At 52.1% G+C, this 225,171-nt stretch overlaps 12 protein-coding genes and 1 non-coding gene across 31 annotated transcripts; 5 read left to right on the forward strand and 8 right to left on the reverse strand.

Moving 5' to 3' along the window:
- The first annotated feature begins 2,890 nt into the window (after positions 1-2,890).
- Positions 2,891-110,940, forward strand: CSNK1G1 (casein kinase 1 gamma 1). Of its 5 annotated transcripts, none has more exons than XM_062612052.1 (15): positions 2,891-3,011; positions 22,423-22,555; positions 44,776-45,191; positions 53,022-53,062; positions 57,964-58,033; positions 81,005-81,156; positions 87,700-87,934; positions 89,991-90,076; positions 92,154-92,238; positions 94,381-94,529; positions 96,051-96,155; positions 99,325-99,432; positions 102,426-102,532; positions 104,827-104,850; positions 107,804-110,940. In XM_062612052.1, exons 3-15 carry the CDS (start codon positions 45,014-45,016, stop codon positions 107,856-107,858), a joined length of 1,395 nt encoding a protein of 464 aa, XP_062468036.1. In that variant the 5' UTR covers positions 2,891-3,011; positions 22,423-22,555; positions 44,776-45,013; the 3' UTR covers positions 107,859-110,940. The 5 variants fall into 5 exon arrangements, with proteins under 5 accessions (XP_062468036.1, XP_062468037.1, XP_062468039.1 ...); XM_062612053.1 differs by having other exon boundaries at positions 22,423-22,541; positions 44,781-45,191; XM_062612055.1 differs by having other exon boundaries at positions 22,423-22,511.
- Positions 110,941-112,740: 1,800 nt separating this feature from the next.
- On the forward strand, positions 112,741-114,299 carry PPIB (peptidylprolyl isomerase B). The gene is made up of 5 exons (XM_062612140.1): positions 112,741-112,916; positions 113,045-113,158; positions 113,252-113,345; positions 113,576-113,760; positions 113,944-114,299. Exons 1-5 carry the CDS (start codon positions 112,761-112,763, stop codon positions 114,064-114,066), a joined length of 672 nt encoding a protein of 223 aa, XP_062468124.1. The 5' UTR covers positions 112,741-112,760; the 3' UTR covers positions 114,067-114,299.
- Positions 114,300-114,708: 409 nt separating this feature from the next.
- Positions 114,709-117,491, reverse strand: SNX22 (sorting nexin 22). 3 transcript variants are annotated; one of them, XM_062612143.1, is made up of 6 exons: positions 117,388-117,491; positions 115,604-115,687; positions 115,363-115,467; positions 115,195-115,289; positions 114,944-115,017; positions 114,709-114,828 (listed from the first exon to the last, which is right to left on the reverse strand). In XM_062612143.1, exons 1-6 carry the CDS (start codon positions 117,454-117,456, stop codon positions 114,743-114,745), a joined length of 513 nt encoding a protein of 170 aa, XP_062468127.1. In that variant the 5' UTR covers positions 117,457-117,491; the 3' UTR covers positions 114,709-114,742. The 3 variants fall into 3 exon arrangements, with proteins under 3 accessions (XP_062468127.1, XP_062468126.1, XP_062468128.1); XM_062612142.1 differs by having other exon boundaries at positions 114,710-114,828; positions 114,944-115,020; XM_062612144.1 differs by lacking the exon at positions 114,944-115,017 and having other exon boundaries at positions 114,741-114,828.
- Positions 117,492-117,890: 399 nt separating this feature from the next.
- SNX1 (sorting nexin 1) lies at positions 117,891-133,644 on the reverse strand. 2 transcript variants are annotated; one of them, XM_062612063.1, is made up of 15 exons: positions 133,470-133,644; positions 129,496-129,598; positions 128,445-128,581; positions 127,311-127,377; positions 126,123-126,166; positions 125,003-125,144; positions 124,421-124,499; positions 123,645-123,720; positions 121,887-122,000; positions 121,657-121,750; positions 120,881-121,086; positions 119,516-119,659; positions 119,090-119,170; positions 118,576-118,647; positions 117,891-118,310 (listed from the first exon to the last, which is right to left on the reverse strand). In XM_062612063.1, exons 1-15 carry the CDS (start codon positions 133,614-133,616, stop codon positions 118,260-118,262), a joined length of 1,557 nt encoding a protein of 518 aa, XP_062468047.1. In that variant the 5' UTR covers positions 133,617-133,644; the 3' UTR covers positions 117,891-118,259. The 2 variants fall into 2 exon arrangements, with proteins under 2 accessions (XP_062468047.1, XP_062468046.1); XM_062612062.1 differs by having other exon boundaries at positions 121,657-121,768.
- A 2,372-nt stretch (positions 133,645-136,016) lies between these two features.
- On the reverse strand, positions 136,017-143,405 carry PATL2 (PAT1 homolog 2). 4 transcript variants are annotated; one of them, XM_062612061.1, is made up of 19 exons: positions 142,031-142,164; positions 141,417-141,519; positions 140,936-141,246; positions 140,714-140,782; positions 140,562-140,627; positions 140,071-140,238; positions 139,867-139,953; positions 139,329-139,483; positions 139,145-139,213; positions 138,921-139,059; positions 138,685-138,805; positions 138,511-138,608; positions 138,113-138,157; positions 137,844-137,977; positions 137,445-137,604; positions 136,974-137,114; positions 136,789-136,886; positions 136,565-136,714; positions 136,017-136,333 (listed from the first exon to the last, which is right to left on the reverse strand). In XM_062612061.1, exons 1-19 carry the CDS (start codon positions 142,052-142,054, stop codon positions 136,294-136,296), a joined length of 2,178 nt encoding a protein of 725 aa, XP_062468045.1. In that variant the 5' UTR covers positions 142,055-142,164; the 3' UTR covers positions 136,017-136,293. The 4 variants fall into 4 exon arrangements, with proteins under 4 accessions (XP_062468045.1, XP_062468043.1, XP_062468042.1 ...); XM_062612059.1 differs by lacking the exons at positions 136,017-136,333; positions 136,565-136,714; positions 136,789-136,886; positions 136,974-137,114; positions 142,031-142,164 and adding an exon at positions 143,291-143,405 and having other exon boundaries at positions 137,233-137,604; positions 140,936-141,240; XM_062612058.1 differs by lacking the exons at positions 136,017-136,333; positions 136,565-136,714; positions 136,789-136,886; positions 136,974-137,114 and having other exon boundaries at positions 137,233-137,604; positions 140,936-141,240.
- A 515-nt stretch (positions 143,406-143,920) lies between these two features.
- Positions 143,921-147,700, forward strand: B2M (beta-2-microglobulin). The gene is made up of 4 exons (XM_062612065.1): positions 143,921-144,061; positions 144,404-144,682; positions 145,183-145,217; positions 146,766-147,700. Exons 1-3 carry the CDS (start codon positions 143,986-143,988, stop codon positions 145,194-145,196), a joined length of 369 nt encoding a protein of 122 aa, XP_062468049.1. The 5' UTR covers positions 143,921-143,985; the 3' UTR covers positions 145,197-145,217; positions 146,766-147,700.
- Positions 147,701-150,303: 2,603 nt separating this feature from the next.
- On the forward strand, positions 150,304-158,424 carry TERB2 (telomere repeat binding bouquet formation protein 2). The gene is made up of 7 exons (XM_062612066.1): positions 150,304-150,417; positions 150,993-151,074; positions 155,596-155,741; positions 157,038-157,090; positions 157,570-157,658; positions 157,754-157,842; positions 158,157-158,424. Exons 1-7 carry the CDS (start codon positions 150,354-150,356, stop codon positions 158,282-158,284), a joined length of 651 nt encoding a protein of 216 aa, XP_062468050.1. The 5' UTR covers positions 150,304-150,353; the 3' UTR covers positions 158,285-158,424.
- A 949-nt stretch (positions 158,425-159,373) lies between these two features.
- On the reverse strand, positions 159,374-162,224 carry RPS17 (ribosomal protein S17). The gene is made up of 5 exons (XM_062612067.1): positions 162,112-162,224; positions 161,771-161,922; positions 161,401-161,506; positions 159,843-159,908; positions 159,374-159,498 (listed from the first exon to the last, which is right to left on the reverse strand). The coding sequence occupies exons 1-5, from the start codon at positions 162,112-162,114 to the stop codon at positions 159,418-159,420; spliced, it is 408 nt and encodes a 135-aa protein (XP_062468051.1). The 5' UTR covers positions 162,115-162,224; the 3' UTR covers positions 159,374-159,417.
- Positions 161,622-161,745, reverse strand: LOC134160334 (small nucleolar RNA SNORA71). The gene has a single exon (XR_009963514.1). It is a non-coding gene; the product is annotated as a small nucleolar RNA SNORA71 (small nucleolar RNA).
- Positions 162,225-163,342: 1,118 nt separating the features above from the next.
- CPEB1 (cytoplasmic polyadenylation element binding protein 1) lies at positions 163,343-202,017 on the reverse strand. 6 transcript variants are annotated; one of them, XM_062612070.1, is made up of 12 exons: positions 201,900-202,017; positions 196,863-197,040; positions 187,162-187,350; positions 171,752-171,978; positions 170,030-170,279; positions 169,756-169,869; positions 169,554-169,658; positions 168,343-168,479; positions 166,997-167,195; positions 165,364-165,458; positions 165,112-165,192; positions 163,343-164,686 (listed from the first exon to the last, which is right to left on the reverse strand). In XM_062612070.1, exons 2-12 carry the CDS (start codon positions 196,936-196,938, stop codon positions 164,576-164,578), a joined length of 1,584 nt encoding a protein of 527 aa, XP_062468054.1. In that variant the 5' UTR covers positions 196,939-197,040; positions 201,900-202,017; the 3' UTR covers positions 163,343-164,575. The 6 variants fall into 6 exon arrangements, with proteins under 6 accessions (XP_062468054.1, XP_062468053.1, XP_062468052.1 ...); XM_062612069.1 differs by having other exon boundaries at positions 169,569-169,658; positions 201,817-201,946; XM_062612068.1 differs by having other exon boundaries at positions 201,817-201,946.
- An 811-nt stretch (positions 202,018-202,828) lies between these two features.
- On the reverse strand, positions 202,829-213,734 carry AP3B2 (adaptor related protein complex 3 subunit beta 2). The gene is made up of 27 exons (XM_062612076.1): positions 213,429-213,734; positions 210,868-210,943; positions 210,704-210,778; positions 210,483-210,578; positions 210,237-210,397; positions 210,039-210,105; positions 209,388-209,570; positions 209,111-209,287; positions 208,813-208,910; positions 208,454-208,508; positions 208,246-208,317; positions 208,020-208,082; positions 207,656-207,788; positions 207,463-207,572; positions 207,212-207,388; positions 206,941-207,127; positions 206,722-206,840; positions 206,424-206,535; positions 205,916-206,108; positions 205,676-205,847; positions 205,539-205,593; positions 205,137-205,243; positions 204,798-205,029; positions 204,613-204,697; positions 204,254-204,351; positions 203,477-203,615; positions 202,829-203,275 (listed from the first exon to the last, which is right to left on the reverse strand). Exons 1-27 carry the CDS (start codon positions 213,605-213,607, stop codon positions 203,125-203,127), a joined length of 3,372 nt encoding a protein of 1,123 aa, XP_062468060.1. The 5' UTR covers positions 213,608-213,734; the 3' UTR covers positions 202,829-203,124.
- A 1,135-nt stretch (positions 213,735-214,869) lies between these two features.
- On the reverse strand, positions 214,870-216,734 carry LOC134160235 (uncharacterized). 4 transcript variants are annotated; one of them, XM_062612043.1, is made up of 7 exons: positions 216,600-216,733; positions 216,416-216,433; positions 216,029-216,103; positions 215,871-215,888; positions 215,404-215,605; positions 215,091-215,323; positions 214,870-215,017 (listed from the first exon to the last, which is right to left on the reverse strand). In XM_062612043.1, exons 2-7 carry the CDS (start codon positions 216,431-216,433, stop codon positions 214,997-214,999), a joined length of 567 nt encoding a protein of 188 aa, XP_062468027.1. In that variant the 5' UTR covers positions 216,600-216,733; the 3' UTR covers positions 214,870-214,996. The 4 variants fall into 4 exon arrangements, with proteins under 4 accessions (XP_062468027.1, XP_062468024.1, XP_062468025.1 ...); XM_062612040.1 differs by having other exon boundaries at positions 214,870-215,323; positions 216,600-216,734; XM_062612041.1 differs by lacking the exon at positions 216,029-216,103 and having other exon boundaries at positions 214,870-215,323; positions 216,600-216,725.
- A 3,728-nt stretch (positions 216,735-220,462) lies between these two features.
- On the forward strand, positions 220,463-224,633 carry NR2E3 (nuclear receptor subfamily 2 group E member 3). Its single transcript, XM_062612044.1, has 8 exons — positions 220,463-220,784; positions 221,716-221,866; positions 222,796-222,899; positions 222,975-223,229; positions 223,304-223,485; positions 223,664-223,895; positions 223,972-224,077; positions 224,153-224,633. Exons 1-8 carry the CDS (start codon positions 220,727-220,729, stop codon positions 224,283-224,285), a joined length of 1,221 nt encoding a protein of 406 aa, XP_062468028.1. The 5' UTR covers positions 220,463-220,726; the 3' UTR covers positions 224,286-224,633.
- The last annotated feature ends 538 nt before the right edge of the window (positions 224,634-225,171 follow it).

The following is a 225,171-nucleotide window of genomic DNA, read 5'->3' on the forward strand; positions in this document are numbered from 1 at the left end:
CTGTGACACCCAGGGCAGGGCACACTGCTCCAGGTGGAGCCTCAGGAGAGTGGAGCAGAGGAGGAGACTATGTTGAATTTTGAGTCTTAGGGGGCAGAATTATCTTTGAGCAAGAGGAAGTGATGGGATAGATCTTTTCCCACCCGCAGCATCTGAAGCTTTTCCCTCTTCCAGTAATATGGAGTAATCACAAGCTGCTGCTGCTCCAGAGCATGTTCAAGCTTTTCCCAGCAGAGCCCTTCTCCCCTTGTGCCTGAAGCCAGGCAGACTGCACATTCCTGGGGGATCTCTCTGGGCTGGGTGGAAGGATCTCCTCCTGCTCGCGCCCCAGGGCCGTGCAGGGGGCAGATATCCCTGTGTGGGGATGCAAGACGGAGCGGTGGGAAAGGGCTGGGAGCTGCCGGGCTGCTGCCCTCTCAGCCCACAGAGGGAAATCCAGCGCGAGACCTCGGGGACCTCCTCACTGCATGTGCTGTGTCCAGTTACCATCACTGGCTCTTTCAGTTCCCACTCCTTGAAATGAAGTCTCTCTGCTTTGGATGATGCAATTTTAAGTTCAGGTACTGTGTGCTGATGTTAAGAGCGGTGCACAGGATGCCCTCTTGCACAGGAACACTGTTAATTTTGATGAATGCCAAGTCTGTCCATGTATATTCATGCTCTGGGGTGAATGATTAACAGGAGGTATTTCCATCAAGATCCTGATACCTTCTCATTCTATGTGGTTGCTCCTCTGCTTTCACTCTCCTACCAAAAAATTTTAATTATGTTTTTCTCTGTGACTTTGTGGTGTTTTTTATCTCTTTGCATACTCACAGCATCACCCCAGAGGACACGAGGCCTCTTTGCGCTTGTGTCCTGCAGGATCCCTCCTGCCCATGCTGCTTGTGTCGGGGTTGTGCCGCCCTGTGCCTGATCCTGAACAGGAGCCTCATTGTCCTTCCCGATGTCCCGGACAAAGCAGTATTGTCCTTCCCACAGCTCCAGCCCGGCACCCTGCGGCATCGAGCCGGTTCATCCCAACAGGAGACGCCGCAGGGCTTTCAGGAATGATAGCAGGACATTTCCCCTCTGTTCATAACTCAGGAATCGGTCCAGCTCCCACCTGGCTTACTTGAGGATGAGGAGGTGAGCATCGGCTGGGAAAACCTCCCGTGGGACCGGCCCAACCTAACTGAAAGGTTTTTAGGTCATCTGCGTGCTCCTTTTGCTCCGTACGTCTTTCAACATGGGGGCCTGTCTTGTGGTAGACTCCCAAGGGATTATCACAGGGCTAACGAGAATCTGCATGTTTAATATGACTGACCTAAAGAATGGCTTGGACTGAAATTCATAGAACCACAGAATCCCAGCCTGGTTTGTGTTAGAAAAGACCTTAAAGCTCATCCAGTCCCAACCCCTGCCACAGGCAGGGACACCTTCCACTGGAGCAGCTTGCTCCAAGCCCCTGTGTCCAACCTGGCCTTGAACACTGCCAGGGCTGGGGCAGCCACAGCTTCTCTGGGCACCCTGTGCCAGCGCCCCAGCACCCTCACAGGGAAGAAATGTTTGATGATAAACAGTATTTCAGGATTAAGATTTCTCGGGAGCTCCCAGACGGTTCAGAGCAGAAACTGGGAAAATTCAGGTGGCAGTGGGGTTTCTACTGAAGGACAGCGTATTTCAAACCACAAAGAGGGACATGGCTGCCCTGAGCCCTCTGCATCCTGCTTCAGAGTAACACCACAAGCTGCTTCCATGAATTTGTACCATTTTCTCCTTATGGCACTTAAAAAATTGGGGCTCTGAGTCTGAGCATTGCAAAAGCACTTCTTCCCTCTTCCTTTTCATCCATGGTGAGGTCATGCTAATAGTGTTCTTCCTCTTTCCATGACTAAGATCCCAAAGAAACAAGAAGGGCAAAACAAGCTCATCCCAGAGGAGAGCTTGGGATCACAGCATCAACCAGTTTGGAAAAAACCTTTAAGCTCATCCAGTCCACCTGTTCCCCAGCACTGCCAAGACCACCCCTAACCCATGGCATTGAGGCCTCATCTCCGCAGTGTGTGAGCACTTGCAGGGACAGGGACTCCACCATCAGGGTGGGCTTTGAGGTGGCTGAATTAAGACAGTCTACTTTAGATATTAATAGTGAGTTCAAAGGTGCAATGTGGTACCTGAGCCGGCAGATTGCCCAGGTGTGGCAAAAGGAGAGTACACAAAAAAAAATACGGGGAAGATTTACTAAAACTGAGCTTTTTTCCCCCCACTCAATTACGGCACCAGGGGAAATTTTACAAGCCTGCCTCGGGAATTTGGGATACTGGGGAAAAGCGATCATTTGAACATGTACACTGTGGATCCAAGCAAGAGGTCCCGGTGGCTTTCCAGAAGTAACCCGTGAATCGTTTGTGGTCGGGACAACGTGAGACACGTTTCCAGTTCTCGAGGGGGGGACACCTCAGGTGTTTGTGACCAGGGAATATCGCTCTTGTTTTCCCACCCAACACGCCCCTTTACAGACACCTCCCGCGGGTGCTGCGGGCAGAGGCGAGCGGGAGCCGCGCTTCCTCCATCTCTGGGGTTGATGTTTGTGGTTTATCGCCCCCCTGTGGGTGTTTAATCCCCTTTCACAGCCCGTTTTTGGCCTCCCAGGATGCGGCGCCTTTGCGCGGGAGGCCGAGCGCCAGCAGCGGCCCCGCTCCGCTCCCCGCAGCCGCCGCGCTACTTCCGCCTAGCAACGCAACGCGGTTGCTAGGGCGAACCTGCCGCCGCGGCGCCCCGGAAGCGGTTGTGGGCGGCGCGGGCGCGCTGCTTCCATAGGGCGGTGCTCGGCGAAGGGCGGGGTAAAGGGTTGAGCGCTTCCGGGTCGGGGCCCTCCCCGTCGAGCGCGGCGGAGGGAGGAGCGGCGGAGGGAGGAGCCGCGGCGGGGCGCGGGGAGAGCAGCGGCGGGGCCCAGCCCGGCCCGGCCCGCCTCGCCTCGCCTGCCGAGCCCAGCCCAGCGCCGCCCAGCCCAGCGCCGCCGGACACAGGTACGGGCGCGGGGGGCCCCGGGGCCGCTGCTGCAGCTGGGCCTGGGTGGTGGCGGGGCGGTCGCTGCGCCCCGCGGCCGGGCCGCTTGTAGGGGCCGCGCCGCCCGCGGTGGCGGGGGAGGCTCCGCTGAGCTCGGAGCCGCGGGGCGGCCGCGGGTCTCCTGGGGCTCTCTGGGCTCCAGCCGGGCGGAGGCCGGGCACGGAGCGGCCGGGGGGCCGCAGGGGATTCCGTAGCTCTCCTGAGGAGCGCTGGGGGGGGTCCGGCCGTTGGTGGAGCTGAGCTCCGGGGGTTCCTGTTCGTGTGTAAGGGAACCGGCCCGGTGAGAGGTGCAGTGACCTCACAATGGTTGCTCACGGGCGGCTTTCCCCGGGTGTTGTGGGCTGTGAGCTCGGTCACAAAGGGGGGACGTGGAAGGGGTGGCCTGGACACCCGCCCGCCGCGGGCTGTGGGTCAGTCCGCAGCTGGAGCAGGGCACTGCTAAGGAGGGGGCTGGAGGCAGCCTGGGGACTTTTCTTCTGAAGCTGATCGTGTTCTCAGGTGCGAGGGAAACAAAGCACTCCCTGGGAGTGTATTTATAGTTTCTTTGTGTGAAGAAGTTGTACATCCCCCCTGTATATGAAAAACGTGTGTGTGTTGTTTGGTGTTGTATGAAACTTTAAGGGGTGGGCTTCATCGCCTTGTCCAAGCTGCTCGTGAGGCTTCGTCTTCCTTCCATGTACTGTGCTGATGCTGACCATCCTTTTCAGCCTCTCAATAGTGACTTTTCAGTTGGTAGGAAGCGTTGTGTACTGCGGCCGAGCTCATGGTCAATCTTCAGTCCACGCTGCCTCCTATTCCCTGATTCATGGCAGGTTTTCCCTTCCCTGTTACGTTGTGTCACTGTGTTCAGGTCCCACTGTCCTGGGTGTGATCTCAGACCTGGTTATTTTTTTTTTATCAGTGAGCTAATGCTTGTGTGTAACCGGCCTGTGCTGCCACTCCCCATGCACTCAGGACTTGCCTTTGCCTCCTCTCAGCTCCCTCCCCCTGGCTTGATTTACCTCAATAAACCATCTCAACCCCTAGTCTAGTGCTCTGGGGGTAACTTGGTGCCTGTCAGCCTCCCGGGAGAGGATGATGGGTGAACTGGGAAGCAGGAGCCTTGTTGCTGTTGAGAAGCTATTCCCAAATATCAGCAACACTTTCACAGGTGTATTCCAAAAAGTACAAAGAGCACCTTTGAGCCCCGAGTCTGGGGAAGTTGCTCTCTTAATGCTGCAGGAGCCACGGAGGATTCCTCACTGCTTGCCAGTTGCTGAAGTTTTGGAAGTGTTGCCCAGGTGAAACGTTACTGGTAGGAGAATTTGAAGTTTATCATGTTGCTGTTGTAGTGAGATGCATGGAGTGGTTGTTTCCATGTGAAGCCGGGCTGACACTGCAGCTCTTTGAGCCAGGGATGAGCTGGAGATGCTGCCAGTCCTTGTGTAGGGAATGTGAGCGCTGGTGGGGGGGTGACCAGATCAGAAAGTAATTCCAGTCTCATGGTGTGTAGAAAAAACAGTAATTCTTAGTGAAAGCCCCCAATGTACTTTGAGAGCATGGAGGGTGGTGGTGGGGACTGGCCAGGCAGTCTGTTCTCACACTGCAGGTCCTGCTGGCGGTGTGCTGCTTCAGCTGCAACTGCAGCCTTTGGGCAAAAATGCTGCCGACTCCAGTGAAACTGCAGACTGTCCCCTTGCTAAAACCAGGCTTTACGCTTACACTGTGCAGAAGTACGTAGGTGCAAGTCTTTCTTCAAACATCGTCTGCCCTGAAATTGTTTTTTCTGGACACAGCCAAGTGTCCTTCTGGCTCCGCCTTTGTTTCTTAAGAGCTGTTGGGCTGTGGGGAAGGCAAGGTGCAGCTCTCTGCTTTGCCCTGCTGCGCTGTAGCAGCTTATTTGCACAGAATCATTAGTGTTGGAAGGGCACCCTGGAGATCATCCGGTCCAACGCCCTGCCAAGGCAGGGCCACACCGACCAGGTCACACAGGAGCATGTCCAGGTGGGTTTGGGATGTCTCCAGAGATAGAGACTGCACAGCCCCCCAGGGCAGCCTGTGCCAGGGCTCTGCCACTCCGCGACGGAAAGAAGTTCTTTCTTGTGTTGAGGTGAAACTTGTTTGTGTTTTAGTTCATGGCCATTGCTACTAGTCCTGTCACTGGGCACCCCTGGAAAGAGTCTGGCATCATCCTCCTGGCACCTGCGTTTGAGGTATTGATCTGCATTGATGAGATCCTCTCTCAGTCTGCTCTTCTCTAGACTAACCAGGCCCAGCTCCGGCAATCTGGCCTCCTGCTCTTGCTGGCATAGGCCAATTTGGACTTCTTGTTGGGCTCTTCTGCTATACTCCGGCCACAGTGGTGGACTGTACATACCTCTCTGTGTTTGTGTCTCTCCTTCGGTGCTTTCAGAAAGCACTCACCCTACGACTTCTTATTTTCAGACCACACACACCAGCCTTGGCAGTTGCTCTTTTCCAAGTTCTCTGTTGATCTGATTCTGCACATGTGTTTGCTTAAAGCTAACCTGATTCCCACTGACCAAAGCAGGGAACAGAATGGCAGGGGAGGGCTTTCTGTGCTGCAGGTAATGTCTTTGTGCTGGGCTCCTTCACGTCTGAGGGAGCTTGGTGGCCCACGGACCACAGCAACAAGCTAAAACCCAGTGTCTCACTTGGATTAAAGAGCCTTCCAGTTTGTAGTACTGTTTCTTGCAAAGTCTGAAGCCCACAACCTTGCCTCAGTCCAGTCCATCTATCTGGCTGTTCCGCAGGAGTTTTTATGCTGCTCCAGTTTTCTGTATTGACAACAGTTTGACTTCCTACAGCAAAGCTGCTGATGGAAAATGTTCTGGTGGGAGTGCTCGAGCAGGGAGGTGGGTGAGACCGAGTGCAGCCTTGTCCACGGATGCTTCCTACCTTCCCTACACCCAGATTTGCTCCTTTTTGTGTTTTTTAAACTAATTTCCAGCTCTTCAGAAGCAATTGGCTGCTGTGTCTTTCAGGTTAACAGATTAAATCCTGTATAATGCCCTAAAAAGTGCTACCAGATGAGACCAGGAATCCACCTGACCCTGATCCTGCTTGCTAGGAACTGCAGCAGATGTCTGAGTAGGGGAGTACACAAATACCACAGATCTGATCTGGGGAAATGATGCTTTCTTCTTATCTCTCCTATAGTTTATGCCCCCTCCTGAGCTGGGTGTTTGAATTTAGCAACCTTCACGCTTCTTTTCCATGGGTTTGTCCTCTCGCTTGGAGCCATCTTGATGTTCATTGCCTTGTAGAGAGAGACACAAAGCTGGCCACTGAGTGTGTAGGCTACACATTGCATGGCCTGCACGTGAGGGAGAGACGGAAAAGAATGGGGGTGTCCAAAAAAAGCCCAGAAAGAAATAAATGACTTCTTTGCTTTCTCCATAACATTCACAGTTTTAGCAAACTATATTTTTCTGGTGGTCTTTTGGCTGGGATGACTTGGCCTTGTCTGTTGAGACTTCCCTTTCCAGATCTCTTTTCCTTGCTCTTTGTGTCATTGCCAGCTCTGCTCCACCTCCTCGAGATGGGTGTTAGCAGGACGGGTGGCACACATGGCTGGCGGCAGAGGTGCTGCTCAGATCAGAAGGGGATGTTTATGGTGTTGTGCCTCTTCAGAAAACACTGGGAGCTGTGGATTAGTGTTTTATTTATGTTATTGTCTCTGATTACAGACGTTCTGCCCATTCCATAGTGATCAAAGCACCATGGAGCTCATTTTTTTGTGGAATACTCTGCTGCAGCCCTGGTGTCCTGTTTCCCAGTGCTGGCTCGAGATCAGTCTGGCATATTTTTTGTCAAGTTGAAGTTAGGGTGGTTGTTCCTGATGTGCTGTGCTTTGAATTGTGTCACCCACTCATATCACGAGATTTTACTGCAATTTCTTAGAGTCATTGCTCTTACTTACTGATCATGTTGAATTATTCACAGTAACAAATGTTGGCATCTTCGTACTGCCTTCTCTTGCACAGCTTGGTGTAGCAGAGCAGAGTCCTTTGGCCAGTCCCCTCCACTACAAAATTGACCAGTGGTGCTTTTCTTCCTCTTCCTTTACCCTTTTTTAACCAGTTATTTTATATATGTGAGGGATTTTTCTTTTTATCCTAGAGTTTTGTTCTCCAAAGAGCTTTGAAGTATCTTGCATGTAGTATATTTGTTTGGGTTTTATTTTCAGTTAACTGTCTGCTGCCTTTTCCTTATTCACACACTGTCTCCTGCAAAAGAAGGAAGGGAAAAAAATAGACAACAACCTCTAACTGACTCCTGAGACATGACTTCATTTTGTAAAATATAATTAGCCCTGCATCCATTTAGATGGTTCTTTAGGACAGTTTTGATGTGCCCGGCCTGGCTGCCTGGGTTGTGGTTGCTCAGATGGCCCTGAATGGTTCCAGTGAAAGCTGGAAGAAAGGGTCTTTCAGGTACCCTCGTGCAGCTTCAACCAAGAAACTCTGCAGGGACCTCCCCATCTTCCTCCTGTGTGATTCTGTATGGCAGGGGAAGTCGTTGCTGGCACCTTGTCTTCTGAGTGGTCCTCTGCCTCCCAAAGCCTTATTTGCTGGGCTTCCCTTCCTGGAGGCAAGGAGGGAGAGTGGAGATGGCCAAGCTCAGCACAGTGTGTGTCAAAACCAGTTTTAACTGCTGGGAGACATTGTCTTGATTATTTAACCCAGTAAGAAATCATGTGACTTTTTAATATCTCTTTTTTTATATTTTTATATATATATATAAAAGAGCCTTACAAAATTTTGTTTCATTTCCTTCTTGGACACTCAGCCTCACTGTGTTGACAGGGTTGGATTCTTGGCTTCTATAACTTTTATGGCATGGTGAGATCACATGGTGGGGGCTCATCTCAATACTCCATCCTCCATTCAAGATAAAGGCAAGAACTGCTGCTTCCAGTGCCTAAAGGGGCTGCAGGAAACATGGAGAGGGGCTTTGGACAAGGGCCTGCAGGGACAGGCCAAGGGGAATGGCTTGAACCTGCCAGAGGGGAGACTGAGATGAGCTCTTAGGCAGAAGCTCTTCCCTGGGAGGGTGCTGAGGTGCTGGCACAGGGTGCCCAGAGAAGCTGTGGCTGCCCCATCCCTGGCAGTGTTCAAGGCCAGGTTGGACACAGGGACTTGGAGCAAGCTGCTCTAGTGGAAGGGGTCCCTGCCTGTGGCTGGGATTCGGAACTGTACCAGTCTGGGATTCTATGTAGAGGTGAAATGTCAGACTTACATGCTGACTTCACCACTATATTCCTTACTAAATCACTTTAGACTTTTGTGGTTTTGTGTTTTTTTTTTTGTTGTTGGTTTTGGTTTTTTTTTTTTAGTATTGTGAAGAGGCATTATTCGAACTTGTAAAATACAATTTATTTCTTTTGAAATTTTGTTTTTCCTTTTTTCTCCCCCTTTTTTTTTCATCTCCTGAGGCACTGCCTGCCTTTTTAAAGACCACTTATTTCTAGAAGTTGGTAAAACCACTGGTGAAACACAATCAGTGTGGGAGTACCACCATTTTCTCATGGCTTTTCATACATTATTCCTTCTTTTAAGATCTGTTTAGAGCGCTTCATCTTCCAAACGTATAGGTGCCGCTTACCAAAGCAGAAGATTCCGACAGGTTTGCTTGTCTGTGAGCAAATCTCTTCTGGGTAACAATTTAATAGCTTGAGGAGTTGACAGCAGTTCCACCCTGAAGATTAGCCTGACAGTTTCTGCTTTGTGCAAAACAATTGAATACCTTGGATTTGCTCCTTCTGGCATTTAATATGGCAATTGGGGATCCTCGGTGGTGAGATGGGAAAACCATTCTCCTGTCTGCCTCTGCTCTCCTCCATTATTTAATTTTCTTTTCTACCTTATGCTTATGTTCCAGTATTCCTTTAGGCTGGGAACAGTGTGGCTGTTTACAAAGAAGTGAGAGTTTCATTGCAGTCCTGAATCTGCTGTGGTTTCCTCTTCCCAAAGCAGTTGTGTTTCTGTAGGCTTCCAGGAGGAGCTGGCCATATTGCACATGGTGCTTTAGATGAGGCCACATCATTTATTCAGTATCCTGAGTGGTTGCTTTCCTATATACGTGTCCTAATGTCTGTTGGTACAGCATTGTGTGTTCATGCATTCCATGATGATGCTGAGAAAGCTCTGGAGTACTGGCTTCCTTTAGAGGTGTTTCCAACGTGCAAGCAACCACTGTACTTCAGTGCTGAAGTTAGTGAATTTCTAGAAGAACCCTGATTGTACTCTGAAGACAACCAGTCTGGAGTGTGTGTGTCTTCAAGGTACTTGTTTTACATTGCAAAATATGGTCGCTTCCGTCTTGGCCTTTGCTCGGGAGCTCAGTTAATGATTGAGCTCCTCTAATGTAGCAGAAAATCTCGGGTGCTGGTGAGGTTGGAACCTGCATCTGTGCATTTGATTTTCTTTGTTGCACCTGTAGTGAGGGCAATATCATGCTTGTAGAAATAACATGCCAAACTCGGTGTTCCTTTGCCAGCTGCAGCATGTTCATTTGTGGGGTTTAAGTCAGAGGATGGATTTGGACGCATTCATTTTGCTTCCTTCACATTAATAGAGAGCACTCTACACGAAAAAACATGAAGGAAATCTGTCTGCATCTGTCTAGTATTCATATCAAAGAGGGGCATTGAAACTGAGTTACTCTTTATCTTGGATAAAGTTCTTTAGGTGGGTTTCTGAAGAGTAGCAATTTTAAGCATCTCAAACTTTCTGGGTCTTCAAGGTTTCATCACTTGTGACTCAAAATTCTGTGTAGCTCTGACTTCTTAAAAGTCTGTTAAACAAATGAGAGGAATCCTTGTAAAATACAGCTTGTAATATTGTTCCCTCAACAGTGCCAGTTCTGATTGGAGCAAGTCCAGAAGAGGCCATGGAGATGCTGCGAGGGCTGGAGCAGCTCTGCTCTGGAGCCAGGCTGAGAGAGCTGGGCTGGGGCAGCCTGGAGAAGAGAAGGCTCCTGAAGGGGGAGACCTGAGAGCAGCTCCAGTGCCTGAAGGGGCTGCAGGAAAGCTGGAGAGGGGCCTGGGACAAGGGCCTGTAGGGACAGGCCAAGGGGAATGGCTTTAAGCTGCCCGAAGGGAGACTGAGATGAGCTCTTAGGCAGAAGCTCTTCCCTGTGAGGGTGCTGAGGCGCTGGCACAGGGTGCCCAGAGAAGCTGTGGCTGCCCCATCGCTGGCAGTGTTCAAGGCCAGGTTGGACACAGGAGCTGGGAGCAAGCTGCTCTAGTGGAAGGTGTCCCTGCCCGTGGCAGGGGTTGGGACTGGAGGAGTTTTAAGGTCCCTTCAACCCAAAGCATGCTATGATTCTATGATTATTCACCTCTTCTCAAGTTTGGTACAAGCTGCTTAATTGGAAGTCTTGTAGAAACCCTGTTTTCTGGCTGTCCTTAGGTATCTTGTAACTGTCTTCCTCTGTAATGTCCAAGTCTGGTTTCTACAACGTGTTTTTATTTCCTAGATTTCAACAGAACAAGTCTCAACGAACAAATTAAAGCTAAGAACCTGCAACATCTTATTCTAATGAAGCAGAGACCACATACTTTGTAGTTGTCTCATTTCGAGTCCAAGTTAGACTTCAAAGGTCTCACCTTTAGGAGGTTCATGAAGACTTGTTCTTGCTGTTGCTTTTTGGCAGGGCTGCAGTAGCAGGTAACAACGCTCTTGTTTGCCCTGGGAGGGAGGGCTGGGGGCAGCATGTGCTTTAAGTAGCTTCTTAGGTAGAAATAAACCCTTCCACAATACCTGCTCTGTGTGTATCCACTGAGTAGTGAGGTTCTTCCTCATCCTGAAAAACGTTCTCCCTGTGTTGGCAGTTCTGTCTTGCTTGCCATGGGCTTCGTTGGCGGAGCATCAGTGCCAGGTTAGGTGATTTGGAGGCCTTGGAGTTCACTCTGCAGCTGAGATCAGGCCCATAGCCGCTTCACCATCTGATATTGCTTCCCAGCTGTCCTCTGTTTGGAAAGGTTTTGGCAGGTTTCTAGTTCTGAAAAAGCTCAGTGAGGTGTTGGCAGCACTCAGGCTTCAGTTTTACTGGTGATAGATGCAACACCACTGATGGTAAATCAGAGTTAGGTTGTGCTCTGCTTCTGTGAGAAGAATCTCTCCACCAAGATTGATGTTATTCAGTGGTTAAGATCCAAAATTGGTATTAGGCTCCAAACCAACACGCAGACCTTTGGTTTTGTCTGGATTTACTGGATACAGCTCTGGTACTTGGTGTTTTTGTCAGTCCTAAATGTTAGTAGTCACTGTGCATGCCAGAGTTGCCTTCACTTGTCAGGATCTAGGATGGGGAGCTGGTGTTTTGGAGCCTCTTGTTCTTTCTGGTTTCTACAGAAAACAGAGTGCTTCAGCGTTAAGGAGACAACAGGATTGAAGGCAGGGGGTTGGGTATAACTTGTTGGCTGCTGTGGGGATGCTCAGGGTTTTGGCTTGGAGGATCCAGGCTGGGGGGGCTCAAGGGTCTCATCATCCTCCAGCTGGAGATGCTGCTGGGACAGGTCTGGATGAAAGAGCAGCTGCATGTGGCCATCAACTGTTCAGGCAGCCCTTTGTGTTACCATCCATTTGCAGAGGCTTGAGGGGATGGAGCATGGCTTCCATCTGTCTTGTGGGGCCACGTGCTCAATAGCTAGTTTAAGAATCTTTCTGCTTATCTGGACGTGGTGCAGTCTTCTTGGTAATCCTGGTTTTGGTGGTGTGATTGAACTACCATTCTTGTTTGGGTTTTTCGCACCAAACCAGGTTCTTCAGCGTCTCTGAGGACATGCAGGGCTGAGGCAAAGAGTGGAGATATTCCCCAGCAGTGTCTTGAAACCAGATTCTTTAACTTTTGTTTTTCTGTGGGTGGATTCTGTTGAACACTTGCAGCTATCCCAGATGTGAAGCCACAGTCTAGCGCTGTGGTCCCGTGGGCTCATAGCTGATACTGATCCTAATACCCAGCCCAGCTCAAGAACCTGAGTCATCACTGTCTTTTTGGGTTGGCAAATTATTAAACGCTTTACAAAGCTGTTCCCTGTGACATGTTTTGGTAACCCGGGGCTTGTCTTCACAAACTGTTCAATCAGCCTCTGCTAACATTTACAAGAGCTTGCAGTAATTCCCTCTGTTCTCGTTGATCCGCTCTTCTGTGGCGTGTTAGGACTGTAGTGTGAGGCGTGTTAGAGTAGGAAATATGCTTGCTAAGGAGGTGTTCTAAAATACATTTGTGCTGAAACCCCATCTGTTAAATCTTCTTGAGCTTCTCTTAATGCTGCTGACGTTGAGCGTAGTAATAGTTTATACCTCTCCAGTAGCCTTACAACGGTATCGCAGGGTCCTGGTTCTAGTGTTGGGTGGTACTCACATACATCTCCTCTTTGAGGAATTGAGATCATGCTCCCCATTAATAGCTTTGAGATCATTTGCAATTAAATGGAGTCAAGTCTTCCAAGGGATTTACTCTTGGAACCAGTGCTCAGCACCAGTATCGGAGCTACCCATAACTTAACACACTTGCCTGAGGCACAGGTGGCTAAATTTAGTCTTCTAGCAAGCTTGCTCTGACCTTGTGTTACAAGGACTTCTCCTTGTGCCTATAGCAAAACGTAAAGGCTGCTTTTCTGTGGTTGACAGAGCTCTGAGGCTTGGTGACGCCAGAAAGCTTTTTGTGTTGGATCATTGGCTGCCGCTTCCAGTGCCGCTGCCGGCAGTGCTTAACTCTATGCCTGAATGCAGTTCAAAAGGCCTACAAAGCCATCCTCACTGGGAGCTGTTACAGCTTCAAAGACAACAGATGTGACTTGGTGCGCAGAGCAGATTACTTGGTAATGAACATTTCTAATTGACAGCTACACTGAAGATTAAGGATTGAAGGTGGAAGTCGAATCGAAGTGGCTTTGTTACAGATGCAGTTTCCTAACTGTGAATGGTAATGTCTGCCTTTGAGGCAGCATTAAGTTTATCTGTGCAAAATAGCACTTTATTCCAGCTTCTGGAAGAAGTTTTTGGTGTGTGTGAGGTGGTGCACAGAGGTAGATGGTTCTGGCATCTGCTTTATTGCATGTGTTTGCTTCCTTGTGTGAAGTGAGACCTGTCCTCCGTGTTCAACTGTAGCTGCTTTTTGTTAAGGCTGCTGCTAATTAAATACATAATTCACCCTATGAGTGTAATGAAGGTGCCTTCCATGTGTAATCAGACTTGTGGAGCTCTTCTGCCACCCTCAAAAAGTGCCCAACTTCTCTGAAGTTGGTAGCATGCTGCCGGCTGGGTTGGAGAAGTTGTTGCTGGGAAGTCAAACAGGGTTTTCAAGGGTCTAGTGTGCTTGCTGATGTTCAGGATGCAGTGGGGGCTTGTGAAAGAAACTCTTGCAGGTGAGTGGGCAAACCCTGTATTGTTTGCCATGGAAATGGCTTGGGACTGTCGGGATTTGTCTCCCTTTGGCATTGACTTAGTTGTCATTAGCACGCTGGTTTCTTGGTTGCTACAGGTAGTAGACGTTGTTGTTTTATTTTTTGGAGGGCTGAAGTATTAATTTAATTAAGGACCAGGGTCATTGGGTAATATACAGAGTGAACTTCAGTGGGTGTGTGTGTGACTCTATCTGTTGCGTTGTGTGCTTCTGGTGGTGGCATCTTCAGCACAGCAGAGTTGGAAGCATGCAGAGCAGGCAGCTGAGTTCAAAGCAGGAGAGCAGTTGCCCATGCTGGGGGGAGTAAAATGTCCGGGACTGTCAGGATTGGAAGGGTTTCTCTAAAAAGTAGGCAGCAAACTTCTGGATTATGTTGTTCTAGGAGTTTGTGGAAGCTGATGGCTTAGATGCGTTCAAAATCCTGGCTCAGCATGTCTGGAAAATGAACGCTGGTAGGACTGGGCAGTTGTGTCCATGCCAACATCTACAATCCAGTACAGCATACTGCGGCTCATGTGCTTCAAGGTGGGATGGATAGGAACTGAAACCATGCAGATAATAAAATTAGAAATAAGGGATAAACAAAGTAATTGAACATGAAGTTCTTGGTCCCTTTAAAAGGGAAAAATTCTTGAAATTCCACCTTTTTTGTGCAGGAAGTGGGAGGAGGTGATCATAATGCTTCCCTTCAGCTTTCCTAGTGTGGGCTCGTGACCAGCAGGCAGCCAGGCGTTCCTTGCTGGCAGTGATGGGCTGTTGACCCAGAACGGGGCAGGGACACGATGAGGGAAGCATGCATCTATTAATGGCCTACTCTGCCTTGTACTAACTACATGGAGTGCATACAACGATGACTGCAGCGCTTTGCTGCTACTGTTTTGCTTGTGTTCATGTCATGGCTCACCAATTTGGATTGCTTTTTAGTTTCTTAGCTTGCTGATCTGTGCCTGCTAAAATCTAATTTTAATCAGCAATTGGACTGTTAAACCAGTAGCCTTTTAGTACAGTTGAGGAGCTGTTCATGTAGTTTTGTACCTAGACATGAAACCTGGTGTCTCAATACCTTTCCTGGTATTGAAACCTTCTGTTGTGGAGCATTAAAAGCTTGTGAGGCTGTGGTGGTAACTGCTGTGCCCGAAAGGGGAGGTTTTGGTTCTGCCTTTCCCATACACTGCTGCTGGTGCTCGTCAAACCTGTTCCTGAGCTGCCTTAGCTCTCAAACCTGGCACAAAGCTCTCTGAGGATCACTGGGTTGGTTTTCTTGTGTTGCTATAATGAGTTAGACTTGTTCACAAATGGGTCCGATAAGCACATGCAGGGGAGAAACAAGCAGAAAATCCTGCTGGGGGTTGCTGCAGCTCTTTGGTTGCCCCATCTCATGGAGAACATGCTTGGGTTTTCCTTCAAAGATCCTGTTTCATCCTGGTACCACTTCTAGACTGCAAATGTCTTCCCAGCTTTTGGGCCACACGTGGGTTGTTGGTCTGCCCTAAATGGGGTTTGCACCTGGAAGAGGAGGGTCAGAAGGGATAACCAGGAGCTGCAAAGAACCTGAAGCCTACGAAAACTCTTGAGGAGCAGCAGAGGCCTTGATGAATGGAGGTTAGTAGACTTTTCTCTGGAAGAGTCACCTCCTCTTTGGAGGGCCAGTGGTGTCACCTGAGTGCATGAGAAGCTTCCTGAACCTGTCAGGTGAGGGTCTCAGATATTTGCATTTGGCTTCCTAGCTTGTGCTTAAGCTTGAGGAGGAGCATCAGCTGAGCAGGCTGTTCTAAAGAGCATTACATTACAAGTCTGTTAATGGTTCAGTAAACCAGTGTAGTAAGTGGGGGAACGTAGAGCAAATTGTCCTTGTTGCAGCAGGTGGGAGAGGCAAGTGCTGTAGCAGATCTTGTGACTCTCTTCTTCAAAAGCATATGAAGAGCCAACAGCAGCTCATCCTCAGCTGTGAATCAAAAGGATCTGCAAGAAAACTCCTTGGACTAAATAGGATTTCTCTATTTATTTTTTTTAAATATGGTTGTATGAAGGTGCATGTTGGAATTCACACTGGGAATGTGGACTCTGCTGTGTCGAAGAAGATAAATGCCATTTGGGACAACTTCTTTTACTCTTAGGGCTTTTTTTCCCAGAGGGACTGGGAGTAGAAACATTTCTTGTGCAGACGCTAGAAGAATGTCAACTGTGTGACTCATGGAACCCAGAAAGGGAACCTGAGAAAAGAAGAGGCAGAAAAAATGCAAACTATGAGCCCAGTGCACTGTGATAATAGTAATCATGCAGCGTGTGAACCAGGTAGTGTGTGTGTTAGAGGAAGATGTAAAGTGAGAGAGTGTGTAGGGGCGCTTAAGACAGATTGCAATCAGAGTGTTCCTTAAAGCCTCTTTCGATAAGATAGTGAGAGTTCAAAATCCCACTTTTAAATATTTATGGTACCTCAGTGTTTGATGGAGGTGGATGCTCCCTTTCCGTGGTCCTCTCTCAACTCACAGCAGCCAGGCTGGTACTTGGTGCTTTCTTGTTGGGTAACCCCCGCTCTTGTTTCAGGTGGAGCCAGATAGGAAGGAAACTTTCTTCCTTTGCTGTGAGGAAAAACTAAGAGCAAAAAGCAGATGTTTCATGTGAAGATGGGTGGTGGTTTCCCCAGAGCCACACACTACCTTTCTTCAGGCTGCTGCTTTCTTGCACAGTGTCTGCAGCTGCTGGGGGAGAAGAATGTTAAATCATCTGGAATTGCAAAGTAAAATACTCCCGGGGTGGGCTTTCCCAGTTTGAGTTCCAAGCTTTGGAGGCTGTATCCAACAGATCAGGGTTTCAGGAGTGGAGGTGAGCGCTGGAAGGATGAAATATAGTTACCTTCATGAGCATCCTCAGCACGGCCATGACATCTCTGTGTGCTCAGGCTGAGATGTTGTTCATGTAATAATGAATGATTCCTTGCTTCTGGAAACACGTAGTCTAGTTCCATGTTGGGATTATCACAAGTGGGTATAACATAAGTAACCTTATATAATGATATATAATTTAGAGTAAGCAGGTCTCTGTTCCTGATGAGCCAAAAGATTTAAAGAATTTCACGTTGTGATACATGTGTCATGAGTAGACTCTTACCTGAACTTGCCCGCATGCGTTCCCTAAATTCTGTAGTCTCCTTGTCTTATTTGAGGCACTGTCCTGGTCCCTTTCATCACAAAAACCAGTTCTGAAGGCGTCAGTGGTCTGCTGATAACGGAAGGTGGGCTTCCTGTGCCTCATTAGAAGTGGATTTCAGCAGCTCTCTGGGAGTGTGCAACACACACACCGAGATCAGAGTCAGGCATCCCACTGGATAACTCAAGAAATATTTGCTGCTTTCCTTTTGTAAAGGCAGGACTGAGAGCTAGACCTTCTTGCAGCAGTCCCTTGCTACATTTGAAATGTGTGAGCTACTCATGAGTCAAAGGAGCTGAGTGAGAGATATCAAATGGGTTTTTCAAGCAGCAGTATTTTTAGGTTTTGTTTTTTTTTACCTGGGTGTCAGACAATAACTACTGTTCTGAGCAGTGCCCAATACAGTGCTACAGTAAAAGCTGTCTCTCTAGTTGAACACAATGAATGTAGAAGTCAGCTTTGGGGTGTATTCAGGGAGGAATTCACAAATTACTGAGTTCAAGGAGGAGCTTTGTTTCAAGGCTGCACTTGTGAAGGCATTTAGCTTTGTGTCCAGCTCGCTGCCAGGCGTTGAGCAGACTTAGTTTTGATGAAAGGACAGCAAAATCTACCCAACAAGGTATGACTTTTCCTGGTTCGACACTGATGCTTTCCCTGTTTTGGGGGCAAGCAGCCTTAATATGGAGTTTGGGACCTTTCTGCTCTGCTGTCAGTAGACATGGGTTTCAATATCTATTGGTAATTGGGAAATAGTATTAAAGAATATATATTCCAGCTAATCAGTACATAATGATGCTTGTTTAGTCTGTTAGCCTCTTGCTCTTTCCCTTCTGATAAGAAGGCTTGTTCGGCCTGGAGAAGAGAAGGCCCCAGAAGGGGAGACCTGAGAGCAGCTCCAGTGCCTAAAGGGGCTGCAGGAAACCTGAAGAGGGGCTTGGGACAAGGGCCTGTAGGAACAGGCCAAGGGGAATGGCTTGAACCTGCCGGAGGGGAGACTGAGATGAGCTCTTAGGCAGAAGCTCTTCCCTGTGAGGGTGCTGAGGCGCTGGCACAGGGTGCCCAGAGAAGCTGTGGCTGCCCCATCCCTGGCAGTGTTCAAGGCCAGGTTGGACACAGGGGCTTGGAGCAAGCTGCTCTAGTGGAAGGTGTCCCTGCCTGTGGCAGGGGTTGGAGCTGGATGAGCTTTAAGGTCCCTTCAACCCAAACCTGGCTGGGATTCGAAGAAGGGGTTATTTCTATTTAGCTGACATTAAAGGGTCAGCAGTGGGTTAGGTCAAGTCAACAAAGTCATCACTGGTAGATGTGGGAGGATGGTCCACTATTGCTGTGAGACTCAGGAGCAATCAGATGGAACTCACAGCAGGTGGGTTTAGAAGCAGGAGGATGGTGTTTTTCAGGCAGCAAATAGTAGACACGTTGAACTAGCCATGGCCTATTCTGCCTACAAAACTTCTGGGTGAATTCATAGAGGATCTAGGCATGTTCATGCAGAGGCTGCACTGATTGTTCCTGAACACCCAGAAGCCCAAACTTATGTGGGGAGGCCCAGAAATAAAAACCTGTATGGAAATGTGCATTGAGAAGTTACAAATGCTTGCTCTCTTCTTTGCTCTTTTAAGTGTTGCGTGTTTTCTTTTACTAGCTCTGGCTAAAGGTCTGTGTGAAACAAGAACAAAATACTGAGCTGTGAAGCAGAATTGATGAACCTGGTGTTTATGCTGAGATTGTTTGATGCCCTCTAAGAGGGATTGGAAGCCTTTTTCTGGACAAGGCTTTGGAAGGTTTATGTATTTGATTTGGAACAGAAATAGATTTAAAGTGTTACGCTGGAGTTGTCTGGCAGCATTGAGGTTTCCTGAACAGGCTTGCTGGCAGAGCAGAAGTGGTCTACAAAGACCTGTTTTTTTCCATATGGACATGGAATGCTTAGGTTGAAAATGTGCTCACCTGAACATACTCTGATCCAGGACTGACAGGGTGCTCTTCAAACAAGGCACTTGCTTCTGGAGAACTTCACATTCTGTGCCCTGATGTGCAGTGTTCTTGTTGGAGCTGGATGTGAGTGCTGGAGCATTGTGTTTGCTCTTGAGGTTTTTTTGTTCCATCATCTAATGCCATTGGGGGATGTCTTACCTTTTTGGCCATGCTGGACAGTGTAAATACTTTGGAGTAGGGCAGCATCCGTTAGGTTGGCATTTTAATCTTGTTCCCATGCTTTAATTTGGTAAGAGTATAAATGTGTGTAAAAGCATTACCCAAAGTTTTGTGTTGCTAACTGGTGGTAAAATAACAATGAGCTGAAGTACAAAAGATCCCAAAACTGACCATGTACCAGCTTCCTGAAAGAACAAATAAGAAAGGGGGTCGTAGAGTCATGCTCCCTGCTGCAGCAGAGACAATGTCCTCCAGGAGTTGAAAAGTGTTTGTGGTATACCCCAGACTTTTCAAGCACTGCACTTGGAAATCACATCTCTTGGCTCAGGCTAGCACGGATTTCCCCAGCCCTTGGAGGAGATGAAAGACCTGGTTGTGTACTCTTAAGATAGAATATCATCTCTTCCCGAGCTGCCTTCAGGGATGTTAGTTTTTACCCTGAAACTGAAACGAGTTCTCATACTTTGCTTTGAAAACTAGTGGGGGAAAACATCCAGCAATGCTTAAAGCTTCTGGTGTAGCCAGGTTCTCTCTCACTGGCAGCTGGAAGAGGGTTTGGAGGTCTGTTGGACATACCAGCCAATGTGATGGTGTTTCTCTGAAGATCATGGTCTTTGAGGGCTGAACAGAAACGCTGCTTGTGTACTGCTGAGAAGGTTGGGCTTCGCTGTGGTTATGTCGAGCGTCGCAGAGGAGCATGTCTTGAATACAGGAGTATGGGACCCATGCCCAGCTCCACTCCCCCAGTGCTCCTTATCCTTCTGGTTTTGGCATTCTGTAAAGTAAATAACTTTTCTTCCTGAAGCAAACTGCCCACCAGGAAGCGGAGCATCCCCTTCCAAGGATTCTGTGTGGCTGTTCGAAGCCAAGATCTATTGAGTTCAAACTGAGGTGTGTGTCTCTGAGCCTAAGGCCATCAAGGAGGTGTCACAGGAAGCGGGTTTGGTGCCTGGAGGTGCTAATTAAACACCAAAAAGCTTAATTATCTGTCAAAAGTGGGAAGGGTCCCTCTTGCTGTTCCTGGTTTCAGATTGCCTCTTTCACTGTCATTCTGCTGTCTGTGGCTGCTCTTTCAGCTGCCTTCCCTTCCCCAAGGGGTATGATCCCTGCATAGTGTTAGGCTTTGGGCATCGAGGCTCTCTGGCAAAGGAAAGACTGGAGCTTGTTACCATGATAAACTTGTGCTCCAACCAGGTTTTCCACATATTCTTCATCTTAACCATTGCTTTTTGTTGTTGCAAGAGGTGGCTTTGTTTCATACCATTCTTGGTTCCTGGCTTCTCCGGTAGGTTTAATGTGTGCTGCAGTCAGGAGCTGAAGCCTGTTGTTACTTTGGGCTCCTCTGTGCTTTCCTTGAGCCCTCTTGGTACCAGGCAGGATTTCTGGTGAGCCCATTGCCATGGGGGTGTGGTGGAGGGAAGGATGGGAGCTGAGCTCTCCCTTCTGAACCTTGGGTGCTCTGAAGATGCTGGAGTTCTTTCTCTGTGAACATGGAAGGAGTCATGTTTGCTGTGCTGCAGCCAGAAGATGTGTTGGTAAATGTCTTGTGTGAGGTTGTGATGTTTTTGTCACAGGTGCTGCTGGTAGGAAGCAGCAGAGGGTGACCAGCAGAGGGGGGTTCTCATTTTCTACTTTGCCTCCTCCATACCATGCCTGTCCTCTTGTTCTTCAAGCAGAGCCTGAGTGATATTTAACCCCTGGTTTGAGCCTGGACCTCAGGCTAGCATGGGATGATTTACCTTCTTTTATTCCTAGAATAAATCATTGTACTGTGGAGCAGGTTATAAATTGTCTTTGGTTTAGCTTCCTTGTTTGGAGATGTCACTTTTTGTTAGAGGTCAGTATTTACGTAAAGAAACTGAGGCAGTTTCTGGCCAATGAACTCGGTTTGGAATTTTTATGCACAACTTCTGGGTTTTCTTTCTAAGTTTAACTGGGATGTGTTTGAAGTAGCAAAAGAGCAAACTTCCAGGCCTAAAGAGTGTTCAGTATTTCAGTCTGTGGACTGTCATGTTAATGGGATGCTCCTGCTCTTTGCCCAAGAGTGCTTTTATGGTTGCAATGTCAAGTAACTAAACAAAGCAGCAATTCCTCTTTCCCTGTGAATATAGGCACTTATGTTTTCCCTTTCTTGTAGGGCTTCATTTAGGACAAGTTTGGCTGGTTCTTCCTTGCTGCAGCCTGTGACCCGGCCAAATAACTTGGGAGAACCTTAACGTCAAATAGAACAACAGCTCACCTTAAATGCTTTGCAGTAAGGTTAATACTGGGGATATATTCAACTACCCAATGCCTTTTCATGGGTGTCACTCACCACTTGTACACTGGTGGTGTGCTCCTCACGCCAGTGGTTGGCTTTGTTCAGGAGCTGGTGGTGGGTAATTGTAGATGAGGATTAGTTAATGACAGCTCTCGTGAGTTCATGGAGATGTTTGAAGTCTCCTACGATGCCATTGAGCAATCCTCCTGTCTTGTTGAGGATGGAACTCATAAATGACATTGAGAGAATGTGTATGTGACCTGGACTGGACTAATAACAAGCTTATGAAAGTACAGGGCAGAGGTGGAGCAAATTCCTGTGTGCTGCAGTCAAAGTGGCATCTGTTGGCAGCGCGGTGATGGTGAGTTTGGTCTGCCCTGCACTTGATGCTGGAGAAGGCAAATATCTCTCCAGTGCAGGTTTTCCTTCTGCTGTGGCCAGGGTAAAGAAGGCCCATTTGTCTCCTGTGTGCTTGCAGAACGAGCAGTTTGAGAGGTTAGTGTGGACCTGCCCTTGCTGTAACAGTCAGGGAAATAAGGACAGAAGTGGCCCAGGCTTGGAATGCCCCTTCGGCACTGGGGAGCCTGGCTGCAAGGCCTGTGTCAGAGCGTCATCTGTAAGGGAGTCTTAACATCGTATTTCAGTGTGTGGCAAGAACCTGTCTTCTAGATGATGGTTAGAGCTTCTCAGAACTTAAGTTGCTTCTTAAAATTGTAATTTTTGGTAGAACATCTCACATCCTTTCTACCAAAGGAAGTTAAATGCCTGTGTTTTGAATGTAGAACAGAACAGCATATGTCTGGTCACCTTGGGCAGAGTTTTCCGGAAAGTTTCATTTTGGTTTGACCTTCACATCTCTGTTACAGCACATTCCCCCTCGGAAATGGGTGCTTGGGCCCTGTTCTGCCCTGTGAGCTGCGTGCTCTGAAGGGTGTTATCTTGGGGGGAAAAAGGACACAAACAAAAAAATCTCTTGTGCTTCCTTCTGACCAAAGTGCTTGGAAGCATTGTGGGAAATGGAGCCAGACCAGGGATGCTGTGTCATGGGAGTTTGGGTTTGGGAACCTGTTTCCCAACGTGACAAAACGCAGTTTACCAACAGCCAAATGTATGTTAAGAAAACACCATCTTCTGAACTAAAAGTCACCTTATTGCACAGAAAGCTTTTAGCTTGCCCTGATATATGGGTTAAGGAGAAATACTAGATCTTCCTATAAGAAGTGGTGTTTGGCTCCTGTTTATCCACAGTATACTTCGAAGCTGGCATACCAAACTGAAAACTGCAAACAGTGTTTTTTCCTTCTTTTTTTAGCAGAATAAAGCAAGATTGGAAGTTGCTTGTATGAACTGTTGCGTGGAGACTTTCTAAAATGTCCTTTCCTCTTTTCCAGATTCACCACAGATATGCCTGGCCAGCTGCTCTGCTGCTTCTGTGCCTCAGCACTTGCTGCCCTGTGATTGCAGATAACAACCATAAGAAGTGATTGCAGATAATAACCATAAGAAGTGAGTTACAAAGTTGGGGTGAGTCTCATGTGGCTTTGATATTCTGGAGCATCTCAGCATGCAACTCAAAAAACCAAATCCAGGGAAGACACTGTAAAAACCTGTAACTTACAGCCAGGGTACATGAGCTATCTGTCAAACCTGTGGAAGGATGCTTGGAGACCTGAATGCAAGTTGTTAAATTTATTTCCATGTAGTTTTTTTTTTCCTCTCAATTTTGTCAGCATTTTTCATCTAAGTAACTTCTCTGGAAACTTGCATCCATCAACTGCTCTCCCTGGCTTTATTTTTAGAACATACATGTTGAGCTGAGAAGTAGGTAGCTGCAGTGCTGCTTGTCAGTGATGAATATCTGCACCAAGGAAATTGGGTAGGATTGAAGTCAGGAAGAGTACAGACTCTTCTGTGGTGAGCTGAAGCTTCTCTAAAAGCGCTTCAGCTCTCCGCCCAGTATCAAAGTTAATGTGCTCTGTATATATGTGACAAGTAAAATGTGGGCTAAATCCTGTTCTGTTACAAGTGACCTATGAAATGAGCAGAAAACTCACAAGTGAAGATGTTGGGAAAGTTTTCCTCTCTAGAGCAGTGAAATCAAAAGGAATAACATTTGCAGGTGAAAGTGACTGATTCCAGTATGGATACATACTTTGATTTCAGGGAATGGGCAAGTTAAGAGCCATAGAATCCCAGGTTGGAAGGGACCTCAGGGATCATCTGGGCCAACCTTTCTAGGGCAAAGCATGACCTAGACTGGATGTCCCAACACCCTGTCCAGCCCAGTCTTAAAAGTGTCCAATGCTGGGACACTTCCCTGGGGAGATTATTCCAGTGGCTGGTTGTTCTCACTGTGAAAAATGGGAACCCTCTTGTGTCCAGTTGGAATCTCCCCAGGAGGAACTTGTGCCCATCACCCCTTGTCTTTTCCATGGGATCCCTTATAAAAAGGGAGTCTCCGTCTTCTTTGTGGCTGCCCTTTAAATACTGGAAAACAGTAATAAGGTCTCCCTTGAGCTTCTTTTTCTCCAGGATGAACAAGGCCAGCTCACTTGCCTTTCTTCAGATGGCTTCCCAGGCCTTGGATCATCCTTTTGACCCAGAACACATTGATCAAGTGTTCTGATTTGATGAAAGCCATGACTTTGAGACCTTTGTGAGTCTGCTTGGCACAAAGTTATTTTGGGGTATAAATAATGAGTACTACAGGAACAAAACTAGCACTGGGTTTCTCTCTGGACTTTTGAAAAAACATATAGTGACAAACTAGTTTTCTGCTCAAGTGGAAGCCAGTGCAGACAAAGCGATGCTGATTATGTAGTTGGGGAATTAAATTTAGGACCATAATTGTGCATCTTTGGAAATACTGTTTCTATGTTTGGACAAAATGGTGTGACAAACAAAATTCTTTCTGAGTTGTAGATTCCACTTTGAATTTTGTATGTGGGAAGCTTAATGAGCTCTTGCCTTTTGGTAATTTCAGTTGAGGGGGGGACAGACAGACAAGGATCTCATGCTTTCAGTAGCTTCCAGCCTGGAGGAGAAACTCCCTTCAGTTTTGCTTGATACTGTATCTCAAATTATTTTGTAGCTTCATTTTTTTTACTTTACTTTTTTGGTGTCAGTATTACGAGTGCCATTCACTGCTTGACAAGTCTTTGGTTTGAGCAATCCAGACTGGTGCAGTATAGTGCTTTTAGTATCTTAGTATGAGTCCAACGGAGACTGTAGTCATTTGACTGTGCTTCATTTCATGTTCTTTTGTCTTAAAGATAAGCCCCTGAGGTCTGAAGCTTTGTGATGTTGTGGAGGGTTTCTTCTGTGACTGAAATCACCCTCTTGTTTTTCTTTATCCTTCCTGTAATATGTCTATGATCTTGGGAGCTCTTCTTTAATGTATCAAGATATTCCCATGGGGTTTAGGGTTGTAGTGTGCCTTTTCACTTGGGGGAAGCTTTTACCCAGCTCAGGATGTCTGATTTTATTTTTTTTCCCCTCTTACTCACAGATGAGGATGTGGATTCGTAGCTCAGACTGCCAGGCAGCATGCATGATAAGTGATATAACAAGTCTACTCATTACTGTGTTAAATACAAGTTGATAATGCGTTACTGAAATCCCTTATCAGTTCTGAGACATTGGAAAGTGCTGCTGTCTCAGCCATGGATCTTGCAGCCAAGCTGCCTGTGCTGTATCCCATTCCTGCCTGCTTTAATCCTTATGTATGTTTAAATGTAATATTTAAATGGTTTTCCCATTCCATGACTTCCCCTTGCCCATATTCCTGACTCATGACATTACTTCTTCAAGGAGCATTTGTGCCTTCATCTGTGTGTTCCCTGCCATGGGATCCAAAAGCAGAGGTGCTCTGGCTGGACTTCTTCCCAGCTCCAGTGAAACCAGTGCTTCCACTCCTGCATTTGTGCTGAGGAAACAGGCATCGTCCGTGTGAGTAAGGAGTTAGCTCTTGACTCTGCCAGGTTGTCCTCCAGTGTGCTTCATGGACCATTTCCAACTTGAGGAATCTGGCTTTAGGGGCACTTTGTTTTCCCTGGACAGCATAAATGAACAAGAGCAGCAGTGACCACTGGTTAAATGGTTAAATTCTTGGCTTGGCGTTACTCACATGGTACATCTCCACTGAGCTCACCAAGTGGTGTGTCGAAGCAGCTTTCTGCTTAGTAGTAGATCAAGTCCGTAGTAGTATAGGGTAGACCTGGACTGATGGTGGTTTGGGCAGAGGACATTGTGCTTCTAAGCAACTGGAGTTGACTGCAGACAGGACTTCTCTAGGTGGGGCTGAAGGAAGCTAGCAAGGACCAAAGTCTTGGAGCCTATGCCAAACACAGGGAGACAGCAGTGAAAGCTGTAGGTGCCTCTGTTCTTCTTTGGCTGCGTGTTGAAAGTGTTGAAAGGTCCTGATGATGTGTGGTAGCTAAATATCCTCCTGTACACAAAGCTTTCTAGTTGTATTAGTCATCCATCAGGCTTCTGGATTATTTAAGGGCAGAAGCTCTCCTCAAAGAGCAGCAGTATCTATTTGTAGAAAGGTACATAATGTGAAGTGCAATTCCAGTGTGTTAGAGCTATGCTGCTTGAGATGTTCTCGAGAATGCTGCCTCTCCTGCTGTAGAATCATAGAATAGTTAGGGTTGGAAAGGACCTTAAGATCATTCTAGTTCCAACCCCCCCTGCCATGGGCAGGAACACCTCACACTAAACCATCTCACCCAAGGCTTCATCCACCCTGGCCTTGAACACTGCCAGGGATGGAGCAGCCTCCCTGGGCAACCCATTCCAGTGCCTCACCACCCTAACAGGAAAGAATTTCCTCCTAATATCCAATCTAATGATACTTCATGATCTGTAAGGCTGAACTACTAAAGTTCTGTAACCTTAGAAGGCATCTAGTTGGTCTAGGGACATGAATCGTGATGGTGTTGGAGCCCCTTCTCAACTTCTTCCACACCTTCGGTTCAGTGCAGCTTACTTCAACTGTTAGGTGCTATTCTCCAAACACTGATAAGCCTCAAGGGAAAGGGGGTAGTGACCAAAAAGGTGCTCCAAGGAAAAAGATATTCTTCCACTAGGCATGGGGGAGCCACTAACTTAAATAGTTAATGACCAAAACCATCTTCTATAGCTCTTCAACTTGTACTGACTTGCTCTAAGTCTGAAAATGCCCAGAGCTGAGCTGGTCCATTTTTAAGCTGTAGTTCATCTCTCTCTGCCTGTTTATGGAAAATCTTGGGGAAGTCACTGGCTAGTGAAATTAATTGCACCACAGCATGATTTTGTTCTCATAAACTTAAAGAAAGCTCAAACCTTTGTGGCTTTTGTAGTGCGTATGGGCTCACTTCATTGTATACTAACCCCAAAACTAAACGAGAGGTTTCACGCTGTGATTGAGATTCCCTGGCTGGCAGAATGCTGGGTCTTGCTTTTGCAGTCTGGCTTTTATGTAACTCATTGTTTTTGCTCAACTGTTGCAGAGAGTCTGTTTCCTTTAGCAACAGCCAGCAGATGTTTAGCTGAACAAGACTTAATTCTTTAAAATTGACCTGTAAGAAATGTGTGAAGGCGAAGATGGGGGTGGAACAATTGTATGTCAGCGTGATTTCCATTTCCTTGCTGAAACCAGTGCAAGCTTTGCAGCTCCACTGGAGCCCTGATGGGTCCTTGGGTGCTGCGGTATGCTCTGCAGCCTTCTCCAGGGGCTTTACTGTTTCTGTAAATGTGCTGTTGGGGGAGTGGGACTGAGCTGTCTAATGAGAATTAGCATTACTTGGTCAGTTAGCACTGTATGGGCTAAGTCTGTCTTTGTAGCGATAGGACAAGGAATAATGGGTTTAAACTGAAACAGATGAAGTTCAGGTTGGATATAAAGCAGAAGCTCTTCCCTGTGAGGGTGCTGAGGTGCTGGCACAGGGTGCCCAGAGAAGCTGTGGCTGCCCCATCCCTGGCAGTGTTCAAGGCCAGGTTGGACACAGGGGCTTGGAGCAAGGTGCTCTAGTGGAAGGTGTCCCTGCCCGTGGCAAGGGTCTGGAACTGGAGGAGCTTTAAGGTCCCTTCCAGCCCAACCCAGTCTGGATTCTGTGATCTGGTGGATGTGCCACCATGCTGATCCTGCTAGGGTTTCCAGTTATCATGGGCAGAGAAGTGTGCTCTGCAAATGGCTTCAAGGTTTCAGAGTTGAAAGTATCTGCTGCTTTAGTTTAAAGATGCTTTTCTTGGAAATAATACTTACCTAGTGCTGGAAATACTTTGGGACACTGTGTGAATGCTCCAGTCTTCACAATTAGGATTTTGGTATATGTTTGCCTTGGGTTTTGTGCTTTTTCTGAAGTTCTAGATGCCTGCCACAAAATTTTGACATTGCTTAAGCAGGAGGTAACTTGAATGTCCTTTTCTACTAGGATGTGAGACTGGTACTCAAAGTAGGACCTCAGACTCCTTTTCCTTGTGCTGCTTGCATCAGGTTTATGTTTCCAGTAGTCTTCAAAGCTAGTGTGTGGGGATACTTAACAGTAAGGTCCAGCTGAAATGAGCTCACAGGCCACGTGCCTCCTGGGTTCTACTGCAGTCAGCGGCTGTTGTCATCCTTGCACAACAAGCTGAATTTGTTTCTCCTGTAAAGTACGTGCTAGATAGCTCCTTTCCAAAATGCTACCAAATTAGTTTGCCTACCAAGTATCTGCCAGTTTGGAAATTCAGCATTTCCCATCCTGTTTTCTGCTGGTGGGATGGGGAAGGAGGCTGTGCCTCGAAAACATATGAGGGTGGAAGATGTGGCTACAGCTTCAGTGAAAGCTGTTGCTACGGCAGTTAACAGAGCTGAAAGCCTGTTCTTGGCATTCTGTTATACCACAGGATATGGGAAGAGCTACTGACAATTAGCAGGAATACATGCATTTAGTTTGAGGTGTTAGAAGATCATAAATGTCCAGTTGTCCGCGAGTTCTTTAGCTGTTTAATGGAACAACAATGTGTGACAACCTGCTGCTGCTGGAAAGCATGATACCTTCTATCGGTACCTTTCTTCAGACTATCTCTCAGGCTTTTCTTTAACCTTTCAGTAGGGATGCAGCTCAGAAGCCTGATGGAAGTGGTGCACTTCTGGTGTTGGCTTGTGGAGAGATCAGAGCCAGTGAAATGGAGAGACTTGAGGGTGTTTGACGGATAGAGGAGCAGGAAGATGCTTTTTAGGATAGCTAGATGCTATATGGGATAAGCCATCTCATTAGCATGTATGAAGCATGGCTGTTGTGGTAACCTAGAGGCTACTCAGCTCTTCTGACCAGCTTATTTGTGTCTCCTTCAGCTGAATCACTCCCAAGGAGACACGTAAAGCCTTGGTTAGAATCGAGCTTTGTCCTTCTTGTACCTAGGACATAGGGAGAGAAGGGAGGTGGGAACAGGTCAGATTGAGGAGTAGGGAGGTGATGGTATGCTCAGGCTCTGCTCTGCCTGACCCATCCCTGGGGATACAGGTTGTAAATCTCTCCCTTCCACCCAGCACCAGGCTTGGGAATCCTTGGACTCAGTGCTTCCCTTTGCTTGTCTGTCGTGTGCTTGCTGGTGCCGGGGTGCTGCTGGTACTGCTTGGGAAGCTGTCTTGTACCTCACGGGCAGGGTGTTGCCCTGTAGCTAAAGATCTGTGACCCTGATCTACGGTTGCCAGCTCTGGGAGCCTCCTTTGGGCTGGAGTTGCCTAATTTCAGTTTTTAGCCTGTCTCAGCCTGGCTGCTGAACTACTGAGGCTGCTCTAGCCTAGGCTAATCATGGTCTGTTGCATCCCTGGGGATGGGGTGGAGGAGTCTGAACCACTCTGTGATGTGGAAGCAGCTTTTCGGACCTGTGGGATGCTCTAGGGGAGTGGTGGAGCCATTTGGGGATTCACCTGAATATAGCCACCAGGAAGCACATGGAAAGTGAACAGAGAATGTTACTGGCATAAAGCGATGGCTGTCTGAGAAAGCTTTGCTTGCTGTTTGCATCCCTTGGATCATGAGAAATCTGGAGGTAAATGCTTTATTGTTTCACTTCTAAGGTTTTGGAGGTTTTTCTCATCACCTTGAACCCTCTTCTGTGCTTCAGCACTTGCAGTTGATAGAATATTAAACGTGTCACCATGTATCTGAGCTACTCTAAGATCAAAACCAGAAGCATAGTACATGTGGAGCTTTGACTTGCACCTGAACTCTGGTAGTGCTGTCCTAAATAGATCTGTGAAAGCTGGTTTTGAGCTGTGCATGGAAGCTTTGTTTCACTGATTGCTTTCTTGGGGAAAAGCCCCCCCACCAGGAAAAGATGTATATCTGATCACCACATAGCTCAGGTATGGGCACGTGAATTGGAAAAACTCATACAGTATCAATGACCTTTCCTTAAAACAACCAAAACCCACTGCTAATGTGTACCTACCACAGTAATCTGGGGCATAATTCCTGTAAAAAGGCTGTCAAATCTTAATCCTTTTATTTCCTCAGGATGCCAGTGTGTAAGAGAGGACAGACGATATGTGGATGTTGTCCCCTGTATTTGGTAGCATTTCAGGGGAAACCGAAAGGGTCCAAGCAGCAATTGAGTGAACTCTGATGTGGTTGAATCAGTGATGAACGGTGGCTGCTGTAACCCAGCTGTGCTCAGATAAACCACTCCTGGAAGTGGCAGTTTTGGTTTCTTTTCAGAAGTCCTTTAGTGTGAGAGGACCTACATCATGCTCTGCTACATTTGCACTTGTGCCCTGTGGAAGAGCAGACAAGCTTCAGACAGGGGCTGTCCTACTTGCTGTCCAGCAGCTGCCAGGTGACAGTAAGCCATTTCTAAAGGCAAATACCTGGTTGCTGTCAGCTTCTCTTCCTCAAGCAGCAGCAGCACCAGCACGTTTGCAGTATTGTAGTAAATCACTTTAGAGAGTGCAGGTAATGAAGTGAGGTCCCCAGGGAGGCTGTGGCAGCTGTTGGACATCTGACTTGTACTTTGTAGACATGGTCAATCAATGATCCATCACAAAGAGGGGTTTGACTATACTTAGGTAGGCTGTCTCCATTTCCATGTGCAGCTTTACCTTGTCTGAGACAACGTCCTGCAGAGGGATGATGGCCAGACCACCGTGGCTTAGTGTTTATTTTCCACTTTAATGTTGAGTCTTCAGATGCTTCAGGTGGTAGGAAGTCCAATTTTTAACATTTCCTTTAAAAGGCAGCAGATGTCGGGTTGTCTTCAGCATCCTCCTTTCCTAAACTTTCTTCTCCAGCAGAATGAGAATCAAATCTGTACAGTCTCTGTGATAAGAGCTCTTCCAGCTCTGGTTCTTTTGCATAGTGATGGAAATGTCACTTAGAAAAGACCTTTCTGATGTAGATGTCCAGGTTGGCCATGCTGAAACTGTATTGAGTTTCACTTTATCTGGGATTCTGTCTTTGGGGAAGTAGTGCTGGTCCTGTGGGCAAGGATGCTGGTTAACCTCAAATGAGCTTTGAAGGTCGTAGCTTTAACAAGATGATGAGATACCTCACTTGATGCAGTGTTCTGCGAGCCGTGGGTACCAGAACTGGATGATCTTAAGGTCCTTTCCAAATCAAACCATTCTATGATTCTCCCAAGGTTAGGAGGAAAGCCCTGCATTGGAAAACAAACAAACACTTCCTGGTTTAGATCATGATATTAAAACTAATAGGGTGGAATAAGGTGTTGTCTCTTTTCTTAACAAGATTAATGCTTGTGAAATAAATGCTAAAGCTCAATGTGAAGAAATCTACCAGCCATAACTGGACCAAGGCCATGTGTTACAAGGCAAAGAAGTGTTGTCAGGATGTGCCTTGCTTGGCTAAAAATTTCTGCCAGTACCTGTATTGCATCTCTATTTTAAACTAGAAACTGAACACTGAGTCTAGGTGAGTGTGCAAGAGTAGAACAAAGAGCTTTCTGCTCCAGCTTCAGGGACCAAGGACCTCCTCTGATCATCGTTCCTTGCTTGCTGTTTATTTCTTTGCTGGGCGTTGGCTTCAGTTTCTCCCTTTGCTAATGCAGGGGAAACCATGAGGTGTCTTCTCATCTCTGCACCAAACTCAGATGAGTTGCTGTAATCTTATCACAGGGACTTGGTTTGGGTCTTGAGAAATCTTCAGGCTTCTTTCCATAGTATGTCTGATTCTGAGTCATTATAGGATGGGAAATAGAGCCGTATGGAGCTGCACTGAGCTGTGTGGTGTGGTTGACACGCTGGAGGGAAGGGATGGGATCCAGAGGCACCTGGACAGGCTGGAGAAGTGGGATCATAAGAACCTCAATGAGTTCAGCAAGGCCAAGGGCAAGGTCCTGCCCTGAGTTAGGCCAATCCCCAGCACAAACACAGGCTGGGGGAGACCGGATGGAGCAGCCTGAGAAGGACTTGGGGGTGTTGGGTGAGGAGCAGCTCCCCATGACCCAGCTTCAGTGTGTGCTTGAGCCCAGACCCCCCCGTGTGCTGGGCTGCACCCCCAGAGTGTGAGCAGCAGCTCAGGGAGGGGATCCTGCCCCTATGCTGCGCTCTTGGGAGACCCCCCCTGCAGCCCTGATCCAGCTCTGGGGCAGCAGCACAAGAGGGACGTGGAGCTGTTGGAGCGAGGCCAGAGGAGGCCATGGAGATGCTGCGGGGGCTGGAGCAGCTCTGCTCTGGAGCCAGGCTGAGAGAGCTGGGCTGGGTCAGCCTGGAGAAGAGAAGGCTCCTGAAGGGGAGACCTGAGAGCAGCTCCAGTGCCTGAAGGGGCTGCAGGAAACCCAGAGAGGGGCTTTGGACAAGGGCCTGCAGGGACAGGCCAAGGGGAATGGCTTGAACCTGCCAGAGGGGAGACTGAGATGAGCTCTTAGGCAGAAGCTCTTCCCTGGGAGGATGCTGAGGCGCTGGCACAGGGTGCCCAGAGAAGCTGTGGCTGCCCCATCCCTGGCAGTATTCAAGGCCAGGCTGGACACAGGGGCTTGGAGCAAGCTGCTCTAGTGGAAGGTGTCCCTGCCCATGGCAGGGTTTGGGACTGGATGAGCTTTAAGGTCCCTTCAACCAAAACCATGCCATAATTGTATGGAACACAAGAATGGGTTAGACGCTAGCAAAACAGGAGGAGTACCAACACAGCTAAGCTAACACTTAAGTAATTCCTTGAGGAATGGAGCAAAATATTTCTTTTTGTTAACCACAAGACTGTACTCTGGTTCATTCTAGGTGGTATTTATAGTTTTAATGGTAGTGCCTTGCCTTTACTTCCTAATAGATTGCTGGACTGCAAGTGGGTGGAAGATTTGTTTGTTTTGGCACAATATTCCCTTTACATAGGCATGTCTCAAGTTTACAGCAAACAGAGGAGCCAAGCCATGAACTGTGCAAAGTCCTTAAGACGAGGGAAGGGAGAGAAGTAGGACCAGTTGTCATGTAAAATTACCTCTCCAACCCTGAACCATCTCTGAGCTTATTTCCTCTTCTAGCTTGCAGTCTCTTTAAGTTGACATTGCTGCATCAAAAGCAATGTGAGTTTGAACGCTTGTGTCAGTGATGCTTGTTCCTGCTGCTTGCAGTCGTTGCTCGATACTCAACGTGCTGTGGGTTGGGCATTCAGTGTCCTCATTTTGAGTGTTGGGGAGCTTTGGTGGTGATCCTCTTCTGGCACTGTGCAGTTCAAATCTAACTGGTTGTAACCAAACCAGCAAAAGTAGCCAAGGTGTTCACTTAGTGCCTGAGCACTGTTTCTTGACCTGAGAATTGAGTATCAGGTGGTGAGAAGGCACTGGGATGCAGATAACGGGTTATCAGTAATGGCAGCAGAAGTTGTCATGAAGTAAATCCACTGCCATGACCTTAGCACAGTGGTGTCACCAAGTACCTGTGGCTTTGATAATGAAAAGAAACATGCTGTGGAAGCTGGACATGGCTTTGGAGCCGTTGTTTGTGACTGAAAAATGGGGCTGCTTGGCAAGTTGAAGGCACCAAGTGCCCTGCTGTGAGGGACAGGGTCTGGGCCCTCGGTGTAGTGGGGGGGACCCTGTTGCTGCCCATCTTCAGGCCTCCTTTTTGTGGAGGCAGAGGACACTCTGATTTTCCATGGTGTGCAGGGAGGGTTTGGATTGCCAGGTATCCTTGCTGGCTTTAACACCCTCTCGTGTGGTGGGGATGTCAGCCGTCACCTGGCACAGGGTGGGATGATGCCTGGCTGCCTCTGGTTGGTTGGGTGCAGTCAAAAAAAAGAGCTCCAGAGTTTATCTTGAGACTGTGGGTCTGAGAAGCCAGAGTATTTGTTATGCTGTTGGTGCTGCTGGTGCCCTCCAGACGTGCCTCAGTGTGCTTGATGGTTTTACATGGGATGCCAGTGTGGGGAGGCTGCCTCTCCTAATGCTGCCTTACCTCACATAGCCCATGGACATCATCTCGGCAAACGGTCCAGGTGGTTTCGATGAAGAAACTGCATCCTGTAAAGCATGAGTGGAAAAATGATGCACATGGGACAGTGTGTGCTAAGAAGTGTGGAAGAAGCTAAAACACCTATCCATGTGAAGGCTTCCAGTGCATGGAGACCTTTAGGTCAACTTGCTGCCTTCAGACTTGAGGAAAAAAAACAAACCCCAAACCAACCAACAACAGAAACCTTCAAGCATTAACAATTTTTTAGCTGTGTAGCTTCTTATCTGGACTCTTGATGGCTTCTGCTCGGCTGCGTGCTGTGGGCTGCTTGTACCAGCTACTTTCTTACCGCTCAGAGGAAACAACCAGGCACAAGCATTGACTTTCTGTGAACAAACACAACTGTCTCACTGTGAACACTGGGATTACTGTGTCTGATGGCTCTGCTGAGGAAGTGCAGGTTTTATGGAGCTGATGATGTTTGGGTGGGTATAGCCGATACTGCCGCTATGGGCACAGACAAAGCAGTACCCAGGGCTGCACCTTGCACCGGGGAGGAGGTGGGAGGTAGCTGCCAGTGGAAGGGCTGACCTTTGCTTTATTTAAAATTAAAAGGTTCGATAAAAATCAGAAAAGGCAAGAGCCTGGCTCCTTTCACAAGGCTCCTCAGAGCTCCTAAGCATCCTCTAGCTCTCCTGCAAGGGGGATGAACTTCAGCAGTGGATATTTTGCTTGGTCTGGATGTAATTCTTGGCATCTTCTGGTTGCATAGGCCATCCATATCAATCTCATCTGACAGCTGAACTGCTTCTTAAGGGTATGCAGTTGGGAGAACCAAAACCGGGGAGTTGTAAATCTCGAAGAGGAAGGGAAAGGTTGTTCTTTCTATGCCATAAGGATGCTACCCTGTAGGATGGGTGAGGGGGGGGAGTGTTGATGTTTGTTTTGGGGCTGTAGCACTGCTGCAGTGCTCACTTGATGGAGGTTTTATAATCCCATAATAGGAAAGGAAGACAAATCACTGCAGCAGGCTTCAGGCTTGGAGTGTAACTGTGCTTTAAATATTAAACTCTGTTAGTTTTTAACATAAGTGAGCTATGCCAGTAAAAACCTTTCCTACAAAACACAGCGGGGTGGGAGAGAATGAGGCTGTGGAAGGGAACTGGGGTGCTGGCTGTGCCCCTTCTTGGTAGAAGCTCTGAGACTTGTTTGCTTAAGCTGAAGCAAGGTATTTATTAAGCCCAAACAAGCAGGAGTCCTGGTTCTTATCTTTTCAGCTACCTTGTGCTCTTCAACCTCTGCACGTGGTCACAAAGTTTGTCACCACTGTTTGCCTCCAAATAAGCAGCACATTAAAGGCTGGGAGAGATTTCTCTCTGTATATAGTTCTCAGGTACATAGTTTCCTCTTTGAGACATAGTTTAGTTGCAAGCAAAATATGTAGGTAATGTCATTTGAATTCCTGCCAAACATCTAATTACATGAGTGATGGCATGGGCTGATCTTCTGTTCCATGCCTGCCAAAAAAGGCAGTATCCTAAAGTAAGGAGAAGGTGAAGTTCAGGCACTAAAATGAAAACATATATACATTAAGTCATCAAGTATGAAGTTTTTCTGTGTTTCCTCCTAATACACTAGTTGTCTCTGCTTTTGGCATTACATTAGTATCTGTGTTTTGGTAAGAGATGCTGATGTTCCTGCTCACCATCTCTTGCATCACGGCATTTCCATTTTATTAACCAACTCTTACCAGAGTTTCTGGTGATGAGCACTCTGGATACAGGGGCCAAGTCACGTCTGCTGGGCAATGTAGAGAGTCTGAGGGATGGATTGTGTGGACTTGGCAGGGTTGTCTGCTTCCCCGTTTTCTACGGGCCTTTGGGCTTTGCCTGCCAGTCCAGGTCTTGAAGTTTAGCTACAGAGGCTGTGCAGAGTATACTTTTGTGACTTTTACCCACCTACACTGTTGTTCTTGGTCATGTTGTCTTCTCGTAGGCTTCCTTTCTGTGTTCTCTTCATATGAGGTGGTGAAGAACAACTTCCTCGGTTTCAGTGATGCTAAATACATCCCTGCAGTAGGACGTGGGCGCACATAGTCTCTTACAGCCAAATTTGCTTAGGCCCATCGCTGGTGTTCATCCCTGGAGGACATACCTAAGCTGGGGTGAATCTTGCCTGATTTATGGCGTGTGTTGGCTCTTAGTGCCTAAACCCTTGCACCGAATTGGGTGGTTTAATGAAGCTCTTTTCTGAAGCCACCTATTTCTGATGCACCTTCAGAACTTTATTCCTGATGTGTGGGAGTGGTGTTTTCTCTAAGGCTTTGCTGCGTTGTGTAGTGGACACTGAGAGCACCCCTACACCTGTGCTTAGGGCTCAGTGCTATGGGAGGCTAGAGTAGTTTTCCTTTGTCTCCTGAGGTGCAAATGCTCAGCAGTATTAACTTGATGTTTTACACTGACAAGACACAGCACGTGCTCTTCCCTGTCTGGCAGTCTTTTGATCTTTGCAGCTATATAGAATAACAGAATGGTTTGGCTTGGAAAGGACCTTAAGATCATCCAGCTCCTACCCCAGCCACGGGCAGGGACACCTTCCACTAGAGCAGCTTGCTCCAAGCCCCTGTGTCCAACCTGCCCTTGAACACTGCCAGGGATGGGGCAGCCACAGCTTCTCTGGGCACCCTGTGCCAGCGCCTCAGCACCCTCACAGGGAAGAGCTTCTGCCTTATATTTAACCGGTACTTCCCCTGTGCAAGTTTAAACCCATCACCCCTTGTACTATAGATGTACTGGGCATCGTTCTGTCTGTGTGCTGGTTAATACCAAGTGCTGTGTGTGCTGCTTAATACCAAAATCTGGGTGCACTGCTGCTCCAGACCACCAGTGAGCATCATTTTTGGTCTCTGCTCAACCTGGCTACAGAGGCTGAAATCCTGAATCTGGTTAGTGGCATCTGAAGCTTATTTTAGGAGCTGATATAAGCCTTGGCAGAGGTTTGGTATCCCAGTCTGTGGTGACTAATCTGCTTGTTTGTCCTGGCTTTTTGAGGTGCCTTGGGTATTGGTGGGACAGAGGAGAGGCAGCCTGTTCCCATCAGACAGCTGCAAGCCCCTTCTGGGGACCTGAAGCTCTTCTTGAGTTGGGGTACAAAGATCCTGCATCTGAATCCCACTTAATTGCTGCTTTATAATGACACTTTTTATTGATACTGGCAGGCACTTGACATGAATGTGTTCTTCCACAGGGGGGTAACATACCCTGATAGGTGCTTGTGTTCATCTCTGTGCATGGCCAGCACCTCTTTGAATTACTCATCTCCACCTGGGTTTCACTAACCCAGCTTCTACCTGCCCCTGGCTGTCAGGGGTCTTCAGTCTTCTTTGGCCCTGTCTCCTGAAGTTCACAAGGAGTTTTCTTCTAGTAAGAGGCTCTTCCCCGCCCCACACACAGACACTCTATGAAAGCTGTGTCGGCTCTGAAATTGATACTTGCATTCCTTTCTGAAAGCAGAAAAAAGCCCTTCATGGTTTGGATGCTGCAAAAGGTTTTTTTTTCGTATGTTTAACTGCCAAATCTACCAGTCTTTTCAAGCTCCCTGAGCCTGTCTGCAATTCATCCTCCAGGCTGCTTTTCCTTGCCAGGCAGTGCGCAGATAAAACAGTCGCAGATTACTGAGGTGCATCTGTGTTAAATCATGCTATAAATCTTCAAAAATGATGTTGCTGCTGGTGATCCAAGCTTGCTCCAGAGCCCAAGCCACAGTGGTGGTTGTCTTGTCGAGCACTTGGCTCATCAGTGACACCAGTAACTGCAGAATATATCCATCGACCACCACGGATACACCTGAATCTGCCTGCTGTGAGTTATTCCTTGAAGATGTACATGGCTGTCTAAAAGTCATCTCATCCCTGGTAGGCTTTGACCCTTTCTTCTTCACATCCGTTGCCTGAAAGGAGGGGGATGGTGTAGGTGTATCTGCAGCTTGTTTTCTGCTGTTAAGCAATCTAGTATTTTAAGGTGAAAAAAAATGCAGGTGTATGTGATGCCTGCATATCAGAGAAGAAAACGTCTGCAGGGTTCTCATCCTGCCCCAGGGCTGTTGCAGACCCTTTGCTACTGCCAGATTTTTTTCTCTGTAGCACCCTCATAAATCTCTCTTTCTGCTGGAACTTGATCTGACACAGCCTCATGCAGCCTGTTTTGCAAGCAGAGATCCTATCCTGAATGTCAGGCTTTTTGCCAGTCTTCGAGAAACCTTTAGAAGACAGGCTTTGGAAGCGGGGGTCGGTTATTGTGCTATCAGGAGGCAGATCTCACAGCCCTCGTGTGGTGGGATGGTTCCCTCCCGGGCCGCCGCGGATGCGGTGTGGGGCTGGAGCTGCGCAGGCAGCTGCGTGTGGGCTGCACACCTGCATCCTTCCGGGGGGCTTGGCCGGGGTTTGTGCTGCTGACTCCTGCAGCGAACCTCATGAGGTCGAGAGGAGCTCATCTGGCAGGTGATCTTTTCTCTTCCCAGCCCAAAAAATAACCTAAAATATGCAGAGCTCAGGTTTCATTAGGGGATTTTTTTCATTTTATTCCTCTGTTCATTTATGTGTTCCAGCATAATCCAGCTCTTCCTAAATAGCACCAACCCTCTTTTCTGGCAGGTTATGGTCTGTAGTACTTTCCTACAGGAACAGGTTTCCCAGAGAAGCTGTGGCTGTTCCATCCCTGGCAGTGTTCAAGGCCAGGTGGGACAGAGCCTTGGGTGACATGGTCTAGCATCAGGTGTCCCTGCCCATGGCAGGGGGTTGGAACTGGATGATCTTAAGGTCCTTTCCAAACCAAACCATTCTCTGATACATAAGAATATGCATGCATGGCTGCTGGCATGTGCTGGGCTTAAACTCAAATGAGGAAGAGGAGTCAATGAATCTAGCTTTCATCACATAAACTGTTTCCCTGGAAAATGGTCTTTTCTTTGACTCTCCTCATGTGGAAGAGCTAAATTATGACCCAGATTGCTTTTCTTACCCTCCCTTGCATTCTTGGCTCTCGAGCTGAGCTTTGGTAGAGGGTATTGAGAGTAAAGTTCAGGAATGAACTTGGGTGCTTGGATCTCTCTTGAGATCAACTGAGACTCATTTGGAAAAGTAACTTGCCAACATATTTAGTTGAGGATTATACAGTTAATGTGTTTCAGCACGTTCACAAGGTCTTCGAGGAAAATACTTCATGGAAGTTCACTTCCCTAGGATGGAAATTGGTGTGAGTTCATTTGGGTTCATCCCTTTCTGTAAAAACTGTAGTTGTAGGATGTCAACTTGACAGTCCTGTGCATTCATGAGTAGTGAATGACTGTAGTGATTTGCAGTTGGCCATCCTTCTCCCTTCCCAGCAATTTAGACTTAAATACTGTTTGTAAGCCTCAGAAGGCATTTTTTCCTGAACAAAACTAGCTGCACAAGCCAAAGATGAAATTGTTGGGTCAAATGATTCAACAGAAGCCACTTGTAGTGTTTAAAAGGCTTCTGTAGCCTTCAAATTTGGAAAGAATCTCCAAGTGTGGGACATCTGACATGACGTGTGCCTGCTTGCGTAGCCTGCAGCCGGCTTTGTCAGTGCTGTTACCAGCTTTAATCTGCAACAGGGAATTTTGACCTCCCTTTTCAGTTTTTCTGTTGCTTTTCACGTGTAGGACACTGAAACCAGGTCAGCCTAGTGCTGTTTAGGAAAGCCCTGATAAAATGCCGGTCTCCTCTGTGTGGAGGTACTGTTGGGATAGAGGGGGTAGTTGAAATACACCCCCATAATAGGAGGCTTACTGAGGGAGTAGTAGAAAGCCCTCTAGGAAATCAGAAAGCTCTTGAATTGGAGAGAAAAAGGCAAAAGGAAGTATATTTCTCATGGCTGAGTGGAGGAAGCATTCAGCCTCTGCATTCCCTCTTTCTACTAGTGGGTGTAGGTAGCCAAGCACCAGAGCAGGTCCTCTTCCAGGTCAGACCAGGACAGGATATTTGGTTATCTACGTTTTTTTCACCCTTAGGAACAGGGCAGAGCTCATAACTTTTTTATGTTCGCATTAGTAGGACAGCAGCTTTGCCAGGAGTAGTGGGGTGGCTTTGGAAAAAGACAGTTTTGTTGGAGCCAGTTGGAAGGTAGCATTGGGCAGTAGCCGGATAAGAAGCAGAACGTCTTGTCCAAGACAAGGGAGGGAAGCGATAAGCCGGTGAGATGAGAAGGCATGAAGGGACCTGAAGCCCATGGAGATGTATGTTTGCACAGAAGAGAGCAAAGCTGTGAGAAATTTACTAATTGTGGTTTAATACAGGGAGAGCATTGACGTCTAGGAAGTTGTTAGTGCGTGCAGTAAAGCAGAGGCCACGAAGCCAGCTTGTTCCTCTAAACTTAAGCATGTAAGCTAATAAAATGAGTTGGCAGGTGCTGAGAACGTGAGTGAACGCATCGTATCTGCCCTGGTTTCAAAATGCACCTCATTACCTGTATCCTGCCTGCTCTGCCTTTTCCAGAGGGCAAACTCTTTGTCCCCATCTGTGGCAAAGCGCAGTTTTCTACTGCTGAAGGCTCTACTTTTTACACGGCATGAGGGCGGAAGCTGGTGATCTCATATCCGTGTGTTTGTAACGTGTCAGTTGGGAGCCCTGGAGGATTCTGTAGTCTTTGAAGTCATGTGGGAAGTAGCAGATCTTGTCTGGAAAGCACGCTCCAGATCAAGAGTCTTACAAAAAGTATTAGAGGCACGTGGGGTGGATGTTGGAAAATCCAGAGAGAGGGCATGTACCTTGTCCTAAAGCAATGCTTGTGGAGCTGCTTTGAGAGACTGAGTTCCTGTTTCTGTAGAGAGAGGGATGAGATCACCCAACCCAACAGAAAATTGGGCTTTTTTGTAGGTCTCTTCTTAAAAGAAGGAAAAAGGAATCTAGGGCTGAACACCCTCTGCTTGTGAGGGTGTTGATCCATCCACCAAACATTTGCAGTTTGATTTCTAGCATATATAGCATCCTTCAGGAGTCAAAACTGCACACAGGCCTGGATCAGGTCTCCTGGAATCGATATGAAGAAAGGGGCATTCATTTCCAGTTTCAGTTTGGACAGACTTTCTGAAATTGTGCCACAACCCAGGACTTTGACAGCTCTTGTGCTTACCTTGGAAGGGTCTCCAGAGTATCTCAAGTAGGTCAAAGATTTCCAGTGCAAGGGAAGCAAGCTTTTTTCTTGAAGGGCAGGAATAAGCATTGCTTTGGCTTCCTCATACCAGTCTTCTGTTTGCATTGGCCTACTGCTGCTTTCACACCTAAGGACTTCATTGAGGAGTCTGGATGGCTGCGAGCAATGTCGCCGTGCCATAACGAGTGCTTGGTAAGTGATTAAACCTCCTTCATGCTAAACTCTGCTACTGATCACAATGTGAATGGCAGCTGCCTTCAACACCACCTAGAAGCTGGTTTGTAGCTCTGGGTCTGTGATTTTATCAATGGAGGTGAAGTCGTGATTTTGATCTTGGGTCCCAAGTGTTCTGAAGTGTGTAGGATACAGTTGGTTTGGGGTTTTTACTTAGTAATTTCCTTTCAAGCCCGTATCTTTCATTAAACAACTGTTCCCTTGCCTCCAACTATATTGCAGTGAAATGAATACTGGAATTGGACTGAGTCACTGTTAGGGAAATATCTTCATGCAGCTTTGTTTAAATGGAAGTAACTTTCAGGAGCAATCTTGCTGAGTGGGTGGAAAGGTAGGAAGGAAAATCATTATGAAGAGGTTTGAATCGTGGCAGGAAATAGTCATTCCGAGTAGTCTTTAAATATTAATGCAACTGACTTCAAATTACACTCCTGTCTTCGTTCTTTTGCCATTCCTCTGCCAAAGCCAGGCGCTTTGTTAGTCTTCAAAAGCAGTACTTGATGCCATATTTACTACAGCTTGTTTTAGGATATAGGTACAATAGTGAAAGATCTTTGTGCTGTTTGGTGTACCGACAGCTGGGACCTGCTCATAGGGCTGGCCATAACAAAGGGATTCTTAAATGTTTGGTTCACTCTTTCATTGCTGATCTGAATTTCTGTTTGTTGAAGGCTTTCAGTAGAGAGAGAGGATGGTCAGTGTTTGCACACTGTCAGGTGTAACTTTTCCATCCTTCTCCCTGGAGAGACCTTATACAGATGAGGAACAGGGGAAGGATGGAGGCTGAGTGGCTTGTAACCATTAACATCTTATTTCACTAGCCAGGAATGATGCGGAGCTCTGCGCTTCGCCTGCCTGAGAAGAATAGTTACTTGTCCCATCTCAGGTGCACTGAGTGTGATTGTGCAAGTGTCAAACCAAGCAGTGTATTTTGATGTCAGATCTGAAACTTGGCACACAGGGCTTGAGCTGAGTTCAGACTTTAGTCTGGAGGAGGGGAAAGTTATATTGAGGAGGGCTTGTGCTCTCAGGAGGGTTGGAGCCCTCAGAGGAATGATGTACTTGTGCCATCAAGGACTGCGGAGCGCCATCTGCCCTGTGATCAAGGCCAGCTCGTATCAGTGGTTTGAAACGTGTTGAATGAACACCTTTACCTTTTAGTGGCTTTCAGCCCCATTTCATCATAGCTGGTAAAACTTCTGTATAACAATGCTTGTGCCAGCAGGTAGCCAAACAACTTTGGAAAGATCCTCACCTAGGCATCATCTTCTGCTGCAAAACCACCTCACTGTGTGGATTCATCTGCTCTGCAGGGCAAGGCTGGTAGCACTTCATGGCAGGAGGAAGGTTCAGCTGCTTCTGGCATCACCCAGGAAGGCACTGTAGCGTGTTCTTAACAGCCTGTCTATTTCCAGTCCACCTCATGTGGTTTAAAAACCTTTTCTGGGTGGTTTTAGCTTATATTGACTCTTATGCTCTCTGCTGGCCATTGAACTGTGAGCTGAATGAGCAAGAAAAACCAAAACTTGTTTGCAGCTTTATAAAAACTGCAGCATTCCTCTTTCCTCTGCTGTAATCAGTCCCTGTCAGCAGAGTTTTGCCTCTTTTGTTTGACCCTCTCCTCTGGGGACAGGTTGGGGTCCAACCCAAGTGCTTTTTCTCATACCTGATAAAGTTATCGTCATTGCTTCTACAAGCTGGTTTCACAAAGCAAATACAACTGTGCTTGTGTCTATGCAAACAACTTTGAGAAGCAGCGCTAGTTCACCCCTCCAAAACAAACGCTGCAGCTAAAAGTCTGTTGGGATGTCTATGGTGAAAAACCAGTTCATCCTGTTTGCCTGTAATGGATGCTTCCTGCTTATCCATATTCAGTTTTAAGTATTAAATCTTGAATTAAGCTGAGGGACAATTAAAGCTTGGTAATGCTAAATACTGAATTCCTTGTATGTGAAAGTCTCCAACTCTGTCTCCAGCTAGGCCATCGAATGGCTTTTCACACATTGCCTAGTACAATGTTTGGAGCTTGACACTGCGGTTTCTGGGCCAGTACGGCCAAACGGGTATTATGGACATGGCACACTGGTTCTCAGATGACCTGATGACTTTCAGACCTCTTGGGTTTGCTGCCATTGTGCTGTATGATATTCTCTACTGAGCCCCACCTTTGTGCAGAGCGACAACAAGAAGTCATCTGCTTTTCCTTCTGGAGAAAAGGGCTGCTGAGTCACGGGCTGGATGACATGTCCTGTGGGCTGTAACCTGTGCAACCTGAGCTGGGTTCTAAGCGTTAGTATAAACCGTTGAAGTTGAGAGGGGTTGTGGGATTACATTGCATGAAGCATCTATTCACATGTATGGATGTTTCTTTATGTTATTATTAGTTCCTCAGGTTCTTCCTAATACACACATCATCCTTCCTGTGAAGATGGAGTCTGATCGAGTCCTGCAAACTCTCTGGCTGATGTAGAAGCCTGCAGTAATAAATGAACAAAAGCAGTGACAAATAATTGCAAAGTGGTATTAAAGTTGTGCATACGGGACTGGTTCAGCTTGGAGAAGAGAAGGCTCCTGAAGGGGAGACCTTAGAGCAGCTCCAGTGCCTAAAGGGGCTCCAGGAAGCCTGGAGAGGAGCTCTGGACAAGGGCCTGTAGGGACAGGCCAAGGGGAATGGCTTGAACCTGCCCGAGGGGAGACTGAGATGAGCTCTTAGGCAGAAGCTCTTCCCTGTGAGGGTGCTGAGGCGCTGGCACAGGGTGCCCAGAGAAGCTGTGGCTGCCCCATCCCTGGCAGTGTTCAAGGCCAGGTTGGACACAGGGGCTTGGAACAAGCTGCTCTAGTGGAAGGGGTCCTTGCTCGTGGCAGGGGTTTGTAATTGGATGAGCTTTAAGCTGCCTTCAGTCCAAGCCATCCTGTGATCCTTTGACCTAGGAGAGGTCTCATGGTGAGATGTCAATTTGCCCTGTGCTCCCTGGACTGCACATGCGGAGCAGGGCCCAGAAGGGCCTGTACAGTTCCTGCCTGTCTCTTTTGGGATGGTCCATGGGTACAGGGGCACCACTTGGCCTGTGTGGGTTAAGAAGCATCTATTTCTTATCCTCTTTTGACAGAGTTAGCAGACTGATGCTTGTGAGATGCACCAGTCCGCTGTCTGGAGTTGTCCAGGGTTGCCTGCCATTGGTTATGGTGGTGACAAGTTTGGACATGCAGGAGCAAGGTGCACTTCAGTTTCTGTGAGACAACAGTCCGGCTTTCGTTTGTCAGTCATCAGTGCAGGCTGCTGGAGAAGATCGTGGCCCTTGAGTCCTTCACCCAATTCCATTCGAAGGTCTATTTTTCCAAAGCTTCATTTTCTTTGGGAAGTAAATCATGTTGGTGACATGAACCGTGTGTTGATACAACTGTCAGGAAATTTCTAGCTCTTTAAAAGTAATAAATCTTGACTTGCCTGTTACTTTTGGTCACTTCTGTAAGACAACGGTTTGAGCCAGCAGCTACATCTGAGGTCAACTTTAAAAGGTGGAAAATGAAGGAAAATTAAGTATTTTCTTCTACTGATACCATTAATTTTTCCGCTGCTTTTTTTTTTTGTCTGGCTTTTGTGTAATACTTTATAAATGCATGAAGTGAGAAGAAAGGAGACTTTACACTCCGCAGCTGCTTTAAAGCTGGGATGTGAGCTTGCATTTTCCACCTGGCACGCTGATGTAATTGGAATTGCCTTTGTTAGTGTGTGTGGTGTGAGTCCCAGTAACTCCAGTAGCAGGCTGTGGATGGGCAGCCTTTGTCTCTCTGAGTCACTTTGTGGATTTTTATCAGAAAATTAAGGTAATGGTGGAGTTTCCATTTAGCTGTGAATTTCCTCGAGGCCAGGAACATTCTGGGCGTTCACCTCTGTCTATGTTTCTTGCTGGGTAGTTTAAAATAATGATTTTTACTTCATATATCCTTTTTCTTTTCCCCAGGTAAGAAACCAAAAGCAACCTACCCTTATTGAGTTCTCAAGAACATAATCGACCCCTTGGTACATTATCAAGATGCATTAAGGAACCGGATACAGTGCCAAAAGAGCTCCACGCGTTTCCATGACTCTCTTGAACCCTGACTCAGATACTTTTGGATATATATTTCTGTTCTAAGGAGAAGAGTGTGTATTCCAACTCCTTTCTGCCAGCTTGCTGGCAGAGAGATTTCACTAAGATCATGGACCATCCTAGTAGGGAAAAGGATGAAAGGCAGCGGACGACGAAAGGAATGCCGGGAAGGAGTGGGCATGGTTCTCGACCAAGCTCATCGGCATCGTCTGGCGTTCTGATGGTGGGACCCAACTTCAGAGTGGGCAAGAAGATTGGGTGTGGGAACTTTGGAGAACTCAGACTAGGTAAGAAGTAACAGTTTTAGTCACCTGCGTTGTGCAGTTAGCATTTCACCACTGGAATATAAATACATCAAAACTTAACCCTGGCTTGAGAAATGCGCGTGCTTGTCTTGTTTCCCGAATGTTGAGCTGCCTTACCTGAAGCTTCTGACTCAGAAGATGTAACTGTTAGCATTATTTTTATTTGCATAAAGCCAAAATGAATACACTGGAGAGGCCAAAGATGCAAATTTTGAACAATGCAAACTATGAAGACTGTTCTCAGCGCTGAATGTCTTGCCTAAGGTGAACAAAAATCTTCTTAACTGCCTGGATTGCTAAACCTTGCAATTAATGTCCTGTTCGTAAGCTGGGATGCTCAATCAAAGTAATGGGTGAGACTCTTTCCCAGCACTCAGCCACATCTCTATTCCACATCCTTCACTAACCTCTGTGCCCTACTTTCAGCCTCATCACCCACTCCCTGATCTGTTCCATGTGTCTGAGGTGCTGACTGGCCATCTGGCTGCTGAACCGGCCCCACAGCCCAGTGTGGGCCATTGGTGTTCCAAACCACACGCCTTGCAGCTGGTCACCCGCAGATGGCCACGCTAATGCATCTCTTGTTTAGGATGGCTTAAGAGCAGCACAGTGTGTTGGGCTCTTCAGTTATCCTAAACAAACAATGGCTGTGTTTGAAATGAGGTGGGGGAAGCAGCTGCTGGTAATTGCACATCCCTGAACTCCCAGTATGGGGCAGTTGCTGTGGATCAGAAGGAGCACTTTGTGGTGGTCTTGATCCTGACTTAAAATGGTTGTATTTCTCCTCTTCTGCTGAATAATTTGTATCGCTGAAGATGGGTTCACTGACACAAACACTGCTTTCACAAAACTTGATACTTATTCAGAACTGAAATTAAAATCATTTGTGCATCAGGTACAAGGGATGATAAATAAATCAGTCAGGGAATTGCTTCTGGTAACCAAAGGGTTATAACACTTAACTACTGATACTATCTTGGTAGATTCCTGTGAGAATCTACGTAATCTTAGATTAATACATGCAGTCTTTCATTCTAAGGTTTGATTATTGCATCTATATGAAATGCCACTTCACCACGGTGTGAAGATTAACCAGCTTGGGTGTGATCTGCCTCAGTAAAGGGCAGTTTGGTTTCAGCATTACATCAGAGATGCTTTATTGATTTGCAGGAGGAGAGATAATGCTCCAAAGGTGGAGAGGAGCCAAGGGCTGGGGCAAAACCTCCCACCTGCATGAATATGATCATGATTGGCAGCTGAAGATAAGCTTGGATCCTGACAGTGACATGACATGAATAGCTGTATTGCATTTTCAGAGCCTCCCCCAAGAGCAAACGTCACACTAGCAGGATCCCCATGGAGATGCTGAATTGCTTTTTAACCCAAGCTCTGCTCTGGGGTTCAGTGGCTGTAGTGGGTCTCTCTAGTTATTATGGCTCTTGCATTTATTCAGCTGGTGCCCAAATCTCTTTTCCATCATTCTTCTTTGTCATGTTTCTCACCATTTCAGCAGTGTTCTGTCTCCGACTGAGGTTGTCTCAACACACAGGTTGTACAGGAGAGACTTGCAGAAGAAACTGTCAGTTTACAGAGAAATTCAGTTTTAACTATTGAAAAAGCAACACCTGGTAATCGAGTGGCTCTTTTTCAGTACACTGATAAATGTTTTGTTACTCCTGGTTAAATGTTTTGTTGCTCCTGGTTAAGTTGCATGCTTATGTGGGCAGTGAAGCTGATCAGAGGATGTCTCATGAAGACAGGCTGAGAGAGCTGGGTTTGTTCAGCCTGGAGAAGGCTCTGGGGAGACCTGATAACAGTTTTCCAGTGCCTAAAGAGGGGCCTACAGGAAAGATGGGGAAGGACTTTTATAAGATCAAAGAGTGACAGGACAAGGGGTAGTAAGCGCAAACAGGGGAGATTTAGGCTGAATATAAGGAAGTTCTTCCCTGTGAGGGTGCTGAGGCGCTGGCACAGGGTGTCCAGAGAAGCTGTGGCTGCCCCATCCCTGGCAGTGCTCAAGGCCAGGTTGGACACAGGGGCTTGGAGCAAGCTGCTCTAGTGGAAGGTGCCCCTGCCTGTGGCAAGGGGTTGGAGCTGGATGAGCTTTAAGGTCCCTTCAATCCAACTCAAACCAGTCTGGGATTCTGCAAATGAGACGTATGTTAGGGATAAGAGCAACTGGGTGTAAGGTCCTTACAGAAGCTGTGTTACTTTTTTAAACTTTTACTGTTTTATTGCCAGTCATTGCTGCTTTAAGAGCTCCTCTTTGCTCAAATACCACCTTTATCTATTGCTCAGCTGTGATGCTAATTCTCACTGGGGGGGAGCAAGCAAGTCTCTGAGAACAGTGTTGTCCTGCAAAGCTGAACACATGCCCTCTGCTTTGGGGCTTTTTGTACATCGTTTTGGGAAAGTTAAGCACTAGTGAATGGTTCAGTAACACATGAAGAGCAAAGTCTAGTTCTTGTACCACACGCCAGACAGAGGCCTGATTGTTCAGGGAGGAGATGGTGTGTACCTACCGAAGCTGTTTTCTGCCAATACCAAGCTTGCTGCCAAGTGTTGTTTTCTTGCTGCACATACAGATAGCCCCGGGGATATCGCTTTTTGGAAGCACATGGGAGCAGCACAGTTGCATTCCAGCCTGCAGAGGAGCTGGAATGGAAGGATGAGCACAAAACTCAGCTTCTGGCCCAGAGTAACAAGATGATCAGGGTTAATTGAGTGCTGGTTCTTCATACAGGCTGCAGATTAGGTGGTCTGTAAGAGCTGTGATGTCCAAAGGGGCTCAACCTACTAACGGGACCCTGCTTGCTGTCCCTGAGCTGGACCCCGAGCACTGACAGGGTTTCATTGTCTTGGTGCAGCACCAAGCCCTGTCCTGCAGCTCCTGGTTATTTGCCAAGTCAGTTCTTGTGCTGCCATGGGAGCTGGAGCACACCTGAAGTTCTGTAGCGTGACTTTTGTGCCGTTATGAGGTCCTGCATCTGCCTGCCAAGCTGATGGAGAACCTGCATGACGTAAACCAGCCTGGGAAACAGCTCAGTGAGCTGTGGAGCCACGTGATGCCAGGAGGTGCTTACTGCAAAGGGAAATGGGATGTACCTGTTAATTCAGTGTAGAAAAGAGATCACCAGCTGAGCTGTGAGCCACCTCCTTACACTGACTCACGGTCTTACCCCGTGGGTATTACTTATATTTACCTGAAATCCATGAGCCATGTCAGGGAGAAATAAGCCTCTCCAAAAGTCTCACTTTTCCCCGTGTTTGGCACCGTTACTTAGTAAACCTATTAAGTTGTATAAAGCCAGGTTGGATGGGGCTTGGAGCAACCTGGTCTAATGGAAGGTGTCCCTGCCTGTGGCAGGGGGTTGGAACTGGATGAGCTTTAAGGTCCCTTCAACTCAAACCAGTCTGGGATTCTGTGATTTTCATAAAAGTGTGTTCAAGTATCATTTACAAAAGATGATTCCAGTTTTTTTTCCCTGAGTGGATGGGAAGAATACCACACTGGGAGGGATGGATCCTGTATGTTGCTTCTATCCTCTCCCTTGATAGTGCAACAAAGGGATTTTTTTGAGAAGTCTGTGTCTTCATGTGCTGTCAAATACATTGTATAGGGTGCACAAGCCACATGTCAACATGATTCGTGTGGGGCTCTCATGACAATCCAGCACATCTTGGCAGTGAGCAGCAAGACCCAAACTAAAAGGAAAGCTGCTTATGGCAGTGCCAGAGCAGGTCCAGCAGATCTCAAAGTTGACCCCCAAAATTGAGAACCACCCAGCTGCCTCCCAGGCTGCAGTTTGAAACCAGGAGCTCTGCTTTGAAGCAAATGAAAACAGTAGTAAATGAATCAAGATGATAATAGTATCTGATATTGGGGCTGGGCTGGTCTCTGCTTCCCAAATAATGAAATCATCTTGTGAATATTTGAGTAGAATGTTGTAGATGTGGAGGGTAGGAGTAGATCCTGTGTAGGTTCTATGCTAGGATCTGTTATCTGGGAACTGCTCCAGAAGGGACAGCAAATCTGGCACTAATGCAATGGTGTGTGGGGTGAGCTCTGCTTGGTCTTTGGGATGAGTATTTGGATGTTTGCTCCATTACCCAGCACTGATCTGTCATCAGAGTGTATTGTCCATGTAGCGAGGAGCTAGAAGTAAGGCTCAAAGCATTTTTTGGTTCATGTTGCTCACTATGGGCTTGTACCTGTGACTTTCAACTTTGGCCTGTGGGAACAGCACACACAAGAGATCGACCCCTTTGGGCTGCTCGGCTGGGCTGCAGTCTGTCCCTATATTCAACACATCTGACTGGCAGGGCTTGAGAAATCCGCCCTGTTAGGTTTCCCACGTGAATGCCGGTGACTTAATGCAGCACTTCTCATATGTATATGTAGTTCATAATTGTCAGTGGAACTACCCAAAACTGAGGCATGAACTTAATCACTGCTCCATCAAAAGCTTTGCCTGAACTTGAAAGGCTTTTGTTAGCACAGTTATATCATCTCCGCTGGATTACAGATCTTGTGTCTTACTAAGATAAGAGACAGCTTCTATTCGTGGCTTACTGTACTCTGCAGATTCACTTTCTCCTGTGAGTAGCACTGCCTTTACTCTTCCATTTTAATATCGGTGCTGCCCTGTAGAAAGTGGAAGAAGAAACATTACACCTTGGGTGGTGTGATAGCAAAACCAAGGGGTAGATCTCAGTCTGGAGCAAGCTCAGGGAGAGATTTCAGAGATTTGCTTGGCTCTCATAGCTGGCAAAGCAAACATCTCATGCTGCAGCTTTAGGAGGGGTTTGGAGGTCAGCAGCTGGACCCATTTGCGCCCCCCTGTGCTCATAGTCTCTCCATAGTTTGTGCTCTGGAGAGGATGAACTGGAGGTTAGTTCATTTGCCTTTGGCTGCTGGCCTGACGTTTCATGCTCCTGTGTTTTCCTAATCCCAGGTTTTTTTTTTAACTGAGGAATTTAATTACCAAAATTATCTTTTGTCTAGTCCTCAGCCTTATGAACCAGACCATAATAGACTGGTTTATGGCTCCATATATATGGAGGGTGTTGGCAGTGTCCTTCTCTGCCTTGAAATGAGCTTGGAAGAGCCCTGTTTTCCCAGTATCGTGATCCTGCATTGGCAGGAGAGCACAAGCGTTGCCAGGTCTGTGGGTCATCCTCCTTTGGTGGACACTGAGCCCCAAAACTACCTTGAAATCACGTGTCACCAAGGCTGTGATGGAGGTTGTGGGGTCTGCAGGGGGTGGCAGGGGATTTTGCTGTTTAAAGCATCTGTGTCACAGATTTGAGCTGGAGCTTCCCTTAGTCTGGCTCAGTGTCCTCAAACCAAGCATCTTGGTAGCAGCTCGGTTTCCCTCGAGAGGAGGGGAATAGGAAGCTCAGTGGACGAGCTGCAGCTGGAGCTGCTGCTGTGACTGACTGGCTAATACAAGGTACATAATCTCAGTGTGCTTAGGCTGCCTTCCCCGCATGTCCTTGTGTGCTCTTCCCACACCAGCCATGGGGTAGCATCAGGCTGGAGCCTTTGTCTGTCTCAAGGGGTGAAGCAGTTTATCCCACCACCTGGTTTTCCACCCATTTGGCCTTTCAGGAGCTTTCCGATGTCCGAGTGTTCTTGACATGACTGCGAACCTTCCTTTCTGCCGTTCCTTTCTAGCCTGGACACAGGAGCTGTTACTCAGAGATCTCAAGAAATCGATTCACACATTGCAAGGGTTAAGGCTGGAGCTCAGCTTACACATCTGCTTGCATAAAACACTTCCTCCAAGGATATTTAACCTCACATTTAAATGCCTGCCCTGTGTTAAACAGCACTGCCAGTTACTGTAACTGGTTGAAGCTTTCCATACACCTGACTTCCTGATGGAAGTTAAAGCAACCTGGTGCATGTGGGACCTGCCCTGTTAGGGCCTGATCTGAAGTTCAGAGGCCAGAACTACGCTGAGCAATACAGTGGGGAAGGTGTCAAAAGAAGTTAAATGCAGAAAATATGAAGCTGTTACAAAGTAAAATGAATTTCCCTGGGCATTTCAGGGTTTAAAGGTGGCTGTTTGTCTTCTCTCATGTTCTAACGGCTTTAATTTTGCTGAGTCTCCCAGTGCTGTTGCTTTGGATCTGTGTGGGAATGAGGATGTGATGTGCTTTTGAATAGTGGTGTGTGGAAAGTAAATGTGAGATAGAGCTGGGCAAAGCTGGTGCCGTAAATGAGCGTTAATAACTTCCAGTGTAGATTGCTGCAGTCACTCAGTGAGAGCATGACTTGTGCTGTAGTGCTGCGTGCAGGAATAAGCAAAGAAGGTCAGTATTGCCCTGTATAAAACCATGGCGGTCTCTGGTGAAGGCTGCTCTCCTCAGAGGATACAGGGAACTAGAGGAGATAAAAAGGTAGCAGAGACTGTATGACTTCTTATAACACAAGCAGTAACAGGACGGGATGGGGAATGGCTTTAACCTGCCCGAGGGGAGACTTGAGCTCTTAGGCAGAAGCTCTTCCCTGTGAGGGTGCTGAGGCGCTGGCACAGGGTGCCCAGAGAAGCTGTGGCTGCCCCATCCCTGGCAGTGTTCAAGGCCAGGTTGGACACAGGGGCTTGGAGCAAGCTGCTCTAGTGGAAGAGGTCCCTGCCCGTGGCAGGGGTTGGAGCTGGATGAGCTTTAAGGTCCCTTCCGTCCCAAACCAGTGTGGGATTCTGTGGTGGGACAGATCAGGTGCAAGGACTGCCTGAGCATCCCTCCCTGATGATCTCTCTTCTGGATAGTTTGCTGTCAGTCATGAGCAACGTGGAGAAGGTGAGGAGGGAACAATTGCTTAAATTTCCTATTAGAAACCTGGAGGACATTGACTGAAACAACAACTGGCAGCTTCCGAACGCACGGAGAGATGGTTCTTGACACGTGGAGCTGTGCATCTTTGCCACAAATCGCTAAGGAGGTGAAGGGGTTCAAACACCAGATGGGTTCCTGCAGGGAAAAATTCCCCTCCAGCTGCAGCGCACACAGGCACCAGCTCTGGCTCAGAGCCATGGAGCCATGATATACCTACAGGAGCTGGTTGTGTGCGTGCCCCGTTGTACTCATCATAGGCTTTTGCCCTTCGTGCTCGCCAGAGCTGGTATCGGACTAGACACTCCTCTGTATTTTAGGGTCCTGAGAACCGCTCTTGTTCTTTGAGTGTATTTTTTAACATCATTGGTACCATATTGGAACTGAGAGTTGTTGGCTTTATTGGATGATGAGGATTGCCTTTGTACCGCTGGCATACAGAAGGCATTTTATGTACCCTGACTGCCTGCTCATAGAGGAAGAAATAAAAGCTGTGTGTTTGTACAAAGGTCATTTTCTCTTCCCTCCTTGCAGAAGTCGCTTTGATATGTAGGATGATAAAGCTGGTGAAACTCCCCATACATCACAGGATGAAATTGTTCAGTGTCCAGCAAATGCAAGATATTTCTGAAAGAAATGATGCTTTGACTCTTCATTTTTTGTTCCTCAGACTTTTTTGACATGATGCGGATAATAAAACCTAATGTGTCTGGGATACCTCCTCCAACACTTGCATCTAACAGAAGTGCTACCATAAAACATGATTACCTTATGCTGAAGGAAAGATAGTGTTTGCCTGCCCTGTTGAACTGCTGCAACTCATTATTTTGAGGCTTACACTTTGCTAAAGGCATGAACTTCAGCAGGGAACTGAGAAAAAGCTCTTTGCCATCAGTGATACTCTTCTGCTTTGTGTCTCTTCCTGCAAGCATTGAATGTGGAACTAAAAGAATTTCTCTTTTTGCTTTGCAGGTAAAAATCTCTACACCAATGAATATGTAGCGATCAAGCTGGTAAGTAAATCTGCAGGTGTTCTTAAATGACTTGTACTTAATGTTAGAAATTCAGACGAAAAGCAGCTTTCCTCACTTTGGGCTTAATGCTGCTCTCACCCTCAGCTAAAGTAACTGATTTAAACTGGAGCACTGTGTTGGATTCTGGTGTCCTCAGCATAAGAAGGCCATGGAGCTGTTGGAGCAAGTGCAGAGGAGGCCACAAGGATGATCAGAGGCTGGAGCATCTCCCATATGGAGATAAGCTAAGAACATTGTGGCTGTTCAGCCTGGAGAAGAGAAGCTTCTTGGAGACCTCAGAGCAGCTTCCAGTGTCTAAAGGGGGCTACAAAGATGGTGGAGAGGGACCTTTCATCAGGGACTGTAGTAATAGGACAAGGGGGTGATGGATTTAAACTGAAACAGGGGAAGTTCAAGTTAGATATAAGGCAGAAGCTCTTCCCTGTGAGGGTGCTGAGGCGCTGGCAAAGGGTGCCCAGAGAAGCTGTGGCTGCCCCAGCCCTGGCAGTGTTCAAGGCAAGGTTGGACAGAGCCTTGGGTAACATGGTCTAGTGTGAGGAGTCCCTGCCCATGGTGCAGAACCATGTGGTTCTGTGATTCTAAGATAAATTCTTGAGAATGCTAAAAGCAAGGAAAGAACCCATCCCTCCATCTGCTGAACGTTGCTGTGGTCTGTAGCTGTCTTATACCATTGAGAGCCTTGTTCCTCTTCCCAGGCTGGCTGCCAGGGCCCAGTGAATGGCACAGGTTGCGGGTTGGCCACCTCTTCCCACTCTCTGGGTTGAGCCTTTCTGTTTGAGACTCTGCTGGTTCTCTGGACCCTTCCCTCTCTCTAGTTGGACTGTTGGAACATTTGGTTAGAATTGTGTCACTGTGCACCCTGCTGCTCCATGGTTTTGAAGTTGAGCAAGTGGTCCAGGTAAGGAGTCTTCTACTGAGGACTGATTCAGGGCATGAGGGCACTGTGGTCAGTGGTTTGAAGTAGGAGTCTAGCGGATGGGGAAACTCAAACTTGTAGCTCTTCTGGATTTATGAAATTATAGCCCAGTAGTTTGTGTTTATGCCTTAACTTCTCCTATCTGTAAACCAAGACCTTCGCTGGTCTCCTGGGGTTTTCAGAACTTGATGGCTTCAGCTGATGTCCTCTTTTTGCATTTGTCTGCTCCTTAATCAGAGATCCAAACCCTAGGAGCTGAAGTTCAAGTTGTAATGCCATGTAATACTAGCAGCACACACGCCTGTTTGCTCAACCGATGTTGTTTGGCAAAGTGACAGGATTCATTCAGGTTACAGGAGATCAGGATGGACTTGGTGCATTAATTCTGATCACCTTCCAGTGCCACAGATTTTATATCTGTAACATTGGCTTTATATGATGCATAGTAGATGAAACATAATTAGGGCTTTGCAGCAGGGACTTGTTTTCATGCTTGTTGGCAAGTGTCAGAAGATACTCCCTAAAATAAATAAATGAATGCCTGCATTGGAGCTTAGGATGTCCTTGATATGGATCCACGTCAGGAAGGAGGACTGCTGTCTGCTCGCTTTTTAGGCAGACCTGACAATAGGAAATGCTTTGTACACAGTTGAGGTATTTTATTGAATAAACAAGGTTTCCAGTTTGCTTTCAAAGATAATGCCACAAAGTTATAGCATTAGAAGGCCTAAGGAATGAATAACACAGGAAAAATACAGCTTTATTAGTCCAAAGGATGCTTGTTTCTCTCCAAAGAGCACCTGCAGTGACACCTCCCAGTGCCCTGAAACCTTTCAGTTGCCATATGGCAGAACTGAATGACGTGACCTTATTGCTGTGTTAATCTTACCTATTTTTTCTGGTAGAATTCTTTCTCTCTCTCCACCCCCCACAAATAGCTGAATGTTAAAGCACTGGAGTGCAGCACACTCCAGTTTTCTTTGCCCTGTTATGATTCATGCTTAAAAATGTCTGGTCCTTCACATTTGAAGGACTGGAATTGCCATCCAGTGGCCATCTAGGCACCTGCATACCTGCTCTCTTTTGAGAAGATGAATGAGGGAACAGCAGGAGAAATGGGGAGCCTGGGTCCATGTTCCCCAGAAGTAAGAATTACTGAACGTGCTCAGCAGCAAATATCCTTCTCTTACGTGTGTACTTGACTGTAATTTTCTTTATCATAGACTCGCAGGATGGTTTGGGTTGAAAGGGACTTTAAAGACTGTGTAGTACTATCCCTTTGCCACAGGCAGGGACACCTTCCACTAGAGCAGCTTGCTCCAAGCCCTGTCCAACCTGGCCTTGAACACTGCCAAGGATGGGGCAGCCACAGATTCTCTGGGCAACCCTGTTCCTTGTAAATTATGCTCAAATACTTTGTGGAGTAGTGGTAGAGTACCTGCTTTCAGTGCTCTTGAAAGCAATGTTTTCTTTTATCTTTATTGTTGGACCAAATCAAAACTCTACTCCAGGTCCTTCAAGCTGTGTGAGTTCATCTTCTGCAACTGCAGCCCTGCTGTCTCAGCTATTTCTGCTGCCTGTCATGTTGTTAAAGCTGGAAAATGAGAGAAGTGTGTGATGGGTGTCAAAAAGTTGATCAGAAAGTGCTGTGAAATGCAGTGCTAATGCCTCATGGTTTCTCTTTGGGGGTGAGGATTGTGCTGGTGGTGGGGAATAGTGCTGGTGGTATGATTTGTGCGGTATCACCATATAGGTTCTCATCCTGCTCTTCATCTGAGCATTATTTGTTCATGTGCATGTAGTTCATGGAGGAGTTTGTCTTCTGAAATGCCTCATTTGCTGGTTTAATCTTTTGAGGGTTTTAATACTGAGTTGCACGTAGGAGGAATATCTTCCCAGCATGAAACCATTAACATACAGATGCAGCCTGAGCGCAGGTACCGCACGGAAACCCTTCAACAACATGATGCTGTTTGTTCAAGCTGTGGATTTTGCATGTTAGGCAGTAGCAATTCAGTTATTTTTGCTACAAACACAACATCTGCTAGCAGCCTTAAGCCTTTGGCCTACAGGACAACCATCTGTTCTGGTATGATCTTCTTGGAAGCTGCCACCCCTCTGGCAAGCATCCAGAGCTCTGTCTCCAGCAGCTCCTGATGCAGAAGTGGCTTGGGCTTACTTTACCTGTTTTGTCATGAGCAAACTCACGGCATGATACATTAATCCTTCTACCTTTATCCTTCTACCTTTATCCACATAGTTTATTTGTATAAATAAACTATTCACTGAAAGGCTGAGTTCCTGTTGCCCTAAATCCTAATACAGCAGGTGTCTGTAGGCTCTCCCTCAAGTCACCATCAACAATTATCTTAATTTAAATGTGATTTATAACAAACTTGGTTTTGTGTTGCTTTGTATTTGCTTTCAATACAATCAGCTTTGGCTTCAGAACCGTTTTCACCGTTGTTTTCTAAGTAGTTGGTCATATTTGATTCTGAAGCTTGTGAACATCAGAAAGTTGAGAAGCAACCAGGAGCATTTGACTTGAGCAGGTGAAGAACGGCTTGGCTGGAAGTGGAATTGCCTAAATTCCTCTACAAAACCTGTTCTTCCAACTTAAAAAGAAGTCTTTAACATTCGCACCAAATGTGGACATTAGTCTTCCAGTACAAAGCAGAGGTGAAACAAGACGAAGTAGATAAACTAAAGCCTTTGTGTCCTCCCATGCGGACAGAAGAGTTATTTCACAGTATTAAAGATGTTGGCTCACACTATGGCTAAGAGCAACCTGGTCTCGTGGAAGGTGTCACTGCCCATGCTGGGGAGTTGGAACTGGATGAGCTTTAAGGTCCTTTCCAACCCAAACCATCTTGTGATTCTATGAAGGTGCTTTTCCTCCAACTCACAGGGGTGGATGTGAATCAGAAAAGGACTTCTTTTCATGTTGGTCTTAGGCTCTGGTATTGGCAAGCTGCTAGGTAGTGTGTTCATCAAATAGAGGGCTGTTTGGTAGGTTTTTGAAATTCAGACTGATCTTGGTAGTACTGTATGAATTTCATGTAGTTCTGAGCATGGAGCATTGTTTTTCTCAAAAGCAAGGAAATAAGGAACATCCAACAAAAACTGAGGCCAGTATTAACTTCTGTGTCAAAGATGCCGGGCAGCAGGTGAATCAGTGTTACTGCCTGTCGCAAGTGCACAGTTTTATTGAAAGTGTGATTACTCAAACCTCTTACGTCTCTCCATGTTAACTTTGTTTTCAGAACCTTTGTAATCTTGCATTTTAACACTTTTAGGGGTCATACGCGTTAAGTTTTGTGCATAAAGTTCAGATGAGTAACAGCTGAGAAATGTAATGTTTGGGGTGCGTTGCAGACTTACCCATTGTTTTCAATCTCTGTATCAAACCAGAATATTCTTGAGTGCTTTGAGATGTTTGACTGGCACCTGCTACTGAGGGGGAAGGCTGCCTGCGCTGCAGTGCTCACTGCGAGCAGGGTTGGATGTTTGTACAGCTATGGTCTGACTTAGAACACAGATACATGACTCAAGGTTTTACAAAAATATAGGCAAGTGACCATCAAAAATAATGGGAGCAAGCACAGTCCACAAGGTGAACCTGGGACTTGATCTTTTGCAGCCTTGGCTTTCCTCCTCCCAATGGCCAGGGTCATTCTTCAAGGACCAGGAGCTTTGTTGAATGATTCTTCAATGAGCTTTGTATTAAATGAGGAAGTTATTTCTTCTCCAGAGCATGAGTCTTGTTGCTTTTTGTTCTCTGCTTATTTAAATGATGTCTAATGATGCGTTCTGTTGATGCTTGCCACCTCTGCTGTTAGGCTTCCAGTCTGGGGTGGTTTATGTTAACCATGAAGCATTATGTACAGTCACAAATCTTCAAATATAGAACTTTTTTCAGATAAACTGATTTTAACCATTTTTGTTTTTTTATCTTCTGTTTTAGGAACCAATAAAATCACGTGCACCACAGCTTCATTTAGAATACAGGTTTTATAAGCAACTTGGAAGTGCGGGTAAGTAAACCTTAAGCTTATAGAAAGTTTGCTGTTTCTTTGTTAAATCAAACATTACCATCATATTTGATGTGTAACTCTGACTCGAGCTGACTCATCTGGGCAGATTCTTTCAGCCTCACATGAGTTTTGGAAGAGATTTGGTCAGAATAACATGAGAGTGATGCTGGGTGATTATGTGGACATAGAAACTCGAGTTTGAGGATTGACTGGTACGGGAAATACCCATCAGAGTGTCCTTGTGAAACACAGGAGCTGTCAATGGGTGGAAAGCTGTTTGTGTATAGAATGACAGACCTTGAAAAGGTGCCTTAAATCTAGGAAATTGTGTAAGTATAGAGCTTTTCTAAGAAAAACCTGAAGCACTGTTTTCATTGATACGTACTAAATCATAAATGTCCATAAGCCCACGGGCTCAGTGTCCTCTGTGTGACCACAGCCTACAGCAGATCTGAGAAGAGTGTAACAGGGTAAGTCCTGGCAAGCTCCCTGAAAGCTCGATATAGAGCTTGAGCTTGTGTGTAATTGTGTTTGGATTTTTCTTCCCTGAATACAGGATTGCTTTTTAAACCTTTCAGCGTGTGCTATTTCCTAGCAAGGATTTCCACAGCCTTGACTACCCACTGCACAAGGAAGTCTCTGTAGCAAAGACCTTCTGTGCTCCTCTGTGCCTTGATCATATATTGACCTTGGGCTTTGGCAAGCTTCCTACATTACTGTATTTCTCTTTGCACTTTCTTCTGATTTTATTTTTCCTGTGTTCTCTGGATATGCTCACATATTACCAAATACAGGGTTGAACAGAATGAGTGATCAGTCTGCTCTGAGCTCATGATGTGCAGTGCCTGCGCAGTCCTCTTGCATTTTTCCTTTCTGCTTGTTCCAATTAATTCTTCTAATCAAGTCCATAGTTTTGTGTAGCTCATCCTCTGGAGACTGAGTGCTATTGCGCTCTACATTTTGTCACTTCTTAGCTCCTTATAGGGTGCAGAATCTGGGATCACAGGGATGTGGGAAGCAAGTAAGCTGTCACCATTGGAAACATTAAATTTTGTTGTTATTGGTTTTTAAGCAGAATTTTTCTACTGTAATAAGGTTCTTTTCTGTGTATTTTGTATTCTGGTGCTGTGTACAAAGCCCCTGATGGGTTGATGCTGCCACTTAATTCCAGTTCCCTGTGTTTTTGAGACTTAGGGCATTTCTGCTGACACCCATGTAGTAAATCAAATGTAGGCTCACAGAACAAGTGATACACATAATTCTGCTCTTTGCTTCTTCCTGGAGTTCTGTTGGTGCTTGTCATCTCTGTGATACCCTGCACATGTCTCGTGAATGAAAACCAGTCTTTTTCCTTACCTGTTGGCTTTTTACCCCTCTTTAAAGATGTTACCGAGGAGTTTTAAAACTGATAAATGTTGGGGCCCTGGCTTTGTTTTGGCTTCCTTCTGTTCCTAATGAATCTTAACTTTTCATCATAGAATCCCAGACTGGATTGAGTTGAAGGGGCCTCAAAGCTCATCCAGTTCCAACCCCTGCCACAGGCAGGGACACCTTCCACTAGAGCAGCTTGCTCCAAGCCCCTGTGTCCAACCTGGCCTTGAACACTGCCAGGGATGGGGCAGCCACAGCTTCTCTGGGCACCCTGTGCCAGCGCCTCAGCACCCTCACAGGGAAGAGCTTCTGCCTAAGAGCTCATCTCAGTCTCCCCTCTGGCAGGTTAAAGCCATTCCCCTTGGCCTGTCCCTACAGGCCCTTGTCCCAAGCCTCTCTCCAGCTTTCCTGCAGCCCCTTCAGGCACTGGAGCCCCTCTGAGGTCTCCCCTTCAGGAGCCTTCTCTTCTCCAGGCTGACCCAGCTCTCTCAGCCTGGTTCCAGAGCAGAGCTGCTCCAGCTCTCTGATCATCCTACAGCATTTACCCATGCAGAGCGTTTCTGCCCTGTCTAATTCTTCACATGCTAATGGAAGTATTTCTAAGTATTCTGCCATCAGACATGGACAACTTGCATTCCGAGTCTCTTTTCCCTTCATTCTGGAGGAGTTGCTGACTGTCATCTCAAGCCTTTTTGCCAGTATATGTCAATAGATTCTTGAGAAGCCTCATGAACAACATTACTTTTATTTCTCTCTGTGTGTGGTCCCATGGCCATCACCAACCCAGCTCTGATAATCTGTTGAATGCCATTAGAAGCTCTTGGGCTACAGCTTTGCTACAACAGCGGGCAGTAGGCCAGGAGCTCGGGTGGAGGATGTGAGCCACATCTCTTGTCTCTCCATGAAACTTGGAAGCTGAACAGAATAAATTTTAGTGGAGTCAGACTGCCAGGACCAGGGAGACTTGACTTGGTGTCTGCACACCACGTGGAGAACGAGGGGAGGGCTGTCTGTGAAAACAGATTGGTGCTAAATATGTGCTGACTTTGGGGAAATAGATGGATCTGTTCTCAGCGACGTTATTAATGGTTCTTGCTTAGAACTGCTTGAACAGACAGCCTTGAACTTCCGGTAAGCAAGACTGGTTCTTGAAATTATCCTAGACTCACCAAATGAAGACTAAAAGTGTCCAAAGGCCTGGTGTGTATGACTCAGAGGAGAACAACACTAGTGTTGCCTGTGACATACTGTTCAATACATTCGCCAGTTCATCTTGCCAAATAACGTGGCTGCCTGCAAACCTCCCACTGTCAGCCTAAAAAGCAGGACTAGCAACAGCATTGCTGTAACGCCACAGGAGCAGCGTGGTCCTCTTGTTAGTGCAACTGCTGCCTTCAGCTGCACCTACAACCAGATGGTCTCAGTCAGCAGCTTTGCTGTGTCAAATTTGTCATCACCTGCAGCACTGGAAGGAAAATTAGTTTTTTTCCTGAAGAGAACGATTTTAATGGTGATTTCCTTTTTGCTGGATGTTCAGAATAAACGTTTTTAAACTCTTGGATACTCTTGGATACTGATCATAGGCAGACTTAGGTTGGAAGGGACCAGCCTGCTTGGCCATGGATCAAGTCTGCTTGGCCACAGCCTCAAGCTGCTCCAGGGCAGGTTTAGATGGAGCTGAGGAACAATTCCTGCCCCAGAGGGTGCTCAGGCATTGGAACAGGCTGCCCAGGGCAGGGCTGCAGTCACCGTCCCTGCAAGTGTTCACACACCGTGGAGACGAGGCCTCAGTGCCATGGGTTAGTGGTGGCCTGGGCAGTGCTGGGAATGGTTGGACTTGATGAGCTTAAAGGGCTTTTTCAGCCTGGTTGATTCTGTGATTCTGAGTGGGGACCTTCTTGTAGAGTAGCTGTCAAAAAAGATATTTCGTCTTTAGTACGAGACTGGATGTGACCACATGAAGGTGGCACTGACATGGAGGGACACTTTTGTGGCACTCGGCCTTCCAAGAGAATGGACTTGGCTGCTAAAAGCTTCAGAAGACTTCACCATTACTTGCTTGAAACATCCCAGATTCAGAAGTGCAGCCTCCAGACTCAGGATCTTAAAGATTTTGTGCATCCAGACCCCTGCAGAAGCCCCAGTGGTGTTGAGGAGGTGTGGAGCGCTCCATCACACTGGTCAGCAAGTGCTGCTTCTGGAGAGAAATTTTCAACCAGCTCTGTACTGCTGCCTTTGGAGTCTGGTCCTGCAGTATATTGCACAGAAGACTTTTGGAGGGCTTTTGCCCCCAAATTCTCGAACAATTCTCCAGTTCAGTGCCTGCAGGTTATGTGTTGGTATTGGTGACCTGCTTCACTTGTTGCCAACATCAAAACCTAGTTCAGTTAGTCCTTTTTTTTTTTTTCAAGCTACTCAGTCTAGGTTTGTGTTTTCTGTGGTGTAGTTACAGTGAGTAGCAGAGTCCAATAATTCAAGGCTCTGACAAAAGTCAATTCCTGGGGTGAGGTTTCATGTGTGATGTTTCCACATGAGCAGAGGAAGCAGCATAGCTGTGTGGTGGCTGCCTCTGCCTTTTGTATCTGCCCCGGGGCTTCCTGTGCCACACGCTCCATCAGCATCGATGTTTAAAGACTTTCTGACAAGGCACCCAACTTGCTTCTGTTACCTCCCATCAGCACCAGCTTCAGGCTCAGCTGAAGGTCACGAGTCAGCTTGGATTAGCTGAGGAGAAGACTGGATTTCTTGTGTCTCATACATCTTAAGACATATTTCACACTAGATTAAGATACTCTGGAGCAGTGAAAAGTTTGATGAAGGAACCTAAACTGTACGAGTGTAGCTCTTTTTGGTGCTTCTCAGATAATACTGGTGGATAAATCAGATGGATTCAGAAGTATCTAACAGAGATAGTCCTGGGTCAGAAGTAACCAACTACCAGAGACCTCTGATGCTCTTCTGCAAGTAATCAATGCTGTGTGTCATGTTTCAATGCCTCCCTGTAGTAAGAGAAACTAATAGTTCCCCTCTAATTTCCTACCTTGCCCCTCTAAATGGGGAATGTTTGCTTACAGAAATGGGTTTTCATGATTCTTCCTTGAACTTTTCCACCCTCCCCCCAAAAAGAGAAGAGGCACGGACCTGCTGCACAGTGACCATCTGCTGGTTTCTTCTGTCTCACTGTGGAATTAAATATTTAATAACCTAAAATAGTGTGTGACTCTTTACCTTCATGTAGGCAGAGACTGAAAAAACACAAACCTCAGGCATGGAGCCACAGACCTGATGGTCAGTCCATAGGGTGTCTCAGGAAAGGATGAGATTTCCTTTAGGTTTCAGGTAGTCTGGGATACTGTCCTTTTGCTGACTAGGGTAATTGGAGCAGTTTTAACAGTCTCACTAGTTGCGCGCACTGGTTGCATTGCTCATTGTCATAAAATCTGTGTGAGCACGCACAAACATCCTGACAAAAGAGATTTAGCCTTGCCTGGGCTGGCCCCAGGATCTCGCTTTAGCGGTGGTGGCACAGTCAGTGCCTGGATCCGAATATGAGTAGCGCAGCTACCCGCATGAAGCCCAAGTGTGATGGGTATTCCCCAAAATTAGGCTCTTGCTCGATGGCCCTCTGAGGTTCCAGGCATTTCCCTCCTCCCCAAGGCTGGTTTCTGGGCTCTTGGGCTTCCCTTTGCTTTGTACAGCTACTTCAATCTGCTGCTTCCATACCTCAGGGACAAAAGGAGTTCCCACTCCTACTCGACAGGATGCTTCTGCATCTCCTAGGGCTGCCAGAAGCAGTTCAAGTCTCCAGCATGTTTCCAGTGTAGGATTAGTCACTTGAGCATGTCATTTGTCCCCTGTACTTTAAGTTTATGGAGTAAAAGCTTGGCTTCACATCATTCATAAAAACTCCTGAATAATCAGGTCCTACAGCTTGCAGGATGACGTGGAGCAGGAGCTCCATCCCCACTGCTGGCTGACATTTGAGGGTCTGATTCCCTGCAAAATCTCCATCCTTGGGGTGGAGAAGCTTTTGTTGGCAGAGCAAAACTGAGTTCCTGTGATCGTGGTTGAGCAGACCCAGCTCCATCTCCTGTGATGGATCCTGGGCAGTGTACCACAAGGCAAAGCCTTAGCTTTGCTCAAACTGCCCCCTGCTCACCCAGCAGCATCCCAGGACCCTCCTACTTGATTTGGGGTGAATAAAGCCATTCCCCCAGCTTGCAGGAGTTCTGCCACACCCGTCAGGCCACCTTTAGCAGCTGGGTCCTGCTGGTGGCACACTGAGGTCTTAGCAATTGTGTTGGCTTTGTCTTGTGGGCTCTTTTGCTTATTGACCTCACTTGAGTACCTTCAGCAGGAATGGTCTGTTTGTTTTGAGGCCGATTCCCCATTCTTACCTTTCCTTGAGGTTAAACTCTCCTACAGGCTTCCCAGGGGAAACAAAAGTTTTTATTGGAAACTCCTCTTTTATCAGCAAGCAGTGTCTGTATTTCCCAATCCATGTTTCTTGCTCTTCAGCAGCCTTTGGCTTGAGCTGCTCTTTCCTGTGCATCATGTGGGCTTACAGGAATACATGGCTGTCCGTTTATCTCTGGCCATCCCATCATTTGGATTTTTGGCTGCAATCTGCAGCAGATCCTACACATCTTTTTGCATACACTGGTATCCCAAGCAGCTGGTTTGAGTTGCACGCAGTGATACTGGCCTCTTCTGTTGACTGACTGCCCTCATCAGGATCCGGGCTGGCCATGGGGGCTGTGTGCAGTACTGCTCCAGCCTGGCGTGCCAAGGGTGGCTCCTGCTGCTCTCAGCTGTAGTAGAAAACGTTATAAATGGGTTTGAAATTTGTGAAGCCTTTTAAACTTAAGACAGTGCTGTGTTTCCTGCTGTAGGGACCTCTGTGCCGTAAGCACACCTCTTGTCTGCGAAGTCTTTAACATCCCTTTGCCAAAGGGAAGCTGCAGACACTGTTTGTGAACACTTGTGGAGAGCTGTTGTGTTCCAGGGAAGAGCAGTGTGACAAAGCTGTCTGCACACTGGGGCACAGCAGCAGAGCCCATGGAGCCCCTCCACCTCACTTCATGTGCTGCAGGCACCTGCCTCTGCAGGCATAAAGCTGATGCTTCTCCTCATCCAGCTGCTGTCATATCCAGTGGAGCTCACATATCCATGTCTTCAGAGCCTCCCAATGGAAATGGAAGCTAAATGATGAGACTTTAAGCTTTTTCTTTTGCACTCCAGCTGTGCTGGTGGTGGGGGGAAAAACAGACTTGTCCCTATAAACCTTGCTGAGAAGGTGAGGCAAATGTCTGCTGCATTGATACTTGCAAAGCTTTAGCTGTTTGTTTTCCCCATGAAAGTATGTTTCCCCCCCCAAGCCCTAAGCCTTTTCTGGAGGACAGGGAGACCACTGCTGCATGACCGTTAATGCATCACTGAGCCCCGTTCCTTTCTCAGGATGTGACCATGGCTGAAAGCATCTCCACACCATCAGGAAACTGCTCTTTAATCCTGCACTTCCACACAAATAAATAATTCACCATGGTCCTGGGAAGTGTTGGCTTTGCAGCAGTGACCGGGAGATGTACAGGAATGATTTCTTTGGTTACTACATTTCAAAGCATCTCTGTCATCCCTCCCTACGTGATGCCTTCCCTTGTAAGCTTTGCCTTTGGAAGGTAAGATGGAGTACTGCTTGTTTTCAGGTTCCTTTTGGCTGCGCTGAGCTGGTGACGGAGTTTCCACATAGTGACAGCTTCTGCCTGTGCACACAGTGTGAAGAAGTCGTGCATTTTTGATTCAGTAGTAGCTTATTTTAGTCTCAGCGGGCAGATGAGTCACGCTTTCCCCCGCTCCTTCCCAGTCCCACCTTGGCACAGGGGATTCAGAGCAGCCTGGTGTCAACACGCGCTGTTTCATGCAGTAGCTCTGGAGCCAGTGCTTGTCCCCAGGATGGGTGGGTGACACTGGTGAGTGGATGTAAACGTAATGAGCCTCTGTGGTGTCATGGTGGGAGAGCAGGAGAGGAGCCTGGCACGTGGGAGAATCCCAGGAAACCAAGATGGTTTCTGTCCTCCCCAGCCCACATGAGACCCACATGAGTCACAGCGTACGAGCAGAACATACTGAGTGGGGGGGATGTCGTTACATATAGAATATTGACGGATGCGGTGGTTTTGTTTGAATTCTTGCTCTGTAAACAAGTTCACCTCTAATGAAGTGTGGAGTCTGTGTGTTTACTTCGGGACCTCTTTCTGTTGCACAACTTGCTGGAGCGAAGCAGTCTGTTTACTTGTCAGGAAGTAGGACCAAGGGAAATGAAGGGGGTATAAATAACTGAGCCTTTTACATAGTCTAGTCGATATTTGCATGTATATTTTTCAGTGTAGCTGAGCTGTCTGCTACTCCATACTGCATATTGAGTTTGCTTTTGGAGATAGCCTATTCTGTGTTGCTCTTGCTTTACTCACGATTACTTTTTGTAGTGACAGGACAAGGTGTGACGGGTTTAAACTGAAACAGGGGAAGTTCAGGTTAGATATAAGGCAGAAGTTCTTCCCTGTGAGGGTGCTGAGGCGCTGGCACAGGGTGCCCAGAGAAGCTGTGACTGCCCCATCCCTGGCAGTGTTCAAGGCCAGGTTGGACAGAGCCTTGGATGACATGGTCTAGTGTGAGGTGCCCTGCCCATGGCAGGGGGTTGAAACTGGATAAACTTAAAGTCCTTTGAACCCAAACCAGTCTGGGATTCTATGATTCTGTGACCTGCTGCATGCTTAGTACCCCTGTCCTTTATAAAGAAATTCTTTCCATGCTGGTTGCATTAATGCTGTCAGTCACATAGCAATTAGGTGGGGGTCAGTGTGGCAAGACTTGTTCTATGGATGGATGTAAACAAGTCACCATGGTGAAGCGTGCTGCCAACACCAGCCCTTTCATGGGCAACTCGCTGTGCACAGTGCTTTTCCCCAAGGGAGCTGGAGTAACTTGAAGCCACATAAGTGAGGGTTAAGGAAAGATGTCTCCACCCCTGTTTAATTAAGGAGTAAGAACTGCAAACATACGCATTAGCCATTGTTGTGGTCACTTTAATCTTCAGAGATCCCATTCATATTTGGCACCTTGATGGAAACGCTGGCCAGGAGTTATCCCAGCAGTTCACCCCACAGCACGGTGCTGGTCTGGGGCATGAGGGAGCTGCTGGGTGGAGATTGCCCCTCTGTGCCCCGAAGTGGGTTGTGCTGGCATGGAGTGGCACATGGCCATCGCCTGAAGTGTGTTTGTGTCCTGCTTCATTGTATGGAAAGTTGTTTGTAGCTGTCACAGAATCACAGAACCATCAGGGTTGGAAATGCCCTCTGCAGATCATCCGGTCCAACCCCCTGCCAAGGCAGGACCACCCAGAGCAGGCCACACAGGAGCATGTCCAGGTGGGTTTGGGATATCTCCAGAGAGACTGCACCGCCCCCCTGGGCAGCTTGTCCCTGTGCTCTGCCACAGGTTCTTCCTTGTGTTGAGGTGAAACTTGTTGTGTTTTAGTTTATGGCCATTGCTCCTCATCCTGTCGCTGAGCACCCCTGGAAGGAGTCTGGCACCATCCTCCTGGCACCTGCATTTGAGGTATTGATCTGCATTGATGAGTTCCCCTCTCAGCCTGCTCTTCTCTAGACTAAGCAGGCCCAGTTCCTGCAATCTCCCCTCATAAGAGAGATGCTCCAGACCCCTGAGCATCCCTGTGGCCTCCGCTGGACCCTCTCCAGTAGTTCCTTGTCTCTTGTGCTGAGGAGCCCAGCAGTGGACACAGTGCTCCAGGTGTGACCTCATCAGGGTTGAGAAGAGGGGGAGGAATCACCTCCCTTGACCTGCTGCCACACTCCTCCTGGTGCACCCCAGGACACTATTGACCTGTCATGCTAAAGCACTCTGGATGAACACTGCAGCCTCCTTTTGAAGTATCTGGAAATATTTTAGAATGTAAGTGTTCAGTGACTATAAGAATTTAATAAGTGACTTCCCTGTGCAACGTAATACGAAACTGACATCCATTTGCATGGACAGCAACTGTGCCTTTGGGTCACATAAACTTCTGGTGTCCTCAACATAAGAAGGACATGGAGCTGCTGGAGCAAGTCCAGAGGAGGCCAGGAGGATGATCAGGGACTGGAGCACCTCCTGTATGAAGATAGGCTGAAAAAATTTGGGCTGTTCAGCCTGGAGAAGAGAAGGCTGCATGGAGACCTCAGAGCAGCTTCCAGTGTCTAAAGGGGGCAACAAGAATGCTGGAGAGGGACTCTTCATCAGGGACTGTAGTGATAGGACAAAGGGTGACGAGTTCAAACTGAAACAGGAAGTTCGGGTTGGAGATAAAGAAGTTCTTCCTTGTGAGGGTGCTGAGGCGCTGGCACAGGGTGCCCAGAGAAGTGGTGAATGCTCCATCCCTGGCAGTGTTCAAGGCCAGGTTGTACACAGGGGCTTGGGTGACATGGTTTAGTGTGAGGTGTCCCTGCCCATGGCAGGGGGTTGGAACTCAATGATCTCAAGGTCCTTTGCAGCTCAAACCATTTTGTTTTTCTATGATTTCCCTACTTCACATCCCTGCAGTAGACCCACACACTCGATTTAAGTCATTGGGTTAATTTTCTAACAGCAAGAAACACCTCCATTCATTCTCAAAAAGTGCCATTGGCAATAGGTTTGAGATGCCTCAGCAAGGAGACGTGGTTTCAGTTGTCTGAAATGGCCTTGTGTCCTGGGTTCAGCAGTAGCAGTCATTTTTATTCCCTCTTAGTAGCTGGTGCAGTGCTGTGTTTTTGACTTTCAGCCTGGGAACAGCACTGATAACACCGATGTTTTCAGTTACTGCTCAGTAATGGTTACTCTGACCAAGGACTTTCTGAACCTCATGCTCTGCAGGGAGGAGGGGAAGCTGGGAGGAAGCAGAGAAAGGACACCTGACCCAGACTAGCCAAAGAGGTATTCCATACCATAGCACGTCATGCCCACTATATAAACAGGGGGCAGTTACCCAGAAGGGTTAGATGGCTGCTCAGGTCGGGCTGGGTATCGGTCGGTGGGTGGTGAACAGCTGTATTCTCTTCCCTTGTTATTTCCCATATCATTATTATTATTGGTGGTAGCAGCAGTGGTTTGTGTTATACCTTAGTTACTGGGCTGTTCTTATCTCAACCCATGGGACTTACATTCTTTCGATTCTCCTCCCCATCCCTCCGGGAGCAGGGGAAGGAAGCAGGGGGAGAGCGAGTGAGCTGCGTGGCTGACTGGGCTTAAACCAGGACACCTTGTTAAACAGAAAGTGCAACACTTGGCAGGTGTCCTCACACTTTGCTGCACCTTTAAAGAACGTGATCAGCCGCTTCATCAGAAAGTCAGGGTGGTCCAACAAGCTTTTGAACTTGAGGGTTCTCAAACTTCAGAGCTTCTGAATTGCAAAATAAACCGTAGTGGATGAGTGTAACACACCCAGCTAACGCCTGCCCGCTTCCAGAGCTCACTTGCTGCTCATCTGGAGAGAATAATATTTTGCTATCTAAAAATAGTTGGGGTTTTTAATGTGGCAGTTCCCTTGTTAGGAAGGGCTTCCTGAATGTGCACATTTCAGCATCTCTTTTAACAGCAGAAGTTTTGACTTCCTTGGGCTAAATTTAGGCCTTGTCAATTGGAAGCTATCGGATGCTTTTAAGGCAAGGCCATCAATATCTGAATATGAGATTAGGGCAGTTTCCTTTTTATACTTCAGAAGGTCCCCATGCACCTCTTACTCTTCCAGTAGTCACTGCAGTAATCACAGATCCAAACGCAGCAACACTAGGAATAGCAAGATGCTGAGAAGCTGGAAAATGCCTTTCCTGCAGACGCTTGCCTTGAAGCCTGGTGTGCCATGCAGTGGTGGTCATAGATCTGTAGCAGTCAGACTCATGGAATCATCCCAGATGCCTCGTTGGGTTCTTGGATAGACAACAGGTTGTGTGATGTGCCTCTTGCCCAGCGGCTCTAAGGATCCAGCTGGACTTGAGGAGAGTGATGGACCATTCACTCATGGTCTCTGTGCTGCTGGTGGTGCTTTGAGCAAACCTTGAGCTGGAATCACTCATGCTTGTGAGCAGCCCAGGTTGTGCCTGGGGCTTTGAGTGAGGCATTTGGGCGAGGAGATGAAAATACTCAGTGTTTGAAGATAAACTTTGGGATTTAGGAATGGAACTGAATGGAAAACCCAGTTTGGCAATTAGGGCCATGGTCATTAATAAGGATGTAGCAACCAGTTAGCCTTGCTGTTCTGCTTGTCCCACTTTCCTAGCTCTTCCTTTCAAGCTGTTGGGATGCTGCACTTAGAAACTAATTGAGTTCTCGAGCTGTAGAAGTTGCTTCTTTTCCTGGAGGACTGATGTGTCAGGTGTTGAGTGCTGCCCTGATTCAAAGCCGATTCCTTTTGGGAAGGTGGGTGCCTGATTTAGTGGGATCCATTTTGCTTGTTTGTGCTTTCTAAGCACCAGAAGCATCCCGTGCAGGCTGAAGGTTTTTAAGGTGCTTGTCACCTTAAAGAGAGAAGTGTTTGAGCTGTGCCAGGGAGGTTTGACGCAAGTGAAGTTCTGGTATGAAGGGTGCCCGCCTCCCAGACCAGCTATTAAATGGGTTTGGAGTCTGCATTTCTGAGCTCTGCCCTGCCTGCTAGTCAAAAACCTCTTCCCATCTCTAAAAGATAAGCCATAGACACTGCCCCGGATCTGTAAAGGCTCCGGCTTTGCCAGAAGAACTTCTCAGCAAGCATTGCCCTGCAGTTGTGGAATAATGTTTCTGTCTGAAAGCAGCAGTTTTTCCTCCGTTCTCCTGCTCAGACATCTTAAGGTGAAATAAAGAGATGATACCTGGAGGTAGTATCTTATTTAGCAGCTCTGGACTTTGGTTTTGCAGGAGGTTCTCCTGTGATAAGAAGAACTGGGAGGTTTTCCATCAGGCTGGAAAGACCACTTTCTGAAAAAAACCTTTTCCCCCTCAAACACTACAATAGTTACAGGACTGATGAATGCCAGTCCTGTGACTTGTGGAGAATTTATATGTGCCTAGATCTCAGCATCCATCACTTACTAGTTGGATGCTAATTGCAGGAGGAAATGTCCATCTCACAGCTCTTTAATCCACTCTCCTGCTGGGTCCTGTGCTGATGCTAAAGCAGCTTTGACATCAGCACAAAGCATTCCTGCTACCCACCCACCCTCCCAGTAGGACCAGCACAAGTGTTGTGAGGACAAGCTGCACACAAGAAGGGTCTCAGCACAGCTGGGGATGGTGCATGGGGTTCTGCTGCCAGAAACACCACCCCAATTGTCCCATGCTTCTGGTGTGAGCATGGCTGATCATTACCTTGCTTGTGAGCACCCAAAGCAGAGGCTGCATGTCCGATATCATTGTCTGCTTTATCTGGCAAAATTGGACCAATCTGATCTGTCATCCAAGACGGAAATGTTGTTGGACCAATGATTGATACTGCCTGTATGTGCCAGTTTTCATAGAATCCCAGCCTGGTTTGGGTTGGAAGGGACCTTAAACCTCACCCAGTTCCAACCCCTGCCACGGGCAGGGACCCCTTCCACTAGAGCAGCTTGCTCCAAGCCCCTGTGTCCAACCTGGCCTTGAACACTGCCAGGGATGGGGCAGCCACAGCTTCTCTGGGCACCCTGTGCCAGCGCCTCAGCACCCTCCCAAGGAAGAGCTTCTGCCTAAGAGCTCATCTCAGTCTCCCCTCTGGCAGGTTAAAGCCCTTCCCCTTGGCCTGTCCCTGCAGGCCCTTGTCCCAAGCCCCTCTCCAGGTTTCCTGCAGCCCCTTCAGGCACTGGAGCTGCTCTCAGGTCTCCCCTTCAGGAGCCTTCTCTTGTCCAGGCTGCCCCAGCCCAGCTCTCTCAGCCTGGCTCCAGAGCAGAGCTGCTCCAGCCCTCACAGCCTCTTCATAGCCCTTCATTTTGTCTTATGTTGCTGTGTTGTCCTGGCTAGAACAACTCCTGATCACTGCACAGAGACGTGGGTTGCAGCTGAGCTGTAATTCAAGCTGTCACATTCTCTCTGCATTATCAGCACAGCAGTTTCACCCTGTTTTGCAGCTGCCTTGCACACCGTAAGCTTGAAGTCTCACTTGGCTTGTGCTATAGATTTCTGGTATGCGATGGGGAGGAAGTAGGGAGCCAGAAGTGCTGTGCCTCCAGCCGACAGTCTCCAATGGAGATGAGCTGATGAAGGGCAGGGGCCACCTGTGACTTGGTGGGATCAGATTAAAACGTTTTTCTGGACAGCAGAGGAGAGATTCAGCAGAAGTCTTCTGTTATTGCTGCTCTCTTAGCAGTTTTCATCTGCCAGGAAGCAGCCTCTTCCTTGGCAGTGCTTCTGGAGTTACCTTTGTGTGCTGCTGAGCCCTGGGAAGTTCTGCTCTTGGTTTTTCTTAGGCTCTCTGTAGATTTTACCTGTAACATAATTAACATGCATGACTTGTTCTCAGAGAAAACAAAAATGCAGCCACTGGGCATACCCTCAGTCATCTGAACTTCTCTGTTACCTAAATGGAGCAGCCAAAACCTGCTGCTTAGTTCCCTTTCAGCACGTAAAACTGACCTAGTGCAAGAATTGCACAGCCAAGAGGAAACAATTTCTCTTTGGTATTAACCAGCAGAACTTAGTTGGCCATCACAGATGTGCTCTGGCTCTGCACTGAGGTGCAAAACTCCTCTGACGCAGTGACCTGCAGCATGGCAGAAGCAGGAGAACACATCTTTCTTCATAGAATCCCAGACTGGTTTGGGTTGAAGGGACCTTAGAGCTCATGCAGTTCCAACCCCTGCCAGGGGCAGGGACACCTTCCACTAGAGCCTCGAGCCATCCAGCCTGGCCTTGAACATTGCCAGGGAGCAAGAAGGTCACTTCTTGCTAGGTCAGGTATGCAGGAGCCATGATCCCGACTGCAGTTAGTGCCTGGCAGGTTGAGCAGCATGGAGCTGATGTGTGGAGCATTATTTGCCTTCACACCACGAAGCCGAGCTCGGAGGTGGTTCACAATGTGATATTTGGTCAAAGCCCGTTCAGTAGGCTGCCATAACCGCTCACTTAGCCCTCAAGAAGTTAAAACAACTGCAGCTTTAGAGCTTCTCATGCCTTTCAGCAAAAAAATAGGCCCTGTGTAAGTACACAAAGAAATGCAGGGAACAAAGAGGAATACTGCCGTTAAACGAAACCTTTTGGCATTTTCTTCCACCGTTGTCCTTGTATCGCAGGTTGTGTGTGGAAAAGGAAGATAATTAAGCTAGAACTTAAGCTAGAACTTTTTGGGGTGGTTTAAAATAGCTTTTCTAAAATGATATACTGGTTTGGTCCTTCTCTTCAGGTGTGGTGTTATGTGCCAGCCGCTGTTGTCGCTGGAACAAGAGGTTGCTGCAGAGGGTATATTGATACAAAATCCAACAGTAATGTGGAGAATTGAGTACACTCATTTCCCTTGAGCCCTAGAAATGGGAATTCAGTTTCACGAAACTTGCCAAAAAAGCCATTTACTGTGGTGTGCTTTATTCTTTCATCTTTGTCAAGAATTGAACCAATTTCACTTGACTGTACTTTACTCACTACAGCTAAAAAACTGCCTGTGAATGGGTGTTTCTGGGTACATTTCCAAGATTCTGGAAGTCTTCCTGCAGCTTGGCCTTTCCATGAGCGCTGATTCCCCTCCCAGTACTGTTTTTTCTAGTTTTATGAATACAAATGTGAACATCGTCTTGGTGCCCTCTCTTCAACTGCTGCTTTCTTTGTGTATCTGAAGAGTAATTAATAGAGTCAAGCCAGGACTCTGTTTCTGTCAGGAAAGCAGCTTGTGCAGCTCAAGGAAAGCCAAATGCCACCCGTTCTAATAGCACAGCGCTCATGACAGTTGTTTTTTCTGCAGCTGAAGTAAAAATCAAATCATTTGGATTTTTCCCAGCAGCAAGAACAAATATGTTCTTCCTTCTGTCCCTCCTATGGCTGTTTTTCTTCTGTTCCTTTTCCCATACCTTTTTTTTTGCAGATTCAGATACTAACAAGTTACTCAAAACACAGCAGGGATTCACTGCATCGTGCATATTCTGAAAAGATGCACAAAACATGCTGGGTTTCTTGAGGGAAGCTGGAGTCTTGGAGTCTGTGTGGAAGCCACGTTTTACTTGCAGACTCATTGGAGGTGACAGTAGCTCTGTCTACTCATGGCTTGTACACAACTGTTGTACCATTGTATGCCAAGTGTCATCCCTTCCCATTAACAGCTTGCCTTGCTCTGCCATCATCAGGGGAGAAGGTATAAATCCAACTTGTGATGTTCTCCTTTGCTTTATTTCATAGTACCTCCTGGGTTCAAAGAGTGTCTGAGCTGTGCCTTTTCCGTGTCCAAGGGCAGGGAAGCACCTTTACCTGCTTCTCCTCCATCTCAGCAGCGGCTCTGCACCCTTTTCACCTACTGACAGAAGGTCCTGCCACAGCTACTTCTGCTGGGCAGTGACACCAGAGCATTTAGCATTTGCTAGCAGGGAGATGATTCACTGCCCACCCAGAGCAGGAAGAAGATGTGAGAAGCTCGCAGTGGAGAGCCAAGTGTCTGACAGCAGTTGGAGCAAACAGAGCAGGAGGATGTTTGGGGGGAGCATGAATAAGAGGAGCTCATGATGACTCTGTAAAAGGACTCTGAGGAACCATCTGGAATAGGGTGAGCAGTTACGGAGGAGATAACTAGAATAAATGGGGCTGGGAGCAGAGAAAGCCAGCACAAAAGCTGGTCAGGGTTTCAGGAGGTGGCTTATTTACTGGCTGCTGTGGCAGCCCTCTGTGCTGCTTGCCTTGCAGGGCTTTGGGACTGGTTCTTGTTCAGTGATGCTCTGCTGGGAGCCCCTTCTCCCAGAGGAGCCAAAGCCAACAGTGACCCAGCTGCCACCCAGGCAGCATTGCAGGGAAGCAGGCAGGAGGTGGTCAGATGCTGCCAGATGCTCTGAGCAGGTCCGATAGCTCTTCACCCTCTTCAGGTGAGAGAGGGAAAGCTAAAGACTTTCAAACCACAGTATCACAAGTCAGGAGAGCAAGGAAATTATTGAGGAGCTTTACAGTCATAAGCCGGCTGAAAACACTCATGATTCCTAAGCAGGCTGGTTATCTCCAGTATGTCTGTCAGAGCAGTGGGAAGGGAGCTGCCACAGCCCTTGCTATCCTCCAAGAGCAGTCACCACTTTTAGTCACTACTAAAGAGGGTTAGTGCTCTAACCCTCTTTCTGTATGTGCATGTTTTCGTGTGCATTGGGTCACCTTGCTATTTTTAGGTTGTTTTCCTAATCTGATGGCAGTTCAAGGTTTCTAAAGTCTTGGAGTGGTGGCAAGATTGTGGTGGACCCTGTGCCATCACCTCTTCCACCTTCCTGCTGCAAGTGAGTTGGTGCTGGAGTCAGAAGTTGCCTTTTCTCCTTTGCATCTCAACTGCTGGGTGTTTTCTCATAACAAACAAGAGAAAATATTCTCCATCATCTCAAGTCTCTGTCGTTGCCCAAACTCCTCCAGTTAATGTTGAAGGTGAAGGGCTGTATTGAAAAGCTTTTGCAGTCCTACTTTGAAATAAGACGTCTGAAACATATGCAAAGACCTTTAGGATAACTTTATTCCAAGTAACAAGCCTATCTTAACTTTCCTCCCCTCTTTCTACTTTTGAAGCAGATTATTCAGAAGCCTGAAAGTTCAAATGAGCCTTTTGAATCCCAGATGTAACCTGTGCACCAGCATACTCAGGTGGATTTAAACCCACTATCCTGGGGTATGTTTGAACAGGTTAAAAGATGAGACCTTGGCCCAGTCGATGCTGATAGCAAAGCTTCTCTTTGAGCCAGGATTTTATTTGGATTTGCAAATTAAGAGAAGGGTAGATCCTCATTAGTGTAATCAGCTCAAATGGGTTGACTACTCTAAAGCAATTTGTTTAATTTGTTTGGAACATGTTTAATTTTAGCTGTGGATGTTCCGCACTCGCACAGTTGCTATTTGTGCTGGTGATGGTGTCATTTTGTGTGCTGTGATTTGTAAAAATAAACTTTCTGCTCTGAATGAGAATTTTGTGACAATCTACATCCCATTCATCAGCCCTTTAAAAGCACACAGAACTTGTAGTACACTCATGCTGCTGTCATGTCTCTGCATCCATTTCTGTGAGGAATAGTTCTTGCTGCTCACAGTGTCTGATCTGCAGTTCCTCAAGTGTCTCCTCTTTGCAACAGAAGCCTGCATGAAGAGAGGTTGTGAAGTTCTTCTGTTATTCTTCCTCTTGAAATTGAAGACCTCAGCTTCTCTTTATCTGGCCACACCATATCTAAGGGCAGTGGAAACCAGTTTCTCGTGGGAGCAAATAAAAACTGGTGATTCAAGAGCTACCACTGTTGTTCACTTTTCACAGGTTGTGCTGTCTCCTGGCGATTTAGTGTACAGGGACTTGGCTTTTGCACCTCCACTGATGCAGGTGCCACATGTAGCTTCCTGCTCTTGCTACCTCATCCCTCCTTGAGTGTATTTTGGGCTGCTTGCTGTTGCTTGAGGTTTATTCATAGCCTCTCACGATGCTCATATACAGAGCATCAATACATATTCTCTGCCACAGAAATGGTTTCCGCTTCCCGAGCCTTCCACGTGGAGCAGATGCTTCAAAATCCAATTTCCCTTGGGCATAACCTTTGATTGGCATCTCTCTGCCAGTTGCCATTTCATAACAGGTCCTGGAAAAGGCTTTGGAGTCTTTGTATGGCTTATATGTCTGATGCCTAGACTAACGTGGCTTGTTGGAGTATCCTGGATGTGTGACAAGTTAGCAGAGTTGTTAAGTCATGCTGTAAAGCCTGTGGCAGCAAGACAGCACTACTTGCATCATCCAGAATGCTTGATCTTGCATGAAAATATGCTGAAAGGTGTAGTTCCCTGGTGTTAATAGAGCTCAAATGAAGCTTTCTTGAAGAGCAGTGGTCCTGCTGTTTGTTGCTGGGGACTTGGAGCAACCTGCTCTAGTGGAAGGTGTCCCTGCCCATGGAAGGGGGGTGGAACTGAATGAGCTTTAAGATCCCTTTCAACCCAAACCAGTCCATGATTCTCTGATTCTTGTGTTCAAGCTCAAGCAAACCTTTTGGGTCCTTTAAATTTATTGCTCAGCCACATGAGCCCAGGGAGGCAGCAGGACGGGCGAGGGTGGAGTGGGGATGGGACAGTCCCTTTTGGTGGCAGCCCACAGGAGCAGTGAGAGCTTTAACTCCTTGGGGAGCCCGAGGCTGGAGTTGTGTGTCTGTTCTGAGCATGGTGGAAGCAAAGTTGAGCTTTAGCTTTGATGTCTGCATTTGCTCTCATTCCAGCGCGATGCTTTAATCTCCAAAATGCAATGCTGGGCTTTCACTGTGCTCAGCTTGAATGTTTTCCAAGACATCCCATTGCTGAAATAGCAGTATTTGCCTGTGGATTCCAGTGCAGTGATCAGTGTGTGTATTAGGGTGATAACCTTTCCATGAGAGAAGTGGTGGAGTGAGGCCTTTTACATAGACTCAAAGCCAAATCACTCAGCAGCAAGTCCAAAGCTTTTAAGCAAACTCAGAAGATTTCTGCTTCCAGCAGCTTTCACTGTAAGACACTGCTTTTTCTCCAAAGGAGAAGTTGCACGTGTCGTGCCTGGATTTTCTTCACTTAATGTGTTCTTTAATGCCATGGAGCAGTAATTTGTTTTGATGTGATTTCATACCTTAATTGCATTAAACTGGTCACGGTTTGTATTTCAAGTGTTGAGTTGTACCTTTGAATCCTCTAGATGAGACCTCTGCTCTGCCTCTGGCTTTTCATCCTGCACTCTTTGAACCCAGAACTGCTCATCTACAACAGACCGCTCCACAGCACTGTGGCTTTGTTTGACCTTTTCAGTCCTCTGCCGACACAGTTCCTCACCATTAAAAACCTCAAGTTTGAGTGCCCAGACAAAAGATACCTTTTCCTCAATCAATCTCTTTTGTTGGCAGTGTCCTTCAGAAGTATTTACAGATCTAGTGTGATATTTGTGGAGCTCCTGCAGTTCACCATGGCAAAGCACTCAGTGGCACCAAGACACATTTCTTGTTGCTGAAATAGAGCCAAGCTACACCATGAATTATGCAGATGGGCTGTGATTAAATAAAATTTGATACAGATTTTCTTAGGCTGCCCCTTTTTACTGTTAATAAGGTCCAGAGAACCCAGCCCAAAATCCTCTAGTGGCGTCTGCCCGCTTGGATCCTGCAGGCAGCAGGCACCCTTTAATATCTGCATCAAGGTGACAACTTCCCTTTTGAGCTTTGCCCCTTCTTAAAATGATGGTAAATGTTGATCTGTGTTTGAGTGAGCTGAGGGTGCATTGTCTCGTGTCCCTTCATTTCAGTAACTGGTGTGGAGCTGAGGAGCCCTGGCTTGGGCTGGGAGGCTCCACAGCAGTGCTCCTTTGGGTCCAGAATAGATGAGCGATGCATCCTGGGTCTGAAAATTAGATCTATGCTACAGCATTTCTCTTCTAGCAAAGCCAGTAGGTAAGTTCTTGAGTGCAGAGCTGGCAGTGTTGCTGCTGAAAACCCTCAGGGGAAAATCAAACCCTAAAAATACGCCTGAAACTAATAATGGCTTCTGTAGGCTGGCACTTCGGATGCTTTTTTTAATGTTCTTTGGTACAGCTTCACCTTGTAGGAGCTCCCACCAAGAGCAGAGCCTTGCTGATGTTTAGAGCTGAGAAGGGTACTCCAGCCTCTTGCTCGTATGGTTTTGAGTGGGTAAAGCTGACTGAAGGAGTTGGGACCCCAGAGAGCACTGAAGAGTTGCATTGCTGTTGCTTCCTTCCCTCCATGAAATCCCCATCTTTGAGTCTTGCTGCAATTTATCTTCCTGGTTCTTAGGCCCAGTAGGAATTTAATTGTAATTGCAGTGCTGTCTCCTTACCAAGTAAGGCTGTATTAATACCTTAATTAGCACACTCCTAATCCGAGCTGTTTCCTTCCTCATCTGCACTTTTCAAGACCGTTATCCTGACGTAGTACTTGTGGTACTACTCACTGTGTGTGTATCTTAAATTAGTACTCACTGTAGTTGTACCTTAAATTTGCAATGATCTCAGTTTCAAACTTTTCATAGAATATTCTGTTACCCTCTTCCATCATTCTCTATCATCCTTGAATTATTCTCTAAGAAGTAGAGATGACAATCTTGGTATTAGAGCAAATTATGTAGATAAATCCTCACCTGATTTTACTGGAAACTCCGTGGCTCACCATGAGTTACTTTGAGAGCTACTGCAATTATTTAAGTCTTCAGCACTAAGCTGAGGGCATTAAATTATCATTTATGTTGGTTTAGGTATATTTGAAAAAGGTTTTGAGCTGCCTTCATTTCACATCCCATCATTTTTTGGCTTTTGGAATTGCTTCTGTGTCATAGAATCCCAGCCTGGTTTGGGTTGAAGGGACCTTAAACTCATCCAGTTCCAGCCATGGGCAGGGACCCCTTCCACTAGAGTACCTTGCTCCAAGCCCCTGTGTCCAACCTGGCCTTGAACACTGCCAGGGATGGGGCAGCCACAGCTTCTCTGGGCACCCTGTGCCAGCGCCTCAGCACCCTCACAGGGAAGAGCTTCTGCCTAAGAGCTCATCTCAGTCTCCCCTCTGGCAGGTTAAAGCCATTCCCCTTGGCCTGTCCCTACAGGCCCTGATGAAGACTCAAACCATCCTGTTTTCTTAGATAACTTAATTGCTGTTAATGCTTCCTAAAACACAAGGTTTTGTTAGGAACAGGAGCCTCCTAAAACCAGGATGGGTAAATGTTTCACACAGGATGTAAAGCTCTGGTTAGACTGGGAATTCCTGCAATACTCTGTAATATCTCATGAATGCATCCTGATGACTGATACCTAATATGATTCCCCAAGTCTGTGAGTTAACAAGATTAAAGCATCCTACAGTAATTTTTGTCAAGCTGCACTTTGTTCTTTTTGACTAATAGGTGGGAGCATAAGTTCTGCAATAGTTAAGCTTTAGTAATCTCAGTGCTGCATTTATTGTGTTGGTGAGTTGGTGAGCACCATCGGGCAGATGAACGAGGCTTCCCTAAATCCGTAGTAGGACATGAAGTTATTACATTGCTGACACCCTCCAGCCTGAAGTGTTTCCCTGTTCTGCCTCCGCCTGTGCTGGGCCAGGCTGTGAGCACACCGCAGAGCTGGTACAAAGTCAAGCAGTTACACAAGCAATTTAATCCTGGTGTCTGATAATGCGTGAAGGGGGTTGCTATTTTTAATATTGATCTGTCATGTAAATATAGGTGTGTGCATGCACTTGTGAAAACATGCTATAAAAGTTATAATCACTGTGCTCTTGGGCCCCATGCTGTTTAATTCACAGACTTCTGTGCAAAAAAAGGCTTTGTTCATAATAGTGCTCCCCATGCTGAGCCTTTACAGTGAATAACAGGATGTTGTATTTTGTGTATGCAAGCAAGGATGTTGTTTTGACATAGGACAAACCCAATATTTCAAGACAAAATCTCTTCCATTGCGTTTTGGAACTGCTTATGAGATGTAGGCAGGAAATATTTGTTTTAAAAGTGTTATGCAGCTTGATAGTGATGCTGGGATATGGGGCTAGGTATTGACTAAACAAATTTGTGCTTGGCCCTGCACAGAATTCCCCTCTGTGTGGGCCAGGCTGGCTTTTCTTTTTTGCTCAAAGGGTAGTTTGAGGAGCACTGTGCAGCTCAGGGAGTGCTCAGACACCAAAGCCGGTTTGTTCCCTTTTCTTCTGGTGCTTTCAGAAAGCTGATCCACACAAAAAGCCACCATCAGTTGAGTATAAATATTGCATACTCTTGCTGGGAAATCTGTTGCTGAGCTGTTAGGTGGGAAGAGGTGGTTCTGGCTCCTACCAGTTGGGTATTGAGAGTTTAGTGTGTGACTTACAGCAGAATGCTTTGCACATATGCTTTAATGACTGTGATCACTTATTTTTACTTGGTGATGGGTCAAAATGTAAATCTTTGCTCTTTTTGAAAGGAAAACAACTTTTTTTTTTCCTTTCTCTTGAGTAAACTTTGCATAAGGTTGTGCTGAATAACAAGAGCTATGTATTATCCAGGTTGAAAAAGCAGCCCTTTTTGGGACATGCCTCATTTTGTGCAAGGAATATCATCTTCCTAACTGGTCAGACAAGTGCCAGCCCATGTTCGGGGTTGTGCTCTGCCTGGTGGTCAGTGCAGCGTAGGGAACTCCGTGTCTTGTTCTCTACATCCAAGAGTTTAAGCTGCCAAAGGCAGATGCTTTCATCTGGTCATGTTATTGCTTTGAAATCTATTTCTCTATTCAAAGGTGCAGATGAGCAAAGCCTGCACTGATTTGGCCTTTGGTTCATCCACAGTGCGTGCTGAAACTTATTTGCTTGCTGGGTAACATCAAACAGAAGGGACACTGGAGAGGTAAAAAGGAAAGGCTTTGCCCAGTGAAACATTTACATGCAGGAGGAAGGGTTTAACATTGCCCTGTTGACTGATTTCAATTCTTTCCTGTTCTTCCAGCTGAAGGGCTTCCCCAGGTGTATTACTTCGGACCGTGTGGAAAGTACAATGCCATGGTACTAGAGCTGCTTGGTCCTAGCTTGGAAGACCTATTTGACCTCTGTGATAGGACGTTCACTTTGAAGACGGTATTAATGATAGCCATCCAGCTGGTGAGTAACGCTGGGCAGGGCTCTGCCCACAGCCTCCACAATGCTGTCTTGTGTTTATGTCAGTCTTGGGTTAGCTGAAGGATGGGGTTGGTGCAGTGCAAGCATCAGGGTGTTTGCTGGTTGGAGAGACTCTTGTTCCATTTTAGAATTGCAAAATGGGACCTTAAAGCTCATCCAGTTCCAACCCCTGCCACGGGCAGGGACACCTTCCACTAGAGCAGCTTGCTCCAAGCCACTGTGTCCAACCTGGCCTTGAACACTGCCAGGGATGGGGCAGCCACAGCTTCTCTGGGCACCCTGTGCCAGTGCCTCACTACCCACATTGTGAAAAATTTTCTTCCTTGTGTCCAACCTAAATCTACCCTCTATGTCCATCTTAAAAAAGAAAGCTTCTCAGGTTTGAGAAGAGCTCGCTCTTATGAAGGGAAGGTCACAGTATGCTTATGAGCAAGCTTGCTCCTTGCGTAGCAGAACCAGTGAAGCTGGATTCCAATGGACTTGCATCCTCTATTCCCTACACACCCCTGCCCCAGTATCTACCCCAGCTCCCTCCCTCTGTTTGGACATCCCCAGAACATCTCATTTCTTACCCACTCCCCAGGACACAGGGAGCACAGCACCCTCCCACAGTCCTACCAGTTCTACCAGTTTGCTGCTACCAGGCTGCTCACAGACAGAAACCTCTCAGAGCAGTGGGAGCAGAGCAGTCCTTGTCCAAAATACCAGCATTTGAGATCTCTGCTTTGGTCAAATTTGGTCAAAATTGACCAACAGGTTTAAACCACTAACAGTTGGAAAGATACGGGCAGCATCACAGAGCCTCTAATTTACCTAAAAAGGGAAGGAACCAAGCTGAAAGTTGGAGCTTGCATTTGTGTTTGCATTAAAAATGGACAGGCTGAAAACTGAAGGTACTAAATGTGGTGAGTGAATTTCCGCAATTCCTTAGGGCCAACAGTTACCATTTCCATTTGGCTTGCTGGTCCCTACCTGTGGTCTGCAGGCACCCCAGAGGCACAGCAGAGGTGGGACTGTATATTCATATTACCAGCAGATAGAAGTGCTAAAGGAAAGAGAAGGTGGTGAGGGAGTGAGGAACACAATCCTTTCTAAATGAACCGAAGCTGGCCACAGCAAAAGCTCAAATGGAAAATTTGAGACTTCTTCAAATGGAAAGTTTTAGATTTCTTCTTTGCAGATGCAGAAGTTTGAGCAGCACCTGCCTGGTAGCGGGTTCATGAAGTTGTTGTCCTACGGCTGAGTTTTGTGGGGTTTGAGTGTTCCTTCGTCAGTGGAAAACCAGTTTATAGTATTGGTTTTTATTAAATCAACTGTCAACAGATGACAAAGCCTTGGATATAGCTTGTATGGCCTTTTGGTTGTAAAGGTGTAAAACATAAAGATGTATTCCCGTGTGACTGCTGGAGAAATCAGGATTGTCATAGCAGTGTCCATCTGCCTTTCACTAAGCTCTGTACTTGGATGGTCTTCACTGGTACCATCTGCTGATCCTCAACCAGCCTGCCAACTCATGTAGACAGTGCTACCACTTTGAGAAACAGATACTTAGGGTGGTTCAGGGGCACACCAAAAGCAGTCACAGAGGAGCTGGTGTTCTCCAAAAGGAGCATGCAGTGCTGCTCCTCTTTCCATGAGGAGATGTTTTAGGACCTTCCCAGTCTTCTCAGGATGACATGAATTATCAGCTTGGAGCATATGCATTTAAGGAGACAGATTTAGCATCTTTAGGTGTGCCCCATCTCCTTCCCTGAAGGTTTCCTGGGAGAAGGGTTCACCTGGTCCTTGGAGACTGGTTTTCTGACAGGCTGGCACTTACTGCTCAACTGGAAAGAAAACCCTTCATCCAGCCACAAGGCTTTGGGGGAAATTGTCTTGGATTTCTCTTAGTTCCTACGCTAAATTGTTGCTGTCCCTGTGTCGCACTCCAGTGTGAGAGACACATCAGAGAAAGAAAGTTTGACTGTCAAATTTAGTGGGTTTGCCTCCATAAAATATGCTCTGCTCTTGCTTTTGACTTGCTTAAGCTGCTGGATTTCTAACCACAGGTGTGAGGAGATGTAAGACTTCACTGCCAGAATCCAGTGTGATGCACAAGCAGTGTTTCTCTTCTCTGCTCCTTGATATGCCTGTTAACAAGCCTAGTGCCCAGGGAGACCTCCAGAAGTGTGAATGGCCCAGTACCACATAGACAGCAGAGAGGAGCACCCTGCCCTGATGCAGGGAGTGAGGGACAGCTCAGCACATTGCAGAACACCGCTGCTCTGGTTCATTTCCCACCAGAATGCTATCAAATAAAGCAATACTACTTGTCTGGGAGGCTCCTCTGCAGCATGGAGCTCAGGGAGCTCCCAGGAGAGCATCCCAGTGCTCGGAGTCACCTTGGTGCTGCCTCTCCTGCCTTGGGCTTGATCCTCTCCGAAGGGGGAGGAAGGAAACATCTGCCATGGATGTCTTTGCACTTGTTGGAGCAGCAATGCTGGTGGGATGTTACGTGTGCACCCCTTTGTCCCCTAGATCTTTCTCAACCTCACTTGCAAATAATGATCCATGTGTCTTTAGAAGCATCCGGTCCAGCCTCTGCTGTTTGTGTGCTTCCTTGCCATTGCCTGCTGCAGGCTCAGCTTGACAGCAGCCAGCTGCTGCTTTCAGGGTCCCATTTAGCTGCCTTCTCCCCCCTCTCCCTCTTTAAGCCTGACTGAACATCTCTGACACATCTACATATGTGCTGTGCGCTGGAACTAGGCAGGAATTTTGGATGCGGTGTGGTGGCATTTGGTCTCCTGTTTTTTATGTACAGTGATCAATTTTTAACCAGAGGCATCCCTGAAAGATGTTTTTTAATACACAGACATGCTTGGCTGGTCTTACTTAGCTTGGTAGTTAGCAGCATCTCAGGACTGGGGTTGATCCTTTAACTCTACAGATGTTAGAAGAAAGGGAAGCCCTGTAGGAGAAACAAATACATTGTCATTGCTTTAAGGAAAGTTGCTTGTGAGTATGGGAGAATTTAAACATGGTTTTACATCAAAAAGACTCTACTGGCTGCGGGAGATAGAGACTGGACGACAGTGAGTCTTCAAAGAGAACCTGGTCTGGAGTCTTTTCAGTTGAGATGACACAGTAGGAAGGTCTGCCTCAGCAGGGGGATGAGCCACACAGCCCCTCCGGTTTGGCACTAGGCTTGCACGTACTTCTGGTGAGCTGCATTGTGTCCAGAGCTGTGGCAGCAGCTTATGAAGACAGCGTGAGTTGAATCAGAAGCACTCTTGGTCTGGTGCACCATTTCATACCTCTCAGTGAGAACCTGCATTGAAGGAGTCATCTATTTTCCTTCCTGGTCAAAGTTTTCCAGTTGTGTTACTGCTGTAACTTGAGGGTCTCCAATGCTTCACGTTGCTCTGCTAAGAGCGTCAAACTGGAACTGCTTCCTCCATCGTCTGAGTGCAGCCAACTAGATCAAGCAGTTGTTCCTGAACAAAGCAAAGTTTGCCAATTAAAAATGTTCACTAGCATCAGTCCCTAAAGCCCATAAACTGGAAGTCATCGGTTTTATAAGGAGTAACTGTTATTTTCACCCTTGCTTTAAGTGCTTGCTGTTAGGTCCAGTGTGCCTGGCACTGGGCAAATACTTGCGGCTGCAATCTGGACCAAGTCACAGTGAAAGGCTTTTTGACTGGTGACCATTAAATCATCTTGTGTAACAGACACCAAAGCAGGCTTTAAACAGGAGGAATTCTTTCTCTCTGCTGATCTGATCTATATTCAAGCAGGTGATGGTGTAGAAGGGTTCAAATTTATCAGAAGAGTCTAGAGATGGGGTTGCCATCAAGATCAAGAAATAGCTTTTTGGGGGAAGAGAGTTCATTACACTTGCTTCCTTAGCAAGAGAAAGGAAAATAAAAGCATGGGTTGCTTTGCCATCTGGTTAAATGTCACAAACATCCTCTCATCTCCCAGCTGCAGCACAGGGGTCCTGCTGCCTGCTGGGGGGGCTCTCCCCTCCTGCTGTTTCTCTGACATCTGACATGGAGATTTGTGGCTCTGAAGATGGACTCTGCTGGCCATGGCCGTGGAAATCCTGCTTTGATTTGCAAGCAGAGTCTCCCACCCACCTCTAGTATTCTATGCCCTATGGTAAAATGCCCATGTCTGTTCTTATTAAATAAGAGAGCAGATGTTAACAGTGCTTCACAGTCACTGTTTTTCCCGTGTAAAAGCAGTTACAACAGTTAGTACCAGTTCCTTGCAGTGGTTTCTCTGTCTGTAGAAGAAGTAATGCACGGACATTAGAGCCTGTAGTTCAGTCACAAAGGAGTGGACATAGTGTCTGCAGCCACACATTTCTGGAGTGGGAACTCCTCCTCCCCTTCAGCTGTGCAGTGGTTTGAGTCAGGCTGAGGGTGATGCAGTCTCCATCACAAGAAGCCACAAGCAGAGTGAATGTCTTGTCAGGGTGAGTAAAGCACAGACAGGAAACATCATTCTGACCTGGAGAGCATCTTTCAGCCATCCTTGGCGATGCGCAGCTCCAGCAGGACATCCTGAAGCATCCAGGCAGGTGCAAATAAAAGAAAAGGAATATGAAAGACTCAGCAGCATCTTTGTGCCTGTGGTGGAGGTGAAGTGGCTGTCCTGGCCAGTGCAATTTGCTATGAGTTTTTAAGGAACAAATGGTTTTTCAGGCTGTTGGCCGTTTCAACAGCTGAGCTCCTCTGGTAACAGGAACAAATTCAATGAGCCAGCCAGGCTCTGTTTGAAAGCTTGTTGTGTATGGAGAGGACAGGAAATGCTTTGTTCCAGTTTTAAGGGTTGCATCTTAATTTAAATGGCCTCCCGACATACCTTTTTGTCTTCCAGCGCTGCTGTGTCCTGTAGGTGATTCAAAGCTGAAGAATGACTGAAGTGCAGAGCATCTGCTGTGTTCTGCATCAGCCCAGAATTGATTAGGAATAATGGCTGTTAGCCCTGAAACCCATTTTCTCAGCACAATGAAATAAATCATTGCTTAGAGGGGAGGGGAGCGGCAACACATGCTGTTATCTTCGTTGAAGAGCCTCTCAGCAAGTCCTGGTTTTTAAGACTGGTTCGCCTGCAGTTTTCCCTGCCTGCTGCCCTCCCGGTACAGCAGGTTTCATTTTCTGAGGAGTGCTGCCCCCTCCTGCCTGTTGCCTCTTTCGGAGTGCTGGAAATGCAGCAGGTTTTCCTTAGGACCAGGCTATCCCTGTGCAGGAGGTGCCGAGCTCCTGACAGCACTGACCTGGTGCAGACCCACTCAGGAGCCAGGGACTCCCCGCAGGGAGCTCCCGCTGGTGGCTTTCACCTTAGATGCTCCAGCACGATGGTGCGGCACTGACCTCTGCGGACTGACACTTAGTGCAAAATGGGGAGTCAGAGCTCTGCAGTGGTCTCCTCACGCTGCAAACCTGCAGACAGGGAGGCTCAAACTGCCTTCCTAAGGAAGCATCTTGCTTAAAACAGCCACCACGCCCTACAGTGCGCAGGGCAGCTGCAGCCCAGGACGGCCACAAATGGGGATTCACGTGGTTTCAGTTAAACCCTAAGAAGGTAATAAATTAAATGAAATTGTGAGTTATTTCCAATTGGAATAATCTCTTAAGTTAGGAACTCAAAGGAGAACTGCTTGGCGACCTGTCCAAACTTCACCTGCAATATATTTAGTTTCAAAAGCAAGATTAGCCAGGTTGGATGAAGCCTTGGGTGACATGGTTCAGTGTGAGGTGTCCCTGCCCATGGCAGGGGGGTTGGAAGTAGATGATCTTAAGGTCCTTTCCAACCCTCACTATTCTATGATTCTATGATTAATGATAAGCATCTGGATGAGGGGTGTTGTTAGAGAGGTAGTGACCCTCCATCAGCTTGGAAGTGGGATCCCCTTTTCCCTTCCCTTCTCTGTCAGGCTGCCAGAACAAAGTGAGTCAAAAGCTGGAAAATATTCCAGCTATTCCTACTTGACAGCCGATGAGGTTGTGACTTTTAGTCAGCATTGAGGATCGTAAGGCTTCCACCTGCCCCATATCCCCCTCCATGAAGAATCTGGCATGTCTTAAGACAGCATATGGGTCGAGGGAGGAAGGTGGTAAGACACAGAGCAACAAGGGACAGCCGTGGGCAAGGGAAGAGCTCTTGGTAACCAGTTTAGTATGTTTAAAATCAGTACAAAAATGCTGCTGCAAGTCCCCGTGGCATCATTCCAAATGCTGTGTCCTGGTGGTACTGTTTCAGAAACAGCCTTTCTGTTTTCCTGCGGACATTTCTGTAGGATTCAAGTCAGGGAGCACTGTATGGTAGCCACAGAAAGGAGGGGGTGACAGATCCCTCTTCTTACTCCATCAGAGGAGCTCCATCCAGTTCCAAGCATAACTGCTGCCATGGTTCTTTCCATCTGTGGTTGTGTTTCTGAGCTGAGGGTCGGTGATGGGTATCAAAACCTCACAGCCCCATTAGCCAGGAGAGCATGGGGGCTGCTCTGCTTGCAGGTAACTTTTGCTCCTCGCTTTGCAGATATCTCGCATGGAGTACGTGCATTCGAAGAACCTCATCTACCGAGATGTCAAGCCTGAAAACTTCCTTATCGGCCGGCAAGGCAACAAGAAAGAGCACGTCATTCACATCATAGACTTTGGATTGGCAAAGGAGTACATTGACCCGGAAACCAAAAAACACATACCTTACAGGGAACACAAGAGCTTAACTGGAACAGCCAGATACATGTCCATCAACACTCATCTTGGCAAAGGTCTGTGTGGTTGGTGGGAGCTTGCCATGACCTCCAGTGGTAGCTTGGCTTACTATGGCTCGTTCCTCCCCTTTGAGCTGTTTGTAAACCTCTGCCTTTACAGTTGTGAGGCTTTTTCTTTTCCCCTTTGCGGGATTGAGACAGCTGAAATGTTGAAAGCCTCATAATTATAGTTTTTATTAGGAACTAAATAACTGGAAGCAACCCAGCACTGATAAAAGGCAAGTAGGCGGGTAGTAACTGCTGCACTAAATGATGACCAAATAGATTTTTATAGCACAGCTCTGTGCTGAGCTGTAGAGCATCAAAGTAACCAGGACCTTCAGTTATGGGTGTTGGAGTTGGATGTTCCTTGACCTAATAATTGGTTGGAGAAAATTACTGATTTAACTCATTTTAAACGTGGCTTTCATTTCCTCTCCTCACTGCATTCTCTCGTACCAGAAAATTACATTTCTGTGGCTGAAAGGCAAAAAACCTTATTAAATGTTTATATTCACTTAAACCCATAAGAGCAGTAAGATAATGGAATATTCTTTGAGTAGCCTCCCAGGTATGTGATGAAGGCATCGCTCGCATCTTGTGGAGAGTTCGGTCCCTTTGGGTGTAAGGAGTGATAAGTCCAACTTCTAATCTTGAAAAGGCTGGTGAAGGGGCAGGATGGGATGGAGGAATGAGCAGCTGCAGTGAGAGCAGGCTTGGATGGAAGGTAGATGTGGAAGAAGATGTGTTTGCATTTGAAGTACACCATGTGCCTTCTGTAGGACCCATTTCTCTGCAGGTGTTGCAGCTCAGGCCGTGGCTGGTGCAGGGAAGAGTCAGTCTGGAAGGCTGGCTGCTGGCTGCTGATGTGTGCTGGGCTGGGCTGGGTCTGCCCAGAGCAGCTCCGTGGGGTGGCTGCTTTGCTGGTGAGACCCAGGTGGAGTCAGTCCCTTCACGTTCCAGAACAAAGGAGTCTTACTGCCATTTTCCTGAAAGATGAATGCACTCAACCATCTTCCTGAGCAGTTCATCTGCATCGCTGCACTAAATTACCTAGGACATTCTCTTGGGTTTTATTCCCTTTTTACAGCTATATCAGGGTAACTTGCAGGAACTGTCATCTCAATTCCTTCTGCTGAGTTTTCTCACCCCCACCATATTCTGAGGATTAAATTTGCTGCTGGTGGAGAGCCATGCTATGCCAAGCGCTGCCACCTTGCAGATGATGCAGCATCGGGGACAGCTCACACACAGTTTGTCATGGCGTGTGGGCTGGATCTGTCCCAGCTTGTGGCCATGGAGCACGTTATTTGTTTAAAATTCAGAGGAGAGGAGGTTGCATAAAATCAGCCTGCAAGCTCAGCAGACCCCAGTCTGCATGATGCCGCCCAGCATAGCAGCAGTCCCATGCTGTTACACTCCACATTTGTTGTTCTGTCTTATATCCTCCCATGGGTTTTTTTTATACATTTTTGTTAGCTGATCTTAAGGATGCTTTTTTCCTTTGGCTCGAGGCCTCTTTTTTTCTCCCCTCATTTATAATCATAACATCTGCATGGCAACAGCAGTAAATGTTTCACGAGGAAAAACAGTGCTAAAGGAGCTATTTTTGATCTGCTCTGCTGTGATGAGCTGCAGAAGCAATTGAGAAGGGATTGGCACAACAACATGGTAGTTCCCTGCAGCTGGTTGCAAGCATCCCTTGTCTGTTTCTATGTCATTCAGAGGAAATAACATCATCCAGCACCACATCACAGGTGCACCCTCAGCACTGGCAGTCTGGAGAACTGGGGAACTGCTTTATTCCTCCTTATTCTTCTCATCCAGTTCACCTAATGCTGGGCAATGTGTCTTACAGCTCCCATGTTATTTTATGCCTTCTGTCTGATCTTTTCTTCATGTATTTTATGGGGTTTCGTAACAGCTTCTAGATGGTTTTGCATGAGATCTGAGCTATAGGTAGCAAGTGAACTTCCCTGTGATAACTGTATCTTGGAAGTAGGTGTAACTACTGATCAAGTCTCAGACCCATTCCTGCAGCTGCAGCAATAATTTGTCCTCTCTTTTGTTTTAGAGCAAAGTCGTCGAGATGACTTGGAAGCCCTTGGCCATATGTTCATGTATTTCCTCCGAGGCAGTCTGCCCTGGCAAGGATTGAAGGTAGGTTTGAGCTTTAGCTTGTGCCCTTTGAAACTTTTTCTGGTCTCTGCCCAAAGGAGAACCTGGTGGGGAAACATTTCCAAAAGTCAGTCAGAAGCACTGTCCTCTCCTCTGTGTCCTTGAAGCCCAAAAACAAGGCGTTAGCTTTACCTACAGGAAAGATTTTAAGATAGAAATATGTTACCTGTTGCTTCAAGTTGCCATTAGGTGAATGGGTACACATCTGGAGAGAGGATTGAGCAGAGGCAGATGAGTGGCTGGAACTGGGACAGCAGTGAGAGAGCTGTTGAGCTGTGGGAGCAGCTTTGCTGGAGCATGGAGCTGCCCCGAGCTGGAGTGCGACTGGGACACAGTGGTTGTTTATGAAATCCTGGTTACAGCACACAGTCCCCCAGCTGCAGCTGTGAAATGTGGTTATAACAGGAGCAGTTTGATGGGTTTACATGTGCAGATGGACTTCAGCTTGAAAAACGGGTTTTCAGGCAGAACTATGGAGCTTGGCTTCCCTCCAGAGGCACTGGACATTCAGTGCTTCGAAGTTTATGAAATGCCATGTACAATGTGGAGGGCTGCAAGCAATTGAATTACAGCATCTGCAGCTGACATCCGTCAGCTGAATTAACTAGTAGTAAGTCATTTGCTGGCTCTGAAGCTGTTGGTAGCTGCACCTTCACTCCTCCATCACTTTCTTGATGATTAAGCTACTGTGTTCAACTTTGTAATTGCAGTGAGTGAAGGGATCAAACTCAATCAGGTTAGGAACAGGTTTATTAATGAAGACAGTAACTCCTGTTAGTATTGTTGGAAAAAGGAGACAAGCGTTTGGGCTCACAAGCGGCTCAGCAGAGTGCTGCTATGGTCAGTGGCAGTGGCTTGTGTGATAGACCTTGTTAAGCTGTTTTGTCACCATCTATCCAGAGTTAGTCTCAGCTTAGCCTTATTGACATGTGCCAGAAATGTTGGTGACAACTCATAAAAGCAAAGAAAGGCTTTATCAGGCATGAAAATAATTGTTGAAAGAAATCAGAACCTCTCTGACTTTACTTCACACCTCTGTAAGTATGTTATTCTATTACATAGCTTGTTTCTGGCTTGGTTGACCTCGTCTGCTTTAAATTAATCCTGTAAATTATTCTTAAAGTAATTCCAGGCTTAGACAAGGTTCTACAAAATTTGCTCAGTTCAGTGCTGAACTTGTTAAGAATTAGTTGACCTCTTCTTGAAGTCCTTGCTCCAGAACAAACACAGACTCTTCAGCTTGATCTTCACTCTTCTAGGCTTCCCCAGCTTACACGTTTGGTGTATACTGTCAGTGCTGAGGTCTTGAGAGAATATCTTACAATGCTAATGATGCTGCTGCCAGGTCTGACTGGCATGCTTTAAAATAGAGGCACCAACAGGAGCAGAGTTCTCTGCTTCAGGGGGATGTAGTTGAGAAATCTAGCCGAAGCTTGTTTCATTTTCTTGGTGACCAGATGTTTAGTCAGTGCTGCCTCGGTGATAGACAGTTTGGGGGTGAAAGGAGAGGCACTATGGGAGTAGATGGGATTTGGGAGAAGTGTGACTGATGTAAACTAGTTATCTGTGTGATTGCATTCTATTGTACACAGAAGTCCCAAATTGCTGATGCAATTTATCTACTTTTATGGTTGGTTTTGAAGGCATCTTGATTGCCGATGGCTCTAAGCCCAGGACAGAGTACTGATGTGCAACTATAGTATATGCAGCTTTGTTTTCTTGTCCCATGCAAGCTTTTCTATACAGTCCTTAGGACTGGGCTGATAAGAAATTAGCCTTGTAAGACACTAACAAGTGTCCTTCCTTTCAAGTACTGAAGATGTTTCACGTGTCCATGGATATTCTTTGCCAACAGCACGTAAAATGCATAGTGACAGTTACAACAGGGTGAGATAATATTCCTGCTAGTGTAGGCTAGGGTGCAGCTCAGTTACAAGTTTCATCTTCTGATACCACCCAGAACTGGTATTAAATACCTTGTTTTTCTTCCCATACAGCATGTCGTTTATCACATGGTTGAACTCTTTCTCCACAACTGTTTTGTCTTTGTGCGCTACAGGCTGACACCTTAAAAGAGAGGTATCAGAAGATTGGGGACACAAAGAGAAACACTCCAGTTGAAGTTCTCTGTGAGAACTTTCCAGGTAAAGCCCTGATGGAAACATTTGAGTGCAGTAGGAGCTGGACATATGTTAAATATGGTGGTTCTGAGCTTCTCTGGCAAAAAGTATTTGGATGATGTGTATCCATTATGTTGTTCCTCAAGCTGGCAAACAACTGGAGCTGCTGCTATAAATGCATGCAGCCTGAGGGGCTTGTGGCTGTGGCTTAAAACAAGCATAACTCTTCTCACCATGGAGGCTGGACAAGGCTCAAGAGCCTCATGTTCCTGCTTTGCTTATTGGCTTCTTTCCAAAAGGGAGCCTCACTGTTTTCCCTCTCCCACGTGACTGTGTTGGATCTACTGAGTTGATTATATTGCAGACTGAAGGTTTTACAGGTATTAAAGCTGTAGGTGGCCAGCTTAGGAGATGGGATGACGTGTCTGTCCTTGAATTCCACCTTCAGACAACAGTCTTGAGCAGAGCGTTGTCAGATGCTATTGAGAGTGTTACTAAAGATGTTCTAGCCAAGCCCAACACGTTTTCTGCAGTTAAACAAAAGTTCAGCTCGGAGCTAGGAGAGCAGAGCACAGTTAAAGCTCTCCCCGGTACCCTGTGACCTACCCTGTGGGGTTTGGTTTTTTGGAAATCGTGAGCACCCAGGTCCCCACAATGAGTCCCCATTCCCATTTTGTCACATTGCTCTTTTCCAGCATGAGAAGCAGCAAGCCTGGAAGGGGATTGTTGTTCATTTAAGTCATGCTAATTCCCCAGATGTAGTTACATCCCAAATCCACCTGGTTTTGAACAAAACAGCTTCAGGTTGGCTCTTCTCATCTTTTTCCCCAGTACTGCTTTCTCAGAGCTCAGTCACACCTGCAGGTCTGGGCTGAAGGGAGATGAGAACTTATTTCTGTTCCTTTCTTACCTGAAACCTCTTGGTCTCCACCCTTCAGAGATATTAGAGGAAGAAGGGATTACCTTTCTCCACCTCCTTTTTTCCATGTTTTAGCTCCATGTGACATGCAGGCTGCAAGCCTCAGGCAGAGTTAAGTATTGATGAGCAATGCTGCTCTTTGTTTTGTCAGCTAAAGGCAAAATCCATGCTGGTGTATCAGCCATACTGCAGTGCACAGACCTGTGCCTTATACCGAGCTCTGCTCAAGCATTCTGCCTTGGCTTAGGGAGAGCTGGGAAGGGGCAAGACATGAGTTACCAGAGCTCAGTCCTCTGTGCATGCAAAGTACAGCCCAGGTGCAGGAAATCCATTAATTAGCTTAACACCAAACACTGTTCTGTGTGTGCCAGGCAACCGAATGTTGCAGCCTTCCATTCAAAGTCTTGTTCTGAATGGTCAAGGCTCTGACTGATGTAATGATATTGGGCAGCACAGAGCTCTGGGTAGCCAGACCTGGCTGTTGCTGGAGCTCAGAGGGGCCACAGGGTGCCCACCAACATCTCCTGCTTTCCTTCCCAGATGACATTCCTGCAGCTATTTTTAATGTCTATGTGCAAACGTACACATGAGCATCCTGTTGGCAGGTTCAGTGAGTTGGCATTTATGGTGTTTTAGTGTTTGTTTTTACCCAAATATACAGAGTAAAACTTGTGGAGCTCAGATCTGAGGTGGAGCAGCAGCTCTCTGGAGCTTAGGTGGGACTTCCGTCTTTGCTTGAGAAGTGTTTGGATTGATTTTACTGTTACTAAACCCCACTATTTTTATGGGAAACGCCAGAGGTAGCACTGACAGCCCAGACAGTTCTCTCACAACGTGATGCTTGTTGCTAAAACACAGACCTTGGTTTCTAACAACTTGTTCAGAAGATTCAGAATAAAAGTAGACTATTATTAGACATTGGGCAGGGTGGGAGGGCTCTGGAAAGCCGAGTGAGATTCATTCAGCAATAGAAGACTGTTGAGTAGGTCACTGATGGTCAAGACTTATGGGATATCCTCAGCCTCTGTCAATCCGCATGGCTCAGCTGAACCTAGCAGGGCCAGGACAACTCATGTCACTGGTGATGCAGCCCTCAGCCCAGCTTTAAGCCTAGTACCATGGGAAAGCCTCGTTGGAGTTAATGAGCACATAGTTCCAGTGTGTGTGTTGGTTTTGAGAGGCTTGGGAGTGAAGGAGCTCACGTGTGAGCAGAACTGACGCTGCTGCTTCCTCCCCCTTTCCAACAGAGGAGATGGCCACGTACCTCCGCTACGTTCGGCGGTTAGACTTCTTCGAGAGACCAGACTACGATTATTTACGAACCATCTTCACAGAGCTGTTTGAAAAGAAAGGCTACACCTTTGACTACGCCTATGACTGGGTTGGCAGGCCAATTGTAAGTTGTCTGTGCAACACGCAGGGCCTGGCCTTCCAGGTGCTGCTTCCCACCACCCGGCTCTTTGTGCTTGAAATCCAAATTAATACCAGTGAGCTTAGGATCAAGTCTTTCACTTCTGCTCTCTAGCTAACATGGGCCCAACATAGTGAGATGTCCTGACGTGGTATTCAGGGGGTTCTTGCAGTGCCTTGAAGTTTCCCTGAGGGGCAGAAGGCCCCTTCCGACCTCTTTGGACTTGCCCTGGTGGGAATTCAAACCTGATTTTCCCACTTGTGGCAATGAACGTGACTAGTTTTAATTTCCTCTAGTCTAGCACAGGATTTGAAACCAGTATCTAAAGATATCCATCTTGAAGCAGGAGAGTGTGCTTGCAGCCTCAGCACTGAATGATGGAAGACCTCTAAAATGGTCAAGTTCTCACCAAGCCATATGGAGATCTAGGCAGGGCGGTGACAGATGCTTGGTGAATAGTAACAGCAAATCAGTTCTAACCACAAAAGATCTCGGGGCTTACCCTACTCTGGAGGCTTGAGCCAGCTCTTTATAGTGCATTAATAGGAAATGTGGGAGTAGTCAAGCTCCATTTAGCAGTTCCCTGACACCAGATCATGACCGTAATCATGATCTCCTTGCGTCAATTCTATTCTCAAAAGCCATTTACACTCAAAAAAACCTTGGCCAGAAGATGTGTCATGGGGAGATCTGATGGAAGAGTCCAAAGTTCTTCTGCTGGCTGCTTGTCGCTTGTGTTCTGTGTCATTCTGCTGGTGGCCTTCTCGCTAATGGCCAGTTACCACACACTGGCAAAGGCACCCATCAATGAATTGCCACTCGTGCCAGATCATGTGCCTTCAGTCCTAAACTGGGCACCATTACTGGTGATTTACCGTCCCAGCTATATTTAACATTACCCATGTTTACTGCACCGACAGCAGTTCATTTTCCTAAGACATCATTCCCTTTGTGAATCATGATTTTTCGCCTCATTTTTGTTTAATTACAAAGGCAATTGATAAAAAGCACCTTGTAAACCAAGCATGATGGTGCTGACAACTGCAGTGGTTGCCATGGAGATTCTGGTGTTGTGAGCAGGGATTATGACTTTGGGGAGAACAGAGCAGATGAAGCTTTTATTTTAACACATCCTGTTTCTATGCAGGCGTGATTTTTAGAAGTAGCAAGACGATGAGATGAGGAAAACAAGTCCGTGTTTTCAGTTGTAGTAATCTATGTGAGACACACAGTATCTGACACCAATACAAGGGCCGAACTGTATCTTTTTTATTCATTTTTACACAAGAAATTTGGTGCTGGTGTCCAACGTCAAATCACGTGTGCACCAAATCGCAGGGGTTTTAGAGCCCTGGCTTTAAATATCCTTGTTTTGATGTTTTTCTGCTTCTGCCTGGTGGGAGCCAGCCTTACAAGTTAGATTTGCACATGGGAGCAAACCTGGTGGGAGAGAGTGAGGAGCATTTTCAGCATGGGCTTCACCCTAACAAACACCTTCTTTTCCAGCCTACTCCAGTGGGATCTGTTCATGTAGATTCGGGGACGTCCGCAATAACAAGAGACAGCCACATCCATAGGGATCGGCCATCACAGCAGGCCCTTCGCAATCAGGTGCGTTGCTCACAGCTGCTCAGCCCTACCTTGTTTGGCACCTCCGACTTCCTCTTGGACCAGAGCAGCAGGAGCCATGTGCCATTAGAGGTGGATGGGGCTGACTCACCTTGGTCATGGCACACACAATTTCTGCTTCTGGAGACTGTGATTTGAGCAGAATTTTATTAAAGCAACAGGTTGCCAAATTACTGTATTGGCCAGTGGAATTTCTCAGGATCCTGAACTAAGTGGAGTACAATTTGGAATGGGTCCTTTTTCTGTAGTGTGTGGGTAAGCTGTTTAAGTCAGCTGTCCAGCCTGGTCAGATTACCTCAGCTACCTGGCCACAACATTCTTTCGGGAGCTTTTACTCACAGCATGTAGACAGTTGTGATGGCAGCCTGCCCCCAGGTGCCCTCTTCCCATGGACCATGCCTTAAGGATGTGCGTGTCCCCTGTACTCCCAGTGTATCCTTCTCAGGGTGTTCAGCTCACAGTGTGCTGCAGAACATACACGACTGGCAGAGTAGGTCCCCTTGGGGAGGTTGGGCATCGCAGTCTGGATCAACTGCCAGGTTTTGAATATGAATTTCCCCATTTTTCCTTTCTAGTTGTAATATCTTGTTGGTGTTGAGAGTTTGGATTTTCTGTATTAACAGAACTGAGCAGAAGTTCAGTAGATCTCCAACTGCCGGCTCCTAGCTAGAGCTGTTGGTGCTCTTACTTCCCAGTGAGTGGTTCTGGGCTCGCTCTGCTCCTCTAACCGCTGTGTGCTGTTCTAGCTCCTTGTCTGCCACCTCTGCTCCCACTCAGCTCACAGAGGCTGGGGTTTGTGAGTGCAGATCCAAGTGTAAGATGTAATAACCTGTCTGGGCTCAGCTTCCCTTGTTCCATGTAGCTGGGCTGTGATGGTAGAGCAGCTAACATAGACTAGATTGATCTCAGGCCATCAGCTACAATCAGGATGAACACCCCTCTTTAGAAGTGTTGCTTGTAGGAAGCTGGGTTGTTTGAAGCCCATGTGCTGTACTGTATTTATGCATGCTGATCAGTGTGGACTGGTTTGGGAGTACTGGTAAAATAATCTGCTTTAATATATTGCCTGATTAATACATTAACACCACCACCCCTTTTTTGGGTGGCAGTCTCTAGTTGCTTTGACCACAGACCTTCATATGAGGCATCTTGTTTCCTTTAATGGACAATGATGCCTGGCTTCATTTTCAAGCAGGTTAGTTCACAAATGTAGTATGTCACCCAAAGAAGTCTGTCCTAGTCCCAAAATATTATGCAGGCAGCTTCAGTCCATGTTCTTCCGAGCCTCACAAATAGGCTTGATGCTGTAGTGCAGCTCTTGTCATTTTTCTTACCTAAACATGATTTAGGATGCTGATGCTGAATTATTTAATAGCCAAACAGGCAAGGGAAATCAGTTTCTTCTCACCAAAACATGAACAACTCTCTTCCAAAGGATGTTTCTTTCAAGCACTGAGCAAATGGTTTCTCTAAAGGAACAAGCAGAAAAACTAAACATCTCAAGCAGTGAGTTGAGGACATGGGTTTGGGACAAGTGACTGTTTGATCTCCAGATTTAATGGCCTTAGTTTTGTTCCCAGGTGTAATAACTGCCGATTCTCTTTTATAATATTTGGTTCCCAGTAAAGATGCTAATAAAAAGTGTTCTTCTTTTTGTAGTCTTCCTCTAGGAAGTGAAGATACTTAACTATAAAAGACAGATGCCAGAGACAGACTGTTCATCAGGGACTGTAGAGATAGGACATGGAGTGATGGGTTAAAACTTAAACAGGGGAAATTCAGGTTAGATATAAGAAAGAAGCTCTTCCCTGTGAGGGTGCTGAGGCACTGGCACAGGGTGCCCAAAGAAGCTGTGGCTGCCCCATCCCTGGCAGTGTTCAAGGCCAGGTTGGATGAGCCTTGGGCGACATGGTCTAGTGTGAGGTGTCCCTGCCCATAGCAGGGGATTGGAACACTTCCCTTTTCCTTTCATTTCTTTCTTTCCTTTCTGTTACACAGTGGCACTGCTCACCCGTGGTGGCAGGGAGTAACACAGAGCAGGGCTGGGCAAGGGCAGGGCCTGTGCACCTCTCCTCGGTTAACTACTCAGCTTCACTGCTGATAACCTGGGGTTTATTCACTTGAGCTCTCGTTTCCTGGCCAGGTCTGTGTTGTCCCCCAGGCCCATGTGCTCTGGGGACTCCGCTGCTTTGCCCTTTCTTGTTTAAACTGATGCTTCAGCTTTGAAACATTTGCTCACATTTTTCTACAGCATCCAGGGAGACACCTTTTAAATGTGTCCCATCGGTCACTTCAGGCTTCGCTAGGTCCTCTGCTGTTGGTGTGAGGCTCACACACATCTTCCCACTCTTGGGAGTTGTTCCTCCAGCTGGTTGGTGGGGTTCGGTTGGGCTGAGATCCTCCTGGTCTTAGGTGGACTCTGGATGTGTTGTCATCAAAGCCGGGTGACCTGTAAGGAGCTTCACTTGCAAGTGCAAAGTGGTTCCTTTAATAAAACAGATACAATTCTAATAATTTAGTTGCCTAAAACTTGCCTCTGTTGGGGGTAAAGAAGAAACTGCTGGCAAAAGTTTCTTATCTACTTTTCTGCAGAAAACCAAAAAGCCCCCAACCTTCCCTCCAGTCACGCAGGTGTGGTGGATGTTTCCTTCTGCACTGGACAGGTGAAGCAGTGTGTGAACCTGGCTTTTGGTGAAATAAAACGTGCCTTTGTTTTATGTTGTAAATTTGAGTTTACAAATGCATATTTAGGGAGCTGGAGCCTGTGTATCCGATCTTGCTGCTGTGCCAAGTGCTCTGGGGTGTGTGACCTGACAGATATAGTTAAACATATTGTCAGTGGGTTTATTTCTATGCTGAAACCCATGGAAATGAAGCCATGTAAAGAAATAACTTCCTGACTAGATCTGACCTTACTCTTCATTTAGCAGCTAGAGGAGAAGAAATCCACTCTGCAGTAGATTACCGCAGGCACTGCTCAAGTCAAGTATGAGATGTACTTGGTAAAGAGAAGTTTTAGCCCAGCTAAAAGTTAAAATGCCTTGCTTTTTGCAAAGAAACTAACTTACTAACACACACCCTTTGGTTTCTTCCCCTTGTTCACCTTTTGCTCTCTGTTGTGTCTCTCTCGCGCTTCTGAACCTGTGAGCAGGCGTCATCAGATCGCCGAGGGGAGTGGGAGATCCAGCCAAGCCGGCAGACCAATACCTCGTACCTGACATCTCATTTGGCTGCAGACCGGCATGGAGGATCAGTACAGGTACCTCTGCCTCTTGATAAAGGAATTGTGTTAAATCCCCTGAATTTGCCTCAAATTGCAGTAACATCGTGGTCAGAAGAGGGATTTCCCAAGCTGGTTTGGTCCTGTCTGGTACACAGCGCTCAAGCCAAGTTCTGTGGGACACAAGCTGTGATGTCCAACATTGTTGCTGTTACCGTTTCAGCAAAGCTTTTCCTCTGAGAGCTAGTCTGAACTCAGATTTGCCAAACTGAGCACAGAAAGGAGTGAATGTTGGCAGGTCTGGTCTAGAGCACTTCCCATACAAGACAGGCTGAGATCATTGGGGCTTTTCAGCTTGGAGAAGTGAAGCTGCTTGGAGCCCTCAGAGCAGCTTCCAGTGACTGAAGAGGGCTACATGGATGCTGGGGAGGGGCTCTTCATCAGGGACTGTCGTGATAGGACAAGGGGTGATGGGTTAAAACTGAAACAGGGGAAGTTCAGGTTGGACATACGGCAGAAGCTCTTCCCTGTGAGGGTGCTGAGGCGCTGGCACAGGGTGCCCAGAGAAGCTGTGGCTGCCCCATCCCTGGCAGGTTGGACACAGGGGCTTGGAGCAAGCTGCTCGAGTGGAAGGTGTCCCTGCCCATGGCAGGGGTTGGAACTGGATGAGCTTATGGTCCTTTCCAGTCCAAACCATTCTGTGATTCTATGATATTATTCTGTATGGCACACCTCTATCCCCATCTTAGGGATGCTCTTAGGTAGTAAGAAGCAGCTGAAATGGAGTTTGTTGCATATAAACCCCTTTAATGTTAGGTAAATAGTTGAGTGGTTCCAGTTCAGGCTTGATAGGTGAGGTTCTAGTTGAATTCCTAATGCTTCATGGCAATGTAGGGTGTCCGGCTGGAGAAATGCACTGGGGTTGGAGGGGAGACGGGCTGCACTGCTGCTGCACTCGCAGGTGTGGTGACCCTGCTCTCTTGCTCCCCAGCGTGTTCTCATTTTAGTTTTGGATCCAGTGGCAGAGCAGCAGCAGTGTAAAGTCACGGCGGCTGCAAGCTGGATCTCTGGATGACTGCTGGGGAAGGTGGATGAGCAGAGGATACACGATAGTGCCAGACAGCATTAAAGATTGGCACTAGGGCTAAGACTGCTTCTGTTTATGAAACCATGCCTGCCTCTGATTGTCACACAGGCTTACCAAGCGAGTTTCTTGCACTACTGCCAGAGTAAGATGCTGGACTTGCTAGGGGAAGATGCAGGGGTCATTCAAGCAAACAAGAACTAGCTGATATTGCTGGCAAGGTGAGCTCTTTGGCAGAGGTTTGCTTGGAGAGCAGGCTCTAGTGTCAGACACAACACTGAAAATTGGCTCTGGTGAAATGGGAATTAGTGCCTGGAGTGGGACAGAGCTGAGTGCCCCTAAGTGAAATGTAGATTGGGTTGAAATTTTTTACTTATTCCTGATGTTTGGTTGCATTCAATGTTTTTTTGGCTTGATTAGCCACATTCCTTTTTCATTTAAAGATATTTTACTGAGTAGCAGAGAAACAGAAAGATAAAGAGGAACTAATGCATGTGTAGCTCTGATCTCAGATGTGAGCAGACAGTAAACTGGAGAAGTGTTCAAGGCCAGGTTGGACAGGGCTTGGAGCATCCTGGTGTAGTGGAAGGTGTCCCTGTCCATGGCAGGGGGTTGGAACTGGATGAGCTTTAAAGTCCTTTCCAACCCAAACCATTCTGTGACTCTGTGAATTGAGCACTAAGTACAGAATAGGTGGGTTAATTCATATTTTTTTTATGTAAGGGAAATAATTTCCTTGTGCAAAGTCAGCATGAGCTCTGCCTCCCCAGGAACAGTACTCTGCCAGGGTAGCTACACAAAGCCTGACTTTGGGAGGGTTGCCTACCTGAGCAGTTTACAGACCTGTATGTGCCACTCTAAGCATTAAAATTGTGCTTATCTGCAGCTAAGATCTTCTGCTGTGCATGGCTGCTGGGCTGCAGCTGCTTAAATTGTTTCTCAACAGAGGGCCCAGACCTTGCTGAACCCTTGGGAGGTCAGCAGTCCTGAGTGGCCGTCAAGGCAAGGGTTGAATTTGCCATGTGCAAGTGAAGTGGCAGCACGTTAAAAAAAAGGAGGAAAATCAAAGCCTTTTGTAAAATGGAATTTAACAAGTAGCTGCAGAAGGTGTGGGAAGATCCCTGGGAATAGCACAATTAAGTGGTAGCATTTCATCAAGCTATGTGGGAGGTGTGGGGGTCTGGAGAGCCTGGCTGGGCCCACAGTGTGATGAGTCTGGGAAGGGGGCTGTGAAGGGCTTGTCACTCGAGGAGAGCTTTGAAAACCACATGAGCTGAGTCCTGACCTCTCTTGGCAGAGACTGGCCACGGGACCTGTTCTGCAGAAACAGCAGTTGCTCTTAGAACTTGAGCTTCCAAAACAAGCAGATAGACTTAATAGTGAGGGGACATGTGCTTCAGTGGCTTCCTTCCCTTCATCTCTGATGGTCAGGTCACCCGGAGCCACCGGGAGTACCAGGTAGCACCTTGACCCCCCATATCAACACTGGGTCTTGGTCAACGTGGTCTGGTGGGAGGTGTCCCTGCCCATAGCAGGGGCTTGGAACTGGATGGTCTTAAGGTCCTTTCCCACACAAACCATTCTCTGATTCTGTAATAGCTTGTGTGTGTATATAGGGGTGTCAGTTAATCTTCACCTAGTGGCTACCCCTCCCAAAGTGACATAGCCTCCCAAAGAGAAGAAGACCTGTGCTGGGCACAGGAGTGTTGAATTAGTCCCCTGCCTGCTGTTCTGCTTGGGAAGAACCAGGTTGGTCTCTCCAAACCAGACATGTGATCCAAAGGCATCCAAGGATTCTGACAGCCTTCTAAGAGCATGCAAAGAGACAGGAGCAAACCGTAGTTATTCTGCAGATTTCCCATTCCCACAGCATCCCTTGTCCAGGAGGGTGGAGGTACATCTTGTCCAAGGGATACGTGTCGTAACGGCATGTTGGCTTGTGTTTCAGGTGGTCAGTTCAACCAACGGGGAGCTGAACGTGGACGACCCAACGGGGGCACACTCCAACGCACCGATAACGGCGCAGGCGGAGGTGGAGGTGGTGGAAGAAGCTAAGTACGTTTGCTTTCCAAATAGGCTTTCCACTGGTGTGGTCGTTAATCCTCCTCCTGGGAAACGAGTGGGGATGTTTACCCGTGGTGAAGTACTCGATGCTCGTGTCCCATGCCTTTTTCCTTGCATACTGCTGCTTTCGTGCATGGTGCCTTCAGTGCTGCTGCTTCTTTTTGACACTTGTCATGGCTGGAGAACGTAACTCTTACTCAGAGCATGTATTGCAAGATAGCAGTGTAGCACAAGTACCAAAATAATGTGAACTGATTTCAGGAATCCCGGTGAGCAGCCCCTGTTCCAAAAGGAGAACACGCTGTACTCGTGCTGAGAGTGTAGGAGTAGTTTGAGCACAGCTCAGTGAAGAGATTGTTGGTCTGAAAGTTCACACTTTATTTCTGGCTGCAAGAAATGGATGACAGGTATCCAGAATGGTCCTGAAGTAACCTTTGCAGGGGCAGGTAGTTTTCTCTGTGAATTCTCTTCGTCCAACCCAATGGAAGCTGAGTGAGAGAAACCAGAAGCAACTCCTGCTTGTGGGGGGAGCCATGCTTCCCCTGAGCTGACCTCTCCTCTGTAGCTTGCGGTCAAGACTGAGAACTGATGTTCGAAGTTGTTGCTTTGACCATTTTGGCCTCCTTTGCACACATGCTGCATCTGGCACCATCACGTCACTTTCGCATGATCCTCTACATGGGACCTTCTTGCTGCCTCTGAACTAGACCAGGACCCCAGCAGGTCATGGTGTAATCCTGAGACTCCCCGGGTGAGGGATAAATAGGCTCGGGGCTGCCTTTGAACTGGTTGGTGCTGTGACTTTGCCCAACTGCCAGTTTGACTGACGACACTGGTGTTGCTTGTCCCATGTTGTTTGTCTCAGCATTTGTGGGAACTTGAGTTAGGAAAGACTGTGGGAGGGTGAAGAGGAAAACTGGCAGGCATGGGAAAGCGTGTGTTGGTGGAAATGGTCCCCAGGTATGCATTAGTCTGAAGCCAGCTCTGGTTATCCCAAAGGTCTTCTGCTGTCTGTTACCTGTCCTTCAGGAAGCACTGGTGTGTGATCCTGCCGGCTGGTAGCTGACCTGGGCATGATGCTGGCAGCAACATGCCCAAGCAACAGACACACTTTCTGCTGCCACCCAAAAGAGCGAGCCTTGATTTTGGTGCAAGCTTCTCATCAAGTACAGTGGTGGGTGGTGGGAGATCTTGAGGTGCAACTTGTGGACTGGGCAGTATTCCTCTTAGATATGGGTGCTGTGGCCTGCAGAGACCACCAGCTTGGCACCACAGGCTCTGTCTTGATCATACTAAAGTGGGGCCCCCCAGGCATGTGGCTTAGGATTGCTCCTAGGATGGGGAACGTTGCCACCCTTAACAGTTCTCAATACAAAACCCAGTGCAAGGAGGAGCCAGCTTTTAAGATCTGGCCACCTTCAGCCTGTGTTTCTGCAGCACCTTGTTGAGCGGGGCCTGGGTCCAGACCCCACATCTGCATACAGGGGAGATGTCAAGGCACATGAAAAGACTCAAGCCTTGTCTTGCAACACAGGGACCTCTTCTGTCTCTCTCCTGCCCCTCTTTGTGTGGTCCCAAGTAGGTTTTGGAGGTGCTGGAGAGCAGAGCATAAGGTGCTTTGCACTGACAGGTTTGGGGTCTCTTGTAACACCCAGGTGTAGTCCGCTTTGTTCTTCTTGCCACAGGGAGAGCTGGCTTCATCTTTCCTTGCATCTGTGATCATAAATCAGTTATATGAGGAGAGCGAAGGAGTTTTGGATTCTGCTGTGCAGTAAAGTGGGCCAGAAGGGGCTAGAAGGAGTGGGTTTGAGTGTTGAGATGAGATGTCGTAGCAGAAAGGTCTTTCCCTGGCACTCCCGGCAAGCAGAGGAGCTGTGCAAGTGCTTCTGCTTTGGGGTGTGCTGGAGATAAGCTCCTGATCCCAGCGTGCGTTTCACATGATCGCCACTGGATCTGCAGAGGACAAGAGCAGATTCCTCTCCTGGTGGCCCAGAGCCCCTTTCTCATCCCAACCCCAGATAAGAACCTCCTGGGGCCGGTGCCCTCATGGAAGAGAGGGACTGTGTTTGTCAGAGGCCTGGAGCCCTGGGAAGCGTGGCAGCTCTCAGCGCACCGTGGCGAGGGTAGAGGTGGTGTGAGGGCTGGGGGGGGCGGCGGGCAGGCATGTGTGTGTCTGCCAGTCTGCACTGCATGTTTGCATGGCTGCAGTGACACGCTTTCATCCCACCTCTGTGAACTAATTGCTCTTTCTTCCTTTCTGTGTTTTTTCTCTACACTCTCTGTAGCTGCCTGAAAATGCTCAACTTGTGGTGAGTCCCTCTCTCCAGTCCACATGCAAGGGGGAGCGGACCAGACTAGACTGGGGTTGGCAAAACCAAACTGACCAAACCCTAAAAAGGCACAAAGTCAAAGCCAACCCAGAGCTGTTTTTGACCGTGCTGAGGACCACATGCAATACTGGGGAGGGTGGGGGCTATATCTGAGCAGCCGCATTAGGCTGAGCAATTCGGCTGATCTCGGAACTGATGGATGCAAAACATGGGTTTTAATCCTTTACTATTTGGCTTACCATCTCTCCCAAACTGTTAGGTCCATGAGCAGATGGTGTCTAATGGAGTTGGGCAGAGTCGGGGCCAGGCTTGCCGAGCATCTTGCGGGAATTCCTCACGCAGACGGTTACGAAGGGAAAAGCCTGAGCTGGGTATTGAGGGGAAGGGACAGTCACTTCTCAGAGAGTTTCCTCTGAAGAAGCAGGGGCCTGTACTGTTAGAGAGGATGGAAAACAGGGCCATGGAGACCTTGTTGGTGACAGAGCCCCTGCTTGGCGAGGGAGGATGGGAGATGGCTCCTTTCCAGTGTGCCCGCAGCTGCCAGCTAAGGGTGTAGGGGAACAGGCTTCTCCAGGAGGGAAAGGGCAGAAGGGTTGGGATTAGCCTCGCTCCAAGCCCAGCTCAGGCACGTGTACGGTTTTCTGAGGGTTTTGAAGTTTAATGTTCCCGTCTCAAGTAGTCCCAAGGAGCTGTTCCCTCCCTCCTTGCCCCTTGGGGACACCACGTTCCCAGTAAGCTGAGGACCAAGTGGACGCTCAGATGAGGAGTTTGTAGGTTCCAGGGAGGGCTGATGGGTTAGAATCAGCACAGAGCAAGGTGACAAAGCCGTGTGCGGCGAGGAATGGCCTTGTTGGATGGGAGACTGACTGCCTCTGCCCTGCTTTCCATAGGCATTGCCTCCAATACCTCTGGCATCTCTGGCTTCTCTGTATGTCGTAGTCTGGGGCTGTTCTCTTGGGCATTGTCTGCATGCAGAGAGATCACGTTCTGTAATTGTCAGCCTGCCTTATTCTTTTATTTTGGTGTTTTGCCTCTGCCTGTCTGAACTGCCAGGGCTTCCTTTCCTGAACCCTTCCCTGGACCTCTTGAGTAAGAGCATTAAAAGACAGTCACAAGGGAAAACAGCCAGAAGTCAGTCAGCTCCCTTCGTTCAGTGCCCGAGGAAACAAGTGCTGCTCAGCCCTCTTCTTCCCTTACCCGCTGCATGCAAAACCATAACTCATGCATTTTCCATCCTCTCTCCTCATAACATCCCCCCCTTTACTCACCATTGCCCAAGTCACGAAGGAAGGTGGCTGCTGTGGGAGAGAAATACTGCAATAGGTTATAGCAGGAGTGGGAGATGGCCTTGGACAAGAAAAGACCAGTCCTGGGGTAAGGGGGGTAAAAGCTCATAAGGAGCCTTGGGTGGATGGTGCTTCAGACTGTGCTGCAAAGGTCAGGCTGGGTGGGGAGTGATGGAGTTGTCACAGGCTGCACTGAGCCCGTGTTCCTGCAAGGACAAGTGCTGTCTTTCCTTGTCTCACCTTCAGACTGGGGCTGTGCAGGAACCTACAGACAAACTGTGGATGTCAAACTTCCCTTGGCCCTTAGTCCATGCAGGTCAGAGGACCACGTGGTGGGGGCAGCCCTCGTCTCGCAGTAGCTGTTTGAGCTCTCCAGGTTTAGGGGGTTCTGGTCTCCCCAGCAGACAGCCCGTGCTGGTGGGCTTGGCTCTCGGGGGTGTGGTGGTCACCCATCGCTTTTACACCCTGTAGTAAGGCTCTTGCATCTGGGGGCAAGCACTTTCTGTGGTGGGAATGAGAACAGATCTGTTCCTCCAGCTCTGAGAGGATGGAGGTGTGATGCGGACATTTCAGAGCACGAAGGACCCCACAGAAAACAATTTGGAGCAGTTGTTACAGTGGTTTTGAACACTTTTGGTCTGGCTGTTGGTGAAAGATGCTTTGTAGGGAAAAATGGTGTTTGCATGCTCACATCTGCTCTGGTGGCTTAGCCAGGCATCCCTTCCACCAGCACGCAGGCTTCCCTGGGCACGGCTGTAATGGCAGCAGAAAAACATGTAGTGCAGGAGCAGAGCACACAGATCACCTTTCTTCTGTGCAGAGGATTCTAACAGAGGGCTGAGGATAGAAAGGTGGATACACCTTAAACGCCAGGGAATTCTGTAGGAAACAGCAGGACTACAAAACCTGGGCAACTGCTGTCAGCATATCCCACAGTGAACCCACCACTCCACAGTTCCGCTGTGACCGGTGGTGTTCTCCCCATCCCAGCCTCCACTATCCATCCTTCTTGCTTCCCCTAATCCTGGGCGCTGTGCACCTCCCTCGCATCGGATGGGGGAAGAAGCAGGGGTTCTGCTACCAGCACTGAATGATTTATGTGAGGTGGAAGCTTCAGTTGTCATGAAAGGTTCAGTAAAGAAAGCTGGTCCCTGATGCGAGTTCTCTTTGGAACTTGTCTTCTTAGTGAATGGTGGTGGAAACTGTATGTAGCTGGGAAGAGCAGCCAGGGATCACTGTCCCAGCCCACTTCCTCCGGGGTTCTGACAGAGGGAGCAGAGCATCTGGATCCTTGTTTTACTGCTTTTCCACATGGCTCCTTGTTGTTCCTGCCCCAGTCGAGCTGTGAGGGAGACAGCCCCATGCTCAGGGGTGCTGTGCCACGCTGTTACCCGCAGCCTTTGGGCCCCAGCGTGCAGCTAACGTCCCTTTGCTGGTCTATGAGCCCATGCTGGTGGTGTCAGCCTTCACCACCATCTGCGCCCTGGCCAGCGACGGCGGGGCTGCCTGGGCCGGGCGCGCAGAGGGGCTGTTGCATGTGGTGGGAGCCGGGGTGCGCTGCGGGGTGCGAGGTCGGGTCCCTGCGGGATGCGCTGCGGGGTCCCTGCGGGATGCCGCGTTAACCTGCCGTGTCCTTTGTGCCCCAGGTGCTGCTGCTTCTTTAAGAGGAAACGGAAGAAGACGGCTCAGCGTCACAAGTGACCGGTGCCTCCTGGGCCGTGCAGGAACCACCTCGCCTGCAGCTCCTGCCCTGTCTCACTGGAAGGGGCTTCTCTTTAGGGGGAAGGAGGAGGAGGCTGAGAAGGAAGAGAGAAAAACGTAAAAAAAAAAAAAAAAAAAAAAAAAAAAAAAGAAAAAAGTGACTTTTTAAACCAAAAAGAGAAGAAAACGTTCCAAAACAAACCACTCTGGGGTGGATCTGCTGAATGGTCTCCCTCGTTCGCTCCAAGCCTGAAGCTCCTTTTGGGACCAGGACTGTGGCTGGCTCAGGTCTTGGTCGCCCTGGGAGGGGGGCTGGCTGGCTGACCCTCCTTCCCGTTGTTTACGGCGAAGGCATCGTTCACGCAAACCTGAGGACTGTGCTTAGTTCCTGCTCACTTTCCTCCCTCCCTCCCCTGCACCCTCTGCTCCTCTGTCCTCCTCCCTCCTTAATCCAGCGAAGAAATACCGTAGGCTGTTGAGAGGGCAGGAGGATGCAGAGGGAGAAGGGCCTGACTGCTGCAGCAGTGAGAGACAGGTTCCCTTTTGGCCTCCTTGGGAACAGTTACACTGTAATGTGCAAGCTGTGAGAAATTTGCAATCTACTGTTCCAGTTAGGGTTTTTGTTTGCGGCTCCCTTGACACCTCCCTCCTCTGACGGTAACAGAGCAACGTGGATTGTTTTAAAGAAGCTGACGTCATTGCACTTTTTATTATGTTTAGCATTTACAGATGCACATTGTATCTGTGGATCCCTGCGCGGCGCCGGCGCAGACAGACATTCAGCGGGGAAGACGGAGGGGTGCAAAGGAAGCCCTCGAGTGGGGATGTCGATGACATCCGCATGACCCTCGTGCCAGTCTGGGGTTCCCGACGCCTGCCTTGGGGCCTGGAAAGCATACTTGAATTTTCAGTCACCCTTCCTCACTGCCGGTGAATGTCCCTACCATGGTTTCCTACACCCGACTGCCTGGGAGACGCAAGGCTATAGCCTAGCGTTGGCAGAAGGGAGCAGCATTGGCTTTGCTGAGCTGGAGGAGTTTGCTCTTGCTTAAGAGGTAGAGCTGGATTAAGGTGACTGGGAGGGAGCCGCTTCCCAAAGCATAGATGTTTCCCAGTGTGGGTAACTGGGCAGCCTCCTCGGACCCCTCTGGCAGGGGGGTTGTGAACACATACCTTCCGTGGGAAAACATTAGCAGGAGCAAAGCTTCCCCGGCAGGGAAAGGACACTTCATGCCTTAACACTGATTTCATCTCCAGATGGTCAGATAGGTTTGACTGGAAACGCCTTCATGTCCTCCCTGCATGCGTATGTCTGGGGCCTGTGGGAGGCCATCCAACCCCATAGAAGCCATGGTTCTCATGCACCACTTTGGAGCCAAACCAGTAGCTAGCAAAGGGCTCAGGGCTTCGTACACATTTCATCTTGCATCCTGCTGCAGCTGAGGCTGCCTGGGGGGGGGGGGGGGTGTTACCACAGACATAGCGGGGCTGTGAGAGAACTTGAGCAGCTCTTGGGAAGGTTGTGAATAGGTTCCTTGTACTTTGTCTTTCCACGTGTGGCACCTGACCGGGCTGCAGCTGCTCACTGGAGGGACTCCGTCTTAAACTTGGCCCTGGCTCATCCCCAAAGTCCTAGAGAGCGTGAAGGGAGGAAAGGGAGAGACTAGATCTCATTATCTTTTACTGGTTTTAATGATGATCTGCGTATCTTGCAGTTCATGGAGCAGCACTCCCAGGAGGTTTGGTTCCCATGGGTGGACAGAAGCAGGCTTAGAGGGCAGGAGGTCATCCTGGGCTTGCTCTTCGTGCATCCCTGAAGCAGGTAGACACTGGTATGGTGCTGGGGCAGAAAAGCCTCCTTGGCAGGATCCCCTTAGGGCATCTCTTCACCATTCCCTACTGAGTCCTCTCCATGCCTTATCCCAACGAGTGCAGCTCAGACGCACGGAGCCCTTTGCCCATGCACCCACCAGGAGACATGAACGTTCCCACTCTGCAAAGCGCTTTCCTCAGGCCACAGCCAGGGTAGGAAGGGCACTGCTCACAGCCTGCAGGCGCTTCGCGCCCCGTCCCCTCCTGCCAGCGAGAGTACAGGACCGTGGCCACGTTCCACCCTTCTCTTTCCAAACTCCTCCGCTGCCAGCAGCTTCCAGAAGCCTCATGTGTGGCACAGGCGCTGCCCTCTGCTGTAGGAAACCATGGTTTGGTGACTTGGGAGGGGGGGAAACGGGCACAGGCATCCTCCAGGGAGATGGAGCCAGGCCCTGAGACACTTCTGTTGCTGCCCTCCCAAGCCCCACTAAGTGCCTGTCACCAGAACTCGATTCCTTCTGCATCTCCTGCCGTGTTTGGTCATTCCTTGCTGCCTCTGGTCAAGGAGCAGCTTGTAGTTGCAGCATATGTAAGTGTTTGCAGGGTGAGGGAGGGCTGGGGGGGAAGGGGCCATCTCAACAGGTTTCGTTCTAAAATGTTTTTGTTTTGTTTTGTTCTTTTTTTTTTTGTTGTTTCGGGGTTTTTTTAAGTGAATGTATTTGATTGTTTAGAACTTTCCTGACCTTGTTTTTAAGTGGGTCCGTTTGGAAGCTGTTCCGCAGTGACCCGCTCCCACTGCTCTCTGGAGATACGATGTTCTTTTAATCCTACGATGATGTGTTTGTAGGGGAGGACTGTCCCCCCGCGGCATGCTGGTAATGCTCACTTGTACCAAGCCCTCTTGCACTAGAATCGTACGTTGGACTCTTCAAAAGGGCAGAGATGTGGGGTGGCTTCATTAACAAAAGGAAACTAAAGTGGGTTAACAGCAAGTGCTTGAGGAAGCCGCTGGCCCCAGGGAGCTCGGGGTGACCAGAAGACACAAGCCAAACTGAGCCAGCTGTGCTGTGGTGGGAGCAGGGCATTCAGCCTGCCTGGGCCACTTCTCTCCTCACCAGAGGTCATCAGCACTGGGGCCCCCAGGGGTGCGAGGAGCGGGCCCCGCGCCTGGCCCTCCAACGCTGCGATGCAGTCTTCTGAGGTATCAAGTGAGATGGTTATTATTATTTTTTTCAATAAAACATTGCACTGCTGCATTGTTCTCCATGAACAGACGTATTCTGTTACCTCGCCTGACGGCATCGCTTCTGTGTTGAGCTCCCACGTTACAAGTGACAGGACAAGAGGAACCGGCCTCAAGCTGCACCAGGGCAGGTTTAGATGGAGCTGAGGAACAATTCCTGCCCCAGAGGGTGCTCAGGCATTGGAACAGGCTGCCCAGGGCAGGGCTGCAGTCACCGTCCCTGCAAGTGTTCACACACCGTGGAGACGGGGCCTCAGTGCCATGGGTTAGGGCTGGCCTTGGCAGGGCTGGGAATGGCTGGACTGGATGGGCTTAAAGGGCTTTTCCAGCCTGGTTGATTCTGTGTTTCTGTTCTCTTTCCCTTTGTTTCTGGTGGGCACTATTGGCAGCTCTCCACTCCTGTGAGAAGCTCTGAGCTCTCTTGAGGGGACAGTGCGTGGTGTGGGATCTTATGCAGCTGTCTTAAGACTTTATGCTTTACAGCCATGGATGGCTCAGCCCCACAGAGCTTGGCCAAGGCATCATGACACTGATTTCTCTTTCCCCTGTGCCTGCACGTTCACATTTCAAGCACCCTGGGTAGCAGAATGGCTAAACCATTGATTACGTGGAACAGAGATGTGGAACACCCCAAAACGTGCTGTCGCATGGCCCCTGTCTCTGCAGTAACATCTACAGCTGCTGCTGCAGGCGTCAAAGGGTCCTTCCCATGCGTTAGGGCATTGTGTGCTCCTGTATGCTGCCCGAGGGGCTGCAGCTCCCACCGGGTACCAGCCGAGCCCCCCAGCACACGCTGTGCTGGCAGCATGTGGCAACGACACAGGCCCAGCCTGCTGCCTCCAGTGCCACCGTCCTCTGCACCCCTGCCTGCTCACTGGGATCATGCAGAAGGGACAAGCACTGTGCTGCTTCCATGGGCTCAGCCGCCGGGATTGTGGAGGTTTCCGGTGTGCAAATCACTGCTGCTGCTTTATTCTCACTGCAGAGGAAGGCACTGAAGGAAGTGCCCCCTGCCACCAAATACAGCATCTTTTAAAAGCAGTAGCTAGACAGGGAGAGCACCTGCAGAACGACTGGTGGGAGCTCCTGATCCCACTTAGACACTGCTTCACACTGGGATCTTTGTCGGGACACGTTTTTTCCTTCTGTTTCCCAGCCTTAAACACAATAGAGACATAATAATGTAAATGTAATAATGCTGGAGCAGCTCTGCTCTGGAGCCAGGCTGAGAGAGCTGGGCTGGGGCAGCCTGGACAAGAGAAGGCTCCTGAAGGGGAGACCTGAGAGCAGCTCCAGTGCCTGAAGGGGCTGCAGGAAACCTGGAGAGGGGCTTGGGACAAGGGATGTAGGGACAGGACAAGGGGAATGGCTTGAACCTGCCAAGGGGAGACTGAGATGAGCTCTTAGGCAGAAGCTCTTCCCTGTGAGGGTGCTGAGGCGCTGGCACAGGGTGCCCAGAGAAGCTGTGGCTGCCCCATCCCTGGCAGTGTTCAAGGCCAGGTTGGACACAGGGGCTTGGAGCAAGCTGCTCTAGTGGAAGGGGTCCCTGCCCGTGGCAGGGGTTGGAGCTGGGTGAGCTCTAAGCTCCCTCAGCCCCGCGCTGTGGCGGCCCCGCCCCCCCCCCCCCCAGGCCAATCAGCGCCGTCCCTGGCGCCGCGCGAGCCGCAACGTGGCACCCGCCCGGCGGCTCTCTCCGGCCCCGCCCCCGCCCGGCGGAAGGCGCGCGCGGCCCCTCCTCCTCCCCCCCCTCCCCCCTGCGTTGGTCGCGCCCGGGCGGCTGCGGCGGGGCGGGAGGGGGCGCGCGGCTCGGCCCGTACCACTGCGCGGGGGGAGGGGGGCGCGGCCGGATGCCGGCGGCGCGGCGGGCGCTGTGGCCGGGCTGCGAGCGGCGCAGGATGAAGGTGCTGGTGGCGGCGGCGGCGCTGGGCGCCGCGCTCCTGCTGCTGCTGCCCGCCGCGTCCCGCGCCGACGAGCGCAAGAAGGGCCCCAAGGTCACGGCCAAGGTCGGGGGAACGGGGGGAGCCGGGGCGCGGGCCTGGGGCGATGGGCGCGGGTCGGGCCGGGAGGGGGGGTGGGGGTCCGGGCTGGCTCCGCTGGTGCGGCCCTCACCGGCATCCGTGGCCGCGCCAAGGTGTTCTTCGACCTGCGGATCGGGGAGGAGGATGCGGGGCGCGTCGTCATCGGGCTCTTCGGCAAGACCGTGCCCAAGACGGTGGAGAACTTCGTGGCCCTGGCCACGGGCGAGGTGAGGCCGCGCGGCGGGGCGGGCCCGCGGCAGCGGCGGGGGGCTCCGGCCCGGCCCCGCGCCTCACTGCGCTTCCTCCCCCCCCCCCATCAGAAAGGGTTCGGGTTCAAGGGCAGCAAATTCCACCGCGTGATCAAGGACTTCATGATCCAGGGGGGGGACTTCACCCGCGGTGACGGCACTGGAGGTAACCGGGCCCGCGGTGCCCCGGTGGGAAGGGGTGGGCGCGGCGGTGGAATAGGGCTGGCCCCACAGCAGAGCTCGGAGCGTGGCTCCCTGCGGTGGCGGTGGTACTGAGCCCCCCTCTGGATGCACTCATTCACTCACGCGGGCTGTGCGCAGAGCCCCATCAGTCACCTGCGCCCTGACACACGTCCATGAGAGCAACGTGGCCTTTCCTGTTCCCCAATCCCTTAGGAAAAAGTATCTACGGGGACCGCTTCCCCGACGAGAACTTCAAGCTGAAGCACTACGGCCCTGGCTGGGTGAGCATGGCCAACGCCGGCAAGGACACCAACGGGTCCCAGTTCTTCATCACCACGGTGAAGACGCCGTGGCTGGATGGCAAGCACGTGGTGTTTGGCAAAGTGTTGGAGGGCATGGTAAGGGGTGATGGGTGGTAGAGGGGTGACTGATTCCCAGGGGGCGAGCAGGACCAGGCCGATGCTGGCTGGGGGCAGAGCACTGTGAAGTGGCTGGGAGGTGCCTTACGGGATGGGGATTGCACTGACCAGGCTCTGCCCATGTCCTGCGTTGTTCTCATGTCATGCCTCTGCTTTCCCCAGGACGTGGTGAGGAAGGTGGAGAGCACTAAGACAGACAGCCGGGACAAGCCCCTGAAGGACGTCACCATCGCTGACTGCGGCACCATCGAGGTGGAGAAGCCATTCGCCATTGCCAAAGAGTAACACACGGTCCTGGCTCTCCGGCGCGGCGAGGGGCCCGGCGCAAAGGGCTGCGGCCTGGGGCTGCCCTGCTCCCCCTCGTGTGTTCCCTGTGGTCCTGTGCGGGTGAGCAGGGGCAGAGCCACTTTGCTCTGGCTCCTTTCACCCTGCCGGCGGGCGGGCCGGGCCCGGGCTCCTTTCCATCACTTTTGTAAGAAGCACATGCACCAATAAACGTGACCAATGTGTTTTTTAAAGCGCTGCCTCTCCTGCTCCTGGAGGGCTGCAGCTTGCTCTCAGTCCCGCAGCCGAGGGCAGCCCCAGCCACCATCCCCTTCTTCCAGGTTTCATCAGGCTGAGCAGTTGGCCCTGGATTTGCCGTGCCGGAATGACAGAGCGCAGCCGGCATTTGCCAGTCACCCACAAGTGATTTATTGCTTCAATACCATGGGGTTTTCCCAGTGCCATTTGGGGTCCAAAGGCCCCTACCCCAACCCCAAAGCACTGGAGCAGAAGGCAGAAGTCCCAGAGAAGGCACATTGGATGGGGGTGGGTGGTCAGCTGTGGCTGCCACTGTGCTCCCTGGCTTCTCCCATCCTGCTTTCTTGCCCCATCACAGCAGGAAGGAGTTATTCCTGCAGTGGGGATGCTGCCACTGCCAGGGTCCTCACCCCTGCAGCCCCGGGTGCAGGGTGGGTGCTCAGGGGGCTGCCTGGCCAGGGGTGGTTCTAGGGGAGAGGTAGAGGCCCTGCAGCACCCCCCTGAGGATGGTGTCAGGGAGCGGCTCTGCAGGAAAAAGCAGGAGCTGGAGCCATGTCGCTGCGGGCTCCAGAAAAGGGAAAACACATTTTGGGGACCCAGCAGTGCCGCTTCCCGGGAGGGTTTGGGACCTGCTCCTTACGGGTGCGTGGAGGCTGCGCATAGGGATCGGTGCAGAAGCCAACAACAGGGCGCTGGGAGGGCGGGCGACTGGCACTGCTGTGGGAGAGGGAACATCAGCTCCCAGCAACCCGTCCGACTTCCACCTGCCTGTCCCAGCGTCCCCAAGCCCGGGTCTTGGAGCGCTTCACATGGGTGAGGGGATGATCCCAGCCCCATGCTGGGCTAACCCGGGTGCTGCCCGACAGCTCCGGGTGCTGCCTGGCTACTCACAGGGAGCTGCTGCCCTTGGGGTCCTGCTGGCAGCACCGCAGCTTCAGGAAGTCCAGCACGTCCTGGGGCAGCTCCGCGTTGTGGTACAGGACACCCTGAGGTGCACCCAGGGTCAGCACCCGACAGAGCCCAGCACACCCCAAAAGCCACCCTCGGCCGGCGCCTCACCCGGATGTAAAGCTCCAGGCCCTGCCGGCGCTGCTCCAGCACTTTGGGCATCCAGTTGGGGACGTGGCGTGGGGGGAAGTCAGGGACCTTGCAGGTCTTCTTGATCTAGGGCAGAGCATGGTTTGGGGGGGGGGAGGCACATCACGGCGGCAGCACGGCATGTGGAGGATGGGGCTGCGCCTCCCTGCCCGGGGAGCCGGTGTCCTCCTGTCCCCTCCCTGTGTCCCTGCTGGGCTCTCACCCGCTTGTGCAGCGCCTGGAACTCGCTGTAACGCTTCACAACCGTGTGCCGCCGGCCATTGCACAGCACCTCCACCCGGAACACCTGCGGCGCGGGACAGCCTTCCTCAGCATCCTCACGCTCATCAGCCTCATCCTCATCCCCATCACCTTCATCAATCATCCTCTCCACATCCCCATTATCTGCATCAACCATCCTCATCATCCCCATTATCCTCATCTCCATCAACCTCATCATCCTCACCGTCCTCCAAGGGGAGGCAGGGGCCTCCAACTCACACACTCTTGGGAACCTCCACTCTCCCCCCTGTCCAGGACAGGCAGCCCCCTAACTTCTGGCATAGGCAGGGATCCCCTGGGCCCAATGCAGACCACAGGAGCAGACGGACCCCCCAAAGCGGGGGCAGAAACCTCCAGCCCTTTGGTTAGCTGTGGACATCCCCCCTGCCAGGGCAGCCGGGACCCCAGGGACAAACAGGGACCTTCAACCCCCTTGGGGCTTGCGGGGACAGCAGGGAGGGGACACGGGCACCTCAACCCTGGGGCAGAGGGGGACAGCTCCCCCTTTCCAGGGCAGGTCAGGACCCCCTGGGGACAGTCAGGGCCCTCCAATCCCATTTACATCCCCACCTCCCCAAAGTGACCCTGCACCCCCTGCAGGGGGGGGCCACCCCAGGCAGGGACCCCTGGGGACACACAGTGACCTTCACCTCAATGCGCCATCGGGACCCCCAGGCCAAGACACACAACAACACCGTCCAGGGAGACTTCAGCAGGACACCCCCTCCCCAGCCCCCCATGCAGGGACCCCCTGGGGGCTCTCAGGGCAGGTGGGGACCCCCGGGACAGAAACAACCTTTTTCTTAAGGGGAAGTGGGCTCCAGCCCCCAGGGCAGGGGGCACCCCCAGGGACATCCACACTGTGCCCCTCCCTGGCTCTCCAGCCCCTGGGACAAGTGGGGTGTCCCCACCTCCCCAGGAGGGACGCCCCAGCCCGCAGGGGAGGGTAGGGAGGTATCTGGGGACCTCCAACCCCTGGGGTACAGGGGGAGGCTCCCCCACCCATCCCTGGGGCCAGGCAGGAGCACCCAGGGGATCCCCCAGGGCAGGGGCGACCCCCCCCTTCAGAGACAGAGGGTCCCCAGGCAGGGGTCCCCCCGGGACAGGCCCCCCCCCCTTCCCGAGGCCCCATGGGCACAGCCGGTGACACCCCCATGTGGCCAGAGAGGACACCCCAAAAACTTCAGAGGTAGAAACTGCCCTGGGGGCACTTGGGCCCCTGCACCCCCGGGGGTCAGAGGGACGTGGCACAGCCCCCCGTGGGGCGGGGGGGGTACCCGGCGGCAGAAGGGGATCCCCCCCTTAGACACAAACCCCCTGAGGCCAGAGGAAACCCCGGGCCAGACCCCCCTCCCCCCCCCATAAAGGCAGAGGAACTGCCCCAGCTGCCACTGCACACCCCAATAGCAGTGGCGACACTTGGGGCTCACAAGGAGCCCCCGGCAGAGGAACAGCCCCACTCCCAAGGCAGTGGGCGCCCCCTCAGTGGCAGGGACCCCCGGAGACCTCCAACCCCTGAGGCGGGGGGGGCATCCCGGGACAACCCCCCCGGGCCAGGGCCCCCCACCTGCCAACGGTGGAGGGGCTGTGCCCCCGCTGCAGGGACCCCCCCGCCCGGGGCACCTCTGGGGACCTCCGACCCCCAACACCCCCCGGGCAGGTGGGAACCCCCTCTCCAGACCCGCCCCCCCCCTCCTTCCCCCACAGCCCGCGGGCGCCCCTCACCGTGTGCGCCCTGTCGGGGCTGCGCGCTGCCGCCTGCGCCTCTGCCGCGGGGATGGACACGGCGATCATGGCCCCGCCCGGGGCCACGGGGGGACCCCGCACCCGGCCGAGCTCCGACCCCTGCGGGGCGCGGGGGCAGCCGGAGCCTGGCGGCGCCGCGGGGAGCCGGAGCTGCAGGGCAAGGGGAAAGGAAAGTGGGAAGTCCGCGGGAGCCGGCTCCCGCCCGTGACAGCAGCGGAGGGGGCACCGGGTCCGCTTTGGGGAGGGGGGAAGGAGCCGGGGCAGCCCCCACACCTCGCAGCTGCCGCTCGGGACCAGGCTCCCCCCCGGCCCCCAGCGCAGCCCCGCTGAGCTCAGACCTAAAAACAGCCCCGGCCGCGGCGGGGCCAAAGCCGCAGCAGGAGCCGCGGTAGCGCCCAAGGTCACAACACGGCGGGAGCATCCCCGCCTCCCGCGGCACCGTTACGGCTCCCGGGCACGGCCGCAACCACCCGGAGCCGGTGTGCCCTGATAGAAGTTTTATTACAGAAGTTAACAGCGCTGCAGGGTAAGATAATCATTAGAGTCCTAACCCAGCCTGAAAAATATACATTTCACATAGAATGTTCCACCCCCGCTGCAGGTCTGGTCTCAAAGCAGGAAACCGGGGTCTCTTCAGTAAGAAAATATATGTTGCTAAATGAAAAATATACAGTTAGAAGAGTTACTGGCTCGCACGCTGCTTGTCCAGGGGTTAAACCTCTACCAGCTCCAGAGTGTTGAACGAGGATTTGTTCACGTGTAAAAGAGGAAGAGGTATAGTGTATATAAAAAAAAAAAACAACAAAAAAACCAAAAAAAAGGCAAATCCCAGGCTTGCTCTTGTGCTCCTGTTAGGAAATGGCCTTGGCCTCGGGGAGGAACGCTTCCCAGTACTTCACCAGCTGCAAGAGGAGAGACAGCACAGTCAGGAGCCTGCAGGGTTTTGCCAGCACAGCTCAAGTTGAGAGAGAGCTGAGAAGCACGGGGTGGGGGAATAGAAGCCCCTCCACAGGGCACAGCCTCCCCAGAGGCATCCAGGGGGGTGCAAGGCTTGTATCTGCCCCTGCTCCAGCCCATGGGGGCTCATCCCTCCCCTCACCCAGGGACAGGATGCACCCGCAGTGGGGTTCACACTGAGCTGAGCTTCAAGAGGTAAAACCCACTCACCTGCTGCTGAGAGTTTAGTAACGTCTCAAGGTATTTTGTGACGTGGTTTCTGAAGTCCTTGGATTTCTCTTTCTGCAAGAGACAGGCACAAGGAGTCAGCGCAAGGCCAAATGCATCACCAAACAAACCCCTCCAGCTTCTGAGGGGGAAGGAGAAACCACCAGGGTTTCCCTGTTCCTCCTGGGGCACCACAGAGACCAGCACAAGAGCTTGAGAAGTCAAGCATGAAGCTCCTCTCCGGTCACAGCCTCTTGGCTCAGGGGCTCTCTGCGCACCCACCTTCATTTCAAAGGGTCTGCTTCTCACACAGAAACCTCCCCGTGGCCAAACGCCACCAGCCCTGCCCGGAGCAGCGATGCCACAACCGGGATGTGGCCAGATTTACAGACGCTGCCAACCGCTGCGCTGGGAGCAGGGTCAGGAGCCCAGGGACCCTCGCCTCATGTTCCCAGCCAAGGCACACCAAGGCCAGGCAGGTGGAGGGCTGCAGGCTGAGAGCAGGGGCCAAACCTACCTCAAACCGTATCACTTCCTTGCGGATGACGGCAGAAATCCGTTCGAAGTCCCTTTCGTACTGTGTGACACGAGACTCCCACTGCAGAGAGAGGAAGCATGCGGCCGTCTGCAGGGCAGGGGACGTGAAGAACCTCTCGCTGCCCTCTCTAAGCAGTTCTGTACTCATGACTGTGAGAGAGGCTCTGCCAGAGCAAAGCTCGGCGTTCCTGGCCCTCACCCTCGCAGCAAGCTGCTTCCTGGCTTGCTGTGAGCAAACCACAGGAGGTGGGACACAAGCAGCCCCTCCTGAGGCTTCCCGCAGGGCTTGCTCAAGGCTGGCTTATCTCTTGATGCACACTTGGCAAGAGATACCCATCCCTTCAGCAGCGGGGCAGAGCACAGAGGGAAGGAGCTGAGCAGAGACCCAGCGCACCCCGGTCCCTACCTCCGTGATCTCATCCTTGGCCTGCTGCAGCTTGTCGGGTTTGTTGGCCCACAGCAGCCTGGCCTCCATCTCCCTCTTCTTCTGCAGCATGGTCTGGGCATCCTGCCACCGCTGCCAGGTCTTCATGCGCTGGTCAAAGGCTCCCTGCAAGGAAGGAGCAGGGACTGAGCTCTGCTTCATCAAGCGAGGTCCTGGGCTCTCCTCTGCGTAACTCAACCTGAGCCAGAACACGCACTGCTCTACAAGGTGCAACATCAACCAACTTGTGCCTCAGGAACAGCTTTGGGGCCTCTCTCCACACAGGGGTTTGCCCACCAGCCCGAGGGTTTGGCAGGAGCCACTGAAGAGCTCCAGCCACATGCAGGGTCCAGTGCAAGCCTGGACAGGCCTGAGGCCACCCATGAGCTGGCAGCACCCCAAGCACAATGTCTGGCACAGCCCCAAGCTCTGCTGGGGGCCCACTTCAATCCTGCCATGAGGGGCAGTGAGGGGCTGCCTCTGCCCACCCCACATTGGATCTCTAGCAGCAGCTCACAGACACGCATCAGGAGGCCAGATGGCCTTAAGCAGTCCTGCAAATCACGAGTCCAAGCAAGGAAAACCCCATGAAGCATCTGAATGCATCCAGCCAGATTGTGGGGAAGAGCTAGAAAAGCAAAAGCAGTGTCCCAGTGTCCCAATAGCCTGGTCAGAAGGACAGAGCAGCCACGAGGCAGGTAAAGTCTGAGGGCTCCTTACCAGAACACCCCAGCCTTACACCTCCAGCACTACGGGAGATCTTGGCCCTGCTCTGGAGCACCCACCACACCTCCCAGTACAGGCTAGCAGACCAAAGAGGCTTGTGCCTACTCATGAGGCTGCATTCTGGCCTCTGCAGCCTCTGGAAACAACTGCAGAGACACAGGACATGTTTGGGGCAGGAAGGAGTCAGCCTCCAGCTCACTTGGGACCTGTTTCTTTCAGCCCCCAGCACACTGGGCAGGCTGCAGGCTCAAAGACTCAAACTCTCCCCCAGCAAATCTGTTTGCAACACCCAGATCAGAGGTTACCAGCTCAGCCCCTCTGCAGTAGTCAGTTTTCACCTCCAGAAGGGTTGAGGCCACCTGCAAGCCATGAGCTTGCTGCACAACTCCCCCTGGAGAGCAGCAGCACAGTAAGGCCTCACCTACCTCACTTTTCCAATCTAACCACTCCAACACATCCACAGCTGGACAAGCAGCAAGTTTTCCCTCTGCCTGGATAGGTCAGAAGCATGACATGCCCTGTGCTTGAATTTAGAAGACCAGCTAGCTGCCCTCTGGCACACCAAAGTCTAAGGTCAGGACCAGCAGCAGAGCCTAGGGCTTGCCCCAAAGGAGTGCTCACCCTTACAACCGAAAGCAGGCGGATGTAGTCTCCCAGGAGCTCAGCCAGGAGGAAGAAGTCATTGTTAGCCTGTTCGTGGTGCAGCTGCTCAATCTTCTCTTCCACCTCAGCCAGCTGGGACAGTGCCCGGGACAGGGCTGTGTTGTCCTCCGAGCTCCCCAGCATGGCCAGGCTCTTTGCAAACTGGGCTGTGTTCAATGCTAGCTCTAGTGAAGGAAACAAGAGTCAACCACGGGGCCTCTCTTCCCCAGGTGCTCTGCAAGCCAAGCCCCAGCCTAGAGGTCAGCCCTAGCAGCTGCTCTGCTGTAGCCCCAGGAGGTGTGGGCTGGAAGAGCCAGCACCATCTCCGTCAGAGCCAGCAGCTCCTGCAGCACAGTGGGAGGAGGGCTGGGAAACTCCAGCCAGGGAGGAGAAGGGAAGCAGCAGAGTGGGAGGACAAGGCAGAGCTTTGCAGAAGTCAGCCAAAACATGCAGGGGAAGAAAACATCCCCGCTCCCTGCCAGAGGACAGCTTGGAATTGGTAGTAACATCAGCTCTGCTCAGGTTTGCTACTGCAGCTTCATCCAGCAGGACACCAACATCCTAAACTGGTAGGGCTGGGCAGAGGAGGTGGGATTACTGTTCTACTTATCTCCCATGATAAAGAGACAGGGAGCTCTTAATAAGGCAGCTCTATGGCATCTCCTCAGAAGTGCCTCCTGGGACACCTGCACACCAGTGCAGGTCAGGTTTAACTGCTACAGACCAAGCTTCAGCTCAAGCAGGGGGCTTGTCACCTTTCCTGTGGTTCACCAGTGTCTCCACCACAGCGTGCAGCTTCCGGAGCCGCTGGTCCTCACACTCCACCTCCTGCAGCTTCTCCTCAAACCACTGAAACGAATCCAAGAGCTGATTCCCACACATGGCACCGCTGTGGGGCTTTCCTGGCATCTCCCACCCAAAGCTCGCTCTGGCACACAGCTCCAGAGAGAGAACAAGGACAGCCCAGATGTGTCCTAACACTTACTATGTCCGATTCATTCATCTTGATGGTCATTTTACTGACAGCATCTGTAGCTTTGTTGAACATCTTCAGTATTCCTGCTCCACTCAGAGCCTGGGTCCCCACTGCTCTTGGTAGCTGTAAAAAAATAGCAATAGTTTGCTTTGCCAGGAGATAGAAACAGCTTAGACAGCAGCCACCACATCATTCTCCCTTGTGGGTCCCTTGACAGACAGGGCTTCTCTGCACACAGCTCCTGCAAAGGATCAGCCAGACACTGCCTCAGCAGTGGCAAAGTCCACACAACATTCCCAATAACGGGACTGGAGTAGTTTACAAACAGATGAGGAGCTCCTAAGTGTTACACTGTATGCGGGGTCTGCCTGTTCTGCTTGGCTGAAGTAACACAGATCTGTAGGAACCAGCCACACTATTGAACTGAGGGCTGTAAGAGCTGCCACAGGCACACAGGCACGTAGCAGAGCTGGGAAATATTCTAAACCAACCACCAACTACTTTCCAGGGAGAGTTGAAGCTGCCCAGCAGCAAAGTGAGGTGTTTCCATGATGCCTGCTCCTACACCAGAGCTCCAGCACAGCGTTAGCACTGGAGTCACTCAGGCCAAGGCTCCTCCAAGGCTGAGCCTCTTGAAGAATGACTTCTCCACATCAGGCATGCAGATGGGGCATGGTCACACTTCCCACTGAGGAGCAGGGACCACACCAGCCACATGTTTCAGTAGGAAGCCAGCTCTCCCACAGCATCCGAGCATCAGGACGCCCCTCATCTCCAAACAGCAGGCTACACTGCTGTCATGGGTTTCAGAGAGCAAAGACCACCCGTGCTCTCAACACAAACCCCCACCACAATGGATGCAAACAAGGCCGAAGCTCTTTGTGAGTGTGCAGTGCTCGGACAAGAAGGAAGTTCTGTTGTATTCACATCGCATGGCAGGGGTTTGGTAGCAGGGGGCTGCAGGGGTGGCTTCTGTGAGAAGCTGCTGGAAGCTTCTCCCATGTCCAATAGAGCCAATGCCAACAGCTCCAAGACAGACCCAACACTGGTCAAGGCCAAGCCCATCAGTGACACTGGCAGTGCATGATAATATATTTAAGGTGGAAAAGTTGCTCTGCAACAGAAACTGCAGCCAGAGAGGAGAATCTGTGAGAACTCTGCAGACACCAAGGCTGGGCAGAAGCTCATGGAGGCCTGTCTCCTGTAGGAAGGACCCCACTCTAAAGCGGGGGAAGAGTGTGAGGAGTCCTTCCCTGGGGAGGAAGGGGCAGCAGTGACAACATGCGGCGAACTAATCACAACCCCTATTCTTCATTCCCCTGCACCATTATGGGGGAAAAAAAAAGAGAATTCAGGAGTAAAGTTAAACCTGGGAAGAAGGGAGGGACGGGGGGAAGGCGCTTTAAGATCTGGTTTTACTGCTCATAATCCTGCTCCAATTTGATTGGCAATAAATTCATTTTCCTCAAGTTGGATATGTTCTGCCCATGTTGAGTGATCTCCCTGTCCTCAGCTCAGCACACCAGCTTTTATATGTTCTCTCCCCTGTCCAGCTGAGGAGGGCAGTGACAGCAGCTTTGGTGGGCACATGGCACCCAGTCAGGGTCAACCCACCATATCTGTTATCACTATCGCTGGCTAAGAGCTCTTACAGAGTTTTGCTGCTTCTCACTGAGCTTTGAAGCATCATGGCTCATTGACTGGTTATGTACCGGTTTCTTCTGCACTTCCAAGATACTTGGAGCTACATTATTGCGCACTACTGACCTCCTCCTTTTCCAAGAACTCCCGGACGTCTGGGTCCTGCAGCATTGTTGGGTGGCTGACCACCCTCCGGAGGTACCTGTGCAGAGGAACATGCCAAGAGTCACTTTGGTGGTAACAAACCTGGCTCCAAGCCACCACGAGTCACAACACGCTGCTTGTTCAACCTGGAACAGCAGTCTGGGAGCTGCTCTCCTTCACCCACCAGGAGCCCTACCTCTCTGTGGACTTCAGTGGGACCAGCCTGCAAGACCAGCCCTGCCAGACCTTTGATTAATAGTTCCTATAGTGAGAAATTTACTGGATCTGCCAAGTGATCAAGATCCAGCCTTACATCTTTAACAGCTTGAACAGATCTTTCAGAGGCTGCAGCTGGAGGGGATCAGCACCCCAGTACTAACTACAACAGGCAACACAGAGCAAAGGCCACTTGTGGCTGTGTAATCAAGGTGCAAGCTAGAGATCAAGTTGTTTCTCACCTGCTCTGCACTGTTCGTACAATTACTTCACATTTTTTGGCTCCTGAGACAGCTCAGTTTGCTCCCTGCATTGTCAGTGGAGTTTGGCCAGATTTAGACCAAACACTAGCAGAGGCTTTTGAAGCAGGAGATTGTTTTACAGAGTCAAAGCAACTCTCTGCAGCTGCAACTCTTCAACAGCTTCCAATTTGCCCCAAGCCTAGAAGCTTTTCCCACATAGTGGGAATGTGCAGCCAGTCTGACCTTTCAGAGGTCCCTTGCTTGGCTCAGGCAGGAGGGAAAAGCTGTTGGGGTCTGTACCTCTCTAGAGCAGCCCGTCTTTTCTCTAGGAACTCTGCGGAGGAGGAATCTTCCTTCCCAACTTTCACTTTGGTCATTCCTAGCACAGAAGGAAGACACAAATTACTGAGCTGCTTCACACTTGACACACAAGGTAGCATGGTTTGTCACAAGTTACAGGCTATCAGGGTGACAGCAGGAGAGGCATTTTACAACAGGAATTAGACCTTGCATCAGCAAGAGCTACTTGGAAATTTAAAATCTGTTTATACCTAACAGCTAGCAGAAGTAGACATGCAGGAGAGGCAAAGCAATGCCAGGCAAGACTGGAAGGGTTACAGCTGCACCCAAGTGGACAGCACAGAGCAGAAGGCTTTACTCTACATCAAGCAGGTGCGGAGGCACCTGCAAACCCAAACGAGGCTTTAAGCTCAGAGCTCCAAGTATGGAACCAGAGCTTTGTCTGTACCACAGAAGTCAGATGATTTTCCATAGCTGCTTCCCATGGCTGCTGTGCAGCTTCCCTCTCAGCTCTGAGACTGCAGGCAGGTCTGGCCTTCAGGCACAAAGCTCACCATTGGAAGGACCGGCTCCCCCACTCACCTATGAGACTCTTCTCAGGCGGCGGAGGGACGATGAACCCATTCTGGGCATGCTTCTCAGACAGCTTCTCATAGAGACCCAGGAAGTCACTGAACCTCCTTTTCACTGAGAACTGCTTGCTCCTGAACATTGGCATGCTCGTCTGGGGGAAGAGACGGGACTCGGGTCAGACTCACCCAGGGAAGCTGGCCCCTGCATGCACAGCCTTGCTTGCTCTACCTGCTGTCACTTCTGGCAATGAGGACAGCTTGAGCTCTGCAAGGTGTGAGCAATGAAGAGAGCAAACTTCAGCCTAGGTTTTCAGCAGCTTACCTCCTAGCAGTTCTCCTTGGCCCAAGCAGCAGTATTAATGCCCCTAAACAATAGAGCAGCTGCTACTGCAGCCACAGGCTGCTGGGTGAGCCCTGCCTATTGCCTAATCCCATCATCCCTGCTCCACACAGGAACAGGGACTGCTGTCATGTCACACTTGTTCACCTTAAGACTACAGGGGACACCAGTGGCTTTTGACTGTTTAGAGAGCAGGACCAGAGACTAACAAGTCCCCCTCATGCACCATCAGCTTCAGACCACAGGATGCCTGTAGCCCAGCAGCTGCTGTACAGACATTAGGAGCAACCTTTCACAGAGCTCAGAGCAGCATCTCAAAGCTCCAAGGAGGGCAGCAGCTGCAGAAGGCTCCATTTCTTGACTAGTACAGGATGGCAGGTCCTGACATGAAGCATCAGCAGCTCTTCAGCGAGAGCTGAGTTCAGGTTGGCTTAATCTGACACTACCATCACCACTGAACCTTTAGCAACAGCCCCAGCACCTGGGGCTCTCCCAGACAGATGTCATTCCTGCTGCTCACTTCCAGTGATGAACATCGGTATCAGCCAGGACAGCAAAGAGGTAACTAGCTGTAAAAAACAGAGTCTCCTTTCAAATAGATTCAAAACCCTATTTCTCAGCTAGGCTCATCCTTTGATCTCCAGGGGTGGATTACAACTCCTGAATCCATGTAACAAGGTGCTCAGACCTCCTGTGTATTTAGGTCACCACTGGCTCGCCTAAGAACAGACAGTCTGGCTGCCTTGGGAAGATAAAGGCACCCATGTCAGGTGCTATGAATTAGACATACCTGTGTTGACACTTTGTAGGCTACGTAGGCATTCATACCATCCCCTGTGGAAAACAGGAACAAGGCATCAGTATCACAAGATCAGCATCATCTGAATGCAAAGCACAAGGCTCCTGCAGTCTCCTGGCCTTCGCCTGCCTCACTGGTTCTGATCTTCAGCCTGATAGAGCCCCGAATCCTCACACAGGCAGCATCTCACTGCAGGACCTGGACTCCTGCCCGCTAGGCATTTCCCCACCCTGACTGCTGAGGCCTCCTTTTCCTTCCTAAGGCAGTCAACACTGACAATCGGGGACTTGTTACACTGACAGCGTTTGGGCTGACTCTACACATCTGCTCAGCACACAACAATTTGGTGGCTGTGCAGCACATGAAGCGGCCTATTGAGAGGGTGCAGGTTCAGGCAGCCCCTGGCTGCATGTGGCTGGATTCGGAAACATCACACGCAGTTTTCTGCAGCTAACACAGAAATACCCTTGTTTACCTGGTAGTTCAGCTGAAGGGCACTCTCAGAGGTCTGCTGCTGCCCTTAGGATAGCTCTGATTCACAAGTCAGTGTACCTCCCAGTTCCAGAGATCACAAGATGGAGCGAGAGCAAACTGCCACTTGTGAGGCTGCTCCACTGGCTGGGATCAGATGTACCCCGGGGACTGTCACATAGCTGGCCAGGTTCCTCTGACCCCCACTTTCAGAGAGAAACCCTCTTGCATCTCAGTTTGAAGCCAGAGCTGCTTCCCTGGCAAGCACAGCTGCTAGGGAAGGTGCCAGAGCACAGAATAATTTAGGACACCTAGATGTAGGTGAAGGCAATTTTGCCTCCCCCTTGCCAGCTGCACACAGGACAGTGCTGCCTGGAGGTCAAGTCAAGTTGGTCACCACAGTTCCAGGCACCAAGATCTGCTACTGCAAGCAACATATTTCACCTTCCCAAAAACTCCCTGCCTTTGAGGTCTCTGTCTTTCCGGAACCTGCTCCTGGTTTCAGGAGCATTTGCGTGCTTTGTGCAGCTTCATTTCTTCTAGCTGTTGGAAGAAGTTTTGGAGAAGCTACTCCAGGATCAAGTTTGCACTTGCAGAGACAGCTCAAAAGCTGGAGCTGTGGCATGTGGAGACGATAGCTGCATTTGGTCCTACTGCCAAGCTTGGCTTCTCTAACTGTGCCTCACTGTGCAGCAGGACAGCACTCACCAACTTTCTCTGGGTCACTCACTCCTACAGTCAGCTCAAATTTGTCCTCCTGTTCCTCTTCTTCCAGCTGTTTGAAGTAAACACAGGAAGACAGCAAGTTAAAGCTGGAAAGTCAGGCTTCAAACCACCCTAAACCATGAAGTCACATACATTATAGGGAGCTTGTCACGCTACAAAGACATCTTCGGCTTTTCTGTCTGGCTAAGACCACTCTAAAGTCCTGGAGCTTCTCACTTGTGTCCAGGCTACATATTTCAAGGATCTCAAACTGGGTTTGCTTTACTACACCACTGTCTGCACAGACTGATGTACAAACTGCTCAGCCCCAAGGTGAAACTCCAGAGTCCAGCCTGAGCTCTTTGCAAGAGAGTTCCCTTTAAGCTCTTCTACATCACGATTTCAGTTCTCACTTGAAACAGCATCAGATACTGAACCTATGCAGAAGTTGTACTGTGCAGGCACAGGGGGGTGGAGAGTCAGGATAGCAACAGGCAGACCAAGGCTGAACGGGTCTTTTCATCATGCCCTGCACTTAAACCAGTCTGTAGCCAACCTGAGACACTACTGATGGTACTGCAGAGTCCAATTTCCTGAGCTTGGGGGTGCTTGGGGCAGAAAAGGAGCAATTTCCTTGTCTCCAAAATAGTTTCAGTCTCTCCACAGAAAAAAAAAACAAAACAGATTTAGGCCAAGCACCATTTGATTAAATGGGCTTGGCAACCAGATTACAAACTCTGCTTAGAGACCCTGTACTCTCATGTCACCCAGGAGACTCTTTCAAAAAGATGGACGAGAGTTGGTACACCATTTGCCCCATCTTTAGCAATACAGTGTGCTAGAGGTCAGAGTCACTGCTCAGACCCTCAGGACTGGAGCAGGCACTTGCTGTGTGAGCTTTGGAAGCAGTTCTGCGCCACCACATGAGCAACAATGCCATCAGCCTGGTCTGAACCCCACTTCAGTAGTATCAGTCCCAGGCTGATGGCCCAAGATGCAAGCCAGGGCATCCAATACAGCAATTACATTGATTGCATTATTTAAGATGCATGTTTACAACTAAGTAAACAGACAGGTTCCTGCCAATTACAGTCTGAAACCAGCAGGGCAAGTTGGAAAGCTCAGAGCAATTCTCACCTCCTCATAGCTCTTTGGAGAGTTTCTAGAAGAAGAGCTTGCAGCTACTTCTAATGAGGGGGCAGGATTGGATGCTTTGGCCAGTTCCTTCTTCTGGTTGTTTTGCGTGCTGTCTAGAGACAACTCTACAGTGGCATCTGTCAAGACAAGTTTGCAAGGGTCAGCCTCTGTACTTTGGAGTTCTGAAAAGGTAATTTTGATATATCAGAGACAAGCATGAGATCTAGGGAGTAACAACAGTCTTATTTAGAAAAAAAAAAATAAATCTATAGGGATGCCACCTGTAAGCACTGGGAAAAGCATAACTTAGTGCATCTCCATTCCAGTAAGAGTATTTGGTCAATCCTGCTGGAGAACATTAAGCTAATGCAATAAACTTATACTGGAATGAGGCAGGCATCACCTCCTTGCTGTGTGCTAGAGGAGCTGCACACTCTAACAGCCAAAGCCAAGCTGGCTCCTACACGGCACACAGGCCAGCCTGGAAGGTTGGCTCCTTCCCAGGACATTTCCCCACCCAGAGGAAGTATAGCCTTCCACCTGTTAGCAAGTGTCTCCAGAACTGACCTCCCTGCTGGAGGTGTCCCACCATGCCAGGGTTGGGAACAGCCTGACCCTCCTTGTTTTCCCCTGCTGAGGGGTGTTCTGTTTCCTGTTCCTTGGGAACAGCCATGTCTCTACTGAAAATGCTTCCTCCACCTGCACAGAGGGAGGAGAAGGTAGAGAACAAAAGCCTTTTAACTCTGACAGACACTCACCGCCTTACAGCTTAGGCAACAAAACTAAATCAAACCCCGTTTTTAATCCTCTTCAGCTTCAAAACAGTTAATCCAGCTGCATGATTATGCCAGAGACCTGGAAAAGGCTACTCCGACCTTCCCAAAAATACCATCAGAGCTCAATGCTTCCAGAGCAGACTGGAACACGAGCTGGAGATAAGGACCTGAGAAAGCCCAAAAATATCCACGACCCACATACCAGACTTAAAAGCAGATCTCCCCAGGTTTACAGTTCAGAAAGCCCCATCAAACACCCAGAGATACAGACTCACCGGCAAACAAGTCCTGATCATCTTGCTCTACACGAACCCCATTCTCTTTGGAAGCGCTGCTCACAGGGAGAAGAGATTCCCTTTTCGGAGCCATGGGCTTGCTCTGGAAGAGAATTAAAAGCACACAGACAAGAGGCTATTTACACTGAGGAATGGAAGCTGGAGGAGCAAACAGCTCACCTTCCTAGCCACTGCCACACAGGGTCACTACTGTGTGAGCAGAGTGAGAGGACATCAGACTGCTTCCCTTCCACCCATGCTCTCTGCCAGCAAGGCTGCACTGAGGCATGCCTGCCATTAAGGACACCAAGAGTCACATCAAACTTCAGAGCCAGTTTCCCCCTGATGCTGAGCAGAGCAGGAGCAGCCAGCAGGTCACCGAGATGTGCTAGGTCATTGGGACATGCCAGCCCACAGGCAGAGAGCCACAGCCCCAGTCCTTCCACTACAGGTGTCAAGAGCAGCAGGCAGCTGAGTACACCAGGGTGCTCCTGTTCAGAACACCCACAACACACCCGGCCATGCCACTTGCAGGTAGTGACGTGCACACCAGCACTAATGCCACATCAAGGCAGGTGGGCAGCACTGAGCCTCTGAGCTAACCCACAGTGAGTAGTGAGCATACTGCCAGCAGGAGATCCCTTCCCTTGGGAAAGCCAAGCCATCAGTCGCTGGCAGCAGAGCCAAAGGCAAGACACCAGGGACCACAGAAGCCTTGTCAGCAGCTTAACTTGTGTGGCAGCTCAACCACTACCATGAACAGAGCTGCCCTTCCCCAGAGGGCTGGTTCTGGCCTGCTTTAATGGAGCAGCCCCCTTCCATATGGTCCAGCAGAGCTCACATACTCCACTGCCCTGGCACCTTCATGGGGCCAGAACATCTCCTACACCACCACTCACAGCTGGACCAAAGCCGGGCATGGCTCTCTGTATTTTGCAACCAAGTCTTGCACATCAAGCTTTGCAATCCAAAGCTCATGCTCCCCTTGTACAGCTTGGCCGGGACAAGCCAGCCCTGAGCCCCAGGGCCAGGACTTACCACACAGCTGATCCTGCCACAGCAAACAGCCCCTTGGCATGTAGCTTCACTGGCCGGGGAGGGGGGATTCTGGCTACTGGAAGCAGGCATGGGAACAAGGCGTAACTCCACTCAAAAGCCTGCACACCAACCAGTCCACCACACCAGAAGGTAGAGCTATTTCTGCAGCAAGCACTATGGGAGCCAGCATCACAAATCCTCCCTCGGTTTGGAGGCAGACAAGCAAGAACCAGACAGCAAGAGCTGTTCTCAAATGTCTCTGCAGAGAACAGAGCAGGTCTTTGATAGCCAGTAAATGGAGCACTATCAGCAGTGAGTCCAAACCAACAGGCTCCTTTGGCACTTCCTTCTGCAATGAAGCATCAGTTCCCACTACTCCTGAAGGAATAAATGAGTGGGCTCGAGTCTTTTGAGTACATAAACCACCAGTGACATTAGATGGTGAGTGCTCCTATATTTTAGGGTATTTTCCTGGAGAAGAAAGCTGGGACATAACTACATCTGCTAGTGACAGAGAGTGGGGAGCAGAGGCTCCCATGTCAAACGCATCACCTAGACCCATCCCCAGGCACCTTCAGCACACCCAAGCCAATGAGAGTGCTACCACCACCAGTGACCCACATTAGGGACACCTGTAGGTCTCATTCAGATCCTCTGCTTCTACAGCTCTTCAAGCTGGTAAAAAAGAAACAAAAAACACTCCACACAGACAAGGCAGGGTGGGCTCTGAAGCTTCCCTAATGACTCCCCAGCTCCCACATGCAGACACAAACTATCTGCTTTTCTACCAGGACAGCTTCTCAGTCTGCCTTAAGTTCAGCTCCTAGGCCTGTGAATGCACCACACTGTTCCTACTTCTCCATCTGCCACTACAAAAGAGGCACAGCCCCTTCCAGCTCAGCTCACAACACTCCCCCTGCCATCCCCGAGGGTTGATTTAGCACACCCCAACCACCACATGTGCAGGCAGAAATTCACTAGGTCCTGCAGCAACAGCCTGATGCTTACAACAAGGGCTCAGGGAGCTGACCCTTGAGGGCATCCCTGGAGAAGACTGTGGTCACACATGGATCCAACCTTCATCAACAGACAGACAAGGTCCAGCTCAGCACTTGTGCCTGACCCAAGCACCTCTTTGCTGGCTATTGTACAAGGGCTAATGTTGCCAAGCCACCTGGACGCTGCCAGCCGGGTGGATGGGCCTCACCAGCCCCCTGCTTTCCCACAGTGTTTTGCTAATGCTCAAGGGCAGACAGACAAGCAAAGCCATGAGGTCGCACAGGAGAGCCAACTCTTAGTATAACAGTTGCTTCAACAATACTAAACACCAGATAAGCTGCTTTAGCTCAACAGGCTCCAGCTTCAGCAGAGGAACACTTTATTTGCATGAAAGCCCATGGCAGCTGGCGCTCATCTGCAAGGGCTGCAAAGCAGCAACACCTACTACATGTTCCAGGTCTTCAACAAAGAAAGGTCCTGAGAAGTTCAAGACCATGCCAGCCAGACACACCAGCATCTTCCTCTTGCAACTCCAGGGCTGCACTTTTCCATGGTATTTTCACTGTTGCTTTGCCCAGACCAAGTCTTTTTGAGACCAAGTCTCAAAAAGAGCTTTATCCTCTCAAGCTCACACAGGGCAGAATCTACCCATATCTCCCCAGATCTGCCTTGTGCCCTGCTTCTGCGTGAGCACAGCTCACAGGCACCAGGGCAGCACCAGGCAGGTGTCTGGAGAGCCTCCTGCCAGAGCCACCATCTCAGGCCCTGCTGGCAGGAGCAGGCTGGACAGAGCCTGGGTGAGGCCGGCAGAAGCTCAGCATCAGCCCTTGCAGGGGACAACTTGACCTGCCTCAGCCTGCAGAGCTTCTGGCTGCACAGCAGCTGGCTGAGAGGGATTCAGCTTGGGAAAGCACCAGCCAGTGTCTGAAATCCCCTCCTGTCTGCTGATCACTGACTGGAGCAAATGCTGGCACAGCTGGCATGGGTTAATGCCAACAGCCTTCAACAACATGGGTTTGTGCACAGGAGACAATAGAAAGAAAAGGTGCTGAAACCTCTCACCATTCACACCTCCACCTTCAGCAGGGAATTCATACAACACCACAGCAACCTGCTTCACTGAACAAGTACCACCAACCCTTCCTACAATCGCAGTTGTGCCAGCACAAGGCAAGGGAGGTCACTGAGGTACTGACGAACCTCTTCACCACAAGCAAGGGAGGTCAGAAGTCTCCAGTCCTCTCACCCTCACTGCAGGGAGGGGTTCATCACCCAAAACCAAACTGAGGGCAGCAAACACCACATCAGCCACACCAGCACCCTCTGAATGTTGAGGGGCCAAGAACTGATGCCGGGGGAAGGCAGACAGGGCTGTGAAGCCTCACAAACTGCCCAGAAAAGCTCCGGAGGTGCAGCTAACAGTAAAACACCAGCGATGAAGCCTGCTTGGGAGTCACTCAACACTGACCCAGGTGAGTACCGAGAAGCAGGGAGCTTCCCCCAGCGCCGTGCAGAGCCATCTTGACCCTGAAGGGCTCCTTCAGGGCACTTGGGCTCTGCAGGACAGGCATGCTGTAAGCGGTTTATAACGGGGGGAAGCGCGGAGCAGCCTGGCAGGAGCCCTTTCGCAGCCCCACAGCCCACTGCGACCCTGGGGCACTGCCTCGACCGTGACCCAGGGCGCCTGAGGTGCTCTGGGGAGGGAGGAGATCCGGGCCTCCGGTCGGGAACAAGAGCCACGGACACCGACACCCCCCGCTCCCTTTCACTCCGGGGTGGTTCGCAGAGCTGGTTAAAAACCAAGCCCGGCGGCCCCCTCGCCGCTGCCTGCAGGCCCCGAGCCACTCTGCAGGGCCCGGCGCCGGAGTCTCCCCCTCACAACCGCCCCAGGCCGGGCCTGCCCCCGGGGCGTCCCCCTTCCCCCTGCCCGCACTCACGGTGCCGGTGAAGATGTCCTCGCCCTCCGAGTCGCTGTCGCCCCCCCCCGGCGCGTCGCCGTCGCCGCCGCTGGAGCCGCGGGGCTCGGGGAAGGGCGGGGGCACGCGTCCGGCTGGGGACGGGGAGCGGGAGCCGCCCGACGCCATGTCCGCGCCGCCGCTTCCGCTTGCGACCGCCGCGCCGGAAGTCACGGCAGCCGCCTTAACCCGCTGGGGCGGGGCCGGGGGGCAGGGCGGCCTTCGGATTGGGCTGTACCTCTGAGTGCCCCGCCCCCCACGCCAGCGGGAGCCAATGAGCGCCGCCGCTTTCCTCCCCTGGCAGGCGTCTCTGCTTCCCCATGGAAACGGCCACGAGCCCGGCGGGGGAGTGCGCCATTCCACCGGGGCGGGGGGGATGTCCCTGTGTCTGTCCCCCCCCGCGGGCAGTGGGCGAGCCCAGGCCTGAGGGCATGGCCGCGAGGCGCAGCAGCCGTGGTCCCCCCGGTGCCCCCGCCGAGGCACCGCCATCCCTCGGCCCTCGGTGCCTGCGATGTCCCAGCCGGAACAGCCGCGGCCCTTCCCGTGTCGCGGCCACCCTCCCCTCGGGCCCCTCCGCGCACCGGCAGGGGCGGCTCAGAGGTGGTGGGGAGCAGCTCAGGAGCGGCAGCGCTGCCGCAGAGCCCCGCGGCTCCTCCCGGAGCACGCAGTAACAAGCCTTGTGCAAGCCCAAACCGTTCTTCCCAGCACCGCGGGATGAGCCCCTGCACCCAAAGACAGCGACTGCCCCTGGGGCAGGCACGGTGCGGGGTCAGCCCACGCCACAGGGCGGGTGCCTGTCTGGGGGCAGTGCCAGAGGAGCCGGGCAGGGACCCTGGGCTCCACCGGCTTCGGGCTCAGGGGAAAACCCCGATGCAGATCCCGGACACGGGAGATTTTCCTCCTTTTGTCACAGCCGGTTCCTGCAGCCGAACAGCGAAGTCCACGGAGACCCCCGAGCCTTCCGTGTTGGAGCATTTGGTTTTCCACACGATTACAGCCATGTTGCGCGTTCTTCCTCCGTCCACACTGCTCTCAGGCGAGGAGCAGCAGCGCTGGGTCCACGCTCTGCCCCGCTGCGAACAGAAAACATGACACATCCTTATCTCGAAGGACGAGCCGATGTGCTCGTCGCTTCCCACACATCAGCGGGCAGCTGCGAGTGCCCTGCAATCTGAAATCACCTCTGGGCTCGCAGTGCCGAGGTCCGCTCTTCCCCTTGCAGGTGGGTCACTGCACAGGGATGCTCCCAGAGTGCCTCACTGGGTTTGAAACTGGGGGGTTCACCCTGATGCCCCCCCATCACGCTGTTGAAGTGGATGGCTGGGGGTGTGTAGGGACGAACACAGCTGGCTCAAAGATCAACTTCCCAACAACAAAGCATGAGGAGCAAAGCGGAGAAGGATTTGAACCTTCTGTTGGTAAACTTGATTGTGAAGGCAGAGAAAAGGCTGAGGCTGTAGGACACAAAGATGAGCAGGAGAGGCATCAGGATGATCTGAAGCCCCTTCCAGTGGGACCTTACACACTTTATGATCAATAGCCTACATGCCAGCTTTAACACAAAGGGCAGGAGCCCCCCCAGCCCTGCATCACATCTGCAGCATCTCTCACCTCTGCACAGCTGTATTTAGGCATCTCAATTGCTCCTCTACCATGTATTTCTGAAACAGAGAGCAGTCTTGACAAGCAACAGAGATAAATCCTCCTCACCCCTCCCTTCTCCTCCCAGTCTCATCCTTGTACTCTGCAAAGTCCCACTGCGCACTAACCTTTGGAGGATGTTGGTTTAAAAGGAGTAATTTCACCTTCTCTCAACTACAGGGGTTGGAGCTTGGGCAGAGGATAGCTTCCAGAGATAACATTCTGGTGCAAGCCTCTTTTGAATACACACCAGGCTTTGGGTATCAAGTTCAGACCTCTGGATGGACATAGGTGTCCCATATCCCACAGAATCAGGAGAAATCCCACCACAGAGCCAGGCAGGAGCCACAAACATTTCTACAGACATTGTCCCTATTCAGCCCCTCAGCCCGAGATGCAGAAGTGAGGGTGAGCCTGCGGTAGTGATGGTCAGTTAAAGCTCCTGAAGGAAGAGGCTTCAAATCCTGAGCATGAGGATTTCTGCAAGCCTTTCTGATCATGAGGATGTTTGCAAGCCTCTAAGGCTAATTAGTCTGAGCGCTCAGAGAGAAGAGGTGCTTTATCACCCACCCATGTATGTTTAAGATCCCCATAACCTACCCATCTGTGCCCTCCTGAATACATAAGATCCTCCCTTTCCCCTCAGGGCAAGCTCTGAGTCCACCTTCCCCACCACATCCCTTTCCTTCCAGCCCATTCCTCTCCCTGGAGGCTCAATTCCCCTCTGACCCCCCCTAAGCCTTTCTCTTCCACTCCCCCCTTTAATCCTGTCTGGGTCCTCTGTGCATCCCTCCCTGCTTCTCCTTCCCCTTTAATGCACACTCAGATCCCAGGGGACACCTGCAGGACCCCAGTGCTCCCAGGAGGAGCTGCCCACAGGAGCCAAAGGAGCTCATGAATCACCTTTTTATTTGAAGTGTACACAAGTCACTCACCCAGGTGCTCCCACCGCCCCTGTGCAGCGCCCACACCCCCCACACACCCCCCATGGCTGTGAGGCACAATAAGTTACCCTCATCCCCGTGCTGTGCTCCCCAGCCCTGGGCAGGTTGGCACCAGCCCTGCCAGTGCCTGGGTCACCCAGTGCCCTGCACCAGGGTAAGTGTCACTTTGGCATCGGGCCCTGCCCGATCGCATTCCCGGCTCCCTTCCCAGCTCCCAGGGCTCAGCACAACATGGCAGCCTCTGACGGCAGCGAGGAGCACCTACAGGGAAAGAATAGGCTTGGATTGGCAGGTTGTCAACGCTCACACTGCCCCAGGGAAGCAGGAGCAAAGACACAAGGATCAGCTCAGCCCACGGAGATCTGGAGACTTGCATCCAACAGGGTCCTCCCCCCACCCCAAGAGAACAAAGCAATAAGCCCCAATGCTGTCCAATCCTCCTCTCCCAGGGGATGCCCAGCAAAGGCAGGCAGTGTTCCAGGCGGTACTCACTCCATCTTGGCTTCCAGGTGGTGGACAGTCTGCTTGTCCAGGTAGCGGCAGAAGAGCGAGAGAAGGTTGCTGGGCAAGAAGAGAGGCTCCACCAGAGAGGCCTTGGGCACTTGTGACAGCTCCCGGGCAACCAGGAACACCATGTCTGTCCTGGGAACACCAACACGGGGGTGAGCACCCCATGGGATGGGGAGCCCCGGCCCCGCTGCTCACACACCCCTCACCACAGCTCGAAGTCCCCGTTCTGTGGCTCCAGCGGTGTGTCGGAGGACAGCAGCCTCTCACCATGGCTCAGCAGGGAGTAGAGCAAGGAGATCCCAAACTGCAGGGAAGCACCAGGAGTCACAGCCAGCAGCAGCAGCACCCCATAGACACCACATAAGGCTCTGCCTACCGCAGGGCCACATACCTGGTTCTTCAAGGCCATGGTGATGGGGAGCTCAGTGGACTCAGGGAGGGGCCTGCTCATCTCCTGCAGGACCTCAATGAGTTTACTGAAGGTCATCCTGCCCACCACCTTGTTCAGCGGGCTGTAGAGCAGGGGGAGAGACTGCACAGGGCAGAGGGGAGAGCAGGGATCTGAGACCCTTTGACCTGGCACAGCCACAGCCCCATCCCAACACCCAGGAGGGACACAAAGGCCAACACCACACCTCCCCCCGAGCAGAGAACTGCCACCACCACTGCTTTACCCCATTCTTAGAGACCCTTCTCCTCCACAGGGAAGGAAGATAGTTCCCATCTCATGTCAACCCTGCCAGCTGCCTGGCCATGCTGGAACCCAGCAAGATGTGCTCCCCACTGCCCAGGGTGCCCCTGCAGCAGGAGTAGACAGGAAGGAGACAGCCTGGGATGCCCCAGCCCTGCTGGAGGTGCTTGCCTCGTCCAACACATCCTTCTTTATGAGGAAGGGCAGGTGGTGGGTGATGGTTAACAGGATCTTCTCTGCTTGCTCCGGGTTCAGGTGGGGCAGGAGCCGGGCCATGAGCTTCTTGCCCTTCTGCACACACAGGAGTTGTAGAAATTCATCCTCTGCCTCCCTGGGGATGAAGGCTCCATTGGCACAGATCCCAAGGGACCCATAGCATCTCTGTCTATCCAGAAGGACCAGCATCAGCTCCAATGGAGGATGAAGCTCATAGGAATGGCCAGCACAGGCCACAGTGACACACAGAGGTCAAGTTCCAACCATTCCCATCACCCAGAACTACTCATCCTTGACCATCTGAGCCCAGCGAGGGCCAGGACATGGTGCCCTCTTCCCAAAGCACAAACTCACTCCTCACTGCTGCAAGCCCTGATTTTCAAGGCTTGGTAGATACGCTCTGCTTCTTGGCTCTTCTGCTCCTGCTCCTCCGCAGCCAGAGACATCTTCCGCTGCATCTCCTCCACTTCCAGCAGCTGCAGGAAGAGCTAGAAGAATAGTACAGGGTAAAGGGGGCAGCTCAGAGCATCTTCTCACAACTGGGACCTCTGCCAGGTAGACATCCCCTCGCAGAGCTCTTTGGTGGATGAGAACAGAGTCTGCTCCACTCATGGCTCACTCACCTTCTCGATCTTGTGCAGTGCCCGAAGACGGTGGCTCCCCGTAGCCTTCAGGAGGGGAAAAAGGAAGGCACAACAGTTACAGCCAGCACCGGACACTGCTGCCAGCAGAGCATGGGGCCAGCTGCTCCCTGGGAATTGGAGGCAGCTTCAGGACATGGAGCAATTGATCCCACAGGGAGGCCACAGCCAGCTCTGGCTGCCCGGAGCCCCATCCCACGCCTGTTGATGGCGACAAGCTGCCACCACTGCTCCACCCATATGCCCCATTCCACAGTGTGGGGCAGCACCCAGGCTTGGCCACAGCAGCTCCTAAAGCTCCTGCTAAAGCTGCTCCAGGGCCCAGGGAAAGCTCAGGGCGGCATCCAGAGCAGCCACCAGACTGGCCTCCCCTCACCTACCTCCTCCACCAGGGCATGGTGCACCGCGTCGATGGCCCGGCGCGGGCTGTAGCAGGTGGACACAGCGACCTGGCCCAGCGAGCCCGCGATGCGCACCACTGGAAGCAAGGGGACACGGTGAGACCACGGCGCACAGCCCCTCGCCGGGCCCCCACGGCTCCCGCAGCCCCTCACCGGAGTTGTAGGTCTCCACCTTCTGGATGAACGGCGTGACCAGCTTCGGCGGCTCCTGCCGGTTGCGGCCCCCGAGCAGCTCCTCCTCCGCCTGCCGGCGCTCCAGGCGGTGGTAGTACATCTGTAACAACAGGCGTAGCCTGGAGGGGCGGCACCACAAGCTCTGGCACTCCCCAAAGAGATGACACCCCAGCCCCCAGGAGAATAAGCCACCGGTGCTGCCAGCAGGAGCTCACCTGGTAGTAGTAATCATCATCCATGTTCTCGCTCTGCAGCTGGATCATCTCCACCTTGATGACCCAGTCCTTCTCCTTGGAGGTCATCAGCCCAGCATTAGAGTCCACTTTAGGAGACCACAGCTTCTTGGAGGAGATGCTAGCACAGGGAAGTCCACAGCCTGCTGTGACCACCCAGAGCCACCCCCCACCACCACCACACAGGTCCCCAGGGACACCCTCACCTCTGCTGCTGCCGCTGGGTCAGGATGCGCTGGTGCTGTGGGTGCAGCTGGGTCAGACGGTTGGGCACACTGCAGGGGAGACCAGCCGGGGGTCAGGGGCTCAGCCCAGAGAGGGAGAACATCCCCAGCTGTGCTGGGGGTCTCCTGCACTCGAATCCAAACACCCCACACATTACCCCATTACCTGAGGTTCAGCTGGCCACTGGCTGATGGACTGAAGAAGAGAGCAGGGTCCAAAGAGGGAGACATGGGACCAAAGTGCATGGCAAGAGGCCGTGGTGGGCGGCTGATGTTGGGTGACATAGGCTGGAAAGGGGCTGCAGATGTGTACCCTGTGGTCTGGAAAGGGAAAGAGAATTGATCAGACGACTGAGCCTTCTCCTCTAAGGGCCCTGGAGAGGTGTGGGGGGTCCATGCTGGCTTCTGGCTCCCTGTCATGCAGGGGCCACCCTCTCCCTGCACAGAGGGGACGCATGGGGCACCATGGCGAGGTGATACCTGCACCAGGATGCTACCACTACAGTGAGCAAGGTGAGGGGACCCATCTGTCACTGGGGATTGTATGCCCCAGGTCCATCACCAGTGCTGCAGCATGACACCAAGTGCACCACCATGCCCAATGCGGGTCCTGTGGGGACATCAGGGCAAACAGATTTGTGAAGCAATGACTACACCAGCAGCCTCAGAGGGGACACACAGGGGCTCAGAGGCCACTGCATCACCTGGTTGGAAGTGAAGAGCAGAGGGGGTCTTCGAGGCGGCACAAAGGGCCGAGGGGAGCGCTGGGAGCGAGGCACCAGAGGCGACTGCTGCAGGGCAGGAGACAGGAGGGATCACTGGGACAAGCCTGTCCTCAAGGCTGCACTCCTGGGGAGGGGAGGGGAGGGCAGAGAAAGTGGGGTGCAAGAGTCCCCCAAACCCGTTACCTGTTGGAGAAACCGCTGTGGGAAGGACTTGGGGGACACCAGCCTTATATCAGAGCGCTTGAGCTGCGGAGAGCCCCCATAGCCCCTCTGCACCGGGGAGCCGAGGAAGTCAAGAGCCACATTGCCGGATGGTGGGGGCCTCTCCAGGACCTGGACAATGGCTTTATCCTGCTGGGAGGAGGCAGCAGGAGGTGGGAACGGGGCCCAGCTGGGATGAGTTTAGCACTCCCAATACCAGACCATGCACCAGCCAGGCTCCAAACCTGGCAGCCTGCAACACCAGTGACACCCAAACTCAACACCTTTAGTCTCCAAGCCAGGTTCTGCTTCAGGTGGTCACTTCTGCCCACAGCCTTAGCACCCAAGAGACACATCTGTGCACCTCCAGTCGGACAAGAAGACTTTAGAGGTCCCCTGATCACCCCAAATTGCCTGCATGACCCTCAGCCCAGGGTGCCAGGGGGTCCTCAGCTGCTCCCCAAGGTACCCACCTCCAGCATGTTGGGAGGGGGGACACTGCCAGGGTGGGAACCCCACACTTTGGGATCCATGGCCAGCTGGAAGACAGGGAGATGGTCAGCACAGGGGAGGAGGACACAGGAGAGGAGCAGCCTCATCACCGGATAGGAGGGGACATTTTTACCACATCCTCTTTGCCAAAGTCTGCCCAGCAAGCACCAATCCTGCTGTCCAGCACCGCCGAGTCCTGGCTCTGCAAGCAAAGAAGTCATGTGCTCAGCCCTGGTGGGTTTCTTCCCTTGGACACAGACCAAGCTACCCTCAGTGCCCTCTGTGGGGCAAGGACCCCCACATGTGGGGATGGAAGGGGAGCAGTGAGTCCCCTCCCTCTCCATTCATGCATCACCTCCAGCGTGGGTTTGCTCTGCACAACTGTCATCACTGCTGGGTCTCCCAGGTCACTGGGCTCCTCGCAGGGCTCCTGGTCTTCCTCCTGATCCTCAGTGTCCAGCTCTTCCTGCTCCTCCAACTCAGAGCCAACCTGTTCCATCTCCAGCTCCACCCCACCTTCCTCCTGGGGCTCTTCCAGCTGCTCAGTTGCTTCGGGCCCCAGTTCCTCCCCTGCCTTGGTCTCCTCTGCCACTGCTTTGGCCAGCTCAGGGCTTATCCCTGGAGGCACTGGGAGTTTTGAGGCATCCTCTTCAGTAGAGTCTCGGTCTTGGAGAGGATAAGCAGAGCACATCAGGGTAGGTGAGAGCCTAGGCAGTGCCCACTACAGTCCCTGCTCCCAGCCAGGCAGGAACCTTCTTCACCCCACCACCTCCATCTTCCTCACCTCACTGGGTGCTGCCTGGTCTCCCTACCACTAGGGCACCCCGGCATCTTACCTATCCCAAAAGTCATTTCATTGTACAGGTCAAGCTCTTCATCCTCCTCAGCCATCTCCTCCAGCAGAGGTGCATCTTCCACCAGCAGGTAGTCCTCAATGATCTGCAGTCGAAAGCAGCAGTATCTCTGCTAAGGGAGAGGTAACCCTAATGTGCTCCCAAAGTGGGAGGCACCCAACCTCACCCCTCACCCCACGGGGGGGCCAGGCAGACCCCAGGGCTCACAGCAGCCCCGAAGCTGGACAAGGAAAGAGCGGGAGACACTGCACTACCAGAGAAGGCTGGGCACAGGGTAGGAGCCTACTGAAGCCTGTCAGGACCAGGGCTGCTGCTGCCCGGAGGTGACACCACCACCACAGGGGATGCCACCATGGAACAGCACCAGCGCTTTAGTGCTGAAGGACACCATCAGGCTCCAGAGTGAACACCCTCCTACCGGGGCACGAACAGCACCCGAGCACAGGGAAGGGAAGGGCACCCCACCAGCACCGACCACTCCGCGGAAAGCCGGCCCCGGGGGACGCGGCACCCGAGAGGGCGTGACCCAGGGGAGCGGGAAGGGAAGCGGCCCGGGGACGGAGCATCGCGCCCGGCGGAGCGGGGCGGGCACTCACAACCGGCTCGCCGCCCTCCGCCATGCCTCTACGAGGCCGGGCTGCCCTCGCCACCGCCTTTTAGGGAGGAGAGCGGCACCTCGCCTGCACCTGCCGTACAGCATGGCGGCGCCCACCTGTGTCCCGCGCCTGCGCACTCTCCTCGCCACGCCCCCTCGACTAGGCCACGCCTCCCTCGGTTCATCCCCGCCCTCCCAGCTGGGCCTGTCGCCGGCGCGACGCGCTGGGGTGCGGTGAGGGCCCCACCTGAGAACCGGGGAGTAACCTGCGAACACCGGTCTCTAACGGGATGGGCCACGGCCCAGGCCGGCTCCTTCCACCGCGGCCGTCTCTCCCTGTGGTGGAACGGCCGTTCAGAACCGGAGGGATGAGGCCGCTCTGGTGGAAGGCGTGACTTGGAGATCTATAGCAGCAGGGGAGCAAAACAAAGGTGAAGATCCTGTAAGCCTTGGTTGTCAGGCCTCACCTATTGCTTAAATATTTATGGCTAAATAGCCTTAAAAGAGGAACGTTTGGCTGTTCTGACAAAACCAGCATGGCCTTTTAGAAACATCACTTGGAAGAAACCGATGGTTCAGCTTCTTTTCACAGGGAAAGTCTGCTGGGTGTTGCTGGTCCCAGCATCTCCAGGGGTTCCCATCCCAAAGGGGTGTCAGTGCAGAGGAAGGATATATGTCCTGCAGTCTTTTGTAATTACCCCTCCCTGAGCCAAGGGGGTGGCTCACCTGAGCAGATCAGACTGGCCTGTGGGTCCGTGTTAGGGAGCCCCGTTTCAGCTCAGCTCCCAACACAGCTGCTGGGGCTTATTTCTGCCAGAGCCCCGAGATCCCTGATGAAGCTCTGGTGGCAGCTGCATCGCCTTATCCCGCACTGAAAACACTCAATGGCAGTTGTGAGGCTGCCAGCGTTGCTTGTCAGAGAGCCAGCAACCCCAGCAAGAGCTCACCTGGTCTGGTGGGGACTGATAACGAGCCTTTGCAGGTTTTGTTTCTACTGATTTACCTTCTGTCTTTGGGTGGGGGATGTTCTCCCTACATGCTTTATCGATTTAACTTGGGGAATGCCCTGATATTGCTGTTTTCTCCCCACTCGTTGAGATTTTCCATTCTCTCATTTTTTTTTATATTTTTAATACTTATGCAGCAAGGCAGGAGACAAGATACATGGATCTGCTTGCCATTTTGAAACAGCAACTCTAAACATACCCTGTGACCCGTAGGACCACAAGCAGACAAGCTTCTAGGTGTATAAAATACCTACGTGCCATTTAATACTGGCTCATTTCACTGTTTTGGCCTTATTTTCTTGATGTTGCTCTACTATTGTCCTCCGAGCAGTGTTACAGGGCCACCTGGAGGCGTTCCTAGGCTTCTGGAGGGGAGGCAACAGAAAACCCGGTTCTTTGCCCTTTGGGTCCTTGTGTTTGGTACCATGTTGTGATTGACAGAGTTCATCTGCCATCCTGCAGCTGCTGGACAACAGCTCCCGCACAGGTAAAGAGAACAAACCCGGGTTGAGAAGGGAAGACGGCCGGGCTCTGCCGGTGCAGGCTGTCGATGTGATACCAGCCCTGGCTGCAACATCTGCACGAGGTGGCTTTACCCCCGTGTGGTGAGGGGCAGGAGCTGGGTGCGCACCTCCCAGTGCCTTGGCTGGCTCCCGGGCGTGCTCCTGACCGCAGGTGCCCAGCTCCGCGCCCGGGCTCGGCTGGTGCTCGGTGCCCCCATCGTCCTCGACGCCTTCATCCCCGAGGCAGGGGCAGGTCCCCGGGCGGTGTCCCTGGGCGGAAGCGAAAGTGAAAGTGAAAGCGAAAGCTGCGATGGCCGCAGTGCGCAGGCGCGGTGGCTTGCAGAACCTCTCCTCTGCCGGTCTGCCTAGGGACTGGTGACGCTCGGGCCGCGGCTCTCTAAAAGGCGGGGAGCGAGAAGCGCTGGGAGCTGCGCAGAGCCGTGCCCATGGGGCTGCCCGGAGCCATGCGGGGTCTGATCCTGATCGTGCTCCTGGTCCTGGTCGCGCTGGGGGAGGCGGACGGTGAGTGCCTGGGGCTGGGTGAGGGGCACGGTACCGATTACCGCGGGCGGGCAGAGGGGAGACTGAGATGAGCTCTTAGGCAGAAGCTCTTCCCTGTGAGGGTGCTGAGGCGCTGGCACAGGGTGCCCAGAGAAGCTGTGGCTGCCCCATCCCTGGCAGTGTTCAAGGCCAGGTTGGACACAGGAGCTGGGAGCAAGCTGCTCTAGTGGAAGGGGTCCCTGCCCGTGGCAGGGGTTGGACTGGATGAGCTTTGAGGTCCCTTCCAACCCAAACCACTCTGTGGTTCTCCTTGGTGGTGTGTGCTGCAGTCCTGCTTTTCACTGCCCCCTTTCTCTCCTCCAGAGGCACCAAAAGTGGATGTGTACTCCCGTGATCTTGTCACTATGGGAAAAGAAAACACCCTCAACTGCTTTGTGAGCGGTTTCCACCCTCCGAAGATTGAAATCTCCCTCCTCAAAAATGGGAAGCCCATGAACAACGTGAAGTACACAGACTTGTCCTTCGATGATAAGTGGCACTTCCAGCGCCTGGTGTATGCACCTTTCACCCCCCAGAAGGGTGACATCTACCTTTGCAGGGTGGCCCATTCTACCTTCAGGGAGCCACAGGATTTCCAGTGGGGTATGGTGTGCCTTCCTTCTCAAGCTTTGCCATCGTTTGTGGGCAGGAGCCAGAGCTTGTTAATTTATAACCACAGGGGGAACAGAGTTCTCTAATGGGATATTGAAGGTCTTGTGCTGTTGATGGAAAACAAACTTGTTTTCATCTGTGCTGCTCAAAGGGTGGTGTACACGTACCCAGGGAAGAATTCCTTAGTAGCAGATGGAGAAGCCTTGGTATTATCTCTAGGTATTTGGTACAACAGCCTTAGCAGAGCACTCTAACCTCTTTCTGGGTGAATTTGCCTGGAAAAAGGTGGGTTGTGCAGCGAGTTTTGGCTTTATATTTGGTGACTGTAAGGAAGGATATAGCGGTGGGGACTGGTGGTGGTGGCCCAGCCTGACAGCCAGCACACAGATGAGAAGCAGCAGCTCTCTGGTTTCTGCACTGTGGGCTTGTGGTGACAGGGGACACAGGGTGCTCTACCTCAAAGCCTAACGCTCTGCCCTTCTTTTTTGCAGAGGCAGACTTCTAAGCTATGCCTGGAATAACTGAGGTGAGTTGCGCTGATGATCTGTGCTGTTCTGATAAGGGGAACACATGCCCCTTTGTGCAAGGGGGGAATGTGTAGCTTGCAGAGTTGAGGAAGAAAAGCAATCACCCCCCAAAGCCACAAAATATATTATGTTGCTGCTGACTGGGAGTGGGGTTGTTCCCACACCTTTTCTACCTGCTATTTTGGCCAGTTCTCAGCCATGCTTTGCCTACAAGAGTGTCCCTGGCCCAAAAGAAAGGAACCCCACTGGAGCAAAACTTCCCCATGTCTTTTTGGTGTGTGCCAGATATCGTTTGGACAGTTGTTGCATGTCCTCTCGTGCTTCCCACACCCTGCCGTGCTCTCCTCGGATCAGTGAGGAGGAAGTTGAGTGTTCAAAGTCAAGTCGGACAGAGATAGTGTGAGGTGTCCCTGCCCATGTCAGTGGGTTGGAGCTACATGATTTTAAGGTCCTTTCCAACCCAAACCATTCTGTGTTCTATGATATTTGGAAATCCCCGCAGCTTGGGGAAAGGCGGGCTGGTTCCCCCTGTGGCAGGCAGCGTGTCAGCTTGGTAACATGGGATCGATGAGGCACAAGTCGGTGCCTTGCTGCCAGATCAGGAGCAGTCTTGGTTTTATTCACTGCTGTGTCTGAGGGCTCCAGGTGCTTCAAACTACATGGCTATAACTAATCTGGATTTAGCAGTCTGGTAAATAATAGTTTCACCCTTGATAGTGAAAGAGAAACTAAAGCTTTGTTGCCTGGCTGACGTGGCTGCAATGCTGGCTGGAACACCCTAGTTATGTACCCTGATAGAGCCCAGAGAAGCCTTGGCAAGACCTCTGTGAAATGCCCTAACTTGGTACCAGAAGATGCTACTGATGAGCTTTTAGGCTGAGATGGAATCATGAGTCAAATTAGCTTTGTAAATGCCCTGGACATTTCTTCTTGGGAAGATGTAGATGGACCAGAGTCCTTTACTTCTTGCTGCCCCTTTTAAAGCTCTCTAGTCCTTCTTTGCTGTAGAGCACCAAAGGCTAGGAGGGGTGTCAGGCTCTCAGGGAGAAAATGAAGGTGAGTTGACCATCTTTCTAGCGGGGGACAACAGAAGATAAGCTTTTAATTTACAGCAGAAAAGCAAATATTGTGGGATATTGAGGAAAGGCTCAGGAGATCAGCAGCGTTAGTGGGATGTCAGCTTGAGGGTCACCGATGGTGAAGGTTGCCAGGCTTGGTTGGAGGTTGGACACTGGTGACTTGGCTAGAGTCTGGGGACTTACTGAGCTGGTGTGGAGTTGTTGGGAGCTGATAAAGAGAGAATATCCCTGCAGCTGGTGCTTGGTGTGAAGAGCAGGGATCATCTTGGTAGAGGGTTGCTTGTTGAACTCTGAACCCCCATCAAGGTGGGGAGGGGAAAAACAGATCCTGCTAGATCTGTAGCTAAATAAAACTGGACAGTGGGAGTCTGCAGTTGGAGTTCCCCTGTGGAAAACACTCTTATGTTCTCCTGAAATAATTTGGTGAAGGTGTGAACAGAGTGACTGATGTCAACCTCCCCCATGCAGGTCTGAAAAGTTCCGCCTTCCAAGTCCAGATCTCTTCGGAACTTCTGTCCTTTCTGCACATCTCACTTGTGGATCTGATGAAAATTAGCCATCAGCTTCATTGCAGAAGAATTTTCTTTAATAAAGCTTATAATGTCATTTACCCAAAGCACTATAGGCGATAGGCCTGCTTTTTGAGCACAGAGCTATAAAAGTCTGTATTACTGATTAAAAATCAGTCCAAGTTCTTCAGTGCTCTGAGTTGCACAGGATTTTTATCTCAATAAAATTGGATGACTTCAGTAGGGTCTCTTGAAAAAGAAAGAAGAATGAAAGTTTTATGTGGGATCTGCCTGAGCACAGCCTCCTGTGTGGCTCTGAAGGGAAAGCATCAAGCCAAAGCTAAAAGGGAAAAAGTAACTCTGGGGACACTGGGTCTGGTCTTAAAGCTGTGTGAAAGGAAAGGGAGGGATGGGCAGGATGTGGTGCCCACTTCAAGGGGGAGAGCTCCAGCTGATGCCTCTTGGGAGTGTGTGTGCTGTAAAGCTGAGCTGAGGGGAAGGTGATGTGTGTGTCAGTGACTTTCATTTCTGGTTTTCTCTTCCGTGAGTGGTTGACCCCATGGAGAAGTCCTGTTGGGGACGGTCTTTTGTACTGTGGGGGTTTGATGGTAGTAGTCCAAAATGGTGCTACTTTGTAATGTTCATCAGACTGCTTTTGTTCTATGGAGAAATGAATAGGATTGCTGGATGAGCGTTGGATCAAAGAGGATCTCATCAGTGAACATGTATGTCAACAAGGATTCCTGGCAACCCAGTGGGTGTGATTTAGCACGTCTCTTCTTGGGTATATTAAGATTTGCTTTGGCTGGTGTTGTAATGCACTTGAGATTTAGGCTTGTTTTGCAGCTTTTGCCATTATAACCACAATTCTATTAAAGACTGGGAAAATCCAAACTGTTGCAGTTCCATTTGGAGGTTGCTGGGGTGTGTATGGGGACTGATCCTTTTGTGCTCATTGGAGGAGGGTTCAAACAAGAGAAGTGGGGATGTCCTGGCTGGGTGATCATGCAAAAGCCTCATCATCCAGCATAGGGCAGCAGGACTTACTGGAGCCACCACACAGCTCAGCCTGTGACACCAGCCAGGGACTGCAGCAGCCCCAACACTGCTCCCTCTGTGGTAGAGGATGGTCTTAGAAGGACGAAGAGGTTTAGGCTTCTCCTCCAGAGACCCCAGCAGAGCAGCACTGCCTGCTGTGAGAGCCTGAAGCGGCCTGAGCTGTGGACCATGTCCTGGCCTCCTCTGTTCAAAACCCATGTAGATGAGGCCCTCAGTGCCATGGGTTAGTGGTGGACTTGGCAGTCCTGGGGTAAAGGTTGGACTTGGTGGTCTTAAAGGCCTTTTCCAACCCAGCTGATTCTATGAAGAGCCACCAAACTGCCTACAACTGCCTCAGCTTCACCTTTACTACCCTCAAGAGCACCAGGGAGTAACAACTGGATGCATCATGCCAATAGGGAAGTCTCTGCCCTGATTGCATCTGTGGGGTTTTTCTGGGCTTACTTAGGAAGTATTTTGATGGTTTAATCAGAAATGCCCCCCTCTGCAGGAGAGCAGCGCAGGGCAAGCCAACGGCTGGCTCACGTGCATTAACATCGGCATTGCAGGACCACAGCTAAAACCTCCGCTGTTTTATCGGGCACCCTTGGGTGCAGCCTTGGGGGTACCTGGGTTGCAGCTGTGCTGCTGCTGGCTTTTAGTGAGCGTTGCCTGGGGGTGGAGCTGCTGAGGGATCAGGTTTGAAGTACAAAACAAGCCTCATTTGTGCTTTGTGGGGTAAAACCAATTTTACTGCAAGGAAACTATTTCTGAGTAACCCAAGCGCAAAGAGAACAACTTCGAGGGGAACTTTTTGGAAGGCCGATTTCTTCAGTGCCACGTCTCCCGGGTTTTATGCTTCACCAGTTCCCGTGTGGAAGGAACAAAACCTGACGGGATGAGTGCAAGAGGAGGGGAAAGTCATTCAAGACACACGACTGAGCACAGATGTCCTGCAAGAGAAGTGCAACCAAGTGAAAGAGCCAGGACACATCCAGTCAGGGCTCCCAACACCACGGAGCAGTCAGACGTGGCCTAACTCTTCTTACCTCTTCCCCTTCCATTTGCCAGCATTGCCAAGTCCTTCGTGCACGGGAAGGCGCGCGCAAGCAGAAATAATCCTCCAGTTTGTGTAAAAACTGCATTAACAATCGGCAAGAACCAAAGAGCAGGGGCTCTGTGCTCAGCTCTGCGACACCCAGCGCCTTCTGGGGCACGCTCACTGTCAGGATGGGGGCACGGACCCAGAGGTGGAGTGCAAGCTGGATCGTTTATTGCAAAGCCTACACGACATTTATATACTTCCAAGCAATTAGCCAAGCACATCTGTGTTTGCCTTGCGGTTACATCAGGTGAAAGCTCTATCTGATTTTCTTACTGACATCCTCTTGCCAGTTCCAACGTCCTTGTTCCTTGCCAGTTCCAACATCTTCCAAGTACCAGTCAGGGACGGGTCGCTCTTAATGGCCTGCTGTAGTTCCTCCTTCCCATGGCCTCTGGCAGTTTCGATACACTCCAACCCCCACAGCTCAGCTTTGCTTGAGTGCATGTGCATGAGCGAACCTCCTGGGTGTGGAAAGTAAGAGCATGGAGGGGCCCAGAGCGTGGCGGTGCCCACCCGTGAGCCCTGCAGGGACACCAGGTCTGGAGGTGCTGAAGTGCCCGGCACAGCGGCCCCTGCCACTGCAGCACGGGGCTGAGGAGACGGGGTCTGGAGGGCAGCTCTGCTGGCAAGGCAGGACATGGGTCTGGGCATGGAGGCGACTCGCTGCCTCCCTGCTGCATACAGAGGGCATGGGCTGAACCCCAGAGCGTGAGCAGCAGCTCAGGGAGGGGATCCTGCCCCTCTGCTGTGCTCTGGGGAGACCCCCCCTGCAGCCCTGATCCAGCTCTGGGGCAGCAGCACAAGAGGGACGTGGAGCTGTTGGAGCGAGGCCAGAGGAGGCCATGGAGATGCTGCGAGGGCTGGAGCAGCTCTGCTCTGGAGCCAGGCTGAGAGAGCTGGGCTGGGGCAGCCTGGACAAGAGAAGGCTCCTGAAGGGGAGACCTGAGAGCAGCTCCAGTGCCTGAAGGGGCTGCAGGAAAGCTGGAGAGGGGCTTGGGACAAGGGATGTAGGGACAGGCCAAGGGGAATGGCTTTAACCTGCCCGAGGGGAGACTGAGATGAGCTCTTAGGCAGAAGCTCTTCCCTGTGAGGGTGCTGAGGCGCTGGCACAGGGTGCCCAGAGAAGCTGTGGCTGCCCCATCCCTGGCAGTGTTCAAGGCCAGGTTGGACACAGGGGCTTGGAGCAAGGTGCTCTAGTGGAAGGTGTCCCTGCCTGTGGCAGGGTTGGAGGGGATCAGCCGCTGGCGCAAGGGGAGCCCGCGGGAGGGGTGAGAACCCGCAGGGCTCCAGCTCCCAGTGCCCAGCACCGGAGGGAGGGGGGGGGCGGACGGACCCCAGGGGCTTCCTCCAGCGCCCGTCCCGCGGTTCCCGGCACCGCCCCGCAGGGCTCCTCCCGCCGCCGCCATGTTCCGGGGCCGCAGCGCTTGGTTCTCGCAGAGCGTCAGCCCCGGCCCGCGGGAGCTGTGGGGTGAGAGCCCGGGGATGGAGCTGACACAGCCTCGGTGGGGCAGAGCAATGGGGCACAGCCCTGCACCCTTCAGTGGGGCAAAGCAATGGGGCACAGCCCCTGCACCCCTCGGTGGGGCAGAGCAATGGGGCAGAGCAATGGGGCACAGCCCCTGCACCCTTCAGTGGGGCAGAGCAATGGGGCACAGCCCTGCACCCTTTGGTGGGGCAGAGCAATGGGGCACAGCCCCTGCACCCTTCAGTGGGGCAGAGCAATGGGGCACAGCCCCTGCACCCCTTGGTGGGGCAGAGCAATGGGGCACAGCCCTGCACCCCTCATCCCAGCCCCGTCACCCCTCCGTAGGCAGAGCTATGGGGCACAGCCCTGCACCCCTCAGTGATCACCCCTCAGACCATGGTGCCCCCACGCTGAGGAAAAGCCCAGAAGAGTCCTCAGTGGGGCAGTGGGAGACCCAGAGCCATGGGGGGGGGGGCACACAACACACTGCGGGGCCCAGCTCTGCCGTCCCCATCCCGTGTCACCGGAGCTGGGCCCCGTTGGGTGCCCAGCTCCCTGCTCTGTGCTCCTGTCCGCAGCGGCCGGTGGCGGGGGCTGCGCCCGCTGGCAGGATGCTGAGTACCTGTTCAGCAGCGACGCCGCGCACCCGGACACCCGCAGGTGAGCTGTGTGCCCCCCGTGTCACCCCCGTGTCCCCCCTCTGCCAGCAGCACCCGCCTGGCTCAGGACATGCCTGCGGCCCCGTCGACCCTCTCCATGCGATGTCCGTGCGGAGCAGGTCGATGGAGGTGGATACACCGCATTCAAGGTGTTTAAGGGATGGTGACATCCTTGGTTTAGCGGTGGCCTTGGCTGTGCTGGGGAACGGTTGGACTTGATGATCCTAAAGACCCTTTCCAACCTCATTGATTCCATGATCCTGATCGTTTAATATATATTCTATGATCCTTTAAAAGCCAGGCTGGTGGTTTTAAAGCAACTGGTACACATCAGTGGGATTCTGCTGCTTAATAGGGTCTGAAAACTCACCCCCACACTAAACTGGAGCTACAGAAACCCAAAAACAACAGCAAAACCTATCCATGCATCAGGCTGGTTTAACGATGCCGAGTGAATTAAACTGATGATGCTGGTTTTGTCACTACCTTTGAGTTTATCTACTGGAAAAGTTGGGGTCTAACACAGAGGTGACACCATCCCCAAGGAAGGAAGCTGAAAAGCTTCAGAGTTGACTCTGAAAGCAAAGCATGGAGGTAAACGTGGCTGGAAAACCGACGAACTGCTGTTTTCCTTCAGCTTGCTTAATATAAAAGAATGAGAGAGCTCAAGAACATTTGTACAAATACAAGGAAAGGCTTCTCAGGGTCTTCCTCCAGCTGGTGAATCACAGAATCCCAGGATAGTTTGCATTGAAAGGGACCTTAAAGCTCCTCCAGCTCCAACCCCTGCCACGGGCAGGGACCCCTTCCACTAGAGCAGCTTGCTCCCAGGCCCTGTGTCCAACCTGGCCTTGAACACTGCCAGGGATGGGGCAGCCACAGCTTCTCTGGGCACCCTGTGCCAGCGCCTCAGCACCCTCACAGGGAAGAACTTCCCCTGTTTCAGTTTGAACCCATCACCCCTTGTCCTATCACTACAGTTCCTGAGGAATCTTTATATATATTCAATATCATGTAAATATATTTATGTGGAAGGGACCTGCAATGTTTCCTTGCAGTGCTTTGCAGCAGGCTCTGCTAGGCTGGACTAAGAAGCTGCCTTTAACTGCTTTAAATTGCTTAAACCTGTCTTAGATTTTTGTAATCCTCAGCCAACCATTCCAGCTGCAGAAGGGGAATCCCAAGAAACCCTGAGCAAAGACCTTTCTTCTGGCACAGCATCTTGTTGGACTGGGTTGTTCAACCAGGAGAATTTACATATCATTATATATATAATATATATATTCAATGTATTTATAGGCATCACAGAAACATGGTGGGATGGTTCCTATGACTGGAGTGTTGGAATAGAAGATTACAGGCTCTTTAGAGGCCTGGCAGGTGGGGAAGGGGAGTTGCCCTTTATGTTAGGGATAGGCTGCAGAGTATGGAACTCTGTCTGGGGACAGGTGAGCAGTTAACAGAGAGTTTGTGGGTCAGGGTTAAAGGGAATATAGCTATGGGAGACATTACTGTGGGGATCTGTTACAGACCGCCTGATCAAGGAGAACCTACGGATGAAGCACTCTATAGACAGATAGGAAAAGCCTCACGCTCACAGGCCCTTGTTCTCATGAGTGACGTCAACCACCCTGACATCTGTTGGAAGGACGGTACGGCCCAGCACAAGCAATCCAGGAGGTTCCTCGATTGTATGGAAGACAACTTCCTTCTGCAAGTAATAGAGGAGCCGAGAAGAAGAGGTGCCATGCTTGACCTCATGCTCACCAACAGGGGAGGGCTCTTTGGAAATGTGACTCTCCAAGGCAGCCTTGGATGCAGCGATCATGAGATGGTCAAATTTGAGATCCTCAGGACAGTGAAGAGAGCGTGCAGCAAGCTCACTGCCCTGGACTTCAAAAGAGCAGACTTTGGCCTCTTCAGGAACCTGCTTCAGAAGGTTCCATGGGATACAGCCCTAGAGGGCAGGGGGGCCCAAGACTGTTGGTTGACATTCAAGGATCACCTGCTACAAGCTCAGGAGTGTTGCATCCCAACCAGAAGGAAGTGCAGCAGGAGGGCCAGGAGACCTCATTGGATGGATAAGGAGCTCCTGAGGAAATTTAGAGGGACAAAAGAGGCTTATAAAAGGTGGAAGCAAGGACAAGTGGCCTGGGAAGAGTACAGGGGTGTTGTCCAGGAAGCTAGGGACCAGGTTAGGAAAGCTAAGGCCCAGTTAGAATTAAACTTGGCTAGGGATGTTAAGGATAACAGGAAGGGATTCCTTAGGTACGTAGCAAATAAAAGACAGACTAGGGACAACGTAGGCCCCCTCCTGAGGCTCTCAGGAGAACTGGCTACACAGGATTTGGAGAAGGCTGAGGTTCTGAATGACTTCTTTGCCTCAATCTTCACTGGCAAATGCTCCGACCACACCACCCAAGTCTTGGAAGGCAGATGTGAGAATGAAGACCTTGGGCCCACTGTAGGAGAGGAGCTGGTTCGAGACCATCTTAAGAACCTGAAAGTGCACAAGTCCATGGGACCTGATGAGATCCATCCACGGGTCCTGAAGGAGCTGGTGAATGAAGTTGTGAAGCCGCTGGCCATCACATTTGAGAAATCATGGCAGTCAGGTGAAGTTCCCGATGACTGGAAAAAGGGAAATATAACCCCCATTTTGAAGAAGGGGAAAATGGATGACCCGGGGAATTACAGAGCAGTCAGTCTCACCTCTGTGCCTGGCAAAATCTTGGAGCAGATTCTCCTGGAAGGCATGCTAAGGCACATGAAAATCAACAAGGTGCTTGGTGACAGCCAGCATGGCCTCACTAAGGGGAAATCCTGCCTGACCAATTTGGTGGCCTTCTATAATGGGGCTAAAAGAACTGATGGACAGGGGTAGAGCAGTTGATGTCATCTACCTGGACTTGTGCAAAGCATTTGACACTGTCCCACACAACATCCTTGTCTCTAAATTGGAGAGACATCAATTTGATGGATGGACCACTCGGTGGATAAAGAACTGGCTGGATGGCCACACACAAAGAGTTGTGGTCAATGGCTCAATGTCCAGCTGGAGACCAGTAACGAGTGGGGTCCCTCAGGGATCGGTGTTGGGACCGGTCTTGTTCAACATCTTTGTCGCTGCCATGGACAGTGGGATTGAGCGCGCCCTCAGCAAGTTTGCCGATGACACCGAGCTGTGTGGTTCGGTTGATACCCTGGAGGGAAGGAATGCCATCCAGAGGGACCTCGACACGCTTGTGAGGTGGGCTGATGCCAACCTCATGAAGTTTAACCATGCCAAGTGCAAGGTCCTACACCTGGGTGGGAGCAATCCCAGGCACAGCTACAGGTTGGGCAGAGAAGAGATTCAGAGCAGCCCAAGGAGAAGGACTTGGAGGTGTTGGTCAATGAGAAAATGAACATGAGCCGGCTTCAGTGTGTGCTCACAGCCCAGAAAGCAACCGTATCCTGGGCTGCATCCAAAGGAGCGTGACCAGCAGGTCGAAGGAGGTGATCCTGCCCCTTTACTCTGCTCTTGTGAGACCTCACCTGGAGCATTGTGTGCAGTTCTGGTGTCCTCAACATAAAAAGGACATGGAACTGTTGGAACAAGTCCAGAGGAGGCCACGAGGATGATCAGGGGCTGGAGCACCTCCTGTATGAAGACAGGATGAGAAAGTTGGGGCTGTTGAGCCTGGAAAAGAGAAGCTGCGTGGAGACCTCAGAGCAGCTTCCAGTGTCTGAAGGGGGACTATAGGGATGCTGGGGAGGGACTCTTCATTAGGGACTGTAGTGATAGGGCAAGGGGTAAGGGGTTCAAACTTAAAGGGGAAATTTAGATTGGATATAAGGAAGAAGTTCTTTACTGTGAGGGTGGTGAGGCACTGGAATGGGTTGCCCAGGGAAGTTGTAGATGCTCCATCCCTGGCAGTGTTCAAGGCCAGGTTGGACAGAGCCTTGGGTGACATGGTTCAGTGTGAGGTGTCCCTGCCCATGGCAGGGGGTTGGAACTGGATGATCTTAAGGTCCTTTCCAACCCTAACTATTCTATGATTCTATGATTATTTCTTGGAAAAAAAAGTGTACCATTATCCATACCCTTAAAACCAGCAAACAGCATTTAATTCAGCTCTAAGGAGGACAGTGAGTGCTTAAGCATCCTCCACCCTCACCTCTCTGCACTGTTGCTGGTTGCTGCTCTTTGGGGACTGCAGCAGAGTCAAGAATGAATAAAGAAAACCCACGTTTTCCCCCTCCCCAAAGAACCAGCCTCATGTTGAGTGCAGAGCGGTGCCACTGAGTCCCACATTAAAAGATGGTTTTATCTGCTCCTCGATGCCCTTCCTCCAGGCTGCTCTCATGAGGCGGCGGCAGCCAGGATCGTGTTGTCTCGGAGTTAGAGACTTACAGAACATGAGGTGCTGTTGTCAGTTGTAATGACAAGGTTCCCCTTAAACTTTTGGGGGTTCTAGGTGTGCTTTTGGGTTTTGTGCCAGGTTTCCCTTTGGAAACCAGCTGTCTTTTTCTCTTCCAGAATACATGAGAGCCTCAATTACTTGGAGGGCAGAGCCACGGTCTTCCACTCCTCTTACCTCTCTGCATGGGCCAACACCAGTGCGGAAGAGAAGACGTCAGTGGCTCTGGGCCACTTTGTCCTGCCACCCGCTTGCCTGCAAGAAGGTTGCGGGGAGGGAACCATCAGGGTTTTGCTCCCCTGGGGGTTCCCCCATAAGCACAATCTTTTGGTGGTGTAAAACAGAAACTCCAGTTACTTCTGTAGATGGGAATTTCCTTCTGCTGGGAGTGACTGTTCCTCCACAGAGGCAGAGGACACTCAGTCTGTTAATCATAGAATCCCAGACTGGTTTGGGTTGAAGGGACCTTAAAGCTCATCCAGTCCCAACCCCTGCCACGGGCAGGGACCCCTTCCACTAGAGCAGCTTGCTCCAAGCCCCTGTGTCCAACCTGGCCTTGAACACTGCCAGGGATGGGGCAGCCACAGCTTCTCTGGGCACCCTGTGCCAGCGCCTCAGCACCCTCACAGGGAAGAGCTTCTGCCTAAGAGCTCATCTCAGTCTCCCCTCTGGCAGGTTAAAGCCATTCCCCTTGGCCTGTCCCTACATCCCTTGTCCCAAGCCCTTCTCCAGGTTTCCTGCAGCCCCTTCAGGCACTGGAGCTGCTCTCAGGTCTCCCCTTCAGGAGCCTTCTCTTGTCCAGGCTGCCCCAGCCCAGCTCTCTCAGCCTGGCTCCAGAGCAGAGCTGCTCCAGCCCCCGCAGCATCTCCATGGCCTCCTCTGGCCTCGCTCCAACAGCTCCACGTCCCTCTTGTGCTGCTGCCCCAGAGCTGGATCAGGGCTGCAGGGGGGGTCTCCCCAGATCACAGCAGAGGGGCAGGATCCCCTCCCTGAGTTGCTGCTCACGCTCTGGGGGTGCAGCCCAGCACATGGGTGGGGGTGGTTCTGGGCTCAGGCACACACTGAAGCTGGGTCATGGTGTGCTTCTCATTACCCAACACCCCCAAGTCTGTCTCCTCAGGCTGCTCCATCCAGTCTCCCCCAGCCTGTGCTTGTGTTTGGGATTGCCCTGACCCAGGGGCAGGACCTTGCACTTGGCCTGATTGAACTCCATGAGGTTCTCATGGTCCCACCTCTCCAGCCTGTCCAAGTCCCATCCCTTTTCTCCAGCGTGTCAACTGCATCGCACAGCTTGGTGCCATCAGCAAACGTGCTGGGGGTGCTCAGTCTTACTGCCCCTGTCACTGACTGGTCCCAGTACGGCTCCCTGAGGGACACCACTCTTCACTGCTCCCCACACGGACATGGAGCTGTTCTGTTGCGGCGCTGTGCAGTGAGCTCCTGCCTGGGCTCCTGAGTGCCTTTGCCCGTGCCTGCGAGGGGCCGGGGCTTGCACAGGCAGCAGCCGCCTCCCCGTCCTCACTGATGCTCTCACTGTCATTTATCTTTTCGTTCACGGCAGAAATCAGAAGGCAGATCGGTTGTTTTATCTGGGAGCAGGCGGACGATTCACGGGTAAGATGAGAAATTGCTGCCAAGGGTGTAGCTTAAATAAACCAGTGGGTGTATGAGCTTCAGAGAGCCTGGTTTTCACCCAGCCCCTCAGCCGAAACATGGGATCATATCCTGCGCTTGCTGCGGCAGGTGTGTCCGGCCCAACGTGACATCCCAGGGGACAGCACCAAGAGTGTGGGATGTGCAGGAGGGTTTCCTCCCTCATCCAGAGATGTCCAGCACATCTTTCTGGGAATGCTGATGGCAGAGGTCTGAGCTCAGCCCTTCGTGTGGCAATTCCCGTCCCTGTGTAGCTCCGAGGCGCTGCCGCTCTCTCTCAAAGCAGCTCCTCAGTTCTTTTGAAGCAAAAATGTGTTTAGTTTTAAACTATTCCACATTATGAGATCACGAGTCCTAACCCCCCTGTGCAGGGCCTGTGGGGCTGCTGCTGTGCCCCATCCCAACACAGCTTTAACTCCATTCGGTGTCAATGCTCGCAGCGCAACAGGAATCTGACGGACAGACCCGAGGCAGCGGGAACAGGCGGGGAGGAGGAGGAGGAGGAGCATGTGCTAGACCTGATGCAAAGGTATTTTCCTGCCCTCAGTAGTTGGATTTGGGGCCCCCTCCCCGAAATCTAGAGAGCCACAAAGAACACACCAGATTTTTTCCCCTTTGATACAGCAGTGAAGAAGAAACAGACCCCACAGCACCTGAAGGGGAATGTCCACACTGTGTCCTGCATGAGTACCCAACAAATAACATGGTGACAGGTAATGTTCTGTGATGGGGGGAAAGTATCACAGAATCAGGGATTGGTTTGGGTTGGAAAGGACCTTAAGACTATCCAGTTCCAACCCCCTGCCATGGCCAGAGATGCCTCACACTAGAAATACCCCTGAAAACTGGGAATATCCCTGAAAATGGTTGCGGATGAAGCAGGGACCCTGGTGTTGCCAGTACTGACAGCAGCGGAACTGCTGAGGGTGCAGGTAGCTCCACTCCCTTCCCGTTTCCTTGGGGAGGGGGATGGCTCTCCCAGTACTTCCTCTCCAGCAGTATCTCCTCCAAAGAGTTCCCTTTGCAGGCTACGCCTCCGCTCGGGACATGAAGAAGTACGTTGGGGAGCTCCATGATTTCATTCCTGGCACCTTGGGCTACGAGGCATATTGGGTTAAACAAAAGATCAAGACCCGAATGAAGAGGAAATTGTAAGTCAGAGGTGGCTGTTCATGTCAAGAACTCCAGTTAAGAGCTGCCAGAGGTACCAGTTGTGTTTGGAATGTCATTCCCATGGTTAAACAGCAGGGATGCCTCCTTGCTCACTCCCTCCTGTGGTTATTTCACCTGTCAGTCTGTTCTTTCTGTGTCTGGTGGTTCTGAACTGTCCACCTGCAAATCCTCCACACCAGGCAGGAGGTTTTTATCAGTTATCCTGCCTGCCTTACCCTGCCTGCAGCCCCACATGCTCAGGGTGTGTCAATACCCGGCTTCAGTTACTGGCAGCAGGTTCTTCTCTTTACCTGTTTAAGACAGATTTCACAGCAAACTTAAATACAGACATTTCTCCCCCAAACACAACCCCTTTGTCTTTTTATATGTACTGGGGGGGGTTAAGACATGGCTGCAAACACACCTTCACTACAACACTAGCTTCCCTTGTTGCGCCCACCCTGCCCACAGTCCTGGTGCTAGAGACCTGTCTGTAGGTCTCCAAACGCAAAGCCTCTGCAAAGTGTGTGTGTGTGTGTGAGTGAAACCCCAAACTCTTCCATGCCTTTTGTACCCTGGGGAAGTGTTGGAATGGAGCATCTTACCAAGGGAAGGACAGCACAAGCCTCAGCAGGGCCCACACAGGGGAGCTGCCGCCCTGGCCACAGTGCTCTGTTCAGCCCAGTTCACTCCCCTCACAAAGATCCCATGAGACTTTTTTCCTTTCATTTAAGCACTTAAAAGCATACAGCATGGTTTGTGAATTGTGAAAAGCAATTCCGGCACAGCACAACACAACACAACACCGTGTCCGTTCCGAGGCGGCACAGACAAACCCTGGGGCACTGAGGGTGAGGAGCTCTGGGAAGCTCCTGAGGAGCCACCAGGGTTGTCCTCTCCCAGGAGCAGGAGAGCCTGTGAAGGAACAACTCTGCACCTCAAACAGCCAAGAAAGAACCCAAAAAGGTGCTGGCAAACACAGAGGTGTTGAGTCCTGCTCACCCAGACACCCGTATTAGAGACATGGCATCCTGAGGAACCAGCCCTCCCTCCGCATCCCGGGGAACGCAGGCTTCCAGAGACCAGGCAGGGTGGTTTTCCCATGTTTATTGGAAAAGTGGCACACAGCGACCGACTCAGAGCGCTCCTCGGGGCGTTTTGAAGTTCATCCCCACTGTGGGCTGCGTCACCTGCAGGTTGGACAGGCTGCCAAAGTCCTGGAAAACAGGGGTTGGGATCAGTGACACGGCCCTGTCTCCATCCGTGTCCAACCCCACCGGCAAGAGCACAGCGTGAATGTGCTGTGGGAGCACAAAGGGTGGATTCCTGTCTCCACAAGAAGGGGAGGTGACCACCGCCACCCTGGAAATCAGCTGGTCGTTCCACCCACGCTCACCTTCACCCAGCAAGAGCTGAGGAGGAGGCCATGGGGTCAGCACCATGGGGTGCTGTGGGAGGAGCGAAGGGAAGGAGCACACCCACCCTTGCTGGCAGGGGCCTGGAAAAGCCACGATCCCACCCCCTGCCTGCCTGCATGTCCCAGGGCAGGGGAACCACTCACCAGGAGCTTCAGCATTTCCTTGGTGTCTGGGTCCACTTCGATGATCTCCTGGTCGAGGGCAGAGACCTGGGGACAGAGGAGACATAGATGCAGTGTGATGAGGCCCCACAGCCATGTCCCTGTTGCCACCAGGGTGTCCCCACACGCCCACCCTGATCCTTGTCCCACCACAACAAAGATCTCACTGCCTGTCATGGGGAAGGGCTCCAGCAACAGCAGGAGCCAGAAGGAGCCCATGTAGTCCAGCTCTCCTGCCAAAACACCGAGAGGCCACCCAGCAGCAGAGCTCCCGGCACAGGGGAAGAGCCTCTTTTACAGCTCTTCTTTGGCAGGCCAAGGCCCAGCCTGCTCCACACCAACGCTGCGGAGCCAGAGTCAGGTCCACAACTGCACCGGTCCTGGTGGTCACCACTGACACTTGCACTTGTCCTGTGACACAAAGCTGGGCTGGAGCCGGACCCCAGCAGTGCCAAACAGCTACAGCGAGTGACCACCGTGGCTGTCCCACCCCAAGGACCTGAGGTCTCCTGCTCTTTAATCCCTGAGCTATCTCCTGTAAGCCCCTCACCCATCTCCACATGCTTCCTTCCCCAAAAGGCTGCATCACACCACTGTTTTCCTAAGAAACCACAAACAACTCAGGTTCAGCTGCATCACCAGCCATAGCATGGACCCTGCCTGGGGTCCCGCCAGCCGGGGCCTCTCCCACCAGCACCATCCTGTCCTGCCTCCCACACTTAGCTGGAAGGTCTCTGTGCAGGTGCTGCCAGCGTTCCACACACTGTTTATAGCCACAGGGAGTCAACCAGGCCCCAGTCTCTTGTGGAGCGGTGTCGCCTGCCCCTGGAGCAGATCTCCAAGGGGGAGGCAGCACCACACTGCCGTGACACCCCACCTTCATCCATCTTCCTCCCAGACCCTCACTGAAAACAACCTTCACATAAGCAGTCCCCAACAGTGGCAGTTCGGAAGCACCGAGGTGACAGGACTGAGCGTCTGGGGCAGCACAGAACCCAGCAGCTCCACTGGAAGCTGATCAGGAAGAGCTGGAAGAGGGGCTCCGTGCCATGGCTGAAAGGTTTGGGTGCAATGGGACTGAACACATTGAACAGGGAAACACTTTTGGAGCTCCTCTCCCAGCACCATCAGCAACAGGGCCACGGGCAGATCCTGACCCCTCGTGAGTGCAGGTTTCACCCATCCCCTCTTTGCAACCGCATCTGCTGTAGCAGGTTTAAGACGCTCTGACACATCCTCCCACACCCCCACAAGTGATTTTTTCCCTTATATTAAGTTAGTAAAGCTGAGGACCGCTTGCTGATCATCACTTGCTGACCAGCGACAAGAGTCACAACGCAGGAACGTCACCGCCCTCCGCAGCCCGGGCAGCAGCTCTGGAGGAAGCACCAGACACGAGGCCAGGATCCGCCTCGGCCCCTCCTGACCCCAACCCTCCTCAGCCCATCCCAGCCGGAGCTGCGTTTCAGTGCAACCTGGGGCCGCTGACAGGGACCCCTCAGGGTGGGGTGACGAGACACCGCCGCAGCCGGAGCCTCACCTCGGGGACGTAGTTGTCCCTCCTCTCCCTCTCCTCCTCCTGCAGTTTGATGGAGATGCCCCGCACGGGTCCCCTCTGGATGCGCTTCATGAGGTGGGTGACATACCTGCGGGGCACACACGGGACATCACGCTCCCAAACCCCGGGCAGGGCAGGGCTGAGCTGTGCTCGCCCCCGACGCTCCCCCCCTCCCCAGCGGAGGGCAGTGAGGGGCAGGGCAGTGTCCGGCAGCAACAGGGCCCGCGGGGACGCGGCCCCGCAGACACGGGGGAGCCGCCGCCGTTGCTCTCCCTGCACTATCGATGGCCGGGCCACGGGGAGGCCGCGGTCACTTTCGATGCAGGTGCCCGGTGCGCCCGCCCCGCCTCACCCCGCGATCTTGTTGCGCAGCTTCTTGCTGGGGATGATGGCGATCTCCTCGCACACGCGCTTGTTGGTGTGGAAGTCGTTCCCCAGCCGCGTGTAGTACTTCTCGATGATCACCCGCGCCGCCTTCTTCACCGTCTTCGTCCGGACGCGTCCCTGGGCGGCGGGGGGGGGGGAGGCAAGGAAACACCGCTCAGGCGCCGCCGGACCCCGCGGCTCCCCCCGGCCCGCAGCCCCTCAGCAACGCCCCGGCCCTGCGCTCCCTCCCGGGGCCCATCCCCGCTCCCTGCAGCCCCTCGGCGCCGCGGATGGCGGCGGATGGCGGCGCTCCCGGCCCGCACTCACCATGTCGGCGGCGGCCGCGGAAAGAGAGCGAAGGCTGACGGGAGGGCGCGGGGCCGCCGGGAACTCACAGCGCCCCCATGCGGCTCGGAGGCCTCCTGTGAGGGGCGGGGCTCCAGGGGCTCGGCTGAGGCTCCGCCCCCCCCGGGTCCTAGCGCCCGGAGCCAGCGCCGGCCGCGGCTGAGGAGCGCCGGGGGAAGGTGAGGAAGGGGCTCCGGGGAGCGGCGGGCGGCCCATGGCCAGCGCGGCAGGACACAGAGCGCCACACACAGCACCCGAGAGGGGTGCTGGGCCCCTGCGAGCATCACAGCCTCAGAGGATGAGGGGACAGCGCCCTGGGGCGGGTGCAGACGGAAGGGTGGGGGGCGGGAGGAAAGAGCCCCAAGTCCTGTCTCCCCCCAAAGGCACAGGACAGCCAGGGTGCCCCTGCATATAAGGACCCCGCTGCCCTTGCCCCATCGCCCAGCCATGTGGCATGGCACGGGATAGCATCATTACCCTCATTAACTTCAGGAGAGCCCCAGCTTCTTCTGCAAAGTAGATGAGAAGGCCTTTGGCTCAAGACCTTTGGTAAGTGGCAGGGCAGGGGACACTCCATCATGGTAGGGGCGGGCAGGATGGCTCAGAGACACAGTGAAGGGCATGCAGTGAAAGGATACGGGGGGGCAGCAGGGAGGCAGCAGTGGGTGTGGGGACACAGCAGGAAGCTGTGGTGCCATGAGGGATGCCGCAGCAGGGCTGAGCCATGGCCCCTTTTAGAGCCTGAGTCTGTCAGTGAGGACAGCAGGGAAAGTAGGAGGAAGGCAGCGAGGAGCAAGCTGAGGACAAGGAGGAGGAAGAAAAAAAAAGAGGCTGAAGAGAAAGGAGAAGGAAGGCTCCCAGAAGGTAGCCCCGGGCAGCACATGCAGATAGCCCCTGGGAAAGTGGGGTGCCCCAGAGAAACCCCTACCTGCCCTGAGCCAGGCTTTCCCAAATCACCTACAGCATCCATACATGTCCCCCAGCAAGGGCCAAAGACCGCGCGGGGTTCCCACCCCTGGTGCACCCAAGGAGGACAACAAAGGTGGATTTTTTTTTGCTGCAACGTGTTTATTATGTGCCAAAAACTACACCACAGCTTACTCCACGCGTCTGTAGGAGAGTGCAGTCTTGCCTGCGTATACTACAATGAGGTAGAGACTTCACACACAGCTTCACAAAACCCCACAAAGAGCAGCTGGGATATGCAACAATGCAACATCAGCTCAGCAGGAAAAGAGAAAACAAAACCAAAAACACAACGGAAGAGGGAGAAATTATGACACTGGTTCTTTGGCACACAGCTTCCAATAGAGGGGAAAGTAAAAAACATAATAAATCAAAATCATAATGAAAGGGTCAAATCCCAGCAGCAGCAGCAGCATTTCAGTCGACTGCACCTTAACTCCGTACATTTCGTCAAGGAAGGGAAAAAGAACTCGTCCCCTCTAAGAGAAAGGGCTCATGCGAACCTCCATCCGTGCTCCGACACGCAGCCCTTGTGTAGCTCGGTACAAAAGAAAAAGGTTTAAGTCCTGTGACTTGGTGTGATTAAAAACCTCTATCAACCCCCCGTAAGTGCAACTTAAAAAAAGTGCAACAAACTATTTAAAACTATATACAGCAGCTCAGAGATCCGTTATCCGGTCCAGTTTCAAACCCCAAAAAGAAAGGAACACAAAAACCAAGCCTGTCCTGTTGCAAACCCCTCGATTCACAACCTTCCGCCAGCAGCCCCCAGACACAAATTGCAATAATGTTAAAAGCTGCCAGGAAAGAAAAAAATCTCTCGTTTCAAACGACTTAAAAACTGTTTTTAAGAGTGTAAAAAGGAACTGGTAAAAACCCTCGAGCGTAAAATATGAAATATGATTTGGTTTTAAATGAAGAGCAAAGTCTCCTTGTTGTTACAGTAAAAAACGCCAGCTGAACATCCAGTTTATGCCGTTCAGGTGGGGGTTAAATGAATGGAAAGGCACTGTATGGCAACTGCAAAGAAATGGAGCCAATGAGACCTGCATCATCACCACCAGTATTGCAAGGAATGTAAAAAAGCGCCTTTAATAAATAAAAATCCTCGGAGAAGGCGGGAACACCTCCGCAACACGTGGCCCTTGGAATTAGGTTGCTTTTTTTTTTTTGCTTCTCATCAGCAAACTAGGAACCAAAGTCTGGGAACTGCAGAATCACTTGAGGGGCGCTCCTCCCCCTCAAAAACACCCCCAAACAAACCCCAACAAAATTCACTGTGCATTAGTGCAGAAACAAAAAGACCAGCAAGTGCAAACATGAATGTAAGATTATTGGTTTCTCCCCCCCTCCCCGTTAGTCCTCAGGAAGCACGTTCCCAGCCTGGGTCTGGCACCAGCATCGTGCGCTCTCCGCTCGGCGGGTTAACAAAGGACTTTCTCCTGCGCCTGCGGCGGCCCCCGAGGCCCCGGCGGCCCCTTTAGCTGGAGTCTCTGTTCTTCTGGTTGCGCATCAGCGGGCGGTGGTGACGCAGGACCTCCATGGAGTGCTGCCAGTGCCAGCAGGAGCGGCAGAAGTACTTGAAGCAGATCTGGGGGTAGAGCAGAGGGGCAGCGTCCTAGGGCTGGGAAATGGCACCGTCCCGCTGGCGAAGCGGCATCACCCTCCTGCCCTCCCTGGTTTTGCAGCCCTCATCTTTGAGGCAGAGGGAGGGAATTCTGGCCACCAAGATCCCAGCGTGGCCCTTTTTGACAATGGGGATCTGTGCACTTGCAGGCGGCTGCTGCCTGGCTCACAGTACCCCTGCTGCCAGCTCCCATCCTGACTCCATGAGAAGCCACTGGACCCTGGCAAAGCTCCTTTGCCAGAGGTCAGCCAGAGTCCCCTGGGACCAAATGCAGGGTGATGGCACTTCCAGCTCATCACAGTAGCAGCACCACCCCATGGGACCTCCTCCTCCTCAAGGAACACACCCATTCCCCCAGAAGTGCAGCAGCTGAGCAGGAAAAGCCTCACCTGGTCTCTGCAGAAGAAGGGGCCGGGCTGGGTGCTGCAGACTTGGCACATGGAGTCCTCCAGGTATGGGTCAATCTGAACCTGCAGCAGTAGAACAGGCAGCGGGCATGAAGCAGTGCTGGGGGCACCCCAAATCCTCACAGCACCCTTCACTGCTGCCTCCATGGGCAGGCTCTGTGGGTCACAGTGCTCCCAGGCCCAGCACCCACCCCACAGACACGGCTCCACAGATGCTCCATCAGCCCCACTCACCTTCTTAGTAAACTTGGTGGTTTTGATCTCTACGAACGCAGCGGTCACAGCCTTCAGGTAACTGCGCTGGTTGTTGAAGGTGACACGGCCAGACCCTGCAAGACAGACCGACCATGAGTGTTAGACTGACCTGGCACTTGTGACAGGAGCTGGTGGAGGCTGGGGGGAGCTACTGCTCCACAGTGCCCAGTCACCCGCAGCTTCCAAGGGAGACCACATCCAAAGCCTCACGGCTGCGCCTGCCTCCTTTCCCAGGCAGCCACAGCAGCACAGCAGGGAGCTGAGAGGAGCAAAGCTTCTCCATGAACACCTCTGGGCTGCTGTGACCCGAGCTTGCAGGCGGCAGCGGCCGGGCAGCAGTGGGAGGCTCGGGGGCAGTGCAGCAGCAGCAGGAGGCTCCACACCTGCACCTGAAGGAAGCCGGGGCCCAGACAGCTCAGCAGCTTTAAGCCTCCCACTCATCGCCAGCCAGGCGCTTCGCAGCTTCCCTCCCTGACAGTCAGCAGCATTCCTGCACCACTCGCTTCCAGCCAAGTTTTGTTAAGCTCCAGGAAAGCATACCCATGCTTACCTATGTGTTTTAGTGTAAGGGAAGCTCTGGCTGTTACACTACCCAGACTGTCAGCAGACAGCTAAAACCAGAGCAAAGCCTTACCCAGGACTCATCTACTCTTCTCCTGCAGCACCACAAGGCTGGAGGGCCCAGTGCCAGCTCAGCATCACTGCTGTGAACAAGGGGATCTTTTTTTCAGCGGGATCAAGTCCACCTCCTTAGCAGGACCTCCAAAAGCTGTCTGGGCAACTGCCATCAGGGGCAGATCTCACCCACCTGAAGGAGCACCCTGAGCTCTGCATGAAGCTCCGTGTTAAGTCCTGCTCTAGGAGCCCACAGTACCAGCACAGGGCAGGTTAGAGTGCAGGACTTCATCCATGACCATCCCAAGGATCTACTTAGCCTCACACATCCAACCCCCTAGGACTGCCCTCCCCCAGAGCCACTTCAGTGGCAATGCACTGCAGCACCATGGCACATCCAAAACCCAAGCCTTGACCTGAAAAGCCTGAAAGGACAGCAATGAGCAAACAGCAGCTCTGCAAACCCCAACATTGCTCCTGCCTGGCAGCACACGGGAGACTCACCATGACACCGAGGGCCTTGTCTCCACTGTGTGTGTACACTTGCAGGGACATTGACTGCAGCCCTGCCCTGGGCAGCCTGTTCCAATGCCTGAGCACCCTTTGGGGAAGGAATTGTTCCTCAGAGCCTTCTAAATCTCCCCTGGTGCAGTTTCCCCTTAATCACTTATCTGTGAGAAGAGTTTGTCTTCCTCCCACTGCTCTCGCTCTTGTTTCTACTGGAGAACTGCCTGGGGGCAGTGAGGCAATGATCTAAAAGCTTCCAGTTCCCAGGAGTGTTGGCTTTGCTGGCCTTGCTGGCCCTCCCAAGCTTCATCTTACCTCCCCATGGCTGGCAGGCAAGGAGCATTGCCTCTGGAAGAGGCTGGCTAGAAGTCTCCTCCTAGAGCGAGCACTGGTAGAGCCTGGCACCCTGGGCAGTCCTCCCCATTGAAGGGCCAAGAGGACTGCAGCCTCCTCAGAGCATACCATGTGTGACAGTGGGATCCCCACTTACCGATGGGGTACTTGTGCTTGTCCGTGTCGATGCCAGCGTAGACCACCCCTCCGAACAGGTCGTACATGACGGCCGCCAGCGCCTCCGCGTTGAGCATCCCGTGCAGAGCCCCCACAAACACCGTCTTGCTGGGGTCAAGCCGCTGCGATGGGCTGCGCACAAAGTTGCTGTCTGCCAGCACCCACGGGATCACCTGCACCTGCAGCCACACACAGCAGCTGGGGTCAGCCAAGGGCCTGCACACTGCGCTGCCCCACCGCACCTCAGCTGAGGGGAGCGGTCAGCCCAGGCCCTTGGGCTTGACCCCAACCTCCAAGTGTCACCACTGCTGCTCAGTGCCTATGTCCAGAGCTCTGGAGCTCCAGTTTTGCTCCAAATGCCTGCAAGAGCGCACAGAACCCAACAGCCACACTGCTCCACTTCCAGCCAAATGGGAGTCCAAAGCCCTGGTCCCTCCTCAGGGCTGGCAGCCAGGATACAATCCATGTACAAGTGGATTCCTCCTGCTGTCTGTACCCTCCATTTACAGCCCAGTGAGATGCCTCCCAGCACAGAAAACCACTGCTAATTTCAACAGGAGTTTCCATATGCAAAGCAGCTGATACAGGGCTCTGGAGAGGATAAACTTCTATGAGCACTAGATCACCAAGCATGAAAGCACTGCCAACAGCCACACACCAGGAGAGCTTCTGAAGCACAAGGAGTTTGTGCCTGCCTAGGTAAGAGCTGAATCTCAATCCTTTAACTCCACAAGTTTACACAGCTGTACCCCATCTACAGCTACATTCTCCCTTCACCAGGAGGCTGAGCCCAGCCCCACCACCTCCACAGGTCAGGCAGCCACAACCACACTGGGGAGAGGCTGCAACTTCAGCTGTGGATCCAAAATACCTGCCTGTAGTGAGCACAAGAGCCATTCATTCTGCAAGCATGGGAGATCTAACAAAGCACTAAGGGGATCAAAGTTTGTCCCTGCAAGGAAAGGTGTGCTGAAAGCAGCATGAAGCAGAAAAATTCCTGTTCCTGTGCTCCTTTCCAGCTGCACGAAGCCACTTGGCTTCATGAAGCCAGGGTCTGCCACAGATCCAGGAGACCCATGCCACAGTTCTGGACACAAGCTGTTGTGAAGGTCACAAACACTGACCTGCCACTTCCCTCCTTGCCCACATCCAGCTGCCCTACAGGAACACATCAGTTAAAGAGAGCCAAGAGCAAGTTGACTTCTGCTGCTCTTTTTTAGCCCTGCTTTCCCAGAGCATAGCAACACTGCCCATCCCCTTGTCTCCAAGGATCTCATCAGCATCTCCTGCTGTCATCTGCAGAGTGACTCTCACAGGTCTGCTCACCTCTTTGCAGCGCATCCTACGGCTGGACATCTTGAAGTAGTATTCAGAGAGCCCATCGGGGCTTAGCAAGTCCTGGGAGCATGCCTGGAGGAGAGCACGCACAGATTTCTCCGACTCAAACACCAGGTAGACGTATCCTTTTAGAGGTAAAGGGAAAGAAGCAGTTGTTAGAACTGGAGCAGATGAGAAAGATCATCCCTGTTTGCAGACACCCTCAAAAAATCACTCTCAGATGCCAAAGGATCTGCACTGCATGTTCCTTGCTATTCACAAGCCCTTCTAGGGGAGGGCAATTTGCAGTCCCTCCACACACAACCCACCCAAGATGCCCAGGGCTCAGCCAAGCTCAGAAATAGCCCAAACCCAGCACAAAGGGGCAGGTTGTCCACATCCAGTGCCATGTGGACCACTGTCCATCCTCCCTGCCACATCTAGATGGGACAAGTGGGCACCACCAGCCAGGCCACAGTGTGGTCTGCAGGGAAACAGACTTTGCTCCATCCCTGGCAGTGTTCAAGACCAGGTTGGATGAAGCCTTGGGTGAGATGGTTTAAGTGTGAGGGGTCCCTGCCCATGGCAGGGGGGGTTGGAACTCTGTGATCTTAAGGTCCTTTCCAACCCTAACTATTCTATGATTCTATGATACTTATGATACTTATGATGTCTTGGCCCAGAAATACACAAAGTTCAGGGCTTCAAAATCACTTCCCACAGCACCAGCACTCTGCACCTCACACTGTGCTAGTAACTGAATGAGGCCACCAGGCACCACCGAGCCTACAAACTAGTTGCTCCTCACTGAGGAACTCATCACTGCTTACACAACACATCAGCCCAGCTACCTCAGGCACAAGGACACCCCAGGCACTGCTCAGCTCACCAGTCCCTAAGCTGCCAGCTCACTGCAGACACACGACTGGATTCGAGGATGCATGTGCTGGCAGCAAGCACCCAGGGCGAGCCAGACCCTCATGGGGCTCCAGAAGCACCAGAGAGGGCTCCCCCCACCCCACACTCTGCCCAGCCCTGCTAGGGACAGGGGGGACACACCAGGTTCAAGGTGACAGTGCTCTGGTGCTCACCCAAGTGAGTGTGGGACATTTACCCTAGGGTGCTCTGTACCATCCAGTCACCAGCATGCAGCCGTACCAGCCCAGATCCGTGCTGTAACATAGCATGGGAAAAAAGTAACCCTACCGTGTCGCTATTACCTTTAGGCATATTACCTTTGGGAGGGCAGCGTGGGTGTTTGCCATCCTTACCAGGCCACTCCACACTCAGGGAGCCAAACACACGGAAGGTGTTGATCAGTCCAGCTACAGACAGAAGGAGAGGAGTCAATATCCCAGAAAAGGCTCCACCCCACACCCTCCCGGAGGCAAAACCCACAGCGCAGGGCCAGGGGCTGCTCACCTTCCGTAATGTCCCACGGGACTCCTCCCAGGAACACTTTGCAGGAGTAAACGGGGTTCTTGTAGTTTCGGGGAGGCAGCTGCCCACTCCAGGTACAGGTTGCTTCATTCACAGCTTGGACAAGCACCAACAACACTCAGTACAGGACCATTTACTTTGCTCTCCCATAGTTCTCCAAACAAATCCCCATGTTTCACAGCCATAGGCTCGGCAGAGCTGCAGCAGCAGGAGGCAGCTGCCACTGAAGCCTGCTGAGACCCATCATCCAACTTACCTGCTGCTTGCCTGTGAAGCCTAGCTTCTCTTTCAATACTGAAGGGGTCTTCTGGAGAGTCCAGAAGATCCCAGGAAGGCCACGCTGATGCTCCAGGCCATCTTTTCGATGCACTGGCTGGGGAGGAAGTTACTGCAGCCAGAGCAGCTTGATCTTGATCCAGCTGGGACCCTACTCCCATCTTTAGGGGGTCTCTTGACACCCCACTGAGGGGCAGGAAAGGTAGAGGGGGGGAGATCCGAAGGCTTGACTGCAAGAGAAAAATCCACATTAAGACCCAGCTTTGAGTAACATGACATAATACTGGAGGACATGTGCCACACTGGGCCCTGCCCTCACCTGCAATTCCTGGTCACCTAATGGCAATTCCTGGTCACCCAAGACCCTCTGAGATGTGGCGACAGCAGGAAAGCAGCCCTCTCACTGCCCCAGCAGCCTGACAGGACCATGGTTTCCTGGAAAGGGCCTAACCCTGAAGCCATTTCCCACCCAAACCATGAGCAGCAGCAGGGACCTGGAGCAGGAGGCACCCTGCAGCCCACCAAGCCACCAGCTACTCCCTGCCTGTGCAGCCTCTAGGACAGCTGCCAGCCCCAGGGAGCACTGAGGCACCCCAGGAGCAGCCTTGTGCACCACTGAAGGCCCTGCCTGCAGGACATTCTGGAAGCACCCACCAGTTCTGCAGGCAGCCAGCAGGCACTCACCCTGTGCAGAGCAGCTCCCAGCCCAGGGCTCGGCTGCCTGCAGAGCCAACTCTTCCAGGCTGAACATGCCTCCCCAGGTGGATGGAGCAGAAGCAAGGATTAATGAGCCAGCAGGGATGGGAGACGCTGTGCAGCTCAGAGTGCCATCCCATGACAAGGGAGACCTGACCTTACGAACAAGGCCAGCACAAAGCCCCGCTGCCTCACACTGCCTGCCATCACCAGAGTCCCTGCTCCAGACGCCAACCCTCTAGGAGAATCCACATCAAGACAACCATGTCCTTCCTGCCCCCCCAATGTGGGGGTCAAGGCCACAGCTACACCACAGCAGAGCCAGGAGCAGCTTGTCCCTGGCTGTGGCCTTCAGATCCTGAGAATGAGCCCTGCAGCAGCAGCCAGAGCTAGCTGGAGCCACTGTGACACAGACCCAGCAGCACAGACTGGGGCAGCAACACAGACACTCACTAGCTTCCAAATTTAGCTGTGCTGTAAGGAATGGGAGTAGGCTAGACCCAGTTTGCTCTAGAAGCAGCTGCCCAGAGATGAAGTGCAGTCAGCAAATGGGAAGGGCAATGAAAGGCAGGGACAGGAGCTTCTGAGAAGTCCAGGCTGGAGCCTGGAGGCATCTGTGCCACTCAACCACCTCCCTGCTGGGACCAGGGCACAGACACCCCACTGCCACACACAAGCTCAAGCACTCAGACCCCTCTGGAAGCTACTTCAACCCCTTGGGGCTGCAAGCACAAAGCTAAAAGGCCAAAATATTATTTAGACCAAAATTATACAAGGATATTGCTAATTTGTGCTGCAGGAAAGGCCACATGAGCAGCCCTTCTTCCAAACCCTGGGCTGCAGAAGCTTGCTGTGTCTGTGTGGGCATGACAAGCTCTTTGAAGTACTCTTTTCCCCTCCTGAGTAGGCAGGGCTGTGCCTTGCAGCCCCTCCAGCTCTCCCATGCTCCCAGAAACATGACAAGACACCCCAGGAATCAGAGAGTGGGTGCAAGACCCAAACTTACAATCAAGTCTGAGAGGTGGTCCGAGCCAGAGCTGAAGCCACTGGTGTCCGAGTCCGAGGGGCTGCTGGAGCGGGAGTCCAGGAGGGAGCGGGAGTCCAGGCGGGAATTCCTCAGTGTTGGTGTGGAAAACTTTTCTGACAGGTCAGAGCCAATGGGGTCCAGAGGCAGGAAACCCAACGGGGGCTTCCCCAGGACGTTCCCCAGAGGGTTACTCAGCATGCTGAGAACTGCAATAGAAACACAGCCCATCAGCACTGCAGCATGACACACCTCCTGCCTTCCCTCCCAGCTCCCGTGGCAGCAGCCCAGGAGGGCACTGAGCTCCTCTCAGCCCATAGCCAGCAGCACATGTGGCAGGAACCAGCCTTCCACACAGCTCCAGCCAGGCTGCATTCTTTGCCATCAGCTGCAGCCAGCAGCAGCAGCCCAGTGTGGTGACAGACAAAAGCATGCGTTACTCTCCCAAGGCTGAGATCAGCCAGAAGATCTGATGTCATCTGGGAAGAGAATGATAGCCCCCATGTCCTGGTTATGGACCTTATGCAGGTGCTCCACACAGGCCGCTCCACCAAGCCTGCGTTGTTAGGGGAGCAGGCTGGGCCCCAGCGGTGCAGATGCCCATGCAGCTGTAGCAAGGGGGGCACAGAGCAGGCCCATGGCCAGTCTCTGCTGCACACTCTGCTGCACAGGCTGAGAGGAACAAGGCCTGGCCCATGAGCAGGCATGTGAGCCTCCACAGCGGGCCACCACACACCAACCCCAAGAGAAGCTGCTCCAGGCAGACAGCAGTGTGCCAGCCTAGCCTGCTGACAAAGGACACACTTCCCAGTCAGCAGCAGCACCATCCCCAGGCCACGCTCACAACAAGCCTGTCTGGTCAGGCCCCTGCCCCAGAGCAGACAGACAGGCGCACACCAGGCTGCTTCCCTCATGCAGCAGCTTTTCCTCCCACTGAGGAACCAAAGCAAGCAAATTCCTTCTTGCAAACAGAGCTGCCCTGTGCTTGGAGCACCGGGCCACCGAAGGGTCAAAGTTCCACCCTGCTCCATAGGGCAGTAGTGTGGGATCAGCTGCCACCCAGAAGGGGAGGGAACACAGGGCAGACTCAGCCACACTGCATCCCACAGGGGCATGACACCAGCCAGCTCTATTCAAAAGGAGCAAGTCTCAGCAAGCTGAATGTGTCCCCAAACCAAATGGGAAGAGCAAAGCATTCAGAAATGGTTTTAATTATTCAGAGGCTGCAAAACAAGGCAGCTCACCCTGTAGCTTTCAGTTTTCAGCAAAGCAAGTTTGGGATCCACTTGATATCCTCCAGACCCATCCTAGCCCATCCAGCTACGACCACAGGTTTTACAACCAAGGTTTTCAGTAGCTCTTGAGCAGAAGAGCATTAACAATCCAAGACACTGCCCAAACCAGGTGAGTAAAAAAATGCCACCATACTCAACTGCTCTGCCAGACACCAGCACCACCTCAGCGCCAGCATCACAGAAAGCTGTCACACACACCCAAAGCCAGGTGCTGGGACAGACCCATCCCAAGCCACATTATCCAGTGGCACACCTGCTGGGGAGCCAGCATCTCCAGCCTCACAAGACATCAGAAACCCCACAGACATGGAGGTGGATCCTTTACTTGAAGGATCTACCTCAATCTGAGGCAGAGCTGCAGGAGCAGCAGCGACAGTCACAGCATCTCCCCACTTACACAGCATTATCCCTGCGAGTTCTCCCAACAGAGGCACAGATACATTCTGGCTACTGCACAGGTCTATGAACTCACCTCTGGCGGCACTGTGAACAGACCTCAGGCACTTTGAGTATCTGTTTGGCTCTCCCAGCAGCAGCCCCTGTGCTTACAGCCAGCCCAGTGCCACAAAGCACTTGCTGGGCAGTGGTACTTACCCCGGACAGAGCTGGGGCAGCAGCAGCCCCACCAGCAGTGGTGGGCAGCAGAGGGAACACTGCAGCAGCAGCTAGAGCTGGCGAGGAGGCTGTTCCGTTCCTTCCCTCCCCTCCCAGTCCCAGCCCAGGGCAGAGCATCTCCCAGCCCAGGCAAGCTGCTCTACGCTGGTTTGGCCACTTCCCTGAAGCCACGTGATTTGTTTAAAAATACAGCCAGTGCATTGTTCAAGGGAGACAGATGAATGTGTGAAACGGGCTCAAAAATCTGATTATTCACTAAACAGCACAAGAGTCAAAGCAAAGCAGCTGCTCCCACAGCCCAAACCTTGCTGCCAACACACACTCCAGCACTGACACCCTCCTCAGCCACTGAGCACGGTGGGTTTGTAACACCCTGTGCTGACCCCGTGCACGCAGCACTGACAGATCTGGAGCAGGGAATGTCATGCAGATTGCTAACAGTCAATGCTGTCCTGCACCTCGCCTCCTGGTTATCAGAGATGCAGGACCAGAACTCCATTTGGGATGTGGGGATGCATCAGAAAGAACTCAGGGGCTCATCAGGAGCTCCCAAAGGCATTACAGGGTCCATCAGCTTTGCATCATTGATTCCACCCTCATCTCTGCCACCACTCCAGCTTGCTACAGCCACCAATTACACATTTGCTCCCAGTATTGCACAGCTCTCACCGCACCTAGAAAACCAGTAAGGCTAGTACAAGTGCATTCAAGCAGCAGCATTACTGGCCTTTGAAGGGATCTGCTGTCTGGGCATCCGAGTGTCAGCACCAAGCAAAAACCTGCCAGCTCCAACTGACCCACTCCTAACCTGCTGTTAATGCAGATGGACCTCATCCACCCCAGAAGGATGCTGCACAGGTGCTCGGTCACAGAGCTCACGGAGACCCCCCCACATCACCTCAGTGGGTCTGACTTGCTTCACTCAGCACCTACAGCCACTCACAGGGACACTGGGAGGAAAAGCCATGAGCCACACTCAGTTTCCTCCTCTCCACTCGCACAGCAAGGATCCCTTAAGCCCAGCTTTGCAGGCAGCCTCGGAAACACCTGCAGGAGAAGCCAGATCTTAGTTCTCACTCCCCAGCCCAAAGGCATCCAGCTTTAACCCATAGAATCCCCACTGACTGGGGTGCAAGAGCCTCTCAAAGTTGCCCACCTAAAACAAGCCCTCAAGCCATCAGGGCTGGTTAGTAAAACCACAGCTCTTGTAGGGAAGCTGGCCTTGTCTCCCCTCCCAAGCAGGCAGCTCCAAGGGAAAAAAAAAAAATACTCCCAGTGCACACACAAGATGCATCAGCAATTTCTGGTGCCAAAAGCATCCCTGAAGATACCAGAGGAAGCAGCAAACATCAGACTAAACCCAACTCCCTCAGTGCAAACAAAGTACTTTCCACATCTTGGGGGGAAGTTTTAAGTGAAGGGTCACCACTGTTCCCATTCAGGCACTCCCACAGCAGCTGGAGCATAGCTGGTTGCAGGGAGCTTCTGGAACTTTCCCTGCCTCCAACCAGAGCTGCAAGCGAGGCACATGCCAATGCTCCTTTGCAGGGGACAGCAGAAAGGCAGCTTTTAATAGAAACTCAGCTCTGACTTTTGCCTCACTGCTGCAGCTTTAATGCCTGGATTTGGAGCCAGTGTGCTCCATCTTGGAGCATGTCAGCCAAATGCTGACAGATTTAAGAGCTCTGTGGAGCAGGCTCGATCCTAGTGTGGCGCTCGTCCAGCTCGCAGGCACTCAGGTCATTCCATGGAGCCCCACAAACCACTCCTCCTCCTTAGAATTTACTAGGAAAAGCTCAACTATCAGCACAGTGCTGCTGTAATGTGTGCCCTTCATTCCTGCATTATTCCAGGATGCTTAAACACACCTAGGGGAGCACATGCAAGCATCTTGGACCCATCGCACCCAAGCCAGATGCTTCACATTGCAGTACACAGCTACACTGAGCCCACAGCATGGGCTTCACAGCTTGGCTTGTTCCTACTCTTCAGGCCAACTCCATCCCACAGATCCCAAGCTACCTTTTAAATCCAGTTACCAACCACTGAGCTACTGGGCTCATAGGGCCACAAGCTGGTTTGGGTGGAAGGGAGCTTAAAGCTCATTCAGTTCCAACCCCTTCACAGGCAGGGACCCCTTCCACTAGAGCAGCTTGCTCCAAGCCCCTGTGTCCAACCTGGCCTTGAACACTGCCAGGGATGGGGCAGCCACAGCTTCTCTGGGCACCCTGTGCCAGCGCCTCAGCACCCTCACAGGGAAGAGCTTCTGCCTAAGAGCTCATCTCAGTCTCCCCTCTGGCAGGTTCAAGCCATTCCCCTTGGCCTGTCCCTCCATCCCTTGTCCCAAGCCCCTCTCCAGGTTTCCTGCAGCCCCTTCAGGCACTGGAGCTGCTCTAAGGTCTCCCCTTCAGGAGCCTTCTCTTGTCCAGGCTGACCCAGCCCAGCTCTCTCAGCCTGGCTCCAGAGCAGAGCTGCTCCAGCCCTCACAGCATCTCCTCCTCTAGGGTCTCTCCAACAACTCCACATCCTTGTTCACCAGAAATTTAGCTCCACATGCATTTCACAGCACACACCTTTGGAAAGGCACCCCAACAGAAAGGTGCCCAACCAGGCCCAGAACAGCTTTTATTCTTCCATGTGCTGGTTAGATTTGCAATTTCAGACTTCCAGCACCTGCTCAGGACCATGCAGCTTCCTGGCCTGTGCTGCCATTCACAGACACTTCAGAACTAGACCTTCCAGGTAACACTGACCAAGTCAATTTTTAGAAGAGATGGGAGTAAAGATGAGCCCTAAGGAGCTGGGCTTACAGATGCTGACAGCTCAAGGAAGGGCTCTGGGTAAATAAACCGCCTTCCCATTCTGCTGATGACAAATGATGCTTTAATGCCTTTAATAAGACCTTAAGAAAAACACCATATGGAGCATCCACTGCATTTACTCCTGACAGCTGTAGTTAACAGAAAGAGCTCTGCAACCATTCAGCTGTCCTCTGAACAAGTACTTGTGCTTTAGCTTGGGCCTGCAGGGCACCACCGAACAGAACAAGCCAGCAGCACATCAGCAGAGCAGCACTGATGGCTCTTCCCTCCTTAGCATGACAGTTTTAGCCAAGTTACCTGGAAACAGAGTCTTGCAAGAAAACCTCTCAACTAACACTTGGCCAGGGCCTTCTGCTCAAGTTCTTCCCCACACAAAGAACACCAGTGGACACCCATTACAGACTCCTCACAAGCCTGAAGGTGCATGTAACTATGCAGGACACAAGACACAGCACATCAGGCCCCAGGTTCTTACACTGCCACAGCATGTGGCATGTCTGGCCCCTACCTGCTCAAGATGCAGGTAGTTCCTCACTGCATCCAGCAGTGGCACTGAGTGCTGGATGAGCACAGGCACACACTTCCTGAAGTCACCCTCTGAAGAGGTGTTCCAGCCCTTAAAAGCTGCAGGACTGGAGAAAAATAAAAAGCCTATGGAGAAGTGACCAGCAGGCCTACAATGCCAAAGGCTTCAGAGGGTCACTTTTGCTGGCTGGCACCACCAGCAAGGTTTGACAGAGACATTTCCATCTCCAGAGAGGAGATGACTCAGTGCAGGACGGATGGCAGACTTTCAGAACACCCCCCTTTATCCACCAGCTACTGCTTACACTGAAAGCCCACCCTTCTGCCCTCATCTCCTAGCATAGGCAAGGACAGATCAACAGGAAAGCTCTTAGCAAGAGAAGCAGGGCAGAAGAGATGGGTTTCAGTGCCACATGCTTCTGCCTCCACCCATGACACATGCTGTGCCCAGAGGCTGTGGAGCCAGAGGCACATTCAGGACAGGGCAGCAGAGTTGGGAAGCAGCGTGACCAAGGCCCTAGAGACCAAACACAGGGCAGTTTCTTTTGTCATTTGTCAAATAAGCCCACAAAGAGTAAAGGCTGTGTCCTGAACAATGGCCTGCTGCAGCTCCAGAGAAACAGCTTGTCTGCAGTTTCTGCCACCAGCCAGGCCCCACTGTGGTGGGGTGGGAGCAGGCTGAATGGCTTTAGTCAGCCAAAAAGCAGCACCTCCTCCAGACACTAAGCAACTTGATGGCAAGAGAAGCATTTGCCTCTCTGAAAGGCACATGGGCACCTTAACCACCTCCTCCATCTTCAATTTACATCCCTGTAGTTCCAGCAGGGACACAAACAAGCTGCCAGAGTGAGCTTCCCCCATCACACAGCAGCACCAAGCTCCCACTCACTGCAGGGGAAGGGGCAAGTGAGGCAAGTGATGCTCCAGGCTAATCCTAAGTGAAGTTTCAGCACTTCATGGGCCCTCTCACTGCCAGGAGGAGCCAGCATGCCCTGGGAGCACCAACAGAACCAAGCCCAGCAGAAGCTGCCACCACAGACACAGGGCTGCAGCACACAGGACAGGAGTGGGCTTTGCTCAGCACATTATTTCCCACTCTATTTGCTCCTCAAAGGGAGCTGCAGCCTCTTAGAGGTTCACAAAAAAAACAGGGAAAAGCTGCAGCAAGGCAAGTGGCACAAAAATTTCTTCCTCTTAAGTGGAGCAGCCACAGGACAGGGCCCAGAGATGGAAGTGACCCTGTCCTTGGTCCCTGAGAGCTCAGAGCAGCACAGACACCTCAAGAGGTCCTGCCCAGCTCCACTGCTCCCCATTTGATTATTACACTCATTACTCCATTGAAAAAACAAGTCAGTGCTGGTGTAAAGACACCTGAAATCCCAGGCACACATCCCCTCCAGAGCTGTACATCACAAGTCTCAATCATCTTGAACCATCTGCCAACTTTCAAGACCAGCAGCTCCCAGAGCTGCATATGTGCTCAAACCAGCAGCAGCCACCATCTAAATAGTAACTCCAGCACAGCCCCTTCTGTTTCTGAACTACCCAAGAGGAACCTCTGCCCTGCCAGATCCTTCATCTGGGGCAGAGAAGAACTGAGGATATTCAGGCAGCTATTTCTGGTCTGTTAAGAAGGGGGCAGGGGAATAGAAAAAGGCAGCATGATCCCACAGCTCAACCACAGAATTGGAGTCAGGACACCTGAGGGCTATTCTTGGCTCTGGCACCACAATGGTAAGTCACTTCCCCAGTACGCCCTGAAAAATGGAACCAGAACTAGGAACAGCTTCTTGCACTAACATTGAGAGCATAAGTCCTTCTCCTGTGTCAAGCAAGACATGGATGGCAACAAATCTCACAGCTTCCTGAGGCAGGCATTTACTACTGTGTTCTGGGAAGGGAAAACAGAAGCCCAAGGTAAATATAACAACAGTCAAGACAGCTAAAACATGAGGCAGGATTGGAAGTGTGCAGGTGATTACATTCACTAAGCAGACTGCCACAGCAGAGCTCAGCACATTGAAACGCAGCAGGTTTTAACTGCATCAGTCCCAGGAAGATTTAAACCCCAACATATTCAGGTCGAATCCTGCCAACATTGAGCTTTGCAAGCTTCAGGAACAAACACCTCTATATTTAAGCATCAAACTCCTCTCCATTTCCTGCTGGAAGCCCAAGGTGGCAGCTCCACAACAAATGTGACCGTACGTGCTAACAAGGGTGACTCATTTGCACCATTCGGCTGCATCCACGTTTGTGGGTGCCAGTCATTCAGGGCACCCACCCTTAGAGGAAAAGGATGCTCTTTGGGGGATCAACAGGAGCAGGCTGTTGGCCATACCCCACTGGGCAAGGCAGGCCAGCTAAAGACAGGCTTTAGTCCCAAATGCATGCAAACTTTGAAAAATGGCACAAAAGCCCCTCTGAGGCCTTCAGCTGGCAAAAGGCCACTCGCTGTTGCTAGAGCAGCACACCCTGCACCACCAGTGATGCTAACAGATTCCCAGTTCCCACAACTGCATGCCTCAGGTACAGCATGACAGCTTTAGGGGTTTGCTTCACCTTCCCTCTGCACTCTTGGAGAGGAAAAGCCCAAGCCAGAGGGGCAAGGAGGGGAGCTGGGCCCTTCTCCAGGGCCATGTCACACAGAAGCTGGCTGCTGCTGTGTCAGAGCAGACCTGAGGCTGGCAGCAGCAGCACAGACATCACCTGTGAATCAGCTCTTTTGCCAGCACTTAAGGGACACACAGGATGTATCTTCTCAGAGATATGTGGTGCTGCTGGAATTGCCACCCCTGCCCTCAGCCTGTGCTCCCAGGAAGGCTCTTAGCTGAGGACCACAACATCCTTTGGCAGCAGATCATTCCACTCTGAGTAGGAGGTTGAACTTCAGGAGGTCCTTTCCAACTTGAATTCCTCTATCACCCTGAAGACAGCCTGTCAAGAACACTGCCAAGGGCCTAGGATATCCTCTTACAGCAGTCCCCACACAAGTCAGCCAGAGGCATTTCAGCTGTACAAACAGGCCAGTCACCACAATGACAGGTCATCCCACAACACCAGCTCCACAGCCTGGTCGCCACAGTGACACCAGGGACAAAGTCAAGTCTACAGCAGGAACAGATGGATGTTGGACACTCAGGGTCTGTCTCACTGGAGCTGGGGAAGGGGAGGAGCAGCATCACTCCTACCTTCTGCTGCAGGCAGCCCCCACACACTGAGAGAGCAGCTCCAGAAGCTGCTGTGTGAAGCCCAGGCAGGTCCCTCCCTGGCTCCAAGTGGAAGCACAGAGACCTGCACATGCTGTGTTGCTGGTCATGAAGGCACTGAGCACACTCGGGACCTCTTCTAGAGAGCTACCACATTACTACTGCAGCAGACAGCACCTTTTCCATCCACATGCACAGCAAGCAGACACTCCATCTGCTCTTAAGCAGGTAGTGGTGCAATGGCTGGAAGAAAACACCACTCACCATTTCAGTGGCACCATCCTAGGAATCAATCTTACCCCAGGCCAGAGCTTGCACACAGCTAAACCACCAATAGCAATCACAAAGGGAAAGAAAGACTAAGCTAGAGCCACCAAAGAGCAGCTCTGACGCTCTTCTCAGAAGAGAGCTGCTTGTTCCAGCTCACTCAGGATCCAGCCCATGCTCCAGACCACAGCTGGAGCCAAGAGCTCAGAGGCAGCTCTATAGGCCCCAAGTGTATTTGCAGATGGCAACACCACCAGGCAGTGGAGCACCACTTGTATGTCTATGAAGGGAGCAGATCTGCCACTGCTGGAGTGTTTTCCTCATCACACCAACAGTTCCAAACAGCATCAGAGGCTTGAGAAGCCTGTGCCTTCCTTGCACTCACACTCATATGCTGTTACCTCCAGAGAGCACACAGGCAGCAACAGCAGCCCCTCAGGGTGCTCCAGAGGCTGCAACAGAACATCTTTCCTAGCAGAATCCAAGGGGAGGGGTTTGGGTGCCTGCTCCTGCAAGCACAAGAGGCTGCCCTGACCCACTTCAGCTGGAGCTGGATACAAGCAGAGATGCTGGTTCAGTTCCTGTGCCAGTTACTGCAGCTTGTTTCACAGCATCAGCCCAAATAAAAATAAATCTGTTCAGAAGCTGCTCGAATGGAAGCTTTAAGAGGGGGATTAAGAGCAACTTATTTGATACATATTTGATTCTGGTAAGAACCACACAGTCTGAAGCTGTTCAGTGCTGGCTGCTTTCTACACCGCAGCACACAGAGCATGAGCAGCCCGTGTTGAAACATGCTCAAGAAACAAGTGCCCATTCAGCAGCCACACCAAGCACAGCCTCAGGAAAGCCCTACAAGAGCTAAGAGTGCATGGGGCAAGCTTTTAGTAAGGCCATTTCAGGTACTCCTGAAGTACAGCCACCAAGACAATAACCATGCAAGTCAAGCCAGCTCCCAGCTTTGCTCCCTTACAGCATTATTATAACAACCCCTCAAAAGGCACCACCACACTTGTGCCTTCACCAAGCCCTGAGCAGTAAGCTGGCTGCTCCAGCAGGACCAGGGCATACACACAGCTCTCAGGAAAGCCTGTGCTCCTCTCAAGGCAATAAGGTACACCAAGAACAAAGGGAATTCAGGAACACACACACCCCCCACAGGTCTTTGGCTGGCAAGAGGTGGTCTGGCCTCCTCCCTGCAGCCATGCTGGCAGCAGCATGAAGGAACCTTTTACTGAGTTTTCCAGGCAGGCTCAGGCTTAGCTCCGAGCCTCACTCAGGATGAAGGGCTCACTCCTGGACCTGAAGCTCCACTTTCACTAGAAAGAAAGGGAAAAAAAATCCCTGGATGCTCAGGGGACAGTCTGGAGTTACCCAGATGCTGAGCTCTCCTCTACCAGCATAACCCTCCAAAACCTCCCTCTAGCACAAGGATTTTCTTGCAGCCAAGCAGGAATACACAGGAGCAGAGGGCACACCCAAGCAGTCATTGAAGCCGCTTGTCCAAGAGACTGCAGGTAAAAGAGCAGGGAGAGATGAGACACGCAGAGGGGCACAAAGCAGAGCTCTATGGAGCAGGCACCTGGCTCCATGGTGAATTAGCCCAGCAGCAAATCAAACACCCAGGGATCTGGGGGACTTCCCTCACTGACCCTTTACCCCTCCAGGGCCTTCCTCAAGCCTTGCAGCTCAGCACTCAAGCCAGCAGCTCAAGGAAGGCCAGTGACTGCTGTGTTGTACTTATCAGCATCAACCCCCAGCCTGATCAGCAGCTCTCACTGGAGGGGTTCTCAGGTGCCTGCCACCACACACAGCACTCCTGAGGACAGCCTGAGCACAGCCCTCCCTGCAGTAGCAGCTCAAGTCCCTCCCGCTGTCACAGAGAAGAAAGGCTGGGAAGCCACGACAACAGCCACACACCCCTCTGTAACAGCTCTCTCCTTTTATCCTTCAGAGGGGCTTTTGCCTTGAAGGTTTCAGAGTGATTAGCACTTGGAAGCCTCAGCTACCTGCCAGGCAATGCCCACACGCTGCCTGCAGTTCCAGCCTGGCACATTTTCAGCAGCTACACATCATCAATGCGCTCAAGCTGATTGCAGAAACAAGTTGCTCTGAGAAACACAAGAGCCAGGGGCTAGAAAGTCAGCAGGAGCATTTTCCCAGCATCACAGTGACTGGAGCTGTAACCTTGCAGGATAGAGAATGAGACAGCAGCCGCCAGCGGAGAGGGCATGAAGGAGGCTGGAGCTGCAGTCTCAAGAGCAGATCCAAGGAAAAGCTCTGATCTGTTGCTGCATCAGCAACTTCAGGGTCACACAACAAGCAGAGACACACACAGTAAGGTGGTCCATCCAACACCATCAGGAAGCGCTCAGCTGCCCAGGCTGGGTGCCTGGAGAGGCCAATGATCTCTTCAGAGGAGGAGCTGATCCTTTTGAAAACCCCCTTGCTGGTTGGCATTGCAAACCCAGTGTTAACAGACTGCTTTTAGGATGATTTCCCAGTGGGAAAGTCTGCTGTCCCACATAGGGACAGCCTCCCAATGTAGGGCAGGACAGACCAGCCAGACCAAGCAGTTGGCACACAGCTAGAAACCAGCCAGGGAGACACAAAATCTGCACACAGATCTGCCTGTGTCCTGCTGTCACCTGTTCTCCAGGCAAAAACTGGATCAAGACCCCATTTCCTCATGCTCCTTGAGGAGCAGGGCAGGGAAGGTAAAGGATACCATCAAGGGCAGTCCCGTCTCACTGCCTCTAACCCTCCTTGCCTCTGCAGTGCGATGACTTGAAGGTTTAAGCACATGCATCTGCCTATATGAGGCTACTTTAAAGAAGGGGAAACACTGCCTCAAGAAATACACCCAGGGATGGCCGGACTGGAAGTGGTCAAGGCCAGTTTCCTGCAAAAGCCCCTCCCTGGGCCACACAGCAGGTTTCTGGGACTTGAAGTATTTCCAGCCTGGCAGATCTAGTGGCAGCAGTGGGTTTGAGATGCCTTCCCTGCTATGAGACAGCAGTTCAATCCTACAGCCAATAAATGCAGGCAGCTTGAGCCTGCAGCAGATGCCTCCTCCCAGAAAGGCTCCCTCCAGACACCAGCCTTAGGGACTGGCAGCGCATCTGGCACGCTCAAGGGTGAAGGACACGTCCTCCATGTACTACAGCACTGGACCCAGAAGGAAAACTTGCACCAATAACCTTGTCTGGGTGCAAGGAGCCCTTTGGGAAGTGGGGATGTGGGCAGGATCAGAGCATACAAACCACTCCAGCCTCCTTCAGCAGCAGGCACCTGATCCCACTGCACCAAGCTGCACAGTGACACAGCCCCAGGAGCACAAGGTGACACCAGGAAGGTTTGCAGCCAAAGGTCCTTCCCAGGCCGAGACAGCTCCGTGCTGGAGGGACTGTGCAGAGAGGCCCCAGCTCATCAGTACTGGAGAACAGGCACTGCAGGGGACCACATCAGCAATATTTTTAGCCTGATTGTTCAGGGTTTTTTTGCATTTCCACCCTTCCAGCCACCTCCCCGTGGGTCTGCGCAGCTGAGTCACTGCTGGAACCTTCCAAACGCTTGGGTGCCAGCAGCACAACAGCTCTTCCTGGCAGTGCCACCCCTCCCCAGCCCCTGCAACAGCCCAGCACTGTCACAGCCTCACCTGCTCTTGGGGCACCCCAAGGGAGACCCCAGCCCTGAGGCTCCCAGGCCTCAGCACTAGGCAGCAGGAGCAACCGGACACAGCAGTATCCTTTCCATGTCCTCCTTGTTTCCACCACAGCACTGCCAGGCCACCTGGAAGCATCAGCATCTGCCAGCTCATCCATCTGTACAGCTGTCAGTCACAGAAACACTTCTCTGCCCGCCCAAAAGGGCATTTCACAGCCTTTCAGAAGACGTACAGGAGCCCCCTCCCCAGGGGCTTTTCACTGCCACTCTGGGCCCTTGCAAAGGAGGAAAGATGAAGCTCTGCAGACACATGAGGTGTGGGCCAGCTGAAGCAGTACCACAGCGCTGCACAGGTATCAGCCCTTCACTTCTCCAGCCAGCAAATGCCATCCCCACAGCTCTGCAAACAGGGGAGTAACAGGAGCCCAGACCAAGAAGCACTTTTGGGAAAGGAGAGTGGGACTGAGACAGAGCACTGTGTCAGAACTGTAATACCCCCAGCCACATGGCACAACCCTCTGCAGAGCTGCTGAAGGCCAAAGGCTCCTCTGTGGAAGCAGCACAGCTGCCTTTGGGCTGGTTCTACACCCCAGCCATCCCCCCTTCATGCACCAAGGGGAATACCAGAAGTAGTGAGAAAATAGGCCTCTCCACACAGTATTGGGTGCCATATTCCAGAAGCCATTACCATGCGCTGTCATAAACACTCACTGGGTGCAGACCACCTGAGCCCAGGGCAGTGCCCGAGGTTAGATCCTTTCCACCACCGGCCTCTGCGGCAGCAGGAGCTCCAGCATGAGGCATTGCAGTCAGCAGGGGCACCCAACACCACATACACCCTCAGAGAGGGGATAGGTTGCCAGAGCACCTTCAAATCAGCTCCAAATCCATCTCCCTCCCGAAATCAGAAGCCCCTCCCACCCGGATAGTGACACCCCCACCACAGTCCTCTTGGCCCCACCATCCAGGCCATGACATGCAAAGGCTGCCCCAGGCTTGTGTGAGCACCTCCTGCTTGCCTGAGCACTGCAGACATAGCCCTGCCTCTGCCAAGGCAGCCTGGCAGGATCCTTCCCAGGAGAACAGAGGCAGCAGGTCAGGTTGGGCTGGGACACCCGCACAGAGCGGTCACCTGTGTGTGCAGCAGCCCCTGCTCTGCAGCACCATTGTGCAGAGGCCGGGTGTTGTGAGCAGCAGCAGCACCATTCCATGGGGATGTTGGCTGCTTTAAGGGGGCTCTTCACAGTAAAGATCCTGTAACAGAGGTTCAGTGCCCCATAGTCTGCTAACCACCATGTGCACCAGAGTGAACAGCTCTACGGCACTGGCAGCTACTGCACACTAATAACTTTCATTTCTCCCTACTCTACCAAGGTTTTGGCTGGCAACTAAAGCAGGACAGGTACTGAGCATATGGTATTACCTGGCTCATTAGGGTAAGCCCACAGGACCATGTGCTGGAGGACAGCTACTGCAGCCTGACTGTACCAGCACTTGAGCCAGCAGTACCCTAAGTACCAGTGCTGGGGCCCACACACAGGCCTAGGTGCCGAGTCTAGTGGAAGTTAGCTGCAGGAACTCAAGTGGGCCATGCTGATGAAGCTGATCCAAACTCCACTATCGCAAAACTGATGTTTTTGTTTTACAGCCCATTCAGGGCTGTGTCCCAGAAGCTCTTCCTATACAAGGGCAGTGTCCCAGAAGGGCTTCCTATACAAGGGCAGCATCCCCTGTATATCAGAGGTGGTAAACAGCTCTCCCTTCCCCCCCCCAGACATCTACACGGGCAATGGCACTGCCCATGCCACCCCAGAAGCCATCTACATTCCTGTCAGCACCAACTTTATGCCTGGGGCCTCCCGTGTCACCCAAGCCTGTGTAGAGATGCACTACCCTTTTAACAAAGCAGCAGCGCGCTGCTATAAAAGGATGAGTTTCTGTAGCAACCAGGCTGAACTTGTACAAACTCTGCCAAAGCACTAGATCTTTCCACAGACTGATACTTGAACAAACACAGCATTGCTTGTGAAACTGTTTCTTACAGCCCTCAAAATCTGCGAAATGAACTCTTCCTTCTGTTTTATCCCCCTGCTCTGTCACCACCCTGAGGAGAGGTTAGATGTATACACGCATCACCCCTTTCCCTCCTGTGATATTTGAGAGGGCTGCTGCCTCTGGAAGAGTTAACTGTACCCTGAACCACTGAAGGGGAAGCACCCAGCACCTCAAAACCTCCCAATCCAATGCCAGCTGCAAAACCAGCCTGAAAAGGATGGAGGGGGAAGGGCAAAGCCAGCAGCGCGTGGCTGCAAGCCCAGACCCTGCCCATCATGTAGGTTTGCACTGGACCAAAAGAGTTAAAGGCAGAAGCCATTCCACTGCATCTCCTCCAGCCCACTGCCAGGCACAGGCCGCTATTTCTGGTTGAACGTGGGAGTGGAGAAGGATCCCTCCAAGTCTCCCACCAGGCTGTGAGCTAGTGCCTGAAGTTGCTCGCCCAGTGCCGGCTGCGCCTACCACACCCCACAGGCCGAGTTCCACCGGGAGTGCGGCTGGAGCACAGGAGCGAGCAGGATGGAGCGGGGTGAGGGAAACCCCGCTGCAGAGCTACCTGCCACCAGGTATTTTCAGAGGCTGACGTTGCAAAGTTGAGCCTCCAGACACCACACCCCCCACCCACTCCCTCCAAACAGGGAGAGGATTTCTCATCTCTCAGCGAGGCTATCCCTCCACCAGCCTTGCAGCACCAAGCAAAACAAACCCCGGCACTTCTTGTCTGCAGTGAACTGACAGCAGAGCAGAGGGGGCTGTGGCACCTGCAGCCACAGCCTCCCCAACTCAAACCACCACATTACACAAGAATTACAAGTCACGGAGCCCCCATCAGTAACTGCCAGCGCCCTGTTACACAAGCAAATAGCTCCACATTAGCTTTAAACCAGCCAGAAAATAGAAATGAATCCAACAACTGTTGCTGCATGTGTCAGACTCACCCGACTGTGTGCTGGTTTGTGCTGCAGCGTCAGAGTCCTGGGTGCTCCAGGGTCTGTCCCACCCTGTCAGGTTGAGGGACTGCAGGCCAAGGCACAGATCGTTGGTGTCTGGGAGGCCACGGGAAGACTCTTGCGTGGACGTGGGGAAAAGCATCCTGCTTGCCACTGCTTCTTCAGAGTCCTGGAAGTCTGCTCAGATTGAGAACAAACAGAAGCTTGAGAGTTCAGGGCTGCTTTTTTTTCTTCCTAAAGCAGGAGTTTTTCTGAAGCGTTAAGCCCCGAGCCGGGTCTCTTGCTGCTCTGAAGCCACAGCTCCTGCAACTGGCCGTTGCAGCCCAAAAGGGAGGGCTACCATATGTCCAGAAACCAGCCCCCCACCCCCTAAGCCCCTCCACCTTCCTATCCCGTCTGCATTACTGACTGGGTCAGCATGTGACCAGGCTGCTGATGCTTACTGTGCTGACAGTGACGTCACTCAGCCATGCAAGAGAACTGCATCAGCTCTTACAAAATAAAAGGTAAGAAGACAAGCTAAGATTTCCCCCAAAAGACGAGGGCAGGCAGGAGGAGAGGTGCAGCTCCAAAGAATCGAGGGAGCAGGCAGCACAAAAGCAGGGCTTCACGATACAGCACGGCAGCCAAGGCAGCAATCCCCCCAGCAACGACTAGAGCAGCGGCAGCAGCAGCAGAGACAGAGCAGACAGTTAGTTTTAGTGCTACCCAGCACTCCTGTCCCCGCCTCCCTCCACCCACAAAACCTAAAAACACTTTAGTCCTGGACAGGCTCCAGCTGCTGGCTCCAATTCAGAGCCCAATGCAAAGCTTCACAATTCTGCTAGCATAATCTATTTGGTTCAACTTGGCCACTGTGCCTCACTGACTCTGCATTGTTTACCACCAAGCAACAAGGATAACCTTCAACCCCCAGATACCCAGAGAGAAGCCCATTATCCTGCTCCAGCCTGGGCAAGCACATCACACCAGTACAGGAGGAAGAGAATGGGCTAGAGAGCAGAACCTGTTTCATATCAGGAATTTTTCATGGCCTGTTTACCTCCTGCCTGCCCAGTGCCCCCCTTTCCCTGCAGTCCTCTCCCCTGCAGGGTGTTCACAAGCCTACAGTACTGGAGACACCGGATTCTCGCCTTGGTTTAACCCTGTGCCAACAGCCTAAGGAAACCCAGCAGGTTCATAGTCTGAGAATTCCAGTTTAATGCAAGGATCTGGGGGCTGCTGAAAACACAAGATGCTCAGCTGTGTTACCCAAAAATCTGAGTCAGAGGGCATTTATAAGCCAGCTACCAAGCAGCAGCAGCTGCTCCTCCTCCTCCCCCTGCCCCCACAGCCTCCCACTGTGCCATCAGATGTACACCTCAACACACCCTCCCGGCTCCCCAGCGGGCGCTGCAGTCACTCCAGTCTGTTCACGTTATCCCTCGCGTGCAACCCTGGCCATCCCAGACAGCCCAACAGCATTCCTGGCCTCCTTTTCCACATCCCATGCCACTTAATTACCCACGTCCTAGGCAAGGGCTAATGGCAACTGGGTACCATACACAGGACATAAGCCACTGCTGCCACTGGAGGTGGGACCCTCACCTTCACCCCATGGCAATTTGGGAAGCACCAACATTCCCAGGTCACAGTGAGGGAATACTGCAGCACAGCAGTTGAGACAAAAGCAGCTAAAACTGTACCTGCTGGCAACACACTACCTTCCTTCCCCCTTCCTTCCCAGCTGCAGCCTCCCACAGCCCTTCACCAGGATAGCATCCACCAGGGCTTTTCCTACTCCTAGTAGTACTAGTACAAGCTGTAGTGCCAATTCAGTCACATTACTATCAAGCACCTGTAACAGCATCAGCTATTCCCCCACTAGCACCACAATGCATCTTCAGCAGGGTTTTTCACTGCATTCATTCTTCCAGTATAGTTTTTGGATCACTTGTTTTGGACAGGCCCTAAAAACATTCCCAACGCAGCTGTAGGGAGGAAGGATAAAGGCACATTGCTCAGACAACTCTGTTCCCACAGCAACCATAACTTGCCCATATGAATGTATAACATTCCTGCATTTATGGAAATGTACAAGCCCAGTGCTCCAGCCCAGATCCCCAGCAGCAGGAGACCACCTTCCCTTTGGGGACCAGAATTCCATTAGGTCTTATGCCATCTTCAAGATTAATCCCCACCAAGCTTCACCTTCTGGGAAGCATGGACACAAACGGAAAGCTGACAGAGCTTGAATCCCACCTGGACCCAACATCTTGGATGAAACCCACCACTGAAGGAATAAGGAAAACAGGGAACAAATTCATCAGCAATGGGAAGCATGCAGCCCCAGTTTTTCCCAACTATCCATATTTTTCAGGAAATCAGCTGTTTTGTTTAATGGAATCCAACCAGACTCAAGTTCAGAGGATCCCTCTGACAAACTTCAATCAACATTAAAGACAAGCACCTGCAACCCACTCACAGGCCTAACTGCTGAAGCAGGGTAGGGTTTGCTCAGATGAGCAGCATTTTAGCATTAGCCCTTCTTCCCTCTGCAGCAGACAGGCAGCACAAGTCTGCTTCCCTCACACACCTCCCCATCCCCAACACTCTCAGCCCTGCTGAAAGATGGATCCAGGTCATAGAGGAAAAACATCTTAAACAGAAATCAAACAGATTTCTGGAATAGTTATTCTAAGAGTCAGACTCTGGAAATCTGTTACAAAGCAACTCAGTTGTTGAAGGCAGGCAAAACCAACAGGATACTAGGGCAGGAAGAATTATTTTCCTACAGAAACTCAGTCTAAAGATTCAATCTCAAGTTATGAATAAGCAAATGCCTACCAAATATTAAAAAACTTCACTTTGGAACCTGACACAGCTCAGCCCAGCCTCAATGCTTCCCTGCTGACTTTTCCAAGCCCCAAGAAACCAGTATGAATGTTTCCAACCTGGATTTTTGTCTGGAGTTGCCACTGGAAGCCAAGCATCCTGGCAGAGGGAGCCGTGCTGCTCTGCGCTGGGAGGGGCCGAGCTCCCGCCTCCCGAAGCCCTGAGCTTGTATTTCCACAGCATTTCCAGAAGCGCTCCTCAGTGATGTGCCCACTTACTTCCCAGTCCCCAAGCAGGCAGCTCTCCTGAATGATGTCTACCCATCCGTCCCAGAGATCCCTGGAGCCAGGACACACCGCAGCACAGGCTGGAGGGCTTTCCACACCACTACCCAGATGGGAAGCTGCATTTTTCAGTCTTCAAATGTTAGCACTGCATTTAAGACATGTCAAAGGGTTCTCAAAGGCCAGCATCTCCACACAGTTCAGCTCTCCAGTGCAAGCTGAGCAGCCCAGCCAGCATACACAAGCTACACCTCCAGCCACTTGTCCCCACCCCAGCACACCCTGCCACTTACACCAGTTTAGGCAGATGAGTTTCCACACAGGAAGCTGGGCTGGGGAGCTCAGCTGGTTAAAACCAAGCCATGGGGAGTTAGGTTTAAGGCTGGCTCATTCCCCTGGTCTGGTATGCAGTGTGGCTGCACCAGACAGGCATTTGAAGCAGGAAAAGAGTTAAAAATTACAGCCCAAGCCTTCATGGGGAGGGCAAGCAGGGTCTGGCACCAAGAGCTGGGATCCACAGGCAGTTTGGGGCAGGCAGGTTAAGGCAGCATGGGGGGAGCTAAACCTGATTCAGCCCCTGTCCCATAGCAGCAGCATCTCTGCACCATTAGACTTAGTCTTGAAAGGCGATGCTTCAGCCAAGCACAATGCCACTCAGGTGTCTGAGCCTTCCAGACCTAGGCCATTCACAAAGCCAGTTACAAAGCCAGGAAACAAATCGGTTTTAAATGAAAAACCTGAGAAAATCCAGAGACAGAAGGCAACAGAATGGTTAAGCAAACATGAACCAAACAAGCTAGATCCCACTCCTCCCACCTCTGCAGCCAGAAAAGGTCTCCCTTTGCTCCCACATGCTAGTTTCTAACAGAGCCTGAATACAGAGGAGGCCCCTCCACAGACAAGGCTGGCTCCTGAGCAGAGTGCAGGGGAAGGATAAGCACAACTCAGCTGCCAGCTCTGCCCGCTGACAAAACCAGACTCACCTCTAGAGCTCTCTCCAAGGCTGAACTTTCAAATCAAATCCAAAGTAAGAGGCAAGGTGAACATTTCTGAGGCTTCTGGATCACACAAATGGATTCACAGCAGAAGCTGTGTTTTGCCTTTCACACCTCTTTACACCTCCAGTTGTAAAAGCTGGGAATTGCATCACTGAAAATTCAACTTCTTAAGTAGGTTTTGCACACAAGGCAAGCGACTCAAGCGAAAGGGTTTAAAGGATGAGTCAGTTGTATTCCTGAGGTACGGCATGGATCATCAGGGGCTTCAGGAAGCTCTTGTTAGGCATAAACCTGCTAGTTACAGGAGGTTTTTCCAATACATAACTAAACATCTTCCCTGTAATCTGAAAAATTCCTCAAGTGGAGACACTTGCTGCTGCACGACCCGTTTCACAGCCAGAGGGAGAAGTCTGCCTTGTTCCCATAACCACAGACACTTGAACAGCTGGCAAGCACCTACATAAACTAAGGAAGAGCAGCTCACCCTGCTGCTCTGCCTACCTCTTCCCAGAGGAAGAGCCACAGGATCACAGCCCCAAAACTTGACTGACAGAGCACATTACATCATAAAATCTGCTGGATCCTCAGCACCACCATCCAATTAGTAACCACTTCAGAGTGCCACAGCTCTAGGCTAAGTCCCTGCTCTCTATAGAGCACCCACTGTGATCTGTTGAAGAAACCCATTTACTTAAGCTATCTCCCAGCACAGAAAAGCACTGGATCCAGCTAGGCAAAGACCTGTTAATGTGACACCTGAAATATAAAGGCCTAGAACCAAAAGCAGTGGGTGTACATCTCTTTTGAGGCACAGGCATTGAAGTTCCCCATTCTGCATGTGCACTCCTGGCACACAGCAATTACTTGGGTAAGGCAGAACAGTTCGCAGGTGCCAGGGCCAGGTGAGCTCCTGCTAACAGCCTTGCCCTGCCTCAGGCACCCTGGTAACCCCATGTTCCCCAGCCAAGCTGTGCTACATTCTGGGTCTCAGCATCTGCAACACATTGTCCCTGCATGCAAGACCACACAGATCAGGTCAGCTGCATCTGGAGCAGCCCAGACTTTCCTCATGGCTGCAGGGCAGTGAAGAGCAGAAGAATTTACTTTATAGTATCAGAGGGGACTTTCTGGGTGGTCAAACAAGGGCTAAGTCATTAATTGAGTGCACTTGAGGGCAAGCAGGAAGGCAGTTTTGTCATCAGCTACTCTGGGCTTGCATTTGTCCTTCAGTTTTCCTTAAATAAAGTAGCCACTGAGAATTGTTAGGACCTGATGGGCCATAAGTGACTGAACTAAGCACCCCAACCCACTCCCATCCCCAGGAAGTCATTGAAGCAGCTCCTTTTTTTTTTTTTCCACAAAAAGAACTGTCAACTCTAAAGCAAAATAGTGGCTGCTTTGTCTCAGTTAAGCGAGCAGAGGTTAATGAAAGGGAAATCAAGGCTGCTGGGACACTTGGAGTACCTACAATCCTTTTACACCCTTTGTGTTAAGCCAGCATTGCCTTCAGTTGAAGCCAGGGGAGGAAATGGGCATGCAAAAGCTGAAGACAGAGCTTTATCCACCACTCTACTCAAGATGGAAGGTATGCCAGCACAACAGGATGGTAATTTCAAAAGCTGGTTTAGGGGTTTTAGCCAAATCTGGTAACAGCAGGTTCCACCCAGCAAGGCCCAACTTTAGAGCCTGGCCAACAAACCACCTACTACCTTCAGAAACTGACTTTGCTCATGCTGTTATTCAGGCTGGCGATGAACAATCAGATCAGCTTTAAATCTGGGAGAGGAGAACCACATTTCCTGTGAAGCAGCAGCTCAAGGACAGGCTATGCTCCAGCAACACTGGCAGGAGGGGAGCTGGTGGCAGGCTGGCTACTGCCTCTATCAAGGCAATGTTTTCTCTCCCATCTCCAACACCACACTGAAGGTTAATGTCTGCACTACACACTCAAAAGAAGACTGAATCAGCCTGAAAGGCAGGTGTTTTGAAGCACCACATGATACTGCCCCAGAAGCTACCAGACAGGTTATACAATTACAGCTTTCACCACACTGCTCCACTGTACCCTTCAGTCTGGGCCAGCAATCTAAGCCTGGTGGTTGGGGAGCTCCCAAACTGCTGCAGTGACAGCCAGGCCAGGCCTGACAACTCCACTCATTTTGGGAAGGCAACTAAGTTCACCAAGGATTAGCATTAACTGCAAACTGATCTTTCCAGAGATTTAATATTAGGTACAGCAAGCTCAACCTCCAGTGGCAGCCCCTTCTGCTACAGAGCTCTGTGTAACTCCCCAGCTGCTGAGCAAGCTTGTTCTCTCACATTGCTCACCCGGCTGCTGTGCTGATCTATTCTCACACCACCTTGCCACACACCTCATCACACCAAGGAAGGTGTCTCCACACGTGTTTCCCCAATAGCATTAGTGAAAGGTCATGAACTTCTGCCTTCCCTTCTCACCATGTGTAATCCTCTTAATGCTGAGAGGGGCTTCTTAAACACAAGTCCAATCCAGGATAAATTTAGTTTGACCTGAGGAAGACAACTGAAAAGCTTGAGGGACCATGAAGAGATTAAAATACAAGTATTTCCCCTGCTAGAACAAAATCACTGCCCCAAGCTCACCCTCCAAAAGTGTTTGTTATAAAGAGACAGTCCCTTCTCCTGTTACAGCTACTACATTCAGAGTGGATCTCCAAGCTCATTAGGCCTGCCCAAGCCATGAGTTTCATGATAATAGAGCTTAACTACAATGCACAAGTTGTTCTTGCACTGAGTAAAAGCACCAGAGGCTCATGAATTCTTCAGAAATGATTTAACCTGGGCCAATGACAAGACCCCACGTAAGATCAAGGGTCTCTGCTCTGCTGGTCACCTACCTGGAAGCCAGGCTTACTGAAGGCAAGACTGATCCTGCAGAGTCTCATCTTGCTCACTCAGAGGCACAGCCCACAGCTACAAGAGCCCACTTCTAGCTCTAAACCACCTGCCCCACACAGGGGGGCTCCATTATATTCTGGTTTAGTAATCAGCTGCTCAGCCTTACAGCCACTGGGTACTATTCCTACAAAAGACAACCCAAGCCAGGGGCCAAGTGCTGACACCTCCCCACCTGCAGGTCACTGCTGCCCAAGGATTCACATCCTTGCTGACAGCACCAGCTTCATGGAGAAAATGCTCAATAGCAACACATGAAATAGATTCTGTTCATCTTTTCTGACCTAGAGAGAGAAGGAAGCTTGCAGAACTGCTGCATTCAGACCCTCATCACCTACTGAGACATCCTGACTAAATGCAAAGGAAGCTAGGCTGGCACTGCAAGGAGACTCATAACTCTGAACCCTGATGCACTGGCAGATGCTGACTCATCCACGTATTTCAGCTGATAACTGCTGCCTGGCTGGGGCAGCACAGGTTGTACTCTATTATCAGCCTCTCTTGTAGCCCTAAGCACTTTCTGAAGGAGAACCCACATCTTCCATTAGCCTGAACAGTGAGGGCAGCCCTGGCAGCCACTCTCAGCCCTGGCTCAGCAGGGTCCAGCTTCCTTCAGGAAGCCTCTTTTCCTCCCACCACCACAAACATTTGTGCCACTGCACAAGGGATTTGATACAAGCTAAAAGCCTTCTGCCAGGTTAACTCACACTGAGCAGGGCCTCCACCCTCATCCCCAAGGTGTGGAAGTGGCTGTGCCAACACCCAATTGCGAGACTGGCCTCAACTGCTACATCAGGAACAAGAAAAACTGCTTAGGATGGCCCAAAAAGCACAACTTTGGTTGTCCTGCAGCAGAGAGTGTTAGAGGAAGCCCCCCTTTTCTACATGCAAGCCACATCATACTTTCTTGGGAGAGCTCTTGCCCCAGCTTAGAGAAGAGCTTCCATGGTCTAGAAGCCAGTACTGCAAATTAAAATGGATGTTCCGGCTCCAGACCTCAAACCAGAACTAACCCAAATCATCTCTAGTGGCAGGGGTGTTTCTTTTACCAACTAGGTTAACTTCGACAAGTAAAGTGAAACTTAATAAAGAAACATTCCCATTCCAAATTCTAAATGGAGTATAAAGGCCTATAGCCAAGATTTCAACAAGGCAGCCAGAACCAACTCTTTTGTGAACTCACTGTAAGGAGATAAAGGAAAATACTGTGGTTTATTTCTCCCTCATGCTTCCAGCACATCAAGATCAGATACAACTCTGACTACCACTGTGCCACGGGACAAAAACAAAGTCCCGTGAGTCTGAACAGCTCAGTACCACAGCAAATCTCTAAAAATGCACCACTAACCACACCACTGCCCTGAATTTGTTCATATTCACTGTGCAGCAGCTGAGGAGTAGCCAGCACATCCTCCAGTACCAGTTTATCAGGCATGCTTTAAGCAGTGCTGGCTATAGATCCATGCCTCGAAGCAAACGATTCCCTTCCTCTGGCTATTCTGCAGCGCCAGCAGAGGATCACATGGCCAGATGAGCCCCTGGTGCACAGTGCTAAGCCCTTCAATACCCTGGAGATTAAGCTGCACTGGAAGTCATCTGGTAGCAGTCACTGCACAAGCATCAAACAGACCCACAGGATGCTCAGACACCCCTTTGCAGTTTGTTTGTTTTCTGGTTTCTTTTGACACCCACATGAGAAGTCATCTTACCTATGAGCATGAGACAGCCCTGCCTCCAAGTGACTGCAGAGAAAGCTGCTCTGCCTCCAGCAGCCTGCAAGGTCACCACCTGGCAAGGCCTTTCCCTTTACTTCCCACTTTGTTTTGGGACAAGTCCAGAGGGTCAGTTTGTTTCCAATAATGGCCAGAGTGTTTATTGACCCTATAACTCAGAGGCTGGAAGAGCAACAGCAATCTCTGAAGTGCCCAAATCCTTGGCACAAGTACCATTGCCCAGAAGTGCACTGGCAGGAGGAGCATCAGGCAGGTACTCTTATTGGCAGATCTTGCCTCCTCTAAAGGGACAAAAGCATGTCCTTCACCTCCACAGAAATAAAATTGGAACCAACACCCTTTGCTTTGGCAGTTCTGCAAGATGGCAGATACATGCCCGCTCCCCTAAGCTGCTGAAAGCACAAACTTGTAGTGCTGATTTCATAATACCACACCTGCTTTGCAAGAAAGTCCTCACCCACCTGCACTGCTTTGGTGTGCTCTTAAATATACAATTAACTGGCCTGTAGCAAACATTTATTCAAAACCCTTTTGCGTTTTCAATGTAAGCAACAGGTCAGCCATACTAACTGCTAACAGATTAATCCTGCCTCCAGGAGAGGCAAACTAAAGGAGTCTGCTGGAACTAGCTACACCAGGAAAGAGCTCACATCCTTCCCACACAGTGACCCACAGCATCACAGGGAGTGTAGGCAAGACTTCCCAGGCACCCCACGCTGCCAGGAAATACTTATTCATTTCAGGCACACAGGTGAAGTCCTCAGTACCAAAACATCATTAACCCTGACTCCAAGAAGCTCTCTGGTCACGCCAACACCCACACCAAGAATCATCACCACACATGTTCACTGGGTCCCAGCAAGCAACTCCCCCCTTCTCCAGTCCCAGATCCTCCCTCCCACCTCCATACAAGCCAAGCCCATCACCTGGCAGGATGTCACATTTGCTTTTTGTGACAGGCGTGGTGCAGACTCCACTGAAATCCAAAGAGTTGTCCAACATTGCATTTATCCGGCGGAATATATTTGCATTGCTGCAAGTGGAGAGTGCAGGGGCACTAGGGCTATCCCAGCAGTCCTTTATGCTCCTCCCAGGATCTTCTTTCTGGTGAAAAAGAAAGAATATTGGTGTCAAGCAGGCTACTACTCACCACTTAGTTCTCAACACCTTGTGGGAAGTCTGGATTGCCTCCAAGACTAACATTAGCTTTAGCTCCAGGTCTTAGCAACACCCAAGTGCAATTCTTAGTATTAAAGAAACAATTAATCAAATGGGTCAGCAATTTGTCAGCACAGCTCATGAGACCTGCCCCAGCCACAGCAGGTACCAATGCACCATGGCTGGGATGAACTTCAGACTAACAGCCACAGCACACAAGCTAGTTTGGTTGCTACCATGAGCTCTCTGCTGCTTCTGACCAGCACATCACAGCAGTAAAGTGGAGATCTTACTAACCTTCATGTGGCTTCTCCCCAGAATCAGCCTCCTGACACTGAGGGACTAGAGGAATGCTTACAGTGAAGGAAGCCACCATGAAAAGCCACAGTAGCTCCTCCAGTGCATGGCTCCCACCCATGCTTGGGAGCTCTGAATGTCTTGGAATGGCCCAAGCCAGTAGCCAAGCAATCACTTCAGAAAGCAGACTTGCAAACACGTGGCTTCCCAGGCAATTAAACAGCCCCAAATCCTGTGGTTTCCCTCGGGAAGGCAGAAAAATCAAATCCTGATCTTCCCTTCTACCTAAAAGCAGCAGCTCCCAACCACAGAGGGAGGTTACCCCAAACCAGCTTTGCTTCAGCACAACCCTCCACAGCCACCAATCTACCAGCACTGAGGTTTTGGGTCCATTGCAAGCCACCACAGCTCCTGTAAAACCATCAGAGCTCTGCATGATAAAGATCAACCCCTTCCTGCTTTTACTGCTGGTCCAGAGAACCAGCTAGAGTAGCTGCTTCCTCCAGCTCTTCTTGCAAGCCACTTCTGCATCCAAGCCTGTTTCAGTGCAGCTGCACGGCATTCCAGCCTCTGCCAACTTAAAAGCCTCTAAACTTAATCTCTAAGCAGCATTTCTGGACTGAGGGCCAGTCTGCCTGCCACCCAAAAGCCACTGCAGCACAACTCTGCTCCTGAACATGCTGAGCAAACGCTATCACTGGCAATTAAGACCCACGTTAAAGAGAACAGCAGAAAGACACAACCTTGCCAGTTCTGGCCTCCAGAGCAGAATCCTTGCATTAAGCAAATCGAGTTAAAGCCAGATTCAAAGACCTGAACTGCAGCAGGGCTGGCAAATGAGCGCCTGCTCCTCCCAGAAACATGCAAACCTATACCTCTAAACTGGGCCATTTGTACTTGTCAAGGAGATATTTAATACATCTACCTTCTGTATGCAGTCCTGCATGTGGTTTGGGCCTGACTTCCCTGACACTTATCCTCCAGCTCAGCCACTGGCAAGCCTGAAACACCGACCTGGTTTTCCTTCCAGAAGATCCCTTACCAAGCTTTCCAGTATGCAGCCTATGGCAGGTCTAAACCGAATTTCACATGCACACAGGAACTTTAGCCCAGCCTAAGTGTGCAACTTGCAGCTCCCCCCTAAACCCTGTCATTAGGGGCAATTTTACTGCTACAATGCACGATGTGATAGTTTTCCTCCACACAGAGAGCATGTAGCTAAAAAAACAAAGAGAACCCTTTCCTGGAAGGAGCAGGAAAAAGTTGCTGAGCTGTCAACACACACGATGCCTCCAGGCAGGACCCGAACAATTGATTCAGGATCTCAGACCCTTAAAAGACTATTAACATCTACTCAGTACAGGGTCCCGGATCTTTTATCTATTGAGCGGCTCAGCCCACCCCCAGGAAAGGTCCTGGCATTCTGTGGGCACAATGCAGGAGCATTCACAAGCCAAGAGGAAAACATGGAGGGCTGAAGACGAGCTTCAGGCAGGAGAAAACAGGCAGAGCAAGCTTTAAGTCATCTTTATAAAAAGCAGCTGAGGAAGCTGAAAAAGCTATAAATTGAGCTGAAAGAAACTCAATTTAATAAAGTACTGCCAGTTATCTTGAATAAAAAGTGCCACATTAGGTGTCTTTGGCACCGGGGTGAAACTCCGTATTCCACCCCTGTTACTGCTAAAGAACCACCCCCAGCAGGAGGGAAGGCATTTCCCTCAGAGTTCGTGCTAGCAAGACAAAAATAAACCCGAGCAGCAAACCAAATGCCTGTCCTGTTCCTGCTCAGTTCCCAAAACTGGCAGCACCGGTGCTGCTACAAACAAGAGCAGAAAACAGTAAGAGTACAGCCAAGAATCTCCAAGAACATTCCTTCCACTTACAGCACTTTTACCCTTAAGACTGTCAAGTATATCCTAGAGATACAGCAAGCATCCCAGACGCAGGAGCTGGCATCCAATCCCTCGGAGGAAGTGGCTTGTGTCTACACCTCCCCTTGGTAAAGCTCCTCCCTAAATCCCTAAAACAGAGGTACTCCTTTGAGCCGATCTCCTCAGATCTTCAAAGCATACAGGGCCCAAACTATTCAGCAGCCTGGATAGTCCCTTGGAAAGGGTGTGCAAATGTGTAACTGGAGAATACATCCATAGCCTTTAGTCTCAGCAAATAAAGCACAGGGAAATATCACACCTGAGGCTGCATCCTCCAGAACCTGCTCTGTTCCCACATCCCCAGGCCAAGACAAGCAAAGGAGCACTCAAGCCCAGCAAGGATTCACTTCCAGTGCTCCATCTTGAAGGATTTCACAACAGTTAAACTCACATAGGCTTCTCTGGCAGTCCTCCATACAGCAGCAGCAGTTACAGCCCAGGCACAGAGCTGGTGATCCCCTGCTTCAGTATCACAGACACAGCAAGGTGAACCTCAGACAGTAGTCCACTCGATCCTGGCTCAGCTAAACCCTCAGGCAAGAACCCATGTCCATGCAGGAAGATGCATCCGCAGGATGCTATGAGGATTTGAAGAGGGACTGTCGGGCTCCAGACACTTCTATCATTCCAAAAGCCATCAGAGATGTCCAACGTGAGTGGAAATGAAGGCACCTCCACAGCTCTGAGGCAGACTAACCTGCAGGAAACCTACAGATAATGAAATCCCAGGGCTAGGCAGAACCCACAGCAGCCCCACACAGGATCAGGATACCCTGTTCCTCAGGGAAGTCATTAAACACAGCTCAGCTGCTGGTATGGCCAAGATCTGCATTAGCTCCTTGAGACTACTCTGCAGCAGAGAAGGCTTCTCCACAGCAGCTACCACTCAGCCTTTGCTTTTGACATCTTTTGTCAAAATCCCACCGAGGCAGCACCAAGCCAATGCCCAAAGGGGTTCTCAGCACTGCATCTACAGCCAAAGGGGCCTTGAACCCCAAGACAACATGTAAGATGCTGTTAAAATGGTGCCAGTCTCAACATAATCAAGCCAAGGTAACTCCATGCTTTGATGAAAGGCAGCTCTTAAAAGTCCTTTTGTACTGGTAAATTTCATTTCCCAAGCTGAAGTCAGCTACACCAGTTTAAAGCATAATATTGGTGTAACTGCTCCTACCAAGCAGCAGCACTCATCAAACAACACCCCCACCAGCACAGGGGGAGGGTTAGGGTAGCCTGCACCACACTCACAAAGGGCGAGCTTCAGCAGCTTCTCCAAGGTTCAAGATGGGGAGGTCTGGGAGACACCTGACTGGAATCAAGGTTGGAAGGGATTTTGATGGTAGCACTTTACAGGGGGGTGCTGACTTCAGAACAGCACCGATTTCACCAGAACTCCTGTCTCTCAGGAAGCTCCCCTGTCAAGGCACCTACTTTATGGTATTCTTTTTATGAAACAAGACATTTTGAAGCCCTCACTCAAGCAACACCACAGCTGTGTGTTTCAGCACATTATAAAAGCAGAACAAGGTCTCATTTGGTTTAGGAAGACTTGCTGTTTAGGGAAGCTGCAGCAAAGCAACAGAATCCTCAAAATCCTCAGAAAGCCCAGATTCCACCCTTGGCATACCCAACCTGAGCCCTCAGCAGCACCCCAGCTGCAGCACATATCATCACCCTGCCACAAAAGCAGCTGCAACGAGTGATAATTGGGTTTAGCTGGGGAATACAGGAGGGTAGAAATAAACACGCTTTTCAGAAAGCCTCTTGGCCACACAGCACAACCAGGGACCTAGTCTCCTGGGTCACCAGCAAAGCTCTGTTTTGCTACACGGGGCTCACAGTCACCTGTTTAAGTATAAAACAGCAGCTCCGTTTGCTCTGTATGCTAAAAAGAAGAGCTCAGAAGCACTCGGAACCACCTGCTGCCAAGCAAGCCCAGGAGCACCTCAGCCAAAACACACCCACCACCAGGAACCAGAGCTCAGCACCTGCAGCTCAGGTCACCCCTAATACCCTGCCATGAGGGCACCCACGGGCACCATACGCTCCCCGAACTGGGACCACTGGGTTTCTTCCAGTGCCAGCTTCACCCCTGCAGGTGGCAGGGGGCTGCTGATGGGCTCCCTGAGGCGAAGCTCCCTCAGAGGCCGCTGTTCTCTCAGGGCACGGAGCCACCGCACCTCAGGGCGCCACGCAACAGCGGGACCCGGCTCCGGAGGAGGAAGGGGGGCGAGCGGGGACTCATCCCGCGGCTCCCCCCGCCCCGGAGCCGGTCCCCGCGGGTGCGCTGAGGGCCGGGCCCCCATCCCCGCTCCGCCACCACACGGGCGAGGAAAGGGAATCACCTCAGCGCCGCTCCCGCCCCCCACAACGCCGCCAACGTGTGAAACCACGTGACGGGGGAGTCCTTAAAGGGGCCGCGCCCGCCGCCTCGGCTCCGTGAGGCACCGGGCCCGCCGGCACGTGTCCCTCCCGGTCTCCCCCCACCTCTCACCGGCGGGAAGGCCATGGGCGGCGCTGCGGGCGGGCGGATCCCGGAGGGGAGGGGAAGGAAGCGGCAGCAGCGGGGAGCCCTGCCCGCCCCGCCGGCTTTTATGTGCGACCGCCCCGCCGGGTTGGGGTGGGGGGGGGGAACGCTGCTGAAGGGAGGGGCCACAGCGCATGCGCGCGGGGCCCGCCCGCCGCGTGGAGCGCGCCACTGCCCCCCTCAAGCTGCTCCTCCCGTGTCCCGGCGTGCTCCGCGCGGGCGCGGCTCCCGCTCTCCTCACGACGCCCGGCGCGGTCCCGGCTTCCGGGGCCCCCTCACGGCCGGGGGCGGCGCCCGCGGGGTTACGGCGGGGAGCGGGGGCGGGGAGCGGGGGCTGCCGCCGGCCCGGCCCGTGCCGGAGCGGGGTTTTCCCGGGGGGAACGAGCCGGTGGCGCCCGGCGCTTCCTGGAGCGGCCGCTGCGGGCAGGGGCCTCTCACGGGCCAGAAGCGCAGAGGGGGTTCCGCTGGGGGCCGCCTCGCCCTGCGTGTTCCGGGTCAGCCCTTCCCGTGCTCGCTGCCGGCCGCGGCCGCAGGGCAGCCGGGGCTCTCCGAGCCCGCCCAGCCCGTGCTGCAGCAGGCACTTTTCCACCTCTTTTTGCCTTTGTAATCCCAGTTCGGAGATGAAAACCTCCCCAGGGCTGGCGCCAGGGATCCCTCCCGTGACACTGCAGAATAGACCCGGCCCTGATGCTGCAGGCGTTTCTGCCGTCAAAGCACGAGCTATTCCACTTGGAATAAATAGCTGGAAACCTCCCAGGACTCCTTAGATCCCTGGATAGCACCGAACGCCTCCTGTCCCCCTCTGCAGGGCACCTGTGTCCATGTGGGGTTTTCTCCAGCAGCCCTGGGGGACTCGTGTTCCCATTTGCTAGTCCCCTGATGTCCCCAGTGCTGCCCCAGGGGGGCTGGCAGAGGCCAGCGTGGGGCAGTTCGGGGCTGATCTGGCTGCTGCGCGCACAGAGCAGAGCAGGGGAAGGGAGCGGGTTTGAGACGAACTTTATTGGGAGATCCTGGCCATAATAAATAAGGGTTACACTGGGAGATGGGGAGAGGGGCTGGGGGCTGGAGCCAGAACCACCCTTCTGAGCGGGACATCACTCTGCATCCTGTATGCCCCATATGGCTCCGTCCTCCCAGCAGTGAAGCTGGCCCAGGGGTCACTGCCTGCTGCCCCTCCGGGGACCGGAGCAGGGGATAACCCAGCAGGAATCAGGGCAAGGAGTGTTTTGGGGAGCAGTGTGGGGCAGAGCAGGGTGGGAGGGCAGGGCCTGGCTGTCACTGCGCCAGGGCCTGGATGATGTCCTTCACCAGCATGGTGCCGATAACCATCTTCTCGCTGTTGACGGTCAGCTGGGCCGCAGCACCCTCCCATCGCTCCAGGGTGATGAGCACGAGGCTCCCGCTCGTCATCGTCTTGGCTGCGAACCTGCCCACCGGTGAACATAGGGTTCAGGGTGAGCTGTCCCCCTCTCACTCTCCTGCCCCCAGGATGCTCCGGTGGGAACCAGCGAGGCATCCTCCACGCCCAGCCACCATCACATGTGGGTTCATGCAGGCTTTTTGTCCCAAAGCAAGCCCTGAGCGCCCCTGCTGCGGTTGGTGTGGGACGGGAAGGTGACAGCACTACCTGTACTCGTTGTTGGCACCGCAGGGCACGCGGCCCACGTTGGCAGCTGAGGTCACTTGCTGGACGATAGCGTGGTCGCTCCGGCACTTCTCGGGCAGCGTCAGCTTCTCTGTGATCTCGCTCATGCCCGTCAGCTTCCCTGGAGCGGGCAGCAGAGGCACCTGCCTGTCTCTGGCCACGCATCCAGCAGCCCTGTGCTTGCCAGGCCCTGTTTTGGCATTCCCAGACCAAGCCCCTCCAGCTGCCAGCTCCCTGCATCTCTGTCCCCCATGACATCCCAAGCTGCCTGCCCTGCTTGCTCCTCTCCAGCCTAGCTGGAAAAACCTTCTTCCACAACCCTTACTGGGCTCATTCCTGTGTCCCTGCCCAGTGGCAGCGTTCCTGGGGACAGGCTCGTCCAGTCACCAGCAGCAATGGGGCCAGGTGCCACAGGGCACCGAGCACCCACCGCTTAGCACAGACCCCTGTCTGCTGCTCCTCCAGGAGCAGGGGGATGCTGGGCCAGGGTGTCCCCATCACTGGGAGCACCAGGGTGGCATGAGTCCTCCACGGTGTGTGGGGACCTGGTGGGGCCACCCTGGTGCCAGGGCAGTCACTGCAGGGGGACGAGGGGGCAGAGCTAGTCTATGGACCTGCCAACAGGCCACTTACCCTCGCCTGGCTGTGCGAGGTGCTCTAGGGCCATGGTGAGAGCAGCAGAGGGGACAAAATGGGGCATGAACATTGGCACTGGGGCAGTGGGTGCCTGTGCAGCCCCTGTCCCTGTCCCCCACTCACCCTGCTCCTTCTTGAATTCGTTCTCGCTCATGAAGACAGGGGCCATGAGCTCCCCCACGGGCGGCTGGATGGAGACGTAGAAGTGGCGCGTGTGGGTGCTGGGGAGACAGGCAGGTGAGGGGGGCACATGCTCAGAATGTCCCTTCTTGTGTCCCGCTTCCCATCCCTGCCCTGGGCAGGCAGTGGCTGGAGGGAAACTGAAGCACATAAGGCCTTGGGAATAGGGGGAAGTCAGGCTGCACCTGGGGCTGCTGCCACCTCCTTGTCTCCCCCCCAGTTTCTCCCCTCCCATGAAGGATCCAGGTGCCTGTCCTGCTATCCCCCATCCCCAGAGCACCCCTGGGACACTGGGCACTCACCACAGCTGGAAGTTGGCTGCCTGTGTGGAGTCGCAGAAGTCGATGCCCATCACCACGTTGGCCGTGTCCCCGGGCGCGAGGCGCTCTGAAACCACAGTGCTAACACTGCATCCCGTGTCCCCTCCACCAGCCAAGCCCTGTCCCCATTTACCCCTTCACAGCATCGCAACCGTGCCGTGCCCTACCGATCTCCGGGAACTCCTGGATCCTCATCCCGGAGAGCAGCTTGGGCTCACTGACCCGCAGGCTCTTCACCTCGGCGTCAGTGTTGTTGGAGATCTGGATGTGGACGGCCACCATGTGGGGGTCCCCCGGGAAGGGCCGGCGGCTGAAGCAGTACTCCACCGAGAGCCCCTCGCCCGCCATGCGGTGCAGCAGCTCGTAGGTCCTCACCGCACCGAACGCAGGGCTCAGCAGCTGCCAGGGGCCGAGGGGCTGGTGTGGGATGCTGACCCCCCAGCCTGCAGCCCCCATGGGGGACAGGGGTCCTGGGACACCCCAGGAAGGGCATGGGGGACACTTACAGTGGGTGTCAGGGACGTGTCAGTGAGCGTGAGGCCCTCCAGGTCAGTCACCAGGCTGGTGGAGATGACGCTGCTGGAGGGGATGGGCTGGGGAGGAGGGGGGGTGACTGCAGGGGTGGGGGGAAAGGGTTAACAGAGCTCTGATGAGTCACAGTCCTATGGGGACTACCCCATTAGCCCCATGGGACAGCCGCATGGGGACAATCCTGTAGGAACAACCCCAAAGGCACAGCCCCCTGTCCCACAGCCACCCTCTGGGGACAAGGACTGCCCACCCCACTGGTCCTTGTCCCAGTTCTGCAGCTCCCAGAGGGCCGGTGGGGCCCTGACCTCAGTGACTGTTCCTCAGTTCCCCCGGTGCCACTGGCACAGCCACCCCGTGTGCCCTGGGCAGACACTCACAGTCATCCAGGTCGAGCAGGGAGATCTCCTTGGGGCCGGCCCTGCTTCTGGGGGGCTGCGAGGGGCAAAGAAGTGGGGGGGTGTAAGCGGGGAGTCCAGGTGTCCCTGTGCTATCCCCAGCCCAGCCCGGCCCTCACCGCCTTCCTCCGCTTGGCTTCTGCCTCGGAGCCCGACTCGGAGCCTGAGGAGCTGCTCTCAGAGGTGCTGGCCTCCTCTGATGAGGTCTCGGCATGGCCCTTCCTCCCCGGAGCTGCCTTCTTCTTCTTGGCCTTCTTTGTCCCCTCCTCTTCCTCCTCATCCTCGCTGGGGCTGTGGGGAGGGCCTGGCTCAGGGGAGGCAGGGGTTTGGCCGGGGCACCCCACTTTCCCAGGGGGTACCTGCCCGCACTCCCCGCAGCTGCCTGCCGGGAGCCTTCCTTCTCCTTCCTCTTCGGCCTCTTCTCCTCCTCCTCCTCCTTGTCCTCAGACTGCTCCCCGCTGCCTTCCTCCTCCTCTTCCTCCTCTTCCTCACTGCCAGAGCTGGAGCTGGAGCTGCTGGAGCTGCCGCTCTCCTCACTGACAGACTCAGGCTCTGCAGGCAGGGGGCACGGCTCAGCCCTGCTGCTGCATCCCCCCCACGGCCCCACAGCTCCCTGCTGCATCCCATTGCATCCCCCCCCAGCCTCCCACTGCATCCCCACACCCGCTGCTGCCTCCCCCCCACCCTGCTGCACCCCTGCACTGCATGCTCTTCACGGCATGCTCCCTCTGCATCCCTGTATCCCTGTGTCCTTCTACTGCATCCCTGAGCCATCCCTCCGTGTCCCCTGCCATGTCCCCACCATGATGGGATGTCCCTACGGCAGTGTCCCCTGCCCCATGCCCTGCCATGCCACTGGGTCCTCACCACTGTCCGCTGACTCCGTGGGCCCTGACTCCCCATCTGAGTCGGAGTAGAAAGGTTTCTCTGCCTTCTCCTTCCTCTTCTCCCGGCTGGTGCACTTGGTCCACTCCGGAACCTGCCAGAACAGGGCTGATGGAGCGGGGCCATTGCCCACGGGTGGGGGCCCCAAACAGCAGTCCTTGTCCCTCCCCTTCCTGTGCCCCAGTGGGGTGTGGGCACCTTCCTGCACCCTCTGAAGACCTTGAGATGACACCGCTGCCTTGGCCCCCATGCACCCAGCACCTTGGGATGCTCCACGCACCTCCACGTTCCTCACAGAGGGGTCAGGGGCCTCGTCCGGCCAGTCAGGCAGCTCCTGGTAGCCCACAGCCTTGGCGTTGAGCAGGTGGGACAGGGAGCCCAGCTGGAAATGGTCCCGATCTAGGGCAGGGTGAGAGGGGGCAGCAGCTCAGGGGTGGCCATGCAGCACCGTGCCGACAGCTGGCCCTGTGTCCCCATGGCCTGTGACCAGTGGGGGTACCTTTGAAGGAGGACTCCAAGATGGGAGCAGGCTTTTGGGCCAGGAAGAGCTTCTTGGCGTATTTGTTGAGGGCCCCGCTCTTCTCAGTGGGCACGATGAGCTGGCGGATGAAGCGGGCCCGGTCGCGGATGTCGTAATTCTGGTCGTACTTCGCCAAGTTGAGGACATACTGGGTCAGCAGCTTGCTCTGCACCAGAGGACGTGCTCAGGGCCAGCTTTTCCCTCCACACTGGGGAAACTGAGGCGCATTGTTGGGCCACGTCACCGGTACCTGCTTGGAGTTGGTCAGGTAGAGCTTTGCTGCCAGGTTGATGACCTGCAACTTGACGATGTCCTCCTCGTTGGTGAAGGACTTGGCCATCTTGCGCAGCACGTCGGGTGCGATCTTGGGCACGTGCTCGCAGTACTCGCCGATGAGCCACAGGATGCTGGCCCGCGCCATCGGCACCTGCAAACGGCCCCGCGCACGTGGCACCGCTGCCGCTGCCCTGGGCCCATGGGTCCCGCAACGTCCCGACCCACCTGGATGTTGTCAGTGAGCTTGGCCATGTGCTTGATGATCTCGCTGTGCTGCGCCGGCTGCATCTGCAGCAGCTTTTTGATGACCACCACGGATTCGGCCACCACCAGCTCTGCAGGCAGAGACCTCGGCCTCAGTGGGGTCCTGCCCCGAGGGCGATGGAGCCCCTGTTTGGACCCCACCGCAGGCACTCACCGTCCCGGTTGGAGAGGAGCTGGACCAGGCCGTTGAGGCAGGTGTCCCGCACCTTCCCGATGTTGGTGGCACAGCGCCCGATGGCTTGGATGGTGGCTGCCACAAAGTCCTTGTCCATGCTGCGGATGTAGGTCTGTGCAGGCATGGGGGACACACACACATGACATGTCACCCACCTGCCGGTGCTGGGCATGTCCCCATGTGATGGTCACACGTTTGGGTTCTTTGGAACCATCCATGGGGTTGGCATGGCCTCAGCCCACTCCTGCTGGTAGGGCCTCCTCCATCCCCTCCGTGGTGAAGTTTGTGCACCCAGAGCCATGTGGGGTGGCACCCCAGTGGCCTCAGGATGACCATGGCATACCTGGAACTCCCGCAGGATAGTGGAAATGTTGGTCTCATTGGCCAGGTTGGTGAGGACCTCCAGCTGCAGGAAAGAGGAAGAGATGAGCATCAGAGGGGCATGGTGCTGGGGCACAGGGTCCTGCCTGTCCTCCTGTCCCCAGGCTGTGGAGGACAGCTGCCCCACAGGGAAGGGCTCTGTGAAGCCCCAAAGCAGTGATAGGTTCTACTGGGTGTTTCCAGCTCACCTTGAGGATCTTGATTTGTGTGGGGTCCGTGGAGCGGATGTAAAAGCTCTTCAGGTACGGCTCAAACATCCCCTGCATGCAGAGCCAGTGGCATTAGTGCCATCCCTGTCCCCTCCTTGCCAAGGCCACCCTGGTGACCCTGCTGGCTTGCCCTCATTCAGCTCCAGAGTCAACAGGGCAACTCTCCCACACTGAGTCCGAGCCTCACCCGCCGTTTGATGGACATGGTGGCCACGTTCTGCAGCACGACATACTGCACCTCGCTGCAGGAACAAAGAGAGGACACCATCAGTGGGGCAGAGCCAGACCCCCCCAGCTGGTCCTGTGAAGATGGGGCAGGCCCAATCACCAAGCTGGTGCCACCATGACGCTGCCACCCAATGTCTGGCTTGGGCCAGGCCAATCTGTTTTGGTGATTCACCCCAAGCTGATGTCCCTGCAGGGTTGGGCTTTATGGGGGCTCTCTCCTAGGGTCTTGAGGCTTCTGATGGGTCCCACCAACCAGGTGGTGGGGTAGGGAACCACTGTAACCCAGACCTGTGACTCCACAGACCTGTGACCACAGACCTGTGACTCCGCAGGAGCCGCACCAGCGCCTTGGCGATGACCCCAACCTCTGCCTTGGGTGCCAGGTGGAAGTAGAGCTGTGCCACGGCCATCACCACCTGCGGGGACACATCCAAGCGTCAGCCAGTGGGTACAGGGACACCCTGAGGGATGGCTGTGTCCCCCACAGCACCCGGGGGAAGCCTGACCCTGGGTGTCCCTCAAGCACCTCGGTGGCTCCTTGGCCGGTGGGGACATCATAGGCCCCAGCTGATGGACACCATTGGTAGCCTCAGGGGATGGAGAGTGGGGGGCTCACCGCAGCATTGCGGCTCTGCAGCAGGGGTTTGGTGTTGCGCAGGAGCAGGCGGTGGTCAGGATCCATGACATACGGCTTGCGCTTGGCCAGTGAGGCCGCCTCTGCCTTGGGGTCCTTGGTGTCCTCCTCCTCGGAGCCATAGAAAGCTTTCTCGGCGCTCTCCTCCAGCAAGGACTCCTGTCAGGAGGTGGGACACCTTACACCCCCCCAGCAGCACCCCTCCTTTCACCCCACCTCTCCAGGGGCTCCAAGGGCACCCTGAGGATCCCACGCTCACGTTCTGGTTGGGGCTGAGAAACTGGGTGCGTGCGTAGCGGGTGAGCATGTTGATGATGACCACCTGCCCCCACTCCTCCACGTCGATGAGCAGGTTGCAGAGCTTGCGGTAGTTCTTGTGGATGAGGTCAATGCGCTCCGGGCACACCTCCTCGAATGCCATCACCACGCTGCCGGCCACCAGCTGTGGAGGGAAAGCCCAGGGTGATTCACCAGGGTGGTGGCATCTTTGTCCTGGTGCTGGCTTGATGGGGATGGTGGCATCCCCGTGAGAATGGGGATGGGATGGCAGCTCAGTGGAGCTGGTGGGATCCCCATGAGGGTATTGGTCTGTTGGGGACAGCAGGGTTCACGCAAGGACTCCAGCTCTGCAGGGCTGGCTACATTCCCATGAGGATGCTGGTTTGGTGGAGATGGCTCCCTCTGGATCAGTGCGGCTGGTGGCATCCCCATGAGGATGCTGGCTTGGTGGGGACAGTGACCCACAGAGTTGTTGGCTCTGGGAATAGCTGCATCCCTGCACCATCAAGTGTTGGATCAGTGAGGATGGTGGCATCTGCAAGGATGGCTGCTTTCCCATGAGGGTGCCAGGTCAGGGGGCATGGTCATGTCCCCGGATTTAGGGGCAAGGGGGACCCGGCGCCCTGCTCACCGTGGTCTTGTCTGCCAACAGCTTCTCGATCACTTCGATGAGCTGGTCCTTCTGGTCTGAGTCAAGGCTGTGAGGGAAAAGCAGGGCAAGTGGGGCCAGAGCAACCCCCCATCCCTGCCTGTCCCTGCCTGCACTGCATGGCTGAGACCCTGCACCCTTGCTGATGCACCCAAAACTCAGCAGCTGAACCCCCATTACCTGTACAGCTTGGGGATGGCATGGGCGGCTGTCTTGCGCACATAGGGAGACATGTCTGAGGCGGCCTCCTTGATGGCCAGCATCATGATGGGCACGATGATGGGCACACGGATGCTGGAGAGGACGCGCAGGGCGCTGGCACGGATCAGCTGGTTGGGATCCTGTGGGGACATGCAGGGGCTGCAGTGCAGCCACGGGAGGCTTGCTGCTCCCCCAGGCTCCCCCTGGGTCCCCAGAGCAGCCCACCTTAAGTCCTCGCTGGAAGGTGGAGATGGAGAGCAAGGCCAGATCCTGCTGCTCCTCTGCATAGCGCACCAGGTAGACATACACCAGCTTCTTCACCTGTGAGGTGAAGGTGGTCAAGCCACCTCAGAGCCCTGCAGAACCCAGCCCGTCCTCAAGTCCTGCCTGCAGGTGAGGCACCAGTCCCTGGGGACACCGATGGATGCCACTGAGACCTTCCTCACCTCAATGTTCTTGCAGGCAACGTTTTTCACCACAGCTGGGAAGAGGTCGGAGGCGTTTTTACCCCGGGCGATCATCTAGGGGTTAAAGGAGCAGCATGACTCCGGCTGGCCAACACGGCACAGCACAGCTTGGCACCAGCAGCACCCACCCATCTAACACCCACCGCCACGATCCTCTTCATGGCCTCCAGCTTGAGCGAATCCTTGTTGCTATCAAGCATCTCCTTGAGGTCATCGTGTCTGTGCCATATGGGGCAAAAAAAAATCCCATTTTCCTTTTTTTGTCATTTTGAACCATCTTTAGTCTTTTTTTTTTTTTTGCTGCTCCCAGCCTGCCGCTGCCACCAGGGTGACAACAGAACCCTTCCCCATGCAATATTGATGGGGACAGGAACTGGGTTACAGCCAGGTGAAAGAGGAGATGGAGGGACCAGTGCAGCGCTGGCACCCAGCTCTGTCCCCATCCTGGGCACTGGGACAAGACCCTATCCCAGCCCAGCTGTGGTTGTTACACCAGGATGTTCCCACATCATTTTCCAGGGAGCAGGTGCCCATCAACAGCTCCATCCTGGCCTCACTGAGTGTGTCCCTTGTTCCATCCCTCATGGACACGATGGCATGGATGTGCCAGTGCATCCTGATGCAGAGCCCTTCCCTGGTCTGGGAAAATGCCACCAGTCTTTTCTAAGGCTGGTTGTCACCACTGTCCACTTTCCTAAGGGACATCTGTCCCAGCCAAACCGGGGGGACCTGTGCTGTGTCCACCCTCAGCAGCTGGGGGTGGCACCCATGGGGCGATGCTCATCCAGAGCCACCATCAATGGAGGGTGCAGGGGAGCTCCTTGGAGGGATCTTACCGCAGTGGTGGCCCGGCGCTGGTGGCCACGGCGGGCTTGGGGCCGGCGAGCAGCCGCAGCTCGTCGGCTTGCAGGGCGCTGTAGCAGGCGGGTTGTCCGGCCTCGGTGGCCAGCACCGGGCTTGTCACCTCCTCGGCTGTGTCACCACCCACCGGTGGCTTTGCCGGCCCAGCCGGTAGCTGCCGCAGCAGCTTCTGCACTGGTGGCAGGGACAGCATGGCTTTGGCCAGCAGTGGTGGCCCTGGGGATGGTGGCAGGGCTGTGGCCCTGCTCCTCCTCCTGGCACTGCCACTGAAACCTGACGTGGGGTTGGTGTTGGGTTGCAGACTTGCAACGCCCTTCCTGGTGGACAAGGCCACCCCAGGGTATCACATCCCAAGTGACACCCATCCTGCAGCAGGGCTCGGGGACACTGCAGGGAGCACCTTCCCCAGGGCCAGGGACCCCTGCACAGGCAGTGGGGTAGCACAATGGGACATCTGGGCTTGTGCCACCTGGGTGACACTTCTCTTGCACCATGCCTAGTTCACGGGGATGGTGGCAGAGGTGGTGTGGCCACACGGGCATGGGATCTGGTGAAGGGCAGTGATGGGGACACTGCCGGGGGCCAGGGATGGGTGGACACTGCCAGCATGGGGGACACTGATGGCATGTGACTGGAGGAACCTGGCCAGACTGGGGGACACTGCCAGGGTGGTCAGGGCTGAGGGATGCTGCCATACCAGAGAGTCCCAGTGGGGCAGGGTGGTGGGGACCCTGCTGGACTGGGGGACACTGATGGCAGGTCAGGGCTGGAAGGACACTGCCAGTAGGGGCGAGGGGACACTGCCAGACTTGGGGACAGGGGACCACTGCCAGGCTGGGGGACACTGACAGGGGGCCAGAGATGGGGGGACACTGCCAAACTGGGGGACAATGTCAGGGGCTCATGGAAGAGGTGGGACACTGTGAGACGGGGACACTGCCAGTGGCTCATGGATGGGGGACACTGCCAAATTGGGGAACACTTCCATCCTGGGGGATTGCCAGCAGGACAGGAATGAGGGGACACAGCCACCTTTGGGGACACTGGCAGTGAGTCAGGACTGGGGTGTCACTGCCACATTGGGGGACACTATTAGGCAGTAATGACTGGGGAGTCACTGCCGGACTGGGGACAATGCCAGGGGGTCAGAGGTGGGGGATACATCCAGCCAGGGGAACACTGCTGCATCATTAGGGAGGGGTCCAGGGATGGGGGACACTGCCTAAATGGGGGACACTGCCTAAATGGGGGACACCATCAGTGAGTCAGGGAGGGGTGACACTGCCAGCGGGCCAGGATGGAGGACACTGCCAGGGCAGGGGGGTCAAAGGGACCCCCATGTTCCTGCAGCTCCAGGGACTCCCCCTCTCCCAGCATCCCTGCCCCCTTTCCCCTAGCAGCCTGCCCCACACAGAGGTGACATTTCCCAGCTTCCCCCCCGCGCTTGGGACCCGGGGGGGGGGCGCAGTCACCGAAGAGCCCCCCAAAAGCTGCAGGAGCCAGCAGAGCGCATGGGGGGCACACGGTGCCTGTGTGCCTCCAGCCCAGGGGCGGGGGTGCAGTGTGTGCGGGGGGTCCCTACGCATCCTCCCCACCACACTGTCTCCAAAACCTCACCGTTTTCCCCCAGCAGCCTCCCTGGCCTTTGTAACCTGCAGTGGAGGTGGCGTGACCGCGTGCCCTGTCCCCATCCTCATCGTCATCCTCATCCCGTCCCCACTCCGCGGGCCATGGCCACCCCGCAGCCGGGTACCGGGCCCCCGCCGGGGACAGCGGCCAGGCCCCGCGCTGGCAGCCCCCGGCCCGGCTCCGCCGCTGTCCCCAGCTCCCGCCGCGTCCCCACCTCTTGTAGTCGGAGGAGAAGATGCCGCCGCTGGCGGGGTCGTGGCCGTACTCGGGCTCGCCCAGGCTGGAGGCCCCCCCCTTGTCCTCCCCGTAGGCCGGGCTGGCCGCCATGGCGGGGGATGCGGGCGGGATGCGGGCGGGATGCGGGTGGGATGCCGGGACTGATGTCAGCGTCATGCGGGGCCGGGACCGCCCAGCGCTGCCCGCGGCCCCCGGCCGCCGGGGATGCTCCGGGGACCGCGCCCGGCCTCCGTCGGGGGTCCCCAGCCACGCACCCCGCGCAGGGTCGGTGCCCGTCAGCGGCAGCGCGGCAGTGATTCAGGGTGTTATTAGCGGTGTTTGGGTTATATGTCATACATCAGAATAGATTGTACAATTATACGTATTCGAATTATGTCAGATTATATTAAATCAGATGATACTGTATCAGGTTACATTGCATTATATTATTATTTCATACATAACACAGTATTTCATACATATATATAGTATACATTATATATTCTGTACTATCGATTATATGCTGCATATCACATATTGCATTTATATATTACATTACGCTATAATATAGTAGAGTATATTAATCAGATGATATTATATATATTATATATTTTCCAATATTATAGAATCACAGAGTGGTTGGGGTTGGACAGGGCCTTAAGATTATCCAGTTCGAACCCCCTACCAAGTCAGGGACTTACACAGTCCCTATATGATATAATATATACCAGGTAAGTGTTATACATTATACATTAAACATATGTTATATCTGATATATATGTCACATAACATTATATGTTATGCAATGGTATGTATAATATTATTCATTATACATTACAGATTATATATGTTATATGTTATAAGTATTTGTTATAAATAACAAATACATTATACACTATACATGTTATGTTGCATATGTCATTATATAATGTTATCTATAATGATAGATAACATTATATTGCAGATCATATTAATTCCATCATATTCTATATTCTATCATATAGTCTACATTCTATATGATATAATATGTGCTATGTAGTATATTATACATGATGTATGATGTAAATATTATGTAGTACATTAAATTATAGTATTCTTACAATAGTTTACATTCTTCTATTATTATTATTATTATTAATTACTGTTGTTGTTGTTCTCAGGTGATCATTGCTACTGGCAATGTTTTAGTTCGGCTGTTCCTGGGCAGCGGAGCAGCCCCAGTGACTGGCTGCTCCCCAGACAGCTCCCACCCACCACGAGATGAAAACAGGCGCATTTCAGGTAGCAAGCTGTAATAAAGCATCTCGTCAATGCATGGCAATTAAGCTACACAGGCAGAAATGACCTCCCCTGTCCCATTGCCCTGCCCTTTGTGCCTGGTGTGGATGGGTTCCTGTAGCCCTCCTGGGAATCCTGAAAAGAACACAAACCAAACTGGGTTCGTGCAGGGTCTCCCTGCAACCATTTATTGCTACGTAAGAGGGAGGACAAAGCTGCTGGCACAACACTGGTCCCCCAGGCAGGATGCTCCAGCTCCGCGTGTCTCCGGGCACATCACCACCTCCATCACTGCAGTGCTGGGGATGCCTGGGAGACAAGATGGGCTGTGGTGACACATGGCCGGGGTGGGTGTCAGGGTTCCTGGGGTGGTGGCACCCACCGTGGCGCCAGCGAGCTGGCCCAGCCCCAGCAGGGTGAGGGCGAAGTGGACGCAGTTGCAGGTGACAGCGTCGTACTCCACCGGCTGGTCCATGGCCACCCGGATGCGCTGCTGCAGCGCGGCCATGTCCATCTCTCCCTTCCTCCGCAGCACCTTGGCTGGGCCCCGTGACCGCAGGAGGTGGCTCTTGCTGTGCTTGGCCACGATCCCTGATGGGGACATCCCTGAGCTGCCTGTGGGGTGAAGGTGATGCTGTACCCCATGTCCCTTCCATGGGGACCTCCCCCCAGTATGACCACCTCCTGGGGCTCACCTTCCAGGTGGATGATCTCCCCATCACCGCAGTAGACGCCAGCGTGGGCACCCCACCAGCCAGGGCCCCCCGAGGCCAGTGGGAAGAGGAAGAGGTCCCCGGGCTGGGGCTCAGCCACCCCATTGGGGACCACATTGAAGTGCTGGCCCAGCAACCCCTCACAGAGGAAGAACGCCGCTGTGCTCGCTGCCCCAGCTACTGCCTGGAGACCCGGTTGTGTTTCAGGGACACTGGTACCCTGGTGGCACTGGCAGCATCACCAACCCACTGGCTCATCCCCTGTCCCCATGGTGACTTGGGCACAGTTTGGGTCTCAATGGATGGGGAATCCCCCAAGAAGGGACCACCTCCTCTTGGTATTGAGCACCCTTGGGTGCTGTGGAAGAGGGCGGGCATGCAGGATTTGGCCCTGTTGTGCCAGGGGTGAGGCAGTCATTGTGGGACACAGAGGGAATGCCAGCACTTACCTGCCTGGAGCTGCTCACCTGGAAGAACAAACACATGGTTTCAGCCCCGGTGGTGCTGGGAGATGGGACCCAGAGCACCAGTGCCATGGCTCAGCCCCTGCCCAGACCGATGCCATCCCCTGCCCAGTCCCCACACCAGCACCCCAAGCCTGTCGCACCCAGGAGCCCAGCCAGCGCTGGGGTTGGAGGAGCGGCACATCCCAGGCTCGCAGGGTCTGCACCAGGGAGCTCACCTGTGGGGAGAGGGGCAGAGCAAGCCTGGGACCCATCCCATTCCTGCTGGCATACATCCCTGCTTGCACCCCCCCCCGCTAGCACCCATCCCTTCTAGCACCCCCCATTCTAGCACCAATCCCTGCTGGCACGCACCCTGTTAACACCCAGCCCCAGCCCAGAGCAGCCTCCCAGCGCCCATTTACTGCCCCTTGCACCCCCAGACTCAACATTGGTCATGCCCCCATTGCAGGGTCTCTGGGTGCTGGGTGCCACAGTAGAGGGGTGGCACTGCCTCGGTGCAGGTGCTCTCCTACCGGCTCCCCCTTTACCTGGGCAAGGAGGTTCATCTGCAAGGAGAAAACATGATGTGCAGAAGCTGGGGACATGGGCCCGTGCCCAGCCCCACCTGGGGACCTCTGTGTCCCCAAACAACTGTGGTGCCACGTCTCGCTGCTGAAGCCCAAGCAGGCACCATGCCAGCCCTGGTGTTCATGCCATGCCCTGCTCCCTCACCTTCGGGTGCCTCTGAGCTCCCCTTGCTCCACTGTGGTCCCCAGGCAGCTGCTGCTCCAAAGGTGGACACAGGGCAGGCTCTCAGCCTGCCCCAGGGAGCACTGCGGTGGCTCTTGGCACCCACCGATGCCCGGGAATGTGCCCAGACCACACGGACCAGCCCCGCTCTGGCACGCAGCCATCCCACAGGGCCAGCCTCAGGGGCCCAACCCAGCCTGGGGTGACATTTCATCAACAAACTTCTTGGTAACCCATGAAACGGTCCCGTGGCCAATATGCTGATAGCCAGTGGCCACCAGGCTGGTGCTAAAACACCACCTGGTGCCAAAAAGCCTCTTGCCCTGAAGGTGGCCACCAGCCTGTCCCCAGGCCCTGCCCCCAGGGTGGTGCGTGCCTGGGTCAGATCCAGAGTCACATTAAACTTTAATCCTGGTGCCATGGGGTCAGTGGAGGCTTGGCAGGGCTTGGAGCCGGTGATGTGGGAGCTGTCACCCCCTGTCATCAGCCAACGCCAAAGCATCATTTATCATCCAACAAACAAGAGCTAATTACAGCCGAAATCGGAGCCTGCTTAGGCACAGCTCAGAGCCAGGAGGCCTTGTTAACCCTTCCCAGCCACCTTCAATCCATCTTCAACCCCTCCAGACCTCCATGTTTTCTGCTTGCTCTTATCCCCTTCTGATCCCCACCATACTCACCTGGCCCCTGTTGTCTCATCCTGATGTACCCTCCAGTTCTCACCAGCCCCTTCTGGTCCCTATCGTCCCTCCTGATCTCCACCATCTCCTCCTGGTCCTTACTAGCGGCTCACGATGATCTCCTCATGATCCCTCTAGGTTCCCTTGGCCCCTCTGTGTCACCATTGTCCTCTCCTGGTCCCCATCATCCCCATGCTGTCCCTACTGCCCTGTCTTGGTCTCTGTCATCCATCCTGGTCTCTGCCATCACCTCCTGCTCTCCATCATCCCATTCTGGTCCCTGCCATGACCTGCTGCTCTCCATCATCCATCATTGTTTCTTGGTCACCATGAAAACACCCAGGTTCCCATTGTCTCTTCTTGATCCTCATCACCCCCTCCCAGTCCCTGTCCCCTCCTCCTGATCCCCATCACCCACTCCCGATCCTTGTTGACCCCTCCTGGTCTCCTTTATCTCCATTGGTTCCTCCTGGTCTCCGTCATCCCCTCCTGGTACCCACCATCTCCCCTTGGTCTCCAATGTCTCCTCCTGATTCCCATCATCTCTTGTTGGTCCCCACTGTCTCCTCCTGCTCCCCACCATCCCTTTCTGATCCTTGTTGTCCCTCCTTGGTGCCCATCATCTTTCCTTGGTCCCGTCAGCCGCTCCTGTTCCCCACCATCCCCATCTTGTCCCTAATGTCCCCTCCTGTTCCCCACACCCTGTGTCACCGTTGGACAAGGGTGCTTCCCTGGGACACCCGATGCCCCCAGCCAAGCTGTCCCCTGCCCAGGGCTCATCCGCCAGCTCCCCACCGCCGGTGGGATTAGGGTGGCTGGAGCCCTGGGGCTGCTCCCGACCACAGGTTTCAAGCCCATCACCAGCATCTTTGGGTAATTAGTAAATTAGTAATTAAATGCTCTGTGCCTCGGGGAGAGGGGGGGGCAGAGCCCCAGGTTTTAGGCTGGGTAATCCCATGGCATCTGCCCCAGCGTCTGTCACCAAGCCGAGTCATGGCCCCGCCGCGGGCTTTAACGTTTGCTCCTTCACCCCCACCGGCTGCCCGCAGCCCCTTGCCTGTGGCCTCAGGCCTGCTTGGGGTGCTCCCCAGAAATGGGCCGGGAGGAGCTCCCCTGGGAGCCTGGGTTGGGTGCTCACGGAGAGCTCAGCTCCAGGGTGCTACCCGACAAGGAGCCCACCTTGGGGCCAGCAACCAATGGAGAAATTGGGTGGGAAACCACATTTTGGGAATTATTGGCTTTCCTGGGTGTGCTGATGATTGGCCGGCAGCAGATGGTTGGCCCGGCTAATCCCCATCCCAAATCCCTGCTCCGGAGCTGGCTTTTACCGACGGCAAGGAGGGGACAGGAAAATTAGCCGACTCAGCATGTATTGCCATCCGCTGGCACCAGGCGCCTGGGTCTCCGCATCACCCATGGGTGGGCTGACAACCCTCGAGCGCTGCAGGGCTGTGTCACCCATGGGTGAAGGTGTGCTGCAGGGGCTGGAGGCACCTAAGCTGCGGGCAGAGGCTGGGCAGGGCGAGGTGACAGCTTGCTCCTGCCGCATTAGCCCAGCGTCATAATTCTGAAGAGGGAGGAGGGCGGCCGCAGATGGTGCTGTCAGAGATCTGGGTCAGGATGGGGTCCACCACGGCATGGGGGCTGCAGGATGGGACGGGGCACCCCAACAGGACAGGGGGTCCCAGGGGTGCAGGGGTGATGCAGGCAGGGGAACATGGGGCAATGGTGCAGGCAGAGGTGATGGAGCAATGGCGCAGGCCAGATGATGGAGTCATGCTGCAGGCAGGGCAACATGGAGCAATGGTGCAGGCAGTGATGATGGAGCAATGGCGCAGGCAGGAGAACATGGAGCAATGCAGGCAGAGGTAATGGAACAGTGCCGCAGGCAGGATAATGGAGTGAGGCTGTGGGCAGTGATGATGGAGCAATGGTGCAGGCAGGGGAACATGGAGCAATGGTGCAGGCAGGATAACAGAGCAGTGCTGCAGGCAGGGGAACCTGAAGCAGTGCTGCAGGCAGGGGAACATGGAGCAATGCTGCAGGCAGTGATGATGGAGCAATGGCGCAGGCAGGGGAACATGGGGCAATGCTGCAGGCAGAGGTGATGGAGCAATGGCGCAGGCAGGGGAACATGGAGCAATGCTGCAGGCAGTGATGATGGAGCAATGGCGCAGGCAGGGGAACATGGAGCAATGCAGGCAGAGGTAATGGAGCAATGCTGCAGGCAGGATAATGGAGTGATGCTGCGGGCAGTGATGATGGAGCAATGGTGCAGGCAGGGGAACATGAAGCAATGGTGTAGGCAGGGTAACAGAGCAGTGCTGCAGGCAGGGGAACATGAAGCAGTGCTGCAGGCAGAGGAATACGAAGCAATGCTGCAGGCATGGGTGATGGAGCAATGGTACTGGCAGGGGTGGTGGAGGCATACTGTAGGCAGCGGGGATGGAGTCAGGCAGCAGGCAGGAATGACAGAGGGGTGACCCACGGCCACCTGATCCACTTGTGTCACTGCTGCCAGCACCCACCCCATGAGACACCTCCATGGGGGATACAGGCTGAGCCCCCCCGGAGGACACAGGGGCTGGGGAGCCCCGGCCGCAGGCTGGCCCATCCCTGGGGACCGGCCGGGCCGGGTGAGAGCGGCCGCCGTCCCCTGCGCCGGGCGGGGGGGGGTTTAGCAGCTAAAGCCTCAAATCCCAAATTGTGCTGCCCTGTCACGGCGAGGGTTTAGCGGCGGTTGCGTAACCCCGCGGCCACCCGGCCCCCACCCGCTGCCGTGTCAGCAGCCCAGGGGGGGAAACTGAGGCACGGGGCGGGGGGGCCCCCTCGGAGCATCCTGCCTCCCCTCGCTATCAAGGCTGGTAATTAATTACTTGGGGGCAGGGAAATCACCCCCTTTAATTACCACTTTTCGTTATTCCCCTCTAACCGCCTTAGTGAAGGGCTTATGCGCTTATAGGACCTGGTGGGTCCCGAGGAGGGACACACACACACACACACACACACACACACACACACACACACACACAGGGGGTCCCTACCCCAAGCCCCATGTCCCGCACAGCTGCAATCTCAGCCCCGCAGTGCTGGGTGAGGCACAGGCGGTGGCAGGGTGACACGGTGCGGGTGGCAGCGCACGGAGGGGGGGTGGGGGGTGTTGGGTGTCGCGGGTTTAGGGTTACAGGGCTGGGGCTCAGCACCTTGTTAATTCTTCATCGCGTGGCTGATTGATCCCCCCCGCCCCGCGCAGACACTAAAGATTAAAGGGGTGACAAAGAGGCAGCTGCTTACACAGCGCCCGCTCCTAAGCTGCCTTGAAGAGAGCAAGAGCGAGCCCCGCTGCCCGCAGAGCTGCCGGAGCACCCACCCTCGCCAGAGCCCAGGCACCCGCACCCGCGGGGGTTGGCCGGGAGCGCCGCGGACGGGATGGCTGCATCACCAGCGGGGTCGGGGCTGAGCGCCGGCCTGGAGGAGAGCCCCACGGGTAAGAGGCGGTGGGACACGGCGGGACCGCGGCGGCGGTGGGGTCCTTGTTGTGGTCGGTGTCCGGGGTCCCTGAGGATCCTCATCGTGGTTCTTCCCTGGTGTCTCCTTGGTGGCCCATCTCTAAGACACCACGGGTCCCACACTGCAGTTTTGCTCCGAGATGCTCAGGGTCCACATCGTGGCCTTCTCCTGGATGCTTTCAGTCCCCATCGTGCTCCTTCTCCAAGATGCCCAGGGTCTCTGTCACAGTCCTTCTCCAGGATGGCTGGGTCTCCCATCACAGTCCATACCCAAGACACCCAGCATGCCCATCATGGCTCTTCCCTGGGATGTTTGGGGCTCCCGTTGTAGTCTTTCTGCAAGATACCCAGGATCCCCATCATGATCTTTCTCCAGAATGGCCCCACTATGGTCCTCCAGGATGGCTGGGGTCCCCGTCATGGTCCTTCTGAAGGATGCTTGGGGTCCTCAGCTATCATCCTTCTCCAAGATGCTGAGGGTCCCTGTTGTGGTCCTTCTCCAGGATGGGATGCCTGCAGTCCCCAGCCCCAACCCTCTCCATTATGCCCATGTTTGTTGTCCTCATTGTGCCTGGGTCCCAGCCATAGTCCTTCTCTAGGACACCTCTGGTTGTGGCCTTTCTCTGGGATTCCCCATCCCAAAGGACACCGTTTCATCCCTTTTTATTTTAAAAAGGCTTATGAGAGCTCAGCCGGCAGCATCCCGGGTTCTGGGGCGTAGGGAGATGCCAAACCCCATATGCAATCTCTGCAGTCTCTGAGGTGTTCCCATCCATGTCCCTGGGCTGGACCAGCAGAGATGGGAGCCACCCCATCACCAGGATGCTGGGGAGCAGCAGGGAGACAGGAGGGATGAGGGACATTGGGGTGTCCTGAGTCATCCTAAATGCGGTGACTCCTCTCCTGCAGGGCTGAGCCCGGCCCCTGGCAAGGCGCTGAGCCCCGTGCTGCTGTGCAAGGTGTGTGGTGACACCAGCAGTGGGAAGCACTATGGCATCTACGCCTGCAACGGCTGCAGCGGCTTCTTCAAGCGCAGCGTCCGCAGGAAGCTCATCTACAGGTTGGCACAGAGATGGGAGGTCCCCATGGGGCAGGGACCCAGGGGACAGACACGTTGTAGGGCTTAGGGCAGGGACTTGGGGGACACGCACCCAGCAGGGTAGGGACCCAAGGATGGACACCCAGCAGGGCAAGGACCTGCTGGGATGGGCAGCCAGAGGGATAGGGATCCTAGGGGGACTTGAACCCAACAGGACAAGAACCCCAGGGCATGGACACCCATTGGGGCAGGGTGGGACAGGCACCCGGTAGGGAGGGGCTCCAGGGGCTGGACACCCAGTGGGGCAGGAACTAAGGAGACAGGCACCCAAAAGGGCAGGGACCATAGAGACAGGCACCCAGTGGGAGAGGGAGCCAGGAGATGGACACCAAGTGGGACAGGGACACGAGGTTGGACACCCAGTGGGGTAGAGACCAGGGGGACCAGAAAACTGAGGGACAAGGAGCCAGGGGTGGGTATCCAGCAGGGCAGGGACCTTGGGGATGGACACCCAATGGAGCAGGGACCGGGGAGACAGGCACCCAATTGGATAGGAGCCCTGGGGACAGGGAAAAGGACCCAGGGGATGAACAGCAGGTAGAACAGGGACATGGGGTGGGATATGGCAAGGGCCCGGGGGGCTTGAACCCAACAGGGCAGGGACCAGGGGACAAGCACCCAGTGGGGAAGGGGCCTGGGCTGGGGGGTCAAGGGCACCCTCACAGAGTCAGGACACCCATCAAGGTAGGGTATTCACTGGCACAGGGCACCCACTGGGGACAGGGCACCATCAGGGTGGGACACCCACTGAGAGGAGGAAACCCATTGAAGGGGGATGAGACACCCAACAGGGACAAAGCACCCCCAGGACATGTCACCCATGTCAGCCCCCCCCCCCCAGGGACAGGAGGCACCCCAGGGGCTGCAGTCAGGTACCACCTCTCCCGTAGGTGCCAGGCGGGGACAGGGCTGTGCCCGGTGGACAAGGCGCACCGCAACCAGTGCCAGGCCTGCCGGCTCAAGAAGTGCCTGCAAGCCGGCATGAACAAGGACGGTAGGCGGGTGGTGGGGACGGGTGGCAGGGGCTGGCAGCGGCGGGGCTGGTGCTGATGCCGCCGCGTCCCTGCAGCTGTGCAGAACGAGCGCCAGCCCCGCAGCACGGCCCAGGTCCGGCTGGACAGCATCGAGCTGGATGCTGAGCTGCCCCCTGAGCACGTGGCCACCACCCGTGAGGTGCCGCCAAGCCCCTGCTCGGCTCCTCGCGGTCCCAGCGCCACCGCCGCTGTCACCCCTGGTCCCCAGGCGTCCACGCCGCCCACCAACCATCGCTTCATGGCCAGCCTGATGACGGCCGAGACCTGTGCCAAGCTGGAGCCCGAGGACGGTGGGTGGCTGCTGGTGGGGAGAGGGTTGCCCCCATCGTGTGACAACTGCCAACGTCCCCGTCTGTCCCTGCAGCCGATGAGACGGTGGATGTGACGGGCAGCGAGCCGGAGCGGACAGCGAGCGAATACCAGGTGGCACCGTACCCAGCGGCCAGCCCTGAAAACGTCTATGAGACTTCTGCACGTCTCCTCTTCATGGCGGTGAAATGGGCCAAAAACCTGCCTGTCTTCTCCAACTTGCCCTTCCGCGACCAGGTGGGGTTGGAGACTCCCATGGGGACCCCGAAAAATGCAGGCAACCAGTGGGACGGGGATGGCTGGAGCATCCCAGCATCCACCGCAGGGTCCCACCCCACCATAAGATGCCAAACCAACCAACCGTGCCAGAAGCTTTTTGGGTGACGGGTTTTTGGGGTTCCCACCCTGTCCCCAGGTGATCCTGTTGGAGGAAGCGTGGAGTGAGCTGTTCCTGCTCTGTGCCATCCAGTGGTCCATGCCTCTGGAGACCTGCCCGCTGCTGGCTGTCCCTGAGCCAGGCCCTGGGAAGCTGCTGCCAGCTGCCTTGGATGTCCGGGCACTGCAGGAGACCCTTGGCCGCTTCAAGGCACTGGCTGTTGACCCCACCGAATTCGCCTGCATGAAGGCCGTGGTGCTCTTCAAACCAGGTGAGGGGACCCACCAGCACCCGCCACTGCCCTTCCCTGTGCCCCCAAACCACCCCTCACACCCTTGCCCCTGCAGAGACCCGTGGCCTGAAGGACCCTGAACAGGTGGAGAACCTGCAGGACCAGTCACAGGTGATGCTGGGCCAGCACAACCGTTCTCACTACCCTGGGCAACCTGTCAGGTACCGCGTCCCCACGTCCCCACGGGTGACACCAGCAGTGGGGACACCCACCCATGGCCACCCCTGTGCCCTCAGGTTCGGGAAGCTGCTGCTGCTCCTTCCAGCGCTGCGCTTCATCTCCTCCGAGCACGTGGAGCTGCTCTTCTTCCGCCGCACTATCGGCAACACCCCCATGGAGAAGCTGCTGTGTGACATGTTCAAGAACTGACGCCCCCCAGCCCAATGCCGCCTCTTATTGACACCCTGTCACCTCCACCCTGGGTCTCCTCGCCCCGGGATGCTGCAGGGTGTGAAGGTGCCCGTGCTCCAATCCCCAGGGTGGTGGCCAGGACTATGGGATGCTGTCGGCAGCCGGGATGTGGGGCCAGCTTCACCGGGGACAGCTGGTGGCAAGGGGATGTCCCCAGGTGGGTGCAAGAAGCACCAGGAGCATCTCATGGGGGTGGGTGCCTTGATGGGTGCTGCTGTCCCAAACACTGGTGGAACCCACAGATGCAGTCAGGATGCCCTTGCTGAGGCAATGGCACCCATGTGGACCCACTGCCACCCAGGGGTGACAGCATGACAGCAGCTCTGGGGGGAGCATGACACCGGCCCAAGGGTGGCACTGACCAAGGATGATGACACCTGGGGGTGACACTAGCTTGGGGCATGACACAAGTTCAAGGGTGACACTGGCTGGGGATAATGCAAGCCCAGATGTGACACTGGCCACAGGGATGATGGACATCCTGGGGTTGATACTAGCCCAGGGGTTGATACTTGACCAGAGGTGACACTGGCCAGGGGTAACGCCAGCCCAGGGGTGACACTGACGAGGGGTGACAGAGGCCAGCGGTAACACCAGCCCAGTGGTGACACTGGCTTGGTGTGACGGGAGTCCAGGGGTGATGCCAGCCCTGTGGTGACACTGGCCGCAGCAGTGATGCCCACCCTAGGGTTACACCAGCCCAGGGGTGACACTGCCTGGGGGTGATGCCAGCCTTGGGGTGACACTGGTGCACAATCACTGCCCCTCACTCACAGGGTGTGACTTCAGCTCCGTGATTCCACTGGACCTGCAGTGACTGAGCCTTGTCCTGGGGGGGGGTCCT

This window comes from Pezoporus occidentalis, unplaced genomic scaffold, assembly GCF_034315485.1.
Source record: "Pezoporus occidentalis ecotype Australia unplaced genomic scaffold, CSIRO_AGI_Poc_V1 ctg159, whole genome shotgun sequence".
Lineage (NCBI taxonomy): Eukaryota > Metazoa > Chordata > Aves > Psittaciformes > Psittacidae > Pezoporus > Pezoporus occidentalis.

What these genes read in the sequence shown, in the direction of transcription:
- CSNK1G1 (XM_062612052.1), top strand. Translation starts at nt 45,014, where the DNA reads ATGGACCATCCTAGTAGGGAAAAGGATGAAAGGCAGCGGACGACGAAA. An exon ending in AATATGTAGCGATCAAGCTG is followed by an intron (nt 53,063 to 57,963) that starts GTAAGTAAATCT and finishes CTTCTGTTTTAG; the next exon opens with GAACCAATAAAATCACGTGC. An exon ending in AGCAGGCCCTTCGCAATCAG is followed by an intron (nt 96,156 to 99,324) that starts GTGCGTTGCTCA and finishes ACCTGTGAGCAG; the next exon opens with GCGTCATCAGATCGCCGAGG.
- PPIB (XM_062612140.1), top strand. Translation starts at nt 112,761, where the DNA reads ATGCCGGCGGCGCGGCGGGCGCTGTGGCCGGGCTGCGAGCGGCGCAGG. An exon ending in CCGCGGTGACGGCACTGGAG is followed by an intron (nt 113,346 to 113,575) that starts GTAACCGGGCCC and finishes CCAATCCCTTAG; the next exon opens with GAAAAAGTATCTACGGGGAC. An exon ending in GCAAAGTGTTGGAGGGCATG is followed by an intron (nt 113,761 to 113,943) that starts GTAAGGGGTGAT and finishes TGCTTTCCCCAG; the next exon opens with GACGTGGTGAGGAAGGTGGA.
- SNX22 (XM_062612142.1), bottom strand. Translation starts at nt 117,456, where the DNA reads ATGATCGCCGTGTCCATCCCCGCGGCAGAGGCGCAGGCGGCAGCGCGC. An exon ending in TCCAGGCGCTGCACAAGCGG is followed by an intron (nt 115,468 to 115,603) that starts GTGAGAGCCCAG and finishes GCTCTGCCCTAG; the next exon opens with ATCAAGAAGACCTGCAAGGT. An exon ending in GCCTGGAGCTTTACATCCGG is followed by an intron (nt 115,290 to 115,362) that starts GTGAGGCGCCGG and finishes GGTGCACCTCAG; the next exon opens with GGTGTCCTGTACCACAACGC.
- SNX1 (XM_062612062.1), bottom strand. Translation starts at nt 133,616, where the DNA reads ATGGCGTCGGGCGGCTCCCGCTCCCCGTCCCCAGCCGGACGCGTGCCC. An exon ending in TGATCAGGACTTGTTTGCCG is followed by an intron (nt 128,582 to 129,495) that starts GTGAGTCTGTAT and finishes TTGTCTTGACAG; the next exon opens with ATGCCACTGTAGAGTTGTCT. An exon ending in AGATGAATGAATCGGACATA is followed by an intron (nt 121,769 to 121,886) that starts GTAAGTGTTAGG and finishes TGTGGGAATCAG; the next exon opens with CTCTTGGATTCGTTTCAGTG.
- PATL2 (XM_062612061.1), bottom strand. Translation starts at nt 142,054, where the DNA reads ATGGCGGAGGGCGGCGAGCCGGTT. An exon ending in CACAGCGGTTTCTCCAACAG is followed by an intron (nt 139,954 to 140,070) that starts GTAACGGGTTTG and finishes CCTGCCCTGCAG; the next exon opens with CAGTCGCCTCTGGTGCCTCG. An exon ending in ACCCAGCGGCAGCAGCAGAG is followed by an intron (nt 139,060 to 139,144) that starts GTGAGGGTGTCC and finishes TCCCTGTGCTAG; the next exon opens with CATCTCCTCCAAGAAGCTGT.
- B2M (XM_062612065.1), top strand. Translation starts at nt 143,986, where the DNA reads ATGGGGCTGCCCGGAGCCATGCGGGGTCTGATCCTGATCGTGCTCCTG. An exon ending in CGCGCTGGGGGAGGCGGACG is followed by an intron (nt 144,062 to 144,403) that starts GTGAGTGCCTGG and finishes TCTCTCCTCCAG; the next exon opens with AGGCACCAAAAGTGGATGTG.
- TERB2 (XM_062612066.1), top strand. Translation starts at nt 150,354, where the DNA reads ATGTTCCGGGGCCGCAGCGCTTGGTTCTCGCAGAGCGTCAGCCCCGGC. An exon ending in CGGCCCGCGGGAGCTGTGGG is followed by an intron (nt 150,418 to 150,992) that starts GTGAGAGCCCGG and finishes TCCTGTCCGCAG; the next exon opens with CGGCCGGTGGCGGGGGCTGC. An exon ending in GTGCTAGACCTGATGCAAAG is followed by an intron (nt 157,659 to 157,753) that starts GTATTTTCCTGC and finishes CCTTTGATACAG; the next exon opens with CAGTGAAGAAGAAACAGACC.
- RPS17 (XM_062612067.1), bottom strand. An exon ending in GGGACAACTACGTCCCCGAG is followed by an intron (nt 159,909 to 161,400) that starts GTGAGGCTCCGG and finishes CTCTGTCCCCAG; the next exon opens with GTCTCTGCCCTCGACCAGGA. An exon ending in AGGAAATGCTGAAGCTCCTG is followed by an intron (nt 159,499 to 159,842) that starts GTGAGTGGTTCC and finishes CCTGTTTTCCAG; the next exon opens with GACTTTGGCAGCCTGTCCAA.
- CPEB1 (XM_062612068.1), bottom strand. An exon ending in GCTTCACAGGCAAGCAGCAG is followed by an intron (nt 169,870 to 170,029) that starts GTAAGTTGGATG and finishes TGCTTGTCCAAG; the next exon opens with CTGTGAATGAAGCAACCTGT. An exon ending in GTAGGATGCGCTGCAAAGAG is followed by an intron (nt 167,196 to 168,342) that starts GTGAGCAGACCT and finishes GTGTGGCTGCAG; the next exon opens with GTGCAGGTGATCCCGTGGGT.
- AP3B2 (XM_062612076.1), bottom strand. Translation starts at nt 213,607, where the DNA reads ATGACGCTGACATCAGTCCCGGCATCCCACCCGCATCCCGCCCGCATC. An exon ending in CTATCCTGCGGGAGTTCCAG is followed by an intron (nt 207,789 to 208,019) that starts GTATGCCATGGT and finishes ATGCCTGCACAG; the next exon opens with ACCTACATCCGCAGCATGGA. An exon ending in AGCTCACTGACAACATCCAG is followed by an intron (nt 207,389 to 207,462) that starts GTGGGTCGGGAC and finishes GGCCGTTTGCAG; the next exon opens with GTGCCGATGGCGCGGGCCAG.
- LOC134160235 (XM_062612040.1), bottom strand. An exon ending in GGAGATCATCCACCTGGAAG is followed by an intron (nt 215,324 to 215,403) that starts GTGAGCCCCAGG and finishes TTCACCCCACAG; the next exon opens with GCAGCTCAGGGATGTCCCCA.
- NR2E3 (XM_062612044.1), top strand. Translation starts at nt 220,727, where the DNA reads ATGGCTGCATCACCAGCGGGGTCGGGGCTGAGCGCCGGCCTGGAGGAG. An exon ending in CCTGGAGGAGAGCCCCACGG is followed by an intron (nt 220,785 to 221,715) that starts GTAAGAGGCGGT and finishes CCTCTCCTGCAG; the next exon opens with GGCTGAGCCCGGCCCCTGGC. An exon ending in CGTGGTGCTCTTCAAACCAG is followed by an intron (nt 223,896 to 223,971) that starts GTGAGGGGACCC and finishes TTGCCCCTGCAG; the next exon opens with AGACCCGTGGCCTGAAGGAC.